We start from the raw sequence: 244910 nt of genomic DNA, 5'->3' as shown, positions 1-244910 counted from the left end.
TCACTTAGTCTAATTACCTGTCCTCATCCTCAGATTGTCAGAGTTCAGCAGAACTTCCCGTTCAAAAAATCATTGCTTTAATTTTGCTTAGTACGATAAGAGTTTCTTAGCATAGTACCACAGTAGGGGTTAGGTTTACTGTTATTTCTAATGAGAGACAAAGTGTTATTTTTCAAAGTAACTGTGGAGAAATAAGAGGTCATGTCTGTTACAATCAAAAGTGATTGGTTAAGGCCATTTTATTGAATTTCCTTGGTGGAATCTGCTTCTGACATGTTGGAACCAGGCGCAGGACAACTGCACAGGCCTTTACGGGAGCCGAGCCGGATTACAAGACACGATCCCAATATGAGTTTAGATCTTGCTCCGTTTATTAGCGGAAGTGCGCATATATTTATACATACAAGCATCTGAGGGATATCCAGGTTAGCTACGATTGGTTGTTAAGGGGGGTTGCCATGTCCCGGCCGCATAGGCTCTTTCCCAGCTCTGCAAAGTTGTTTACCCGAAACAGCTAACTACCCTTTCCCACATAGCTCCCCATTCCCGGCCGGCCAAGGACAACTAACACTCCCCAGTACATTATCAGCAAGGCGCAGGTGGTGCAGATTCTCAGCACAGTGCAGATTCTCAGCACAGCATTTCTCTACACTGACACACATTTTCAGATATGAAAAACACGAGAAACATTCAGAATTACTCCCTCCTTTGGCTTTCAAAAGCTGCCTTTTTGTACTACATGTAATTAGAGAGGTAAGGAACCTGGAATAACATCTGTGTGCATATGTATATAAAAACTTAGGAAGCAGTTTGCTGAGATGAAATTAGTTTGCTACTAAATAAGACCGTACAATGTGTGCATTTTATTTCTTATGTGGCGATATAGCAACTGGAACCTGAATGGTCATTAGGTTTCACCAAAATAGCTGCAAATAATGATGACATTCTTAAGCACCACTCAGCTATTAATTTATAATTATCTATCTATGAAGTTAGCCCAGGATACACTTCCATAGCCACCTGCATATCTAGCTTTGATACATCCCTGCAAGATACATCCCTTTGATACAGCCCTGGCAAGATCATGTATGATTAGCTCCCAGTATAAAAGATCTTCTTGGAAGCATTTGCAATAACTTCAGTTGCTACCTGGTCATGGTGTCTCAATTCTATACTACTACACCATGTAGATGTGGAAACCTTCTATGGTCCCATGTGCCAGAGTACTCACATTTTTGTATGATATTTATATCAAACTTATCCACTGGCTATGAGATTAATATAAACTGGTCTTGTGTGAGACATTTGATAGAACAAATTACATAGATGGATTGCTGTGGAGGTGTGTCACACTTCCTGACACGTGTGGGCTGAAGTGATGTTCGTGTCCTCAGCTCTACTTTATTAGCCACTAATACTTTTTATCAAGAGCCAACCACTGTAATCATGGAATTAACATGGAAAGAACAACCATATAAATGGACGATTGTAGTTAAAGACTGTTTGTCATAATCCTTAACTGTATTAGGAAACCAAATAAAGTATCATTCTCTGACACTGTCATAAAATGGACATATACCATTCCATGATGAGAATAGTGTTTATATTCAAAGACAAACACTGCTGAAAAGAATTAGACACAAGAAAAATGATGAGGGGAAATGCAAGGACAAAACCCGTGTCCTAGGAGTATCTGTCTTCCTTGTCAAGAACCATGCAGAACCTCAGCACAACAGTCACAGTATTTTTGTTTGGATGTACATCAGGGCGCCAGCAGCTTCCTGGCTGACACAGGATGTCATTCCACAAGGCTCTTACCAGTCCATCTCGTTAGTTCTCCTGGGTTGCTGGGGACAGCAATAATCACCTCACAATCCGCACTGCTCTTGTGCACAAATTCTGCTTCTTTCTGGTTGGCCTTGGTTAGAAGAGTTATTTTCCCAGTAAATACTTTGTAGGATCAAAAAGCTTCACTGGATCACACCAGCCTATTGCAGTGGGTAAACCTGTAATTTTGCAAAAGAGCAGTAGGTTGCATGTCATGCTCCCAAAGGAGGCCCAGATAAAGTAGCCCCTCACAAGGTGTCATACCTCTTGATGAGGACTGCAATTCCTCATGTTCATGCCTACTGACCTAGGCATCTCTGAAGTAACATGTTCCTGAGCGGGAAAAAGTAACTGCAAGGAAAAGCAAGAAAAAGACACATAGGAAGAGTTCATTGATGTCTATTGTAAGATGTGTAATTTGATATTGGAAGATCCCTGAGGTATCTTAAAGCCTTTCCCGAGTGAGGAGAGAAACAGAACTGTTGTATTGCTCAGGTACCCCACTTTGAAGCAAGCCATGCCTTTTGCACATACATTCTGTCTGCTGTGTCCTGGTGCATCCCCTTGGGAAGGGGAAGGACAGGAAAGGCCCGTGAAAGCATCTACAGGGAATGAGAGGAGGTGTGATGACTATCTCCTTGCCCGGGTGATGTCATGTAATTTGCACAAACTGCATTCCAGCTTGTGGTCACCGCTGTTTTCAAAGGATGTATGGGTGATATGTGGTTTGTAACCCAGGGAGCACCACGCTTGCTGCTCCGCGCAGAGAAGATTCCGAGGAGGCAGATGCACACAGGGGCACGTATGGATGCCTCTGCCAGGGCCACTCCTTGCCAGGAGATGCATGTGTTTAATGCACTCACACACTCTGCTTTTGGCTGGCATCAAGACTGTGATGTGGCTGAATAGGGTTTGGGAGGAGCAAAGTTAAGGGCGCTCGTTCCTTTCTGTGGTACCTGTTTCCTCTTTAATGGCTACCTACTGTTACCAAGCACAGACCCCTAAATATTGTCCCTGCTGTCACACTGTCTTACTGTTTAAATTAAGTTACATTAAGTCTGAATTTAGTATTTGAATTTGCTTCTTTCCATATTCCATAAAACTTTTTTAGTCACTAGCTATTCAGTGTCCTACTTTGATCAGTAACATATTCAGCCAGCAAAACAGTAAAGGGCAAGTAAAACATATTTTTGTGGTATAATCACTATAATACTCTTCAAAAAGAACACATAAAGCTATATCTTCATTTGCAGAATTACCTCTTGACGGTTTTCATTTTTTATTTCCTTTTACATATATAAATTTTTTTCTCTCATAAACTCAAGACATTCTAGCCATTTCCAGTACTCATTAGAAAACCTTGCTTACCTGCGCAGAAACTCAGAATAGCATCTCTTAAGTTTCAGTTTTAAGTGCTCTTATAGTCTGAAAAGGTGCCCATAAAGACCACCAAAGAAATATAAATTTGAACATGTAATGTTGCTGCCATTGGGATATTTCAATCATATGTAAATATATTCTTTGAACCCAGGGGTTAATTAATTAATTAATAGTTTCTGCATCTTCTCGCTTAGGAAAACTTTCAGATTCATAATTTCAAAAACCTCAGACCTAAGACTGAAAAAAAAATTGTTGTGCTTCTGTTTCTCCAATGTTTTGCAAGATGTTTTCTGCAAAATATTTTTATTTATAGAACATCCTACCCACACAGCAATAGTATTCAGAGAAGAATCACCACTGAATTATATTGCTCAAGAAGTGAAGAAAACTTTTTCAGTGAGAAGAGTAAATAATCTCCATGTGCTGGAGCAGGTATCTGGAGTTTGACACTTATTGCCCTAGGGAGTGTAGTAATTATTGAAAACTTCCTGAACGTATATGGCAGTGAAAAAGTACCTCACATAAAAAACACTTTTCAGGTGTTTTTCTCACCAGTTTCTACGCAAAGGAGCTGTAATTTATCCTCCGGCTATTCTTGCTGTGAAGCTGTTGAACACTTACGCCACCTTGTTTCTGCTACGGCAGAAGATCATGCATACTGCCAACCCTACACATAAAATCATGTCAAAAGGATAGTGGGGAAACAACCACTTAATAAGGTCCTAAAGCTCATTGCCAGTTTAATACATGCACATGCTACTGAGCTGTTCATTGGCACTACTGTCTCAAGAACCCATGTGCTCAGCACATCAGTTTTAATAAACATCAGTCGTTTTACTATACACCAAATTCCAAAGGTGACATGGGGTTGCTTGGTGTCATGTAACCCAGGAATACTTTTCCAACAAGGAGGCCACGATACAGTCTGTTGTTATGCTCAGCATAAGATGTAGTGTTTGTGCATGAAGGGCAGGTAATTACCATCTCCCTTTTTTCCCACCCTCATTACTGAGGAGGCAGAGCTGTGACACATCAGCTCTAATGGAAGTCTCACGCTGCTGGATAACGTCCTATGCACGGAACATCTCAGTAAGCAGCTCTAACAAAAATACAAGAGTAGTCACTATGATCCAATAACGGGGCCATGTGCCAGGATTATGAGCTGTGGGATCCGTCAGTACTCAATGGAATAGTGAATCAGAGGCATATGAGAAAATGAGAGGTGTTGAAAAATTGATGAGCCTGCATGAGGGACAGTGGGTGGATGGCACAGAGCAAGATGGTAGCTTTAGAACTGGGTCACAAAACAAAATAAAATAAAAACAAACAAAAAACCCAACCCTTGCTCAACTGCATTAAAATACTTTACATGGAGATACACCCAGGTCAGAATTTAGTAGCAATAGCTGATCCGTATAAGAATGCTCGGTTGCAGCTTTTATTGCAGAATGTAGCTTTTTGTATTAGCTATAATCACAGTAACAGTTAAGCAGAGAAAAAAAAAAGAAAAAAAGAAAAATCAATAAGGAAGAATATGGTAAAAAAAGCTTTGGAATCTGTCACACAGGCAAAAACAAACAAACAAACAAAACCCTGAGTCTTTTTTATCTCTAGACCTATTTTCAGATTCCAAGAAAACAAATGAGCAGCAGCACCAAACAGAAGTAGTATTGGCCTACTGCAAAAACAAATAGACATCCCCCCTGCCATCTATGATAACAAAAGAATTAAGAAAAACGTTAAACTCCACTGCCTGATGATATAACCAAGTGACTGCATTGTTGAGAACTTGCCATTGAAAAATAGCTGTTTTAGCTGCCAGTGAAATCAAAAGTGGGTAGGGATCCAAACCTGTCTTATTTCACATGGTTGGTACCATGTAGTACTCTATCTTGTATCGGTAAAAAAATATCGACTACAGATTGATTATAAGCCTTGAAAAAATGAAGACAATATTCAGTAAAAAAAAGATTTGATTTGCTATAATAAATAGTTAATAATTTTAGAAAAGTTCGTTTCGTATCAATCCTTCAGTTTCTTTGACATGAGTTCTTTGGAATCCTCTTGGTTTCCGGATTCTCATGTCTAGAGGCAAGGACCTGGTTAATTCAGTATTTGCAGACTGGCTGTAAAGAACATAGGTAGTGTGAAGGGTGCTGTACCTGAACAGGGCTTCCATTGCAGCTCCTCAGGAGACTGCTCCGATGCCAGGCCCAAGAACTGCCAGGATGGAGGTCTTGTTCCCCATGTTCCCTCTATATGACGGGAGAGAGAAACATTATCATGCAATTAATGACTACTGTAATATGTATATATGCAGATATGCACATAACATGCATGTTACAGCTTCACAATACCTCTTGCCAATTCTTGAATTCTTGGATCTTGTGCTAATCTACTAAAATAACTATTCTCCCTTCTGAAAATTCTATAAAACAGGCATACATTTTTAAAACATAGATCTCCATACACGGCAAAATTGAGCATTTTTTAGGATGCCTAAAATTCATCCAAATGTCTAACTAAATGCTGTAAAGACACTATAGATATGGCAATATTTTTTCTTAGTGCATTAGATCCTTCTATAATTTCAACTCACCCATTTGAGGCAATTAATTTTCTACAGACTGGAAACCTTAGAAAATTGAGGTCAAATTTGCAGAAGAGAATTTTGACTTTAAAACCAGTCACATCTAAACACAGAGAAAAACCTTTGCTCTGTTTATTTTCTATCCACCTGTCTGCGGTCAAAACACTCAGGGCTTGTCCAGGGCCTTGTATTCTGCTTCAGCAGAAATTACAGGCAGTCCCTGGTGACTGTGTAAGTCTTAGGCAAAACAGTGGCCACCTTTACAATTTACAATAACACATAACTAGTCAATTTGAAAAAGTGTTTTTAAAAGGCTGCTATTACCCATAGGCGGCCGTGGGCAAAGGGTGTCAGCAAGTTGTTGCCCGTATGGCAGGCACTGTGATAGGCCAATTATTCTGGCTAGAAACGCTATTTTATACATCTAATATTCTACTAATACTGCTGTATTTCACTGTGACTATGTCCCTCGCTTCACTGAATCTTATAAGAATCCTGGAACTTTCTGTATTCTTTCTTACTGGCAAAATTAAGATATGTAAGTAGACAGTATACAGGCTCTTTCCTGGTGTTCCAGCCTCAGCTCCTATTCTGATGTAAAACATATTGAGAATGACAGCGACTTAAAATGGAAGAAAAAAATCAATAGCTAAAAATATTCATACCTTAATAAAAACAGCCAAACATTCAAATGTACTAAGAATACACAATTGCTATCAATTCAAAGAATATTAATTAGTATGCTAGTACCCTAGGATTCACTGTTCCAATATTCTATTTGCAATCAGCTCAAGGGGCAACCCTTAAATATTAGGTCTATTGCTATCATCCCTCTTAAATATGACAAAGAAGAAGAAAGCCACATTTTTTTCTGTAATAAATCAGGTTTTAAAAAAATGTGTTTCCTTCACAATTAATTGAAATTATCTTAGAATATTTTTATTATGTTCAGCAACTATTAATCAGCTCATTTAGACATCATGAAAATTAATCAGTGGCCAACTAGCTTTCATGAAATAATTTTAAGTGTCTTTGTTTTTTTAGGACAAAAAAAAGGTGAAAGATAAAATATTTTAAACAACAAACGGAGTATGTATATGTATGTTAAACTTAGAAACTAGTATTACTTGTAATGAGATCCTCACAGGTACTTTTTGCATTGGGAATTTGCAACAACTACCTCCAGGCAATTCCATGGGAAACCTACTCATTAAGTTAGTGCACCAGATTATTATGTATGTAAAATGTTTAGTGATACTCTAGCATACAGATATCACGTGCACCTATTACATTTGTCACATGCAGTATAATAGTCAGTCATAGATCTTCCAGCTATAGGTTGCAGAAATTTACATCTTTCACAAACAGTTACTTGTTGAAGGGAAAAAACAAAACAAAACAAGACAAAAAAGCCTCCACTATTCTGGCTTTTATTTAGATACGTAAATGTTACTAAGATGTCTATTAGATTTACCATCAGATTTAAAAATTTTGGCCTGGAGACTAGATTATAAATGGAGAATTGTTGGCTCCACTGCCTTCATAGATGGTCATATTTTCTCTTTTCATATCTTACAAATGCTACATATCTTCTTCCTTATCTTTTTTCCTGCTTCCTTGTTTCCTGGTGCTCGCACTTGCCATGGCTATTTCATGTCTGGCTTGCTCATTGCCGTTCAGCTCGCTGCTTGGTTCATTTTTTTTCCTCCATATGATCACACTGGTGCCCCTTCCAATCACAACCATGATACTATTCAGGGAGAAGTTCAAAAAACACTCCTGTCAAGAACAATGTGTGATGAGATGACAAATTTTAGCAAAAAATATATATATATATGTAAGTAGTAAAAACAAGTTTTAAATAAATCACGTCAGAAATTAGTTCCAAAATTAACTGAAAGTTGAGATAGAAGCAGGCCTGCCTTCATGATTCCTGTGGTTACTTCCCTAGCAACCTAAAAGTTCGGCATGCACTCAAAACACTACTAGTAAGGCTTTTTCCTTCAAAAGGGGATGTTTTGATGACATACCAATGCGGATGTTACAAGGTAGAAATGCAATCACTTTCATTCACTTCACATTTTGTAGACCTTTAACAAAGTAGGCACACCTTCCCCCTTGAAGGAGGAACAGCTAAGTTTTAATCTAAACTATTACAGCAACGTTTTGCAGCAAATTATTGAATTATTCTTTTTTGGATTTGCATATCAAATCACGATGGCATATAAATTCTGTTCATCCGTGAGTAACAACTTTGGTTTAATCATTTCTGTTGGCATGTGAATTTATTGTATGAATAATCTCTGTACAATAGTCCTGATCCACAGTGAAGTATTCAGCTATTGATATATAACAATATATTTTTGAAAATCTTAGTTTTCATTGGCAGTAAAGCAGGTAGCCCGATTTTTCAGATCCACCAGCCATTCCGCAGTTTAAATTGCTTGAAATTTCTAAAAATTCAATTGGTTTGAGGAAATAGATCAAGATTCACTTTCCTGATGTGACATCTGCATGAACTAAAAGGAGGTCAGTGGCTAAATAAGAAATAGAATGAATTTAAGTAAGTAATAGAGTACATGTAAACATATTTTAGTACAGCAATACTCTCAGCAATATAGTAAAAGTTGGTATGTAAGGCTTACCCAATAGTATAACTATTTCTTTGTAGCAAAATATATACACTTGTGCAATAATATGTCACTTTTTAATTATTAATGTTAATATCTTAAGCAGAATTATTCAATTGTATAAGAACTATAGCTAAATATATCTAATAATCTGAATTTCTCAACATTTATATGGTTTATACCTCATTTGTTTTATTTCTATGTAATACAATGACATTCTTTGGTTTTGGTCTACTCTGTTATTTTGACTCATTAAAAGGCAAGATACTATTATTTGTACGAAAAGAAATTCTACAAAATTCTACAGAATGAGATCAACACATAAAATTGCATCTGTTGTAGCTTGGTGTCTCTTGGATCAAGGATCTGTATTATACATACAAGCAGCCAGCAAGCCAATTAAGCACTTGACTAGTTTAAAGCACACATGAGTAAGTCACACTGGATGGATGACCCATTTAAAAACTTATGATTTCAACACGTAAAATTATTACTGTGTTTAATTTTAAATCTTTTCATACACCAATTGAAGCATTAATGTCAAAATAGTTTTGCAATGAAGACTTTATTAACTGCTATAATGTAAAATGCTTCATATACTGCTGATAATAATACAGACAAGAAGTGTACATAACATTAGTAAGTTATCTTATCGGTATACTTGAACTCAAAGGTAAATAAAATTAAAAAAAAAAAAGAGAGATTAGCCAAAGTAAACTGTATTTATGTGGTGCAAAATAATTTGAATAATGTAGCTTTTAGGAATAAAAATAAACTGAGATACCTGGAATGCTAAATATGTTTGAATATCTTATCACCTGAAATGGGCTGCATTTTTTATTCTATTACTGTTCTTCCAAACTCTTCCAGTTTTCTGAAGAACTATATTGCAGCTCTCTTTGCAGTGGTAAATATGACATGTAGCTTCTTAATGATGATGACCAGCAGTACCTTTTTGGAAAATTAAAAAATTGTTGTAAAACAAATATGGGTGAATGAAACTCTTTCTGGTAAAAACACTGCAGAATTTATTTAACTCCGGAATTGGTACAGGTACCAAGGTTTGCTAACCATACACCCTATCCAAGTTTGAAAACACGGCTGCTCCAGAATTGCTGAAGTCTGTAGAATGAAAGAGGCAGAGAATAAAAAAACAGTTTGAAACATATAAAATATTATCCTAAGATGCCTCTGTCTCTTAGGCTAATCTCTCTGGTAATTTAAACAAAGAATTTGCCCTATTAAGTATGTTAGAGGACAGCTGAAAATGCCCATAAAATACACGCAGGGTAAAATGTTTTCAGACATAACGTACGATGCATATACGGAGATGCCCCGTTTACTGCTACCTATCTCCTATTCCTTCTGTTTTCCTCACCGTTTATGATGCCTAACATCTCAGCACCTGCCACCAGATGCTGGCTGAGTCTTTGTCGATTTGCCTTTAATAGCATGGGCTCCATGTCTGACTGCAAGCTTGGCACATAGAACGGTTTTCGGTGCGTATTGCCACTTGGGAATCAAGACTGACCACATTATCGCATGACTTCTGCCTGCAGCAGAGCTGGTGGGACATGGGAATGCCTGTGAATGTCACCCACGTAAGCAGGAGATGGCATGGAGACAGCCAGGCTAGAGGGCTCAGTACAGGTAGCAGGAAAGCTTTAGGTGCTTGTGCAACTTAATTATCGAAGCAACAGACACTTTTGACCTTTTAGTCACCTAATTCTAGATCATTCACTTGACTGTTAATGACTGAATTTGGAATAAAGTTTATAAACAGGGTGATTGTCTGTGTGCACAAAAGTGACCCAACACACTTGCTGTTTAAACACTTTATACACAGAAAACCAAATACCAAGTATTACGACTTTTAATCTCACAAAATCTGAATCAAGCGTGGGTCTGGATTATGCCTCAGAAAGACATGTAGCAACAGAGATCCAGTCTCCGCAGGGAAAGAAAGATGATTAATTTGGAATTGTTTGAAGTTTGTTTACTTAATGCATACATAACAAGAGGTTTACCCAGGCAAATAAGATGCCTCAGGAATCAGATATCAAAATAGAGGAGGAAGAGGAGACAAGGAAATAAACTAACATATGCAAAGCCAGGCATCCATTCACCACTTTCTTCACTGAGCAGGTAGAAGATTTTTTTTCAGCAAAAATAGAAATAGGTTTATTTTTTTCCTCATTTTATACACTTTTAAAAACATGCATATGTATAAAAATATGCATTTCTGCCCGCTCCCAGCATAACAGTTATAGTAAGAAGGGTTTCTTGGAAATTAAAGAGAAGCAGTTTCTAAAGTTACTCTTATTTTGAAATGGGTAATTAGCAAACAACTGTATCTGCACACATTTGTTGACAGAAGGGTTAAACTTTAAGGGCAAAGCAAACCAAAACTCACCATAAAAAAGTCCAGTAAAACAAAATAAAACAAAAAGCCTAATTTTTACAAATATGTATTCACGCTCCTATTTTACGTCAATAGGACAAGTCATTCAGCCTTTCCTTATGGAAGAAAAAATATAATAATGTATTTATAAAGTAAATGTACATAAACTTATAAAAAAATCTTAAAAATCTAAAAGTTGTATGGAAGAACTGCTTAAGTTTGAATGAGTAAACTGCTGGTCATCTGAAGCGGTGGTTGGGTGTTCTCAGAAATGAGAACGCAGGCTGGTGCTGAGGGCTAGGGGCTAAGCTGCAGAGCGGAGGCGCGCAGGTAAGATTTGCGGTGGGTGAAAGCCTCGCTGTGAAGTTTGCATGCTTTTTGCTTAGGCTGCTATTATGGAGGGTTTCTTGCTCTTCAACAAAACCGTTTAGATCTTTGTGGATTTACTCCTGACTGTTTTGCCCCTGACTTTACCAGGTTTCTTCTGAATACTCAGATGTGAGGTCTGAGTAAAGATTTTTCTCTGGTCTGACAGTGGTGATGATCAGTTGTTGCTCAAAAGATGCAGAAGTGCAATACAATATATTTAGTATAAATATGTGTGTATACATACATATACATACATACTTATATATATGTATATATATATGTGGAACATCAGGTGATCTTTCCTGCTCTTCCTTATGACATGGGATATCATGTCGAGGATGTAAAGATTATGAGAATTAGAGACAGGAAAAACATCCCAAGTGTGGCTGACTGAATTGGAAAACAGGGAGTTTGCTGTCCTTATCCGAGTCAAAGGAATGCCATTAGTGATATTCCCTTTGCAGATCTGTACTTGAAAATTCAAATTCTTAGAATTCTTTGAATATTCTTTGAGAAAAATTGTAGAAACAAACAAAAACCCTAAAACTTGCTGTCTCGGTATTAACCAGGACCCTTGCAAACACATTCCTTTGATATATGTTCATTTAGACAGGTCTCTTATTTTTTATGATTATCTTCAATCAACATCATTAGAGAGGAGCTAGTAAGAGGAAATGTATATATGATTTAATTTTCTAGAGTGCCTATGGTCTAGGCAATCTTTTCCAGCTTTCTGGGTCTCAGGAAACCCACAGGACAAGTAAGAGAAAAAACAAGTAACTACACTATGGTAGCAAAGTTGACTTCAAAATAGCATTCAATTTAAATGGAAGAAGGTTTCCACTGAAAATTTTAATTATACTACACAACATTCCACTGCAAACTGAATTTCTTTCCTGACGATGACTAGAATGATCCTTTGTTGACTCTTCTGATTTTGTTTAGATGTATATTTTGAAAGTCATCACTTGGACATCAGTTGTACTCTTCAGATGAAACAGTATCTTGGCGATGACATTGAAATAATAACCGAGCATGAACAACCTGACGTCCAGGGAGGAGGAACCTAGCAGAGCAAGAATCATGTAAGGGAGATAAGCTGCAAAAAAAGCAGCCCTGTCTTTGAAAAGCTACTCAGAGCTGGAGCTATGCCAATATCCGCACTAAAGGCGGAAGAGGAATGGGAATAAAAATAACCACCCGCTAACCACTTTTATCCTCACTAGTTCACCCTTCAGGCAAAAAACTAGGAAGAGAAAAAAGAAACAAAACCAAAACACACACAGTGCTATTAACATTAGATTAAAGGGGGCAGAAGTGTGTGCTGTAATACAGAAAATTCAGCCCTGAAAGACCAGGCTTTAGGGAGCAGAATTACAGTTGCACAACAGAATTGCATTTACTTCATCGTTTTTAAACACAACCCAGGGAGCTTTCTCCTCCATAAATGTGGCAAGGAAGCTGGGATTATTATTATTATTTTCCTACTGAAACAAATCCTGCTCCTGAACCTCTCCAAGCTGTTGTTTCCACAGCTCCCCCCTCCTCCTGAGCAGCCCGTGCCCAGCGAGCCCCCCCACCCCTCACAACACGGGGCCCAAGGCAGACTCTCGGGCTGCCCGGCACACACAGCGAGGGACACCGGCCCAAGGGCAGCCGCGGGGAACGTGTCACAGCCCGCGGTGGCAGGAGGACCCGCGGCGGCAGGAGGACCCGCGGCGGCAGCAGGACCCGCGGCGGCAGCGGGACCCCCTCCGCCCGCGGCCTCCCCTCCATGCCGCCCCCACAGGGGCGGGGCGCCCAACGGCCGCCGCGCGCCCCCTGCTCGCGCGTGACCGGGAGGGGTCCCGCTCCCGTGATTGACGTTCCCGCGGCCCACTCAGAGCTCGCGCTGGCGGCGGCGCGCGGGGCTATTGGCCGGGGCGGCAGAGGGGGCGGGGGGCGCAGTGCTGAAGTAGGAGGCGCGGCGTAACGGCTCCCGCTAGCTGCGGGCGCGGCGGAGCGACCCTCCCGGACCGCGCGGCCGCCGCTTCCCCGGTGCCCGCAGCCGCCCCGCGCCGCTCTCCCGAGTGTCCCACCTGCCCGGGGGTCTCCCAGGCCCGCAAGATGGCTGACGGCCGAGATAGCGCCTCGGACCAGCTGAAGCAGTGGCAGAGCCAGCGCGGCTCCCAGGTACTTGCTCCGGGGCCGTCGCCAGGTCCGTAACGGCCGCAGGCGGCGGGGGGAGGCCGCCCTGGGCCCGGCCCTCTCCCATCCGACCCCGACCGGGGCGGCAGCTCGTGTCGCCCGCGCGGGGCCTGCGGGCCTGCCCCGGGCGCCGCCGCTGCGCGGGGCCCGCTGTCCCGGCCGCGGGCCGCGCTCATGGGGCCGCTCTCGTGGCCGTAGCGCTCGGGAAGCCGGGGGAACGCTGTTTTTACACGGCGGATCGAGCTGGCGCGGGGAAGGTGCTGGCGGCGTTTCCCTCCCTGTGGTTGCTCATCTGCTGCTGCAAGAGGTTAATGAGTGTCATGCTGTGGCTTGTGTGTGATTGTGATTTCGATCTTTTAAATATGTGGAGTTAAATATATCTGGGTAAACAAATAAATGTGTCATTAGTCGATTTCCCTTCCCCTTTCTCAGGTTGCTGTATAGTTACTCCTGTCAGTTACCACTATATAGTGTCCCGTGGGACCATGTGTCAGGAATGAAGCACTATTGCTTCTGGTTATGCTGAGCACCTGTCTTAGGAAATAGAAGTGATGAATGACTTGGCTCCTGCTGTATGTATTTAGTTAGTTAGTTTACTGTGTTCTGGAAGGCCTTGTATGAAAACTACATTTCCAGTGTTTTGAAGTTTACCTATGGAGATACAAATCGGGGCTACATCATATCATTCCAGTGAGTTTCATAAAATGCTGCTGGTGTCTCTGTACTTTGAATAACACTTTGTTACAGAAAAGTTGACATTTGGACTAGAGTAGTGTTTATGCATAGGCCAAGTTAGACTGGGAGGCAATCCAGACTGTGTTGCACAAGGAGTCATGAGACCTTTGGACAGGAATTAGGGAAGGCTGATCAGAATTTTAAAGTGATTGTATTAGGTACAAGGTACCAGCCATGTCTGGGAGTAGGTACTTTGATGTATGGTGTTTACTACGGCAGCGGCCCAGCTTCTCTTGGCTGTGCTTCCCTTTCCTCTCTGTCACAGGACCTTGGTGCTCTAATAAAATAAACATGCAGATTTGAGAGTTGTTATCTTCTAAGCTTCTGACTGTCTGCAGTTTCCAACCATATGAAAATGTAGCCATCATACAAATTTAAAGCTGAAGGCGTATGAGCATTCTTTCTAAAATTAGTATTCTCCCTTTCCCTATGTGCTGATAAAACTAATTTTGTATGCCCTGTGTAATTATTATCCTGAAACTGAAGCATGTGAAGCTAGCAATTTGGTGGGGGGGGGAAGTTTGTGCTTCTAATGGTAACATGCACAAAGATCCTTTCAGCAGGTCTGACTGTGCTCGTAGGAGATAGTGTACATCCATAGAACTCTTAGTTTTAATGGCTCTAGCTTCAGAAATTGTGATTGGTAGCTACTTTGTTCTAGTTGTAGGTGATAACATTGCAGGAAAAGGTAGCTTTCAGACAACAGTAGAGCATATTGATTTGAAAAGGATTCTCTTACCTTTACAAACCTTCATTCTTCTCTGTATACCTATTTTAAAACCATTATGCCTTTTTTCCTCTTTTTTCTTCCCTCTCCCTTGAGATAACTACACCGAAGCTTTTTATAAGGGGAGGTGAACTAAAAGCAGCTTTTTAAAACAAGGGCTAAATGTTTTTCCTTTCTGGTCTGTCTCTTACCATGCCCTTGCAAGGGGTTTGTAAAGCAGAAGGTACAGGTGTATGTATATGCATGAGAGTTCTACTGGTGTTTGATTAAACATGCTGGGTTACTTAGAGCCCTGTTGACCCTGGAGTTCTTGTTTAATACAGCTTCTGGGTGTAGCTTGGTCTTTGCCTTAAGATGACATAAATATAAGTCGCTTTAAAATTACTATGGATTTGAGGAGTTTGAACGTTTTATGTCCCATTTCTGAAAGAGCAATTCCCAAGTTTGCTTCTTTAAGGACTTTAGTGTTCAGAATTTGTAGATGATTCTCTACTGTATAGACAATTCTTATGCTGCACTGTCACAGGCTACATTACAATGAGAAAGAAAATGAAGCTTTTATGTTTGTGTAGAACAGGTGGGAAAGATGGAAATGTCTGTAGTGAATGACGTAGCAAGGAGGCTGGGAAAATGCAAAATCCTAGGTTGCCTTTCATGTGATGCATTGTTTTTCATCACATTGCAAAGTTTAACTTTGTCATACAAGTCATTAGTATTAAAAAGAATATTATTTTACCTAGGAAAACTAATGCATTTCTCTAACTATGAGAAATTTTGAGCTTTTAATCACCAAAACTAGTGAAAGTCAAGGAAGAAGTCAGTGATTCTGAGAACTGAATACAAGGAAAAACATGGTCCTCTAAAAAAAAAAACTCCAAAAAATTTAATGGCCAAAAAGTTCCATTACACAGAATCACAGAATCACAGAATGGTTAAGGTTGGAAGGGACCTTAAAAATATTGTGTGTGCATTTATAGCCTTGTCACTTGTAAACTGTTCCTTCTAAGAAAGGGCTCTTTAAAACAGAGTTAAGGATGATTTTCAAGAGTGATCGCTTGAACTTTTCCTACCTCAGTACAGAAAACAACTGTATAAATATGTTGAGATTATGAGCTGATACTCCAGTTGCTTTAATTTGTGCTAGGTGAATTTTTGAGGTAAAATACTTTTATATTGACTGATCCATGGGATAGATGAATGAGTTATTCCTAAACTTCAAGTTCTTTGAAAATGGTGGTGTTCTTTTACTTGAGTAAATATATGAAATTGTTTTTATTAGTATTTAAAGTCAGTTATTTTGACCTCTTAAGCAATATCTAATTCAAAGTTATAGCTAAAGCATACAGAACAAAACAGAAATATTTAATGGTGCTCAGTTGTAGGGGACTTTGATATTAGCATATTGTTTTAAGGGGTTGAAATCTTAGGCTAACTCAGAATGGGAGAACTTCTGATGCGGTCTGACTAGGTGATCTCTTAAACAGAACACTGAAATAGCTTTCTTTGGCTCATTGAAACCCAAGCAAAATGAGACAGGAGACTTTCCAGCAAGTGATATGGAAGTGGTAGAAAGAATAGGGAGAACAACTGCTGCTTTCACACCCTTCTCACAGTTGGATAATATTTTCAAATTAATGATTCAAATGGATGATTTAAGAATGCTCCAACTGTGGCTGAAACTGTAACTCCCCTGTAAGTGTCTGAATTTCTGTAGTGTTTTTGTTCATAACTGAGTGTATATAGTCTTTTGCAAATGCTTGCGAAGTTCAATATAGGTTTGGCTTTTGAACATCCTGAAGTAATATAGGAGCTAAGTTTATGCTTATTTCAAATGAAATGTTGCATGAAGGATAAAGCACCTCATTATTTTTGAAATTCAAGCCAGCTATAATAGTATGTATTTTATAAGAACATTTTGAAAATTCAGTTATGTCAGGTACTGTCTATTACTTGTTTTTTTAATGTACCAGAGCTAAGTAAAGGTGTATCTGTCTTTTCCTATAAGGTGTTACTCATTCAAAACACTGGTTGGGTATAGGTATAAACTGTTGTTGTTTCCCTTGTCTTGTAACTTACCATTTTAAAAACAAACGAAAAAAACCAAGCAAATCCCTTCTGCCATATATGCTACCTGGAGGCTTGTTGTATCCAGTATATCCTTCAGTTAAATAGTATGGAAACTTCCCAGTCTACAATGGGAGGATTAAAACCCTTAAATAAAGGATTCAGGCTGTCAGTATTAAACTTGAGACCCCAAATTCTCCTAGCCAGTAATGAAAGTCTCCTCAGCAACAGTTAATTTTCTGTGTCCTTCCCCCTTTTATTTGTATTACTTCATAAGAAGGAGCAGGAGTTGGTAGGGGATGAATTAGTGATAGTATGGGTGGAGAGTGTGTCAGTTTAATGATACATATAACTGTGGATTTAATGTTAATTTGACAATTGAGTATTTGTGTTCATCTTGTTGCAAGCTCTTGCTTGCTCTTTCTAACTTCTGCTCAATTCTTTGGTATCACTTTACCCTAAGCAGTTAAAAAGTGTACTCCAGAAACAATTAAAGTCTGCAGCAATAGTTCTGATCGGTCAACTTATACTGTGTTCTTTTTGTTTACTTTGGACATCATTTCTAGAGTTTATATACCTTCTATTCCAAGTTTTACACAATACCCAGCAAAATAGGACTGTTGTCTTAAAGGGGTGACTGAGCTGGTACATAATGCAGATAAAATAATTTTCAGAAAGTGGGTATAGACTCAGTATTATGGCATGTTGTGGCCACAGTGCTATGGAATCCCAACAGAAGTTTCTGGGATTTTTTTTTGGGGAGTGGTTATTTTTCTAGGTATGGGATTAATCCTGCCTTCTGTGCTGCAGTTCTAATTAGCATTCAAAGATGATTAAATTAGACTGAATATTCGAGGAAGGAGAAAGGAATGAGTACTACTATTTTGGTCAATTTCTATTATGCTGGTCGAAAAAACCCTCCAGTGTTCTGTTTTACTGTCCTTTGGACAGGACTTTTTGATATTAGGATTTCTTAGGGCTTCTTTTAATCCTAGTCCTTTAGAGGTTTGCAGATGACTATTTAGGTTCTTTGACCTGCATAGTTTTTCTAGATCCATGGTAGTTATGGGTACCTCTCTTTATGATGTGTGTCTATAGCTCTTTCGCTGACTTCATCCCTGAGTCCAAATTACTGTCTTATTCCTCCTCTCCTTTCTTCTCCTTCATTAATTTCCAGCAACTACTTGGAAATATTTTCTTTGATTCTTTCTCTTCTTCCACTTGCCCCTCTGATGGCCAGTATTGATTGGCAGACTGACTTAGACTTTAAATAGGCTAAAAGGGGGCTGTACTGAAGCTTGAATCTTGGTTTACACTAGTCACTTTATAACAGTGAGATACAATGTCTGAACAAGTAGTATTCTATTATACATGACTTTCACTCTTGTTTAGTAGCCCTGGGCAGTTAAACCATTCTGTGGCTGGTTACAGAAACCTGTGCTATTTTTGTATATATGGTTTTGTATATCATGTGACACATACCTGTTGATCAGGTATGTACCTGATGTGGCTTAAAGGTATACAGTTTTTAATCTTCATAATACTGACTGTGTTTTGCTTTCAGAAGCCAGATGTCCTGACTACTGGTTCTGGGAACCCAGTTGGGGATAAGCTTAATATCCTGACAGCGGGGCCACGTGGGCCTCTTCTTGTTCAGGATGTTGTTTTCACTGATGAGATGGCCCATTTTGATAGAGAGAGGATTCCTGAAAGGGTTGTGCATGCAAAAGGAGCAGGTATGTTTTAAAAACACCTTTTTCTCTGTGGCGAATTAGGCTGATAGTTGGTAGTTATATATGAACAATAGTGAGGAGAACAAGAAGTAAGGACTGCTTCAGAAGAACTAGCTTTGGGATCTTTGATCCAAAGCTTGATGGATCAAGTATGTGAAGTAATGAAAACCTTTGTTATAACTGAAGTCTTAGTAAATGGTTAATATACTAGCAACTTGCTTTTCATGATAAGATTTAAACTAGTCTTCATCTTTATACCAGTGGTCAATGACAAAACTTGCACTGAAAAGTTTTTCTGTATCAGTTATATGCATTGTCTATATAATCTCTTGTATCTGTCAAAACAAGGTGATACCTAGTAATAAAAAATGAAGAAACAAACACTTTACCCCAGCCCTAGAGAACCCAATTTAAATTTTTGGTTGATCCTTGCAGAATAGAACTGGCTTCTCTGATTTTGCCATAATTGCACTACAAGAAAATGAGACTAAGTCTTGTTGCAATGCGAGTGTTGAGGAAAGGTTCCATTGTAGGGATGGGAAGAACTTTGCTTCATCTGCCATAAAGATGGACCAAGAATACTGCAACATAGATTAACATTAAAAAAGTATTTGCCTTGATCTGAGATAAGTATGGAAACTCTTGAAAGAGGAGCCTCCAAAAAGCCACTGTTTATCTCAGAAGTGAGATCTGTTGCTTTCAGGAACTGACAATCCGTTAAGGATGGGGAGGGGAAGGACTGAAAAAACAGTGCTTTTTGTGTTAAGTAAATGTCCTTAAGTGAAAAGCAAATATAAAATGTTTTAATGAATAGACTATGTTTAAATTAATGGATTTCCATCTGTCCTTTTGACTAAAACTTATGTTTGACTGCAGTGGAATAACAGATACCCTCTAGTGAAAGGTCAATATATAGATCTTTTTTAATTACTTTTGACAGGAGCCTTTGGCTATTTTGAAGTGACTCATGATATTACTAAATACTGTAAGGCGAAAGTTTTTGAACACATTGGAAAGAGAACTCCAATTGCAATACGATTCTCCACTGTTGGTAAGGCCCTAAACTGATATTGTATCTTTTCACGTGTATCATAATTATCAATATTTACTTTGTGGAACATTTATCTTGAACTTAATGTACAGTTTAATATTTTTGCCAAGTAAATCCTCTTTCAGATTTTGTCATAAAGCCCTTAAGTAGTTCAGAGCTAGTTCTGCTTCTTTATTCAAGAGCCTTCTTAGATGTTTACCCTTTCTCTCTCACTCTGGAAAGGAAGTCTGAGCTGGTTTTGGTTGTGAGGGGAGCCCAGTCTATTTCTGGATGAAACTTGATCGGTGTTTGCATGCTTCAGCTGTGCCCTTGAAAATTCAAGACCTATTATCTCTTGTAGGAATGCCTTAGTGATACTTTCTGTTAAGAAAGTACAATGCAAAGAATAGTGTTCCAAAAGGCTACTTTTTCTGGAGAGCTGAATACATTAAATGGTAAAATCTTAAATGATGCTGGGTAAAACATACATTTTCACCAATACTTGGTACCTAGGAGAAATGTTTTAAAATGTCTTACCACTCTATTTGTATGTGGAAGCAAAAAAATCTTAATGAGGCTTACTTCTGGCATAGTATTGGTAAAGTTCCAGATGGTTCAAAGAGCTACAGTTTTTGGTCCAACTGGTAACTAAAACCTATTGTTTTGTGGTACATATATCTATGCAGGAAAGACGTGCAGCTGAGTTTAATACATGGATTATATGCTAACGCAGGTTGTTGAATCCCTTTACCTTTGCTTGCTCTGTTTGAACATGTTTCTTCGTAGCTATTTTACAGTAGACAGAAGTTTTATGAGAAAATGAGTGTCCTAGATTATTTCACGATGACTGTTAGCACGAGCTGTTCCTGAATACGTCTAGAAAACTTGCTTGTGTATTGTGGTATGCATTTTTCCTCTGGTATAAAATTATTCACAGGAAGAATTGCTTTGGGTAAAAAAGAAATGAATTTAAAGGGTTACAACTCTAGTAAGAGTTAGTTGTCCTTTTTGAGGCATAGCATTTATGTAGCTCTTCTAAATAAGAGCTTTCACATTAGGAATTACACGCTAATTAGCAGGCTTTGCCTTTTAGCTGATAAAGCCTTTTAATTCAGTGTTCTCTCTGCTAGTGGTAATGCAAGTTCTCCTCTTACTAGTTTAATATGGATATATTGTATAGGATTTTCTTCCTAATGCTTGTGTATGTTCATGTGTTTCTTCAAGCTGGAGAGTCTGGATCAGCCGATACAGTTCGTGACCCTCGAGGCTTTGCGATGAAATTCTATACAGAGGAGGGCAATTGGGATCTTGTGGGAAATAATACTCCTATTTTCTTTATTCGGGATACGATGTTGGTAAGTAAGCGGCTAAGGTGAAGATAACCTATGTAAGAGTCCAAAAGCTCATTCAAGTCTCTGTTGCTTCACTGAAGCAAAAATAAAGTTACTTTTTTGACATACTTTAAGTCTGTTGTTCAGCTGATATTCAAAATGTTTGTTATATTTTGTAAGAGCTAATGCTTGATTAGTTATTTGCAGTACGAAAAACAGGTAATCTGCTGTGATGTGTGCCAGTATGCAAGCAATTTCATTCTCATTATTTTTGTTTTGAGTCTAAGTTTCAATAGTGTTGGAATTAGCTTTTCTTACTCTAGACTTTGTTTAATTCTTAGGCTTTTTTGACTATTTGATCAAAGTTCCTATGAAATCTTTTTTTTGCCTATTAATAGAAGTTTGACTGCCCTTTGTTCAGTCAAAATGTTGAGAGGCTCTGCTTTAGAGATGAATAGCGATATAGGATATCTATATAGTACAACTGAGTTGCTTATTCAGTTAAGTTTATATATCCAAATTCAGAAGGATTTACCCCTCATTTCATCTATCTTTTGACAAACTAGTATCCTAATTGTGAATAGGTCCCTTTCACAGTCAAACTAGTAAAATTACAGCACTGAATTTGATGATGGATGATGGAAAATTTCTGGTCTTACTGCTTTGTCTTATTTCTCAGTTTGTTTCAGTAGATTAGAGAATGTTTAAACTGTCTTGTATTATTGCATCAGAACTTATTCAGTATACTTCAGGAGGTGTTGTTGAAGCTGACGTTTTCCTTTTTTTCTTTTAAACTTCTGGACAAATTAGTTTCCGTCCTTCATCCATAGCCAAAAGAGGAATCCTCAGACTCATTTGAAGGATCCGGATATGGTGTGGGACTTCTGGAGCCTTCGCCCTGAGTCTCTGCATCAAGTAAAGTTCTTTTTGGAATTTATCTTCTATAGTTAAGAAGATTATAAGTTAAGAGAATGCATACGTGTGTGTGCTCTTTCTGTTTCATGTTTCATCTAGAATATTGTTACCTTTTAAGAACAGTGCAGGTCAAAGGTCTACAATAAATTCTAACCCTGTTAGTTATATTTCTAGTCTTTTTGAATTGCTTATCTGAAATGTGTAGGATTCTTGTTTTCACAATCTATTTTATATAGGAATCAAGGGAGTATTCTTAGTTTTCCAGAAGTAGAAGAAATACTGATCAGCATGTTAGGCTCTTGCATCTCAGCTTATGAAAGCTGTGTATGGTTTAATACATTAGTTCAACTCAGAGGATCAGAAGGCACAATGCCTTTTAATTCTTCTGTTTGCTTATTCCTCAAGCTAGTGTAAAATTAGAAATATTTTTTCTTTTATTTTGCTTTTTTTAAAGTGCTCACACAGAGCTTTTGTCAATAGTTACTAATTGGAAAAGAAAAAGAGTTTGGTTAAGAACTTGTAGTTTGGGATTTAAATTTTCAGGTTCTGTCTTTAACCTGAAAATATGACATTTTTATCTGTAATTTAGGTTATCTGTGCCGAGCTTCTTGGTGCTTCTAGGAGAAAATCATAACGTTATTTCTGGATTAATGTTCTATACTTCACTGGGACATAATGTGTAACAAAGTTTAATTCATGTCTTTTTTATATGTGCAATGTCTGAGCTATCTAGTTCATTAAATTGTTAGAAAATCTTCAAGCTAGAAATTACTACAGGAAGTTATAACACTAATATCACCTCCAGTGATACAGATTAGTTTAAATGTTATTTTGTCTTAAAAGGTCGGGGTCACTTTTATCCATGAACTGATGATTCCATTAACATTGTTGAATCCTTTTCCTTAGGTGTCTTTCCTGTTCAGCGATCGTGGTATTCCTGATGGATATCGCCATATGAATGGATATGGATCACATACGTTTAAAATGATCAATGCAAGTGGAAATGCAGTTTACTGCAAATTCCATGCAAAGGTATTGATTTTTATATTTGCCTATTGGAAATATATATCTCACCAGGTTAAAGTCTAATGATTATCTGAGAAAGCTTTGTAACTTGTTAAGTCTGATTCTGAGAAGGCTGGTTAGTGGATAGTCTTAATTTAGAAACTGTATTTTGTGTATATTGCATGCCTTTGAGAAATACACAGGGTCATGTTCTTGCTCTGACATTTTAGTTAATTACTGAGCTGTGAGAAACACTTTGGAGAGCTCAGTGGGTTTATGGGGGTTTAAATGTTTTATTTCTTGTCTGATACATTCCTGCTTATGTTCATGATTACAGAAGTTCAGATTAAACAAGTACCTCCTCAGCTAAAAGTTCTTTCAGTCTGACTCTGTTTTTAATTCCCATTTAAAACATGCCCTGGTTCTGGGATCTCTGACACTGAAGCACACAGAACTCCTATGCTTTTGAAAGCGGTCTCAGTCCAGCACTTCTCATTTGGTGACAAATTCCCCTCAGAAATGTAGAGACAATGCACCTTCTTACTATTCCCACCTTCAGCTTGTGGAGCTACCTTTGCCCCTGAAACAAAGGCTTCAGAAACAGCCTTATTATATTAACAGGGATTGTATAACAGTTTTAAGCCTTTGAGTTGCCTCAAAGCTTATGAAAAGGAGTTTTTTCAATACCATTGAAGGCTAAACTGGAGAGAAAAAAGACTTGTGTAAGATTGGAACTTTCAATGGTGAGGGCTGCCACTTTGTGCATTCTTAGTGCTGGCATGTGCTTTGAAGAAGTGGGAGGCTGGGATGTGTAAAGTATATTCCCCCCGTTAATGGGAGAGGGGAGACTGCTTCATCTGATGTGTGTCATAGCTCATAATTTCCTTTCTGATATTTGATGTTGCAGTGTAACATGACATTAATTCTCCTTCTGAGAGCTGCTTTTAGCCTAGAAGGCAGCTCAATGGACTATTATTCTGAACTTAAATTAGTGGAGAATGGAAGGGAGATGATTTTTCTTGTAGATCTGAAGTCTTGCTAGTATGCATCTTTTATCAATGATTTCTGTAGTATTCATCTTGTAACTGGTGTTACTGTTCTTGTTGTACCTAGACTGATCAGGGCATCAAAAATCTTCCTGTTGAAGAAGCAGGAAAATTGGCTTCTACTGATCCTGACTATGGAATACGTGATCTTTACAATGCTATTGCCAAAGGAAACTATCCTTCGTGGTCTTTCTACATTCAAGTTATGACATTTGAAGAAGCAGAGAAGTTTCCATTTAATCCTTTTGATTTAACTAAGGTATTTCTGGTGCTATTATCAACACTTAATTTCAGCTGCTTTATGAAAGGTCATGAGTTCAGTTGTGGCATTTACTACATTTTATATTAATCCATATGTAAGAATAGTAATGTATAGCCCTGAAAGTGACTAAATGTTCTGAATTTGAAAGTTCAGACTTAGGTAGCAAGGAAAAGGCTATTTAAGATGGCTGTGTTCTGAAGTGCTGAGAACAAGCAGTTCATGCTGACTGTTCCACCTACAATATTGCATTCTTAGGCGGTTTTTCAAGTGCCTGTGGCTATTTCATTTAAAGTTTCAAGTGCTGAGATTATGCTGTGATGACAAGTTATGTAAATATTCTGTATGAATTGCGAAAGGCTACTTAGTGTGACTCTTCCCAAAATACTCATTACCAAAATAAAAATTATTTCGGTAAGCTATCTTCTCAATAAAGATTTTCTAGGCAGCTTTAGCTTTAAGTTATATAATATAAAATAAGGTGCATGCATTTTTTTTAAATGCACATTGTTTTGTCTTACAGATTTGGCCTCACAGTGACTACCCTCTCATCCCTGTGGGAAGACTTGTCTTAAACAGGAATCCTGTCAATTACTTTGCAGAGGTAGAACAAATGGCATTTGATCCTAGCAACATGCCACCTGGTATTGAACCTAGCCCTGACAAAATGCTGCAGGTAAGCTAAAATGCATATGATGCTACTTAGTAGCTGGCATTTCTTCTGCTGTTTGTGAAAGCATCCTTGCCCCTTTCTTAGAATAGTAGTAAAATAGACTGACATAAAGCAACTGTTTTTTAAGGCCATTTTTTGATGTGCCCATACACCTTTTAAGTATGAGAAGAATGGGAAAGATCTGAGGGAATAGAAAATCTAACAAAAAATACAGATGGGGTCTGTTACTATTGTTAAAACTGATGTGAAATCTACTAGCACTTGGTGAAGCTGTAGCAAAGGTATAGCATTTTTTTCAGTTTTACTGTATATCTTGGTGGTTATAATCTCCTCTATGGCCATAAAAGGAATACTTCAAATGTTATAAAATAGATGTAACTAATCTCTAGTTATAAAATGGGAGCCTGTGCAGAAGTAATACTGCACACTTATTACAGGTAGAATTAGATGAGGGAGGCTATTTGCAGTGCACTCTGCTAGCTGCACAGCTGTGGATATTTCATTTTGTTTGTTTTCAGGGTATAAACAGATTGTAACTGTGTGTATCCTTTGAAGCACTGAAGTATTTTATACTTTAAGTGGGTAAAGACTTTAACCATTATGCAGTTTTTCTGTATTGCCTCTCCACTCCCACAAGCTGGAGAATGTCTTGGTATCCAGGTGTTTATAGAACTGCAGCTTCAGGGTCAATTTAGCAAACAGTTAATGCACACATTTCAGATTTAATCTATTAGATGTAGGACTGAAAATGAATGGAAAAACATTGATCTTGGTAATACTCAGTTACTACAGCTGTGTATGTACCATTTCCTTGCTTCGGAAGTAGTCTTAGAATTCTGGAGCAGGTGTAATTGGTAATTGGTAGGAAAGATCAGACTGCGTAAATGGAACACAATATGCTACTTTTCACCAATATTTTCAACAAAGTTGGCTTGAGCTTTAGTGTTTCTTGACTTCTATTGGACATTATCTGAAACTTGTCCAAAACACATGCAAAGAAACCACTGTCTCCAACTTCTTTGAACTCTGATATGCCACTTAAGAAATTTCTTTCAGCAAATAGCAATTAATGTAATTATAATATATTTAGTATAATATATGATAATAGCAATTAATACTTGACAAATGTTTTAGGGTCGCCTTTTTGCATATCCTGATACTCATAGACACCGTCTGGGCCCTAATTATCTACAACTTCCTGTGAATTGTCCCTTCAGAGCTCGTGTGGCCAATTATCAGAGAGATGGACCAATGTGTGTGTCTGACAACCAAGGTATTAATGAAAGAGATTTTCAATATGATGTTGATGTTTAGGCATGTATTATAGACTTTTTGTTTGCAGGGAAATTAAAGCTACTTTTCCAACAATTATTTTATTGGATTTTACAAATTCTTACTGTGAAAATGTTACCTTTTCTCTTCAATCTTTCATTATTCTCTATTTCTGAACTTAAGACTTGCTATTTTCTGTTTCTTTCCTTTTGAGAACTGTTCTGATACTTCTGATATTTTTTGTCAACCCTATAGTGCTGTTTCTTAAATTGCTAGAATCTTTGAGATCACTTGACCAGAACTGTACTTTTGCAAACCTGCATGTACTCCTTTCTGTAGAGTGCCTTTGCATCGTCTATCTGACATTCCTAATACTCTTTACTTTCTCATTGCTGGTGAATACCGATGTAATTTCAAACTATCCATGTGAACTCAAGATCTTGTTTGTGATTCGTAGTAATATATTCTAGAGCCCTTGTTTTTTTCTATATAAAGTATTCATATTTTCATGTAGTTTACAGTGCAAATAAAATTTTGTTCAGCAATGTAATTTTCATTCAACTTTTTTAATAGCATGAGGTCCCTGTAAATTGCTAACTTTGACTAGGTTTAATTTATGGAAGATATACCGTCAGCTCTACTATTTGCTGCCTTTTCTGCTAACACAACTGAATGTGTTGAATAGTACAGCTGTACAGATCCTGTGGAGTGCTTGCCTGTTTAATTCTTTGTATGAAAAGTGACCATGCATTCCTACATTTTTTTCCCGTGTTCTTAACACTTAGGGGAAAATGCAGTTAGGGTTAGTATCTTCCCTCCTATTTGAAAGCTGGAATCAAACAAAACAAGCATTTGGAAACAGCTTGAGCTAAATCTTGAATGACTTCCATGACTTTCTCTGATATTGGCTGACCACCAATATTGTGAAAGTGATCTTAACTCTTTACTTATGAAAGAAAATCAAATGAAACAAAGTAACTTTTTCCCTCAAAAGTTCCTGAAACTTTCTTTGAACAGGGCTGTTCAGCACTGGCTTGAGGCTATAACAAACTCCTGAGCAGTATGTTGATAGAAAAACGCTGAGAACTTACTTTTATTAAAGTGAATCATAATTGGTTAATTGATTTAGACTCTTCATAGAAGATAGAAAACATACATTTCCATCTTCCAAAGTAGTGTGAGAGCCCGCATCTGAGTTTTCTTATTTCCTGTTTCAGGCGGTGCCCCGAACTATTATCCAAATAGTTTTACTGGTCCAGAAGATCAGCCGATTGTGAAGGAGAGCCGTATGTTCTTTTCGGGTGACGTGCAGCGCTTCAACAGTGCAGACGAAGATAATGTGTCCCAGGTATGATGATGTATAAAAGGCTTTACGTTGCTCATGTCTCTAGATAAGTTTGTAAACTGTCTAGACAGTCTTAAGCTCAGCTGTCATGAAATGGTGCAAGATCTCTGTGCAGCTTCATTTCATGGATAATTGAATGTTTGTTTGACCAGACAGTGAATCCGCACAAACCTTTCCTATTTGTATTCTGAGCACTGATATTTAGAAGTAGTGATTTTTTTCAGTCTTCCTGTAATTGTTTTCTGCAAATTTCCAAACCAGAATACATCCATAATGTTATTGCCATCAATTACTAAATTGTTCAACTGGAGCTCTTCAACACATCTATTTTCTTTAATTAAATAAGCAATACTGACTTCCAAACTAGGAATGAAAAGGGTTGTTAGCAGGCTTGCCAGATGACTCAAAAAGCTATTTCTGTTTGTTATCTGACCAATAAATGAAAGCTAGTAGTAATGTTGAGTCCTGAAAGTTTGTAACTGTTCTGAGCAGCTGGTGGAATCACTTGTGTTTTAGAATTGCAAAATAAACCCTTGTTCCTATCATAAGGTGCGAGTATTCTATACCAAAGTGCTGAAGGAGGATGAACGCCAAAGGCTGTGTAAAAACATTGCTGATCATCTTAAAGACGCTCAACTCTTCATTCAGAAAAGAGCTGTAAGTGTCCTGTTCACTTTTTTAGCCTTTAATACAGGTTTTCTTGCAATCTCTTAATATTTTGTGAAGATGGCAATATGCTGATGGAATGAAACAATAATTTCTCTTTATGCAAGAGTTACCAGTCCAGAACAAATCATGTAAATATGCACAGTGTGTATGTAATATAAATGTAAAATAAAAATTCTTCTTCTCCCTAATGGAAAGAATCCTTCATCAAGGATGTTAGGATATTTTGAAGTTCCTGTTTAAAGAGATGACTACTAGGATGGTTTTGACCTAAACAAAGGAAAGGGTGTGAAAGTCAGATTGGATCTTCCTCTTTATTAGTGGTATTTTGTTTAATCAGGAAAGAGGGACAATGTGATTTGTATGTGACATAATAAAAACTTGTGTGGAATATGATCAAAGCTCCTTTCTGGTTGGTTAAGATTAAACTTATTTTGGGGAAGGCATTATTCTGCTTATGATATGGATTGCAGATCATGAAGTAGTAAAATAATGAACAATACATCCGAAACAGAAATAAAATGTGGCCTCTCTTGTTTTGCTTGTCTTTCTGTTCAGGTGAAAAACTTTACTGATGTTCATCCTGACTATGGGGCTCGTATTCAGGCACTACTGGACAAATACAATGCTGAAGCTGGGAAAAAGGTATGCTAATTCTGTGGTTGAGTTTTGAATTTTTTAGTTTGTTTTGTATATTCACTGAAGTGAGGACTCAGTCTCCCAGGTTAACCTGGGAAAAGTCAGTGTGTGTAGAATTGACACACGGGGAACATCACTCTGTTTAAGTGTTGATTAATGATTTACAATAGTTTCAGTTCATTTGGCTTTTGCAATGGTTGTAGAAGGTAATTATAAATGCTATACAATGTGTTCAGGCTAATTATTCAGAGCATATGGTTACCCACTTCCATTAATGGTAATGAAACGTTTTAGGAAATCTACAGATTTTAGTGTTTACTGTGTACAATAACAATATATTAAGTACACAATTGTTTTTGAAGCTCGCTAATGGAACTTATCCTGTTTTTTCTCTTGCTTCGTTTTTAGGATGTAATTAGGACATACACACAATCCACATCCAGTGTGGCGGCTAAAGAAAGATCCAACCTGTAAACTGTGCTAGAGGTTTGCTCTGCTCTTGCCTTTTGCATCCACATAACTGCAGGACAAGCTACTGAAGACATTAATGAATGTAGCAGACTTCCGCACAAGTAACACAGCGTTTTACAGGCTTGACCTATTAATTTTTCAAGTGCCTATACCTGCATGGAAATGGAAAGCAAGTCAAGTTAGGAACCCTAGTGCCTTTCAACACTAGTGCTCTAATGTTCATTAACAATGTATTGTGATTTTTAAGGAAATCTGTAACTAAATATCTTCACTTCTAGGAGCAGGCATTAAGTTTAATCAAAATATTGCTATTTTTTTGTTTTTTCATTGCAAGACTTTTCCAGCTAAATTACAGAGTAGAACTTCTATATTGATACTCTGATTATCGTTAGGGCTCATGTCCATGTTGATAAATTGATGTTGCTTGTTATTTCTAACAATAGAGATGATAATTTTGTATTTCTTGACATTACTTCTGGAAGGAAAAAAATTCAAAGGAAAACAATACATGTGCAATAGTTTGCTTATAAGAAACTAGAAAGACTTATTTTAAGTGGAGCAAGCTAACATGTTTAGTTTCAAAATATAGATTTTGCTTGATACCTGTTTCTGTGTGTATATGCCTATATAAAACCCCTCCGATTTTATTAAAATTAGACTGTTGTCTAGCAGTTTAGCTGTCATCAACGCAAAAAAACTTGGAACCCATTGGACTAAATGGTTTCCTGTTGCTACTTAGATCAAAGGAATTTCTTTAGTGTAGTATTATCTTCAGTCCTTGAGTATAATTGCCAATTAGCTCTTAAACTAAGACAAAAAGGATGTGTTTATAGTTGAGAACCTAGAGGAAGTGATGAATGACCATTATGGAATTTCTGGTGTTATCTTGGTTGAATATAGATATATATGCTGTTGGACTAAAAGCACATCAGCATTAATGCTTTTCCAGCAAAATCAAGATTTAAATTATGGATAAATGCTAAAATCCTACTTTTGTTTTTTTAGGTAGTTATATGGCAGGATGATTATTCATTTATGGGGTAATCATGTTCAAGCTGATTGCTTGAGTTGTGGTTAAAAGCCTGCTATACCCATGGAATGCTGCAGTTAGACTTTATGTCAATTATGACCTTGGACTGTACTTGGCAAGACCAGACAATTGCTGCATCTCAAATCCTAGCTGATTTTAATAACTGTCCTGTCTGCTTTCTTCTTTTCTTGCCAAAGCAAAGATGACTGTAGCTGTAACTAACCCAGGTATCAGTTCCACAGTATCATCTCTACTTTGAAATACTTGCTTTCCTTATCGGCCTGCTGATATTGCCTCATTACCATTTGGATTGCAAGGAGCATAAGTGATATAAAGAATTTTGGAGTACAGCTACTAACTGTAACTCAACCAAATGCTATGCAAACTTCTCAAATCCAGCTTTTAAATATTGGGGATCCTTGTGTGTCCTTGAACTGAATTTCAAATAGGAATTCTTCCTCTGGTAGTGTATTTTTTTCCTTAAATGTGAATTGGCCTCCCATGAAGTGATGGCAGATAGATAAAGAAGAGTTGGTATTAATTGTTGTTATATAAAGGGAATCATTGTAGAAAACTGCTTGTACTCGAACTCATTTATCTGTTAACCTGTTGTGAAAAATGATGTGCCATGCGATAGATGTGGTAAAACAATGTAAAATGATAGTCTGCTTTACTACGTAATTTCATGTATTTTTACTTGATCAGGATAGTAGAAGCAGTAGAAAGAGCCACGTAAATGGATAGAAATACTTCTTGCTACAACATAAAATCCTAATAACACTTGGAAAAGAATAAGCCAGACTTGATCTTTCATTTTAGTGGTTTCTGCTAAATAATGTCTTGCTTATATTTCTGAAATAAAGAACTGAATTTAAGCTTTTTGGCTATATGCTGTCTTTTCTAGCTTTGCGAGTGCATCTTTTCAAAGAGATTATTCAATCTAGGTGTTTCAAGTAGGTTATTCAATCTAGATGATTCATCTTCAGCTGTGTTTTAAAAATTGTGTAAAAGCTGGTTAAGTGTGGAGGAAATGGTGTCTATTTCAGAAACGAGTTTTGGGCTGCATAGGCCTTGGCTGCCAAGGAAGACTTTTGATTTCAAAGTTTACACTTGGAATTTGTGCCTGCAGGCCAAAGACTAAATTCTGCTCACTGATTTGTCAAATTACTTGTTCCTCTGTCAGTAATTTGTTAGGCCTTCAGAAAAGGGAAGGCTGCTCAGATCTCTAATAAAACAGTGTCAATCACTGTGCTGTGTGAATGGGAAAAAGCTGCTGTCCCATTCTGCTGCGGTTTTTGTTGATTATGCCTTATATTTAAGCTTCTAATTGAAAAACTTTTTGTTGCTTTTCATCTAAACTGTTCAGTTATGATTTGCAGAATTGAGGCCTTTGAGGCTATCCAGTCTTTCATCAGAGTTCACTTAAATTCTATGGAAAAACTATTTTTAATAATCTCATTTTCCCCTTTGCATGTTTTGCTAAACACTTGAAATATGTCCCCAGGGTACCACATAGCCTTTTAAAAGGAACTTTTTACTTTCCTACTAGGTTCAAGTTATGGGCAACAGTTCCTGATGTTAAAGCTTGAATCAGCATCCCAGACAGCGAATCCTGAATATTCCTAAGAGGCATCTGTCCTTTTGGAAGAGTGAAAGCAATGTTCCAATGTTTTCTGTTATTTAACATACAAAGCTATTCAGTGTAAGAGAATTTGACCTTAGAGCTATATGTCCCATTTCAGTTTATTCAGAGTCCTTCCCTGAACTTCGTTTCTGTCTTGCAGCCTTCCTGTTCTTCCCTCTGCCTGGGGGGAAAGGAATAGATGTCACTTGTGACTATATCTACCAGTACTAAAAGAGCAGGCACTGAGGAGGCTCCTTTGGATAGACATGTGCACGTGGCATTGTCCAGGGCTTTGTTTTGTTTGTTTTGTACTTTGTACAGTACAAAGGTCAAAACAACTCATTAAGTAGACCTATGTGCCAGAACTCTGCACTTTTTAAAAGGCACTGATACTGGGGGCCTCAGAAGTGAAACCTTTTCTGTGTTTTGAGTTCTTGTTACAGGGTCTGGTGGTTCAAACCAGTATTGCAAAAGTAGTTCAATGCAATGGTTTTCTCTTGTTGACACTGTCTGTAGAAGATGGAGTTAATGGTAAAGCATAACCTTTCTTCCCAGGCAATATTCCAGAAGTCAGAGTCTATGTTTGAGCTCTTGCTTGTATGCAGTTAGTACATAGGTCATGACATGCCAAGTTGCATTTGAGCGTGGCCTGGACTTGAATCAAAGGCTGTTTTATGCAGAACTAGAAAGAAAATCAAGGCTCTATTTTGATTTAGAGTAAACGAAATTAAGGCAAACTTCCCAAATCTGTGGTTTGTTGGATTTTCACCAGGATCTTGACCCAGAATTGGAGCAAAAAAAATTTGATCTGTGTACCACCCTCTCAAAGTTATTTAAGGTATCTGCAAAGAATACATCACTTTCATTGTCTATATTCTCGTAAAGAAAATATTGGTATATTTTTGACTGCTGTTTTAGCTGATGTCCACATCAGCTGTCTGATCAAATAATGTGCTTTTAAAACCAACTGAATGAATCTTTTGCTTCAATTAGTTTGAGAAGTACACAGCTAGTAGACCCAGCACCTCATGTTTATGTCTGTGATTGCTGAGCTTTGGAATCTATTTAATATATTTGTGCATGCTGGTGTTCTCAAATTCATAATTCAAGAAGTTGAGACATTGCTGTCAGTATGTATCTTTTGAATATCAGTTGAGTTAGTTTATGGTAAGTCATATAGCAGTGACATTAATACTTCTGCTGAAAATCTTTCCTTTCACTTCCTCCTCCCTCTTCTTTAGATGCAAAGTTTGACCTCTGGAGATGAGATCCTAGTGGGAGAAAAACCCTGGTGACACATGGGAAGCTTTGAGGCCCTGCAGCCCCTGCTTGGGTAGGATGTTGCTGTTAACACAATCTGTATGGGAGGTTATCCACAGCTGTGGGGGCTGGCTCACTTAGCCACCTGTACAAGGTTGCATGTGCATTAGCCTGCAAGTTCCCAGCTGGGGGAAGCTAATCAGGGCTCAATGCTGACAGTGGCATAAGCGTGGTGGCATGTGATGAAGTGGCTTGATAGCCAGTACAGCCGGAAATTTCACTGGGTTACATTCTTAAAGTAAACAGGCTGAAATTTAATTTCAGGTCACATACTAAAGCTTAATAAAGCAGCAGTTAAGCATTTTTCTTAGGAAAAAAAAAATTCCATCTTTAGGACTAGTGAGAAATGGCTCTGTTGCGGAGCTCTAATACCATGAGAAATGGCTCTAATACCATGATTAATGGTAATGTTTTTCAGTCTACAAGTTACAGCCTGCCATGTTGCATTAAATGATGTCGTTTCACTCTCTGCATTGAAAGCAAACATCAGGCATGGGTTACTTCATATATTTTTTTTTCAGAGGAGCTTACGCATAGTGCTTTGGGAGTTTCTCACGTTGTACCTAAGAAATGCCTCCGTTTGGTGTTAATCCATCTCACTTAAATCATTGAGAGATTAGAAGAGGTGTGTTGTTTGGTTGCTATAATTAAGCTTATTCAATGTTTTAACTCAAATACAGTAAAACTATAATGGAAGGAGTCAGAAGAAAAACTGCTTGCTGTTTGATAGCATACGATAAACTACCAAAATATTTGGTGCAATCTGCTGTGTCTCTTACCTCCAGTGCCTGTTCTCTACTGATTCCTCTCAAATTTTACCATTTTGAAATTTTGACCAGCATAGGCACTTTCTTCCCAGCTTGGGAACATGATTCTTTGGATTTTTTTTTTTGTGCAGTAAATTCTTCTCTCACAAGAAGATTGTTGATTCAGGGTTGACATTAACAACATTGACACAAGTGGGTATGCTTTTCTGCAAACAAATGACCAGAGAAGAATCCTTTTGTGTTTTCTAAATGTGAGCCTAAGAAATACTTGTTTGATCTTGTGCATATATGTTTTAAGAAGTATTGAGGATTAAGGATTGAGGAAGATACAGTTTACAGAATAAGTTGCAGCTGTGGCGCTCCCAAACCCAAGTGGAAATGTGAAAGTCCTCAAGGCAGCCTTCCCTGTCGCTGCTCAGTGAGTTTGATAGCTGTGCAAATTTCCTTTAAGTCTCTTTATTTCACTCATAGATTCCAATAGGATAGTGGGAGTCCAGAAATGCTGTTGTGATTGTGTTCATTGCAGTTAACTTTCATGAAACAACTCAGTTAAGTACTTTTTTCACCATTGTCATTATAGATCCAAAGGAAAAAAAAAATACACAGAGCAATTGCCTCTGATCAAAGCTCTTTTGTTTGCTACCTGGCATGTCAGCCCAGGCAGAGCGTGACTAAGCTGTACAAGATTGCATGGAGAGGAGGCCGGGGTGACCTGCTCCCCGGGCCGTGCTGCGCCCGCGGGTGCCAGGCCCTGCTCGGCCTTGTGCCAGAGCTGCTCCGTTTAGAGGGGTCGTCTTTAACAGAAGCCTGGTACGTTTTGCTGCACTTGCATTTTTCCCATTCTCCAAGCCCAGTGAAATAAGGTTGTAAGTGTTACATAGGTCGAGATGAAGGGAAAATCAAAACTGGCATGTATTAAGGAGGTTTAACCAGCGAGGGGTTCTTTTCTGCATCCTGTACTTTAGATTTGAAACAAGTCACATGTTTTTCAGTGAGGTTATGCATCTGATAGACAATTTTATGAAGAGTGCGAAATAAGGAATAGTATCTGCACTTTTATGAAATAACTGATTATGTTTTTAAAAGTTTGGCTAAGATCTGCCAACATTTTAATGTATCTTTTTGTTTAAAGATGTCAGCCTTGTTATTAATGCTGAATAGTGAATAATAAAGATGACTAATCTGAATGTGCTTATTAAATGTACTTAATATTTATCTCTTAATCTGTGCCATACATAAAATGAAATTTGCCATACAGTGATAATTCTTAAATCATACCTATTTTCAGAGGAAAATTCTAGAAATGAAAAACTTCATTTTAAATTCAGATATATGTTCAATATTATCAGTGGAAATCCTGTCTTGGGTTGCCTGTGTTCAAGATATGACCGCTGGAAAATAGTAAAATTTACCTTTTGCAGTTGAAGGTGGTATTTTAGATTAGGCCACTAGAATGTTCTGTTACTTCCATCATGCTACAGAAACCGTGTCTAGAGAAGATAGTTCAGTGGTGATGATTTCATTTCCACTCTGTTTTCATATACTATAGCTCCATTACATAGATGAGCCTTTTTAGATTCTTCCGTTGGGTTGCATAACTGTTATTTGTACTTGTTTACTTCTTTGGTCCTCACTGTGATCATCATCGTTGTGAAGTGTCACCAGGCTGTTATTTTGCTGAGGTGTTACAGGCAGCCTTTCATCCAGATCTCTCCTACCTACATTGAAAACACTGATAAGAGAGGGGTAGGCTCTAGCAGTGGGAAGATGGGCAGCAACTCGTGTTTGCTCTGGCACCCATCCATATCACTCGGGCTTTGCTCATTTATTTGCAGCACTTGATATCCCTCTTGCTCAACCTCCCCGCGCACCATTGCTCTTGTACAGCATGTGGTTCTGTATGGTCAGATGGGTCCTCAGCTCCTGGAAGCATTTGCAGCTCTGTTCTGAGATCCTGAGAACAGCTCTGTTACTGAGATCCTGATGGCAAGTTATACTAGAAGCCCATGATCTCAAAGGTCCAATATCAACTGCTGTTCTTCTCACCTAGAAGACTGATTTAAAAGACCTACTTAGAGTGATGTGTATCACAGTAGTAATATTATATTGTACCTTTTCAGCTCTAGGTGTGCAGCTAATGTGTTTGTGAATAACTGAAAAGAATGACAGCATTCTGAGTCTTAGTTACACCTTACATTTCTCCCAGACTGTTTTCATGAATCTATTTTTGCTCCTTGATTCTGGAACTGTACTTTGTGCTGTTAATCTTTAAATGTTATTGCATGTTGTCCAGAGCAGAAAATAGTTGGGCCAATAGCAAATCTTTCAGATGTTTTGGCCGATGGTACCAGGTTAAAGGGTTGCAGGTAGAAGGCAGTGCTGAGTGTGGCTCAGTGTAAGTAACCTGGGTAATCATTGCACAAACAATGCAAAAGTCCATACATTATCTAATCAGATTTTTTTTTGCCAGATGAGATCTCCATTTATTAACCACTTCATTATAAGAGTGGTCATAATTTCTGCTACTTTATTTTTTTTGTGTTCCCAAAGTCCCCTTTGCAAATATTAGTCTCTTATTTCAGGGTCTGAGGATATATTCATAGTGGTTAACTTTAGACAAAGAAAACTCTCCCTTATAAATTAAAAATACTGTCTCTTATAGATGACGAATCAGAGTTCCTCAGTTAACTTTTTTCTATTGTTCACTTTGTGTCCAAATAATTCAGTTCACCCTTGAAGTCTCAAAAACGCCTTAGTAATTTTGATGTTGACATGCACCAAGGTCTGTAGGTTGCTTCAAACCCTGAGTTTGGATCCTGTGCTGCGCTTTTTTGTTTTAGTTTTTTTTTCCCCTTAGAATAAATGGCTGGTGCTAAAGATCAAATGAATGGTGCTCAGCCTGGTGTCCTACACACTTTAAAAGTAGCCAGGATGTATTTTTGAGCAAGAGAATCATGACAAGTTCCCATGGCTGTGCACACCAAACTTGCACAGACAACTATCCAACTATCTAACTGCTCCCTGCTTTCTTGTCCCACCTTTCTTGTGTTATTTTATGATTCAAATTCTCAGTTTCATTTCTGTAACTTCACTGACCTTCTGCTTTACATCTGTAACAACTATTTTCTCCTAATCTGTCTATTCAAAACAGCATTAAAAAGAAAAAAAGAAGTATTTGTTCTCCAGTCCTCCTTTCCACAGTGAGCTGGTCTGGGTTCTGAAGGGCAGTAGCTGCTTATTGTGAGTATCTTGCTCATGGCAGTGGCACGTAACCCTCAGGAGGAGGAAGCTTGCAAGCCTCCAAAACTTTCTAGGGTGCTTGGAAACATGATGCGACTTCCTATACATATGCAGCATGTGCAAGCTCTAGAAATGCAATATAGAAGTCCTATGCAGCATGAAACAGATGGTAGTAAAATACATTTTACTGTAGTTTATCAAGAAATCCCTTCACTTGTTTTTTTTGAGTTGGCTAGGAAATCTTGGTGGTGTATGGTTAGAAGTTTTTCTTTTCCGTAGAGACAATACAGATTGGCCAGCTTAGTGCTGTCATGTCTATGTTGCTGTTAGTGCTGTTACCTCCATCAGAATGCCAAATTATTGCAACTACTTGGAAGCAGCTGTGCTGTTCACAAACAGAACATGTTCTTCCACACTGCAAGGAGGGAGCCCAGAGAGATGGCCCCTACTGCATAACAGGAGGTAGCAGAGTCTCTTAATCATTAATTAAGCACTGAAGCAAAATGTGTTTTTTTTAAAAAAACAAGCAGATTTTTTGCAAGTCATTGCGAACTGGCTGATTGACTGCTCTAAAGATAAGCCAAGCAGGCGAATATTAACATTTCCTCTGTGAAATTTATCCTCATTTCTATATGGAAATAACCAAAGGAAGAAATAGTGTGTGGCTACTGAAAAGGCCCAGAAACACCACATTATTTGAGAAATATAATTCTGCATTTGATTTGTGCTTATTAAAGATTTAAACATTATGAAATGTCAACAGTGGAACACTTCTCACAGAACTGTTTATTGAAGTGACTTCAAGTAAAAACTAAGCAACAAAATATGTTCTGTTGGCAGTCAAAAGATCAAGCATGCAAAATGCCAAGGTAGCTTGGAGTTGCCCTTTTCCATCAGTGATGTTATTACATCCATAGAGATAGTGTGACATAAGTCACTATGCACTAGGACACATTTGTGACGGGCATTGAAATCTCCTCATGTGCCAGTTCTGATGATTGTCTAAGCATCAGCTGCTTCTAAATTATCTTTTGAGAATTGATGTCATGTACTGCCAGAGTAATGAGCCCATGTGTGCACCCGAGATCTAAATGATTAAATGCTTAAAATATACAGCTTAGGGTTGTGCATGGAATGTAAATATGAGCACTTTTTCTCTATGTTCTGCTAGCTCCAGAACAGCAGCAGGCTGGAATTAGCAGATGTTCCACGCTATTTTGTGCTGTCTCACAGACAGTGACATTTGGTTGTATAATATAAAAATTCAAATCGGTGTCAAAAAGAAGCTTTAGTAATTTTTACTAAAACTTTCTAGTTGTGTAGCTAGTAGGAGGCCAACATTTACAGTATTTTGTTATTGTCACAAAGAAAATCTAAGTTAAGCGCGTGGATCAGAAAGTCCTGTTATAAAAATTGGTCTGGAGACAGCTACCTTCTAGGTTCCCTCTGCGTATCTGGAGGGTCTATATTTCACATGTATGAAAAATATGCAGACCCAAGAAACAAGTGCACTGAAAATTAGCAAAGGTTTGCATTCAAGCTGTTAGTTCTTGAAATTTGATAAAATTATTCGTCTTGTAAAGTTTAAAATTTCTGAATTTGGTGTATTCAGGGATGATAAAAAAAATTCAGCTACATTTTGATTGACTATAGACTCTGTTGGGTTATTTTTGTCAACACTGTCTCATTTTGTCAGCTTATCTACACCCTTTCCATTTATAAAAGTGTTCTAGTTGTGTGCTGCGGGTGAAACAGTTTTAACTGCTGGAAAACATCCAACTGGTGTTACCAGCTTTCTCCCGGTTGTTTAAAGATTGAGCTCTTAGGATTTACAGCTGTTCAGAGGAACTTTGCTGAAATAAAACCAAAAGTTGCTGAGTAACTTGTGAGAAAAAGCTGTTTTCAGAAATGACGTGTGAAAAGATTTCCCTACCTGCAAAATATAACATAATTATTTTAATCTCTTCTTTTATTAATTGTAGTCACAGCATATAAAGATTTTGCAAACTGAAAGAATTAATTCCAAACTGCCTAGTAGGAGCATGTGTGAAAATTTTATGATGCTTTAAGGTTCTGGGTTTTTGGTAGAAACCCAAGCTTGCGCATAGGCCATGTCTACCTTAGCTCAAGTGCAGCCTCTGCTGGTATATTCCAGTTTTGCAGATCATCAGTTAATTTTTGAATAGCTGCTTAGGGTATGAAAAGAGGAACCGGGCTCTAAAAAAAAAAAAAAACCCTCACTAGAAAAGCAGTATAAATTGAGAATAAAATGGGTACCTACATCCCTTCAATACAAGGAATGATCAACACAATGCAAAATAACCCAAAATACCATTATTCTACCTAGTTTCAACTTTATGGAAAGGAGGATTCTTCATTTCTAATGTCATGCTGGTTCTCACACCACACCTTGCTCACAGGTGAGGCCTAGGAGCTGTTCTTTATGGGATGCAGAATGCAGTAGAGGTAAAGCACTGTGTGATTTTTTACAGCTGTGGATGAAAATAGCCTCTTTACCCATCTAGAAATACCCTGAAGTGTGTTGAGGCCTCTGAGGAAATGTGGAGCAGCTGTGTGTTTGAAGGCATGGTGCGGGTGCTCTTCTGCCCTGGTAAGCCTCTCACCCCTCCTCCCCTATGGCAGAATAAATAGGAAGGTTGGGCATCATGCCTGTAAGCACCTTCTGCCCAAAGAGACCACCTGGGTGAAGAGCGTGGAAGCTGTGAGTGCTACTGAGCTTTCAAGGGCAGTCATGGGTTATGTGTGCAGTGTAGGTGGCAAGGGGGTGACTGAGTCTAGTCCTGGAAATGTTCAATAGCAGCAATATGGAGCTCAGTGCAAGCAAACGTATCCTGTGGAAAAATAGTATGGGCAGGTTTTAATTTTCTCCTTCCCTCATTGCAAATGCTTGTGCAAAAGTCCATTCAGCTTGCTGAAAACCAAGGTACAGGTCTCAGATTTAAAATGAGGAGTAGAATCTCCTTGTGGTTTTGCTATCTGGTCGGAAGGCCTGGCATGGGGCTGGCACCCCTCTCTCTTCCTGGATCTGCTGTAGCATGGAGGGCTTGTGGGGAAAGAATAGCCAAGAGTGTATCTGGAGTGGAGAAATGAAATTCCTGCCTGTTCTGGTGCTTTACTAGTGCAGATGAAAACTTCTGTCCTGTTTGCCAGACCTGTATTCAGTCTCTTTGGGATAAAAAGTGCTGCTGAGGCTAAGAATTGCCCCTAAAGTGAACACTTCATCTATCATAGGACTTCACTGGCTGAAAACCCTGTTTTGTTTTGACACCTTTTGAACCTTTAGTAGGCATAATGCTTTGCTTAGATAAGAAATTATTCTTTGGAGAACTGACACTGTGAAACTGTCACTCTAACTTCAGTATTCATTCCAAATTAAATCTTCTTTAGAAAGTCTTGGTTTTAACAGTTTAATATTGTAGGAGGTGGCCATGCATATTCACAAAGTCTATAGTTATTATTGCCTTGCTTACTAAAATTAAATCAAAAGAAAAGGAATAATGTTTTACTGAGAGGGTTTTATTTTGTATTTAATGAGCATTGTGGAATGTGGAGTAAGTATTAAGGAATGCGTTTTAAAATAATCCTTCCAAATTCTACTGTAACTTAGCTTAGAGATGAATTCATGTTATTTTATCAGGTAACTAGAACATGTGCACATTTTGCACCTCGTATCTGCAAGACGTCAGTCCAGCCTTTCTAAGGGTGCTGTTCAAGATCAGAGTGCTCAAGGTGCTGTCTTTAAGTAAATCTTCAATGACCCTACTGAATAGAGTGAAAGTCTAAACTATTTTTTTTTAACTTGCAGCAGTAATATACAATGCCTGTACTTAAATTTGCAACAGAAAGTAGCAGACTAGGAACCCTGGGCAGGGCTCTATTTTGCTAAGATTTGCCAGAGCAGGATGGCAAACCTGCTGTGAGGGCTGAGGATCTTCCCCATCAGCACTGGTCAGTGCCCTGGCTTGTTGCACAGACATCCCATTTGGATTTGTGTCGATTCCTGAGATTTTAGCAAAGGTTTATGTTTAATATTTAAACATCATTTAGGAACCTTGCTAAGCTGTTCGCATACCATAGTCCTTGGCCTCCTAATAGGATGCTATGGCCTCCCAAATTTCCACGAGAAGCATGTGGATCAGTCATTCCTCAATGACAAAATCACACTCCTCCAGGCATTCCATAAAAGGTAAAAATAATTAGCTTGAAGTCCTTGCTCCAGTTAGTGACGTGTATGCCTGTTTTTTTCCGAAGTGCTGGAACAGATTAAGGCACTCTTCTGGCATCTGGGTTCAACTCTTGCATCAAACCTTGCAAGGTGAGGTTTGAATGCAGACCTTATTGAAGAGTGTCAAATTCTGTTGTTACGCAGTATAGCCAGGTTTTTTATTGAAAAGAAATGCTTCTTTGTGAGAGAATTCCAGACAATGAGAATACTTTGGTGCACAATTACATACTTTATGAAAGAATCATAATCCTTTCCAGTCCTTGTCCCTCACCTATAGATCTGGGTGCTTTCTAGCAGCTGAGAATGGTAGTGCATACGTGTTGGGATGAGAGACATGGTGTTTTTTCTTTGAGCGCATTAGGATAATGTAATGAGACTAAACTTAATTCTTTCAGCAAAAAACATTTTATTCAATCTGCTTTAAGATGGGAAAAGTGGTCACTTGACCTGGCACTTTCAATGTTAACAATCAAACAGCTTCCATAGTGCAGACATTTAGAATCTTTATTCTATGTATTCAGTGCATAGGAATGTAACATATAAGCAATGAAGCCGTAAAATTTCCTGCAGTGCTTTAGTCTTAGAAATAAGAGTGTCTGCTCTGGGAGGATTGTATTAAATTGCTTTGCTCTTTGTAAACTGCATTTATGAGCATGGGGGAATTGTCGAACAACCTCCGTGCCTGGCTAAAATCATGTGCAGATCTGGTTGGAATAAATTATCCTAGCTCCATTAGAGTCACAACACTATAACAATTTATACTAGTTGACCCTTTTTAAAACTCTTTCAGATTTTTATCAGATACTTCTCAACTACTCAAACAAACCGCTCCCAAACTGTTTTATGGTGCGTGCTCCGTTAGCAATATCTGAAATAACTTTGTGCTGGCTCAATCATGTTTGTTCACAGACTGCAGGAAGCAGCACACACCCAGGGCTTCTTGGAACGCCACCCTTGTGCCACCTGCTTTCTGGGGCCCAGCTGCTGTGACCCCGGACGGACCCTGCCCTGAGCCATCCCGAGCACCCTGTCCGTCTAGGTGGCCACTCAAGGAGAAGATAGAGATGAAGGATCTTTTTTTTTCCCCCTCTGGGGAAAATTATTCTGAATAGACTTATCTTTTGCAGGAATGTCTTCTGTACTTCCATTTCTACAGTAAAAAACAAAAACAAAACAAAACAAAAAAAACAAAAGCCAGCTATATTAAGATTTGAATCAGCATCTTCTAAGATCTTCTAAGATCTAAGGTTTTGGAACACTTACCCTCCTTCTGTGCTTTACAGAACTGGTAGTGCAGAGATGTGTATTAACTGTCAGAGTCAGCCCCTAGTGTACTGCATAAGGAGACTACTAAAAAGAGTGCTCCCTAATCTATATAAATTAGGGTGATCTATTCATTAGTGCAGCTAACTCTCTTAGAATCAAGTATTTGCAGAAGAAAAAAAACACCAAAAAGAGCTCTACAGAAGCACTTCTGCCTTTGGCTTATAGACATTTGTTTATAAAAGTGCATGGTTCCTGTGGGTTCCTCCAATGTAAGTTAGGAAAATATGGATTAACAGAAGTCACATCTTGCATATTAAATATTCACATTGTTTACAGATTGCAGCTGTCTGGAAACTATACAAATCCAAATAAAGATATCTTAGTCATTCACATTCTGAAAACACATTTACAGTAAATCTACATATCTGTGCTTTAGAGATCTTGGTTTGCAGAGTTTTTTGGCTTGGCATAGGTTCAGTTGAAATGTGGGTTATCTGGGTGGGTTGTGTCTCTGATGATGCCTGAACATTATCAGACTAGGAAATACAAGGTGGTTGCTGCTAGTTTCAAGATTTTGTAAGTTTGAGTATTTTTAGGTCAAAACTGAGTATTTGTACTGTATCTAAAATTTGTGCACTTTGGGTAGCAAATTATTATTTGAAAGTGTTAACTGCAGCTATCTAGGTTGTTTTATTGGATTTGGCGTCCTTGTTCTGGCTGTGATTTTTTTTGTTTCTTTTCTTTCAGCAAAGTCAGTATTGATTAGTAGGAAAAAGGCAGCTGCATTAACTTTAGAACATTATTTGTAGTCTGTCCTTTATATCATGTTCCTATCCCTGCTGGGATTATCTCCCAGCTGGAATGTCTGTAGCTGTTAGGTGGATAAAGGCAAACAAATGTTTGAAAAAAGGAGCAGGAGGAGTTGTTCCAAAAGGATGTGTCTAACCTTTGGAAAAAAGATAATCTCTACTCTCATTTCTGGGTTCTAAAGTCAATAGCAAACATCCTTTGTCCTGGTCATTGCCCACTGATCCTGTGTAGTATGGTACTAACCCAAAGGCACTTGGTAGAAAATACAGCTGCTATGAAAAACATTGCTGTGATGTAGTAATTGCAAGATGTAGACTTCTAGTGTTAGTGGAAAAAAGGAGCTTGATGCTTAAGTGACATTATATGGAAGAATGTGCTGCAGAGCTGTCCATTGGAAAGCAAGACCAGAGCCCCACACAGACTGCACATCACTGGAGCTGGTGGATTTGCAGCTGTCATTTAAGTTCTTTATATGGGAGAAGAATTTTTTAAAAAACTATAGAACAGCTATGGTGATTTCAAAAACCACACTTGCATACTCATACAGCACCTTTCATTCTAACCAACTTCTTGTAAGACTGATGCATTTAGCAGTGGAGGCACTTACCACACACATTAATTTTAATAGTGTATATGCCACTATACGCCCTAGGCTGCTTTGAAGGATTCAACCAAAGTTTGTATATAAAAATCCTTCCAGCTTTTGCTCTATAAAAACTTCTTCGCAAATATTCATTTGCATTTTAAAATTAATCTGCCTCAGCAAATGCTTGTACCCTTTCCAGAACTGCTTCTTCTGAATGCGAGTGACTTCAATTTACCTTCATGAAGGTTAGTAGAAGGCAAATGCGGGCTTCCATGCATAAGAATTTGTAGAAAACAAACCTTGGATTTTACAAAAGTGAGTATTTGCCCTCAAAATTCTATATGATAAAATTTATATTCATTCTGCCAAATAAGAAATTGATATCATGCAGTCTGTCACAACCCACCAGCCTATCACAAAGAACACTGATTAACTGCAGCTAACTCTTTTTAGATGCCAGAATATAGCTAGTACATTTGTATTAATATTGCTGCATAGGTGGAGTTAGTAGTTAAATGAGGTAACTGCCTGATAGAATTCAGAAAATAATTTTATTTCTGTATAACTAGGTTGACTACGGGGCACATTAAATCCAGGCCAGTACAGGGGTCCAGACTGCTCATTTTGGTCAGCATGGTGGTTTCTACTGTTTCTGAGAAATGTAATGGTCAGGAGTAGAGTGGATCAGAAATGTGGTTTTTCTAATCAAAGGAAAAGTCTCCACAGAATCTTTTGTAAATGCCAGCTCAATGAGAAGATCTTGCATACTGGTCAGTGCTCGTACCGCTAGAGAGAGAGATTTAAGATGCGCCTGTTGGTTGTAATCTCTTGAACAGCAGCAAAGATATCCCTACGGGCTTATTTAGAGGCAGGGCTTGGCAGAAGGAGAGGAGGAGTTGCTGACCCCCGGATTCGAGTGCTGTTTTTGTCGCTGGGGCCGGTCTGTCGGCGCAGACTGCGGTGCGGCCCTGCAGCCGGCGTGAGGCGAGGACGCGCTCCCGTAGGCGCCCGCTGCGGCCGCGCTGCTCCGGCTGCGGCAGCTCCTGTGCTGAGGCCGAAACGCCGGCCGCGGGCTCACAGCTTGTTCTCCTGCCACCCGTGGGCGTTCTTTCCAAACTTGTACACCAGCCTTCGGTCCACTCTTTCCAAAATTCCGGTTTTATAATAGTATCTGCATTTGAAAATGAAAGAGGAGAGAAAAATGTAGCAGTAGAAGTCATGTTACAGGAATTCTTTGTGTGGACTTCATGATAGGAAAACACACGAGACAGTGTTACTTCTAGGAAGAGAGTTCCTTTTCATTAAATTTCTATTGTGGCAGTAGAAAGCTTTAAATTTTCCCCAGGGCCTTTGGAGAATGTCTTTCACTATTTCAAAAAGATACATTCTCTTGTCTTTGGCTAGTTGTGTGGGGTTTTTTTTGTCTTTTTTTGTCTTTTTTTTTCTTTCAAAGATTACCACAAATCAGAAGGAAGTGCTAGTGTCACTACTAGAGCATGAAAATAAATGGAGTCATTTTGCAAGAGTGGTAGTACGAGTTGTCTGCTGAGTTACAGCTCCGTGTCGCTTGGCATCGAGCTCCAAGATGCTATTTGAGAGCAAAGCAGACCAGGCCCTGTCAGGTCCTATAGAAATAAACTGGAAGAAAATACCAAAAAACTTCCAATCTAAGTTTTCAAGATATCCTTAACAAATGGATGCTATAGCACAAATCACTCCAAATGAGGGGCATTTCTACCTGTTAACTCACCGGAGAGCTCTGCTCAATTTTTCATATGTCATTCTGTCGTTTTTTTTCCTTTGTCCCCACATCTTTGCCAGAGCTTCTGATTTAACAACCCGAAAAATGCCTTGTCCCCTGTCCTCCCATTCGAGGATGCCGCTGTTTTCATCAGGAGAAAGGAGAAGGTCTCTTACGAATTCCCACAAATGAGAACTCTGCAGATCTTGAACAGGAAGAAGACAGGTATTAAACAGAAACAGCTATCATAACAAAATACTATGGCAGAATTATACTTTACGGTATGTTTTCTCACCAGGTAGTCAGTCTCATTAACTGATTCCATTATATTAATTTTAAAATTTTAGCGCATTACTCCTATATAGATGAACTCAAATTACTTGCTTCAGGAAAAAAATAAATCAGAACTTTGCAAACACAGCTGATGCTGGAATCTGCTTTTTGCTCCAGAAACTACCAAGTTTTACAGTCTTGCTGAGTTCATTGTCTCCTTCACAGGCTCAATTCCACCAGTCACCAAAAACTTCCCAGGCTATCTAACTAGAAATTTTTGTAGTAATTTTCAAATTCCTTTAAAATGTTGTGAATTAAAGATTGTAACAAACATTAACTGAAAATGAGACAATAGGATGAGAATTTGCACTGCCTGTTTCCCAGCATTGCTAGATGCTTCTCTATTGCTTTGGCTTAGTTCAGAGTCCTGCCAGAGCCCTAGGTGTGCCATGGATGAGGTGCAGGGGATTTGGGGAATGTTGAATCACACCATTGACCTCAAGTGTTTGAAAATCATGACCATGGATGTCCTGAGATAAACTTAAGAATAATCAAAATGTAACAATATCTGTGATTTCTTATTTGTCTGTTTTTAAATTATTTTTAATTTATGCTTTCAAAAGTACTTTAAAAATGCAGGCAGGTCAAGACTCAAGATAAAATCCTAAGGGCTAGCCGCATTTAAAAGCCAAACCTCAGCTAAATATCCTTTATTTGTGGTGTCATTAAACTTCGTTTTGATAATCCCATGGATCTTGGAAATCTGGAGCAACATGGCTCATGTAATCTTCCTAACCCCAGTTCTGAGTTTGATATGTACTTACTTGTTCTACCATGACTGTGGCATTCCTGCCCGTTGATGCCACCTGCCTTGGTGCATGCCTTATCTGCGGCTGGCCCTGAACTGCAGAACAACGTGAGGAGAGAAGGAGGTGCTCCGGAGGCTGCTGGCAGCTTGCTCAAGAGGTCACCTATTCAAAGACCATGCAACATTAAGTCAAAGAGGGTATGTGAGCCACGGACTTTATCTCTTTAATAAAGCTCTAGCACAAAGGTAAACGCAAGTAAATAATTAACACATGATTGTGTGGCTTGCAGCACAGTAAAATACATGTCATTTTTTGTTAATGTTCTGTTAAAAATGTTTGGATTCTTTAGGCTTATGGAGTTTGGACTGCGGTGTGCATCCATATGGTATGCCCCTGTGATGTGCAGTCTGGAGATTCCTACCTCCTATAAAAAATATTATCTGCTGAGTACATGATTAGTGAGAAAGGTGCAATCCTGTGAGAAGATTAGGCAGTGAAGACCCATGGATTTACTTCACTGGATAAATAGGCTAAAAATGGCAAAGTGGCAGGACTTTTGTGAAGATGGGCCAGTTTTACATTGTTATATGCCGTTGTTGTTATATGCCTTTGTGTTTGTGACCTCCAGGAATTTATTTTGGTGCACATGAAACCATAATAAGCACTATAAAGTGAAAGCAACTCAGTAAGTACAGGCAAGGAACTCTGACACTAATGGGGTCATGCTTTTAGGTATGAGTGTCTCACAGTGTGTACAGAGCCTGCTGCTGGCCCGAAAGAACATCAGCCAGAGTTTGAGAGGGGCAGTGCCACATCTCCAACCAGCAGAAAGCCACTACCTTGGAATAGGCTGTTTTTAACTGCTGTTCTGGGCAGTCTGTCATGTCAATGGATTTGTTCAGCCTTCTTTTACAAACAGAAGGATTTGACCAAGGGCATAGCCCATGTTGCTTAAATCTTCCCGTGGGCCACTAGTAAATCTAGCCACAAACCCTAGCTTCACAAACCGATGGGGAGTTATTAGATTAGTAGAGGTGGTGATAGCCAGAACTGACAGATTACAGAATATTCTGAATTTACTTAGAGGTAGTCAGGCACCCGCTTTCTTTCTTGTTACCCGCATCCTTAGCAAATAAGCAGCCAACTTGGCTGACTTTTTGTTTAGGATATAGGGTTTGCTGCTATGCGGTATCCTACTGCTGTGCCACCTTCCTCCAAATTTCAAAGTATTCCCATGGGAATGAAGTCATGCTTCTACCTTCTGGGAATGCCTGCACTAAAGGACAAGCTCTGCTTAGTGCTTTGCTCCTCAGTGAAAATGCAAAGCTCTGGGATCCTGCTTTCCTTCAAAATACCCATTCAGAAATGTTGGGATCTCTGCTAATCTTTGCTTTTTTATGTATCTTTTTGCTAATCTGTGCATACTGCAGGGATTTCAGTAAAAGCATTAGAGTTGGAAGCAAAGGGCTTAGATTTTTTTTTTCATTTGTAGAAATCTGCTGAACTGCTGAATGTTTCTGATCTTTAAATGAACTGTGTGTCTCCTGTTGAATGGAGCTTATTGAGCACAAGTGTGTTTACTTACCGCTCTTGATAGATGGCTTTGTTTCTCCTGCATCAGTAAAGAAGGAGATGCCTGTGGGGGAAAAGACATACCAGTGTTCAGTTCTTTTCTTCACAAGCTGTAAAATGACTTCTCAACTGAAATTTAAAGCACAATTCTGCCCTATTCCATGAGTGCTTGTGAATATAGTTAAAAAAAAAGTTAGAGAAAATGCAGAATATAGAACCGTGAAAATGGTTTTCAGTTCATTTGCTACAAAAGTGATTTGTCATTACATCTGTTTTTTTTTTTTTTAATTTTTTTTCTCCTACTCCAAGCTTCCTTTCCCTCTGGTCCCTTTTCATTTTGATTTTGCTGTCAACTTCATTGAATTTTTTCCACTTCCTAAGAAGTCCTTCCTCATTCGACTCTTCTCTCCTTTAAAACTACTCCTTCAGTCTTCCCTGCCTCCTTTCCCCAACTAGAGATCATCTCTGCTGAAAATCAGATGTTCACTTGTCTTCCCCAGATTCACCTTTGTAAAGGGGTCATTGCATTCACAGCACACAAACGCATTGCACAAACAAGGGACTTAAGGGACTACGTTCAAGGAACTTAATTCATGTTGCAGAGTCTAGCACACAAGACTGGAAAAATGCTGGAATTAAACCTGCCTGTGTGGCCATTTGCTTCAGTACGATAAGGTAAAGCCTTGCATTAATGAGCACATATTGCTCCTGTATGTGGTGACCCAGTGGCTGCTGGTGATGAGGAGCCATCACTGGTGTCAGCTCCCTGTGGTTCTCCAGGGTCTGTATAAGCAGTGAGGGAGCACTGACCTGCTTATACCATTCCTCCTTTTCCAGAAGCCCTGTGGCAACTCCAGTGTGTTAAATACTCCACGAAGCAAGAGCATGTTTGAGTTGAGGGGTTCAAGCAGCTACAATGCTCCTTAGTTTCTCTTTTAGGGAATGAGGAAATGCCCTGAACTTCCTTGTTTAGTGGAAATGCTTTTGCTCATATCATCACAACAGACCCTCAGGAAATTGTCCTTGATTGACACTATTAAGCTGTGTGGCAAGCAGCGAATATAGTAAAAGCCTATCTTTTAACAATAATTTTAATTTTGTTTCATTTAGACAAAGCCAGCAACAGCTTAAAAGTCTTTTAAAGCTGAATTCATTTTAAATAAAGATAGATCTTCAAAGTCAATGTTGAAAATAATGGAGTTTGCATTCAAGAATTTCATTGAACTGCACTGATGATAACCCATTGAACAAAACTCCTTGTTCACTTTCTGAGAAGCAGAGAAAACTCTTTGAGAAGCAGAGAAAACTCTTTTTTTTTTTTTTTTTGTTGAATTAAATTAGCTATGAATTGTATCTTTCTACATGCAGTCAGGATATAAATCTGCTCTGGATTTTGCAAGCCGACAGGTTCGATAGGCAGGAGGAGCGGTCCTGGAGTGGCTCCCAGAGCTGCGCCTGGCCTGCCTGCTTGTGGCCCGTGAGGCCCAAAGCCTCAATGACCTTGGCTTTGCCTGCCCTGTTCCTCAGTGCAGCATCTAGGTGCTCTCTGTGTCTCAACTTCCATCAGTGTGCCCACGGTTGTAAATCCCACTTTTTTTTTTTTTTTTTTTTTTGCTAACATGAATTTCACACAGAATTGCAAGACTTCTTGTTTTGCATTTGATCTCTGGAACACTAACCGTGCATCCTGATATTCTGTAAGATGAAATACAAGTATTCACCACAAGTGCCTGCAGCATCTAGGAACTCCTCTTGTGTCATGTTGCACAGCTGTAGGCCGTTGATATTAAAGCGGGAAAAGGAAATGCAGTTGGCATCCAGTTTGTATTGGTCACAGCAAAACTGTAACCATTCACAGACATTGTGCTTATTCCAGTACTCTGGGTGAACGGATGTCCAGAAAGGATCGGAATCTGCAATATATTTGACAAGAAAGAGGAACATTGCCATGCAAAACTCATTGTATGCATCATTCGAATAAGCATTTTTCAAGCAAAGCTAACCCCTCTTCCTTATCCCGATTGCCAGCTTCCTTCCTGATTCCTTTAAGAGACATGTCCTGCTTCTTGCATTTTGCTGCAAACTTTTGTCGCAACTAAGGTTGAAAAGAGTTGCCCTTTCTGTATCCATTTAGATCAATCTTAGAGAAAACGGAATGTAGGTTTGCTTCTTGTATTCATTAGTTTTATAATTCATTACACAATTTGCTGCTTTTACTTTAGGCTGCTAAGAAAGACTAGTAATTTCTCTCAGATGGGTTTCTTAAGCAGCTCCAGAAATTCTAGGCTTGAACAACTATTGCTTTAATAGCTTTAGAAATGCTGGATTGTTTTTTGAGTATTTTGTCTCTATTACTTATTATATCCCTAGAGTGGCCCCAGTAACACTAAATAGCAATGGAAAAGCAACCAAGTATCATGTGAATGAGGCCAAGGAAAGTAAGGAAATACAGAAATCACAAATAGTTTAGTTTATTTTTACATCTCATATTTGAATTACATTTCACAATTTCTTAGTCCTTATTTATTATTTCACCTTCAAATGAATCTGCTGATTTGAGGCACTGCTGATACAAAATTGTAATTCAAAATAGGCTATGATAGAACTGCAAGCAAAGTGAACTGTACCTGTCATTTGTCTAGACAGTCAGTTCAGAGTGCAAATGATGCAAATATTCTGGATGAGTTTCCACAGTAAAATTAATTCAAAGGGTTTCAAATTGTGGTAGAATAGCTGAAATATGGATCTTGCATCTTACATGGGCTTCTCAAAATAATTAATACTTCTAATTAGAAGTGCCAAAAGTTTACAGGGGAATTTGTGGTTGCTTTCATGAATCATTCCCATGCTATAAATATCTTAATCCGTATGCACATACAGAATTAATGTAATACTTAATACTTTGTTTTAAACCCTGAAATGCTACTGTGACATCCTAGAAAAGCGAAGGGGTGGGCAGAAGATCTGGGTCTGGCTTTTGGGCCCCATTGCTTGAGGATATTTGAATCTGAGATTTTATTCAGGTCCTCATTTAAAAGGCAAATCGTCTGAACTTGACTTTGGATCGGCTTCCGTGAGTGCTGCGAGCCGCGCGCACCTGGCTGGGTCGGAGGCTGCAGGCTTCCTTGCGGGAGAATGGGAGCGCTGGAAGCACCAGGATCACAGGGCTTCTGCCAGGAAAAAAAAATCTCTAAAATCAGGCACAGTCTATGGGAATCCCAGCATTAGAGGTGACTCAAGAAAAGCAGAAGCCTGAATCAATCTCTCTCTGGACCAAGCATGCTTTTCAGCTTGTACCAGCAGCCAACCGCCCCCTTTGGAAAACTGGAACATCATCTATATCCTCAGCTGGGCAGATTTACAGGCAGAGGGGCCTCCCTCTGGGGCAGGCATGAATCCAGCCCTGTGTCCCCCGTGCTGCTCCACTGACTGAGCCCAGACCCTTCTGCATTTTTTGTGTGCTTCGCTGCTGAGTGACAAGGTCACAGCTTTATTTTTCCTCTCTAGAAGAGTGCTTTATTGCTGTTTTTTCTGTCTTAAGGCAACATAGGAGGCAAGCAAAGCTGTTTATTCTGCCATCCCACAGCTACAGTGAATACCTTTGAAAGGCTTTGGCCGTTGGTCCTGAAACTTGGGCTTGACTGTGATGAATATCAGCTGGCTGGCAATGATAAGTGCCACAGCAAGTTTCTTTCATGGAACTGCTCTCTTCTGGACTAGTTTCTCTGTTTGCCTTGGCTTTGGAACATATTTTTGGATTTTTTTTTTTTTGGATATTCCAGGGTCCCATAAAGTGCCAATGTATATATAATGAGTGTTCAAAAGGTCTGGCATATGCATGGGCTCTTGTCTTTCATTTTTTATACTAGACCTTAGCTTTCAGGAGAGCTTTCCCTTCTCCTAGGTGGTGAATGGGATCAAAGTATTATGCCATGTATCCAGCTCTCAGGAAATGCCACTGGTTGACTTCATTTTCCAGGATTGTTTTATCCATAGGCCTGATTTACACCGATCTAGCTGAGGCTGCACTGCTGAGGAGAGGGCAGCCTTGCAGGGGATGCTGCGGTGGTGACGAGCAGGGCTGTGGAAGGCAGTAGGTGTCAAGCAGGTTTGGGAGCACAGGCCAAACGGCAGCTGACTGGATTTTCCTCGGATGCACTGATTTCTGCACGACACATGCAGGCAAGCTCATGTAGCCTCTGGGCTGACCAGCACTGCTGTCAACCAGAACAAAACCTGGGGGACACATCAGAGGCTGCTTATATGTAGCCCAGTTTTAATTTAGGCCAGACAGATCACTCCTACGTATTTTGGTCTGTTTCTGTTAGGTGGAAAGGATATATTTCATTTAAGCCTAATGTTTTAATTTGTGGAGCCAGGATTTCCATACATTTTCTGTATTACTTTCTTAGTGTTTTTCTCTTTTTCGTCTAGTGCTGGAAAATCAGGGTGAAAAATGAAAACGACACAATATTTCTAGTGTAACCTTTTTTTTTTTAAACTTTCAATTTGTATATAAAAAAAAAGATGCTCCAAAAATTTAAATCTTGCTATATTCTGATGTCCAGAAAATAAAAACAGTAAAATGACCATAAGTCATTTTCCATTTTGGAAATGCAAAATTCTGAAAATGGTTCCCATTTTACAAATAAAACCATAAGGCAGATTAAGTCTATTGTTCTTATAGGAACTTGAGAATTACTGTACTGTCCCAGAGGACCTTCTATGACAGCGTCCTGCCTCTGATTGGCTTTAAGGGAACCATTCCATATTTTAAGAGAAAACGCTTTAGGAACTTCTCAGGCTTTTGCATAAAAATGAGGGGACTTCCTAGCAAAGTTCTGGCAGGCAGGAGTGGAGTCCTGCAGTAGCCTGTGTATCGGTGGCCGTTCTCTGTCTCTTTCTAGGCAAGCTTTTCATCCCTTTTTCACGTATGTTTGAACTTGAGCTTAAGCTTAATTTCTAGCAAGTCCAAAACAGGCTTTTGAAATACATAATCGCAAGCTGATTACAGTGAGAAGAAGAAAGTATAGATTAAATGTTATTTTACTGATATACATTCATTTCTAGCTTCAAAATAAATTGCCTATATTTTTTTCTAGGACTTCTTAGGCAGTATAGGCAATACTGCAGCACTGAAGTAATAATTTTATTTAGGTCCTAGACATGGTAAGTGCATTCCTGGGCTGCTAAGGGAGGCAGGGAGGGAAGGAAGGAAGAAAGGAGGGCGGGAGGGTACAAAGAGAGGAAGGGAGGAAATGATAAGAATATTCATAGATTTTTATGAGGTTGATTTAAATTTGATTCAGGAGAGAAATTATTGGAACCTTTAAGGATTCCTGGAAGACCTAAGAAATTCAAAACTGAGCACTCATAGAAGACATGCGGAGGAGGAAACGTAGCTACTACCATGGTTGGAAAGGACTAAATACTTCCTCGGCTCAGCTTTGCTAAGCAGCAGTGAACTCTGACATGGTTGCTGCACAAAACTGTGAGTCTGGGAGCTCATGAAGCTTTGTACTTAGTTACAAGTGCAGTCTGAGTGAATTGCCAGAGCACACGTGCTGCTGGATGTCTGCAGAGATGCACAACCATGGAGTCACAGACCCACAACAAACAGACTGCAGGAATGTTGAAAATGGTCAACATGTCTGTAATGGATGGCTTTGCCTTTGGCAAATGCTGATCTCCTGATAGCAGAACTTCCCCTGAGATTATTTCAATTTCACTGAAATTTTATTTGGAAAGGTAAAAGAAGATTGAGTAACAAGGAAATCTATTATAAAAATCAAGGCCTAATTGGAAGAATTATTCTGACTGATCCAAAATTAACTTTAAATTGAATCATATTTGGTATTTGAAAATGCATTCTTAAAATTTGAAACCGAATACTTTCTATGATTTCTGTAACTTTAAATGAAATTTGGAATTCCAATCTAAAATGGAATGAAAACTGATGCTAAAACAGTAGGGTTTTTTTTTAAATAAAAATACAGTTCCTGCAGGGCTTTAAATACGGCCACTAAGCTGAAGCAAACAGCTTTTTTCTCTGCCTCCTATGTCACAGAAAGCATTGAATGAGCAGACCTATCAAGGCAGAAACAAAACACTAAGTCCTGGATGGTTGTGGATTAGCACCAGTAGAAGTCGTGTGGAAAGTTCTGTTCCTTATTACTCAAACTGTGCATTGGCAGGAGAGGACAATGAGACCAACAGTGTCCTCATTTGAAGGAACAAAAATAGCTTTGTAGGAGAAAAATGTTGCATGAAAACATAAATTCTGCCCAGTTGTCACCACAAGTCTGGCTCAGTGGTAGCAGTGGATTGTGCTACGTTTCTTTTTAGAGCCTGCTGAATGATTCAGTCTGAGTGCAGAGAGAAAGAATATCTGGACTGTTTAGGAATTCAAGACAATTGTTTTGAAGAGAAAGAATTTCTAATGAGAAATGCTTACTGATATTCCTGAACGGGGACCCGGCCTGGCAACAGGCGCTCTGAAGTGCAGGGTTTCCACGTGTGCTGTTGGAGAATTGTCAGCACATTCTCCACTGGGGAACAGCTTATTGCTCGTTACTGATGCACTTCTACAGCCACCGAGCTCTCCGATGGCTTTCAGAATCCTCATTCTCTGCCCATAAAGGTATATTTACCTGGTCATTGATATATATAGTTCAAAAGAGGTATTTAAGGTTATGTAAACCTACTGAATTAAATTACTTTTCCATTGAATAGCTACTGTTTCATAAGGTGGGAGTGATTTAAGTGATAGATCATGAGGTAAACAAAAGGAGTTGAGAGCCTACAATCCTAGGTGTCCTGCCCCTCTTGCTGAATCATTCTGTCATCTGGGAGTTCCTCCTTGGATTAGCCTTGCCAAATGAGGGGAAAACATCACCTAAATACAAACTAAAGTTGGTACTATTCTACGTGTGCCCCTTTATCTTGTATGTCTGGTTATATACTTTAAAATGTTAGTAAGACTAGAATGAAAGATGACTCTTGTCAGTGAGCTCAGCTGAGCTCCAAATCTACAGGCTCTTTGCTACATGGTTAGTCTATAACTCAATTAAATTAAAATCAGCCTTGAGTTTTTGACATTGCACATTCTTTTCAGTTTCTCTACATACCTGTCTGATGATCAAAGTTGGAATAATCATCTTCAGTTGTTCCAAATAACTCTGTCCAAGACGTCAGGGGGTCACAGACCATCGTGTTTGATAGAAATGTGCTGTGTGTGGCTGAATCCAGCATCACCTTAAAATATTAACATGTTACTTGGAGATGAGAGGATAATACTGAGAAGCTAAATTCTAGATCTGTGATGTACTGTAGCAAATAGTCATTTAAACTTCAACTAAAGTTAAGGATGGTCCTGAAAACTGCAGCGAAGGGACTAATAAATTCATCAAGAATGCATCCTATCAAGATCCGTATGTAACTTTGAAGTAAAAACGGTTGGAATGACATGTCCCTAGGATTTAATAATGCAATTTATGCATTTAAAAAATAAGTGAGGATTTTGAATTGCATTCTGCAGCAACTCAGAACTGCCAGAATTACTGCTGTTTTGACTTTCTAAATTGTTTATGAATAGACATGTCATTGAGCATAAGCTCATTCATGAGCTGCTTAGAAACATATGGTTGAGGTTAACATTATGGTTTAGTGAGATCACTGGTAAAATTTTATGATCAAGTCTCTGGACATATGAGAAAACATCGTCCTCACCATAAGGGTGCTCAACTTATCCATTAGACAGTGGTCACAGATTGCAACCACTCCAGAATGCAGAGAGTTTAACAAAGTCTGACTGAAAAATGCCTTTTCAAAAGAGATTAGAAATTGAGAGTTCAGGAGAAAAATTGGGAAACCATTTCAAAGCCTCGGGGAAGAAGGTTGTTGTACCGAAAGTGAAATGTCTAAAGAAGAAAGTAGATGAGAAGAGGTGATACTACAGGGAGGAAGCCACGTAGAGGAAAACAAGGTATTTAAGATAAACTAAAGTAGGTACAGAAATAAAGAATTTCTATCCATAGCTCTTTCTACACATATGCCACCTGCTTGCACACGCGTCTGCACACACATGCGCTTCTCAGGTATTTTTAGCTAAGATTCACAATGCCTTACCCTCCCATATGCAGTTTAGTAGAAATTATAGAGGTTTAGCAGACTTAAGGGAAAGAATTAAGTGAAATTTAAACCCAGAGTTCTCCGGGTTCTAGTTCACATCTACTTTCCTCTTTGGGAGAGACAGAAATCATTTTTTTGGACTAACTGTTGCCTGAATACAAACTCAATGGACTCCACTTGGGCATTCGCATTTCAGACTGCTCAAGCTAGTTTTGGCTCATGCAGACCTAAGCTACTCCTGCCTTTCATAACTAATTGCAGCCTGGGCAATTTCTAGCAGAAAGAAACTAGAGATAGTTAATAGGATAATAGGTCCTAATATCTGTAAGATATATATTTAGTCCAGTACGAAATATTTCAACGTCAAAAATTGTCCAGATACCTGCGTATAACAATAATAATAAAAAAAGAGGTGAAGGATTCAAAAGTTTTGTATGGCTAAATTACAGATTTGAAAGAAGCTCAGATCTTAATCTAGCTGATTATGCTGATGCAGAAACATTTGGGATATTTCTGAAATCCTATGACATACTGAAAATCACATGTAGGGCAAGGTAGTCTTTCAAAAGTATTGTATTTCCATCTAATCATATCCTTATGAAGGCAACATATGGGAATATAAACCATAAATCATTTAGCCTGATATTCAAATATCGGCATTGCTCCCAAAGGATTTAGTGTAAAATACTTTATATGTGTATATTGGTATAACTGTGCTTTTGGATGAGCACCATACTTTCTGTGAGCGATTCAGAATTTCACTGCATTCAAATGAAGTAATCCATATTAATCTGCCTAATCCTGTCTCAGCCTGTAAGACGATTACCAGAATTTAATATTAGAATTTGTGTTGCTCTCAATAGGATTTTTTTAATTCCTTCAGCTTAGTGGGCCACACAGAAAAAAAGGACCTAGTGTCTTATCTATTCACAATCAATTTAGAAAGTCAAAAACAGTGGCATTTTTATCAATTGCTGCAGAATGTAATGCAAATGTAAGTAAGCACAAAATGCTTATTTATTTATTTTTTCTAGTTGATTTGATACATAATTCTAACACTTGAATGAGATGTTGCTGGCTTGCTGTATACAGACATGCTGAAATGTACAGTATGAAGTAGAAATAAGTCAAGCATTCTCTCCCATAACTCAAATACTTCGAACTTGTTGTTCCAAGTTTCTCAGAGAAATACAGAAATTGAGATGTTATTGTGCTTATCACCTATACAAAGGAAAGTAACTGTTTCCCACAGAGCAAAAACATCTAGATGCAGTTTTGGCCCTCTTGAAATCTATGGAAATGTTTTCATAGATTTCAAGAGCAGAATTTCACTGCTCATTAATCACCAAGGGGTGGCAGGACAGAGACATGCAGAAGAGCGGCAGAAAAACTCGCTAAAGAGCAGTGAAGAAATGAGGACGAAACAGGAGCCTCTGCTGCCCAATTCCTTAAGGATGGGCCCTGCCCCTGGGGAGCAGAGGGTCCCTGTTCAGCACCTCTGAACAAGGCAGAGCTTTGCAGCATGTGTGCAGGGGCAGTGAGGGGAGCAGCCCGTCCGGAGTGCGCGCTGGCACCAGCTCGGGAGGCACAAATAACCTCCATGAGCCAATGGCCACTTGAAGAAACGGCCAGAATCACTCCCATGATAAGGGAAGTGCAATGTTTTCAGACTGAATGCCACCCGCCCCCCCCCACAAAATCCTACTTAGGTCAGTGAGAATATTTCCATCAGGAGAGAAAGAATTTCACTCTTTATTTCTGTTCTCTGGCAGCAGAAAACAGTTCTTGTCCCACAGTTTTACAAGTTTTAAGAGTTATTTTTTGCTAGAAATACAAATGCAAAACACAGAGGAAGATGAGTACAAGGAAAGTCTCTTTACAGTACAAATCATTTCTCATTTGACTTTTTTTAGTGTAGTGAAAAATATCATTTGGGAATAGTTACTGCTTAGATAAAAGAATATGCTACCTTGAAAGATCATAATTATGTCTCCATCTGGGTACGATTTAGCTGGAAAATTACAAAGCTGGTAGTATTTGCATCATTGCTAGTGGAGTGGTAATGACAGATTGCTAGATTTAGTGCCTTGTTTTTGAATTTTCATGATGAATTTTCCAAGGCTGAAAATAGACTTGCTCAAGGTGCCATGACACCTGGGAAGTTTTATGAAAGATGTTTGAACTCTGTTAGAAGCAATGCGGGGTCAGAAATGAGCCAAAACCATCAGATTTGGGGAGGGTTCAGAACTAGGCACATATTTGAGTTTGTAATTTACTGTGAGCAGAACTTATTTTTCTAAGCTGGGAAATTAATTTTGTGTGGTGGAAAGGCAGGCTGAGCCCCTGCTGTAGCCCCTCTCAGGCATGGGGCAAGGCATGGGACTGGGCTGCTGGGCTTGCTTCCCACGAAAGGCCTCAGTGGCAGACAAGAAAAGCCATTTGGGAAGGGAAAATCCTGCTTTATCTGTATATATATATGTATACATCTGTAAATATGTTGCTCCCACATAGAGCTATGTATGTTCCAGAAAATCATGTTAATTCTTAATAGGATTAGCAGAAGTAGTCTCTTTACAAATATTCTATGCAAACAGGATGTTGGTTTGGGTGACCTCAAATAATTTTTCACCATTAGCTAGTGCTGCTTATGTACACATATACATATCTGCTTAAATACACTTTGCGGGGAAAGAAAGGGGATGAGGCAGGCAGTTGTTTAAACAACAGGAGAGCTTTACGGTATTGCTTTTACTTGAACTGCTGCCGTGCTGGAAGGAGCAATTAATTAGCTGTCACCTTACAAACATTCTCTTTTAATTTAATGAGACAGGCTCATCTATTAAAACACATTTGCTGGAGTCCACGCATGCCTCCCCTACTAATTCATTAAACCAAAGTCAATTGATTATCACTGAGAAACCTGGTGGTGTACAAAAGAGAACGGCAGGCAGTGCATCAGCTGAGTGCCTGATAAATCGTCACAGCAAAACTGCTCTTGCAGCCTACAGCTCTTTTAAAAAAAGTGACTTTGATAAAGAAATGGAGCTTACGTGCGGGTGGGCGCTTACTCCTGGTGCAGCGGTTAAGTCCAGAAGAAGGTCGCGGCAGCACGGGGAAGCAGGAGGCTTTAGCGGCAGCACAGCCCGGTGCTTTGGAAATAAAGCCACCTGCAGGACTGTGATATAGGGAACACCTTACAGACAGGTTCGTTTGGTTTTTCAAGTTCTTATACACACCCCTTTTGATGACAGTGATAATATATAGTAAAACATAGCCCAGGGAATGGGGGAGAAACATTCTCAAGTGCAGAAAGTTTACCTTTATTCCTTACTATATTTTTCTCTTCCTCTAAAAAGCGTTGATTTACGTAAGCATGACTCTTGGGCCACCTTAAACAAGCGCAGTATCTTGAAGCACTTGAACTTTGGAGACTCTTTTTCCTTCACGGCCTTGGCATGTGAGAAGGGCTATCACATTTCTCCCAGGGCCCTCAACCCCGGGAAAGTGGCATTCTCACCATTCACATCTGGCAGAGACCGGGATGCAGAAAGGTGACCTGAAGCAAAATGCTTACGGTGATCGAGAAAGGACAGAGCTCCCCTGGTGTCGAGCTGTATCTCGGTCCAGTGCAACGCAGCGCCTCCGAGATCCACCAAAACACCGGCTGGGGTCCAGCCCTGATGCTGCTGCCTTTAGGACCTGAATGACTGTAGAGTGATGTGATTTTTTGCGAGGAGGGTGCTTGGTATTATTAAAAGCAACAGATCAAGGGAGAGAATTACCTGGAGAAAGCAAGAGCAGTGGTTCTTAATATAAATCAAGAAGGACTTTGACCAACCTGGACTAAAATATTTTTGTGTCCCAGAGCTCCACTTTAATTAGCATCCCCTCAATGATGTCTGCACCAATAGCAAGAGTTAAAGATTTAAGCTAAGGTGCTTCAATTCTCCCAGGAGATGCTATTTCTAACACTGAAAGTACCATAGCTTTATGAGTTTTAGATGTGCTTTGTATTAAGATTTTCCTTTCCTGAAACAAGCACAGAGGCACAAGTTTTGCAGAGTCCCTCTGGTTTAGTCCTCTGCTTTCCTTTTAATGCTTTTCTTCTCTCTCCTCCTGGTCATGGCATTTCTTTGGCCCATTGCGGTGGTGTCAGAATGTCTCACCAGCTTCAGAGCGCTCCTTTGCAGCGTGTGTCTTGCTGTGAGGTCAAGGAATGCTCTTGCATGGTGCGAGTGTGTGGAGAGGTGACTCAGGAGGAGCATCACCTTCCAGCTCCCAGCCCAGGGCAGGCCATGCCAAGACACACTGCTGAGCAGGCGGTGGGGCACCCAGGTGCACTGTCCTCACGAGGCATTTCGGAGCAGCACCTTGCCCCAGGACACCTGGAACTCTTTGGTTACACAAGAGGCCTGGCAGACAGGGCTGAGGCTTGGTCTGAGGGCTGCCATGCCCTGCAGAGCCTTTGCCCTGCATCGCCCCTCTGTCCTCCTGCGCAGCTTCTCTTTCCCACTTTTCCCTTCTCTATTCTTTCCCTGTTTTTTTTTTTCTTCCCACCATTTTTTCTACTTAATATATTCTCTCTCTCTCACCCTTATTTATTTCCCATTTCCTTCTCTGCTTATCTTCCTTCTGTCTTTTTCTTTCACCTTTCTCTCCTGAACTCAAAACGGCAGCGTGCTAGAGCAAGTTTCCTCCCAACAGGGAGAACACGTGCAAGCTGTGACAGCGAGGGCACCTTCATGGAAAGCCACATGGGTCACACCAAACCCTTCGAGCACAGAGCTAAGCAAGCAGCCTACAAATACACTTGTGCAACAGCTAGTCACTTTGTCCAGAGCAACGGGCTGGTTTCCTGTAATTTTGTATTGATAAGGCAGAACAGAGGGCTAGACCTCATCCTGACAGGAAGTTCTCAGTACCCTCGTAAACCTCAATAACTCTGTAAATAAGGAACAGAAGGTACTGTAGCAAATAATACAATGGATGTCAAAGACTTTGTACACATGGTGTGATTGGTACAGCTCAAAGAAATGAGTCACAGTAAAGACAATTTTATTTTCCTCCCCTTTCTCTCGTACTGAACTAAATATTTTTAAATTTCTCAATTTAAAATTCTCGGTTCTCAGCAAAAAAAGTCATCTCTTTTGACAGAGTGTTGTAGACATTCTTGCAGCTCAGAATTCACAAGGCAGCAATAGTGCACGCCACGTACCTTGTCTTGCTGAGCCCTGGTGCTCTGGGCATGAACCAAGACTTTGCAGGTTTATATAAGACTCACTGCACTCTTGAGAGAAGCAAGAAGAAGTTGTTATTGGATAAGCCCGTGACACCGTCTTCCTTTCACAGGTTTTAATATGTGCCACTCACAGTGCTCTGCAGACTGATCAGAGAAGTGTTGCTGATGAGCGGCAAGGGACGCTGTAGATGTCCACGTCAAGATGTTTCTGATTCAAATGCAGCTCGTATTTTGCCTGGGTAAAAAGAACTTTGTTCACAGTGTATTAAACTGTGTTCATCTGATATTCCCTCAGTTCATGGAACATTATTATTTTTTATCTCTGGCAATCATCTGAGTGACTCCGAAGAGACTTTGACTTACATTATATGGGCTGGAAAGTGTGATGGTGAATTAAGGGTGATAATACATCCTGTAAATATGTCCAGGTTTTTGCTTTCAGCCACAGCAGCAGAAAACATGATTAACTCAATTTCCTCCACTCTGACCTGACCGAAATCGAGCAACTCAGGGTCAGCTGTCCTGTCATAAGGCGGCATGTAATGCATGCACCGTATCACATCTTCATCTCTGCACACGTAGATCCTCCAAACAAGAATCATGACACTTTTCCCAGAATATGTGGACGTTTCTGGGAAGTCTATTTAGAATGTATTTAATGGAAAAGGAAATCATAACAAAATGCCAGACTGTATTACTTAAACCTTTTTCTCTTTTACAGAAATTCCCATTCCTGACATGCTTATGAAGAATTGTATGAAAAAGAGAAACCTGAAAGTTTAATGACTTGCATGAAATACATTAAATAAGTGTTCCATCTGCTTTTTTGAGTGTGCATCTTCCCTCACGGGCACTCATCAAGAGTTTCACCCTGCACTTCATGATAAGGCTAATGGCAATTCTCCAAAAATTGAATTGCTTAAATAGATTGAGATATTACTGTGATGTGATTCTGTTTCATAGTTCTTGGGCATATGGGCTGACACATTTCTAGTACTCAGACACCTGAAAATTTAAAAGCTGTTTCTCGCGTTCCTGCATTTGTAAACCCACTCTAAGCCTCAGTATCTTCCTGCATGATCTGGTTAGTGATCCTGACAGTGTTTCTGCTTTCTGCAGCACAGCAGCCAAGTCGTGATCAGAGCGTATGCAGACGTGCCCAAGAAACTCTCTCTTCGGATAGCAAGCATGCTGCTTATCATTGACCAACAACATTAATGGTTAACCAGGCTTCTTGGTGGACTTTCTGGCATCTTCTGAGTTCCCATAAGTTTTCAGGTTTCCTGAAGAGCTACAGATTTGCATATTCTTTTCTGTTTAATTCCAAAGAGAAACAGTACTACTGATTAAACACAGAGGAGCCCTTTAGTGATAATACAATTAATAACATGTTTAAACAAGGCTGAAGCATACCACAGGTTCCCAGCATCCCTTTTGACATGTCATTCCCTTGTATCCTAGAGATCCTCTCTACCAAACAAGGTGGGGTCAGAGAATGACGGAAGCACAGATGATCTCTTTGGCATTATCTGGGATGATCATCGTATGATCATCAAGATTCCCATGCTGCAAGTTTTTGCTCTGGAAGATTTTCTTGAGAAACCATTGCAAAATGTTTTCAATATCAGAATCAAAATAAATGGCAGAAACAAATATTGAGAAAAACAAAGCCTATCTAACACCTTAGTGGAGATGATGCAGTGCTTGGATCTGGCAATAGCTGCTTCCATTTAGGAGGAGCCAAATCAGAACTGAAAAATCAGTTCTCAAGCCAGTCCAGCTACCTGGCTCAGACTTACCTACAGTAAGGTAGGTAAGCTGCTGTGTTGGATTCACTTTGGTGCAAAAAGCTTTGTGCTCTTTTTAACTCAAATGATGGGGTTTGTCATACTGACTTTCTCTCTTGCCTGTTGGCCTCTCTTGCTTGAGGGAATGCAGGCAAACCATGGCCATCCCACAGCTCGTTCAGGCTGCAAGCCAGGATGGTCAGACTGTTCTGCTTCTAGCTCCTATTCTTATCCTAACTACATTAACCACCTCTCAGTTTTAGCCGCTTTGAGTGAGCGACTGCTCCAAAGAATATGTCCCCAGAAATGAGGGACAGAATGCTTACACAGCCTTTTTCTTTTTTGAAGAGAAGAGAAATCAAAGGTGTGTCTTTGACCTTCAAAATATGGCAGGAATTCCCCTACACACTTCATCTCAGAGAGGTTAGGGAACAACTGTCTAGCTCGATTTGAGACCATTTAGGGGATTAGAAAAAGTAGCAGAGATCAATTAAGTGCTATAAAAATGATTGCCCTTTAAAAATACTGTTTATCTGATAATTAGTAAAGCCTGTAAAACCTCTTCAAGCCAAAATGAAAATGTCTGTTTCTCTCAAAAGTCCACATGGTCGACTTAGACGTAGAAATGCACACACTAGAATAAACTGGAATCTAAAACTATCTGAAAGAAATACCATCTGAGAACCTCAAATTCATTCTGATCTGGGAGCCGTCACGTGTAGGCATGTGGTACTCATTCTCAGTTGGTCCCCTTTGACAATTTTTTCATCTCCCTATTTATAAACTGAGGGATCGCAAACAAGGCTGTCTTGAGGAGATGCATAGTCCTCAGCTGCTAGTTTTCTCCATTTAACAATTCGTCTGTGTCCTTGGACAACACATTTAAGCGCGTTTAAGGTGGAGTCAATTTTATCTTCCTAACCCTAGGAGCCAGAAGGGTTTCATTCATGAAAATGATGCCTTAGATAAGTCTGAATAAGGTTATAACTCTCCTAATGCTTTGCAGTATATGTAACTTGTAAGCTTTAGATCTCCCCTCTGCTAAAGGTTAGCGCCCTAACGGTAGGGCTATAAAACAATCTTGTCTCACCCTGTGGCTCAGAGAATTGTTACAGTTTAATGAATTAGTCTACACAGAGTGAAATCTCCTCAATTAGCCTGATTAAAAGAACAGGGCTGTAGGGCGCTACAGCACGGCTGTCTCTTAGGCAATAGCAGATATGGAGTACTCAGGCAGAGTTGGAATGCCCAATGCTGCCTCCTGCATGAGTGCTCTAGCCCCAGCACTACGGATTGGAAGGGAGCATGTCCTCTGGCAGGCCTGGCAGCATGAATACTGTGTGTTTCTATGGTGGTCACTCTGTGAAATTTCAGCGTGCAAAGTGCTATATGATGACAATTTTTTTTTTTTTGGCTTTGCTGGCAAGTAGAGGCTGTGAGCCATCTGCCCAGATACAAAGCACAGGTCAGTGCTTTGTGCATCTCTTATACCAAACCTAGCAAGCCAGAACAGAGCAAAAGGAAGGTCAGTAACTATATCCTGGGAGAGGGAAACTCTGCAGAAAGCACTCAGCCAATTCTGAGACCTGGAAAAAAAAAACCTCTCTTGACTCTCCCACATCATAGCCATAGCTTTGGAGTCAGTCACAGCTGTGCTGGTGCCATTAGGTTCACATGCCCTCACCGCTGTCATTCTTCACAGTGTGGTGGTTACTCATGCAGCAGTGGTTGTTGAGGTCCACTGCTCAATATGCCTTAGTGATAACTAATCCCACAGTCAGCCTTTTTGTAAAGAAATATTTTCTTTTAGGGATGACTGCTGGTCAACCTTATTCTGAATATACCTCTTTAAACATTCAGCATCCTACAAGTATAGCAACAAGGAAGCTGAACCTTTCTTTACACTTGTGTTTTCAGTCTCGTTTTTCACGACTCTTCAAAGAAGAAACAGGACTTGCTTGCAGGGCTCACTCCCGAAGGTGCTATTATTGTCCCCAAGCACAGTGATCCAAACCAGAGCCGCCCAACTTGCTCTCCTTGCTGTTGGAGGAAATCCCCCCATCCTGAGGACAAATAACACAGGGAGGGAAGAACCATGAAGAAGGAAATGCAAGACAAAAAGAAGTTAGAGCTCCCGACTGCAACATTAGGAGCCAGGTAAAGGGAAGGAAATAGTTCTTGGCACATTGAGCTCCATCTTCTCCTCACAGCACGGTGCTATTTGAAGAAGTCACCTTTCTGTCTCATGCCTTTAGTGAAACAAAAAGCCAAGCTTTTGCTGAAACAGGTGAAACATGAGATCTGGCCCTTAGTTAGCACTGTAAAGATGTTTGCTTATATTAACAGTCCTAACTAGCATCTATTCAAAATGCAAGGATCATCTAATCCAAAGGAATCAATGACATTTGCTTAGGCGTTTGCATCAGAGTCAGATCCCTCACCGTCTGTGACTGCTTCGTGTGTTAGCTCAGACCCATGTCGCAACCTGCAGGAGCTAAATCAGCCAGCATGGATGTGACCGACCGCACACAGTGCTCATAAACATCCTCCCTGCTCCCCCTCAGACCGTGAGAAGCAGCTGGAAAAGCTGTAACAAAATTCCCAGCTGCACCATCACTCACTCAGCCTTGGGTTTAAACAGGAGGTCAGTACTGTTCTCAAGTGAGAAACTTTAGATTAATATACAAACAAATGGGTGAGAAATGGTGCCAAACTTGGAGGGATTAAGGGATTCAGTGAAAGATGAAACTTCAAAAAGTGTTTGAGCCTGTTTCTTAATCCTTGAAACTCAGAGGCACAGAAAAGTAACCTCTTTATTGCAACACACCTGTGCATGCCTTTGCCACTGCCTGCAAAGGCAGCACACATATATTTTAGTTACTGGAAAGGTGGGCATCTCTCGACCACAAAGCTGTACACAGTTCCAGCTAGCTAAATACCTTTCTTTCTTCTGTGTTGATCTGCAAGAAGCACAAATTGTCCTGTCTCTGCTATGCTTTTCTCTGAATAATAATCTAACTCTTGAGATATTTGTGACCTGAGGCACAAGAACTGGAGAAAGAAAATACATGTGATGTCCTTAGCTGGAAAACCTGATTAAGAGAGCAGTTAGATCACCCAAGACCCATGCTATCTTGGAGACAGAGATATGAATGGAACTAATCAAGTAACCAGAGAAATATCTACAAAATTATTGCCACCTTCAGTAATGCAGAACAGAAGAGCAGATTGCTCAGAAAACTTGACTGAAGCCTTTCCAGGGCATACGGGCAGGAAAAGAGTAAAGGTACCCTGAGTTCCTATGCACCACAAAAAGAGCAGCAAAGTAGCAAAGAAGATGCCTAGGTACAAGGTCATCTCTCCTTGGTTTTTAGCCTTGCTATGTGTTTTGTTAGAAAAAATAAGCCATTTAACCTTTTTGCTTCTGTTTAGTCACCCGAAAATAGAAGTGCACTACTGTGCAGAAGTGCAGAGTATGGAAGTGCAGTGTGTGTCCATCAGTATTTGGAAGGATCACTTACATCTGTTTTAGTGTTTTAATATGTTGAGTTCCTCCTTTAAATGACCTTGCAAACTGTCAGCCTGCGGCCAAATGAAACCAATCCTTAACTAGGTGCCTTCCAGAAAAAAAAGAAAACTTCCGTGCCTGCTATTTCTCAGGCACTTTGAGCAGAAAAGAAAGCTTAACACTGCCAGGCTGCTGGCTCAAACCATACTTTTGGCAGCTCAGGAATTAAGTATGAAGGATTAGCAGATAAATGGCACATTGTTGTGCATGAGAAACAATATTTAACCCTTTACACATCCTGAAAAAATAAATGCGTAGGGGCATGACCTGGACCATGAGGTGACACTGGTTGAGTGGGAGAGGCCACTTGCGTTTTCCTTTCTTCATTACAAGTCCACATTTACCTTTCAATTTAGGATCCCAGGGATCTTGGTGAAAGAACTGTAAATACTAGGGCAGACGAGTGATGAAGGCCTGCAAGAGTGGGCATGTTGCAAAGTTTTGTGTGTATTACAGGAAATGGATCAGAGGAAGCGATAACATGGGCTGCGTTTACATGTCCAATTTACAATGGGGAGATGGGAAAGCAGCTTCATGTCCATCCCACTCCGAACAGGAGAACCTCTTTGAAGGATTATCTATGTGGTGCTGCTCAGGACTTTGCAAAAGCAGCAATGGATCCAGTTCTTGCTCAAGAGTTAGGCAGTGCATTTTGATGTTAAACACATATGTGCTTTAAAAATGACCTTTCTATTTCATTAAGATTTTTATGTTGAGAAAAATATTATTTTTTTTAAGGTGCCCCATGCTCACTGGAGGCTCAGCCATGCTCCTTCATTTGGTCTTTATCCTATAGGAGCACAATAGGAACATGTTCTACCAATTTTTCCTCATAAAACCATTTTAAAGAAGTTTTTATTGTTTAATAAATGATCAACATATTTTTATTCTCTCTGTAGGTTCTTCCCTGTCAAAATATCTTGCAGCTTTAAATTTATATATTTCAGGCATTGCTTTCTTTACATGTATCTAAGTGCTCTGTGAAATATGGCAAGTGTTTTCTAACACATGTAGGATGGACACACAGAATTAGGATGAAAAGTAAAGACTGATGATCACAGTGTTTTAGTGGAGAGAAAGGTCTCACCATTTAGCCCAGTATTTTCCAGTCAGCAAAACTCCTCACTAAAAGGACAGATGAGCATTAAGTTGGAGCCTGAGGGTGGTGTTTCTGGTCCAGGGGGAGAGGAGAGGCAAGGGAGCAGGATTTGTGGAGAAGGGCAAGTGTAGAAGCATAAGAACTTAGAAATGAAGAGACAGAGGAAAAGGTGATAGGAGGCATAGTAGGACTCACTAAAAACACTGGAAATCACTGATTCAATCCACCCCGCTCTGAGGCAGAATCAACATCTATGTAATGCCGGATAATTTTTTGTGCAAGCTTTTTTTAAAAACTACCAGAGGAGAAGGTCCCTCGATTTCCTTATAGAGTTAGTCTATAACCATACTATTTCAGACAGCATGGATTTAGACTGGAAAGTGGCCAGAATACCAAGAACACCATAACTCTTGTAAAAAGTGTCACTCGAGCTTTAACTATTACAAATGACACCAATTTTTCATTCACTTAAAAAATGAGAACAGCACAATGTCATCTGCTGTCATGTCCTGGCACTGGGACAGGTCTGTTCCACTGACTGGGTCAATGCCTGCCAACAGCAATCAGACTTTTGGCGGACTCATATCCAATTAGTCATCAAATTTGACCTGGCCTTCTTTAAGAGATCTGGATGGATCACAGCGCAAGACTGTGTGACTACAGTTCTGCAAAAACTTAATGGAAGACAGATTAAAAGCCAGGATAGGATAGATTGTCCTTGCTAAGAGGAAAGGTAAATACCATCATCTTAATCACTCTTGAGGATTAAGCTACAGCAATTTAAGGCTACATTTCTCATAATTTAAGCCTACATTTCTGATGCATGAGAACACTGAGCTGGAGGTTTTACATACTTCAGTGTGTGCACATTAACTTCTTGCACTGAACTGATTCACCTCAACTTTCCTGGATAGGTAAATGGCAGTAAAAGGTCAGCCAGGAAGCCAGGGAGCTGAACTGGGAGCTAACAAATCTTATGTGAATGTCTGTATCCATTGCTTTGTTATTCTTCTTAGGTAGACCTCAGTTGGGAATATGGCATGGTACATACTTTATGTTACTATTCTTATGGGTTTTTCATTTTGCCTGTTCAAAGAGCTCTCCCAGGCCAATTTTTAGTGCAGAAACTTAGAAGGCACGTCCTAACTTCCCATCCAAGTCCCATTAACAACACTGAAATACTGTTGGGTCTTAACATGCTCAAGTTGTATCAAGGCCAAGTCAGATAGTGATCAGTTGTCACGCGTTGAGAACACTTGCTTGTAATCTGTCTCTGTACATTGCTGTGAGGGAGGAGCTGCAGGTGAGGTTCTCTGTGAGGACAGGCGCAGGGAGGAACGGAGAATTGTTCTTCTTCAAATGTGCTAAATATCTAGTCTGTGTTCACCTTTCCTGATGGGTTTATGCTGTCCTTTGCAAAGTTTCACGTTTTCTTTTGGGACATCTCAGAGTCTGCATTATAACAACATTAGGCTTTTTAGAGGTTAGATAGCTTGAGAGATGAGGATACAGCAGTTATCAGGTAGTGCTTTTGCAACGACTGAGAATGTAAGATTTACAGCCACAATGACTACTCATCCATAATAGGTCCATCCATAATGGCTCATATTATTCTTTGTGCTATTTCTTTTTTTCATGTAAACCTGTGAATCTTATTTTTGGGGGCAATCTCCATCATATTATGGATTTTTAGTGAGCCATTTTATTTTCAGACCAAATTTCAGACAATTTAGTTTTATATATGTTTCTTATCTGGAAGAACTCTTCTATGCTTAATCTGACTTCAGTCCTTGTTTACCTAGGCATCCAATGAGGTAAATTTTAGAGTTTGATGTCCTTTAAGATAAATCAGATCTCTTAAGATATGTGCATGACTAAATATAGAGGGCAGGTAGCATATAAATGAATAATCAATCATTGCAATATTGTTTCTGAAGTGGGTATAAGAGCCTTTGGTGTGCTACAACTTTTAGAGGAGAATATGTTGCAAATCAGCAGGAATCAAGTTCGGAGACTGCAATTCACTCATGTAGGTTGAATAAATTCAGTATAGGTAACCTACAGGAGGAGAATGAAATATGGACAAGACTAACCAATGACAAAACTTTCTGCTCCTTCTAGCTGTTGCTATGATTTTCAGAGTTCTGGAAGCTGCCGGCTGTTTCTCAAAGTTCGAATATGCTTCATTAAATCTCTATCTACAAAGTACATATTGGCTTGTAAGTGCACATCATATCAATCACTTGCATTTGGCATCAGTCAGCTGCATGCAATAGGCTTGCATGAGGTATATAGGTTGGTTTTGCAACCATCCTGCTTATTAGCTCACAAGGGAAAAAAGCAAAACAAAATAGAAGAATAACAACCCAGTCAAGGAAGGAATTATATGTTTCAAACTCACTTCAGGGAGAGCATAAAACATACAACTAGAAAGTAGTCAGCACTCCTCTACACCATAAGATGTTTACACACAAATCTCATAATTTTTGTAGTTTTAGGTTGAAACCTAGTTGATGTCTAACTTCTGAAGTCTGTTCATCTGACTATGGGTTGGAAAAAGGTGGTTACTTGTTTAAATTCGATTTCCATGGAAGCAACTAATCAAATTACATGGGAAAAAAAAGGAGAGAAGGACAGAGAGACTCTGGAAAAACAGAGCACACGCATATCTGGAATCCAGAGTGATGTGTCAAAGAGCAAGATGAGTATGTGAATATACTTCTTGACAATTTTATCCTTGTTTTAACAACATTTTAATATTGCTACTTCTCCTGTGGAATAGATGCTCAGAGCAGCTGAGCTCCCCTCCTGCCTGCGGGAAGCAGCAATCTTGCAAAGACAGTCACTGTCCTGTCCCTGGCAAATGGCATGGGCTGCTTCGTGTCCATAATGTCACCGAGGTATGGATTTTACAGCAAAATATCTTCTCTCTTACACTCTTTTTTTCTTTTTTTTTTTTTGGCCAGGAGATCTAATTGGTCCACTTCCAGTTTAAGCACTGGTCTGTCCAGTGCTTAGATAGAAGATTCTCCCAGGGTGATTCAAATTCTCATTGCTGTTAGCAATGAGTCCAGGCCTGAGATCAATAGTCCTCCTCAAAATGCACGTGGAATATGTAGTTACTGCTTGGTGCACGTAACGGAGGCTACGCAGGCAGTTTTAGGGGCCCTGTGTGCTGCTTTCCCAAGCAGGCAGGAGCTGTTAGTGTGGAATGTAGCTCATGAGCTAAATCACTTTGTAGCTCCTTGCTGACCGGCAAGATCCAAGTCCCTAGTCAGAGGTCAGGAGATTTTTTTTAGATACCAGTCACTGCTTTTTCTGATATTTCTGATAATTCACATGCAATAGACCGGTGAGGAATCTGCCAGTACGGCATTTTTTCCACCAGAAAATTCCCTCTTGTTAAAAACTGAATTATTTTGTGGGAATATATTGACTTCTTGGTCAAATCAGACAGTGAGGAACTCAGGTAGAGTTGTGTGGGACAAGCTCGAAGCTATTTGACCATAGTGGGATGGATACAGAGTTCTCACAGCAAAGGAAGTCCTGGCCTGGGCTGACACCTGATTTAAGAGTGATTTGAGAGTCCAGCCCTTGAACTGTGATTTGCATCCAACCAGAAGAAAACAGGCAGGGGTCTCGAATTTATAATGAAATTATATACAAGTATAAAAGAAGCATTTCTGAAATGAATCAAAGACCAGATTTTAAAATGCAGGTGCCTGTTTTTCAGAACTGTAGACACACACATGCACACAAGCAAAACTGATGCTTGCTTCCTTGTGCAATTGCTAGGATTGTGTAAGTGGTTCTCAGCATGATAAACAGTGAAGGCGAGACAGTGAGATAGATAGCTTGGCCAAACAGGTATTTATTTGACTCATGGTTGTTGATAAACTTTTGGTGACTGTGCTTCCAAATAGATGTGATCTCTTGTATCCAGTTTTGGTTATTCTTAATATTTAACAGCAAATACAATAGCGAATAGCAGCAGTCATCATTCTCTTTTAGACAAGCATCATAAACTCTATATTTAACTATATATTTTCTGTGTGACATTCCATTATTCCTGAAGGAGCATTAACACTCTCCCTGCAACCGCTATGCAAGGGCTATATCATCCCTTACTGTTATCTGTTCTCTCCCTGATATCTTGCACTTACTTCTTTAGTAAGGTAAAAAAATAAAATAAAATAGCTTGAAAGAGCCTGCTTTACACATATCTGACTGTCATCTCCTGCTAAAGTATCTAACATAGTCCTTAACTTTGTAGATGCTCCATTAGTGCAATACAGTGCTATAAAAAAATCAATGTGAGGAAAACAACCTATGTGTCCCTCTTTAAGGAAATAACTGAAACATTCTAATATATTTCTCAAAGCTGCTGATTTTGAAGTCCCTTTGTGTTCATATGTCTCCTGGACCTTCCCTGCTGTGGAAGCATGAAATGATATTTGCAGACCCAATACCAAACAAGTATATTACTAGAGGTTTTCTCATTTCTGAGTGGTAGAATCACTGGGATTGACCTTATACTTGAATTGCAGCTCATCATCTGGTGTACTTAATTCCACTGAATATTGTGTTTAATTCCTCCTCATTTCTGAAGAATTAATTGTATATCATATACGCTTGGATGCCTGTGAAGAGCATGCAGATATCACGAGTCTGCGAAACATGCAATGCGAGTGAGAGACTTCAGTAACTCTGTTCATTCTCTGTAATACAGTGACTGGAAAAAAATAATTGCTTCAACTTTTGGCTTGTGTTCCACCAGATGGTGCTCTTTCCCTTGTCCTGAAGTTTAATTCCTGTCCATTAATACCTAGACAGATCTATTGTCCCCTTGTGCCTCTTCATTTATTTCTTCCTGCAGTGGGATGCCCTGCAGCTGGTGACTGCTCTTGGCTGCCTTGGTTTGCCGGATCTCACCTGCAACTGTGCATGACTGGCCTACAGGATGTTCGGAAGTTCTTCACAGCCTTATGCTTCATTGGGAAACTGTGATGTTGCAAATGAAGCTGATTGTGTTGCACCACTACATCCCAGTGCTTTGTTGCCACCATACATATTCACCATTACGGCACTGTCTGAGACAAGTGAACCAAGAAACAAGGCATCCTCGGTGCATTTCCACACACCAAACTGAACACGACTGTTAGAGATCGTAATGTATTAATCACAGGATTATGACCTGTGAAGGAATGCATTACCTCTGTGGAAATCACATATTGATTTCTCCAGACTGGGCCTGTATCACTGTAAACAAGTGGATGACGTGCCGAGTTAAAAGCAACGTCTGAGTCAAGCGGGAAACACGTCTGATTTTATACCACCAGCTACCTGTGAATTCTGGAGGGCCTCCTGTGCTCTCCTTGCCACTAGACTACTGCCCTGTCCTCTCCTGCCGAGGGCAGGATTGGAGCTCACCTTGGCCAGAGTCAGGCCACTTGGGCTCATCCAGAGCAGCTTGTCACTGCTGCTATAGTGACTCCCACTGCTATCTAGTGCCAAAAAGACAGGCGGGGAAGGAGGTGAGAAAGGCATTGTTATTACTACACCATAAAATTTAAGATGTTGTCCAATGACTTCTGTGACATGATCGTTGTCAGACATTTTAGGTGTGTGGAGTGACACTGCTGATGATCCACAAAGGCTGCCCCAGGAAGCTGACAAGCTCCTGGTGCACCAGAGATCCTGCTGGCTTAGTACAACCAAGGAGCCAGCAGCCACCTGCTTCAGCAGTTCATGGTCTGTTCCAACTCACTAGAGCCCTCACTCAGTCCTCTTCCAGTGATCTGGCTCTTAAGAAAATTCATGAAATAACTAAGCAAATATTTTGCTACAAGGTTCTTCCCCTCTCTTCCTTTCCCATGCGTAGCCTGGCCCTACCTTCCACCCCCTGTACCGGTATGTTGCTGGTGGTGCTAAGGAGATGCACCTGCAAAAGGCTCCATGATTATCCCAGTGGGTGGGTTCAAACATCTGACAAAAAGAGATGGTGGGGGAGGAGGGACTATGCTCTGCTGGTGTGATAAGGTTGGCAAGGAGGTGAGTGGTTGTAGCTACAGAGCTATGTTTTCTTTATGGTGTTTTATGAGGCCAAGAATTATCACTCCCCTTTTCACCCCTTCATGAAATATGGTAGGCACTTGCCCAAGGTGTATGGTGATGAGATAGTGGCAATGTTGAAGGGGAATGTCTGGGCTTTACCCAGTGCTGTGTTTTTTGCGGCTGTATAGCAAAATAAAGTTTTAAAAGGGGCAAAAAAGACTTAATGAAAATCTCTGTAAGACCAAAAGTTGTAATGATTTTTAAGACTATTGAGTCCTATTCCCACCTTTTGAGACTGCCATTTCATGCAATTCCTTTTATCCATGTTTCAAACACCATCTGAAAACAGTTAGGATTTTGTTGTAAGGCTTGAACTTTATTTTACTTCCTCCTTTTCTTTCAATCTTCCAACCCCTTTTGAATATTCAGATTTTTAAATTTAAGTAGTTTTAATTGAAACTTCAATTTTTGATTTTTTTTTTAGATTTCTATCTTTCATTGCCAGTTTATATTCACTTATGTGCAATATGAATAATTTATTTGGTTATAGCTTTTTTTGCTGTTTACTTTTCCTCACTGATGAGCAACTGAGTCCTATAAATAGCTCTTTCATAGGGTGCCTGTGTGCAGCAAAAGTGGCCAATTGCATTGATCTCAAGAGCTGTCTGGAGCTTAATATTCTCTGAGGTTTTGCTTAGTGATTCATCAGATCATATTATCAGCTTGGAAGTCTGGACTTCTTCAGGATTCTTCAAATGCCTAAGTGCCGTAGTACTTACAGAGGTATGACTCAAGTAAAAAAGGAGCAAAAACTATACTCCTACTGCCTTGTTTGTAGTGTTCATTGGATGCTTTTATGTCAAATACTTCCAAGCCATTGGATGTTTTTATGTCAAATACTTCAAGACTTAATGACAGGCAGGTCAAGATCTGTTTGTTGATATCGATTAGAAGGATAACTTGAGCTATCAAAAGCTAAAAATAGTTGTAGTGCATGATTATTACATAACCATACGTGCATAGATACTTATATGTACATATAGCCAAGTTTTCCACTTGTCTGGGGAGTGGGCACAGAGCAAAGAAAGGTCAAGTACAATTTCATCTTTTTTATACCTTTTGCCATATTTTGGAACCAAGCTGTAAGAGTGGAATCTCCACCTCCTATAAATTTAGGATGCATGTCTGGAAGAGGGAAAACTTTTGGAAATATTTAAGCTCACATGTGGTCCACTAGCTAGTAGAAAAGCCTTCAGTATACTTGTGGCTAAATAAATTCCCTCTTTCCCATTCAAAGATACATGGATGACTCTTTGCCAGAAATGCTTTGTGGGAAGTGGCCCAACACTACCCTAGAATGTGAAAAATGACTTGGAAATAATCATAGTTCTGATGTGTATGAGAAGGCAGGGGTGCAGGAATTGCTTGCTTATGATGCAAAAAAATGTAAACTGCTTATACAGTATGAGTTCAGGAAAATTAATTCTGCAAAGAGTGCTTTTATCTCATCAAGTGAGGCAAACAGTTTGGTACTGCTATGTCCTTCCTTGGATGTTTCAATTACAGGTAGGTACAGGTAAGCTTGCATTCCACATGATAACAAGCTGTTATAGTTCTTTCCACTGAGACCAAGTCCTTTCTACTGAGGCTCTTATTACTGAGGTCAACCATTGGCAGGCAGAAGCAGTCTCATTTGTGGGGTCTTGCTAGAGATTCTGCTTCTTTCTACATTGGCAGCTGGGAGGAGAGAAAGGGCAGCTCTGTTGTGCCTGGTGCAGTATGTTTGGATCTTTGAGTTTTAGCAACAGCATTAGTGATGTCAATGGGCCAAGCTACCAAGAGAAGCTACTTTTGCTGATACTTAGACTTGCATAATATGCTGAAGATAGTCTTGGACTGACAGGTAGGTTGGCTTAATGCCTTATTTTTATTTTGCTGCTGTAAGCAACAGACTACAAAAGCTACTGCTTGGGTGAGGCGAAGCAGGACCCTCCGAGGAAGGAGAGGGCCCTGCCTGCCGAGAGAGTTTGGGCTTTGCAAGAGTCTCTAGGGGGCTGCTGTGACTCATATCAAGATTGAGATGACAAAACAAGAATGTAGTTTGCAGATAGCTTCCAGCTGTGGCAGCTCAGATGGGCACTGCCCCAGCATGAAGCTATTCAGGATGGTATTGATTGCTGGGTTAATGATATCTCACATCCTTGGAGATCACGGCACATGTCTTCTGACTTTGCCCTCTGCACTTAGGTCACAGGGGCAAGGTGTTTGCAGGCTTTCTTCTTACCGCAGACATTATGGTAAATGCTCTGTTTAATTACAAAAAAAAGGACATTATATCTAGGCCAAGCTCTCAGCCTTCACTGAAGTCCTCAGGAGAGACTTTCAAGGGTGGAGCAGGGAGTCAGAAGCATTTTGCAGCACCAGGGCTGGCCATGACACTGCCCCTTGGCATCCAGTTAGCCGTCGTAGCAGTTGTGGCAGAGGCTCCTTTCTAGAAGCCTGTGGGCATTTCCCCAGGAAATGTATCAGTTGAAGTTCTCTCCCTCATTCCTTTCTTCTCTCTAGGGCATAAGAAGAGCCAATAAAACTGTACGGTATAGGTACTGAATATTAGCAAAGCAATGATGAGTTTCTCTGTGTGTCTTTCTCAAGGGAACCTGGAAGAGTGATTCAAAGAGCTTTGGGAATGTGTGTTTTAATAACACCCCTGGACTGTACTTGCTGGTCTTTGCATTTGGCTTGACACTTTGTTTGCTATAGTGTTTGTGAAACAGCGACAAGCCATAAACATCCATCCAGCTGCACCTCTGCAGTGACATGCTCTGACACGCAGGAGTACTTTCAGTGGAAGTGCTCTCGCTGCCCTCCTGGGAGATCTTTGTGGGTTCTCAAGTCATCCAGTTAAGGAGAAAAACAACAATAGCATGTTACTGAGGTCACAGGATGAATAAGACATGAATAGCTGTGCTGGAAACAAAAGCTTTGAATTCTTGGTGAGAAATGTGGGGGTTGATAAGTTTGCAGAGTAGTTCAAAATAATGAAACACCTGGAAAAATGTTAGTTTGTGGATAATTTCCAAGCAAAAAGAGGCAAGCCTCCCTGAATAGGGGAAAGAGTCAATGTAGGGAGTTGCACATATTTTCATGTAAGCTGTGAATCATAGGGTCATTCTCTTGAAGGTAAATCTTTAAGCAAGAAATTTAGAGGGGAGAGAAAATCAATATGTCAGGTGTATCCTATGTCCCAGAGTGGTGAATAATTCCTTTGTGTTGCTGTAGCAACTGACAGCTCAATCCCCTAAACTTAAACTTCTCACTAGCAATGTTAGATCTTCAGAGCAGGTCATAAATAAATTTGATTTTTATCTCCTTCCATCAGAAATCTTGCCGAAAGATAAAATACCTTTATTTTTTATGCCATTTAAAAGAGGGCATATACTAACATGCCCACAAAATAACATGCCCATTTGTGACAGAGCTTTCTTCCATATCATGTCTTACTGTTGATTCATAACCTCCTTCGTGAATTGCCTGGATTTTATCTGAAAGTTTCAGTCAGATGTATATTTATTAGCTTGTCTCAAATACAGATTACAAATGTTTATAGACTTATGCTCCCAGTATTTGTATGAATTGATACTATGCTCTTTTGCAAGTCTGTACCAGAAACACAGATATCATAACTAGCCTATTATCTTGCCAAAAAAAAAAAAAAAAAAAATCTGTGGCAGAAGCAGAAATACAGTCCAGACTTACCAAGACCTGTCCCAGAACCTTAAAAATACGATCATCCAAGCAAAACATTAACTCTGTAATCCTGATTTCAGGTGTACTGGTACATCATGATAGCATAAAGTTAAGTATAAGAATATTCAGTTTGCCAGGCTTGTGAAACACAAGCATGTTGATCTGTTTTTCTTTGATCTGAAGTAGTTTTTCAGATTTTCCTTAGCTAATGCATCTCACTTGCATTTCACACTGGTCTTTGGTTGCTCCTTTCCCCTTTCTTCCACAAAGTGTAAGAAGGTTTGTCACCTGTCAGGAAATCTCCTGGGGAAGAGTAGTGTTAGCAGCAGCAATCAGCTGAAGGGATGAACGCTCTCATTACACAAAAGTGCATGCTTAGCAATTAAAATATTCTGAAATAACATTGTAGTTGTTTTTATGCTTTATATACAGTATTAAAAATAAAATCATCTACCACAGGTAATTTATGAAAGCAGCTAATAATGAGTTCATTATTGCATAGCAAGCCAATGTTGCAGTTGTGGTTATAGGCCTAGCCAAAGTCTTTGATCTTCTGCTTCATTAATGTATAAATGAAAAGACTATGGCTTTCATCTCACATCCATTGGCTAATTATCTCAGTAACTGGTCTCACTCAGATCTCAGTTCTTGTTCAAGGACTAACCCTTTCATTTTCCATCCTCTATGCAGTGAGTGAGTCATCACAGTCATGATTTACTGCCCTTTCTTACAAGAGATTTGTTATTTGCACAGTTCTGTCCAAGGGGCTCATCTGTCTATAACATTTTCATTTGAAGCAATTTGAAAAATACTAGGTGATGTAGCTATTTGCAATGACACCTTTTCATATTAATTAGCAAGAGCTGTTTCTAAATAACAAAATGCAGTATTTAATGTTCAGACAACCACAGGGCTGAACTGAATATCATCGTGGTATTACCGTACTCGCCGGACTTCTTTCTCAGGTCTTAAACTCTGTCAAGAGTTCATGTCATATGTCAGATTCATGACTGAATCTGAGTTTTGACGGGGGGGGGAAAAAAAAAGGAATGAAGCTGAATTTTCATATCTACTAGTCTCAGTATTAGGATGTCCATTCTCAGAAATGCAGGACAAATATCTTCCTCCTGAAAAAACTGTATCAGGTCAAAACTTCCTATCACCTCTGAGGTCTTCTCACAAGAGCTTTAATTTACCTCCAAATGTTTCAAATTGCTATTACTTTTCAGATAAATTTCAATCAACATGATATATACAACATACATATATTATATGAATATATGTATGCAAATGCTTATAGAATCTTGCAGTTGTAACTTTTTTCTAAATCTATACATAGGTCAAGGTTTTCACGTTGCATCTCGAAAGATTTGTAATTATCAAATGGTGCATAATGTGTGATTGCCATTATCTATGTCTACATTATTTTCATTATTTTCATAATAAAAACAATTCAATGTGAATTAGGTAATTGCAAATAAGAAAACTAAGCTCCTGACTAAAAACTTGCAAACCAAATATCCTGGACTACTTATTTCTGTTCTTATTTCTGTAAATAAAACATTTCTTGAGAATTTCTTTTAAAAATAGTCTGAAAAATCCACAATTATTAAAAACACTTCTTAAGATCATATATTATGTGTTAAGATGATGAATGTTTGGAAAGGTAAGATTGCAAGACAGATTTGGATACATAGTTGAATAGACTTTCAAAAGAAGCTATGCAAGTGGGAACACTTAATTCAGATGAGTTTCAAGAGATAAGGTAGTTGCAATAGATGCACCTGACTGGTCAAGCAACTGATTTAGGTGGACACACGAAGGAGGAGGCTGCAGTGAGGCGGGGGTAGATCTCTTCTCCAAAATACCTACTGAAAATAGGACAAGAGGAAATGGCCTCAAGTTGCACCAGGGGAGGTTCAGGTTAGGTGTTAGGAAAAACTTCTCCATGGAAAGAGCGGTGAAGCCTTGGAACAGGCTGTCCAAGGAAGTGGTGGAATCGCCATATCTAGCAGTGTTCAAGAAATGTTTAGACAAGGCATTTAGGGACATGGTTTAACAGACATGATGTTGAAGGCCTTATGGTTGGACTCAATGATCTTAGAATCATTATTGTTGGAAAAGACCTTTCCAACTTTCCTTTCCAAGGAAAGACTTCTATACAGCCCATAAGTAGAAACTCAGTGTTTTGCTTTATTATTTTTAATATAGAGAAAAACAGTTTTGTTAGTCCTGGACATATTAACACAATTTCTTGTGCTAGCTGTTTTGTGTACCAAGAATGTGTTTGTTGTGCACTTTCTGTCCATGTTCAGTGTGTCAGAGTCCTTGGAGGTCAGCATGTGTGCAAGCCACCATTTTGATTAGATCATCATGACCAATAATGAAATGATGTAATTAGCAGTAATAGAATAGATATGTCTTAATGCAATGTCTTAATACAGAAATTGTTGTAAAGACTGGATCTATCCTTTACTCTGAATGCGATTGCTCCTTAGATGCTTCTTTCAGGTGTGCTCTGGAGAGGCATTTCTGCAATGTGTGTGGGTGCATGGCGAGGCCACCAGCCTGCTTAATCAGCAATTCCTCTTACTCTTTTAGTGGGATCAACTCCTGCTAACAGGGTGGTTCCAGCAGGCATGCTACCTATTAATATGGCTGGCACTAGAATAGCATTATTTCCAGACAGTATAAGCTTGTAGGACTCTCCTGTGGAAACTGCATGCAAGTAGGTTTGGCCACAGGGCATGAGACCAGCGATGGCATTTCATGAAGATTGTAACTGCAGCTATGAGGCTTTTGGTGGCTCACAAGAAGAAGAGGGAGCAGCTGGAGGAGAGACTCACTCCTTTGAAATTCAAGGCTGTCTTGCTGTGGGTCACTGAGTCTAGTTTGCAAGCCACAGAATGAGAATGAGTCCTACTAAAGTCACTCTGATTTTTCTCATTCTTTCCTCCCACAGATTCACCATGTCAGCTGCTAAGAGCCTTTTCAGAAAAGGCATGGGAGAAACCTGGGAGAAGGTTTTTCTTTTTAAATAAATCAAGTAATTAATTCTGAGTAATGTGATGTTACATAGTAACCCTGTACAGAGATGATGAAGTGCCAGCTTCATGCCAGTGCCTCACCACAGTAGCTGGGATTCTGTTCACATGGTTGCTTTCCAGGATTTAACAACCTGGCTGGTAAAAGGCAAATGCAGCTCTTCAGTGCTTGCTGATCAAAAGTCTACACTGCTGAATAGAACTGGCCCCTTTTGCTGACAAAAAGTATGTGCCTGTACTTTCAGCTGGGATCATTCCTTATGTTGTAATAACCTGTGAAATGTACGGACTGGTAAAATGCAATCCCTGCAGAGAAAAATGCTTTTGACTACTCTTATAGCTATAAGACATGGGCAGCTCAGCTCAAGGATGGATGCAATAGAACCCTAAGGATAAAGTCGAAACCATTTGGCCCCTCAAGTTTAATCAGCACAATGAGCACTAGTATATTAGCCTGGTATATGCAAGACCTTAATCTATTTGGGCAATACCTATTTAGACTCTTCATTGCAAGGCACATCCCTTGAAAACTGATGTCTTGCAAGGCAAAATGCATTTATTTTTCTAGCAGTCCATTTCAAGAAGATTGATCTCATTAGTAACACAGTCTAGAGGCTATGACCAGGTGAAAACAGAGGCTGAGAGATGAACTCCCAAAAGACTGGCTGGGCCCCAAAGAAATATCTCATGCCTCTTTATCATGTGTGTCTTGCTCAGAAACTCATAGCTTGGAAGAGGCAAGTTTTGTAATGGTAACCAGCGAGTTCCTCTGAGGTCAGTGCAAAACATTTACTAGTCTATCCTCCGTGTCCAATAGAAAAATACTTGCCCTGGTCATGCATGCATTGCACAGGCACAGTCCCTGGCAGATAATGTATGTCCAGCTAATGGGGGTGAAGGAAATTCTTGGAGCATACAAGGATAGGGCATGTATTTCTACTGAAAGTTGAGCATTTCCTTTTGACTTTGAGTAAGGAAAGGGTGCATTGTTTCAATTTTGTTATACAAGCAAATAAAAGTGCTTGCAGTTCCATGGAATTTTAACACAGTTAATCATAAACTTGATATTTGCATCTCACGGGTACTGAGCATTGTGTAGATATTAAAGTTGGGATTAAACTGGTTTGGAAAGGTTTGCCTGCTATAGCTGTGTTCAAGGGTTAACCCTCACTCCCCCACTCAGATGCTCGCGAAGGAAATTATCCCATACTTACAAAGATGGAGGATAAATCTACGAACTATTCATTCTTCATGCTGTCTTTCTGCTGGCTGCTTACTTTGGAATGTGCCCAAAAGATCTGTGCTGGCAGGATTCCTAAAACTAACTTGAACATGAAGGGTTGGGTTTTTAATGTCCTTTGTACCTATGCACTTCTTAGACCCCTTCATTCACTTTTGTGAAACTATTCCAGCTCTGCCTTGCAGCAGATGCATCCACTCCCTGGCTCTTAATGCGAAAATCTTGGAGGCCTCTTTAATGGCCCTTCCCAACTAAACGAAGGTACCTATTTGAAAGCATTCGGCTCGCATTTATGCATGAAGACAGATGAATGCATAATGAGTTTCTTTATCCCTTCTACATTCATTCAGTCAGGAAATGCTCACCCTCTTGCCTGTAGATGTGTGTGAAAGTGCCCTTGTACAGAATCTTATTACTTCCAATGTCAGCAAGAGTGAAAAACTCTCACTTCTTCAGTGAAGAACTTGGCCACTTATATATTCAGGCTTCCACAGGTGTCTCTTGACTGTATTACTAGTCAGACAATTCAGGAGAGGAGTGCTGGTGACATAAACTCCTTACAACTAATCAAGCTTGTGGTCTGACCCTGCATCTCCATCTGAGCACTGCATAGACTCAGTGAGAACCTGTGCTGGGCTATCCTACCCTTGAGCTGATTTTGCTCTAAAGCTGGACATGAGGGATGTCTTTGACTCAGCATCTTTATTTTGCCAGATCATAATGATTACAAGAGCGACTGCATTAGAAAGTAGCTGATTACAGTGAATATCTCACATAACTGCCCCTTTATTCTCTTTCTTTCCCATTTTATAAGTTCCTTCTGCCCTTTTTTTTTTTTTTTTTTTTTTAAACATATAACTGATCTTTGGGTAGACTGTTGTCTTTAGCTTTTAATCCGCTGCTTTTCCAGAGTATAAAAGGAAGTGCATATGCTTCTTTCAGGCCTTTGTCAGAGATTATCTCAGATCATATAATCACCTCTGAATAGCCTGTAACTTTGAGAATGTTCAGACATTTTAGATTCCTTAAGATTTACCAAGAGCCCAGCAAGCTTCTAGGGAATCTAACACACTTTAGTTAGGAAAAGTTTAGTTTGCTAAGAACCAAACTTATAATCTGAATTCTGTAGCTGGGATGTACTTACCCGTTAGTAGGTTTCCTGAAATAAATTGTTTGCCATATATAAGATCCCATTCTGAAATACAGTGATCCAGAGTCATTGGTGGGACTGAGGTGCAGAAATTAACGATTTGTCCATCTGCCTGGACAAGGCAACCAACAGTGCACATCCCTATCTTTGTAGCTCAATAACAACATGTTGCAACACCTGGAGTTGTGCTCTGGATGCTATCTCTATGAAATTAGTGCCACCTGAGGACTAAACAGGGATTTGTACCTGCTAATGATGCTAGCATAGAAATCCTTCTGTACTCGCTAGATCTGGGGAGAGGTGCAACACTCGGCAATGGATATGCCTCTTCTGGTCCTGTGGTTTTACCATATCCTGGGTTATGAATGGAGAAAGAAATGCATTTGAGCCCCGATAAAACTTTATCTTCCCTGATTTTTGCACTTCTATTTATCTTTGTGTATTACTTTGTGCTTACGTTCAGTGGTAGTTTTTTCTTAAAATCAAACATTTTGATTTGCAATAAAAATTTCCTGACGGAATTATGGTATTTTCTAAGAAATTCGAACCACAACAGATAGAAAAGACCTAGTAGGTCATTTTGTCCTGCTTGATTGTTTCTTTATCATCTAGTTCTGTGTAGTTAGGAAACTTTTTCTCTGAGAGATCATTCTACAATCATTATAGCCCACATTAAACACTGTAACACTATATGGGTTTTAATGGTGCAACAGTCATTCAACATTTCCCCATCCCTTTTGAAGAATACAGCTTTCCAAACCTGTTTAGAATATTTCTTAGAAAAATAAACACTGAAAACAAGGAAACTATTTATATGAATAAGTAGAGAAAGACTTGGTTCTTTTTTGACTTCGTAACAGGCAATATATACAACTAAATGCACAAATGCTGTTGGATTCTCAAAACGCATCGATTCATACGCATGGGGAACTTGGCCCTTAGATCTTCCAAATAGTTTTCTTACAAAGTGGGGTTTTTTTTTTCCTCCTTTCAAAGGATAAGCAAAGCAAAACTGATGCAGCACTGTACTTGATGGTCTGCTCGGTGCTGCACGCCTTCCTCTTTGCCACAGACATCGCTTAGTAATTTCAATGCCTCTCTGCCCGTTTCTCATACCAGTTCACTCCCACCAGAGTGAGCAACAACGGGAGCTCTTGCACAAAGGAGTGGCTGGATGCCACCGCGCTGTTGCATTGACTTGGCTTGACCCGCACACAGAGAAGATTGAAACAAACACAGAATTAATAATAAGCCCATATTCTCTCTAGGATTTGCATTTTTCCTTCAATGCTTGTGTAAGCTATTCATATTTGCTCTGCTTGTTCATTTTAGTTCTTTGTTACCCTTATCTTTTCCATGGAAAACTTAGCTTGTTATTTACAATACTGCTTGGTTTCTACTCTATCTCCACTCTGTTTCCAGTTACAAATTTTTATGGTTTTAATTTTGTGACCTGTTGGTAGGGGATGGATGGTTCTGCAGTGAGCTTTTTGCATTTTTCTTCCACAAGTACTTAAAACAGCACATTCTCACTGGGTTCTACTGTTTCTTTACCTTTGGACTGCAAATGATAAGAGAAACAGCTGTGTGGTTTCCAAGCAAATGCCCATCTCTTGAGCTGCAATGTGTGGAAAGGACACAAGAGGGTTGAGACTGAGCATCCTCTGCACTCATGGAGAGGAAAAGTGATGCCTTGGTGTTACTTCTGGGCAGCCCTTGTCTTTGCTGCTGCAAGGATTTGAGGGAGCTCATTTTTATCCCTTTGTTCATCAGTACTCCTGTACAGGCATACCTAGATTTGGTAGGAGGAAATAGTTTGCAAGATTTCTGCTCCTTTTCATAAAAGTATATGAAATGAGACCAGTGATGGGACTCTCAGAAGCTGAAAATCAGGAGCTGAACTCGCCTAGTTCCAGTTCACCAGTTCCAGCTTACAGCAGGATAGGGTCTGGGTCTAGTGGCTGTGTGAGGAACATGAAGCATTAGCATGCCTAGTTATGTAGACTTCGAAATCAAGTTTATTTAAACATGTAGAATCAGATGCAAAGTTGATGCTCTGTTGTAAGCTTTGACCAGCTGCTTGTCTTTGCTAATTTTACTTATAGTTTTGCCACATGGTAACCATCAGAGCTGTGCTGGGTTTCTGCTTTAGTTTACATATGTTTGGAAAAACACAGAAAAAAAAGCTTGACCTGTCTTCTAGTCTGAGGTCACTGTTTGTACAAACTAAAAAAAAAAAAAAAATCTATTTTTCCCTCCTTTTCTGGGAGAAAGGGAGTCTGCTTTACAGAATTGCCAAGCACTAAGACCTGACATGGAAGAGGTGGTAGCTGTGCTTTGAGTACTTTACATAACTATTGAATACTAAGTGCTGTAAATACATGGTTCTTAGGCATCTGGGGATGGATACCTAGGATTATTAAACACCTTTACCTTGATCATTTTAGGATTTCCCATGTAAAATAGGGATAATAAATTGTTACCTTCTCATTTCACTAGGGCAGCATAAAGATAAATAAGTTTTTTTGTGCTAATACTGTAATATTCGTGCTAATGCATTAATATAATGTAACACACTAATATACATATATTAAATGTTTATTTACATTATAAATAAATGTGTTACTATAATACCTCAAATACCATATGGATGAACACTTTAAGAAAGCTCATGAGGAAATGGACACGAGTTTTCAGTGCAGCAAATAATGCTCAGGGCCACTCCCTGCATGCATAATATTAGCTGGCTTTTCTTTGAATAGGTGCCATTTTTTTCTCTGTCTTAAACATGGCACTTCCTATCTTGGCACAATGTTAATACTGTTCTTCTAATTTTGTTTCTTGTGTATGGTTTCAAGATTTATGACAAGCAAAAACATATGTTTCAGCCTGGGTGTCCTATGGGCGAAGCCCTATGCCATCGAATTGAGAGTAAAACTGGACCTAGTGGGGGTATCACTGGAGATTTAGCTCTGTCAGGGGGCTGGACATAGGCAGGATTAGCCTTCCGTAGCTGCCAAGAAAGCCCTGTGAAGCTGGGAAGTGGAGAATGCCTAGTGCACAAGGGAATGCCAGGAAACACAGCTCTTCATCATGGAGACCATAATGTACGTAGGCCCTGATTTGTCAGCTAGTCTTAAACTGGCTAAATTTGAATGGATTTTACAGAAATGGCAAACAGCACATTCTTAATTCAGTGGCCAGTTGTTGTAAATTCTAGCTTCAAACATAAGCGTTCCTAAGCTTTTCAAAGAAAAGGTAGGAAATCTTTTTACTATGCATGCAAAGAACAGTATCATTTTCTTTGTCTTCTTAAATTTTGTCAATAATGCAAACCATTATGGCTGAAAATTCTCTGAAGTTCTGTTGCAAAGCAAATGCCCGTCATGGAAAAATTCCAAATAGCCAAACAGCTATGGGCTAAAACTTGGCTAATAGTAAAGAAATAACAAGTTCTTGCAAGCATAAGTAATGGGCTACTTAGTAATAGACAATGCTTGCCTATAACATCGAACATGGCTTGGGAATAAAATCTGAGCTGCTCCTTGTGGCTTCTCTAGTGTTATTCTTATAGAAAGTATATTCTTTTACAGCAAATTTCATGAATCGCTTTTGAATTTGCTGCAGCTGAATGATGACAGGAACATCATACATTGAGTTCTCTGTTTGGTATGTCTAACCTACACATCAGCTTCTTATATTTGTCTTTTGATATTCCACTGGAATTTAACAAATGAAATGGAGATTAATATTAATGGAAAAGTAGAAATTACCATACATTTGTTCTCTGTTTTCATCAGGTGTCAGACATTACAGTAACAGACGCCAATTTAAGAATCTAGACAGATTCAGATAATTTCCTCAATGCTTGATGCTTATAATTAAATTAATTCTGGGAATCTGAACTGACACTTCTACCATACTGTGAACGAGGGCTCCTAGCTCCTAATTACAGAGGGTTTCATGCTTCCTCTGTCACCTAGACTATGTGGGGACCAAAATCATGTTAATTCTGTGGCTGCAGTGCTGGAGAAGGATACAGAGAGGGAAAGGTCTGCCTGTCTCCTAAAGCCAACTGTAAATCCTCTCTGTGCTGAACCACATGTAAGTGTCAATAAGCATAACAGGGAACATGGGGGCAGCATAGCTGGCCAGGCAGGGCAGCAAATTTAAGGAGCCACCACCCTTTGTGGCACTTTGCCTTTGAAAATAGCACACTACTAAATAATGCATGCTGGTGTGCCGGCCAAGTTAGCCTCACCTTGCCCAGACCTGTTGGTACAATGTGCTTTTTTTGTCTGTCTGGAAATATTCTGGGCCTTAGCAACCATAGATGTCTCTGCCCCTGGGAGCTGAAACAGAAAAGGCTTACAGGCACACAAACAGAACATGACACACCAGCCTTAAGTACCATATTTGAACCAAATTTGTGCTGCTTTTACTCATAACCTTCCTAGAAGTAAAGTCTGACTTCCCTGGCTATGTGGAGATCCAGTGGTAGCAACCTCCTCTAGTGCTTCTGCAGTATGTGGATGAGGCATATTTCAGTGTGATTCTTTAATCTGCCTTGCTGAGTTCAGTGGAATGACCTAAGAGATGGGTTCACTGTTAAATATTCCTTTTGGGGAAGGGAAGTGCTCTCTATGGCTTTCTCATTCTTTGTTGCTTCTTACCTGTTTCCTGTTCTCCAGCTCTGGGTTGATCATTCCTGCTGATATAATGATATGACATTATTTTGATGATGAAAGCTCTAGCATAAATACTCACCCAAGAGATGAACTGGTATGCAAATACTTAGACTCGGTGACATGAGTGCTTAGAGAAATCTTGCAGATACTTGACCTACTTGTGAAAACTCCAAGCAGTTGCCTTGCTGTTTTCATTGACATCCTTAACCCTTGGTGTTGTAACTCCAAGATGATACTGCTCTCCAAGATGGATATTTAAGGTTTTGCTTCTTCCTCAAGGACAACTCTCTTTGACAAGAAGAAAATAAGGGTTATCTGGTATGGAGCTTAATTATAACTGGGATGAAAAACTGGGATCTTCCCAAACAACACTTTGGATAAGAAACGCCCTATCTGTGGGAACAAAAGCAACTTAGATTTTAATATAAACAGTATCAGTGTAGACGGTAGGTACAAAGGTGACATTCCTTGAGTCTGAGATCCACTATTTGTCTAGAAGTCAGGTTCAGTATAAATAACAATGTATGAAATGTTTCCCCTACACTGACAGTGGGCCTTGATTAATGATTAATGGTACCTCTGGATGCCGAAGGACAGCACATTCCCTATGATTGGCAAGTCTAGCATCAAGAGTGCTTCTCAGCATCTCTTGGGAGGAAAACTTATCGTGAGCCCTAGAGCTAAAAGGTAACAGAGACGGCTGATTCAATTGACACAAACCACTGAGTAGTCACTGTATAAGAATATTCAGCACATCTTGTGTTTTATGTATACAAATTAAGTAAGCTTCACAGTCTTCCTACGTGCTATATTTTCAGATGTTTTCACGCATTTTTCTGAGTAGTGGAAAAGTGATAGACAGATGAAGGTTCGCATTTTTATTTTGGTACTTCATTTGCTGCTCAGGAAATGGTCCCAAACTTGTAGCCATTCAGATTCTGTCAAGAACAACCTAGGACTCCTGATTCTCAGAGCTGTCCTTTAAGCGCACGTGTCTCATATGGAAACAGTCTTTCTCCACTCTTTCTGTAGGCTGGGAGTTGAGCAGATGACTGAATTAGTGAAAGGTTTGTAATCCAGAGGAACAAATAAAAATAGTTTTTCTGACTTCCCTAAGCTTCAGAAAATTTTAACTCTTCTGGTTTAACAGTACCATCAGAATTTAATAGGTTAAAAGCACAGAAAAGTAAAACTGAACACTCATCTGCTCAGTTTTTATACCGCAAATGTGTATGTATCCATTTTTGTATTCATTCCTTGGTACTCATACCCTTAAGATTTTTTCCTCATTTTCCTTGCCTTCTTTCAGATACCTACAGGAGCTGGAAGATGAAGATCCCCTTCTGCAGACTCATTCATTTCACAGGACATTCAAGGTATGGCAATAAAGAATTCAGTCCATAATATTGGATCATCCAGCCAATTTCCATGCCAGCACTGGGTTATTACCTACAATGCATCTTCCAGTGTTACTTCCAGAGTAATCTTAATTTGGGACATACCTCCTTTTCACTTCTCATTCTAATTATAATGTACCTGAGATAACCTCAAATAAAAAAAGAAAAAAAAAAAGGAAGGAATGGTCTTAAAAAAAAAAAAAAAAAAAAAAAACCTACAAAGAAATCAATCCCTCATCCATTACCAGGTTTCTCTATTGTTCTGGAGCCACACGTGTAACCCGGTTAGACCTGTTCTCTTTGAATACTGAGGACTGAGCTGGCCTTATGCAAATGTTCCCAGCCTCGTCTTGGTTGTTGTTGTTGCCGACCCAATCAAATGAGCAGGAAGTGACCTAAGGAATTCCCCTATTGGCTACCTGAGTGTTCAGCAAAATGTTTTAAAATTAATATCACATCCATTTATCTTCACTTCTGTGAGTCTTTAGGAGCGATAACCTAGTACCCGTGTTTACCTAACCTACTGTTCTTTAGACAGTCTTCCCATTGCCACAGTTAAGGATTTCCATTCCAGAATCTGCAGCTAAATGAGGTAAGGTGTTTTGGGTTTTTTTTTTTTAATATATTTCCTTCTAAATTAACACCCCTGGAAATAAGAAAGAGAAGTGCCTACTGGACTCATGCCCACCCTAGTGAGCCCCTCCCTTCCCACTTTGGAACAGAAGCTAAGCTCGTTTGATCAAAAGGCTTTTTAATGTTACAATAAATACTACTGTTTTTCTGTTCGGAACTTGCATCTTCTGTTTAAATATTCCTGTTGTATTTATGCTTGATTAGAGCTGGATTTGCTGTTTTTACTCACCCAGAATGTCACTGACTTTGAACTAAGCCAGTGAGTGCTTAGTTCAGTGCGGGTTTACTCAAAACCTTCTGAGGATCTTTTTTACTATGCTGTATCTAATAATATTTGGGTCCTAAATGAGCTACCTTCACCATGGAATGGTATTTGTTTAGGAAAGCAAGGGATGAGAAAGTGGATTTGTTAAATAACTTTGAGAGCATTAATGCCACAGAACAGGGGGACACTTTATAATGACAGTGTTTCTGCAGGTTTTAGTGATGCGAATACTGACAGTGATCGCGCTGTTAACAGAAAATCCTAAGGCACATTTATAATTTTGCCTGTTTTTCTCTGCAAACCAATCTCCCAGTAACTCTTGTGGCGAGGCTCTGGGTGAGGGGGTTCTGCTGTTCTCAGCTGCTCTAAATAGAAGCTCTCCTCTGAAGCCAACTCAAGCACTGTGTAGGTAAATACAGTGTGAGTAGAGACTTGCTGTGTCTTTGCTTGTTTAATTTGTTTCACTTCCAATGGTAATTTTGTTTGAACAAAACCAGAATTGGCCCCTTAAGGTATAGACACGGCAAGAAACAGATTTTTTACAGTCTGTTTGAATACTAGTAGGAATGAATGTCGCTCACCATTTACACTGACAGGGTAAAAAATGTGCTTGCATTTCACCCAGGAGGAATTTTAGGTAGATACTCTGAATTTTATTGATAATATTCTTTTGAATTATTTCCTCTAAAAATATTATATGGCACCTTTGCATCTATAGTGCATCTATCTGCTCTTTTTTATGTTATTTTGAAAATCAAAGCAATTTGTAATGATAAAAAGTAAAAGTTTCACTTAATGATTGTATTTTTACCTGTGCTACATGTGACCGTCAAATACATCTATTTTTTACAAATATTTCCTGTAATTTTTGAAAATTTTAATGGGATAAGAAGAAATGCAGATCCTAGAACTCTTTTAAATTTTGTATTGATAGCAAATTTGTGAGCAGCAATTTAAGCCTCTTTTCTGCCATCTGTTTTGCACTCTGTAAAATAGTAGAATTGGAGAGCAGCGGGTTTATATTTAATGCAAATGTGGAAATGAAAGAAAACAGTTGTGATTAAAACTAGTAAAACAACAAGATTAAGATATTTCACCAACAAATAACATCATTATGTCAGTTTAATTCCTCTCCCTTAAAAGTTTTAAAACCTGAAAGGATTGCTGTGATAACAAAGGCCATAGAGCTTCCTAGAATTTTTCAGAATTCAATTAGGTGGCTTGACCTAGAACTTATCTTCTAGAAGCTTTCCAGCCTTGTGAAGAAAGGTCCAGGGGTACAAAGACGGGAAATCCACCAGCACTTTTGTTAAGTGCCCTAGCAATTGATTTCTGCTCCTCTAAAAATATGTAGTCTCATTTTCAGTCAGACTGGTCTCACATTCAGCTATTGGATTGTGTTGTCTTTGACTGCTAGCATGAAGTTTCCCTGGGTAAAAAATTTCTCTTCCTTGTGTAAGCAGCTGTGAATATCTGTGAAGAATTCATGTCCTTAACCTTCCTCTTGCTAAATATGCTAGGCTGAGTTTCCTAGGCTTTTCCCTCTTATGGAAAATCTTGCATACAGTGAAAATTTTGGGGACTTCAACCTGTTCCACCCTAAGCTTTTCCATTCTTTAATCACTCTAATGGCACCCTCTAATTTTTCAACACACTCTGTGAAATTTGAATGCCAGAACTGGACACAGGCTGTGCCTGCAGCAATGCCAAGCAGAAAGGTACTGAGAATCAATTTATTCATGTTTCTGTCCCCAAAGTTCATACCTGCATAATTCAATATACTGAAATACATGGTCAGTTTTTTTATTATTATTCTACAAATCTGAGGCTTTTCCAGAGTTGTTGTTCTCTAGATCCCCTTCTTTCCTCTGTGCATTCGTCCTCCACGCGGAGGTGAGGCTTACACTGGTAGCGTTGATGTTGAATGCTTGCACACAGCTTGCCAGAAAAGCGACATCACACTAGATATAAACTTTCCACTATTTTTTAAAATTATTTTATTTTATTGAGTGTTAGTGTCCCCTATAAAGTCTGAAAAGCCAGGAAAGAAGTATATTTTTCCGAAATCATATTAATACAGACTCCCATTTCAAAACAAAGTAGTACTTTGTTTGCTGTAGGATGACAATAGTTCTTATTATCCTAGTCATGGTGAGATCAGGTAATAGAACGTGGTCTGTTTAACATGGAAGATTATTATTCTCCTGTTACCCGAAAGAATACACAGCAGTGTTACCACAGTAATTTCATATTACTTCAGATATTCTCAGGGTATTATGAGTTTTTAGTAATGATGGAAACAGACAACAGGAGTGTTGGACAAAGCCAAAATGAAAACATTTGGCTCCCACCGAACTTCCTTCAGGTTTTTTTCATTCTCAGTGAATTTGGTTGTTAACGTCAGTATTTGTTCTGTCTGGGAGGCATAAGGTAACAAATTGCAATGGAGAGAGATCAAACTAAAAAATGAAAAATCATCCAGAGACACAGCTGACGAGAGATCAGAAAGGGAATAGGAGGATTTCTGTAGGTGCATCGTGTGCCTTTGTCTAGACACAAGTGACAGTGTTAGCATGTGGCTCGTCCCACTGCAAATTGCACAGAAAAAAAAAAGGTAAGGATTAAATTCTACACCTGCTGAAAAAAGTATGAATAATCCTCACAGAAGAGAATTAATGATTGTATTGCCTGAACAAGCTCAGAGGGCTGTCCAGGAGCCAGGCCACCTTTCCAGACCAGCTCTCCCCTTCCCTCCTTTGTTCTCCCGTAACACTCTCCGTATAAATCTGCCGAGCTTGGTCTCAGAACCACCTTATTTGGTCTTCTCCCAGGCAAACTTTCCCTGAACTGCAATATAACCTGGATCAGTTCTGTGCAGTCTGTAGCTGCATTCTTCCTATTGCTGCCTATTCATTTAGGTCCAATTCCTGCACAAGAGTCTATGCTCTTTCTGCAGTGTCATGGATATCGCCTCTGCGAACTGAAGTGGTGACTAGAGTCTTGTACCGTGACTGAAAAGGGGCTGCTATGGATCAGAGCCAGCTGGCTTGAGCCCTGGTCAGGATGCCTATAGCCTATTATATAGATAAATGAATGATCCCTTCTTATTCTTATGCCCTTTTGTAGGATTTTCTGAGAGTTCTTGCAGTGCTCCCTTTCTCATCAGCCTTCCTACTGCCGTGAAGTAGGTTTTCCTGCTGAAGATTAGGTGATCCTGTGGTGAGCAGCACATAAAAAGAAAAAGGTCACTAACCTAATTGTCAGTTGTCTTCACTAATGACACACAATGTTAGGATGTGGCATAATCAAACACAAAGGCTTCTCAGTACATGGGGAAAAGAACAGAAATGCTAACTATTTTTGTAGGTTGCAAGGCTTTTGCTGTTTTGTGAAGTAAAATCTTCGTCTGTTCTCAGAGCTCAGCTACTGCTGAACTTTCAAACACATGGAGTTTTCTTCCTAAGGGTAAGTGCGTTGTTAGCACTGTGGAAGTCTGGCAGTGTCTTCAGTAAAGCCCACCAGCTTCAGCTGCTCAACTAGCCTAGTGCTCAAGGACTCTTCTTGGCCACTAATACCTGCTATGCTTTCTCCCTGTCCCTGTCCTCCACATTCTGCACCTTGCATCCATCTTGGTCCCTGGTGAACGAGGATCTATTTCACTAAATGATCAAGAAGGGGTACGTGGCAAACTTGGCGAGGAAAAAATATTGTTCAGTAATATTGCTGATAGAAAGGGTGAGCACAGAAGGGTTTACTTACACAGCTGGCGTGGGGAAGGTTACGGACTAATTCGGTTTCTGCTGCAGTCAGCAGGTGTCTTTCTTAGTATGCAAGCTGCTTTGAATTGAGGATGGGGCTTGAGCTAAATCCCTCACAGAATGCCTAAAATGTTTGGGACATTCTTGGTCACAGGTCCTCAGATGGGCAAGAATGAGTAAACATAGCGTCATGTAGCCAGTGGAGCAATCTACTGACATTTGGTCTTTGGTGCGTCCCTCTGTGAGGAGGATCCCACAAAGACTCCCTTTGCCAAAGCTGACATTGCACATGGTTATCATTACTTATTGCTCTGCTGATACTGTGAAATGTGTTTAGCAGGAAGGAGTGTAAGGGCTAGCAGAAAAAAAAGTCTGTCCAAAACTAGGTAATTACTGGCTATAGACCAGTAAGTCTGGGCAATAAAAGATTACTTTGCAGTGGTGAAAAGAAAGTCATTCTACTTTTGCAAATACGTAAAATAAAATAAAAAAGCCTTTATTATGGAGGAAGGATGTAGGCATAACCACGATTGAGAAATTTGTTCACTACAGAATCCAATGTAGTAAGAAAAGCTTCTCGAGTCCCTAAGAGTCTGTAAAGATTCAGCAGCTATGTATAAAAATATTTTCTATTGCCGAAATTACTGGTGTCATCAGAAAAAATAGTTTCTGTTTTTTAAAACCACTCTTTCATCCAGCAGGCAGCTAATTTATATCGCCGTATAATTAACAAACTCACATAAAGCTGCCCAAGATGTTACAGTCGGGAACCAGACTAAGTGCACAATATAATGATTACCCCCAAACTTTCTTAATGATTTTTACTGAAGCATATAATTATTATTACCCAATAGCTTAGAAGCTTGCATCTTGATGATGCGCTTTCAAAGCATGTTTGGTTAAGCGTTGTCTCAGAGGTTGGCATGGCTCAGAAGGGGCTTTACCAGGGAGCCAAATTCTGACACACACAAAGGCGCTGTCTTCGTCTCTTCTGCACTGGGGCCATCCTACCACACTGCTCACATAAAACAGGCCTCACTTGTAGTACTCCTAGGCACCTGCCTCAACAGAGGAAGACCAAAAAAGATGTAAAAGAATAGATTAGTAGGCGACAAGATATCATTACAGAATTATCAAGGGCAGGATGGATAAAATGAGATGGATTTACCTTTTCTTTCGAATAGCAATGCATTGATATCCCTACTCTTCCCAAGACTTTTTTGATAGAACTGCAATACTTTGTAGGAACAGGTAGAAATTTTTCTTCCTCCTTTAAAATCTCAAATGATTAAATGTTTTTGGATGATAGTCAAATTGTAGTCAATTCAGTAAATCTCTCTTAGTCTGACTGCAGCCACTCCCGATACGCACACATTCACATACACACAGTACACAAATGTACAAGCACATGCACATCCCTCATCTCCTGCATGGGCTTTTGTGTTTTGCTTTTTAAACAGGAATTCCAATAGTTGCCCTGTATTCCTCCAAATTCATCTCATTATCTGAATAACTCTTCCATGTAATCATTTAAAATGCGGAGCTCGTCATGTCGCAGCGTGTCTTGTTGGTAGGTAGAAACGGGTGGTGGTGTCGGATGCTCCCGGCCGGACTAGTGCCCAGAGCCCTGTCCCTGGCTGGCTGTGACTTCCATGACGGCAGGTTTTGCCCCAAGCCGTGCCTGGCTTTCTCGCAGGGCTCTGTGCACGGCCTCAGAGCTGGCATGCCCGGCGTTTCCGTCCCTCGGCGCCTCCGTGCGCGGCAGCCCCGCGGCTCTGCCGTGGTGGTGTCCGTGCAACGACGGGATGCCGGGAGCCAAAGGGGTTAATGTGATCATGGTCGCAACGGTGGTAAAAGCTAAGAGGCTTTGGGGCATTCAGAACCAGGGTATCAGCTTGCCTTGTGCTATGGCACGTCTTCAGTCATAGGAGATTTAATCACTAACGATAAAAAGAAAGGAAGAAAAAAACATCCCAGCAGTTGAAAATGGCTTTTTTTTAATGACTCTCTCCTATCTCGCTCTTACTCAGAACAATATTAAAGTTAGTAATTCTCAGAAGGTAATAAATCTCCTTTTGAAGAAAAAAAGTTGTTTGAAATATCCCGGAAATATTTTTGTTGGTTTTGTTGGCAGAATCTGTTCCAGTTCCCTTGAGGACTAAATGAGATATATACCCGCATAGTGGAGCAAAAAACCTCAGAGATAGGAACAGGGCTTTGTTTTTCCCTCTTTCTGATTTCTCCAACCTCCGTCCTAGACACCAGCACATAAACTTCATGCTTGCTATAAGACTAGGTGCTTTTGTATTGTAAAGAGATCACTGAAGATGTTGGTTTTATCTGTCTTATGATGAGGTTGAGAAGAAGCTTGCTTAGCCAGGTCAGCTAGTTTGATTAAACAGAAGAGAGAGTGGGTTAGAAATAACGGGAGAGAGTGGGTTAGGGGGGAAAAAAAAAAAGAGAAAGAGAGAAGAAAGAGAAAGAGAATGAACATTGGAGACTACAAGAAGAGAAGAGATAGGATCACAAACTTCATGTCTTGAGTACTGTGCGACATAATGAAATGCGGACTGCATAGGCTGTTTTTAGGATTTTGGTGGTGAAGGTTTCCAGAGGGTTTCCCAGAGATCATGTGGGCAGCAGTCCTGATTGTGAAGGTTATAGTTTCCTGTGCAACCGCTCCGTGGGGACACTGCTGTCCATTTGCAGGAATGTTGTAGCTTGGTGTTTGATATCTAATGTCTTCTGTAAACAATTTTGCATAATTGAGTCGTACTTTTGTTACTCGGACAACTCGAATATAGGTTTTTAGATGTCAGTTCATGGGGATGGGGATCCTTCCTCCCTTGTTGCCAGGGAACTTGCTTTTTGAAATTCCTTTTTTGCATTGTGATTTCAAACAAATAAACAGACAAACAAAAAAAAACCACTATTGAAATTGCAACACTTCCACAAAACAGAAATTTTGAATTTCAGACAACATTACCCAGGAATTTCTAGTTTATTTTCAGGATCACGTGTAGGTCAAGGGCAGCTCTCTCTTGATTTAATGGTTCAAGCGTAGATTTAATTGTTTGGCTAAGTGAACATTCAGATTTCTGCTAGGCATATAATAGCCTTGATGAATCTTGTTTTGAGCAAATCTCTCTTTTTTGTTTTTTTCATAGAAAATTCTTTCTCTTATGCAATACCTTTTATTTGCTCTCAAAAACCCCATGATCATCTTAATTCATCTGCATGTGGTAATCTTTGCTAGAGAAATGTGATGCAATGGAGCTTGAACTGGAAGATATGAGTTGGACTAACTTGTCCATTGACTTGTTATATGACATAAGACTTAAGCAAATAATTTCAGCTTGATGTCTCAATTTTCCTATTTGTAATAAGGATGCCATGCTAGGGCCTTTCTTTGTTTCTATGTTTTACGCTACTTACTGCCTTTACTGTCTGTGTGGGCTCTCTTCCTGCTCTGCTCTAAGGTGGTCACTTTGCGAGATCTCCCGTCACCATAGATGTTTTTACAGTAGATGAGCCCTGGAGGCTTCATTTTCAGAACAGCTTGAAAGTAGCCCACTTCTCAGCTCAGTACCTTTTTCTTGTGGACCATATTTATTTCTTGATAAATAGCAACTTATGAGGTGAAGTGTGTGTGTGTGTGTGTAAGGGGAAAGCAAATACTCCCTTTTTTTTTCCTTATGTATTTCATGCTATGCCTCTGCTGTCTTCAGACTTGGAAATTCTTGCATGTTAGTTTGCCCTGTTGACGCTTCAGTTGATGGAAAAGTACAGTGTGGAGGAGCTCTCCTCCTAAAACCTGTAGCAAAGGACTACTTGTGAAGCGGGAGAGAGTTCACGTAAGAATCGAAAGAGTACGTTTGTACAAAACCCAATGGGAAAAGCTCTATCGTCAAACCGGCCCAGGCTGTTGAGGCAGATGCCTGGCTTTGCTCTTTTGTTTATATTCCAACAAATCAAAGCTGACCCGTGTTGTTATCGGAGTAGAGCAGCAGGTGCAAAAAAATAACTCTGCTGCCAACTCAAACGAAAGGGTAAGGCTAATACCCTCTGGGAGGTATTGAGAAGATAAGAGAGTCATGCCAGCAACTGAATTAACGGCTTTATTTACGGTGGGTTTTACTTAACAACCTGCTACCAACACTGACACATAAATGCTCCATTGTATTGTTTAATGCAACCACTGGAGAAATCAATGGAAACGGGATGGGCAGCGCATGCTGTGCCAGCCACGGAGGAAAGGCGCCACAGAAATGTTGCTCCTCTGACCCAGCAGGACAGAGCGGGAAGCGCTGTCTGGGGTTCACAGCAGCGGGGAGACACTGCTTCTCACCACTTTGTCCTGCCAGCCTGCTGGAAAGCAGCTGGCCATCAGGAAGCTTCATTCTCCTGCTTTAGGACTGCTTTTACAGAAGGCAGGGGGCATAAATAAGCTTGAGTGCTCCAGGTCCTGACCCATGGCCTGATGGCTCCAAGAGCTGTGGGGCTCCTGTGAGAGTAACAACAGGGTGAGTGCCTCCACTCTTACCTCGGGAGGTGAGGTACCAGCACGAGGGACACCAGGCGGTGGTCTTGCCAACTCCTCCCCTTTGCACAACAAATTCGGTGTGGAGAAACCGCCCGAGTACAGCTGGGCTCTGAATGATTGTGTTTACTAAGGACACACAAACACACAATCTGAATGGCGGGCAAGGTAACGATGTGACTGACAACAGGTTTCTGAAACAGGGTCAGTGAGGACCTCTCAACCATTTCAGTGATAATCCCTGCTTTGGGGAGACTTTTACATGTAAAGGGCTGCCCTTGGACATGGGGTCCTTGGTACCCCAGAGAGGACCGCAAGGGAGTCTATATGGACTGAAGCACACCACCAGGAATGTCAACACTCGCCTAGTAAGGAGATATGTCAAGTAAGGAGAAATTCATGGCTGTAGCCTCGTAGCAGCTTGAGAGAAACTGAATTGGAAGGGCCGCGATGCAGAACACTCCTTTGGCTGTGCTCATCAAACGTCCCAAGCACGGCCTGGGCAGGACAGGGAAGTGAAAGCTCTGCCACGCTCAGCTCACCTGCGCCCACGGCCCTGTGAACTCGGCTGCTGGGGCTGCTCTCCGCACCAGGCAAATCTCTGCATTCTTCCTCCTTCCCACATGCGGGAGACAGCTCACTGTAATCCCCAAGACACTTTCATTTTAGGTGTTCTCCATCTCCATTTTTACATCTAGCTCTCATTTGGAAACCAGCCCAAAATAAGAAATCTACAGTTTTCAAGCAGATGTTCTTTATAAAAATGGCACTTTTAAAGCAAAGTTTTTTTCTGAAGGAAAATAATTAAAAATCTTTTTAGTTTGGAAATAGATAGTTATTATTATTTCATAGGCTAATCTTTACCTTAGGCTAATCCTATGGTAAGAGAGAAGTATTGCTGGTGGTAGTGGTTCAGATGAATTTCCTCATGGAAGAAAGCAGCATATGTAAGACTCCATATCTCTGGATTTCAGAAACACTTCAGCACCAAGTGAGAGCCAAACAGCAAAGCTAATGCTAACACTACTCTTACTGTTATTATCATCGTCATTAATCTCTAATAACCAAACTGTCACCCAAGCTCTGTTAACAGGAAAGAAAGAAATTTCCTCAACAGAGACTCGCTCTTTAGTGCAATGCATAGGCAGGCTGTCGCGGAAGGTGGAGGGAAGTGGTTGGGGAACGGGAGCCAAGGGAAGAAGGAGAAGGTGTTAGAACATGATGGTAGTACTTTGTTAGCTGATGAGGTTCTGCCTAATTATAGACACAGAGCTCGGCAGGGGCATCTAGAGTGCTTTTTGGCCATTTGTATGTTTAGTGTATTGTAAGCAAAAGGAAGGTGTTTAGTAAAAGGGGATTAGGGAGATGAGCTGGCTCCTGGATAGAGGAAGGATGTACCAGAGAGATAGGAAGGACTTGAAAGAAGGTGTGGAGTTGTTCTATGAGGTGTGGTATTAAGTGCTGAAAGAAGAATAAAGAGCAAAGGCAGTTTTTCCCATTATTGTGTTTTCCAAGACTCTGTATCCCTGAGGCTAGACTGATGAATCTGCGGCAAATGACTTCTAAATATTCAGGAAAAATGGCTGACCCAAATTATCATGAACTCGCTGAGGTGATGCAGACTATAACGAAGGGAGTGCCATGCACCGGTCAAAGTCATGTTTTGCAGCAGCCAGCTCCGAAGAATTAAAAAAAAGTAAAAGACATTTTTTTTTTTTGCTAGATTTTGACAAAGATCTTTGCTTATTCAAAACATTCTAAGAATAGAATTAATGCCAAAATGGCACAGACATTCATCAAAAGAAATAAAACCATTTTTTGACTCATTTTTTTTTCTTAGCTGCTGCATTGCTTAGCAATTCCATGTACAGAGACATCTGTGCAGAGATCTCCTGCAAGAGGAGAATGACCTTTCTGAAAACAAAATGAATGATGATATTCTTTTTTTTTTTTTTTCCCTTATTCAAAAACTAGTGGCATGGCAAGAAGAGGCACATCTAGCCTGTGATGTGACAAGGAAGCATGGATCCCAAACTCCCAAACACAGGATCCTTGTTAAGTGGCAGGCTTTGGTTCACTGTTTCCCTTGCTAAGGTAACATAACTGTGCGAGTAAAACTTGCAGAGTGCCAACTTCTGGCAGTTAGCAGTGTCAGGCACATACATCTATGCCTTGAGGAATCTCTGCTAGCCTTGGCTTTCTGTTTGCTTCTGATTTAGAAAAACAAACAAACAAACAAACAATCTGTTGAAATTCTTTTACTTTTGTTATACTAACTAATGCCTTGAATACTGAAGCCAGTTCATATGAAGATTGTGGATTATGAAAAAAAGGGGAGAGAAAAAATAACCTGTGAGACTTTGCATATGATCACATATATTTTTTTCTCGCATTCATGAAGTGAACTTTGTTCTCTCTCAAAAAGGAAACCGAACTATGGTTTTGTCTTTAAATTACATCGGTAAAGCAGAGATAAGAACCAAACCCAAACCCTGGAGCGGAGAGTAGCTGAGATACAGATCTAGATCCTAACTTTTCTACTCAAGCTTCTCTTTAGTTAAAATATATATGCAAGATTTTGAAGCATCCATATGAACATGTTAAAACAACCACCGCATATCTCTTACAAAAGTTGCCTTGTAGTGCATCATGAAAATCAGATCTTTAGTAATAAAGGATTCCAATCAAGCTTTATTTGATTTTGTTTAGCATGATCCTATCTGCAACATAGGTAAATATGCTAACTTCTCCTTTTCTATTCATCTTCCTTTTCTGGTCTTTCAGTTTACCTTCATATGTACATGTAATATACAAGGTTCAAAGAAAACAAAAGAACAATACCAACTTTTCCTTTCCAAGAGCCCACAACAGTAAATGATGAAGGTCTCAAAGCTTGAAAGGTGAAGCTCTCACCAAGAGCCAGCTTTGCACATGCAAAAGTGGTTTTATGCGTATGAACTGCAGCTGTATTCAACAAAAACACAGAAGTATAGGAATGGGCCTTTCAGAGAGGTGCAGAAAGGAAAAGACTGTCCCAAAAGCCCAAAACCAGAATCCTGCATACAAAGAAATTTGGAAAAAATAATAATTATTAAATGATTCCTTGAACTTTACACTCAGAATGGGTTTTAGCGAATACATTTATTATTCTAGACTAAGGGTAAATGTGATGGGCTAAAAATGCAACGACTCAAACAGTGAGTAACTGAAACAACAAAAAATGCTTTTTCATATTGCCTTTCAGTAAAACTTTTGAAGTGTTTAAAAACAAGGTTTTAGAAGGTATATCCATAGTGCTATTAATGGTGAGCTTTGAGTTTATCACCAGCCAGGCCAAGCTTCATAGGTTGTCATCCAAATGGCATACTACTACTCATGCCAAAGAGATTCACAGCTGAGTGTTTTGTTTGAAGCAGAGTCCGACTGGAGGTCAGCCTATAGATGAGTTGTTTCTTTTGGGAATTGTCTCTACTTCTCGCAAATAAAACAAAGGTATGGAAACAGAGAAGGTCTGAATGGCTGCATGTGGATCTGCATGGCGCAAAATGATCCTAACACTCTGCAGAAATGGTGACGTACCCAGGCGAGCTGTGCCAGGGTCAACATCTTAGCTGGGAGATGGGCACAGGCATCAGAGGTCGCACTGAGACCTTTGAAAAATAGGCAGTCAACTGACAGAGACCATAGAGCAATCTGAGGGTCAACTGTAACTGTATGTGGAGGCAGAGCCACTCAGAATAAAGCCCCGGAGCACTGGATATAATGCACATTAAACAAGACAAAAAAGGAGAAGACCAAAAGCTTATGGTAACATGCAGAGAGGCTCTAAGCATTCATATATTCACTTTGTACCTGCTTTTACTACCACTGGAGATGTAAAATAGGCGGTTTAAATGCAAAGCAGCTAATTGATGATATACATTACAAGTACAATGGATTTCTGTTTCTAAAGCTACTGCATGTGTAAAGCAGGTCCACCTGCTTTGTTGTGCACGTCCTTTGTTCCTGACATCCCAAAAACCTGTGTCATTTGGTTGTCTTCTGAACTTTTTAGCAAAAGATTGAAATCCAGATTCTGTTTTTCTGCATCTGCAGTTATTAGCCAATATCATTTACTTTAGATTGCTGTTTAAGTGCTTGACTGTACTCCAAAGTGCAGTTATGATCTAAAATATTTAACATACTCTGCAGATACTTGTTCCATTAACTCCAAGCCCTGAAAAGCAGGGTTTGTGTCTTCACTGTGTACATAACATACTTCAAAGAAAATAGGCCCAGGTGAAATCTACATTTGAAGTTCAGCCATGATGGTAAAAGGGGAAAAATGGGGAAGGATCCCATAAGTAAATGCGCCAAAAGAGATCCACCCTTTTGGACTCAACAGGAGTTGCTGCACAGAGCTTGTCTCAGCTAGAAGTCACTCTTACACTTTGCATAGCTTACGGGTGGAGTCATAGTTTAATAGTTTCAGTCAGTTTTGCCTTAGACATCTCTTTTTTGTCTTTTGCATAGGATACGGAGCTCTATGAACTAGAAGGCTTTATGCCTGCTTGCCCATGGGCTCCACACCCCCTCCTCTTTGTAATTAACAGGACCCTTAATTCAGTTCAGTCTTGCAACATGAGCAAGCAAACCAACCAATGGAGGAACAACCGCTCTGCTTGCTGGCTGCAAAAATTTACTTGTGTTCTCAGTGCTGCTCTCTCAACTTTCACGCAGTGTTCAGCATTTTTTTGTCATTGAATATGAGCTGTTCATGAAAGATTCTGTTTCAAAGAAAAGGAGAAATTTATCTGGATGTTTCCTTGGGTTGAATGTGGAAATGGAGATCAGGGCAATTTATTTCCAGAGCAGTAGTGCAATAAAGTAATTTGCATAGCATGCACTAGACACTGTTCAAGGTTCAAGGATTTGTAAATATGTTTTTCTGCAATGCTGGATTTGCTCCACGGTCAGGCCATACCTCCTTGCTCTTTCTGTTACTGGTGTTTGCTTGGAGCAGTCAGGTGGTCAGGAAAGAAAGGAACAACTGAGCAAGAGAGTTCCTGCTACCTCCCAAGCTGTAGGGCTGTGACTTGGTTAAAATTCCTGTCTGCAGTGCGAGCTTTTGCTAAGAGTCTTTCAGGGTCTGGTCTTTGAGTTCCATCTGATATACTGCATGTAGGCAAAAGACCTTTTTTTCTTAAATGCACTCATCCCTTCCAGTAGGACTTTCTATGAAAAGAGTGTTGTTGAACATCACACAACGTCATTTGTCTTCACTGATTAAGTAAAGTTATATTTCCCTCTTTTTATGAACTATGTAATGGTCCTACGTGCTGTTACAAGATTATACTATGGAAGTGACTAGTCTTTAGAGGAGAAGACTTGAAAGGTGTGTACAGAGAAAGATAACTGCAATGTGCACACAAAAGTAAATGTGTGTACTTCTGTGCGCATATAAATTCATACGTGAATATGTATTTCTGATATTTCATAATACTTCCATTTATAATATTCAGCAAAGAGACAGATCTCAGGATCTTTGTTTTGTTTTCCAAAATCTCAGCTCCGCTAGAATCCCCTTTTAACATAGTTTCCTGCGGAAATGAGGCTTCTGTGGTTATTCTGTCTCTGTGCTTGCTTTTGCATTTGGACTGTAATAATCTTGGAGTCTTATCACCCATTTTAATTAAATTTGATATGGGATAGAAGTCTCAAAGATATGAAGTTCTTACAGGATTAATGAAAATAGGCTGCCAGGTAATGGAGGAAAATCTATTAATACGCTGTCTGAAAGAAAGAGCGAAGCTTGAGCTCACTCCTTTGAGACAACGAGACATTATGAATGCCCCAACCGTGGGAAAAACTTCAATCAGCGCTCACATCTTACTAGACATTAGAGAACCCAACCACAAGATACAGATTCATAGGAAACCAGGCTTCATTAGTTCCACCGTTTGCTTTGATACATGGCATATGATTAAAAGAAAACTGAACGTATTATGTGTCCTTCCCCTTGAGGCTTCACACCCTTTAACTAGATTTGTCTGTGCACAAGTGAGATTTGAGGATTTGGCCCTAAACTAATGAAGAGCACGCCCCTACCAATATCCTGACTCAAAATCTTTCCAAGTATGGGATGAGACTACTATAAGCATAAATCTGTCATGAACTTGTATCAAAGAAAGGCTTTTATAGGGTGAAATAAAGAAAATCGTGGTTTAGTTTTCATAGAGGAAACATTCTTGAGCATGATGATGCAGACTTCCAAGCAAAGTCATCAAAGCTAGGCTAGTGGGTCTTGAAGTTTGTTGAGGTTGGGGATGAAGTGATTTCCAACTAAGGAATACCCTTACATTAAGATGACGGAAGTGACCTGACAGTTTCCAGGCTTTTCCATTTGTATGGCTGTTATAATAATGCTTTATTAACTATAAGTGAGTCAAAATCAGTACCTTGAATAATACCTAGAAATTTGCAAAAGTTTGGGTTAAAGCTGACTCCAATCATGTTAGTGTATTTTTTGTTATATTTCAAGTTGTTTCTCCCATGCACATTGTTCCCAGAGGTGATATGGGGAGCTAATTAGCTTATTTTATTTGAGGTAATTTAAATAGCTTACAAGAGAAAAGGTAACACGTAACTTTCAAATACAGGATGTATTGGTCAATTAATTTGTAAAGCAAGCTTCATATACAGCATCTGAAAATACAGTTAGTGTGTAGGAATACTGTGAGAGTAATTGTCTGCTAGACCATGAAAGAGGAAGAAGATTTTAAGGGAACAACTGCAATCTAGTAAATGCTTCTGCTCAGGCCTCTAACAAGCACTGCTTCTAGTTACTGCTGGATTGGAGAAAATATAGAAGATCCATCATTTGGTGTCCCTAACTATCTATGACTCCAGTTGCAGGACCAAAGTGTCATACAACTTTGGTTTTGAAATTCAGCTGGCTCACTAGGAAAAAAAGAATAAAGAGTTTAGCTAAATTGAATGCTCAAGGCAAAGATACACAGGAGGGGCTTAAACAAAAAATTAAAAGTTCAATTCATAAGCATGTATTTTCCCAGCTACATTTTTATTTGTGCAAAGTGACCTACCACAGTATCTGTAACTCTCAAATCCCTTTTTTTTTGCCAATGTGACTTCAAGTAAACAACTTGAAATTCAATATTAATTACATACTGAAAAAAACAATCAAAGTGAATTTAACAAACTGCTCTTAAGAATGATTTGCTAATCATTAAGTTTTATAATTTTGCAGATGTACCATTCTACTTCACCTCTATTTGATACTGTAATAAGGTTTTTATCATTAGCACTTGACTCATTCAAATTTTATGATCATAAATGATGTCTTAATTAAGAATGAGATAGTAATATAAGTAATGTGATATGTGTGTCAGCCTGTGCCTTCTCAATGGTGTCTGTATCTACTATCAGATGTGCACCACATCTTACATAGCCAGTTACTGGTTAAAAGTTCTCCTGCATCAAGTATATAAAATGAATAATACTCATGTTATATGATGAATGTCTTTAAAATCAGTGTAGTAAAGTGAAAGGCTTCCTGACACTTTCTCCTTCACAAAATCAAGTCATTTGGCTTTAACATGGGGCCAAAATTTGCCTTCTTGTGCAGTCTGCATAAATTTACTAACTAAAACGACAGTCATTTTTGTTTGGCCAGAGTGGTATGCTATGTATTTTCTCCTTGTTGTTAACATTTTATACCCCCGCACACGTACTCTGGGAAATTTTCCACACTGATGGCCCCGCAGATTGTTGGAATTAAGAGTGGAAAGCAAATACCAAAACATACACGCTTTGATTTTGCTATTCTGTATAGCTACAGAAAAAAAAAAAAAAAAGGTCCTAAGTTGGGTCATATTGTAATGGGCTATTCCCCATAACATACTTCCTAATTATCAGAAATATATATATACACACACATATATATATGCATACATTTTCCTTCAAATTGTGCCAGCTTGTAAGTTTTAAAAAAGACTTATTGGACTGAAAAATGATGGAGGAAAATGCCAGCTCAGGTCTTTCAAACCAAGGCTGGGGGTGTTTCTAAGCAGGAAGCTCTTGGCAGCTGCTTTCTGATTGGCTTCAATGGACAGGAGGCCAATACCAGCAATTTACTTTTCATCGGTCCATTTTATATTCTAGACTCTTTTTAATTGCAAAGTGAAGTCCAGTTGGATTCATGTGCCCTCCTACTGTCTGAAGGTTCATTTTTATACGCGTTGTGGCTTTCAGATCAGATTTTTCTTTTTAAACAAGTTTATAGTTCTCTATATATTTATGTAAGAACAACATCCTGAAGCCTTTATAGGATTTATAAAAATAGTTTTCCAAACTGTTCAAGAACATCTATGCCATATGTTTACAATACTCGTTTTTAAACTTTTCTGCTTTAAACCACTGGAAGATAATATTTGTATATGGGATAAATGTAATGGGACAAATACATGTGTTATGTGCAATACCAAAAACAAAAAAAAAAGAGTTTTATTCATAGTGCTAATGCAAATTGAAGGGAAACTTTGTGTCACTTAAAATCAGAGAATGCTATTTTGGCAGAGGTGTTATTTAGAAATAGTGGTTCTTATGGCAATGGCTATCTTGCTTACAAGATATTTTAACTTGACCTTCTGAATTTTCCGTGGTCTGAAACACATAATCTGTGACACTAACCAGTAAGAACATGCTAGGGACACTACTGACATGGCTCGGATAAGGATCTAGTGAGCTGGCAAGATATCCCTGTAACACGACCTCGCGGTAACATTATGAAGTGTGTCCTTCCGTGTGAAGAGGTTTCAGAACAGGACTTCTTGTCAGCTGTGTAGTTTAGTAACTTGGCAGTTATTCAAAAGTGCTATCTCTCTCTTCAAGAAAAAAAAAAAATTCAAACCAATTTTTTAAAAAAACTTTTGAAATTTCACTTTAAATGAAAAAAAAAAATTGTCGATCTACTTTGTATTTCGCTTCACAAACCTTGGCAGGCTTCCTGTATTGCTCAGTCAGGAGCCTTGTCTTTTCATTAGGCTTCGTTTCTGATTACGGATTATTCATTTATGGATGGGCAGCTGTAGAAACTTGCTTCTTGCATATGCAAATCAAACATGGTAATGTTTATCATAAGGAGATTTTGTGGCAGCTGAAAAGGGGTTGTGGCAACATGTTCATGATTTCAATTGTATCTTCTACAAATGGAATTGGCTTGCTCACTTCACCTTCGTGTTTCTTTTTTTTTTTTTTTTTTTTACCATTTACCTTTTGGACGAGGCACGGCTCACTAAGCACGCTGTCCGATTCGCTTGCAGATCATGATTTTGGAAGGAGCCGGCAGAATGAGTATCAATTCCAGCAGCAACCTACTCCACCAGCAGCCTTCCTGGACAGAAGGATACTCCACATGCAATGGTAGGAGGAATGCAGCAGCCTCCGAGCTCTGCTCTTCTTGGCGGGCTGAGGCGGGGACGGACACTACGTCTTTGAATATGCCCCAGTAATACTTCTCAGTGTTACTCCTTCTAGCCTGATTCACTGGGGTTTCACTTCTAGAAGGAAAATTTCTGCTTCTCTTTTATTTGTAAAAGCTAACCCTCTGACAGCAAGTTTCTGAAAAAGGCCATTTTATGGCTTGTTTCGTTACTTAAAGTGGATTCAGTAGCGACGACAGTGCCAGAAGTGCCCTCTCCTCAGCTCAGAATTCTCCCTCTTACATTTACCCCTTGTGCCCTCTCGGATTTGACAACTTATTTCAATGTTAATCTCCCTTCCGGCTTTGTAGGGAGGGAGTCTTTCTACTCCTTTGCTGTGTTTGCTTTTTCAGCTCAAATCACTAGATAGCTATGTAATTAGGCATTAGGGCATTAGGGTACTAAATGCCGTGAGACTGGTGAGCTTTTTTTCTTACATTCAGAACCGTTTCTCCAGTGCTGCTTTTGCCTTCCAAGGGCTACCAGATAATGATGACTTTTGCACTTAAAATAATTTAAAATAATTTACAAGGTGTGGCACAGTGTGAAATCTGTCTTGCTGTCTTGTTATATTGAGATATGTATCGTAATTATGTTTTTACACACACACACACACAAGTATATAATAACATGCTTGTAATACATAGGTTATTTCTACATATAAAACTATAGATACAGATGTAAAAATATGGAATATTTTAAAATCTTTTAATCACTCAAAATAATATTTTTGAATTATTAGATCTTAAAATCTGAGCACCAAAACACACATTGTAGCTGCCCTTTAATCCACACTGTTCTATAGCTAAACTTACAGGGACAGTTTCCATTCTTTTTTATTTGTAATTTCTGAATACAAAGCAATACATAATCATCACTTAATAAATTTGCTGTCTTGTCGCTTATTAATTCATGAAGAAAATTGTGTTTGAGTTTCAATTCATACAGAATTTCACCAAGGGAAATCAGAGTTTATCTGCAGGAATCCCAGTATGCAATTCCTCGGATTCACTTGCATTTTAGAGCTATAGGGCCCTGAAAACTTGGGCTGGCATCTGCTGTTATTGACTCCTTTGCTTCGTTTTATCTGTCTGTTCTTTCTTCTCACTAAAGGCCCTGCGTTTACATCAGAAGTCTTCTGCTGGCATCCGAAAAGCCTCTGCCTTCCTAAAAGGATGGGAATGCTTCTCAAGCTCTTTTCCAGGGAATGCTTCATGTCTCTCTCCATCATGCCTTTATTCTCCGACATACTGTGGTTTTACTTATCTGCCCTCGTTCCCCAAACCCTTCAGCAGCAGTGTGAGGAACAACCATGCCACTGGCCTAAGTGGCTGACATGTACCTCAGTGGCCAGAGAAAGTGGGGCTAGGTGAAAGTGGGGCTTTTTAGTGTTTGCCCTCAAAACGGCAATGTGCACAGTATCTCAGCCACAGACCTGAGGTCTAGCAGAGCGGAGTACGTTCTTAAAACATGTTGAACCTGGTGCTCATGGTCTTCTAGCAACATCCGCTCCGCAGTGAGCGAGCCCAGCAGTGGGGGGGCTCCTTTTTGGGAAGGGGCTGCAAGGGAGCGGATCAGTGCCCTGGAGAGAACATGTGCAGAGAGGACACGTGTGGCTACCACAGAATGAGACCATGGCAGCTTCTCGTCTCCCTGTAAATGCCCACCTGTGCGGTCTGTCTGTCCGTCCCTCATGATGAGATCGTTCTAGTCCTTCCTGCCCTTCCAAGCACTATCCGCCTGGTGCTCTCTGCTGTCCTTCTGCTCAAGGCATGAGCCCCGCTGGCCTCCTTTTGCCGGCCCTCCCGCGAGGCCAGCCAAGACACCCTGCCGCTGCTCTTATCCCTAATGCTGTTCTAGTGCCGGGTACAGTTTCTTTCCATATACTCAAGTTCTTTCATTCGTACATTTGAATTATTGTCATGCAGTGATATATCACTGAGGGCTGTTTGGAAGACTGGCCAAGAAAAGATTCAGGCAACCTGAGAAGAAAATCAGGCAAAAATCAAAACAAATTTTACAATTGCATTCAGAAGTTACCTTAACTAACTAGGGAGATAATGTGCATTTGTTAGAATGCATGAAACTGAGGACAACGCTAGTAGATTTTTACTTTGGAACAATACGAGAATGTCTTTGTTTTTAATATACTTTAGCCGAATCCTATAGTTCAGTCTTTCTTTATTTGTACTTATTCAAACAAAATTTCTGCTGTATATTAGGGGGTTTGCAAGATTTTTCAGCATTATCTGAAGCACTGGAGCTCTTTTCCTATTAAAGCATCAGCATACCTTTACAAGAGTACTTCTGCAAGGTATCTTCCAGCAAAGAATTTTGGTGTATTTTGCCAGCATTAGTAAATTCATTCCTACTCATTTAGCACACTGATAAGAAAGGGAAAAGGTCAGAATTGCTGCTTTTTAGTCTGAAAACTGAGGGAAAAAAATCTGCTGCAGCAGTAGCTAGTGAACTTGTGTTAAGGACTGAGACAAGAATAGAGATCTATCGTTGTTCAGGGGATGCATTTCAACTACACACAAATCTGATGGTGCTGTCAGAGGCTGTAAACACTCAACATTTTCCCTTCCAGTGTCCAGCAGTTTCTATGGAACACAGTGGCACGAAATCCATCCACAGTACTGGACCAAGTTTCAGGTCTGGGAGTGGCTGCAGCATCTCCTCGACACCAACCAGCTGGATGCCAACTGCATACCTTTCCAGGAGTTTGACATCAACGGGGAGCACCTGTGCAGCATGAGTCTGCAGGAGTTCACGCAGGCAGCGGGCACGGCAGGGCAGCTGCTCTACAGCAACCTTCAGCACCTAAAATGGAACGGTAAATAGAGTCCAGCCGATGCAGGGACAGAGGCGCACGTACAGCAGCCCGAATTTTGCGTTCTTCAGAAGTCATTTGTGTTCTCCAGAAGCCTTCCTGGCACGTCTCATCCACTATTTTTGCTATATGCTCACACTCTATTAGCTATGTTGTTCTATTGCTTGTATCTGGTATAAGGCAGGAGTCTGAAGGACCAAGGGAAAGGGTGTGTGTGTCATCTTCCAGAACCAGCCAACTGTAGCACTCCCTGTTTGGCGTTAATGTCTTTGTTTTTTCTTCTGTGCCGTTGGATACACATCCTATCTGCCATATGCTTTCTTGCAGGTCAGTGCGGAAGTGACATGTACCAATCTCATAATGTCATTGTGAAGACAGAACAAACAGGTGAGCAATGGTTGAGTGACTTGACTTCTGACGGTGACCATAAGTGGAAATTGCCCTTTGCCAGAGAGAGATCAAAGTAGCATTAATTACCATGGGAAGTATATTGTACTGAATAAAACAAATGACACAAATATTAGTCAACATCTACTGAATTTTAGATGTTTCAGGTAGTATTTTATTTTGCATGTGATCGCTTGAGCTGGGAGACAACTGGGATATCGTAGGTGACTTCTGCAGATGTTTACCTGCAGAGTTAGTATAGCTTGCAGCGGTCAGTGAGTGCAGCTGTGCAGATGACTTGATTCTGTGCTTCATTCATCTGACTCCAACTCAAAACAATCTTTTTGCACATCATTCTCTGCAAAATAACAGGAAGAAAAATATTTTTCTTTCATAGTTGCTAGTGCTTTGAAATATGAGGAAATTTCCACGCAAAGACAATTTTGAATGGAAACAACAAAATGTTATGTTTCTCTCTATACTTCACCTGAAACTGAAATTCAGATTGCATTTTGTTTTGATGAAATCTGCATTTTTCCTGTGACAGTCCTTTTCCCGTTGTGCCCTTAGCTAAATCCTTTTCCTCTCGGGATTCCAGTCAAGTCCTCTGCTTTAAGCATGGCTGTTTTCTAGGTCGCTCTCCAGGAGCACCTCTGCCTGCATCTTCACACTCTCTATCCCTGTCGCCTCAGCTTCTATGTGTGTAGGTGTGCTCATGAGCCACGTTTTGATATCTCTTGGCAGAACGAGTACCTCTCTGTAGCATGTGGTGTCCAGGCACAGGTGTCTGGCCAGTCCATGCAGCTTCTCCAGCCAGGGCAGCTCTTTGCCTGTTCCTAGCGGCAGCCAAGCGCTGCTCTCCGCAGCCCCGTCCCAGCCACCCGCTTGACAGTTGGCCATAGTCAACATCTGTTTTGGGACAGGGAACGACAGGCTGGCAGGGCTGTGCTGCTGCCCAGAGAGATGCCCTGCGAGGGCTTAGAGATGGGCCGAGGGGCTCGGAGAGGGAACCTGCCTCGTCCTGGTAGGCTGCCGAGGTTGCTTGACATTGGCCCTGGAAAACAGTCTCCTTACGTTCCTGCTGGGCAAGGCCTGTTTTCAAAGACAACACTTGGCAAATCAGGTGTCCAAACAAGCAGGAGGGTGTGTGCTGCTGTAGGAGCACAAGTTCTGGGTGCCCAAACATGCAGCTATTGCTTAGCAGGCCTGCTAAATACCTGTGTCATGTGCGGTAACTCAGCCAAACATGATGATTTAGCTATAACTCATATTTGGTGTTTTTTGAATATATTTATACAAAAATGAGAGGTTTTTGCAGCTCCTCATCAAGGTACTGCTGGTACTGACCAAAAAGTCACTAAAAAGTCTGTCTCTTTAATCATAAAGATGGCCTGTATGTGAAGGATGAGGACTTGACATGCCTGAAATAAAATGGCCTGACATCTCCGGTTAGGCTTTGATGTCTCGCTCTCTGTTTACGCATGAGGCCCTGTTTCAGAGGGGACTTTCGAGTTCTACCATTATAAAAGTAAATGCTCTTTATAGGCATTCTCTTGTTCTGCTAGATATTTGAGAACACTTTAATTTCCATGGCACCAAAGCACTGTCGTAATCACCAGGGACCGCGATTTCAGGACTGGATTGGGTAGGAGAAGAGTTGATCTGGCATAGCAAAACTCCTACAAGCACCGGCATAAATGATATACTTGCCAGGAGAGGGAAGAGCCTACTACATTATTTTAAAAAGTCAAGGCTTTGTCTAAGTACGTTTACCTGAGTATGCAAAACCCCATCCATAAAAACCCCATCCATAATTGGAATGAAAGGAAACAGTCTCCCATGTTGTTCTCCTTCTCAGCTCTGTTTTGCACCTTTCTTATTTCCGTTGCATTTTGGCGCTCACTGTTCACATCTGTGGAAAAAATATGCTGGTTATGAACTGATGTTCCCTTTGGTCCTTTGCCTTCAGATCCGTCGTTAATGGTGTCCTGGAAAGACGAGAATTATCTGTATGACAGTGGCTATGGTAGCACAGTAGGTAACTAACCTCACAGTACTTTATGCATTTCTGAACTGTTTTTATTGTTGTCAAAGGATATTATTTAAAGTGTCTTCCTTTTAATTCCCAGAGTTATTGGACAGTAAAACATTCTGTCGCGCTCAGATCTCCATGACCGCACCTAGCCACCAGCCGCCTGGTAAGGAGCTTGTAATTATTTTGCTAATTGTTTGTCACTTGTCCCAGAGCTACCGACATGTAATAGTCTCCATGGTCTTCTGTTGCAGGACTGAATCTGAGCCTCCAGTCATTCTAAACCATGCAGTACTGATTTTGACAACTCTTTTAGCTATCGTTATTACTGTAGCTTGCTTTAAAGACGCGCTTCTCCCTTCTCTCTGTCAAGACACAGAAGATCAAACGCTCTGCATCCTTCACATATCTTTAAAGTGCCTGAGTCAAAGGGAAGATGTTAGTGACAGGGACAAGATGTTCCAAGCCTGCCATAGGCTTTTCAGTGGCGTGGCTGAACACAGGCAAACGAGCTCTTCAGACAGGGCTGCATTTTATAGGAGCGACGGTTGTTCCTGCGCGGGCGGCCAGGCCCAGGGCTTCCCAGGATGGGTGCGGAGGAGCCTCAGGGGGAAACCGGGGTACCCCTCCATCCCTTACCTCCCACAGGAGCCTCTCTCCCTGGCGGGGCTCCGTGACCGTCCCAGGGAGGCCAATGCCTGGCGTGTCACCTGTGCAGAGCTGCCGAAGAGAGCAGCCTGTCTGATGTAGGGCCAGGTGAAAGTGTGGTTAGGGTGACATGCACCGGGGCGCTCCGCGGGCGATGCCCGGCTTCAACCGATGAACCCAGCAATAAATAATAGCAATAAAAATAAAATAAAATAAAACAATAGCAAACCTAACCAGAGAAAGAAAACCACCAAAACATTAAGGAAAAAAGCACCCTGTTTGCTTTCCCTGCTGCCTCCACCCACCCTCATAAAATGGCTGCGAGGGTTTCAGCGCTCGCTGACGGGACCAGGGACCTGTCAAGCTCCTGGCTGCGTGTGTTTACCCACTGACTTGTTAAGCCTAGAGCGAGGGTGGCACGCCAAGGGCACAGCCTCCTGTGAAAACTAAATTTGTATATCCCGTAAAGAAATGGCTCATTCCTGAATCATATGCAAATACTCTGCAACCTTTTGTCACCAGTTTTGCAAGACAGCTTTGTTGAAACGGCATCGTAACTCTTTTCATTTGTCAGGCCCCGGCCTCCTAATGTGGCATGTTTGAAGCTGGTCTCCATGTAAGAACTGAGACAGAATGGGAGGCTATTTACACAGCTGAAGTCAAGAATAAATCACTGGCTAGTTAGAAGGCAACCTAGAATTTCCAAGAATAAATCTCCAAATAAACGGCGCATAGCAAGTGTATGCAAGCAGACTGTGGGTTTTTAAAATGAGGGGGATTTAAATAAGAGGGCAAATAAAGGACCCACTCCTGCTGTCCTCGCTAGGAGAAGTTCCCAGAGACTTTTAATAACATCACGGGAATCATAATCTGAGGAAAGACAATGAAATACGCCTCATTTTACTTTTTTCCCCCAAGCTGAGTGAGGTTCAGGATGGTTCCTGCTCTTCGAGAGTGGGAAGGCAAAATGACTCAGAGCACATTTGCAGCTTAGGGGTCAAGGACAGTAATTATGTCAGGCTCAGGATAGTGGGGTTAGATTCATTCTCTCTGACCTGCTCAGTTTATGTATCCAGTTATGTATGAATAAAGCGAGTGTGTGAATAGCTTTGCATCTACCTTTTCACATGCAGTCATTGCAGTTTCTTGTGCAAATCCAACAAGTTTTTATGCAAATGAACATTTCCTGTGAGTCATTTGCACATGCAAATGCCCTGTTTCCATAAAAAGTATGATAATTGTGCATTCATAGAAGCTGGGAAAACGTGCGTGGGACCTTAAGCTGAGCTTTATGCAATTCAGGCACTAAACACACTGAAAAGCAAACGCAGGAGGGGCTACTTCTCAGAACCAGCCCAATAGAGTGATGGAATGAACATAATTAATTAATGGCAATAGCAGAGCCAGATTATGCTTGTTCTCAGATGAGAACACGAAATGTGCAGACTGCAAGGTGGGTGACAGGGACGAACAGGCGGAACTTGGTTTTTGCACAAGTGCTCGTGCCAGCAGCCGAGCCCTCTCGAGGCTGGTACAGGTGAAGAAGGTGCATTGATGAGAAATGGCATGTTTCTGTGGCTCGGAGCCAGCAACAAGCTCTGCACACCCCACTGCCAAAAACCTCCTACTAGCGCAGTCCTATCTCCGTACCCTACCCCCAAAGCAGAGCGCTTTGCCAGATCATTCTGTTTTAGTCAGGTAGGTGTTCTGTGCATTGGCACATGCATTTCACATTAGATCATCTCTGCAGAAACAAATAAGCCCCCAAACATACATGCTTCTGCAAAGACTTAAGACATAATGGAACAGGTCAGGATGCCTTTTAAAGACGCGGTCCTCTTATTTTTCTCTCTCACACACGCACTATGGGGGTGAGGTATTTGTTAATTTAATTTTGATTTCAAAAGCTAAATGTTTACCTCTACATTCATTCTTTATTCATCAATGGTGTCTTTGTGAAGTGTGCTGATTAACATATAGTGCAGAAAACAAAACTCTCCCCCTTCCTCCTGTCTTAGATTATCTTCTGAAAAATGATTATGCTTAAAAGAGAAATTCCTTCTTTCTTGTGGTTTTATTTCTTTCAACCTGCTAGTCAATGGAAAACCTTTAATCAAATTTACAAATAGGCCTCATTTTCTTTCTCTTCAGATTCCTCAGAAGTGAAAAAAACACAAGAGCATACCCCAAAGGCCCACACCAAGAAGCACAGTAAGTCTGCATCCATGGTTATAATGGTTATTTGATTGGAAACGCATTAAGTGTAAATCCCCTTTGGGAGGGTAAAGGAGGCATTCTGAGTTCATTTGAGAAACACAACTGTTTAGACGGAGTTATGGTGATTGAATGCTCCAAGGACCTGACTGTTTCTGGAACTATTGCTTTCACAATTTTTGACCCAGTACAGTTATGTATGTTTTCACCATGGAGAAGTTACAGGCAAAGAGAACCAGAGCCCTGCCAGGCGCTGAGACAGACTGGTTACTTGCAGTACGGGAATAGCAGGGGAGCCCCCGGGATTAAGCAGGGAAGTTTCGTGCCCAGGCAATGCGTGCAGAGCCGTCGGCGGGCACAGGGCTGGCACCCGCAGCGGCTGCCTGCAGTCCCTGCTCACCGGCTCCTGCAGACCTCCCCAGGCCACCAGCATCGCCACCTGCTCCCTGCTTCTGCTCTTTCTCTGATGTTCCTCACCATCCTTTTCTGCTGTCTCTCACGGTTCTGATTCAGCCTGAATCTGGCAAAAGGCTTCCATAATTGTGATTTCCAGGTACACTTCCATTAATGCACCTCACTGTAACTTTTATACTGAAAATCTCCTGCTTGTGTCTTTTGTCACCTGTATCATTCTCAATTTAAAATAGAAATCCTTTAAATTGTTTGTTTGCTATACTTGATAGTATTCAATTTTGTCCTGTCCTTAAGATTACCTGTGTCTTCCAGACTTCTCTGCCTATCCTCTCACATTGCCAGTGCTGGCTTGGCTTGTTCAGACTTGTCATCTGCACACTTATTTTTTTGCTTCCTTCCTTCTTCCCTTCCTTCCTTGCTACCTACCGACCTACCTACCGCTCTGCCTACCTAGCTACCAACCTACCTACTGATCTAGCTGCCGTTCTACCTACCTAGCTACCTACATGATTGTTAAGGTAACAACAAGGTTGTTAATGTAAGGATTAGATAGGACTGGACAAAAGATAGATCTGAGAAAAACTCCATCACAGGCTTGGCATATAGAAAAGATCACTCTACAGTGCCTGGTTAATCCTCTACATTTCCAGTTTCATCACTACTGCTCTGCGTAGTGATCCATCAAGTATTTTATTAAGGTATGGAGAGCACACTATTTTTGGTTCTAGAAAGTAATTATTATATCAAAGAAAAATATTGGATCAGTTAACTGCAATCTGCCTTTAATATGTTCATGTAGTATTGTAGACCAGTTACTGTTTACCTTTATATCTTTGCCTATTTTTTTTCCTTCAAAATTTATTCTAAACCCTGTTGTGAAATCAGACCAAAGGACTTCTATTTTGCTGTCCCACTTCATCACTGTGTTTGCTATTCTTCATTCATAAACTATCACCTCTTGGTAGATTTTTTTTCAGCTTACGCTCTTGCACCTGGGTGTTCTGGTGCTCTCTCCACAGTAACTGTGGGATGGAGTTGTGCTTAAATGGGAGGCCTGTGTCCTGAACTTTGAGATCTGGTTTTGTCTTTTTATATTCATTTATGTTCTTGAACAATAACCTGCTTTTGTCCTCGTCTTCAACATGTTTCATATCAAAAACAGAGGCAAATTAATCATTTTGATGTTTTGCCACATCTAAGTTACTTTATCTCAGCCTACTTCCTTTTTATTTTACCAGTTCTTCTTTCATTTGTATGCCTGATTTTTTCTTATTTGCTTTTAATTTCTTTTGAGAACTGTAACACAGTCTGACTTCTGATGATTCTCACATTATCCTTGTATTTCAAGTTCTTGCAGACTGGAACAAGGATATCATTCCTTCTCTCTCTTTTTTTTTTAACTTTTCATTAACTCATTGCATCCTTTTTTTGGAATAAGTTTTGGAGTTAGTCTCAGTCAATCTTTTATATATATATCTCTTTTACCTTTAAGAATTTGACTATCCAGTAAGGGTGGTCAGCGTTATTGCCTATCTATCTCAGAAGCATGGGTCCTGTGGTGCCAGAGCTGAGAGCTACCTGTACAAAACAGTCTGTGTTTTGGTGGGTGATGCTCCAAAACAAAATGACAGAAAAAGATTGAGCCTATCCCAGAAATCTCCTTAAACTCTTTCCTCCTGTTCTCTTCCTCTTTCAGACCCTCGAGGAACCCATCTCTGGGAATTTATTCGAGATATTCTTCTCAATCCCGAGAAAAACCCAGGGTTAATCAAGTGGGAAGACCGGTCAGAAGGTGTCTTCAGATTTTTAAAATCTGAAGCTGTGGCTCAGCTCTGGGGAAAGAAGAAAAACAACAGCAGCATGACCTATGAGAAACTCAGCCGGGCCATGAGGTGAGCCAAGAAGATGCCATAGAAACCTGGGGCAAATAAAGAGTCACTGCCCCACAGAGAGCTGAGAACCAAGTTAATTTTCCAAAATGAATTGTAAGCAGCTCCAATTACTTTATTTGATAACTAAGTCTATCGCACTGATTTTGAGAGTACTGCATTACATTTTGGGTTCCTTTTCCTCCTCCATTTCTGCTTAGTAGGCCCGCAAAACCCACCAAAGAAGATGCTTGACTGTAGAGAGGCAAAATGGGCAAGTGAGCTGAGGTGATGTTCACAACGTATTTTTTAGTTTCTTGACTCTCTTTCAATTAGAATTATCTTAGGTATTATTTATAACAATAGAAAATAAAGGTTTTTAAAATGGGTGTGGGATTCCTGAGTTGATATTGTCTTTTTAGGATTCTACAGGAATTTAACCTTAAATCTCTATATGCTTCTTCTAACAGATATTATTATAAAAGAGAAATCCTGGAGCGTGTGGATGGTCGGAGATTAGTATATAAATTTGGAAAGAATGCCCGTGGCTGGAGAGAAAATGAGAATTAAATATGTCTAAAAACAACGTTTGAAACAACTGGATGTAAATATTCAAAGACTATTTTCTTATATTTATGTACCAAACTGGGGTGAAAAAAACATTTTACTTCTGTCGGGAAGAAGGAACATTAGCATTATTGGTGTTAAAATTATTTTATTTGAAGTATGTCCTGTATGGGGAAAAAATGTACACAGTTTTCTGTGATATATGATAACATTATAGAATTATGATTGTTTTCCCTTCTTGTGAAGTTTTTCTCTTTTTTAAAAAAATCATACAGGCATAATGTGATTTATGACAATGCTGTGAGTCATGCAAAGAAAGGGAAGGAGGGAAATACTAGGGCATTTAGTGAGTACAATAATCCACTTCAGAAGGTGAGAATAAGTGGAGAAAACAGTAAGCATCTCTGAGCCAAGTTGTCTTGTTCCGTAATCATCTGGTTTATAGCTTTTGTTGGCCAATATCACTTGTTCATTCCCTCCTCCAGTTTCTGAGCGTAATACTTGCTGGCTTCCAGTTGCTATCAGTAAGTTGGATAGTGGGTTCAGCATCACAGCTCATCACAGCCACAGGGAGCAGCGGCTCTACAAGGTCGCTGCTTGCAGAGCCTCATGCTACCTCCACCACTGGTATCTTCTTTTGTAGGCAGAAGTTTGGGATCTGACCTTGCCTGGTACTGAATATCCTCCATAATCTCCACAGGACATTCAGCTTGTCCCAGGAAAAGGACTATTTGTTTTTAACTAACAAACATGTTTGAGGTGAACTGCAAGAAGAAAGTTAGTCTCAGGGACCAAAAGCTATTGAAAGGAAAATTGTTTCCTGACTAGGAAAACTTACTAAAATGCACCATTTTTCTAGTAGAAATAATTTAAAACCTTCTTATATTCCTCATTAGAGCATTCAACCTCATGCCACATAAATTGGTGGGGTAGCAGGCAAGCAAAACAGATATAAACATCCCATGGCCTGCAGGAGAAGTCTCTGCTGTTCCTTCAAGCCTTATGGTTTTTCCTTACTTGGACAGACAATTTTAAAAAGCCTTCCAGAAAAGCAAACTCAATTTGCTGAGTTCAACTTGCTTTTCTTAAATATAAAACTACACTCTTTGTATGGGTCAGCTTTGCTCGGGATTCTTAGTAGGGAGAAAAACTGTCAACATAAAAACACTCAGACTTCGGGGACATTCAGATCAGGGTCAGTATTTTGGATCCATCTCTAGCAGTGCTTTGCAGAGACTGAACATCCATTGGCAGCTTTTTCTTTCTGCAAGTCACAAATGCTTCCTCCTGGGATCAAGCACATACAGAACATGGGAAATAAAAAGGTAGAGGAGGCGGCACTTTACCAGGTCACTGAGTACGTGAGATGTGGGAGTGGAGAAACAGGATTTTCTTGGTGATTTTAACAGAGGTGAAACCAAGATCAATTCCAATTCATTTTCTTTCAGGGATAGGGAATTCAGAAAACAATATCAATAATGGGAGGAGGACTGAGAAGTCCAGGGAGAAAAAAAAAAAGGAGTAGAAAAAAAAAGATAAATAAATATATTAAATCCATCCTGGCAATATTCATTTCCTCAGGCAGTATCTGGATTTGATTCCAGATTTGCCTGAATTGCAGTGGGGTGCAGCTGGAGGTTGTAGGCTATTCCATTTTTTGTTTGTCTTAAAGGGAAATAGAGATGAAACCAAGAGACAACAGGAGTATCAATATAAAGGGTATCAAATGTGCTTAGCAACAATTTGTAGGCAAACATGAGAGCCTAACTTGTTATCTACACATGTAGGGCATGTCAAACAATAACACTGCCTCCTGCACCAGAGCTGTCACCATCAGTTACCCATACATGACAATTCTTATTTTTCATAACCTGGGCGGAGAGTGGTTCATCTTATTTACAAATCAAGTAATAAGCCTCTGTACTTCAAAGCAATTTTTTTAAGTATCTCTCTCTCTCTCTCTTTTTTTTTTTTTTTTTCTTTTCTGGACTGACTGAGCTAGCATTACTTGCTTTTGCGCAACTCACTAATTTCCTCTTTATTTTAGCTTGATTAGCCAATCATTAGGCCACCCATTTTGCCATCATCTGTAGTTCATATAAGAAGTGCCAGGCCATCATATCAGCACAGGGCCTTCACTTGGCTCCAAAGACCGTTTCTCCCACACTCCATCTTATCTGCAGCCTTTCACCCCTCATGGTGGAAACCTGAAGTCAATGGTACCATCACAAACTCACTGGCACCAGCTTTTCACCTTCTCTTGCTCTGGGAGCAGAGAAGCAGTGGAGAAATGGTAGCCATGTATCATCTCAGGTTAACGTACATCTTCCAGCAACTGATTGTAATTTCTCTCATAAAGCTGCTTTTCTTATAACCAGATCTCCCACCAGATTTCCTAGGAAATAAAGTGAACTTGTGTATATACCCATGCTACCCTTTTGCGACTGAGCAGCCGCTAAACCTTCTCTTTAAAGTTTGCAATACTAAAGCTTCAGTGCCATACGGATGCGGAGCGGGCCCGGTGTGGGGACGCAGGCCTGCACGTGGGAGCTGGTGCTCCCCTTCTGCACAACTTCCAGACCTGCTGCTTGTCACTCAGCAGCGCGATAGCACAGAGCTGGGCTACAAGCTGGCCAACGTTTACTCTCCTTCACAAATATATTAACCGTTGCCTAAGACAAACACAAAAGACTATTTAAAACTACAATTCCTGCCAAGGACAGATGCAACCAACCAACCGACCAAAGGGAAGCCTTTTACCAGGCCTAAGCAAATGGAGAAAATGAAGAGATGAATGTTTATGTAAATTACTATTTAAACAAAAAAGCATTTCTGATTGCTCTTTTATTTTATATTTCAGAAGCTGAGCAATCATATTTTTAGATGTATCCTTTAAGTTAGCAGCTGCTGAACTGGTAGCACCACGTGTATAGATTTTTATTGTACCATAATTTTTCATGTGTATAAAGCTCTAGATAGCAAAATATATTATATTTATATAGTTACATGCAAATCACAGTGTCAAAGGTGTTGGCGTGAGCACTCTCAAACTATATTTTCTGTACAAAACTAGAGCAAACGTCCTGAGAAACTGTTTGTAGACTGATGAACTACACAGACATAAAAATGCTTAGTTATATTTTCATCTTTCTTTCTACAGCAAATTGCATAACTCCTGCTTGCTTCTCACAGCATCTTCAATGTATAAATGTGGAAAAAAAAATCCACATTAGATATTTGACTATTTCCATTGTACATCTCAGCCTGGAAATTATGTATCACAAAATGGTTCTAAAGACTATTTCTATTTTTATGGATATGCTATAAATTCAAATAAAACAACTCATGAAAGAAATTTGCCAATGAATGAGTATCTTCACTCTTTTATGTCTTGAGCCTGAAAGTGAATAGTGTGAATTCTTTCAATGTGGAAAGAGAAATGGCGTTACTACCACAAAATCCAGTAGTTACAATGTATTAATATGCTGAACAGCCCACTTACTGCAAAGCAATGTCTCCAAAGGCTCTCTGGAACATTTGCTGGTGCAGACAGAGCTAGGCCGCCTGTCTCGTTCAGCCGCAAAACTCCACCGAGGCCTCGCTTCAGCATGGATTGAAATTCCAGGTATGTTAAAGAGTGCTCAAGGACCATGCTGAATAAGGATGGGACTACTCACTCTGAACACTAATGTATGAAATACTTGCATTTGTGCTATTTTTACATCTAGCTGCAAATGCTGCAAAAATACCCAATGAACTCACAGAACGTCTCTCTTCTGATCTGGTCTGCAGCTTGGGGCGGGGGGAAAAAAAGAAAAACCTGGTAACGAAGAGAAGAACCAAGGGGGCCGATATAGAACTAGCACTGCTGACCATGGCTGCCATGCAGGCTGGCTCAGCAGCTCTGGCCCCATCGCACCATGTTTTTGGGGCTGTTTCGCGGTGAGGGGGCTTCAAAATTAAGCCCTTCTCAGTAGAAGAATACATTTGGACTTTGAACATAAGCACGACTCACATGTTCAGCATGTAAAATCAGGCCGGTTGCTCAAAGGGGTTGTCACAGTTTGAGAACACAGGAGTCTTGAGCCAGGTTTCAAAAGGAATTGGAACAAGATTTGAAGCAAGTTCAGACTGAATTTCAAGTAAGCACCCAGGTGGGTTTCCAGTAAATGGCTGGGTATTTTGTTTCAAGCAAGCTGAGGCCAATATTTGAACAAAAGACAAACTAGAATATTGTTTGGACATATGCAAATAAACTCATATTTTAAAAGAATTTCTTCTTTGGTTGTGACTTAACATCAAGCAAAACATCAGCTCTCAGCCACGTTCTGTGGCTTATGAAAGACTCAAGGCAAAATTCAGGATTTGCAAATGCTATGTAAATTGTCGATAAGTAAGAGGAGTGCTGTAAACTGCATCTACCAAGCTGTGGCTAAGCCAAATTCAAAGACATGTGTGTATCTGCATCAAGGACAAGGGAGAATCGGTCTGGGTAAGTGAAATGTGGTATTGCAGAAATAAAAGCAATTAAGAGCTACCAATACTAACAGCTTCCAAGAATTTCAGGGGGATAATTATAATTGAAAAATGGATTATCTGTCTGGATTTTCAGTGTTTGTTCCCCTGCTAATGGCACTTTGCACAACATGCTCCAAGTCCTGCGCTGCACTGAATCGACTCCGTGCTGCTGAGCCCTGGGCCAGCCAGGAATTCCCTCCAATGATCACTCCGGCTCTCACTGCCCAGGTATTTAGCTCCTTCAGTCAGCTGTGCCTATTTCTACATGTGAAAATGGTGGAGAAAGTGATGCTAAAGGAAGAGCAGGAGGAAGAGGCTGAGCAGACTGCCAGATCTTCCTGCCCTGAACAGCTCAGTTTGGAAGATCAAAGGTGGTAAGCACACACACACAAAAATGTTGTTGACATCTAAGTTCATTTATTTTCATCACAGGTTGGCTGCAAAAATTAAACCCAAATTAGTGTTTACAAGTCTAATTATAACTCTAAGGTGAACAAGAAATGAGTAAAATATACCTATATGTGTTGCATAATTCTTAAAAATATAGAATTATGAAAATAAAATGACCAAAATTCTTATTTCTGCTGCTGTTTTCCCCCCCTTTCTTCAAGATACTGTGATATTCTCCTCTGATTTCATCTCTTTTTGAATTTTCAGCAGAAAGATTCAATTTCAATAAACTGAATAAGGAGAGAGAGAAATGATCTGTAAGTTTGTACCACATTTTGCAGACCAAATAGTCAAACTATGGCTGCATCTTCCTGATTCAAAAACAGTCATTGGCAAATTTTATTAGCAAAAACTAAACATTCTGGCAACATATCAGAAACAAACAAGCAAAGAAAATAAATGTTTGCTTATGTTTTATTTTTATTTTTTATTTTTAAAAAGAATATTTAATAGCATTCCCCTGTAGTATTTGCTGTGTGTCATTTGCATTATAGTCAGAACCAGAAATGATTCCCATTTAATGAATGGAGTCATTTTTTAAAATGTATTTTATTTCTTATAATCTATCAAGCAGATGAAGAAGATACAGAGAAATTTTAGCTACGAACAGCACCTTTCAGGTCTCTCTCTCTCTGCAAAGTCATGACACATACATTTGGGTTTTATTTATGCTGACATACTCTAGGTGGGATGCTTAGACAAGAACTGGATTGACTGAGCCTCTTAAAGAGACATATTAACAGAGCTGGACTAATGATATATTAAGCAAAGCAATCAGCAAAGACAATTCAGTATAAGCTCCAGCCCAGTGAGAAGCACCCAGAGTAGATAGATACTCCAAACAAGCTACAAGAGTCCTGGAGAAACTCTTGTACTTCTCCAGTGATTCACCTGTTTTTAGGAGATCCAAAGATAAAAATATCAGAATTGCAAGAAAATTTCATCACGAAGCTTGAGACTGTCTGCAGGTTTCGTGCTCACTCTGTTTGCATCACCAGCTCAGGACTCAGCTGACGCTCACTGAAAAGTTTGTTCAGATTTGCGAATTTTCTAGTAGAATCTGATTAATAAAATTTTTCAAGTAGAAATCAATTGGAGTTAACACTTGCAATTACATTTTCTTTGAAGTACTATGACTCATAGATTCATAGAGCGTAAAAATACATATTTTCATTATAGTCTAAATTATTAAAGGCTGTCCTGTGGATTTTACTTCCTGAAGGATCACCGTCACTGTCTGGCTTACCTTTCTTTTTATCATGGGACATGACATTTCACTGGCATCTCTGCCAGACATCCAGAATATTTATCTGGTGCAAAGTATTTGATCTAAAGCATTCACCTGAACTATAGATTAAAAGGGAAAAAAGAAAACATAAAAAATCTAACCATTGTGATTTTTTTCCCCCTCAAGTCTTGCCAAGGAACAGGAAGTGTAGATGTGCCAGCCACTATCAGAAATGCATTTTTTCTTCCCAGTGCTAGCCTGCAAAGCCCACTGAAGAACAGCAACCCCTTTTTTTCCCCTATGTCTTTCCACCCAAGACCGATTCATATGCAGCATTTCTTGGCCCCAGGAATATATGAATACTTCACAAATATTTGTCATGTGGTGTTATATGTTTTACATATGTCTTGTGCGTTTTTTTTTCATTTCTTTCTGAGTCTGCTACTTCAGATGCTGAGATAGTTATGTTACTCAGGGAATGAGTTCAGGTGATTTAAAAGTCTGGTCATAAGTATATTGATCACAAAACGACTCCAGCAGGTGGGCTTTTTATTACAAGTATTATTCATTGTGAAAATCTCCTCATCCCCATTAACAGTCACTTCTCATCCTATTCGGATTTTTGCTATGTATATGATATTTGAAAGGATTTCCTCATTTCAGGCCATAGGTGCTTCAGTGGCATTTCTTAATGTGAACAGTTATTTCTATATCATTCACCAGTCTTGTGATTTCTTCAGGAGTTGCCTCTTTTCTGTCTCCTTTCGGGTGGAGGGAAGGATGGTTATAGACCAAGGTGGCTCTAAAAGCCTCAGCTCCAGAGCTGAGGGGACTCCTCCAGCATCTCCGCAGGTGACTCTGCCAGAGGAAGCTTTGCCACGTCAGGAAAGTTTAGATGTGCAAAGCAAGTCTGCCAGCAGGAGCTCCCTGCCCTGAGCCAGGGTATCTCCCTAGCCTGGGGAAGACGCGAGGGTCATGCAGGAGGTCTGATGTTGACCCATCTCCTGTGGACAGAAGAGCCCCACTATAGCAGAGCTCCTCAACAGGGCGAGCCGCCACCCTAGTGCCCAAGTACCGACCGAGGAGAAACCTTAAGTCTTGCAGACTGCAGTCCTGTGCTCTCTAAGATCCCTGCATCTTCACAGAAGGCCTAAAGAGACAATTAATTAAAAATTCAACTGCCTGGAGTTTCATCCCTCTTATGGCAGATACAATCATATTATTCCAGGTAATTAGCTTTGCCTGAACTGATGATCACTCATTTTAGAAGTGTATAAATCCTATGACTAGCAATGTGAGGCAATCGGCAGGTCTCCGTGCGTCTTTCTAGCGTTCCCTCTGCGCTCTCCTATCTATCTCCAAATCCTATCTCCTCTCCTGGGGGAAGGCTCACCACAGCCTATCAGATTCAATTACAGCTCTGTAATATCAATGTTCTCATGTGAAACCAGCATTTAAATAAGCCCTGTCTACTTCCATATCCCCAAACAATTATAAGATCCGATGATTCACAAGGCATCAGGCCAACGTTCCCGGCCAGCCCCCAGCGTGGCCACCAGTGTGATGGACTTAATTCTGGTCTAAAAATGAATGTCAGCACTGAACTGTAATACATTTTGATGCCAGCGCTCACCCTTTGGCTCCCTAACATCACCAGTTGAAGGAAGGAGAGAAGTTCCCATGCTGAGCTGTGTGCTTGTGCCTGAGAGGAGGCAATACAACAAGATCAAATTTAAGGGGCCCGAGTCCAAAGATGCACTGCCAGTGTGCTGGCATTTGAGCAAGTACCATCTCATCCGAGATATGTTCTATTGTCATGAAGCTTAGGCTCTGCACAGTTAAAAACAAGCCCTGCCCTTTGTCTTTGTTCCCATCAGGCGGAATTTTTCAGCATATTTACAATGAAAAGATACATGCAGAAGCTTAAACTCCTTCCTTCTAGAGTGCAGCAAGGACTTAACTCCCAGCATATGGATAACCAGTCTGTTTATAGTCATGTTAAGAACAAAGCCAGCCATTAAGCTTTGCTGTCACCTTTAATAAATGATTTCACAAGATAATAACTCTGTGCAGCTACGCCCAAGGGCCATCAGCATTTTTAAAGCCTCTTTGTGTGTCAGGAAAATGCCACACTGTGAAAGCCAGCAGCACTGTGGCAGAGTTATTCCAAACTGATATTTCAGTTGGGCATCAATGTATGAGTTGCAGGAAACCAGTATGCACAGTTCAGCTTTGGGCCCAGATCCTTGCTCCAAAAAAAAAAAAAAAAAAGGGGTTGTATGCAGGCAAACTCATCTTCAGCTTGGAGGAGGGCAAGAATGGAAGTGGGGACTTATCACAGCAACCATGTGAAACTCCTTGAGCTTGATTGTGGATTAATTTAGTCATAGTCAGCTTAAGAAGAGCTGAGAGGGTTGCTGAAAGGGCAGCTCTTCTTTCTTTCCTTGCTTGTGGCTGCCCTGGTGTTGGTGCCACTTCATGGGTTGGCCTTGCTTACTGATTGATTAAGAAAATTATCTTAGGAGGTGATGGAGAAGGTAAGGTGTTTTTTTTTTTTGGATCTGCACAGTCTGAGGTCATAGGATTGTAAGATGCAGCTCAAGGAGGAGGTAGAAATATATGGTCAGAGAAGCAGAAGGAGGTGATCTCCTGTCCCTTTAGCAGCTGCTTATACTTAGGTGGCCTAAGCTAGTTGTGCAGCTTCAAGTGATTGCTTCCTCCATGGAGGAGACAGAGGATATGTCTGAGTTGTGCAGTGGTAGCTGGAAAGTGCTTTATCCTCTGCTTTTCTGTTTAACTTACGTGTAGATATTGACAGCTTTCTTTAAATCTTATATGACAGTAAAATAACTCTATATTTTCCTTGTGCTGTGTCATTATTTTGGCCTTAAGTTTGTGTCTGAGTGCTTGGCAAAGCACAGGTGTCCAGGGACTGATGAGACTGGAGTATGAAATTTGGCAGATGGCCCACTTCAGTGCCTAGGAGAAAACAGCAGGGTCTGAGAAGATTGCAAACCTCCTCTGCTAAGCTGCAAGGGTGAGCTTGTTTGGGACTTAGTAATGCAGGGTGTTAGTTTGGGAAAGGTGCCTCCTACTAACAAGTGTTTATCGCAGGACACTGAGGAGATCAGTGAGTCACAGGACTCTCTGACATGTAACATCTATGTTGTTTGGAAGGGCAGGTGTGGTCTGCAGGGATCGGGGCAGAAGGGGGACTATAGTTTTCTTTAGTTTTGGGAGGTGTCTTATATTGTCAAATGAAGAGATGTGCTATGAGGAAGGTACTATAGTTAAGAAAAGAGAAACAAATTCAAGGAATAACTGGTTGCTGTGCAGTGAGCTCTCCAACCCTGGTTGTGTAGATGGAGGTGCTCGGGCTCCTGGGGCTGTGTTGTAGACGTAGCGTTATAGAGTGTGATCAGAGTTAGAAACCATCATAACTGTAATGACTGAAACTGTGCAGTGAGGTGCCTGCTCTTCTTGAACTCTGGGTGCTGCATTTGCATAGTAATACTCAGGCACTGTTACCTCCTGTCTCCTAAGGGAAGCTGCTGAGGCCCCATCGCTAAACACCAGTAGGGCCTGATTTTTCCAGAGGCAGTGAGCAATCATCTATCCTGTATAAAATCACATTGGAAAATAAACTTTAGATGACTATCTTTACTTGTAGAGGGATAGGTGTGACCTATTAGATGTTTTTTCCATGTTAAAATTTTATGATTTGGCCATATGTGTTCACCTGTATGCTGCTTTAAAAAAAAAAAAAATCTGTATGATCAACCCACACAGCTCCATTTCTCAGTCAGTTCCCACACCTTCATTCCCCAGCCCAGTCAAAGAACTTGAAGGGCTTGGTTAAAAAAACAAAGAAACCACAAGCAGAGATCACCACAGCACTGCAACAAGTTGGTTGCAGATAATTAATTTCCCTGGGCCAGATTAGTCCCTGGGTTTACACGTCCATCCAAAGGAGTCAGGCAGAATAAATCATCTCCTACCTAAACCTTAAGAGCTATCTGGCATTCAAGTTCAGGTTTGATGACCAGGTCAGACTTATCTTGTAGATGCTCCTTCCTGAAGGTTGAGTGATCCTTTTCTGGCCAAGGCGATTGAAAAGGGAAAATGCGAACTGGGGAATAAAAGATGTTACTTGCTTCCAGGGAAAATCTGAAAAGAAAGTATAACTGTCACATGAGAGCTTTCCTGAGGCAGGACAGCTCCATCCACGCTTTCCTTGTAGCCTTTCAGTCTAGCTCTACATGAGGAGCTCAGAATAGTGACAAGTCTATGGTGACATCCTTTGGATAGCAGAAAGTGGATCTAAGCTTGCTCTTTATAACTTGGGAGGCTGAGATGATGCAGTAACAGTACTCATCCTCCTCTGCCTGTCATAGTGCCCCAGCTGTGTTCTTGCAAGCATGAGAGTGCATTGCAGTGGAAGGGGATAACATCAAAAGAACCTAAGCTTGTTTTAAGATGTTCTTGAATATGTTGCTTTTCTGTCTACCAAATGCAAAAAGGAATAAGTAATAAGCATGACCTAGATTATTACTTGCACATGACCATCTACTTCTGTGATTGTACACATGAATGCTTTCCCAGAAAAAGCCAATTACTTTAACTATGAGATCCAGACTCATTAATCATGCCAATGTGTGTCCTCTTATTTTTCCATCAGTAATGTCTGACTTCTTCCTTTGCCATTTTAAGGTAATAGAGCTGGAGTCATTTTTTTTTTTTCCAGTAATGTATTTGTAAATGTGTTTTTTCCTAAATACATTAGGCTTCTGATAAACAGAGCAGAACATTCATACCTCTGTGGAGTGCTCTACAATATCTTATTATGGGATATGTTATTATGGGACATGTAGAGGAAAATTACTTGGCTTCTAAGACTTTAACCTTTTTGTTTCTTTTGGAAGTTTTAGGGGAAAATGCATTAGAATATTTTTTAAAAAAATTGAAATAGTTTCGTTTTCACTATCCTTTTTGTGCTGTCACCATCCATCTATTGAGTGTGCTTTGAACTTTTGAAATGTTCCCATTGAGAACTTGGTTGAACTTCTGATCAAAATGCCCACACAAATTAACATCAATAAAAAGGAAGTGAGAAGTTAGACTGGAAAGGTAAAAATACAAGTTAGATGGTTGTGAATTGTGTGAGCATCTTTCTGAATTCCACCTGAGACTTCTCAGGAAGCAGGCTGAGGCAAACTTAGAGAATTGAACAATGAAATTCAGAAAAGCAGAACCCATATTAAAATAGAGAACCCATATTAAAAAAATGAGGGGAAAGGAAAATATAGGCAAGGAAGCATAGCATCAGCCTCTAGAAAACTACTGAAAGAGACAATCAATCCATTTTCAAAACACGTACAAAAGCTACAATAAATCTTCTACCCGTTTTCTACTGTGATAGTGTGACAAGTTAACAATTCTGCAATAGGAGAGAGAATATGTTAGGTTTAATAAGGCTTTTGACTTTTCTACTGCTTCATAAGACATTTTCATAAACAAGTTATGGAAACCTGGTCTTGATGAAATTACTAAAAGTGTGTTCTAAACTGGTTGCAAAATTGTACTCCAAGGGTGGTTATTAGTGATTCACTGCCAAACTAAGTTATACTTATTGTGGCTCCACTGTGATCTGTCATTGGCCAAGTGCCAGTCAATATTTTCATTAATGACTTTGTTCATGAAATAGGCTATTTACTGAGTTTGTAGGTCATGCCAGCTGGGAGATGCAGCAAGGCCTTTGAAAGAGAAGGTTAAAATTCAAAATAGTGATGACGTATGAAAGAAGTGATCTGAAATAAGTAAAAGGCCATTCCATAATGACAGAAACATCTGCAGGGGCTCAACTGCAGCACTCAGCTGCACAAATAGGAAATAAGTGACTTCCTGGGTGTCATTTCTGTAAGAAAAAGAAAAGCTTGTTGGAGTGGATTGCAAGTTAAGTATGAATTAGCAATGCCATGTTTCTGTGAAAAAATTCACGGGAATGTGTGAATAGGGATGACTTCTGTGAGATATTGTCCTTCCAGGTTCCAGAGCACCAGTGCATCTAGCATTGGCTAGAATAGAGTGCTCGGCTCCAGACACTGTTCTCTGAAAAAGGTCTAGCAAACATTAGCAAAGGTTAGTAAATCAGGGCTGTTTTACAGAGAGAGGGCAAGAGGAGAAATGTGCTAACAGTCTTCAAATGTGTAAAATTTGACAGAAAGAAGATAAACCCTTCTGCATTTTCAGTGAGACAAAACAAGAAATGACAAGCCTGAACTACAGCAAGGGAAATTCAGGGTAGATGTAAGCTGGAGATGTGTGCTGGCGCGGGCTGGAATCCCCATCAGTAGACATTTATGAGAACAGGTTAGACCAACATCTTAGGGGAATTACATAAATGCAGTTGATCTTTGCTTTGGGTGAGGGATGGACTGACATGATCTTAGATCTCCTTCAGCTCTACCTTTTATGACTCTGCAAGATGTCTGGGTTGTGCAGGCTTTGAAATGAGAATGTCGTGATGAAAATTTTTTATTCAAAATGATTTGGCCTAATTTGTATGCCTCTGTAATTCATAAAACTGCCTTACGCTAGGTTTTGTTTTTATATTCTGCCTCTAAATTCTACTCCTTGCCAAAAATTTTAGGAACATATAGAGTAGAACGGTATCATAAGATATTTTATATATCCTATTAGCATTTCATGTTAGTGTACAGAGCATTTCAAGGAGAATATGTTCAGAATTGAAACTGACTGTAGAGGACTAGGGAAAACAGATCATACTGACCTACTTCCAGTTACATTTGAGCCTCACCCACCTAACCTGTTAGATAATTGTTTGATGTTTACTGTTTCCTGGTAGGTAAGTGATAAAGCAAGTTAAAGTTTTAAAAGGAATTAAGAGACGTTGTTAATATCAATAGGCAGTGGGGAGAGTTGCACTAGATTGGTCTATACTTCCACACTGGTAGGGTCATGTGCTGCGAATAACTGCCCTTCTGTCTACAAAAGATAAGACAATGCTTTTCTTGTGTGCATATGACACGTGGCCCATACTGGTGTAGTATCCAAAACCACCTTATTTTCCTTGCCGTCCTGTCCAAAGAGTATGGCTTTGAGATATGGAAGAAAAATTGTCCTCTTTATATATATGCAGAAAATGAAGTTCAAATCTGCTCAGTATTTTTGAGATTCCTATCTATTTGCATGCAGACTGGAGCCTACGCAACTTCATCAAAGTCATATATAGAGAGAGAACCTCAATGTAGACATCTGCCGTGTAGACAGAGGCTACTACCCTGGCTGGGAATGTCTTTTCTTTCATTTGCCTAGTGCAAAACACAGCTTGGTGCAGGCATTTGCATTCCAGCCATTGGGAAATGCTTTTGTTTCTGCTAAAAGTATTAACAAAGATGTTCTTTGTTTTGTGTGTGCGCGCTAAAAAAATCTTGCTAAAATTTTTCATCAAAACCCTGCAAATATGATTAGAACCTGAACTGGGACCGCAAAAGCCTGGATTGTAAGATTGTAACCTGGGAAATGCTATGTAATAGAGACACTTGTTTTGATGGGGAGAGGGGAAACATTCAACCAGTTAATTAACCTGCCAGGTTGGCTTATTTTTCTTTTCTCTCTCTCATCAATACTAATGTTTTAAAGCAATTCTCTTCTTGCCCAGTCAGAGACAAACTGTAGAGAAGAAATAAAATCAAAACAAACAGAACAAATCAGATTGTGCTATTTTCTTCTTTCCATATGTGTAGATCAAAACTCTCCCACCTGCTGCCTATTTTTCAACAAGAATCTTAAACAGTTTAAGGGCTAGGGAAGGATGAGGACAGCAAGCAGCTTTTCATTAAATAAAGCAACAAAATAAGCACTGATATTTAGTTCCACTAATCAGAAACAAAAGAGCTTTAAAGCCATGTCTCAATGTTTCTTCTACCAAGGCCAATGAGTTTACAAAGTTCATGAAATAGTTTGTTATTGGACAAATTCAGTGCTACTGCTGATGGACTGGCAGGTGTAAGAAAAGAAATTTCATCCATGACTGGACTTTCCTGGACCATCAACAAAGCAATTCTGCTATGCAGAATATAACTAATGTAATGAAAATGCAATAGCACCAATCTTCTAAGATGAGCAACGCTTTGGTGTTTAGGAAGGTCATCACAACAGGCTGCAGCCTACTAAGACTGGTCATCCTCAGATCTTCTGTAGTCAATAGCTTTGGGTTTGGGACACAGGATTTGTGATTCCTCTGCTGAGAATCAACAGCCAGGCTCATTGTGAGTACCTGACACACTAAGCACAGTGCTCCAGAAGGTGCAAGATCCTATGCAAAATATATGTTGGCTATGGTGTGAGACCAGATCAATTTGCAGCACCTACAGATAAGTGGTAAGGACTAATTTACTCAGTCCTATTAAATTAGTCCTACCACTTAGAACACACCTCTGCTTTGGTGCTTGGAGACTTTCAGTACAAAATTGAAATATCTGGAGAGGATGACCCAAGAATTAGCAAGATGCAAATGCCTCACTGAACTTGCCAGACCACAGCAGAAAGTATCCTGGATATCTAGAATGACTTGGCATCAGGTGCTGTCATCCTCAGGCACAAGAAATGATGTGGGAGTTGGGTGTGCCAGGAAGCATGGACTGAGCCTTACACGGGTATCTTCTAAGGATAACTTGCTCTCTTCCTGATGCCTAGTAGGAACTGGGATATGTCTAATCAGACCAGACAAAAGATGTAGAGATTAAACTGCACCATTAGTATGTAGTAATGAGATGACTCGAGAAGATCTCTCACATACAACACCTTCATTTCCATGCTTATATGATTTGCTTCTTTATTAAGTCCACTTGAATCAGCGTTTTATCAAGAGAAATTAAATGCATGTGGAAGAACAGTTGGCACCTTGACCACAAGCTATACCAAGGCTATGAATTTAAATACACAAGCGTTCAGAGTTAGAAATTACTAATGAGTGCAACAGGGCAGAATGAAATAGAGCAGAAAAAACATTTGTGTATGCTTATTCTTTCCAAGATCTTACAGAAATATAGTAAGATAAGTGAAGAGCATTAAAAGGAGTACAGAAAGAAAGCAGAGTATCCACCATCTACCCTAACTTGTCAGAGGGTTGCCATTTCATAAGTAGTCTATTGATTTTTGGCAGTGTAAGAAAAGGGTCAGAACTATCTCCTCAAAATTAGGATCAGTGCAGCTGCAAGAAGCTGCTGCTTGCTCACCCATCTTTCAGGAGAAGAGAGTATGGTTTGCAAATGTCCTGTGTTCTGCCCTGCTCTGGACCAGACGCATGGCGTTTTAGTGTGAAACATTCATTTTCTACTGGAAAATACTGAGGTGAAATTTTGCTTGTTTTCTCTCTCTATATTTTTTTTAATGTTTTAATACTATTCAAAAAGCAGCTGCTGACTCAGCTCTCCTCGACTGTAGCAGCGAGGAGGCATCCTGGAGCGACAGTACTGGAGCCCGCGGTGCTGCCAGGCGCTGCCTCTACACCCGAGGTGACAACCCAGCACTGGCACCATCCGCAAGGTGCTTTAGTCACTCTTAGCACGGGATGTGAATCGGGGTTGACTGCTGTAGATGAAAGGCCCTGTATCCCAATTACTCACTGCTCAGCTATCCAACACACCCAAGGTTTTCAATTTGTAATAAAAACATATTTTGATCTTGATTTTCTGCCTCTCTGGAAGAGGGCTTGGGTAATTTGTTAACCATGAATTAATAGGATTGCTTCTTGCTATACCAAATAGTTCAGGTGTATTTAGAGATAGTTCAGGTGTATTTAGAGAGGTGTATAAATGCATGGCAGCACAGAAACTGGAAACTTCTCACTGAAATCTTTCCCTTCCATTACAGAGAAGTCATTCGAAATCTTAAATGTGACGTAATTTATCTTTTCAACACAGATTTTGGTTAATTGTTGGTGAAATTAAGGTATTAGAAAAAATAACAATTAAGCAGTTCAAGTCAATTGTGGAAGAAATATTCACAAAAAATTATTTGCATTCATATGAAGTGCTTCAGATTAATATTTATTGAATTATGGACTGATAAAAGATTCACTTTGCTATTGTAAAAAGGAAATTGTGCCGACGTGAAGAGTCAGTCATCATAACAGACTGAGAAATGCTAGACCATCCCCAGGAGCTGACCAGAGGTGTCATAGGGAAATATTAGGTGACATGCTTTGAACTTGAAGCAAGACATCCTTAGATGAGCCTTGTATTTGGAGTCAGTACAGCCATGACGGCATTGATCACCCATTAACTCTGTATGACAGCAAAGGATGGTTGCTCATGTTCGGTAGACAGCAAAGCCCAGAAACTCGTTTGCCCTAGGCCACACAGGGAACCTAGGACGAAGTGGGCAGCAGCCCCAAGATGATGGTGACATGGAAACATTCCCCTGTACAGGGAACGGTTCAGATTTCCCATTTGCTTTGTGAGGGGAACTTTTCTAAATTTCCCTATGTAGGTCAAATTACTGCATTTTTTCCGCCATCCCCTGAGCTTCAGGCTGCACATTACAGTGCGGGGCAGGCAGAGGAGGCCAGTGCCTGCTCAGGGTGACGAGAAGGGGCTTAGCAGCAGGAGAACATTCCTGTGGCTTATTGACGTTCATTTGATCTGCTTATTGTTCGTCACATAGAAAGGCACAGCCTAAGTGGAAAACCTGGCAGGTGGGGTGAATTTTGTAAGGCAGTTTGGACTGGGAATGGAGAACTTTACAAATGCAGGTCACAAAGCACTTGAGAGGTTTAAGTATAGCCAAATAGAAAAGCCATTAGGAAAGACGTGTCAAAGAGGGTTTAAGTCACTGTGGAGCTGCCCAGGGCAACGTGCGTCTCTGCGGCCCTTTGGCAAATGCAACGCCGTGGCAGAGGCTGGGCCTCTCGGTGTCCTAGCATTGGTTGCAGGACTATTGCAGGTCATTTTGGAATTAGGCGGCTGAAAACAGCCAGTGTTTGGATGTTTTTTCCCACAGTGACCAAATACCTGGGAGATAAAACTGTGCCTCCCCCTTCGTAATCATGTCCTCAGCCAGCCAACTCCTGTGCATAAAGGGATCGTTTTCTTCATATTTGTCATCATCCTGTGTCTTGACGGTGCACACGGTGATGCGAGAATAACCTTAATGAGAAGACGATAAAGTTGCAAAAGGAGACGGTTTATCTGATTGTATTTGTTTTCCCTCACTGTCCTTTAGAAATAATTATATGTGATTTGTAGTATTTGCTGTAGCCTGGCAATATATATAGCGGCAACAGATCAGATTCAATCTCGGATGAAGCCAGAAGCTAATCAGGGTGTGGGAGAGGCATGCAGACAACATGTTCAGCCCATTTATTCAGTTATGTAATGGCCTTTAAAACATTTTCCATTTATGGTCTCTATTTAATTTACTGAAAGTCACAATGGTTTAATGTAAATTCAAGCCATAACATATTCCAGTCAGCTCAACCATAAATCAGACCAACCTTTGGTTTTCCTGCATTTCTTCTTTTATGAAATAAAAGAAAATCCATTGCCTGCCTTTTAAAATGAGGCTGGAGAAGGTAAATCGCTTTGGTTACTGCACAGAACAAATCAGCTCAACGAGACTTGGTCCTCGCCCATACCACACACCACAATGGTTTAGGTATTGTTCCTTTTAGAGATATTTTCACTCGCCTTTGCATTACCTGGCTTCAGTCATGACTGAAAGAGAAAACATAGTGGAGAAAATCACTTCAGCAGCAGAGCTTTCAAGCTTCCCGTAGTTGGGAACACAGGAAGGCTCTTTTTGCAAGGTTTCCAAGTGTTTCATTAGAGGAGGTTTGGATTGGTGTCTAAATTCGTATGCTCACTGAACTAACCACAACCTTAGCTCTACTGCAAGCAAGTCATAGCAGGAGCCTCAGTAGTGTGAGCTTCCTTGTCTACCCTTGCTGTAGGGACGATTCACTCTGTTCAGACTTTCTGATCATAGGGGTCTAATGTATTGACTGAAAACACCTTTCCATGTGTGTGAAATGTGCCTTACTTGAGCCCCAGGCTCTGCACAGAGGCTCTTTGGTCCCTCCTGCCTCTAGGCCCTGCGCTGGAGCAGGAACCACAGCACTAGCTGCAGAGACTGGGCTTTGGGAAACATAATGACCTCGTTCTTGCTTAACATATCTCTGCCTCATTAGAAGGGCTTAGGAAACCACATATAAAAGATGCTAAACCCTGGGGGTGCCTCCTTTAGTTGCCACCAGAGGCCAGGACAGAGGCCGGGACCCTGCTGAGGTCTCTGGGAACTTTTCTGGGACAAGGGTGGAGGGGATATGGGGCAGCTCCCTTGCTCCCTTCCCTGGCACCTCTGAGGGCTGCCGTGGAAAAAGCTCCACTCTCTGTGGTTTGAACACTGAGCTCCTACTGTTTGGGTCTGAGAGACTCATCCCAAAGTCTGTTGGTTTAAGAGCACAGTGCAGGGAAAGCGCAATGCCGCTGGACCTATTTCTATTTTAATGAAGACAGACTGTACCCTATATTTCTTCTCTGTATTGACTTTATCAGATTGAAATCTGATGGGTCTGGTGTATTTGCAAGAGCCTTGTGTGCATTGTTCTGCTGTTTGGTTTTGATAAAATGTGGTATTGTACTTGATGTTCCTTAGCTACGTCAAACCTTGCCTCATGGCTAATGCATGGCAATAGTCCATACCACAAGTTGTGCAACACTTCGCAGCAAAAATATTGATGCTTCTTGGGGATTAAGTGTGTTATTTCAGTGTGAGTTTAATGAAAGAGAGGAAGGCAGTGTTGGAGGAAGAAAAATTTCACTGTGAAATACATTTTGGCAAGTTGATTATGAAGGGGAAAAAAGCACTCTTTCTTTATCCATTCAAGCATTATGCCCTCGCCAGTTTCTCATATTAAACTCTTTATTTTTTCACTTTTCACTTTTAGTTTCCAGCTGAAGCAAAACAGAAACAAGCACAACAAGAAAGAGCAAAATCTTTTGGCTGGAAGCCCTTCAAATAAGGCACCTAAGCAGGCCTAGAAGAGGAGTTGGCAAAAACCTGTACAATAGCTCGTCTCTTAGCAGATATTTTCAGTTAAGCCTCAAGAGTCTGGGGCTCTGCAAACCAGCCGGAGCTTTGAACACTTCTCTCAGCTGACCAAATTCCTGTAACTCTGCTGCAGTTAGCAGAATGGTAATGGAAGGGAATTGGCCGATTCCGCCCTGGAAGTGCAGGGCAGGGGCCAAGGGAGACGCAGCAATCCTGCTTACAGGAATACCGCCTTGGTCGCTGTGGATCGGGGCGAGATAAGAGCCCTCTCGCAGCCACCCTTTGGACTCTGATTCATGAGCCCTGCCGGTCGTGCCAGGCTGATGGCAGAGGTGGCAAGGGCTGCTCCAGCCGCACCTCTCTGCACCGCGGAGTTATTCCCTGCCAATGGGAGCAGCTCGAGAGCCGAGTACCAGTAGCAGCCATGGGCGGACAAGTCAATGTACATTGCTGTTGTTTCTGTATTAACAGGCTAGGAAACACGTCTTTTTCCCAGAGTGTGTCCAAGTGCCCACAGAACAGCTGTAGGCCAGAGCGATGGGGACACATCACCTTGGCCTGGGTGAGCCCAGCAGGTCAAAAATGGATGTTCCTGTGTTGAGCAACCACCTCGTCGGCAGCGATCACTCCATCTCGGGCTAAAACCAACACTCATACATATTAGAGGAATCTCTACCCACCAGGGTTTGCATGTGGTGTTTTTGCTTATTAAATTCTCGAGTCCTCGGGTCATCATTTGCATTGTGTATCTTCCTCTCTTGGGCTGACAGGTTATGGTAGGAAAACAGTGTGGCTAATTGCTCCGCTATTACCAAGGGCTCCTGAAACAAAATAGTTTGGAAAATAATCTGGAGCAGGTGCTCAGCACATGGCAAGATCAGTTGTCCAAGTAACAGGTACCGCAGCAGTACTGCTGCCTTCTGGTATTGGCCCTGCTAGCTTCTAGCCACTTCAAGGCTGCATTAGGAGCGAGGTACCTCAGATAACCTCCAGAAGTACTTCTTGTAGCTGACGTTGGTTTTATTTGCTGATGTTTTGCAGCGGTTAATCTGCTCAGTGACACAGATTGAAAATCTTAAGCACTGCAGAAAGGTCCTGCTGATACAGTGAAGTCTGGGTATCCTGCAAAGCGCAGCAAAACCTTTTCAAGCCCTACCTGAACACATCTTCTGTTGTGGGATACTGTAATCTCTTCTACTTATTTTAAAAGAACGATATGACTATATCAGATTTTACAAGTTTTTATAGAAAGGCTAGCCATTAAATTCTGTAGGAATTTTCAAAGAAAAATGAGATCATAACGCTTCTGTTATTACTTCAGTACCTTTTTAGCCCTACAGATAATAAGAGAAAGAGAAACCTTAGCTGGTAAGAGCAAGCTGCACAACCCACTGCAGGTTCTGTGCTAAATCTGCCTGTTCCCTTCAGCCCTGGCTGCAGTCCCCATCCACGAAGACCAAACAAGACCGCAGGGGAGGCAAACATAGCAGCAATCAGATAGAGGGCCCCTATGGTTTTAAAAGTAATTACTCATGTTACCTGCAGGGTTTTAAACTCTAAGTTTTGATCTGTTCTAGGGAACTTTGTGGTTGCAAGCAAAACTAGGATAAGTCTAGGAATATCAGAAATGTGACCGAAATTACTCATGAAAAGCTGAAGTGAATTAAAATAAAAATTAATTTTAGAAATCATTCTGAAGGCATTTTAGTGGGTGTTTTATGTTTATATATATGTGAAACATATAAACTGAATGTGAGTGCCCAAATTTAAGGAAAAAACAACTCCAAGGTGTTGCTACCTGAGCCAATCCTGAAAAAGAATTGTCATGATTTTATCCTAAAAGCAAAACTGCAATATTCATGTCAAAGCTGGTCTGTGAAATTTAGTGTGTGATTCAGACAGATGTTCCAAGAAAATGACTTCCACATAATACAGAAATAGTCCAATTACAAATGTGCTGGAAATGGGAGTACTATCCAATTACAGGACCCTATAGTGCAGCAATATTACTTTATGCTAATTGCCTTTGCTGTTAATTCCTTAGAGTTCATTTTGTGTTTACTTTAAAGCAGGCTCATAATAAAGCATGCTCATAATGACCTGACTTTTTATAATTATATGTGTTTACATATTCTATTTCATCGATGCAAAAAAGCAAGAGAAAGAATCATACTTACCAGCAGGCTAAGCAGGGGAAATTAAAAAAAAAAAAAAAAAAAAGGAAAAGATTTCACCAAAAAAAAATCTTATGACAATGGACATTTATCTTTCTATCTGTTGTGATGATCTACATAAATAAATAAGGGTAACTTTCTGCTACTTTGCCTAACACTGTTTTGCAAATGTGTATGTGTTTGTTTGGATTGTGGGTTGTAATTAGGGATTTTCTAGGTGGGGAAGCTGCTGTGCTGTGACCTAGTAATTCATTGGGCAGCCGTTGCTGTCACCTTCACCCCCCATGTGTACACGCTTGGACTGCGGGGTTAATCTAGGCAGTAAAGAGGCTGCAATTACTGCACGTTAAGAGTTAAGGAAAAATTGGTAGTATGCTCTACATTCACCATTATTTTATTGCTCAATTAGTTATCTATGAAGAGAAGCTTTTAACCTGATCAAAGGATGATATTCTCTATTTGAGGGTCCATTTCTCTATTTTCTCTATAGTATTTTTTTCTTTTAAAGGTCCATGCTGTACTGACTTTATTTTAATGTTCCTTAATTGATAATATTTATATCCATAAAAATGCATGGCAAGAATCAGGTAAGAATGATAGGTAAGTGCCTAATGGTTTTGGAGAACGCATTTATATTGCACATATCATGTTCCATCCTTTTCTAGTTGCTATCTTTTAATTGCTTGAGGGAAATATATGTATGTATACACATATACGTATATATATGCATTATATGAAAGAATTAATTAATTTATGCTTCTGAAGACAGTTTTTGGAAAGGAACTCAATATTTTCACTATTTTTAGGAGTATCGTGGATTCAGTTTTCTTAATAAATAGTTTGTTTTCTTTCTAGAGGTTATGAATCACATTTTATGCTTCTTAACTAGTAGTTCATGAATAATCAGTCATGCAAAGCTGTCACACTTGGTTAAATAGCAGTCCTGTTTTTACTACTTCAGTCCTTTATATCTTTAATTATCTTTATTTAGCTGATATAAATCATTCTCGAATGCCTGCTCTCCTGGGCAGCCCTGCTTTTGCACGTATTCTGCAAAGTACTGATAATACTTCTGGAGGAAGTGCAAACCGTAATGACTGCATCTCTTTTTTTTGGCCTGGTTATGGAAATCTTTTCTGTGCTTCTTGATTCTTTTATCCAGAATAAACTTTTCTGACTGAATGTCTTTTTTTTTTTCTGCTCTTTCTTAGACGTATTTCATTGCATTGATGCAAAAATGCATTGCTTGCATTCTCCTCTAAGTATATGCGTTTTAGTTTCTTTTATGCAACATCCCTTGTAAGAATATGTTTCTCCAGCACTTTTCTTTCTGGAACAAATCTTTGTGGGTACAATGCCTGAAATGGGATAGTGGGAGTCTTCTCCCCTTCTGTTTGTCGCTGCCTTTGTGCTCTGCAGTGTCTCAAGAGCTTTGGATCCAAAACTCCTCCACACAGTCAGTCTCTACTCAACATCAAGATACTCTTTTAGTTAAGAAAGCCATTCATGCAGAAAGGCTTTGATAACTTCATGGGATAAACATTACTGTCATAACAAATGCCTGGAAAAGCCATTTGGCTAACAAACCGTCTCAATCAGACAGTTGTAATGAAGAAGTGATGATGGGTTAAAGTTGTAGTAAATAGAAAAGCCAGTTGAAGACTGCCAAAATGCATTCTGGCTAACACGAATGTTGCTTTCCATTTATTTTCTCATAATCTATCTGTCACAGTGGACAGACAGATTTGCTAATGGCAAATGTCTGCAAATTAAATGCTACTAATTCCCCCAAATGAAAGGAGCATGTCTTGATGCAAAAAGATAATTAGACTCTAAAAATTGTTTTGCAAATGTCTGATGGAAAGACAGACAAAACTGAAAGAAGTTAAACTAGCTGGATTGTTTCAGAATGATAATTTATTTAGATCTATTACCTCTAATTGTCTCCTCTTTTTTGCATATGTATTATTATATAGACGTGTATATATGAATACATACAAATGATTATAGCTAGGAAGATGGAGTCAGGTGTGCTTTATTTATAATCCTGTCACAAGCTTGTGGCCTAGGAAAGGTATTTCACGTCCCAGTGCTTTGGACTAAGCAATATGTGAAGATGAGAAGAGCTTTCCCTCTCCCTTCCTCCTTGTCCCCTCCAGCTTTCACCATATCTGTTTTCCAAATTTTCCCTTGAAACTTTTGGCTCATGACTAACATGGCAACATCCCTAAAAACAGTAGCTCCCATGAAAATACCTGCTACGGACAGGCTGCATAATGTCAGGCATATCAACATCTCATTAGCACCCTAAGCCTGCGGTGCGTCGCCTGACATCAGCGCCGCATGCAACCCGACTGGCAGAGGCTGCTGTTCTTGCTGGTCTTGCTTTCGCAAATTCCTCTTTACGTGGTCATTGCCAACTGCACAAAACTGATACGCCTTTTTCTTTTATGAAACAAAGGGGATATTATTGGACCGACTGCTGATAACAATATGTTGTTATTTGCATATCTAAATGCTGGCTTGTGAGTAAGAGCTGTCAGCTTGGGAATGGGTGGGTTTCTGTTAAAATGACTCAGAGTGTCGCTCTGCTTCGTATGGGAGCTTGGGTGAATAAGAGTCACGGAGGAGCCTCTTGTAGGTGTTCAGAAAGGCAGGAGACAGTGTTCTCAGGGTGAGAAAACCTCCATTGCTCAGTATGCAGGAATAAAGCCTTTGTTTGCTCTAATGTGAGTTTTTTTGTGGTGCTCCACAAGAACCTCGATATTTTTTTCATGAAAGAATGTTTCAAAAAGTTTCATAGAAGCTTTCCTCATTTTTTAATTAGTTTTGGCACTTCAGAGCCTCAACAATGTCAAAACTTACGACTCCGGCCAAGTCTGCTCCTTTGGCTTTTCTAATGCAAATGTGCCATCTTCTCCAGGCCTGAGACAGTGCAGCTGGCAGGATTAGTTATGCCCTGATCTGCATATGCTACTCCTTTGGTTCCAGTCCACTTCCAGTGAAGGGCAAACCCTTCATTCTCTTCTCTACCTCTTGGTCCTCCACTTTTTTAGCAATAAACATCAATGCTCCCTGCTGCTGCTCCTGTGAGGTTTCCAGCACATAACATTTCTTCCCAACTTGCTTGTAAAGTTGCTGCTTTGCACGTTATACTGGGTCCAACAGTGCTAGTCATACAGGGCAGGGATGATATACTGCTTATTTATTTCATTGCTTACAGATCAGCCTCCAAATTAAAGCCTGGTGCCTACGCAGGCCCTCAGGAACCTTTAAAGGGAAAATCCTGAGTAAAAATCAAAACACCCCAAACTCTTTATGACCTGTAGTCCTGTTCCTTGTTAAACAGGTGTTTCTGACACTGGAACTTCAGGTACTTTTTACACCTGCTCCAGGCTTTGGAGATGGCCCAAATCTGCTTTGAGAAGACCCTTCTAAGGCATACATATGTTTTGCTGAGCCATCATGTTGTATGTCCATGGGCTCAATGCTCTCCATCACTTCCTGGCAAAAGGGTCCATCCTTCCTGTTCCTCTGAGGAACAGGGACCTTTTGCCAAACCTGAGAACTCTCCACCCAGGGGAAAAAAAATAATCTGGGGAATTTCTATCAATGTGGCAGAAGAGGATGCTCTGCTTTTAGCTTAAGAGAAGATGCCACCATGGTTTGCCTCGGCTCAGATGAAGGACATGGTTTCTGTGCCCATCATACCCATATTATTCCCAAGTTTCATTTTTGTGGGAGAGAGTCCTTGAGGTGACATGCAGAGACAGCAGTTTCACCCTGCTCTGAATTTGCATGTATATAACAGTGTCTGCAATCTGTTTAAGGGCTCAAAAACTCCCTTGTCAATGGTGTGTATATACGTGCCTATCCCCAGCATAGCAGTCCATAACAGCAGGATTAAGAATCCTGGTATAGTGGTGCTTTTGGTCACAGCCCTGGCAATCAAGCAATGGAGGTGACCTATCTGACACTTCAGGAACTGCAGAAAGAAAAAGATTAGGGGTAAAATAAAAAAGTGAGGAATAAACAGCTGTACGCAAACCCCCATCATTCACCGGATCTTCTCCCCTGTGCTCTTAGTGCCTGCAACATCCATGCCTTTCCCCTGGCACTCTCACTCTAAAGGGACGAATGAAAACATGGGACCTAGTTTGTTACTTTGCTTAGTGGACACATTCCTGATCAATCTCTGGGAGATGTTTCCTGCCCTAATATCTAACAAAGCTAATCACGTTTTCATGGTCTACTCCGCATTTCATCGTTCCTCAGGCTGTCAGAGTAAATTGGAAAAGTCACCATGTGAGCACTTCTACAGATAACTCCTCTTCTTTTCTGTGTACCAGACAGGTGATGGACATCTCTGTTTTAGTAGCGCCTTTTAAAGAGGTAGTCCAGTTGGAGCTGGCGGGGTTTGTGGCATGGTTGAAGAGTCAATCTGTGGCTGGTGGCTGCTCTCAGGTCTGCCTCTTCCTTAGCCACCCGGCCAGAAGGCATCTTTAGTTTCTGCAAAGTAACCATGAGCAACTCTGCAGACCACTAAAAGCTCTTAGCGTGATGCATGAGCCAGGGTGGGCTACAGGAAGGCATCATTGCTGCCCCATAGGAGGACAGAGAGGTGTGAGAGGACAGGGGACATCTCACAGCTGTGCTGCGACTGGCCCAAGAGTGCAGCAGTGAGTGCCAAGCGATTTAGGGCAGCTGAGCACTCCAGGTGCTGTGCTGAGTTAGAGAGGGGGAAGCAGGTAAGTAGGCTCTGCTGAGCCACGTGGAGAGCTTTGATCCTGCAGCTCCCCTCGGATGGGCTTAGGTGGTGATTGTGGCTGCGTGTACAGCCTGGATCAGTGCCCAGGTACTTCCTGTGGTTCCCTCTGTGCTGGGAGAAAGGCATCCTCCAGGAGGACATCCCTGTGCTTCAGGGGCAACTTGAGCAACCTGGTAAGAGTGGGTGTCCTAATTGTGCTGCAGAGCTTGTGGCAGGCAAGCCCTCTGTAAGAGCATTTGAGTGCTAGGAGAAGATGTAAATGTATAGTGATGTAAAGCAGTGAGTGCTGCCTTACTGCATGTGCAGGGGAGGATTTGGCTAGCTCTAAGTGGGGAGCAGTGCTCCAGGCTCCTCTGGTTTGCATGCTGGCTGCTGTTGTGTGCGGAGAGCCAAGTGCTCTTGACTTCTCCTCTCTGCTGTGCTCCAGAGCAGGCCTGTCTCACAACGCCCCGCAGGTGCCCCGGCACACAGGCTGTGTGAGCAGCTGCAAAGATGAGTTCTCAGAGCTCAGCGAGGGCAGCCCGTAGGTGCAGCCCTTAAACCTCCCTGGTGTGCGGGGTGAGAGGGCTCTGGCCTGGGCTGCAGGCAAGATCGAGCAGCTGATGATGCCCTCTAGTGACTGCCCAAAGAGGATAGGAACGAGGAGCCACTGCCACGGCTTATTATTATTATTATTCCTTTTTTTTTTTTTTCTTAGTTTAAGACCTGTGATGGCAAAGAACTAAACTTCTATTTTTTTTTCCTTTGCTGCCAGACTGAATGCAATTATAGTGTTTATTGCAGCAGCACGTGAAGTTGCTTTCTCAAACCTTTTGTTAAAGAACGGTTTGTATACAAGAAAGCATATAGCTCTATTAGTTTGCTCATAAATGAATTTGCTCATTAGCTTGCTTATTTAAACAAAAGTACTAACTTTTCATACAAACATGTGTGATCATGTTATCACTGTTTCCTTGCCATGAGACGGCCTGAAAACAATGTTAAAGAATACAGTAACTGGATCTCTTCCCTGCAGTTAGTCGATTTTGTCTAACTTCTCAGAAAGTCTATATGGTTTCTTGGATTTTTCTTGCCGAGTTGGATGGAATTTGGATCAGGCATTTTATAAGACTTTTGTTAGCTATATCGGCAGCATCCTCTGAACCAAAGAGATGAGTTCTTTGCAGGGAGTGCAGGAATGATTTGTGTATGTATAAAAGGTTGAGAATCGCCAGCTTTTCATTCAAAAGAGCTCTAATTTGCTCAAGCCCTCCCTTAGCTATGCCCCTGGATTTTCATTGAGCCCTTCCTTCTAGAGAAGTGGTACAGTTTTATTGCATTATTATTATTTTTTTCTCTCTCACTCCCGCCATCTATGACACTTTTTTGCTGTCCCTCTAAATAGAAAGGAGATCACTGTGACTTTTTTTTTTTTTAACACTACTTCTATTCACTTTCTACCTCCTGAAAAGAAAGCCTCTTTTCTGAGATCTATTACACATGTGCATATTAGTTAACCCTTGCTCCTGGATTACAACTGTGTCTCGCTTGTTGGTATCTAATCCCTTGGGAAAGGCACTCATTGGTATGAGCATTGTGTGTGTTTTTTCTGCCCCCCCAAAAACATGACAATCTAACAAAACTTGCAGATCATCTCCTAGGTAAAATTATAATAGCTTTGTGGTTGTTTCCTTTCTGGCTTGGCCCCAGACAGAGATGAAGAAAGGGGGAGAAGAGGATAACCCTTCTGTGTTCCACAAATGAGCTGCCATCCTGTGGCACAACTGCTGTGCTTCTTACTAGTTCACTGAAGATGTGCAAATGACTAGGTGTGATAGTGTGATGGTAAACATAAATATTTTACCTTTTTCCATGTCCTCATCTTCCTGGTTTGCTCCATTCCTTTTGTCTCCAGATACCTAGTCTGCAAGATGCCTAGGTGAGGACTGTCCTCTTGCAACATGGTTTTCTCCTGGCTCAGCCTCAACCTTAGCCCTAGCTGCAGCCCCAGGATTAACACTGTGTCAATGAGAGGTGAATGACTTGGAGGTGGCTAGCAAAAGGAACAGAAGTTGTAGGGAAAAGAAAAGCGAGAGGTATCCATGTTCCTTACTGAGCCACATTCCCGGTGGCTCAGTCCTGCGCCCTCCTCCCAAGGGCTGGGAGAGAGAGACAGTGAGTTTGCGGGAGGTGAATGATAAGGAGAGGGAGAAAAAGGGTGTTGGAAATGAGACCGCTGGAAAACAAGCACATAAAGATATCTGAGTGTTTCATCTTGGCTGTCACTTGCAAGTGACCATCTGAAATACTCTGAGGGTATTAATTAGATTAGCAACGAGAATGCAGGGGGTGGAAAAGTGGGACAATCTGTTTGTGTTATGCCTGTCAGCACATATGATCTCTGTGTTAATTCGGGGAGGCGTCTGTTTTGCCACTTACTGAGTCCTGGGTGTTCCTTAGAGGTGCTCTGAGGGGAAGCAGATGCACTTCAGTAGGAATAACACTAATCTATATTTTACTGCTTGCAGATTTAAATTGGGAGAGGGTTCAAACTGTGCTAGATGCTGTACTAAAAGCTCCTGTACTGATACTGCATCTTGCTCCTAGGACTTCCCCTGTGGGATGCTAGAGTGAGTTATTAAATACATGGAGGTGTCTCCATCTGCTTGGTGTTCAGAATCCTCGAGTAAGATGGTCAATTGTCAAAGTTAATCCTATGAGCAAAATCATACTTTGGGGGATACAGACTGTCTATTTGCTTTGTGTTTAGAGATCCCTAAAAGCTAGACCTGATTTGTTGGTGCCACTATTTTGATATTTTGAACCTTTTTCGGTTTGGTTTGATATTCGGTTTGATATTTCGAACCTTTATAGTCACACAAAGTTTCTGAATGACGGACTGAGTTCATGCAAGTCCTGAAGGAGGAGAAAGCAAGCCTCTGCTGATCAGCTGAAATAAGCAGGTCTGTTTAGGACAACCTTTGCGCAAGTCTAAGGCACTGATATATATTTTCATTGGCCTTCCTGTCTGTGCTTTGGGACCTCCCTTCAGTAATTACTCTGGCCACTGGGAATTGTATTTCTTAAGGATATGCCTACAGCTCCCCTAGAGGACTTTCTCAGTGTGTTGTTTCCTCACATTACAGCTGTTTGAGATACAGGGGCAGCACCCTACACCCGCATATCTGCTCAGGGAGGGGGTCAGAAACAGTGATGTAGAAGCAATTGGCCCTCCCCAGGTATGGGCCAAATACTGGAGCAATGATTGATAATAGCCAGAGGAAACGTCTTGCTGCCCTGTCCTTTCTCCCCAGGAAAGAAGAAAGACCTCCTTTAACGAAGTGGCAATGATTTCCACTAAGAGGTGCTAGGGTAGGCAAATTACTAGGATAGATGTTGAACTTACCCCACTCCAAAGGCTTATCAAAGGTTTAATGTCTTGTATCTTCCGAGTTGAAAACTGTCTTTCTGAATGCTTGCAGTCTTACATTTTGTTAAGTATAAAGTAGTAATCTTTGCAGATTGGGTCTCTTTAAAGTATCTTGGCTTGGCTGTTCAAAGTCCATCACTTTGTAATTTCTTGATTTTTTTTTTTTTCCTTCATTCTTCTCCCAGATGTAGTTTCATGGGTCAAAATCAACTTTAATATTTTCTTAAGGCCATCCTACACCGTCTCAGCTACATTTTTAACTAGAAATGGCATTTGCTGCTGTTATAGTGATCATCTTAAGTCCACTTACAGGGTCTTCTTGGACCTCAGGCTGAGAAACTGCTTTAAAGGAATCAACAAAACTTGCTAGATATTGCAGACCAGGTCTTTAACCTCTGCTGTTCCTGTCGTTGCACCATTGCACTTATCAGAATTTCAGCCTCTCAGTTGTTAGCACAGGCTAACTTCTTTCAATACAGAGCTTTTTTTTTTTTTTTTTTTTCTTCCCCCTCTCCCACTCTATTTGGCCCATGAATGCCAGGAAAGAAACTAGCTTTTGCCTGGTAGTGATTATTTAACCCCTGATTGTTCACAACTGCTGCTTTTTCCCTTTTCTATCTTGTGAGCATTTTGACTTGCTTCCTCTTGAGGACTTTGCAACTTCCTAGACAAGGCAGCCTCATCAATTTTAACCTTTATCAGGTTATACTTTTAGATCACTTCCCTACAGTTACTTTTATTGCTTAGAGCTCCTTCGGTTATTTTAGCTAAGTGTTGCAGCTAAGGCAAAATAGCATAGAAAATAAACTCAAAAGTTTGAGCTAGGAAAAATAAAATTGTCCACAGTATTTAAGTAATATTTGATGTTTTTATGATGTATTTCATGTGCCAGTAAGTCTTCAAAACTCCTGGTTTTGTGCAAAAAAAGCAGTCGTCTTTTCTTACCATTCTTAACCTGACTATAACCATGGAAGGATGTAGGGCTGCATGATGATGCTTGTACTGGAGAGCTTGTATTTTGAATGTAATATAAGAAATGTCACCCAGTCACAGAAAAGGAAAACAAAATTAATGGGTCAGTTTTTCCAACTTCATACTAAGCAAAATTTAGACCATGTCAGCAATTTAGCCTTTTTTTTATAGATATCACAACTAAAGAAGATGATAAAATGTGTGAATGAGTGAAAATTTTAATTTATTGCTTTTTGTGCTACGTCTGAAAACTGGATTAGCCAGCAGGAGGTTAGTGACTAAAGCCTTTCCAAGGGAATTGGCAGTAGACGAATCCTACATTTAAACCAGTTGTTCTTTGTCTGTTGATATATCACAAAAAGGCTGAAAGGAATAGGTCTGTGCAGGTAGTGAATTTGGCTGCAAAGCCTTGATGACTGGTGAGGGTATGCAGAAGGGCAAGAGCCTATATTGGATTTGCATAACTGACAGTTGAAAAAACAGCACTTTCAATTATAAGCCGAAAAGATAGTGTACAAGAAACACTGAGATAGAGATTCCTTTAATCCTACACTCAGTCACATGATGGAACAGGACCACACTTTGAGCCAATCTGATCTTCTTCCCATAGATATGGAATTCTGCTGCGATTCCCTAATTGCTGTGGAATGCTGGTAATAACAAGTGGGGTTTATCACTTCATCTGCATTTTACAGTATTAGAATATTTTACATTTCTTTAGTCTCATTTACCATGGGGAATTTAAGTTACCTGACTAATGAAGCCACATGACCAATATTCATGACTAATATTCCCTTTTCAGGAGCATATTGTAAAGGTTAGGAATGCCTGAAAATGTATTGCAGCCTTCAGTTAGTTAGAGCTATTTACTTTAACTCTAAAACTATCTTTATGGCTTGTGCAAAATTCTTCATCCCTGCTTCCAGAAGTTTGGACCTGCTCTGAAGAAATTCACATCAGAAGTTTCTTTAATGGTCTAAACACAAAACAAGCTTTTTTAGGCTTTCAAAATTGTAGTATATGCGCTCAAAAATCTTAAACTTTAAAGAAATACTCAAGAACTTATGTGTATGCTGAGAACATAGTGAATCTCTTTCCCTTATGCTTATTTTGTGGGTATAATTCTGGCTCTCTGAATGCTAATGTGGTTGTTAAACTATGGACTACACATTCAACGATTCCTTCCAGAAGCTGCTTCTGCAACGTAAGGCATTCACCTGCTCCTTAGCTGATGGCACTGAGATTTGAGCTAAGACTTACATTTACTCAAATTTGTAACGGTATAAAATCAAATTATTTATGAATACTTTTTTAGTGAAATGTACTTTTTTTTAAAAGCTTGATTTCAGTTTCTCAGAGTTAAGACTTAAGGTGGTAGCTCTTCTATTGCTTTCCCCTGGTGAGATTTTTCTATAATATTGAGTGAAAGTGTGTCATGTTGACTAATTCTAAATGCTGTATTATTTACCTATTCTTTCATTCACAAAGCATAAAATACATGCTCGGTCTGGATGCTGATTACTGGACAGTAGCAAGGAATACACAGTAGCAAGTACAAGACAGTGGCAACTGAATACACAAAAAAGATAGAGATTTTTCTGTTTGCCTTGAATTCTCTCTGAGGAGGTGTTTCACATAAAAGAGTACACAGTATGGGCAGCACAATTGGTCTGTCCATTACACTTAAGTGTGCAGACCATGTAGTGCCTGTTGAGGAAGAGGAAACAATTTCTAATTCCATGAACATTCACTTTCCTAGTAGCACAGTTACTCTTATTTCTATAAATGCATTATACATTATGACCCTAAAAGTATAAATTGGACTCAAAAAAGAGGAAGTTTTGGATGGAATTGCAGCAAGGGGTTGGTGGGAGCTTGGGATGCTGGAGCTGCCTGACTTCTTGTTTCTCCCCATCACCTCCCAGTTATTCTGGAGGATCTACACTGAAATTACCAACTCCTTTCCCACAATTTATGGGCCATGCAAAGAACACTACTGATCCGAGCTGGACTGGAACAGTTATTTATCCGCTTAGCTGTGGGAGATGACATTATTCCAATTCCTCCTTGTGGTCCTGGCTGTACTTCACCAGTTTCTGCGCCGGTGCCTGTACGCGCGATGAACCTATCGCAGCAGTGGTTTAATGGGTATAAACAATCAGGCAATTATAAATCAATGAGCTCTGTAACTCTGGCATTATAATAATTACATTTTAAAAGACATTACTTAGTTACAACTCAGAGATTATTTACAGACAATAATTAAGGTCAAATGGACTTCCTCCTGTTACACAGAGTATTTGTATGAGCAGCATGTCAAGCAATAATTAATTTAAGGCAAACCTAATTGCATATTGTACTGAAGCGTGTCATTAGCCTAGAGAATAGGATCTCGTATCCATGTGTCTATCGTTGGTTATATTTTAAGCAAAAAGTTTTTTTTGTTGTTTGTTTTTTAAAAAGTGTATTGGCCAAATATGTCTCACCTCTGTGTGCTTCAGGGTTTTTTATTTAGCCCACAGGAAAGGGAATAAAGTAACAGGAAAAGGTGTGTGGCATATTCTGTAGATTAAGCAATCTTATGAGGAAAGAATAAATGGGGAAAAAAATAGCGCAATCTTTTTACAGGATGCTTCCATACAGTATATTTCCCAGTGCTTTGTCTGGTCTAGTTTGCAAAGATGCAAATTATGTCAGTTTTATTGCTTCCCTTAGGGGAGATTATTCCAGTCTAATAGCATTCAGAGTTAGGAAATTTTACTGATGTTCAAGTTGTTTTTCTTTACCTGACTTTACCCCATTGCTCCTAGTCATAAACTCCCAGAGGCAATTCTAGGCAGTTCCTCTGCTTCCTGGGTGTTCTGAGCCAAGCAATACATAGGATTTCTTTTAATCTTTTATCAGTTGGGCTAAGCGATGGACACTCAGACTTCTAGTCTTGAACACAGTCTAATTTCTGCTCTTGTTCATGCGTATGCCCATGTCCACGTGGAGGTAGGCCCACTTGCTAGTGGGTCACACAAGATGATGTCCCACCCTTTGTACTTGTTGGGTGATGGAGCACGCTTTAGAAAATGGAATTCTCTTCCACTTAATGGCATGGAACAAGCAGCACTTGTTAACAAACATCCTGGTTACTGTGCCCCATGTTTGCTCATCTGGATGATGTTTGACCTGTCCTCTCCCTGAAGGGCCCTGCCAAATTCTCCTGATGTTGTATTACCAGCACAGGCCTCCTGTGTCTCATAGCTGTTCACCTGGGTAACTCTGTCACCTCTTAGTGCCCTTTCCTGAAACAGGATCAGTGCATTTCAGCTTTGGCAGACTTGGTTATTCCCTTGGCTTTGCAGCCATCCTGACTGGAGGTGACACCGATGAAGAGATAATACCCTTCCTTTTTGGCAGCAGCAAGCGTAGTGCACAAGCTTCTTTCCAGGCTGACAAGCTCTACTTCCTTAAATCATTCAAAGTCATCTGCCTGTTGTTCTTGCTCTCCCAGAACCAACTTCCTGGGCCTGGCGTATTTGTTGAAGTGGGATTCTCAGCTTTAGGCTCAGTTTTCTAGCTAAAGTGCTAGAACACTAAAGATGAGTGTTGAAGGTCTCTTGCAGACCGTTCTGCTTTCCATGTTCAAGGCTGGTGTTCCCTCCCTTGCTGCTGGTGGTAGCTGTGGCAGTGCAGTGTTCAGTGATGAGCAGCTTGTGATCTGGTGCATCCTCTGCCTCCGTGTATTCAGAGAGGTTCTCCAGGTAGTCATCCCTGGTTCTCTTCTTGTAGAGCTGAACCCTTCTGCGTAAGAGCAGTGTGTTGCGCTCGAACCAGTTATGAAACTGCAGTCAATTTTTCCTTCAGATCATCTCTAATGTCCTTATTGATAACTAATCAGTTAGGATCTCTTCCTGAGGCTGTGCTCCAGTATCTTATTCAGAGATGAGGATTTGTAAAATCTAGTTGTAGTATTCCAAATTTCAAAAGAAGAGTGTGAAAATACTATGAAATAAAATCAAATCTGGTATTAAAGTTGCAATACTTTTTAATAGGGAAATTTAGCATTAGTTTATAAAGCAATATATATGAAAAAGTAAACATAATGCCTGCCTTATGAACAGATGCTATGGAAAAATGACTTGACATGTTCTTGCAATATAAAACTTCCAAATAAGTGGGATGAAATATTTCACACAAAGGCCACCTATGAAGCCATTTCACTTAATAACAAAATGAAGTGGCTATGTTCCAAAGCTCCTACATTTGTTTTTCACTTCACAAAAAATGTGTTTTACAATAAGATTATTTTTGTAGGGGCGTATGGGTATATCTGGAACTCAAACTAAGTGGGGGATACTGTAATAATCTTTAGCATAAATATTTCAAAGGGGGCAAGACTTTTCAAAAAGCTTGGCTTTCATTTAAGAACAAAAATAACTAGCAACATGCTTAGCATTTTAGCGCGTGTGGCTTTGGGCACTTCTAAAAATTTGCCTATAGAGGCAGATGCTGAATATTTGAAGAAAAGACTATCCTTGAGCTCTTTAGAAAATCTGGCTACATTTTAGACAAATGCCTGTTCTATGATCTGTTGCACTTTGATACACCAAAGCTTCACGTGCTATTTGATGAACTGCTTGTTGTCAGATGTTTATCAGTTGTTAGCTGGCTTTAAAAATAAAAGCAGAGGGGGGTATCTCTATATTTTGTAGAGATGTAGATAGACTTTGTATTTAGAGGAGGATAGATTTAATGCTCAGACATAACAGTTTTGAGCAGCCAGCCAATGAATTAATCAAACTTGTTGGTCCTGAGAGGACCTGGAGCACAGAGTCCAAGCACAGGCCTGGAGAGCCCTGTGCACATTCCAACCCTTACTTGCACCGAGGCCGTATAGCTCTGCTAGTGTTACCAAGAAATATTTGCATATGTTTTTTCTACTACCGACTGGGGAGAAAATGCTATTGCCTTTTATGGTGACGCAGGGAATGAACAGTCAGTTTGTAATGTACATTGAAGATAGGGACTGTAATTCATAGCACTGCAGAATAAATTACTGCCAATAAAAGAATATGTACAGCTGGATGAACCTAATATCTTAAAGTGCTGATTTGTAAATATTATAAACAATTGCCATATTTAAAATCAAATTCAGGTTTAGCACACAGCTCACGAAGACTTCTGGATGGCATTCATGTTTTCCAGGTTATGCTGCTATGAGGCATCATCTATTTTTTCAGTCCTGCAACTGCCAGTAGTGGGAACCTGGAAACTCTTTACTGGCCTCCCACTTTCTCCAATATATCTGAAGTGATTAATACCCATTGCGTGTTTAACAATGACAAATTTGTAGCCATGTAGAATTTACGAACATATATATATATATATATGTATAAAAACTTATTCATGTCCACATTGGACGGACAGCTGTACCCGCAGGTGTCCTAGGACTGCTAATTGAAGTACACCCTGCTCCAAACTCTCATGTGGTCAGCTGGCAATGCCTGAAAGGGTGCTATTGTGTCCCTTTTCATCCTCTTTCTGTATGCAAAAATGGCTCAGTGTTATGAACATCTGCATATCTAACTGCACTTGAGAAGGATATTAAGTACACAACAGTAGTAATAATTTACAGCACTAGACGGTTAGCTTGCTTTCATATAATCTACTAGTCTTATCCTGATTAATCAGTATTTAATTCTGCATTCCACATCTCTATTGACCTTAAAAAATATTTTTGCTACCAATCAGAAAATTGCATACAGGAGGAATTATTTGAGATCTTATTTGGATGATTAATTGCTTTGCTTTGCAGCTCAGTGGGAGGGATAAACAGTTTTCAATGCATCTCTCGAAGTTATATGAAAGGGTTTTCTGAGCCACAGAAGTGGCAGAACTGACTGGATGCAGTGCTCTAGGCTTCACGATAGAAGAAGACATCAATACTTCTAAAAAGTTGTTTGTTTATTGCTCAGCTTCTTTCCAAAGACTGTACAAGAGATGCCTAGATATAGCAGCAAGGAAAAGATATGATTGTGTAATAGATATGGTTTAGGTTGAGTTTTAATCTTTACTGAATCTTCTCACTAAATAGTGAATGATATGTGGCTGATGGAAGAGATATAGGAAAGAAAGAGCAGCTGGTGTTTTGACTGATCCTATAATATTATAATTATGTTTGTAAACTTGTGCCAAGTGCTCTAACAACTCCAGCTAGGTTTTATTTTATGTGCATGTAAATAAATAGAAGTTGTGGTTAATTTCCCTGTTTCCTGAAATAAGAGTTTATATGTGTTAGTGAAAACAATGTTAATTGAGACCTAGAAAAAGACACCTAACACTGGAACTGAGCAGCTAAAGTAATGGGGTGCTTGAGAGGGTGACTGAGCATCTAGAAATAAGGTGAATTCTTATCTGAATTCACTTCAGATATATTGCAGGTTATTTATTGACTGTCAGAAGTCTGGGTGTGTGTTTTTAATAAAAACATGAAAGCCAGGAAATGACTAAATACAGTTTTCAAATCCATATGGCACGAACACATAGTGCAGGCAAGGTCTGGAGCTAGCATGGCTGTATATCGCATGGGTGAGCTGCTAATCATTTGAAAAATGCATTATAAATTCATGGCAGAAGTTAAGCAGTAGCAAATGCATAGCTAAATGTATAAGGAAGAGACTGAACGTAAATGAAGTGGTGGTGGGGAGCGGATGCATATGAATTTTGTGATTCAGCTGCTCGAAAGCTTGGCTGCAGCAGACTTCATCCCTTGCCACACCGCATCAGTAAGGGCAATCTGGGCAACTGATCTGGCCCAGGTTCAAACCTGTGGTTAAGGGCGACTGGTGGGGGGGAAGTCCCTGACTGATGGGAAAGGGAGGCTCCTGGCCAGGACACAGGACTTATGGATGGAGAGTCAAAGCTGGAACTGCATCCAGGAAGTATCTGGAGAAGTGGGGTTAGGGCATGGAGGGGAGGAGAGAGGTCATGGCAAGCACACCCACAGAGCTCTAGGAGCTCTTTAGTTATTTCATTCTTATGAGATTATTAAACATCTCAATTTAGATCTAATTTCACTCAAACATAAGTAAAATCAGATATAACCAACATGGTATTATCAGCTCGCAAGTAACTGTTTCTTCCTTCCTTGCTTTTATGCTTTCTGTGGAGAGAAGTGTAGGCTGCCTTAGATTCAGTCTTATGGAAAAGAAAGTCACGCTCTCTTTTGCACTCACACAAAATAGAAAAGTTTATATTTACCTGTTCTAAACATCTGGTAAGCCCCTAAAACCTTATAACAGATCTCTCAATTTTACCATCTCTGTGAAGATGGTTCTTGTGTAATTTGCGTTTCAACATCCAGCTTTGCTTTCTGGAGTGCAGCCCTACTGGAGCACAATCAATTTTGGGATAAACATCGAAGAGGATATAATTATATGTACTTGCAAGAGATGAAGATTAAAACTGTTTTCCAGTTTATAGTTGTAAATGGGCTAGAGTCAATTAGCAAAATTATCTTCTACCATACGCTATAACAATTAATTTATTAGCAAGGAGTGGTCACCTCATGCAACTTTTAGCCAGTTCTGCTTCTTCCAGTGCTAGACAGAAGTCTTAAATCTTTTCTCTCCCCTAGCAGCAGAAACCAGTTATTGCCAAAATCCATAAATCTGATGCCTCATCCTTCTCTAAATCCCTCCTCAAAACCTTTTGCTGCTGTGATGCTCAGGAACCACTCCCATTAGGTAGGCAAGTAGTGAGCTGCAGTAAATTCTGTTTGCTTTACAGTTATTCAGTCTTTCCAATCCACTCCCACCTTGTAGTTTATCTGTTCCATCAGTCTCTTTTATCCTGGGTGATAAGAACCGCTGGATCTCTGATGCGAGAGTTCTTTCTTATTATTGTTTGCAAAACACCCAGGTAAATTAGGCCCTTTCATTGGGGTTTCAAGGGTGCAGTGATAATATAAATAGTAAACAATAACTCTGTAAGATTAGCACTATCTCTAACCCCAAACTCTGAAAGTGAAGCTTCAGGAGTAGATGATTTGTAGTGCCCTTAGAGGAACTGAGTGGTACAGATGGCACTGAGCGACTACAACTGAATTTTGCTGGCAAATCCCCAAATCTAGTAGCACTGGACAGGGCCTCTGCATGTTCAAGTCTATACAGCTCGCTCTCAAATGCCAGAGTAGGGAGTTGGTTCAACAAGTACCTCTACCATAAGATGATTTTTATCACATCAGTGAATTAACTTCCTCGCATTTGGGTCTGGTTCATTTGCTCTTACACTAGTAGGAGCGCTCTAGTCAGACATGGTGTACAGCAAAAGTGCTGCTTCTGCACTGATGTGGCTTAGGACTCAAATGCAGCCTGGAATCCCTTACGTTGGAGCCACATGTTCTCAGCACAGCAGCCTATTTTATCCTGCAGTGAAAGGATCTCATAAGAGAAGCAGAGTAAGACTCTTAATTAAACCTGGTAAGAGAGGTTATAGGTCCTTAGAGGTGAAAGTCTTGGGTCATAACCCCAGTGTGGCATGGCTTTTAGCATGTCACCTTGGCGGTGATATCAATAACTGGGTCAAAACCAGCAATAAAAATGAATATCTTGTGCATCACTGAGCCGGGAGGAGAACATTATGTCTTTGGAGACTTCTCTGTAACTGGTCATACCTGTTCTAAAATGAGCGCATTCCCTGGGAAGCATTAAACGAAACAGACCTTACCTTAGTGTCTAATCGTAAAAAATGACAGGCTGGGTTAATTATTACTTGGTAATTCTTTATTTAAACTTTGTACTAAGATTCATTTGCAGTAGGTTCTTTCATGCAGAACATAAGATATAATTGTGTACAGAGTGGGTGTGGTGTTTCCCTAGGTCAAGTAAGGAATATTTTGTTTATATGCTTGCCCTGTATGAAAAATGTGTGCTGTGCTTGTACAACACAGTTTAGAAGGTAGTTTAAATTAGTGAGGAAAATAAATGCCTTGGTATTTGGGGGCCGCTCTACTCGGCCCTGTATATAAGGGAGCAAGAAACAATTGTTTGCTCAGTAGTGCAGTGAGTTAAAACCTTCCAGATGCAGTCTAGGGCCTAAGCCTTCTCCCCTCCATATACCAGTACTTCTGACTTAGTTGGCCATCTTGTACAGCTTGTTAAAAACATGTCAGGGGCCAGAATTAGCTTCCAGGGTGTTCATTAGTTGTCCCTAACTAGGATGGAAGAAACAGAGTTCTGTATAAACCATTTTTAGTTGGATAACCTCACCTTTCTTTCTGCCTTCAAGAATACTGTCATAGACAATACCTCACAGGGTCACCTTTTTGAACCAAACTGTGTGTGCATTTTTAATACTTCACATATTTTGTTCTTGTGCAAGGGAATATGAAACCGACTGGGCATGTGGAATGATATATATGCACAGAAAATTGGAAGTCACTTTGGCAAGTTCTGGTTATCTTTGTTAGAAAATTATGCAGTGTTCAGAGAAAGTGGAATGCTAATAAGTTCCCAAAGGTCTGGCTTATTCTTCTGCTTGGATTTTAATCGGGTTTCCGATGGAAACAAGAGGATCTATCTGAGACTGATATAACTAGATGTCAACATCATATTTAATTTCCCAGGCATTAAGGGCTTTCCTGCTTCACCTCCGCCCCCCCTTTCCCCCCCCCCCCAAAAAAAAAGTCTGCTCTTCACAGCTGCTGTCTTATCAAAATATTTTTTTTTCTTCTCTCTCTCCCTATGGAACTCTTACAAATTTGGATTTTTAACTTGGTGGTATCTCCCTTGGTATTTGCTCTTGATTTTTAGAACAGCAAAAAGCTCACTCCATCTGTGGATGGGTGGATGAATCTCAGTCTTCAGGTTGACTCAAGTCAAGTCATGGCTGGATGATGTCTGTTAGTAATGTATGGGCCAATATAGGTGAGGCATAAATGCCACAGCACTGACAACTTTACTGGTTTCCAGCGGGAGCATAAGGGAAGAAGAGGAACTACTTTCATCCCAATGGATCAAGAATAACATGCTTAGTCTGCTGCTTCCTTTGCTGTCTGCCTGTAGCAGCCATCCCTGGATGACTGTCCTGGGGATGGAGACACATTTTTCAAAGCTGCTAATCGGCAACTTTAATTAGAGTTAGACTTACTAGTCCCCAAGGCAGCTTTCTTTATTAATAGCACTTCTGTGAAAGTGTTTTGGATTCACAGGCACCTAGCCTGTTCTGGAGCTCATTCTGTGCTGCTCGTCTCTGGAGGGCCTGGGACACTTGACAATACCGCAAGAGAAACACAAGCAATTACAGGGAAAGGAGCTTGTTCTTCTAGCTAGGGAAAGTGGATGGTAGGATGCTGGCCTGCCATAGGGCACTCATTGTTTTACTGTTTTGCTGTTTTTTTGCCCTTCAGATACTCTTGTTCCAAATCCCTTGTCCAAACTCTATTCTATTGTTTGTACTTTTTCTGTGTGTGCCTTAAGTTCCTTAATATCCATCTTCTCCTTAAGTCTATATCACACTTGATTTTTTTTCAATAGGTTTGCATTTTCCCACTTTGATTATCTTTGATTATCTCATTCTTCCCCTTTTCTCCAGTATTATACCTGTTTATTAACTTACTCAACTGAGCATGAGGTCCTATTATGTTAGTCAAATCTACAAAGCATGGCAGAAAGGAATTTTATCCCCTTTTCACAGATAAGGAAACTATAGCTTTGACCATTCAGTGTCTTGACCTAACCCAAGGAAACTGGTATTTTTGAGACTTGAGTCTATTTCTTGTAAATGCCAGGAATACAAGGCTATCTTCCCCCCAGTTTTCTGCCTTTGCACACCTACATTTTCTTCTGTACTTATCCAGAGAAGAACAATTTATTCTCTATGGTTACTACCCTTTGGCCGCTTTGCTGACTGGATGTCTCTCTACCCAAATCAGTGGCAACGATCTCAGGCTACAGGATGTTTCATCAACTTCAGAATGCCTGTGTTGCATAACGCAAGCAAGAAAGCTGAACAGTGCACCCATCTTGAAATAACATCAGGCCCACGGGTTAATTGCATAGTTACTGTGGGGGGGAAAAATAGAAATTATTTGGTGGTAACTAACCAGTGACTATCAGCAGTGGCTCTAACTTGCTTGTTTAACTTAAGATAATGCATTCAGTGCTTGTCGTGTATCAATAATCACATAATTGATTGCTGTGCAAACAAAACTGGTCGTTTTTGAAGAATACTTGCACATAAGCTAGTGCAGCAAGAAACTTTAGTGACAGTTATAATTTCTTCAAAATTAAGAAGGAAGGAAAGAAAAGTAGAATAAATGCCTTCACTGAATTCCACCCACAGTCTCTGCTGCAAGGCAATGAGGAAAGACATACAACTTCAGGAGGTGGAGGAAGAAAAGAGATGCTTGACATGCATATACGATCAAATCTTTTCATTTTTGTTCTCTTCCTCTGTGGTGAATGATTTGGGTGAGGGGAGGTTCTTTGAATTTAATGGTGGCACGTATAACTATGCGTAGCTTACACTACCTCACTTGCAGAGTGAAAGGAACACTGCTCTGTCACTGAGTTACTGCCATCTCTGTCCCTCCTAACCTCAACTTCCATTTCTGAGAGCAAGGTGGAACTGGCCTCTGTAGGAGAAGGAGTCTACAGGAGTGGAAAGTAAATGATCAATGCATCTAATGATCTGAATTTAAGATTTTAACCTAGGAATCGATATTTGATCAATAAAAGAAAGCAATTTTAGGCTTTCTAAAATTAAATCACAATACAATTTTTGGTTAACTTTTTAAAAGCAGTTCTAACTCAATTCTGGCAAGGGCAAGTTCCCTCAACAGATGAACAGGACAACAGATGTCTAGGACACTCATAGGGGTGGAAAAAAAAAAAAAAGCTTTTTCCTTTATTTTCAGTTCAACACTTCACTAAACACTTTCAGTCAAAATAAGGTAATGCTCAATGCAATAACATAATGTTTGGAAAAGCACAGTATACCCATGTTACTATATGGTCTTAAAATCACTCAGTCACTTGTATGTACATCTGCATTTGAATCAGGCCTGTAATCCTTTCTCCCAGATGACTATGAAGATGCTACATCTGCAGCACATGTTGCAGTGCCTCCAGTGCTAATGTAGCACAGCAGCACTTGCAGAAATATTATCTGCTAGTTCACAGCAGCTGTTGTCTGGCTGTAGTTAGTTGAGGTGCTTCATTACTAATGGCAATTGGAAGGGAGTTATGCCATATGAAAGCATGAGATTTCCATCTGTTATTGAGTCATACTAGCTGCTGGCAGGGTGCTTTTTTTTCGATGCTAAGTGGTTGGAGAGCAACCTTTGGACATGTTCCTGCAGCAACACCTACTCTTCTAGGGAAAAGGATTATCGATGCAAATTACATGGGAGTGTTTATTAAAGGTTACTAATTTGAAAAATGAAGAATTTGCCAAAGTGAATGACTGGTAAAAGCATGTCAGGGTGAAAAGCATATTTCAGGGTGAAGAGAATACAAGTACCACTAAAAGCAAAAGTACCAATTAAAAGGAAGGCTTGCAAGCTGTAATGGCTTGTTTCCTTAAATTTGCTTTAAATTGCCTATTCCTACCTCTAAGAACTATTTTCAAGCAGCTTAACTAATTCTGTTACAGGTACCTAATGGATAGGGGCCTTGTTTTTTCCCTTGCTTCCTTCCAGGATGGTGGAAGGAACCATCCTGGTGGAAGCAACCTCAGCTGGCCGAGCACTTAGGTTTGACCTAAGTCCTTTCAGGAACCAGAGTCTTGATGCATCTTTGGAAAGGCTGAGAGCATCTGAATCAGGCCCTCAAAATATACCCTTTCTCACAACCTTCAGCTCTTCCTTCTTCCTGAGGGTCTTCAGATCTATTTCCTGTGATTAAAAGCTATGCTGATTGGTATTTCATTTTTTCCTGTTGAATCATTTTTCTTTAAAAGAGTTTAAACAGTTTCAAAAATCTACTTATCAATGAAATGGGGATTAGAATTCAAGTCTCCTGTCTCTCAAATAAATCGTCTGTGGGTTGCCTAGGAATTAAGCAGTGCCCATTGCTATCTCTTTCTGATTCAGGGAATATTTTCAGAGCATCCTCAAGGAGAAGGGAGTGCTCCCTACAAATAAATAGAAACTTTTTTCTACTTTTTTCAGGGAAATGGGAGAAACTTCACTGAATCTCCACATTCCAAAGATGTACCAAGTTTTCATCATCCTAGATGAAACCACTAACTGCGCAGGTACCATATGAAGCATTGGGGATTACTCCCCAAGAAGCATGAAGAGTAAGCTTACATATTTTTAAAGATGGTGCTTAGACATTTATCTATTTTTAGGAAAGAATCCTGGACTGAGATTTCACAAGCAGGAGGAGGCTCCTTTCTGTTCAGTCATCTAATGCTCAGATACTATTTAAGATTAAAGACCTACCCTTGTTCATGATGTTTGCTAGTGGCTGTTTATTTTACTTCACACTGAGTTTGTATTTTAAAAACTTAAATCTTCTGCCTTTGAATATAAAAGCTGTTACAAGGAAGTTGATTGCAAGCATCATGAACCCACCTCCTTTTTTGGATGGGGTATAAGTACTTAAAAAATGTATAAGGAAGTATAAAAGCTTAGCCCAAGACCTTCACAGAACTTAAGAGGATCATTATGAGTCAAAGACCTGATATTACTTCTCTGAACAGGAGTTAATTTTATCCAGCAGGGAAATTCCACCTTTATCCTCCAATAACTCTAGCATGGAAGCCATAATCTGGGGATGAGAGAGAAGCTGACACTCTTATACTGCTCTGCTCACTTTGGGCTGAAAGGGCTCCACAGGGTACTATGGGTGGTCCCAAAGGCCTGTTGAGGCTATGGATGCCAAGACCCAAGGGCACCTACACACCCCTGAGGAAGTCTGGTACCTTCTGCCCTGCAGCCACTTGGCCTCCTCTCATACCCTGACATGAAGTTTGCAGATTGCATTGCTCTCTGGCCCTGGGGAATTATCTCTGGGCTAACCTTTGCCTTTACAACATTTTAGCCCTGTTTGGAGAATGAACAGGGGAACAGGAACAGGAGATTTCCTTCAGAGTCATTAGCAACGTTACAAGGCAGAATTTCAGATTGCACAGATGAGCAGGCAGGGAAATACAATGCAATTATTCTGATATTGCCCTATCCTGGCAATGCTATTTTGGTGAACCCTGCTATTCTCCATCTATCTTTATTTCTTTGGGAACAAGTTCTTTATCATACCTGCTGAATCTGATTCCTGTCACTTCCACTGGACTGATACTTTTGTTAGAATTTTTTCTTTCCGTATTCTAAAGATATTGAAAAATTTCATATGGTGCTTTTAAGGAAGAAAAATGTCCTGGTCAACTGCAGTAGTAGTTCATAATAGTATTTTGAGGATTTTAACAAAACATCCAGCAGGGAAGATTGAATATAATATTCTCTCTTTTATAAAAATAATTTGAACTGTAACCATGCTGCTGTTCTTCAGACAGGCCATAAAGTTCTTGATCTCTCCATTAGCTTCTAAGAGTATTAAATTTGCATCTATGTTTTACAGCTTATTGTGTGATAAACTCAATCCTATAGTGGGCAATCTTCTTTAGACCTAGATGCCGTCTGCTGCACCAGGCTTAAGCTCGGGCAGCCGCCACCGCTTTTGCTGTGGAGCAGGGAGTGCTGCTCCACAGCTGTCCATCTCCATCACCTTCTCAAAACTTCTCCCGAGCTCTATACAACCACCTTTCTGACATGCACTTGCTCCTTTATTCACATGCAATATTATTTTTATGTTCCCTGGCATGCTACTTTGAATATCTAGATCTCATGTCTATTTCATCCCACTCCCAATAAACGAGTGCTCGTTCCTTGTGTTCATGCTGGAATCCTTTTGCCCCATGTAATATTTTGCATGCCTTCTTTCATCATAAAGCAGCTACTGTGTGTGGACACCTCTTTCTTGGAGAAATCTTTTTAAACTATCCCCTATGTTGTTAGTTTTGAAGAGCTTCTGCCTGCCAACCCCCCCCCCCCCCCAAAAAAAAAAGACAAGTGCATTATATATGCTCTAGAGATGTAGAGAACTTTGCAGGATTTCTTGAAACGGAGCTGGGAAGGGCCAGTCAGTAATAGGCATCAAGCACAATAGTGCTTGGTCAAGCAGGGTGGTGGAGAAAGAAACAAAAATCAAACAACAAAAAAGTAGATAAAATTTGGCAAATGTTAAAAAGAAAATTATCAAATAATGAAGGACACGAACTAAATCAATTCAGACCAGACGCCAGACAGGTATTGACAACTTGGTGAAACCTGAACCTCACATTGCGCAGAATCAATTGCCCAATAAAAAGAAGTGACAAGGCTTTCCAACCCGCTCCCGAAAGGACGCCAAGGCTGGGAGGCTCTCGCCCCTGCTGTACTTGCATTTAATGTCTCTCCACCATACACGCTCTGCACTCTATTCTGACTTGATAAAGGTCCCAGGCTGCAACGCTGACACCAGAATTGTGGCATTGTCATACAAAGCATTACACAAGTCCAGAGTATCCATAATCACGTTTCCACATATGTGGATACAAAAGAAAAAACTATATATTTAAAAAACTATATATTTATCTTTATCATAAAGTTTTTCAGAAAAATTAATCTGAAGACTGTGTTGTATTAACTGCTTAATCTATAGACTTTTTCTCTTTCCAAATGTAGCAATCTTATTGAGTGTCAGACAATTCATACAGGACAACACATCCTAATGCAGGTTAGTGCATGACTTCTACCTAGACCATTAGACTAGCTATCCAGTTCTACTGGGATTGTATTGTTTTAACTGCAATTAATGTCCAGTAGCACAGTGCTACTTTTTAGTACATACAGTGAAGGTACTTTGTAAATGGTTCTGCAGGAGTAGACAGTGGTGGCCGTTCTGTTCATCTAACTATTCATCTACTAATATTGCTACTGTTGCTACTAAATGCTTTCCCTTTCAGGTGTGTGAGGTGTTAATTACATTCTCTAGTCTTGCTTTTACTATAATTAAGCAAATCACTTGCTATCATAGCGTTTGTTCTTCCTTCACCTTGTGGTAGAAACATTATTCCCCTCTTATTCTATGGCTTGAGGCTTGACACCCTGAGCTGTCGCTGCAACATTATTGAACCTCGCACTGAAATATTATTGAGCGGTTCCTTCTCTCTTTTTCCATCTGTGCTGAAGCAGCAGCTGCTGTTCTTTTTCTGCTCCTCTGTGTCTCTCTGCATCCCCTTTGGTTTTAACCACGGCAAGCATGACAGGAGCCATTTGCTCCAGTGCTGTGTGTATTTGGGTGTGTTTTTTTTTTTTTGTGAACTAATTTCCTGGCACCTGGGCATTCGGGTTCAGAAAATGTCCTTATCCAGGTTGTGTGCTCAATAAACCATTCGTGGATCTCTAAAGTTCCCAGGCACGGACACGAGCCTGTTAACAGGGAGGGGGTATCAGGTGACAGGAGTGTGATGAGCTTTACGTGGGCAATGGGATTCTCCGATTTAAAATTTAGTCTGTTGGATTTAAAATAGACTCGGACACCAAACAATGACAATTATTAATCAGTTCGGAACACTTAAGTGTCTTGATTTTTTTCATTTTTAATATACTTTGTAAGAGTTAAACTCCTACGTGGACACTCCTTTATTTACATAGAAGTTGAATAAAATACCCGCATTATGAAATCTCATTGTTTTTGGCTATGTTTTTCATAGGTGTAGTCCAGAACCCTTATTTTTGTGGTGCTTTAGATATTTCAGAGTTATCATAACCTGAAGGCGAGGGCATTAAATAAAATGATGACCCAAGAAATTGTGGTAGCCTGGTTTTGAACATGTGACAAATCATAAAAAGAATAATTCCTTTTTCTTTTATTGTATGAATTAAGTTACAGGGACTGTTAAGTTAAACTTAAAATAACCCTTTTAAAAGTTGTTGAGGATAATGAATTAGCCAGGAGGAGTTAGAGCCTGCTGCTGCCAACTAAAGTGCTCGGGGACTTGAGATAGAAGTGAACGATAAGCAGCAGCTTTCATGCATTCAAATAAATTACATGCTGGGCTTGGCTTAATCCTGGCATCAGAATGATCTCTGGGGGTTTTCCCTACACTATCTTAGTCTATGATTATGCAAATTTCCTTTTAATGTAGCGACTCTTTAACAGGAAATTAGTCTCATACTTGTTCATATGTTCTTGCAACCAACAGACATTTGCTTGCAAAATTCTAAACAGTGTGTCTAAGGTACAGAGGGTAAATTAACCCGCTAAGTACCAAAGTGCAGCAAACGCAAATAACAGGACATGCTTGGATATGTCAGCGATGTAGCAGATGAATCAAGAAAGGGATAAATTATTTGTTGCCTAATGCAAAAATATTCCTGGGTTTGAAAGTTCAAGTAGAATGCAAATGGTAGTATGTTTACATTTAGTTTCAAAGATAGTATGGAAAACAAACAGGTGAGGGAGAAAAACATCTTACAGCAAAGCAGGATTAAAACAGAATAAGACATGGAAATGAGACAAAGCATAAGGACAAAAGGAATGCAAGCATCAGGTAAATGCACAGCACCCTGATGAGCCCGGGTATCTGGCCATGCTCATTCATGCACACAGATATACTGAAATTCACTGCAGTGATATTGTTTTCTGCAACCATGCTGAAACAGGGACTGTGAGGATAACCTGCTTGGTTGGAGCTGCTCTGTAGTAACCTGCTTTGTTGCTCCTGGAGACCTAAAGCCTGGGGTTGGGCATCAGGCGTCCTGTCTGGGAGGACAGTCTGTGGAAGAATGGTATCCTTTGGGAAGGGCAGAACTGAAGTGGCAAAGGCTGTGACACTGTAGTTACACTAGTGTTAATGTGCAAATCTGAGTCAGCAGGAAAGCTCGCTTCTTGATTTCTTGCTTTTGTAATGCAGCACCAGGTGATGTTATTGTGTGGCAATCTTATTCTTAAAAGCTATGGTTTTATTGTGTAAGAGCTCTTTTTTTTCAGGGATGGAGAGTGGGAAAGGCAGGCATTTGATGTCTGTCTGGAACATGCTAGCAATGGCCTGGAGACCACCACACTAGCCCCCTTTCCAGCTTCTCCCCTTCCGGATGGAGACGCATGGAGGTAATGCCAAATGCTGGGAGTACCAGGGGAGCTTAATGAAACCCCAGAATCCGACGCTCCAGTGGGATATAGGTAGTACCTGATTCATTCAGGCTCTTTTGAAACTCCCATCAAAGTGAACTGTTCAAGGCATGACCTTAAGGTAACACTTGAATCAGCCACAGAATCTAGACTTCCAGCTCTTTGCTTTAAATATAAGACCTATTCTTTCTTCTATATCCAGTGTATTCTGCTTGTAATTACCAGAAATTACCATTAGAGAAATCGGAGCTAATCTGAGGCTCATCTATGAGAGAGAATTTATGCCCAACTATTTAAATAAATTCTTGTTGAGCTAGTTTCTGGAGATTAAACTCTGTAATTTTATCTGTCACAGATGAGAGAAACTTGCTAGTACAATAGCACAATATCTTTAAAAAAAAAAAAAAAAAAAAAAAAAAAAAAAGTACCTACCTAGAGAGAGAGTGGGTGTTTGCAAATGCTATTCAGGCAATATGAATTTCTATGATTGCGAATTAAATCACATCTAGTTGAACATGTTTAGTCCATTTTTGGTATCACACATCAGCCAGCTGCTACTTTTTAAGTGCTTTTGCACAATCTAGCACATGTCGGAAAAGTCTGAAGACAAAAAATTTAAAAGTTTGCTATCTGGATTTTGTTGTTGTTGTTGCTTAAAATAAGTTAAAAATCCTTTTAACTTATTTGCTGGGAATTATTTTTATTGAGAAACATCGGAACTTATTTAGTGTTTTGGACGAGCCACTTGAAATGGGAATTATGTGCCTTTTGCATAATACTATCTGCTGATACTAAACTTATCTGTGATGCAGATAAAAAATATCTTGCTGTGGCTACAATTCACATCAGAAGGTGGTCTAAATTTCCGTATGATAGAAGCTTGGAAGCTTTAGTTCATTTAGGGAACTTTAACATTTTTGTTCTATGTAATTAATTGGGCTGGACTGTAAAACTTCCTGAACACTTTGGGAAGCAGCAACCATGTCACAAGCTTATAACAAGGTTGTGATTTCATGGATTCCTTTTTTTGAGGGTCCCTGTAAGCAGATATGAGGACAGTGTATTTAGTTTATTTCCATACCACTAAATGGGCATTAATAGCATCTGAAAGTCCCATGTAAAGCAATCTAATAATTACCACACAAAATTTGAATTTTGTACTGATTTTGGAAAGAAGAGAGTTACAGATTGTATCTGGGTAAGGAAGTGAATATAAATAACATATGACCCTAGAGGAATATATTTGGCAAAAAATACTTCTCCCTGAGTCTTCTTTTGTAGTTTTTCAATATGCACATAGACCAAAACATCAAGAAGCAGAAAAACCTTTTTTTTTCCTACTTACAAAACATATTATCACAGGAAGATATAATTATATCCTATTCTGACAGCATCATCAGAATACCACAGAAATTCACTTTTAACAGAGATCTGGCAGTTTAAAGAAAGTATCAAAGGTCCCAATCAATAGATGGCAACTAGATTGCACCAATAAGTGGATTGTCATAATGGATAGTATTGGTGTGTTTTAACTTGTTTGTGTTAAGCAGGACTCCTAGGAAAAATATTAAGGAAAGTGCAATGCTTAAATGATTAAGAGCTCACTTGGGTGTGATTTGTGCCTGACTTGAGCAGCACAGTATGCAGCATACCTCAATGCACAACCTGTTCTAAAAACCACCATTTTTTTAAGCAAGTCTCTCCTGCAATCCATATACCATCACAGAATACAGAGATACTGCAAAACATTTATCACTGACAAATAAATGCATAATTATGCAAAATGTTAATTAAAAATACAGTCAACAACCTGAAGTAAGCCAACAATAACTATTGTTCATAAGAATTAAGCCCCCCTGCACATGCTTTAAAGGTTGCATGTTGCAGGCACATCCCCAGTTTCACCAGGGAAAGTAAACATGCTTAAGGGTTACAAGACACAGCTCTTAATGACACCTCCTGGTGTGTCAGCACAGCACTGAATATTACTTTTCTCTATGAATTTTAAGAAAGAGATTGAGCATTTGAGAAAAGACAATTGCTTTTAAGCTCAGAATCCACCTGCATGTCAGATAAATAATGAAGCAGTAATGAGCTTGGTGGGACACACTCTTCCTTCAGTTTTTGATTGGCTATATTCCAGCAAAGGTCAGAAGATAAAATGAATAGCAAAAAAAAAAAAAAAAAAAAAAAAAAAGCTATGTTTGCCTACCTAAATTGTGTAAGGAAATACAAAAAAAGGCACTTAGTTTACATCATGATGCTTCACAGCAGATGACTTTTTCCAAAGCCAGACTGTTACATGGGCACACAAATCATCACCAAGTCAAAATAATGTGTGTGTTGTGCGATTTCAGCATGGAACACAACTACCAGTATGCCAAAAGTATATGTTGTGTTATATCCAGTAGTCTGGCACCCATAACTAAAGCAAGTTAATGCTATTAATGGAAGAGAAATAAGATTTTTTTTCTGGCTTGTTTTAGCAAACTATGTAGAGGATGCATTCCCACAAACAGCTGGGTAAGTTAAATAGTTATTGCTATCAAAAGGGGAATGGTCTCCCTGTTCTTCTATCCCATTTTAGCCATCTCCACTTTTATCTTATCTCTGGTACTCTTTGGAGCAACCTCTGAGCTGATCCAACTTATCAGTGCCTGACCAGGAAACAATATAATTTTGTTTGTTCCCCCTTGAAGTAGTTTTCTCTTAGGCTAATGAATTAATTCACCTCATGGAAGCTCAAACAAGTGCCAGGGAGGATGCAAAGGAAGTGGTGAGAATGCATGGCCCCCAGCAGAAAACAAGATGGAAAACAAGAGCTCTCCCTCTGGCAGTGCACGTTGGCCGACAGGCTCTCATGTCATCCTCAACATTCAGTCATAAAGCTGGCCAACTGAGGCTCTGATGGCTTCTGCTGGGGGCCATTCCATAAGGTTTTGAAAGAAGATACATAAGTAAAACACATAAATATGTGAGACTAATGAGCTTCCTATTGGAATCATAATGCTAGATTAAATCTACTTTAGGCTGGGTAATTGTAGGACATTTTAAAGTGTTTTAGAATCGTAACAGTCTTATAATCTTATTGAAAGGACAAGGATTTACAAAGGTTTAAAAAAAGACAAGACCCAGAGCATTCTTCTCAGTTATAATTCGCAAACGCAAGCTATAAAATTACATCGACTACTACCTGTAATGACAGTTAAATGAGGATTAAAAATACATATATTGAATTTCACAAATCTTAAGATCGTATAACTGAATCAGAGTTCAACCTATGCTTTATATCTAACTTAAGGTGAGAGTGATCTAAAAGTTTAAAGCCTATTTCTTTCTTTTAGAGATCCAGAGTAAATTAAGCCATCTAGCAGAGGATCACAATCAAGAAATATGAATTTTTAAAATATGCAAACAAAATGTCACATTAATTCTGCATAGCTTTCTTCAAAGACAGTCTTTGCATCCGAATTTTCATTTCTCCCACTGCAGTCTTTGACAGTATTCATAAAGAGAAACGACTGCTCAGGACTTTCTTCATTTCAGCTCTCCTCTTTCTCTTTGATCGTCGGGAGCGATGGGGAGCGTTGGCCAAGGCGGCGAGTCTAACAGCGCCCCCTCCTGTTTCAGTGGTGTGACATGGAACCTGGAGCTGCCGAAACGATGCAAGGAGAAAATCCTGGGGGAGAAAAAAAATAGGAAAAGGAATTCTGAAACAAGCTATACTTGTATAAGGAAAAAGTAAAGGGATATTAATGCTATCATGCCAGTCCAACCTTTTCAACTGCAGGGGCTGAAGATCAGTTTTGGTCCCTGTCTCCAGGGCTGCATGGTAGCTCTGTGCAGGTGTGGTAGGCAGTGTCTTCATCCCTGAATGCAGTGGCAGCCCTCCAAATATCTGATCATGCAGAAACTCATCTGACAGCAAGTCTCCTGTCCCACTGCTTCCTCCTCCTGTGCTAGGGCTCCGAGCACTGCTGTTCTCTGCTTGTGCTGCCTAAGCAACCAGTTTTCATCTCTTCTGATGCAAGTGTGGTGGGTGGACAGAATTATCTGATGGGCCAACTTCGTGCAATGAGTTAGCCCATCCTGTTTAATTAGACCATGAGTTTAGTCTAGCAGCTCCTTTATGCCGGCACTGCTATCTTCAAGCTCTCTCAGGTTTTCAGGAAGAGGTGCCCCAAACCGAAGCATCACGCTACTACTGTGTTTTGCCATACTGGGCTGAACAAAGCTTATGTGAGAACTTTCAGAGATCCTCCTCCATCAGTTATCTAATGTGCTGCCTGATCATATTATATATTTGCTTTTAAAAATATTGGTTCTGGGAAGTTTATGAAATGATCGCTGCTACATAAGAAAACAAATTCTTGGTAGCATTGCTGTACAAAGCAAATACATGACACTAATCAATGAAACTTATTTAAGCCCCAACTAGTCATTTCTGATGAAGGAAAAAAGTCATCAAATAAGGAGAAAACGTCAGCACTGAGAGAAACTGCAGCTGATGCCTGATCTAGCTAAAGAATGAAAATACCTAAAGAATGAAAGTTCAGGTATCTTTGTATACATTAACTTCCTAGGCTGGAGTCTCTTTACTTCACTGACTTTTTCTTGTAACACTTGGGATTCTTTAGTTTTAAAAGATGCAAATGAAGTGCATTCTGTGCAGTACATGATTGTTAAAATATATGCAGGATATACTTACCTTGCAGTGCCACAAAAGGATATGTATTTATAGTTAAGGGAGCATTACTTTAGGCACAGGTACAGCTGCAATGATAATAGAGCTAGGGCTGGGGGTTGAGGGGAGAGGTGCAGAATTCAAGTGTCTCATCTGCCTGGGAATTCAGAGCCTGTAGTTTCTCCCTCCATATTGACCCCTTTTAATTTCTACAAATAAATTCACACCTGAATATAAATGTTGTCATTTACAGGATCCCATTTTCTCCTGATGGATCTTTTGAAGGATCTAGCCCATGCTGTTTCATCTGCACTGCGATGTCAAACAGGTAATCATAACACTCGCACCTTAAAATTAATAGGAGAAAAAAGAGAAATGTAAAGTTAGGTATAAGCAGTACCATGTTCTGTGAAAATGGCTTTTTTTTTCTCTTGAGCTCTGTATCACCAATGTTACGGTCTGACAGGACAGGACTCTATTTTTGTTCATTTCTACAACTCTGATATGGGAAAGTCAGCAAAGACACTCTGGCACTCAGCATTTTTGTTGCAAGCTCCTGACTTTCTCCATTTCCATCAGCAATTGAATTTCCCAAAGCAAAAGGGACTAGTGAAGACTACAAACAGTTGAAAGGTATTATATAAAAGCAGAGAATGCCTGCAGGTTTCATGTGGGAAGGGGCACACAGGTTTCAACTCATTAATATTTTGAAGATGTAGTGACAAATGATATAATCTTCCTAAATTATACTCACATTGTTTTGGCTTTTTCCCATGTTTCTCCCCATACATAAACTCCATGACGTCTGACCAAAACAGCGCAAGAATCTGGGTATTGTTCCATTGCACGTGCCATTCTTTCCTTGAGATCTTTTTCTTCTGGTGTATTCTCAATAATGGGAACCACCAGTGTATCATCATATCTAAACAGAAAGAGGAGTTTGTGCACTTAAGAAGTGATGTGTTTGAAAGCATTTCCCCTGTGAAGGGGGATTCTTCTTTGATTGCTTACAGAGTTGTTACATTGTTAACAGAGTCTCAGCACTAGTGACTTGAAGCTCTTCTGTTGTGAGTCACACTGTGACATACAAGCTCTCAGCAATATCTTCAGCTCCCAAACTTACAGTATGCCTGCAACACCTGAACCATACTCAAGGCATCAAAAGAAAATAAAACTTTAATGTAATACGTTTAGCTGTTTTGTTCACATATCACCACTTTGTACTCCCTTGGCAATTTTTTTTTTCTGAATTTCTTCATCCTGTATTGGCATAATCTACAAGCTTGATCTCAGATTAAATTATTTAAAAGAATCACATCATGAAGAAGGAAATGGGACTCTGCTGGAGAGCAGAAAAAAAAATAGGTAGTCCAAAAAGCCCCTGGAAATAAGATTGTCCTGCTAAGGCATATAGAGTGAAGAGTCAACACTTGAAAAATAAACTGTCTTCTGTGATAGAGTGATTGGTGGGCTATATGTGATGTTAAGAGAGCTTGAGAACCCCAGTTCCAAAGACAAGATGATGCACGTTATTCAGTGGAACTTGCCTAATAGTTTCTTGTGAAGGAGGATTGGGATATTTGGCATTGTTTGAACCTTAATTAACACTGGCAGAAACTTGTTTAAATAGTTTTAATAAATCCCCAGTTCAAGTTAAGGTTTATCATCAAGATCACATAGATATTTCATAGGTAGATGCTAATAGAACTTTAAAAAAAAAAAAAAAACAGATAGGAAACAATGCTAAAAATAATACAGCTTATACTTTGTGTTAGATATTTACAAAAAATAAAATCTGATCCCTTACATTTTTAAATAATGATACTTTCCCAAGGATATCTATAAAAAGAATGAATGAAGTAAATGAAATGTTTGTAGACTTCCTTGGAATCTCATATGATGTGGTCTTTCAAGTTAGATTTGTAGTGTTTGTTACTTATGAGGCCAGAATAGGTAAGGGATTGGTTTCCTAAATTTTGTTTTGTGTTTGGGCATGAGTTTGGAAGAACCTCACATTACCCTACATCTTGCTTTAGATGGATAGCATGTATTAACACCATTAACTGATTCCTAATCATACCATAGATTTTTAAAAACTAATACCCATAGAGGCCACAGAAGACTCAATAGGTTAGACTAAACAGGAATGGAGTATTTTACTGAAACAAGAGCTTGTTCTCTCAAGCTTCCCTATTAAATATCTTGGGAGGGTTTGAGGGCAAGACTTTCACAACTTTTTTTTTTTTTTTTCCTATGGGTCTATTTCTTCTAAAGTTGAAGGTAACGCTATTATGGCTTCACTGGAATCATATTTGGTCCATGGAATAAATCTGATTATCCTATCTGTAACATTTTCCTAGATAGCTTCCAGAAAAGGTTTATCTAATTAGAAGCAATGTACTCTTAATACCTTTTCGAAAGCTTCTATTTCTTTGAATTCCTGTTTTATACGAGACAAGACAGTAGAGTGTGAATCAGACAAAAATGACGTAGTGGCAACCACCTTTATGAGAAACTTTGATTCTTTTAGTTTTTCTTTTGAATTAAAAGGGTGACAAAGCAGAATGTGAAGATATGGAAAATGTCCTGACTAACTTTTAGGAATGTTTGAGAATTCAGAATGCAAATCCAAAATAGGAAATTGGTCCTGATTTTTAACACCAGTTGCTTAGACAATTCAGCATATGGTTGGACATTTTGCCATATTAAAAACATAAATGTTAATGCTGAGAAGAAGGTAAAGCTGGCAAGTCAACCAAAACTCTGAAAATGGCCTAGCATAATATCTCAAACCAAACATTTGGCTCCTTTGTCAAATGGCAATTGTTAGTTACAAATAGTAACATCAAAAAGTGGAAAGAATTTAGCATTTCAATTTTTCATCTACTTGTCATATATTATATAAATGTTGTTTGCTGGTCTCAATTCAACACTCCACGGGTGGAGTCCTCAAAACAAGCCATCACAGATAATTTGGAATAACTCAGCACTTACCTCAAAGTGCATCTTTGAAAGGTACTAACATAGTCTTTAATGAGCTGTTTACTCTGAATTTTCTTTCAAAGTCTGTCAAGTAAAAATCTGAAATCCTCTACTCTCTTAACTTGCCCTAAAATAGCACAGGCAACAATTTGTGAAGTCCACCCAAATGCAGTTTGCTCTTTATCAATCCAACCTAACATTGCTTGGCTAAAGTATCAGCTTAACCTTGTATAGATGTGCTAATGACTCTGTTTTTGAGATTTTTGTCAGGACATGGCTATTTATTCTGGCTCTTTCTGTAGTTCCACAGACCGCAGTAACTTTGACATTACAAGATTTTATCTCTGTTCTCTTCTATAGGATGAGACCTTCTCAGGGGAAGCCAGTGACTGATTTATTACTGACGTCATGTTATTTCTTATTTCTAATACTTTATATATTACATACTTTAATGCACACGACTTAAATTACTTGTCATCTGTTAGTTTGATTTATACAAGTGATCAAATAGCATGCTTTCTGCTCTTAAATATAAATCTCTATTTATATGTATGTATGGAAATACCGGTAATGTCCTCCCGAAGTACACTTCTGAATTCCTTTTATCATCTCCTGATGGGTAATACTGAATTCACTCCCTGGGTAAAGAAGTGTAGCCATAACAGCAGCCTTGGAATGAGTATGGATCACTGCACCTGCTCCTAAGATAAGAAAAAGGCAAAAATGAATTATTTTGTAATTAATTTTTTTAAAAAAATCTATTAAGAATAATTTATTCATATATCTTTTTCCTATGACCAGGCACCTTTGCAAATGTTGCTTATTCTTTTTGAGGGAGAAAATATATAGCAACTTAAAGAAAGTTAGGAAATAACCACTCATCTATGAAGGATAATTATGAATCATTTTAGGACACCAATATCAACTTCTAGTACCAATTTGAGGACAAACACTATTTTTATGTTTCATTATATATTGTAGTGACTGAAACACTCTAACTTTATCAGTGTCCTAAGATTCTAAAGAATTACCAAGTTTACTTGTGAGGAGAAAATTTAGAGGCTTTTAACATCTTGTTATGCAGATATACTTCCCAAATTATCGATTAATTATCTGAAAAATTATTGTTATTTTCACCATGTGCCATGAAGGAAAGAGGCATAATTATAATTTATTGATAAAACTGCAATCTTGCTAAAAATATAAAGTGAGTTTTCTTTGGCTACATATATCAATTTATTGAACAGGAAGATCAGAAGAGATTCCCTAAATCCCTACAAAAACTTTCTACAGCTGTCCATCCATAGGGACTCTAATCCAGTCCAGGCTTGGAAGAGAAAAGTGAAGAACATTGAGGCAATACTGCTACCTAAATGTAACAAAGAATTGCAACAAACGAGCTTTCTGCAACACCTCAGATGCCTCCAAACTGGAAACTGACAACTTAATTCTGAGCAAAAGGCAAGTTTCATACTTTTCATACTTTTAGAACCTTTGACCAGAGAAGCAGCATTTAAAATGATCTAATAATAAGCAAAACTGCTGGTATAAAGCTGTAGTAACCTTCTTTCCAGGCCCCCAAACTATGAATACACTGCACTAAAAATTGGTGCTGTAACTATGACCAGAAATACTATCGAATCTGAAGGTTAAAGTCTGAACGTACCTCACAGGATGTAACCATGGACTATCTCCCATTCTACACATTCTTGTACAAATTAGTTCAGTTTCATGATTCAATGATAATTTCCATAAAGAATCCTGATACTGAACTTTGATTCTGTGAACATAATACTAATTACATACCTCTCATAGTGTAAGCATTCATAAAAAGTGGTGTACACTGGCTTTTCTTTAGTTTCTTGTGTGCTGGAGGCCCGCTGATGTCCTGTTCTTTTATGTCACAAACAAACATATCTTCTGGCTGTGCGAAAAAGGAAATTATTTTAAACTGTGATGATCCAGACTGTTTTGTTTTTCCTTCTTGAGACTATACACAGACGTATGTATATATACATAAACACCTCCCATACAGTCAATACAGAATGCAATTTAAAATTTGATATAATGTACCACATTCATACTCACTTCTAGTGCTAATTACTATCACTGTGTCAAGTAAATGTTCACAAATGTAAAACATAATAGGAAGGGGGAGTTTATAGCTAAGTAACATGCAATCCACCTAACAAAAAGAATTAACTTACTAAGAGAAAGAAACGTAGATATATTCTTTCTTTCCTTCTTAAAGAATCAATGAAGACTATATATTAAACCTACATAAAATATATTTAAATTGTAGAACTTCTTTTTCCTTAATTTTGCCTTTAGGAGCTTTTTGCAAATGTTCTCTTTCCATCACTCAAGTATTTGTAATAGTGCAGAATACACAGAACTGTTCAGCGTGGGGAAAAAAAAGCTTTCTTCTTTGAAATTACTTACAAAATCAGCAGGAAATAGAGTTGCAAGAGATCTCCTTGCTCACTGCACTCAATCCACTGCTGCTGCCAGCAAAGAAAAGAATATCACATCTTGCCATATTACGCCTTTGCCTGTCTAGCTTGCTAACGCTCCTAGCAAGTGTTATGCAAAACCTCAAGTTTCTATTAGCAAAGAGATCCATTTCATTTTTCATTGCATTAACTCTGAGATGTGAAACAACAAATCCTTTCCACAAATAATTCTAGTCTGGGGGAGTTCCTGGTATCATAAAAGCTATAATTTCCCGATCTTCTCTCTACTTATATCTTGATTCTTTGCTCTTATATGAAAAAGAACTGATACAGACAAGGTCACTTTCTCTTTACTGAGAAGATCGAGACAAAGAAATATTTGTGCAATTGCTTGAATGAAAATAAACAGGAGAGAGGTGTTGATGCATAATTTGATATGTGTCACAGCAAGCTGAAACTGAATCCAGACAGCAAAAAAAAAAAAAAAAAACTGTCTAATGGCTTTCAAATCTGTCTTCTGTATTAATTTTAAGCAAAAAAATCATCAAGACAAATCTATACACATCGCTGAAACAGTGCCTTGCTATGCTAGAAGAGTACTTAAACAGTGGGTAAATGCGTAATTGTTTCAAGAAAGCAGTCAGTATAACAAATTTCAAACTTCACATAAGGAAAAACAAAACTCTAAATAAAGGTAACTTCATCAACTTCAGGATAAACTTTGACATGAAAATAGAGCTCAACATACCTGTATTCTTTCCTTCTGCACTCCTGAGGGAGCGATATAGATTTCATTCCTAAGAAAAATTACAGAAAGGAAAAAAATATAAAACCAGCATTTAACTGCATAGATATTAGAATGCTAGATTCTCTGAAAAAGAAATAGCAAATACAATCCATGATAACTTAATTTTCTTGTTCCTACTACATATCCTCATGTAAATGGTTTCCAAAATATGACCAGATCATAAGAGTATGTTAAATCTCTGTAACTTATACGGGTTCAAAATAGTGTTTTTGACTTGCCAAGAGATCTAAAACATGCGTAGGAAGCACAGCCTTATCTTTTCTATAAAGAAAAACACACACAAAAACACCCTTTTCTGTGCAGTAATTCCAGACTCATACTTACAGAATTCAGAATAAAAATGGTGGGGGGAAAAAAAGAAAAGGCAAGCAGATAAGTGATCTGTCCCCACCAAAAAGTCACAAAATTCTTATTTAAAAAAATCTGCACAAACTATCCATAAGTAGTATTAACAGTCTATGGCATTCTAAAATGACAATATTTGTGTTTTTATTGGAACAATCTAGCTTATATATTGTTTTTAAATGCATATATATATTTGAAAGGATAAAAAATTTACACTAATTCAATGCAATTAAGTGACTGAAATTTAAATAGAAGTGTATCGCTTCTTCCAAGGTTCACAAAAAAAAAGAATATAAAAGGATTTAGATAAAAATAATTTTAAGATGGCATGTAAAATATTCTGGATAACAGCAAAAAAAAATCAGATCGCTTTCCCTTGTATCTGTAATAACTATTCAATTGCAAAAACACTGAATTAATTTCAGAAGCAGAGAGACATCTAGTGAATAGTTACTCAAGTTACAGATTCATTTTTTAAGGAGAACGAGATGCTTATACTTCTGGACGAGAGGGCACCTTTCAAAAATTCTAACTGTTAAGGTGATCTACTTTTTATATAGGTAAAAAGGTTATAAAGGACATAAAGATGTGGCTTTAATGTTCGTAACTTTTTAGTTCATGAGTATTATGTTATTGCCATTTCATTAATTTAGTTTTCCTATCTTTGCACGAGCAAGATGATTTAGAGGGCAGTATATTGAGAAATCAAGTAGCAATTTGGTTACTGATAAAAGATGTATTTTTCTATGAACGTTTTTTTAGGAATTAAATGTGCAAATCTGAAAATCTGATTATGAACCAGAGCTTGAAATATAGACCACCTGAGAAAGAATAATGGTTTGTTTTTTAATATCCTATCCTGTATCCAAATTGGTGTATTTATTTTAAGTAGTTCATATGAACAGTCTACTGAAAAATGCTAGAATTTCAAGCAATTTTCAATTGTGCTTTAGTTACATCCTATACAAAAACTCTGAAGTTTCCACTTGTCCAGTTATGGTTATTTGTTTTGAAACACACATAAGACACGCATCTGCTACTGTGGACGTAAAAATGAGTACAGCCACACAAATTCCTATACTACACCATGTAACATACATCAGTACCAACTCAGGTATGTATTTCAGTATACTCTGAGCAACCAAGTGACAGAGCTGTGGAGGAAAACTGTACTAACGTTGACATTTGTTTTGCCCTAAATTAAATTTAGCTATTGATCAAAAAATATCATTAGATAGGTATTCCACAGGCAAAGAACTTTAAAAACAAGAACTTTCTAATTATTACTGCTCTTGCTTTGTTTGCAAAAAAAATAGGCAGATAAGGGAAATGACCTGCTAAAGCTCTCAGCAAAGCACAAAGATTAGTGTTTCAAGCCTGTATTTCATAAGGGACACTTGAATGGCAATACTTGTTTGTGTCTGCATGCAAGTTTGTCAGAAATATGTGATATTAAGCAGTGTCAAGCTAGTGTTTCAACATTATTTGACTGCAGACAGAATTCCATATGCTGTACAAAATACCTGTGGTACTTGGTGGCCACTAAGAGGAGCTCTTCATTCATTTAAAAACTCCAAAACTGTGAATGGGGGCATCAATGATTGAAGAGTAATGCTGTGCTTTTAGTAGTAGGCGCACACCAAATATTGTTTTGCTGTTGCCTATCCTACTTCAACTATATGCCATGAACACCTCTGTAGACATCCCCACAGCAGAACACTAATTCCCTTGTTAAAGGAATCAGCATTTCCCCAATATGTCTAGGGTGAGTTATCCAGCTCACCTAACCACAGGCACTTGAAAGCTGGGTGCCTGGTATAAACTCATCATCTAAACTCTGTAGTCAATGGAATGAACAGGCAAAAATGAATGACTCTCTTGAAGGCCATTTATCTATCTCAAAAGATATTAAAAAAAAAAAAAAAAGGAAAATCATTTTCTGAAGCTGCCCTTTCTCACTGAAGAAACCCCAAAGGTTAACTCAGATTAGCCACCTCCTTTTCCCTATTGTTAAGGTACTGTTCATCTCTCCCTCTCCCTCAAAAGTAAGTAATCAAACTTACTTCTGATTTTCAAATATTCCTCATGGAACTGAAATGCCTTTACCAACTAGTAAGCACAGCTATGTTTTCTATATAACCACCATATTCAATTTCTTATATCTTTACTTACCCATGTTTCAAGCTGATTCCTCCACCTGTTCCTGTTACCCAGCCTAAACCATAAAACAGTCTACAAAGTTCTGGAATAAGGTTTCTTGGATGCAACTTTTCCTAAAGAAAATATAAAAATAAAAATCACCACAACCATCACAAAGCTTAGGATTTCAATTCTGGAATTCAACTTGAGGGGTTAATACCTTTATACTGCAAGATGATAATCTAATTTATAACTTCTGAACTTGCAAAATGACTGTGTGTGCAGAATGCCCTTTAGGGTTTGTAAGTGGCACTTGCACCTTGAAACTAACAATCCCCCCAGTGTGTGTCTACTGTGAACAGAGAGAAGAAAAAATACATATATATATATATATAAATGCATCTAAATTCATCTACCTTGAAAAGCTCAACCAATACTGTTCATATTAGTTTTCTGATTTTTGCTATAAAATTTGAAATTGTATAGTGAAAATCCAAGCTGCAATAAGAATGCATAATTACTACAAATCTCAACAGAACATATTTTCTCTCTTACATTTTTATTTAGCAGTCAAAAATATCATGGAAATTACTAGCAAATTTCTTGATGAATTTCACATTTTCACATTTTATTTTTCACAAGGAAAAGCCAACTGATGCAGAGTTTAGCCAGAAGGCAAACTGCACTATTCCAAAAGATAAAAATATTTTATTCTTTGCATTGTTGCTTATGTTTATGTATATATACATATATGCATAGAGTGCATATGCATGAGATTGTGTGTATATTTTTATTTACTGAAAGTTATTTGTGGTGTCAGATATTCTTTAAAATTCATATTTTAAAGCACTGCTCTGCGCATATAAAAGTGAAAGTAGTACATAACAGAGGGCAGCCTTTGATAAGGTATTACAATAGAAATTCAAAAATCTTGAATGTTGGAACCATTTACATGAGACACATAACTGACACATGCAGACTACTGCAAGGTAATGGTTTAATTCAAAATATATTCCTAGAATTTACATATTTGCATGTTGTCATATTTCTTTTAGCTTACTTTAGACAATAAAAAAGAAGCCAAGGTCCTTGCTCTTTACCAATTTGAAAATAAAGGTGAAGAAATAAATAAAAATAGTATATTTATATGCATTTATGGAATATTATTTTTATTTATATGCATTATTTGCCTGGCATGAGGATTTCTACCTACAATTATTTTTGTTTCATGTATGTGAGAGAGAACAGCAATTATGCAGAATGTAGTGCTACCCTAATACTGTTTTCATGAAAAAAAATGTTTTTTAATTTCTGTTTAGAAAAGCTAGTCTGGAAAAAAAATCCTTATGACTTCAGTCTCCTGCTACTATAGGCAACTCTCAAATAATTCTTTTTTTTATATATGTGCTAAGCTTGATCTATACTTCCACCTTCAGCTTACAGTGACACTGCTTCTGAAGCTATGATCTCTGAAGAACTGGCATTCGCTTCAGATGTTGTTTTTAACTACTAGTTTAAATACACTACTAGTGTATTTCTTTCTATGCTTTCAGGTCTCTTTTAGTAGTACAAAATAATCACCTGTTGATTCATTTCAAAAGTTAGAAACAAGAGTCTAGCCAGCACTCTTAGAGATAGATGCAAGAAGATGGATTTTTAAAGCACCATAAACATGTATCAATTCACTTTATTTCAAACAAACAGTACATGAAAAACAAACAAAAGCAAATAGGTCAAATAGAGTTCTACGTTTAGAGTGAAAAAATTATGAAGGCAGGACCCTCCTCCACACACACACACACACACACCAAGTTCTCTTCTGCTGGCAACAGCAGTATTCGTGAAATACACCAGTGCTTGTATCTTCTCTTTACAAATACAAAACAAGTGCATATGTAAATTAGAGGTCCCCCTTTTATTGTTCAAACACATTTTGTATGTTTGTATGATTTTTATCATTTAGCCTGCTATAAAAATTACGGGTCCCACAGTATCTTCTTTTGTCTTTCAATCAAAATAACATCACTGCTTATTTTTAAATTGTGTTATATTGACATTTTACATGTCAGAGAAAATGATCCCCATTCTACTTTTGATAGAAAAAAATCTCATGTCAAACAGGCTTATACTGCTATTATATCTTGAAGATGTATAGACAGAGAAAACTAGATTACAACATTTTTCCTGTTGTTTCAGATTTTCCCACTGCTGGTGAATATGGACCACAATTTGTCGGAAAATATACTTAATTTTCATCAATTTAAAATCATTAAAAAGTTTTTTGCAGTTCAAATTCAGAAGCTTTCGTCAAAAGCATACATACAAAGGAATTCTAACTATTTTTCTGAACAATTTTAGGATTATAAATCAATCCTGAGTTTAATAGGACTCTTCCATGATCAGCAGATAGTACTCATAACCACAAACTATTTAGCGTGTTTTAAAATAACTGATAATATAGATGACAGAATCTGTCATAACTAAAAAGGCTGTATTTGCTGAACATATATAAAAGCCGTGGGCGAGTCAACAGGATTATTATTCTTTTGCCAAATCTCAATCAGCACCTTTTTTTTTCCCTAGTTGGTTTTCAGGTTAAAATACAGATGCCGTTGGTTTTCTCTTTCTTCACATCTCCAACTCAGACTTTGGCCCACTAGTTTTCTGTTACAGACAGTATGAACAATCTAGCTTTGTTTTCTGTTCTTAATCTAATTTCCCACATTAGGTGTGAATGAAAACTTCTTTTGAAAGTTGATAAATTTCACAAATGTAACTGACAGAAAGCATTTACTTAAAATCTATATTTTTAGTAGTCAACTTTTCTTTTAAAGGTGGTTGTTGTTTAAATAAAAACTTTTTTCTCCCTTTTTATTCATGCGAATACACATAATACTATAAAACATATAATAATAGTACCAATGCGATATAGAACTAATATAATAGAAATCAAGGTTGCCCCCGGCTACTTATAAAATTAGCCAAATTGCAAGACTTTGCGAGGCAGTTTTCACCGGGATATGAAAATGAACTACAACGTGCTTGTGCAATTTTCAGGTGTAATGGCAGACGAACATTTCCCATAGCAAACATAAATTGGGACCTCCCCCCCAAAAAAATCCTTAGGAATGCGGAGCCACGGGAAAGGCCGGGCAGGTCCGGGAGCGTTTGGAAACGCTCCTTCTGTCTGTGCTTATCCCCGGGCCAGGCACTCGCTGCCCTCACCGGGCCTATGTTCCCACCGCGCAGCCTACGTCTTGTTTGCCGCAACGCAGGCTCCTTATGTCTTATCCCACCGCAACCAAGAGCCGCCCAGGGGACCAGCAGCTCCCTAGGAGCCTGGGGACGGCTCCTTTTTCCTAGGAAGCCTCGGGATGGCTGATTCCCTGGGAAGTCCAGGGCAGCGGCCCGCGCGCGTTACCTGCGCGTCGCCGCAGCCGTCGCCGCGCTCCGGGCGGCCGTTGGTGGCGGCCATGGCGGCGGCAGCCGGGTCCTGCGGCGGGGGCTGGCTCCGGACGGCGCGGGCGGGGGGCTGCGGAGCGGCCGGGAGCGGGGCGGCTGGGTCGGGCTAGGGACTCGGCAGCCGCCCGGCTCCGGCGGGGACGTTGGCGGAGCCGCCGGCGGGCGCGCTGCGCTGCGCTCAGGCAGCGCCGGGGGCAGCCCCGGCAGCGCGGGGCGGAGCGGAGCGCAGCGGGCAGCGCGGCGCAGCAAGATGGCGGCCTCCCTGCGGCTGAGCGGCGGCCGCGGGGCGGTTGCGCGGCTGCTGCTGCGGGGCGGCCGCGCGGCCATGGGCGCCCCGCGGCCCGCGCGGGCAGCCTGGAGGCTCCTGCACGGCAGCGCGGAGCGGCGCGGTGAGTGCGGGGCTCGCCGGGGCAGGGCGGGGAGGTGCCGCTCGTGGTGACCGAGTCCGGGCGATTCACGGCCCGCGGCTGCCCTCAGCCCTGTCGGTTGCTGCAGAGTGCGCGAGCCCGGCTGCTGCCTTGGGTAACGTGTTTCCTAGCGCTCTCAGGAGCCCGGGTGGCTCCTTCCTTACGGCCTCCAGAGCAATAGGACTAAAAACTAGCATTTAGGCTTTTTTAAAAAAATCGACTGTAGTCTAGATAAGAACCCAAATACTATGTGCGTTGCTCTAAGTGATGTGGTACTACATGTTGTGGAAAAACAAAAACAAAAAAAACCCCAGAGGTCTTCATGTAATAGGTGAAGAAAGTAAAATACAGGCAAAGGTCAATATGAGAGGAATGATAACCCGTCAGGAATTCTGAAATGATGCAAGCAAAATAAAAATAAACAGAAACCACATCAAATCACTGGGAGAAATAACGTTGAAAAGGTGGCAATGTAAAATATGGAATTCTTGTCTAGCCCAGGTAGCAAGGAAATTTTATGTGAACAAATGATTACAAGAAGGAAGAGTTAGCTTGTTATACAGCAGAATATGTGCAAGACTGAAGTCTGCGTTGCTGCTGCCTTTTCAATTAAACAGCCTCAAAAAGGATATACCAGTACCCAAAGCTATGGGGAAGTGCTAAGCTAATGTGGAAAAAAAGTATTTGTTTATTTTTGCTTCTCTGTTTGTTTATGTGCCCCTCTTTGGGAGGGGTGGGATAATTTTCTTTTCTCATAGTCAAAACTCTTCTTAAGTTGTGCATGTTGGAAGAGTGTATCAGAATCGAACTCCTGGTTGTGCAACAGGAGTATCGGGCAGGAAGGTGCCTGTGTGCACGTGGTTCGAGTGGAAGTGCAAGCTGGCACGCTGCAGAGGCATGGGCGTAGGGTGAACAAGTTTCCAAATAAAGTGCTGCTGATGGCGTAATCCATGGCTAATCTCAGTGATGACCTTTTTGCCCACCTAAGCGCAACAGGCAAAATGCAAGGAAATGACAATGTCATATTAGAGAAAGAAAATATTCTCTCTGGCTCCGCCACCTGAGACATTACTTGCTTTGCTGACTGATGATGATGTTAGCAAAGAGTTAATGAATCTAAAGACAGAGATGATAAAACATCTTTGGAAAATTATGAATCCATTAATGAATAAAAACGGCAAATTAGGCGGATTAGGCCATAAAGGTTTTGTTCATTTATGCACAGATTAAAAGGAATGTACTCATGTGGAACAGAGAAGGTGTGATATTTCTTTAAGCAAAGCCACTATTTAAGAAACAAACAGAAATGTTGGAAGTGTGATTTGGCCCACAGCCTCTGCTGAAAACAGAGACATAGCAAATCGGCCTATTTTCATGATTTATTTTAAATGCTGCTTTATTTTTCTGAGAAAGCGTAGACTATCAGCAGCTGGTGAGCAGCTTTGGTGAACAGTAGATGCAAATTCAAGAGAATGTAATTACCCTGAAGTGTTTTGATAGCCCCAGAAGGGAAAGCTAGCTAGTTATGGTGCTACATGTATTGCCTGGAGCTTGGGGCTGGAGATGAGAAGGTGGGTGATCTTTCCCTTCACTTGGATTGGTGATGCAGGGCAAGTCACTGAGTCCTGCTATGACCTCCACACTACTGGGGTAAAACTGAGTGATACTGTTAATCTATCTGTCTTATATTGTGTTTATAAAACAGTTTATGTCCTGTTGTCCACAGAAAGATCTGAGCAGCCTTCAGCTCGTCTGAAGACTGCGCCAAAGAGTGTAGTGGGGCACTCTTTAGGAAGTGAAATGTGTTAGCCACTGTGATTAAATATTCTTTCTTCATTAGAAAAGTGTGATACTTTGTGACACTTCCATTTTTTTTCGGTGAGGGGTGCTCACTGTTTTTAGTTAGTCCTAGATGTTTGCGAGAACATGCCTTCAAAAATCACATTTGCCTTGTCAAAGTGTACTCGTCAAGTTAAACAAGTGAAGCAAAGCATTTCTTTATATCACACAAGTTTTCAGCTGGCGTGTAATGCATTCTTTTCTAGTTATTAGTCTAGTAATAATACGCATACTTTAGTTTGCAGTATTTCAAAATGATCATAGATAAATGTGATTTGATAAATGCAGATATACATTCACAGATTAGTACTCATTCATAGTGTAGTTCATTTATTTATGTTTCAGTTCAAGCTGGGAGGTTACAGAAAGAAACTTTTTTAAATTCTTGGAGGCAATTGTGGTGAAAGTTACCAGTGTTACTAGGAAAGTTGGACACATTTCTGAGCATGGAAACTGGCAAGTGTTCATGTGTCACAGAAAGATCATTTCTATGAATGATCTGGTATTAACTTGGGAATAGAAGACAGAAACAAATGCATGTCTCTTTCTTCATGAAAAGTCCTGCAGGAACATGAGCGCTATGTACACTGGATTCCTTTCCACACTTTTTGTGTTTTGGGAGTATGACCCTGCTTGTGTTGATCCTCTGGAGACTTTAAGAGATAAATAACTTGCTTTCTGATCTCAGACTGTTTTGAAATAGCAAGATTGTTAGTGGCTGCTGAGGTTATTGGATCTTTACTGTAATGTTCCCAGTTTGCAATAAAATAAATCTGGAATACATCCAGAAAGAATGGGAAAATTATACAGTTTCTTTAACATTATCCCATCCCTTAAATATTTATTGCTAAATGCTTCTTTATTCTTTCATGTGTACTATAATTTATTCTTTCATAAAATAGAGTCAATTAAGATCTATGGGATATATTAGCATTAATGAATTAGAGACCAAAGGTGCACTTTAAAAAATTCCTTTAAATCACCATGTATTAATTGAAATTCCATTTCTTTTCTATTTTTGTTTTTTTTTCCAAGATCTTAACTGTGGCAGTTCTTAGGTCTTAGGTTAGTGTAATATGGAAGTAAGGATCAGAAATGTTCTCACTCTGGGTACCATATAGTTTTCAGCTCCAGCACTTTCTGGTTTACTTCTTCTGGATAATGAGAATTCATGGGGGGATAACACTAAGAGTTTTAAGGCCATTATTGCTTGCTTTAAGCAATAACTGCTGACTGGATGTAGAGAGAAGGTAATGTGTAGCAGAATTGATCCTTGTCATGGACTTCTTTTCTTCTTCTTTTTCTTTTGTATCGAGTTCTATGCTTTAATTCTGTACAAATTTGGATCTTGCTAGAAATTTAGCCTTACAACATGGTGCCTAAGGGGTTGAGTTGGTGGCCTCGTTAGTGCCTAGCGGTTCAGAAGGGCGATCCCCCTCACGTTACAGGCTGTGTGTCAGAAGGCTCTGCGGAGCGGCTCCAGTGACAGCGGAGGCAGCGAGGCGGAGCGCAGCGCCGGGCTCCCGGGAATCCCGGCTACTCCCGGGAATCCCGTCCACGCAGCGTCCAGCCGGCTCGCGTGCGGTGCTGCAGCCTCCCCTCCACGCACGGGCCTGCTGAGCAGAGGCACGTGCTCTGTGGGTGCCGCGATGGGCTGACTGGATGCCTCTAGCAGAGAGTTTTGCATAGCAGGAGAGCCTATGGTTTTGTATTGCTTAAATACAAAGCTTCACATACAAACTTCATACAGAACTTCTGTCAAGAACAGATTGAAGATGAGTCCGTCCCTGTCTATGGTTACATCTCCATGAAAAAGACATCTGTGATGAGAAATCTTTCAATCTTTTTAACAGAAATTTAACATCTAGTCCCTGAAATACATTTTATCATCTGGGGAAAATTCCACAGCCTAGGGAAAAGATGAGGAAGAAGATGCAGTGGCTTCTGAGGAGTACTGCTGGCTGTGGAATTCGGGCCTCTGAATTGCTATTTCTTTCTTTGGTTTTTGAACTTTGGGCAAAGGGGATTGCACACTTTGCCTTGTCATGTTCTTAACACTGCAGTGATCACAGTCAAGATATCAGTATCTAACTTTTGGTTAAAAGTCAGAAAGGATTCTAGCAACTGCCTGAATATGCTCTCTATTTTTCCCTCTCTCTGTTGCCACGTGGGTGTGCCCATGAAGCCTGGGGGTGGATAACTACTTTGAGACAGAACAGAGGATGGTCGTTCGCTCATATGTGCACATCCGTACTGCTGGTGTACTGCGTATCTGGGAAGAAAAGTTCGAGGGAAGGGTCAGGAGCCTTGTGCGTGGCCTTTGCCGTGCTCCTGGCGTGTGGCCGTGCAGCGGTGGGGAGCTGACCAGGGCCCTTCGCCCAGTGCCCTGCGGCTGCAGCCGCACGGGCCCCTCCTGAGGACTGAGCTGCCTCCGTGCGCTCGTTCTCCCCTTTGGGCTTATTTGGATGTGACGAGTCTAGTGCGTGCGCTGCGAGCGCCCTTGGCTGCTGACTGGCCTCGAGCCTTGTCTCTTTCATGTACGTGTCTTGGAGTGCTTGAGAGGCTCTGGCACAGCATTTTGCCCAAGGTTTTGCTTAAAGGTAGTATGAGGGAGGCAGAACTAAGCATATGTAGGGCTACTTGTGGAAGCCTAAGAAAATGGAAATGTGGTTTGTCTTAGCACTTACGTCTCTGTTGCACAGGATGTTTAGTTGGCTCAGTATTTGAAATTTATGGCATTTCTGTGGAGGGGGACAGCACCACAGCATTAGTAGCTGCTCATCTCTTCTAATGCATATTTGTGGGTTTTTTGGCTGCGTTTTCATACTCCATACCAGCTGCAGCGTGCTTGAAGCTTGAACTCCCAACAGCTTTTAGTTTATGTGTTTACATATCCTTCTGTTTATGTATTTGTTGGAGAAAGGTTCTCTAGCCTTACTTTGCTTCGGTCCACCACCGCCTTGGTCAGTACATCAGATTGAGCTGAAAGTAACTTGAACTGTTAGGTTGTATTATTTTTAATAATATATTAAGTCTGGGTCCTAGGGAAAGCTTTTAATTAAAAAGTAATTGAATCAAAGTTGAGGCAACGTGAGGATCTGAAGCCCCAAAGTATTTACATTGTATTTTAAGGCAGAGTTCAATTTGCCTAGTAGTTATACATTATTTATGAGTTCATATTATATTTAACGTCTTTTGCATGCATAACAGATAAGATTTACACTTTGTGCGCTGTGCTCTTCTGACTTTCATTTGCAGTGCTTGTTTATAACCTTTAGAAAAGGAGCATCTTTTTGGTGAGTGTTCAATTCTTTCAGATTCGTGCACTGCTTCAGTCTCATTTGAGTTAAGCATTTAACAGAGGAAAAACATACACTTTCAAAGTATCTAATTTAGATATCATGTGCTTGTTTTGCAGGTACACCACCTATTAAAGTTCTCATGCCTGCTCTTTCTCCGACAATGGAAGAGGGAAACATTGTGAAATGGTTAAAAAAGGAAGGTGAGAGAGAATTTTCTACTGCCACAGTTGCTGTATTTTGTTAGGTTTTCCAGTCTAGTCTGTGAGAGTAAGGTTGCACCTTAGTATTTTGAAGCAAAAATTTGATACACGACTGTTCTCTTTTTCTAGTGGAATGTTCTCCATTAGACTGTTCCGCAGGGTTGACACTGTGAAGACATCTGCTTGCTCTGTTTAGTTCATCTGTCTCTCTCCCTGTCACATCTAGTGTGTTACTGGAGCTCAGTAATTTTGTTTGAGAGCCTTTGATTTTGGGGAGGCTCTCTGTTTTGTTATTCCAATGTATTAGAAAGACATAGTATTTTTATAGTTATTTAACAACTGCAAAGTGAGAAAGTTATTGCTTTCTTCTAAATATGTAAATTATAGTCTACTCTTAAAACTGACAGGAAACCACAGATTTGTTTCATAGCCCAATTTCCACATAGGAGAGCCTGCTTCCAGAAAAAACACGCTTGTGAGCCAGTTAATTTTCATGATAGGATATTTTGGAACCTCAGTTATCTTGAGCTGTCTGCACTGACAACTGAAAAGAAACTGACCTCTACTTTGCTCATATTTTACGGGTGATGGAAAGGCAGTGACTTTATACTTTAGAGGTCCTCCCCTAGTGGTCATGAGATTTTGCTTGTAAACTTTTGTTAAGAATTTCTGAAGAACTTACTTGGAAAAATACAACGTGTCAATCTGTAAAACATAATTGCTCTGATTTTACCAAATCTTGAAGCTTCAGTTAGTAAAGTAGCAAGTCCAAGATTATTCAGAGAGGAAGGGACAACTCAAAGTCCTTTTTCTGTCCGTTAGTCGTTATTTATTTATCCATTAAACATATGAAAATTTTGGGTTTTTTATTTTGTGATTTAAAAGGTTTTAGTTTAAATATAAAAGGCAGCATCAGAGGAGTTGAAATTAATTCCACTTTGCTCTATAACACACTTAACATCAAATCTTATTCGTGAATGGTCTTACTTAGGATTTTCAGTGCTCTATTTCCTATTATAAACAAGACTAAAACTGAATGTTGGATGCTGTCTTAATTAACATATCTGTGGCCATAATTACTTCCTATGAGCCTTATTTTCTCAATCAAACTGAAATTAATATAATGATGATATAAGAAAATGGAGATATAAGTTTTGGAGAAGAAAGCATCTAATGCTTCTAATCTAATGCTTCTGCTCTCACTGCAGAGCAGAACCACAACCTCCTTCAGTGTGTTGATCTTCTATGCTTAGTGTCATTAGTGAATCTAAATGTTTGATAATTTCATATATGATAAAATAAATAAGCATCTGAGAGTACTTGAGAGAAGAAAGCTGATGGCTGTGCATGACCAGCAGGGGCCAGTAGAATCCTGCTTTAATCACTTTTTCTGCTTTTTGTGGAGATATCAAATATTTTCATTTTATACTTTCAGAGGAGACACAGCTGATTTCGCTCTAGCAAAAGGAAAAATGCTGCATTTAATTGACAGCTTTACTATTTTCCTCTCATCATTAATGCTGCTTCATATCAATTCCTCTGGGTAATAAAGATGGATGCTTAAAAATAAAACCGTGTTTCTAAAAACTGTATTTATTATGTATGAATTTAGTGTTGATGAAAGATGATAGACTGACAGCCCGGGAGACTAAAGCCCTCTTGTTCTCGTGGGCAGAAAAGAGCAGTAGTAGTAGTTAGCTGTTTCCTTATGCAGTAAAACTTGACCTTCTTCTGAGACGTTACCTCTGGGGATTCAGTCTCTATGCTCAGTCAGCTTTAATTTGGTTTGTGAAGAATACATCAAGAAATACAGTTTGTCTTATGATTTGGGTACTTGTGTGCTAGTAACTGGATGGATACTATAGCCAGTAGCCTATTGGATCTGACCCCTAGAGGGGAACTGTGCTTTGACGGAGATCCTAATCACTCAGCCTGGCTGTAGGGAATTAATCACTGTGTGCACATGCACACCCATGTGTGCACAGGACTCCTAGTGTTTTATACGTAACAGTTCTGAGAGATGCCATCTAGGCAAATCCTTTTGCCCAATATTGTTTTTGTTTTGTTAGCACGAGAACAAAAGCTGTTCTCAACAAACCTCTTCTTTTTTTTCCCCTAATTTACTCTGTTTGGAAATCTGATTTGTAATTAACATGAAAATGGGCATCTGGAGGTATAAGCTGTTGTTTCTATTGCAGTGAGTGTGTGGTTTTATTTGAAGGTACTGTGAAATAGGGAAAAAGCGGCTTGTACAGTTATCTGAAGACTTACTCTTTTCTTCCATGCTCAAGAGAATCCTTAGAAGTCTGTAAAAAGCCTGATGCTGTTAGTATTAATTAGTGGATACTTCGTTCATGCATCCATTTTCCACAGTGTATTTCCTTTGGTTAGCTTGCACTTGTGTGTTATGTTTAGCACAGAGTGGTGCAAAGCATTTACACAGTGGCTGCAGGCTGAGGACAGGAGTTGAGATACGGAGTGAAGGTGCTTTGAGCTTGCCTGTCTTTGCTCGGGAGGTTATGGAATTTACACAACAATTTGACTTCTTAGCATGTACAAAAGACTTGTTTAGCAGTCTGATGTACCAGGCCGCTTGAATTAATCATCTAGTGGAATTAAATCACTGATATAAACCCTAGAATATGGTGCTTCTTTTATAAATTGTTTATGCTCTAATTAATGCAAACTGCAGTGTGACAATTCGATTGTTACATTAAATAAAAGTGTTTGTAGCCTCCCTTGCCAAGTTCCAGAATAGGAACACTTTTGACTTCAAAAATCAGGCATTGCGTAATTGACTGAGGTTCAAATGTTTTTAGTGCTTGCCAATGGAGAGGTCACAGGAATTGTAATTTACATGTTTTTTTTTCTTCTTTCCATTCAGATAGTCCTAAACGAGGAAATAATGAAGGGAAATGATTTATATCACTTGGCTAAATATAGGTTGCAACATGTAAACCTGTAAATACAGAGATTTTCTTCATATGCTTGAACACTGCAGACAGTGGCAGGAAGAATTAAATCGAACGCTTAAACAGATAATACTGTGGCAACATTTATAGTGCTGTTGGATTATTAAAATCTTCCTTTATATTAAAAATACATTCATGAGTTAGGTTTGTATTTATTTTACTTCTTTCTGAGTACTCTGTAAGGAACAATGGATCCTATTTTGCTAGAGGCCAAAACATTCAACAGGATCAAGGTTTTCTAATGCAGTTGCAGTTTAATGCTGACTGTCCAGTCATATTCATCTGTTGAGAGAATCCAGACTCATAACATTTTTCTCATGTACTAACAGGTAGACCTAGTCCTTGAGAGCAGAAGAATACTTATGACAATTCTGCTTACACTTGTGTAATATAGAAAAAGCAACTTCTAACACTTATGAATATTTTTATTTCACAAAAAAAAAAATATTTTTTTTAAGGTGTTTCTCTGGCTATGTAAGAGACTTGGGAAACAAACTTGTAGTGTGTGGGGTTGTTTCTTGAGGTGATTCAAATTTTATTTGTATATATTCAATAGTGTACATACAAATTTGGGAACTTTTAACTGTGTCAGTCTTTGGAGTGCCACAGAAATACTTAATAACAGAAATTGTTGTCTGTGATGGGTATCTTAGAAATCACAATGTTAGCTTGCCCTGGTTTATGGCTAGCAATGAAAATGGAAGGTTGAGGGTTATATTCCTGCTTATGCTACTGATCTGTCATCTTGTGTAACTCAGTTTCATTGTGTGTGCACTTCCTCTTAGAAAAATCTACTTTAAAGGTGGCCATTTGAAATGTAGTGAATTATCGGTCAGTGTTCTGCTGCTGCAGTCTCTATGTCTGAATCATCGTAGTTCTAGCTGAAAATTGAAAGATGATGTAAATTAATGATTTATTTTGGATATCTCCTACTCAGGGAATGTATTAAGAATGTAAAATGTTGGTATTATGGAGTTAAATGTCACTGCTCTATAATCGAGTAGATCCAAAAGTAAGTTTAGACTAAGCATTGTTAAGTTCTGCTGTGTTTTGCAGGTGAAACAGTGAACGCTGGAGATGCGTTGTGTGAAATTGAAACGGACAAAGCAGTGGTTACCATGGAATCAAGCGATGACGGCATACTGGCTAAAATACTGGTAGGAATTTTGTCATTTTGTAATTTGTCTTATATCATTTAACTTCTTTTTGGCCTTAAATCCTGTTCTGCACCAAGATAGAAGCAGTAACAACTGGACTGCATGGATTAGGATGAAGGATTTAGTTCTGGCTCTGCACTGCTTAAGACTTGCCTTTTAGTCTTCTGTAATAAGGCATTATCTTAGCAGTACTGTATTGCAAAATTCTCTATTTGTTTTGTTTTTGGCAAGTGCTCTGCCTGCAGAGCAGTCACAATTCTTCTTTATCCCATATGGACATCTTGCTGTGAGGTGGTTTTAAATCAGTGATAGAGCCAACCTCGCAGCCGGTGAAGCAGCCTGGAGAGTGCTCGCACCAGAAGACTGATGGCGACAGAGGGCAGCATCCAACAGCGGCCGCGTAGAACTGCTGCCTCTGACAGCTGCCCGGGTGTTGTCTGAAACAATAGACAATTCCTATAATTCAGCTTTTCAGGAAATCTCTCTGGTGGCTGACAGATCCTCCAACTACAAGAGTGAGAGTGTTTCCTATTCTTAAATCTGTTCTCAGCTCCCCAATTCTTATATAGAATTTCCAAACAGATTCTCTTAGTCTTGGCACTGATTGTTCTAGTAAAATAAAAAAGGCATAGGTAAGCAGATCTGGAAAGCGTTTCAACCTTCCCGTGGATTGTAATTTGACAATAAAGGAGCTGAATTAGCATTATTCATGAGCAAGGCAGAGACTGGTCTTGCAGCCTCTCTTTAGACAGGTTAGCAAAGTCTTTGCCAGTTTGTTTCTCTCAAAATAGGGATTACTCAATTTTGTCTATGGTTGTTCCCCTTCTTTTTTGTTTTGTTTTATTTTCAAAGTCTTGACGCTTCATTACTAAAATAAATTCACTTGGTAATGCCACTTAAGAATGGTTAACCTGTCTTGTGAATGGTGGAGGCAAGAGGGAGAGATGCATGTGGCAATATTGATAACTTTCTTACTTGTTTCATTTTTATGTAATTAAACAGTTTTATTTCTCTTTCACATAGAGTTAATTATCATGCTTAAATAAGAAACAGTGACAGGTAATCTGTGTGGTCTCCACCTCGTTTCAGTAGGCAGATCTGGCTACTCTTGGGCTGGATCTGCACTGTGGAGCAGTGAATGTCTGCTAGAATCCTTACTGTTTTTCAGTTAGGGGCTGGTAGGGTATCATATACTCTGCATTGTTAACACCATCAGGAATTGCTAACCAACATTTCCTAGTGCCTCGGGAAGGACAAAACAATTCATAGAGCCATTTCAGCAGCATTGACAGCCTGTGGTTGGGCTTTTTTTGTGGTGTGAAAATTGCTTTCATTGCAGAACAGTAGCATGCAATTAAGAATAATGTTAGCAAGGAGGTGGCGAGATGCATGCAGGCTTCTGAATGTTTTCTGTTGTTTTATAATTGGTTTGGGGGTTATATTTTGCCTCGCTGGAGTTTTGAGCTTGAGAATTATTTCAGTATCTAAATTGAATGTTCCTCCAGTTTAGGCATTCTGTTCATGAGAGTGTTTTTGTAATTGCCACTGCCAGTTTCCTAAGGTAAATGTCCTGCTCGGAGGAATTTACTGTATAGATTTTCATTAACTAAATGTTCATTAACATGACCTGGGGAGATGTATGTATTTATTGAGTTTTCTCTTCTTTCCTGAGATCCTTTGTGTTTGATGGTAGAAACATTTTTGCCATTTAAAATTGTCATTTAAAGAAACATTTCACCATTAGCATTCTATCATAGGGTAGAAACATTTTACCATTTTAATTTTACCTTTATTTAAGATGATATGAAAGGTTATACTCTTTAAAATGGTTATTTTTTGTTTTGCATAATCTGTTTAAAGGGATATTAACTCATAGTCTGCATACCGATGTTGTTAGGTTTTTTCTTTTTTTCTTAAAATACTTGAGGATAATTATTTCACAGCCTGAGGATAACTTAAAAATCTGATTTCAAAATGAAACCTTTTAAGCTAGAAAATCCTAGTCTTCCTAATTAATGAAGGCCTAATATCAGATTATAAACGTTTTGTAGAATGCGATGCATCTGAAGTGCATAAAAACACGTAAGGATTCCACCGTGCTTAAGGGAAATGAAGTTAAAATATTTTTACTTTTCATATTTAAGGTTGTGTAAAAACCAAGCAATGATTTATTGTCAAACTTAGATTTAAGATTTTAATTAATGCATCTCTTTTGGAAACGGTTGTTCTTCATGCATTTTAATCCCATTTTTTGATCCGAAAGCAACTGCAAGAAGTTTGAGATCTTTTTAACCTTCAGCAATATTCTAAATCATGTGGAGATGTTATTCAGTATTTCAGTCATATTCCTGAGCATGAATGCTCAGAACAACTCTGTGTAGTTGCTAGACTTTTATCGAAAAATCAAATACGATTTTTCTGTAGTTTCACATTAAAACATGTATCAGACATTCCCCTGTAAACATTGCTTTATATAAATGTAACTTTTAGTAATGAGACTATTAAAAAGCGTAATAGCAGAAGAGTAGCTAATTACTAGAACATTTGTCAGAGTCATGTAATCATTGAAAGACCCCTAGCATACCTTTTTTTTCAACCTCAAAGAATTATTTTTAAAATATCTTACCCCTTTTGGTCTGTTATGATTCTTCAGACTTTCTCTAACAATTTGTGTTGGAAGTTGGCTCTCTAAACTGGTTTATGCAGTCCATCTATTTCTTCAGCACTTCAGAGAGGGAAACACTTCTGGGATAAATATAACATATGCCACACTTGTCTTTTTTTTTTTTTTTTTGCAAGTGTCTACATTGACTTGTGTTTAGTTTGTAATCCTCTGCAGTCTTGAAGCCTTTTCTGAAGAGATCTGTGTAGTTATTTTACATTTTGTGTCCAAGATTTTGATATTTTCTTCTTGACTGAAAAAGTGCTGCACTTTTCTTTCAGGAACTGTATCCTGAGTTGTAGGGACTAATAATGAAAATGCCTATTATAATCTGTTAGAAAATATCGGGTAGAAATAATAATAATGTCTCTCATCATGTTGCCAGTGTGATACAGATATGACAAAAGTACATATAATTATAGGTTTACTTTTGTTAAGATGTTGCTGGAGAAGATAGGAAGCTGTTAATGCTGGTGTGCAAGGCCTTGGTTAGATCTCAGTTGCGTTTCCATGAAGCAGTGCCTCTCACCTGCCCTCACAGAGGATAAGTTTGCATAGGAAAGGTTAATTTCCTGAGCAGAGTTGATTCAGATATGGCCAGGGCTTGGGGACCTTGGGCTTATCAGGGTAAATAAAGGGTCTGATTGCACCCGGACCACCTGATTTAAGATGCACACTGCCAGGCAGTGACTGCTAAGCCTGTGGAAGGTGCCGTGCCAGGAGGTGCCTATAGACAGAGCAGTGCAGGTTCCCTCTTCTGAAATAATTTCTAACTCTAAAGCAGGACAGTTGCTGGATTTTAACTTTTTCTTTTCTTTTTTTTTTTTTTTTTTTTTTTTTTTGCTGCAGTAAAAGTAAGTCCCTTGCAGTAAAATAGCATTTTACAAATGGGCACCTAAGGAATAAAGAACTTGGATTCTTTCAGTGCAGTCTCAGAGGAGACTGTTGCACAAGCAGGGATTTTAATTTGCTTGTTAATTTAAAATCACTGTCTTAATCACAGTAGCATCCATCCTTTGCTGTCCATTTCTTAACATTTTTACACCAGGTGGAAAATTTTTACACCAGATGTAAAAATAGTTTATTTACTCAGATACCATCCTGAATGTGAAAAATGATTATCTCATTTTTTTGTATCTGCTCCTTTTTTTTTTTAGTCTCAATCTGTGAAAGTTGGGTCCTACTTTGAAATAATAGTTAGCTAAAATTATAGGAGATACCAATCATAGGGAAAGGTTATCAGCTAAACAGTGTTATCCTAGTAACTGTCTTACCACTACAAAGACCTAAGATGGTGCTTTGAGAGAAAATGCTATTGAAAGCCAACTGTTTTGTAGGACATACCATGTCACTTATTCAGGCTGGCCTTTTTTAGGGAGTACCTGTGCCACAGGTGTGGACTGCAGAAGTATATGCAGACACACTGATATTACTTGTTAACCGTGTCGGAGGACATGGAGTGGACACAAGTACAAGTGCCCGGAGCAGCCGGTTACAGGACACAATCCTCGCCTGCCCCTGGTGCAACTGGAGCTTCTGCTGCTGTCACACGAGCTTGTTGGGCCCATGAGATGGCTTGGCCCTGCTGTGGTTGTGCTTTCTTACCACAGCGTGTATTTACATACTTATCATTTATGGAAAGGAGAGTACTTTCCTGTGGGAGGGGAGATTTTTAAGAAGAGGTGATAAGTTTAGCATCTTTTTTGTGTGTGTGTGTGCACAAAGGGGACATCATTTGCAAAACAGGTGCTTTTGTGGAGGGGGTGGAGGGAGGGCATAGAGGATGCAGCAGCTGTAAGTGAAGTGTGCTGGCCTACCAGGGCTTGCATCTTATAAGAAATGATCATTTGAGTGCAATTTCTGCAAGATATTTTGCATTTTAAACAGTAATTGTATAAGTGAGTAAAAACTTCTTAGGTAATGCAAATTAGAAGAATGAAAAGCTTTAATAGTAATTTTCCCCAGTTGAACTTTTTGTGTTTTGGGGGTTATTGGTTGTGTGTGGGGGGTTTTTTGTTGTTGTTTTTTGGGTTGTTTTTCACCTTGATGAAATAGGCATTGAAACTCCCTAGTTTTTAGGCGGTTTTCAGATAGCTTACCTAGTGAAATATGGTGTAAATGTAGACATAGCTTTTATTCCAGTCTCCTGAACTGCAGAATTACATAAACCAAGATATTTTTTTCTTAGATTTTTTTTCTTCTTGACTGTACAATGCAGCATGTATGGTTTAAGAAAGCAAAATAAAATAGATACACATGCACATATTCTATACCATTTCTTTCTGGATGTCTCTGTAATGATAAAATCTGTTTCCCTATAAGAAGCAGTAAAAACTTAAATGAGTGAAATGAAAGCTTTAAGACAATTTCAGGATGGCGATTATTCTTTCAATAGAGTTGCTTCTTAAATCAACTCTGCCTGTTTTTTCTGTAAAATGCTTCTTTGTTACATTTGGCCTGAGAACAGAGGATGAACGATTGTCCTGAAGATTTAACATCCGTTGCTGTTTTCTCAGTTGTGCCCTAAGTGTTTCATGACAGTGGGCATGATCCGAAACGCCTTCGTGTGAAACTTCTTCCGTGAAGTGGACCAGTGTAAATTCCTGCTGCCTTTCTTGTCAGTAAAGGGGAAAAACATCTACCTTGACCTGTGTGTCTGTTTCTAAAGCACCTCAGTGCTGTGACCACAGCTCCAGAGGAGTCTCCTGCAACCTTTCCACTGTCTTGGCTCATAGAGACCTTAATACTATCTCAGCAAAGCCAAAATCGTTTTGACCCCTCTTGGCTATGTGGCCGTACAGAGCGGGTGGCTTCACAGTACTTCTGTTTCAGCTCTTTCTGTATCTGAGGATCAAGAGTTTTTGGAGATTTTATGCAGAGGGGTCTCCTTCTGGCATTATGAATTCTGAAAATGTAGAAGTCATGACTCAAATCTAGGAAATGAAAAATTAAGTAAAATAATACAATTTGTTTTGTTGCTTTCCTAGTTCTTGGGCTGCAAAGGCAGTTTAAAATAAAATTATACGTGTGCATGCAAATGCACTTTTTAATATAAACTGTTATTATCATCGGGGCTAGAAACTTTTCCTGAAAAATAAACACTGCACTTTTCACATAATTGCTCATCTTCAGGAGTGGTGAATATCAGAAAAAGGATGATAAGCCCGCTACAAAGAGTGAGAGTTGGCAGCATCGATCGCTTTGGATGCTCATATACTGCCAGACCATAAAAAAGCCTCAGAAGTGAAAAGATTCCTGCATGTTTGTTCAAATCTGGATTTCTGCATGTGTTGTCATAACCAAGTAAACTGACATCAAAATTACAATAAGGGCAAGACACCACAAAGGTGTCGCGGTGCTTAATGGTCTATTCAGTTATCATATGTGGGCTGCTTATAGAAATAGAAGTTTTCTTCACTTTACATGCAAGCCTTTGTAAAGGAAAGAGAAAATGCCAAAAACTATTGGTTTATTCCCCGTTTAAGAAAAAATATAAATTTTTATATATGTATATGAACTGTTATATTAACATTTTACATAAAGTATTTTAAAGCTAGGGGTTGTACCTGTTTTGCATTGTCATTGGTATGACTCATACTCAGTATCAAAATCTGTGTTACACTATTTTGCTACATGTTTAGTTCTCCAAATGCCTTGTTCAGTGCAAAGTGTGATAAGATTATAAAAAATTCAGCACTGAAGTGATTTTTTAATTTTTAATAGTTGTTTTTGTTTTTTCCTAATTTTCATGCTTTGATGATTAAGTCAGGTTGTGTGTATGCTAGATTCAAGTTGCTGTTTTATTTGATTATGAGTGGCAGTAATTTGATATGAATAGCTTGCAGGAGCACTTCTTGATGGAGTGGCACAAATCTGCTTATCAGTGGGCCTTTCTGTGATATGAATTTTCAGCATTAGCCTAATCATTTCAGGATTTTTCATTGCCATTCTGTGTCCCCAGTTACTTTAAACTGATCTGAATGAAAACAAAATATGACCAAGTCTTGACCGACACTTCAGACTTTTTTCTCTCAAATGAAACTAAGATGGTCAGAATATTAATGAGAAGAATGCAACAAGAGATCAGTGCAAGAAATAGTCATCTAAGTCTTAGAGGTTTTTCATGTAATGGTTGCTATTAAAGAATAAGAGTTGCACTAAAATTAACCTGGTATTTGTGGGCGAGGAGGGAAAGGGGCTGACAGAATTGTAAATACGAAATGTTTTATCAGAACATACTTAGATTGCCTCTCCTGTACCAACTTTGGTCTGCTGTTGGCCCCCCTGAGGGGAGAAGGAAAATCCTATGAAATATGAAATGCTGTATTGCAAGAGTTAGTGTCAGACAGCAAACCTAGGTAAGAGTAGTACAATTTAGTGTTTGCATCTGCCTGTTAGAGCCTGTGCAGTTTACAGCATTCTGTCTAGCTTACTAGACTGCTAGCACCTAGGAAACCTGATGAAAGTAATTAGAAAACTGTGCTAACTGAAGCTCTATATTTTTACTTTGTGTCTTTTTTTTTTTTTTTTTTTTTTTTTAAGCGATCTGTTTGGGCCAGTACGTTCTAACTTGTCTAACTCTTGGCCACCTGGGGGTCCTGAAAGACTCTTTTGCGTCTGGGCAGATGCCCTGGGAACGTCACTGCCCTCGAGGAGCTCTAGTGTGCACTCATTCTCAGCAGCCTGCAACTTGCTTTGAATTCTGAGCCCTGACTTCACAAGTGTGGGGCTTGGGTGGTTCATACTGCTCCATACTTTGTATCAGCAGCTGCTGTTAGTTTTGGTCATGAGTTTTCATTATTAATAGTAGGGATAAAACTGGAGGTATTTTCCTGACAAAGTGTCATTAGTGTGACTGAAATTTGCACATCTACCCTTTTTTAGTCATACTAGTCTGTAGTGGGAAGTATGTAACTTATGTTAACTTAATGTTCTTGTTGCCTTAAATTCAGGTGGAAGAAGGAAGTAAAAACGTGCGGTTGGGCTCGCTGATCGGCCTGCTGGTAGAAGGAGGACAGGACTGGAAGGCGGTTGAAATACCAGCTGATGCTGGTGACCCATCTTCTCAGGCTCCACCAGCAGCTGCCCCTACCTCAGCTCCTGCAGGTCCTTCAGTTTCAGCACCTCCTAAGCTGGAACATCACGCTGGAAAACTGCAGTGAGTTTCTATGTTCACTGTGAAAGGGAACCCTGATTTAGTAAGATCAGTAGAGCTGCACTAGAAAAAAAAATCTTTGAAGTCAAATGATCTTTCTCCTATTTCATTTAGTGTTAAATTATTATTTAAGAGGCTATTTAAGTGCATATGGGGTATTAAACTTTGCACAGAAACAATCTTTTTTTTAAGCCAAATAAATCAGTTCAAACAGAGTCTTCTTAGAATGACTTCTGTGGGTATGCTTTTATTTTGATGTGTGATGGCATTATGAAGGATTCTAAGCTTGAGATGAGGTAAAAGGTTATTGTCTTGTATGATGGACACCGCTGCTTATGCACCAGAAGGCCAATTTACCTATCATTACCTATAACTATAAAAAAGAACAAACAGCAAATGGCCCATCCAAAACTCTTCCAAGAACTTAATGCTTTCTGATATTTAAAACATGTTTATCTCTTTCTCCCACCCCTAGTAGAGTAATGTGGAAAATGTCAGGCTCAGATGAAAGGACCAAGAGTGAACGTTTTAAAAAAGGAGTAAATTAAGCCCAACATCCTAGCCATGTATGAGGAATGTATAAATTGCTAGTCTCTGCTGCAGATTTTTCCTTAAACGTTTCTGTAGCTAATACTGACTGAGGAATTTTGTTCATAATCACAGTATGACTTATGGTTGATAGCCAGAATCTTCATCGTAGATTTTCATGTAATTGTGGTTGTTTTGTTATTGAATCAATACCAAGTCAAACTACTATGCAATTCCTCTCTGGAGTTGATTGCACTTGCATCTAAAAGCTGTGATATCACAGCATGCTAAGGGGAAGAATAGGAAGAACTGTGATTTTTGGTAACATGCTACTTTGTAAAATGTTCTGTTTGGTGCGTGGGGGTTGTTTTGTGTGTGTGTGTGTTAACCTCCTTGTCTTTATATGTCTGAATTGCAATGTTTACCTCTGCTATCAGCATTTATACCCTTTTAAGGTGTAAAGACTTACACCTTAGGTGAAAGACATGAAAACAGCTAACTGAGGTCATTGCCTAAATGTTACCTGTCGTAGGAGGAAGATAAAAGTACTTGAAAGGATTAAGTCTTTCAGGACTAAAGAATGGAATCATATGAACACTAATGATTCTTTATTTTTTATTTATTTATTTTTGGACAAGAGTTTATGGACAGTTTTTAGAATTAATTGTGGTGCAAATATGGCACTTTAGGAAGTAGTGAGTTGAAGCAACCAGAGTGAATCCAGCGAAGTACCAGTAAGATGATTAAGGGGCTGGAGCATCTCTCATATGGGAGAGCTGGGACCCCTTATGTAGAAGGGAAGACTGAAGGGGAATCTTATCAGTGTAAATATCTCAGGGGAGAATGTAAAGATTATGGGGCCAGACACTTTTCAGGGGTGCCCACTGATGGGACGAGAGGCAGGAGACAGAAACTGAAACACAGGAAGTTCCGTCTAAATCTAAGGAAAACTTTTTTACTATGAGGATGACTAACAGCTGGAACTGGTTACCCCGAGAGGTTGTGGAGTCTCCATCCTTGGAGATATTCAAAAGCTGTCTGGACACCAGAGCAGGCTGCTGTAAGTGATCCTGCTTGAGCAGGTGGCTTGGGCTAAATGCTCGGTAAAAATCCCTTCCAACCACAACCATTCTGTGATTCTATTCTGTTCTGAAATTTGGGCAAAACACTTGAAATTAAGTACTAACTGTTTAAGGAAAATGTTACTGATTTTGTATCTAAGAGTTCTGAAATTTGTTAAATGTGTTGTTGTCTATTTTTTATTTTATATATATATATATATTTAGCTGAGGACTATTTCTGCCTGGAATGTTACTACTAGGTGCATCCTGCCCAGGACAAAATGATAGGCACCTATTTACTAGTATGTATGATTTAAATATTTGACGGTAGAAAAGTTTCATATTTAATCTTTTAAAGCAAGTGCATTGCATGCAAGCACTTGCATGCAACTATGGCTCTGTGACTTTTACTCTCCAGAAGATATCACGAGTTTTGATCCATTTTGATCATAATTGATTTTGATCCATAAAATAAATTCAGAACCTGAAATTGAAGCTAGAATAAAGATAACGGCATAATTAAATCTAGTCTGCATTAATCATGCAACTGCGACTACCCAAGCAAATAAGAGATGAGCAACTTCGAGATCTTGAAACTCATTTTTATGTTACCTGACAAGTTGATTTTCAAGGTTGCACTTGTCTCTGCACTGTGATCCTTTTGCAGAAGAATCTACTGGTATGTTGCATTGGTGCTGTAAGGAGGGGTATTTTTTGTCTTTATTTTGACCTCTTGTGGGTGTTATTCCATGTTTTGATTTCAATCTTGAATCACAACTTGATGAAGGAGCTCAGTGTGACTTCAGTGTTAGAATCACAGCCTTTTTACAGATTGCTTCCCCAGGAGTTTTTTTTTTTTTTTTCCTCTGGTTCTGAAATACAACATATAGTTTATCATTTCTGTCTATACACAGTAGATGAAAGAAGTTAACATTATTGTTTATATAGCTTATTTTCCTCTTCATTTCTTTAGGATTCGCTTAAGTCCTGCAGCTCGCAACATTCTGGAGACGCATGGACTAGATCCAAGCAATATTACACCTACTGGGCCCCGAGGAATCTTCACTAAAGAGTAAGTAGATATTGCAACAAATCAATAGTCTTTTATTCCTTTACTTCTTTCTTTGAATCTAGAAGATTTTCATGAACTCGAAAGGCCTATAACTTAAAATTCACCCTTTTCCTGTGAAGTGATTGCTTAGTAAAAGTTGACTTAGGAAGATAAGGAGAATAGGCAGAAGGATACTGTGCGGTATTTTTTTAAAATCTTTTGAGCAATCAGAATTTCACCTACCCAGACCTTGTTAGCTGCTGTAGCTTTGGTTCAGCAGAAAGAGACAGAGTAGTCTAACTTGCAGTTGAACAGAGAAGTAAACAGTGGAAGTCTGTTGCTTTTTCCCTTTTTTTTTCTTTTTTTTTTTCCTATAGTCTTTGACCAAATTTGGATAAAATAGGGAGTTGAGTGGATAAAATATCATATGATAACAGCAGCACGTTATCAGAAAGGTTTCTTAATTATATAAGTGTAATGGTAATTTATAGTGTGTGACTAGTCTGTGGCAGGTGGAAGCCCTCTAGGATTTTGAGCCATCTAATTAACATTCCCTCATTCCCTACTTGTCATGGATATGCAGTAAACATTTTTCTGTGGCTGTAATAATTATCTAACTAGCAAAAAGATTTTGACTTTGAAATGTTATTTTTAAGATACAGACTGCAATTTAAACCATTCCTTTGAAATAATGTTAGAACCTGCAGACTATGCTGTTATGTACAGTTTGAAATTAAACATTGCTGGGGTGTTTTTTTGTTTGGTTGTTGAGAGGTACTACAGATATTTAGTGGAATACTTTTTTTTAACATGAGTCTCAAGTTAGCAAAGTATGTGCCATGTTATACAGCTGAGTGACTCACTGTTTCATTTCTAAGTATCCTGCCAATTGAGCCTTTGGGGCAGCGTTGCCAGTTGTCAGTTTAAATAATGAGTATTGAGCTGGGGGTCACTGGACTACAAGAATCAAAGGAAGATAATATAAGCTATACAAGCACGTAGGGTTCTTCCCTCCTCAGTTTTCTGTCTTTAAATTCACAAGTTCACATAAAAGTTGCTGTAACAGCAATAGCAGTCCTCACTTGAGAGCTTTCTCCATCCTAACAAACCCTTAACAAACCTTTAACAAACTGGTATTTCATCTTCTCTACATCCGTATTTCTGTGCAAGACTACATTACCGCCTTCATTCTCTTGCTTGTTTTTGTTGTTTGTAGTGGCAAGGAAGTATTTCTCCCCTCTTCCCTTTAGTGCCTTTGTGGCACAATGAATGAGTGCGTCGTATTTTATCAGTCACAATTAGATTCATTTGACTTACTAATTTTTTTTTTGAATCTGTGACTTCTCTCGTCATTCAGAACTATCACGAATATGCTTGCAGTGGGTGATGAGCCTTCTCCTCTCCCAGCTCTCTGAAGGTTGTCATTTCTCATCTTTTCCAAAGATGAGATAGTTGTTCACTGCCTTCTCAGTACAGATCCCCATTACTGACCTCCAGCCCAGCCTGCCATCCCTCTAGATGTTACCAAGAAAGCTTTTCTTGGCACTTTGCTTGAAACTGAATCTATTGAGTACTGCTCTTGTTTCTGTTATCGAGTTCTCTGTTCGCACAAGTTTGTTTGTGAATGGAATTCCATACCTACTGAATGGATTAATTACTGTTTGTAGTTTTGCACTGTAAAAAGGTGCTATTTTTAAACAGTAGAATAATATTTAGTTAAACTTGCATGGTGCTCAGAATGAGTAATAATCTGTTTCTCGTCCAAATTAGAAATTAAAATTCCTAATAAGATTAGGAATAGCATTTTTTTTTTCATTCAGCGTCAGTGACCCTTGGCTTGAGCTTGTACCCCTATTATTTTTTGTTTATGCCTTTAAAGTATTGCATAGGGCTATAAATGTGACTAAGTTTCCTGATAGGAACTCTCAGTGGTTTAGGTCCTGCTTATGATTGATAACAGATTTTCAATTACGTATTACACTTGTAATATTTTTTTTCATTCAGTTTGAGCTGTATTAACTTTGTAACTGATAACAGGCACAATCAGTTGTCTTTCCTAATGGCAGTGAAGATTCATAACAAGCTCTTGTCTGTCCCTGATGGTTTGGTCCTTATCTGCCTTTAAGCCTGGTTGCTTTTAGTGGTCCTAATTCTCAGGGAATTCCTGGAAATCTTTAAAATGGAAGTGCCTTGAATTCCTTTGGTAATTTCTTTGTTTACAAGAGTGACATTCGGCTTATTTATTAAGAAGGGCTGCTGCTGTGAGATATCTTATAAAACTCATCCAAAAGGTGATTTCAGCACTTTATTACAACTTACCATCTTCCTTTCTATGTGCCTTTTGTCATTGGAAAGGAGAGCTTGTACACAGTGCATTACTTTATAGTATTGACTGAACATAGTCTTTGGGTTGTATGTAGGTTCCCAAATGTCCCTCCTGGTAGTTTATATTCAAAATACAGCCTCAAAAATGTGGCTTCAAAATGTACGATGAACTCTGTTTTCCTGCATCGCGGCTTAGCAAGGCTCGTGCATTTATGTGTGCGTGCATCGTGGCTTGGCAAGGCTCCTCAGCGCCACCAAAGGCATCACTCATTCACCAAGGTACAAGTACTGTTCTCTGCTTTCTTCACTGATAGTAGAAAGTCAGTAAGTGGCTGCTGAGTTTCTGTTGCCTGACACTGTCTGCTCACCGTCTCCCTCTTCCAGGGAGCCTCCCCTGGACTGAGCAAGGGGGTAGTCAGGGAAGATGACTGAGACAATTTCATAAAAGTAGCTGCCACCAGGGGATGCTCTCTGCTCTCTTCTGTTTGCCATCTTTCTCCATTCCTATGCTGTGTCCACAGGGTTTTTCTACAGCAGTTACAAAGGAACTATGCAGCCAACCCTTCTGAATTCTAATGCAATATCTACCTGCTTGACTTGCACAGAAATCTGTTTAATTTGATGTACTTTGATGTATCCTCCAGCTTCTCTTAGTTGCAGGCTCCCAATCTGGCACCTGTGACTTATGGTTATGCATTTCTTAATCAGCTAAATCATGTGGAACCCACTGCAAGAAATTTAGTGTCTTGTACTCACTCATGAGTTTCAAAGACTGAGTGCGTCTTCTTATCTAGGAATAAGTTCTATGTTGCTGACAGGGATTTCAGTTTTCACTGTGAAAGCTTCCAAAATTATTAAAGCATCCTGGCTTGGCAGGAGTAGTTTGGAGCATCTGTTTGCTATGTCATTTGCATTATATGTGGAAGCCATTTAAAACCTTTCCTTTGTTTTGAAATATGTAAAAAGTTACAACTTTATTCTATGTATAAGTGATACAGCAAAGAGATAGTCCTACTACTATCAAGTTAAAATGCTTAACTAATCTTTGGTATGTTCTAATATGTCAAATAGGGATGCTGCAATATGTCATGTAATTCCTTTTTTTTTCCTGTAAATTTTAATGCTATAGGATGATTTTCATTTAGTGAAAATTAGAATTTTCCCCCCATTATAGTAATTATATTAAATACTTATTTTATCATAAACACTTTTTTTTTGTTTATTATAAGCACTTAAGCACTTATTTTACATGTATATTGAAACAAATTTTGGCTGGTATTTAATTTTGGCAAGGCAAGTAATAACTTTAGTAGCAGCAACTCTGTCTCCTGAGGTCATTCTGTTTTTAATATCATTTGCTGAAATATGTATTTGAGGATAAAAGAATAAATAGGAGCAAGTCAGCTACCTATGAGTAAAGGTATTGCATAGAAGAAGAAGTGCTCTTTGGTTTTATCAGACTATGCCCACAAGAGGATAGTTTTTGTGGTGGTGTCTTTCGCCTCAGGGTAAAGACCCTTGGAGAATGCCTACAGAGCAGACAAGGTTCGGGAGCATGTTGAACAGAATCAGGTGCTATTCACTTTTTGTGTTTGATTCCTTAGTGAGTTGCTGATACCTTTTAAATAGAATGTGATGTATTTGAGCATATTTATTTCAGAAATGTGCAAAGACATGTGAATGACAAATGTTTGACAATTTCCTTTTGAGCATTATTTATAAAATAGCATTGGAAACCTGTCACAACTAAATAATTGCATGAATGCAAGTGATCACAAATAATAAATGAAACAGCTTTTATTTGAGCCTCAGAGGTAGACTGAATAAGTTCACCATGATATTAATGAGAATTGTTAACATAATGCACAAGTTACTGTGGGCTGTGATAATTGATGATGATGAATATTATGCATCTCTAACACAAATGCTTTTTGTTAGCACGTATTCTAGCTCTTTTATTCACAGAAATTGAGATCTTTTTTTGATGTCTCGCCTTTACATCTTGATTTTTTTCATAAAATATTATCAATTAAAAACAATTACCTTTTTTAATGTTTGGTTTGACAATAGATGTTCAAAAATAACAAAGCTGATAATTAGTGATGAAATAATAATACTTCGGGCATTTTTGAAATAGCTTCATTTTTGGTCAGTATTTCACTCTATGTTTAATTACTAGGGATGCTCTCAAACTTCTGCAAGAGAAGCACAAGGGCAAACCCAGTGAAGTGAAACCCGTGGTTTCGCCAGCTCCGCCCCAGCCTACTGCAGTGCCTTCTGCTCCACCGGCAACAGCTGGGACTTCTGCTTATCCAAGGCCAGCAATTCCACCAGTTTCCACACCAGGAAAACCTCCTCCACCGGTAACATTCCTGTTAAGTTCTCAACTTTTTTACAGCTAAATATTGCCGCTGCTGCCTACGTATCTATATGAGATGTCTGGAACTGGAGAAAGGAAGGGAACTGAGGCTACACAAATGTCAAGACCAATGCTTGCAATTTTTAGCATGTTTAAAAGATTGTACAGCAGTGTAATTCAAGCTGCAGAACTCTCAGAATTAGAGTCTACTCAATACTTGGTGTCATTTGCAAATTAAAGCTGTAAAAAAGTTTACCTTACTTTTCTGCCTAGAAAGGGGCAAGTCAACAATTTATTTTAATCCCCAAAGAGGAAGATTCAGCTGGTTTGGAATTCAACAGTACAACTCTTCCCCCTAATTCCTGGAGGATCAGGATGTCTCTCCAGACTCTGGAAAGACATGAATCCTGCTTTGTTTTTGTTTTCATTTCATTCATTCATTTTCATTCGGTACAGGTAATGCCTGTGGATGAATGGACAAGAAGCGAGGCTGGGAAGGACTTAGTGGTGCAAAGAGTATTTTACACACTCTAGCGTGTAAATACAGCTTGTTTGTTTCTCTGAAGTATTAAATCTAGACTGGGTTAATTTTAGACTGTAAAACAAACTTACTGCATTGATCCGAATACAATATAGTGGAATTGCACATTTACTGATATAAATCGTATTAGTTTCAATAGTTGAAATACATTGCATTTTGATATCTAGGGTTTATTCTAAATCAGCAGGAGTCACTGCTAACGCATCCAGAAATGTGTTTTCTTTCTTGCTGTCTAATACAGTGTATGACTTTTTTTTTAAGGGTGCTTTCACAGAAATCCCAGCTAGCAACATCCGAAGAGTTATTGCTAAGAGATTAACAGAGTCCAAAACTACTATACCTCATGCATATGCTGCTGCTGACTGTGACATTGATGCTATTTTGAAATTGAGGAAAGAATTGGCTAAAGGTTGGTGATTAAAGTGCTTTACCTTACTGTAATACATGGGACTAGTATGTACTTTATTTGGTTTACATCATCACGTCTGGGATATATTTTGTGGGGGCAGAACATGACACATTTGAATGATCTTTTTTTGATGTTCCATATGTTAGAAGGTATAATTCCCTGAGACATCTTATTGAGGGATGGGAGGACAAAGGTGTTGCTTTGCCAGCTAATGCAGTGGTGTAGACCTCTGCAGTTTAACATAGGACTACTCGTTATCCCTGAGCTTTTTATTTCATTCTATACACACGCAATTTTCAGATTGCACAGAATTTCTGTTTCACAGTATTCAGCCTTTCAGTAGTTGAAAGATCAATTTCTCCGTATTAAGGATAATTTTCAGTTATTGGAATAAAGATTGAAAGCTTTAAATGAAAATATGGTCATGCTCAGTCCTTTTCAGTACAATATTGAAGTTGCTGCCCACCCTTTTCATTTAATGTAAAGCTGTCATAAACGGTGAAGGTACTGTATAATTCTAAATGCTAGATCTCTTCTAACTATTACTTATATCTCTTATACAGTCTCTGAGGAAACTAAAATGTTCAGTTAAAAGCTATGACTTGCAATGAATGAATGAACAGAAAAACACTATGTTTAATAAAGTGTGGTAACAACGTTGCAAAGTCAAGAAAGAGTAAGGAGAACCTGGGTAAGGAAGGCCTGACTTATTGGTGATAATATGGGTGCATTTAAGTGAAGCCTCTGAGAGGATGAAGAAGCAAATCCAAATTGACAAGGAAGAGAGCTTGAAAGAATGATTGGGGAGGAAACATGAATTGCAGCATATTTGATGTGTCTCAATGGTGCATTTCTTGAAAATGTTGAGAAGGAAGTTAGATTGAAAAAGAGGGAAAAGACTCAGAGGTCTTCCCATAGCTCTAGGGAGAGTGAAGTTGGCAGGTCCTGAATCAGTACTAGGGGATGTACCAGAGGATAATCCCTTGAGGTATGTCTCTGTTGAGTTGCTGTAGCTAAACGATGGCTTAAAACTTCATTGATGACCTGGAAAAAATATTAAATATAATTAAAATTTCATTTCTTTAAGTTTATGTTTTTATACATAACACAGAGTTTTAATCAATCTGATTTGGGAAACTAGTGTGTGGTGGGTGTGTGTGTGGTTCCCTCTTCGCTCTTCCCTTTGAGGCTTTGTTAGTACTTGAATTAAATTGAATGTGACAGACATGAAAAAAATGTTATTTTTACAACAATGATGAATGCAAATAGTACTTCAGATGATCTTTAGGGGCACCTACAACTTGGTGCATTTGAGGATCCCAGAGTTAGAAGATTCAATTTGAACTGAAGTGAAATAAGGGAGTAAAGGAAGAAGGTGCTTTATTTATTTATTTATTTTAGTCTTTTTTTTTCTTTCTAGCAAGAAATCAGATAAGACAGTGCATAATTTTATGAATAGATGCCTTAAAGTCACACTATAGTTTCAGTTGTTGAAAGAAATGCCTGGTTGAAGTTGCATAGGAAGCTTTGAAATCTGTTGTCTTTGAACTTGAGTAGTTTTTTTGCAGCTATAATATTCTCTGAATATAGCTGTTCTATATAACATGTAGTAACTTGGCAGTGTTGTATATCTGTTTAAAACACTGTGAAATACTAGTAATAATAGAAAATGATGTTTACATAACCTATGTTTGTTTAAACAATAATGTATTAATGATCAAAAGTGCCTTCATGACTTTGAAATCTATATTTCATCGATTTAAAGTTGAGAGTTGGCTCTTGAGTGATCAAGTACTATCATTTATTCTACCAAGTGCCACTTGGTAGAAGCAGATAGGTATTTTAGTGACACGGCCAGTTAAGCTATTTATCTATCTTTCTTTTCGGTGTTTTGTGTTTGTTTTTGTTTCTTTTAAACAGTTCAGAGGAAAATAGTATTGGAACAAGAGTAGAAGGACAGCTTAGCTTTATCATGCGGATGTGTCTGAATAAGGATTTTTGAGGTTACCTTAAGCGAGACCTGATACGTTCTATAGGAAGAGACATCAGCTAGACTTCAGGCACCAATAAGTGTTCATCTAGTTATACGCTTGTCTTGCAGAGAATCTGATACTCATTCTCTCTCCCTGACCCATCTCTTTGCTGATACAATAAAAGATTTGCTTGCATCCAGAGTTTCCTAAAAACAATAATTTATGCTGTATTGTTTCTCCTGTAGGTAGCGGAATACAGAACTGTTTTGCTGTGCCGTTATAGCGTAAGACGTAAGCCCTTCACGAGTGTGAAAGCACTTCATTGTGATTTGCTCTTAGACATGCTTTGTTCTCTGAGTGAGTGCATCCCTGTGTGTAAGAAGTCAGGCAGAGGGGGCAGGAAACCAGCGTGGATGAGCAAGGAGCTTGTGGCAATGCTCAAGCAGAAGGCAGCAGTATACAGAATGTGGAAAAAAGGACAGGGGCCATGGGAGAAATACAGGAACGTGGTCAGTGAATGCAGAGATGCCACAAGGAAAGCTAAGGCATATTTGGATCGCAATCTGGCAACGGATATTAAAAATAACAAGAAAAACTTCAAATATATTAACAGCAAAAGGAAGATTAAGGAAAACGTGGGTCCACTGGCGAATGGGATGGGCACCCTGGTTACAAATAACGCAGAAAAAGCAGAGTTGCTCAATGCCTTCTTTGCTTCGGTGTTTACCAAGGGCAGCCCTTTAGAGCCCCAGGCCCTAGGGACAAGAGAAGAAGCCTGGAGAGGGGAAGACTTGCCCTGGGTAGAGGAAGATTGGGTCAGAGAGCACCTAAGGAACCTCGATACCCACAAATCCGTGGGCCCTGATGGGATGCACCCCAGAGTGCTGCGGGAGCTGGCGGATGTCACAGCTAAGCCGCTCTCCATCATCTTTGAAAGATCCTGGAGAACAGGGGAGGTGCCGGAGGACTGGAAGAAGGCCAATGTCACGCCAGTCTTCAAAAAAGGCAAGAAGGAGGACCCAGGCACCTACAGGCCAGTGAACCTCACCTCTGTCCCCAGAAAAGTGATGGAACGGCTCATACTGACCGTTGTCTCCAGGCACATGGAGGACAAGAAGGTGCTCAAGAGTAGTCAGCATGGATTCACCAAGGGGAAATCTTGCTTGACTAACCTGATAGCCTTCTATGATGAAATGACCAGCTGGATAGATGAGGGGAGAGCGGTGGATGTCGTCTATCTCGACTTCACCAAGGCTTTTGACACCGTCCCTCACAACATCCTCCTGGACAAGCTCTGGAAGTGTGGGATAGATGAGTGCACAGTGAGGTGGGTTAGGAACTGGCTGGATGGCAGAGCTCAGAGGGTGGTGATCCGCGGTGCAGAGTCTAGTTGGAGGCCTGTAGCTAGCGGGGTCCCCCAAGGGTGAGTCCTTGGTCCAGTCCTGTTCAATTTATTCATGAATGACCTGGATGAAGGCACAGAGTGCTCCCTCAGCAAGTTTGCTGATGATACCAAACTGGGAGGAGTAGCCGATACCCCAGAGGGCTGCGCTGCCATCCAGAGGGACCTGGACAGACGGAACAACTGGGTGGTGAAAAACCTCATGCAATTCCACAAGGCCAAGTGCAAGGTCCTGCACCTGGGGAGGAATAACCCCAGACACCAGTACAGGCTGGGGATCGACCTTCTGGAGAGCAGCTCTGCAGAGAGGGAGCTGGGTGTCATGGTGGGTGACAAGTTGACCATGAGGCAGCAGTGTGCCCTCATGGCCAAGAAGGCCAACGGGATCCTGCGTTAAGAAGAGCGTCTCCAGCAGGTCGAGGGAGGTGATCCTGCCCCTCTACTCAGCCCTGGTGAGGCCACATCTGGGGTATTGTGTTCAGTTCTGGGCTCCAGAGGTCAAGAGGGATGTGGAGCTTCTGGAGAGAGTCCAGCACAGGGCCACAAGGATGATCAGGGCCTGGAACATCTGCCCTATGAGGAGAGGCTGAGGGAGCTGGGCCTGTTCAGCCTGGAGAAGAGAAGGCTGAAAGGGGACCTGAGCAGTGTCTGTAAGTACCTCAAGGGAGGGAGTGAGGAGGATGGTGCTGGCTTCTTTTCACTGGTGGCACCGACAGACCTAGAGGTAATGGCCACAAACTGAAGCATCAAAAGTTCCACAGGAACTTAAGGAAAAATTTCTTGACAGTGAGGGTGACAGAGCACTGGAACAGGCTGCCCAGAGAGGTTGTGGAGTCTCCTTCTCTGGAGATCTTCAAAATCCACTTGGACGCAGTCCTGTGCCACATGCTGTAGGTGACCCTGCGTGTGCAGGGGGGTTGGACTAGATGATCTCTAGAGGTCCCTTCCAACCTTAAGCATTCTGTGATTCTATGATTCTATCAAATATATTTGACAGACAGAGGTTTATTTGATGTGCATCTCTTAAGTAGATTGTTAATCATAATAAGCATCACATATCTGTTCTGTGGCAAATGGGTACATGGATCAGTTCTCTGAATTAGTGATCATGTAAGAAAATTTCACTTAAATTCAGATTAATTTTATCTTTATGAAAGCATTTTGAAAGGCATGTATATTATATGCCCTGAATCATTCTCCAAAAGGGAGTAGCTGTGCTTCTTGAGGTGTGAAGCTGACAGTCATGATGGCAGTAGGCTAATATAGTTGTGTTTTTTGAGGATAATGTATTTATTATTGTGCAAGTCTCATATTTTTTCAGAATATGCTGTAAAAAGTATAAAATAACTTTGCTATATCTGTAAGCTTTGCTTCTCCTGTCACATTTGATTAAACTTAGTCCTTCTAGTCTCCTAAAGCTTTTTTAAAACAGTGCAGAACAAATCCAGCCTCTTCTTTCTAGCTTGTGTTATAAATTGCTAGCTAGCTTTTCTTCTATACAACTTTTTCAAGGTATACAAAAAAAAATAGAATTTATGTAGTATGTTACGTGTCTCTATGGTGAAAATTATGTAAATTAAGTATGTAAATAAATGGATAGTAAATCATGTTAGTGAGACTTAATACATTTTCTGCAATCTGGAGTGATTGGCATTGTTTGTGTTTCATTTCAGGTCCACACTGCTTTTTGTGCATATTTGTCTGGTGTTCACTTTGGGGAGTCACTTATCACCCATCTGTAATAACGAGCCCATCAGCAGCACTGGGGTGTGCGTGGTGGTGGTCGTGGTGGTGTTTGTTGTGGTGTCCAAGAAGAAGAATGTAGATTTACTTAGGGAGCCAGCCAGAGGGAAAAAGGTTGTGTTTTCTTTTGATTGAGTGGTTTTCTTGTTGTTTCCATTCATGTCTGAAAGTAGAACATAAGTGCCTCCTCCTGCAGGCTCAATGTGTGCTTGGAAGGAAAGGTAGAATGGGAGAGTGAAGAGTGGAGTGTCTGTATATAATGAAGGAGATTCGGAAGGAATTGCTATTAATGTGTTACTTATCAAAACCCCGATATACTTATTAATCTTTCCATTCTTTCCATAGTACCCACCCTCTCCTGCATCCTGTTGTGTATCACTGTTTCTTGTCAAATACTCAACGGCAGTAACAGCTCTTGGATGCCAGTACTTCTGTCTCATAACTGTTAAAATTGTTGTGGTTGGAGTCCACAGGAAATCTATGTTAGGGTTTGAACTGAGAGACAAAGATTAGCTAAATTCCCCTAATTCTAGATTTTTTTTTTCTGAAAATCAGACCAACATCAGGCATGCAGCTTTTCCAGCCTGTGTCAAGAAAACAGGATGAATGTCTGTGGTCAGGAGATTTTAGTTGAATGATACTTTTATTGTCCTGGGCAGAAAAAGTGTCCTTTGAAGATGAGTAACTGCAGCTATTTAATTATTTTTTTCTGATAATGTTTCTTTGAAGCAGGTTTGTTGAAACACTGGAATCTTGTGTCATAGCACAATGGTGATAATCACTACTCATAAGACTTTTTTCCTCTTTTTTTTTTTTCTCTTTTCGCAGATGACATTAAAGTATCTGTAAATGACTTTATTATCAAAGCAACTGCCGTTACTTTGAAGGTGAGTAAATAATGACTGTCATGAATATGCTTTATAGTAAACTATTAGAGTGTTGAGAAGTATTTTGTTGAGCATAGGTGGAGATATGAATGAGATCACAGCAGAGCTGCTAATTCTTCACTGCAGGATGTCAGTTTTTTTGAGCATTTCTGGTAGCCTACAGCATGAGTACAAGTCTCCACACTGTCTGCAATGTAAAATATCTGCAGTTATGAAGCTTTCCCAGTCTCCGTAAGCTACTTACTCTGATAGAAGCAGATGAGTTGCCTTCCAGTTTGCATTGATTGTTCTGCTTGGAAAATGCTCCCCATGCCAGTTAGCTTTTTGAAATTGCAAAGTTTCAGAGATCAATCTTTAGGAGCACTCCTATTCTTTGAAACTTGCCCTTCCTTAGTCCAAAGTGTCTCAAATACGATCACATTAAAAAAATTATTATTTGAATACAGTTCACATTTAATTTAAGAACTTTTAAGTGGGAACTTTTTCCAGACTGACAACTTGTATTTGCAAACCTCATGAAAAATAACTGTTCTTTAATTAACTTTGATAACTCAAAAAGACCTCTGACATGTAGTGAGGTTTGTGAGTCTGGTGGGTAACAGCAAGAGCATGCTTAATCCCAAGATTCCCAACAGAGTTTGTGGCAGTTTTGGTGGTGTTGTGCATTTGTGTTATCTTACACCCTCTTGGTTCCTCAGTGATTGCATGTCCTAGCTATATAACAGCCTAGAAGAGCCAGACTTTCCTGATGGCTTGGCATCGTGCAACACCCTCTTGGAGACATTTTGTGTTTGTGTATGTGCTGCAGCACTTCTCAGCAGTTCGAGTCACTTGCAGACAGAAGAATTGCACTTCCTTCGTATATATTGAAGAATAGGAACCGAGAGTTCTGGTCTACCACTTTTCTCTAGGGAAGATTAGGTGGAGTTACTTTAGAGATTATCGTATGTGTCATACATATGTTCCTGAGGTTAGATTGAAATAGCTTTGGATCCCAAACCAATGAAATGAAAGAATAAAGCGAATATTTTTTGATGTAAAAAATAAAAATTATAAACCAAATCATTCTGTTTTTTTTATTTTAAATTTTGTAAAGGTTCATTAATTTGACTAAAATCAACAAGGCACCTATCCATTCATATAACTATCCTATTGCTTAGTATATTTCATATGAGATTTTCTATACAAGTAATTCAATGTAACTTTGTTAATAATAGTAGAAGGAAAGGCAAAGAAAAGGAATTTCCGGTCATTTAAAGTAGGCTTTTTCACCTTTATATGTTATTTAGCTCTACTATACTTCTGCATAATCCTAGTTCTGTTGCAATTTTCATGTCACCTTAAAATATTATTTATGACTTGCATAGGCATAGTGGTAGAACAGATACTAAATGAAGATAAGAACCTCAAGTAATTATTGAAAAGTAAAAACATTTTCTCATAGCTGCTCACATTACATCGTTGCATTATACTAAATATTAATACTTGATCTATATATATTTACTTAGTCACTGAGGACAAGCACAACAATAGAATTTACACTTCTGCAAAAGCTTTTACTCTGCATGTAAAAAATGCTGTAGAATTCTATCTCTTCTACTTTAAATAACATTTTCTGTCATAATGTTTTAGACCTAGTTGCTCTCATTCAGGCATAATGTTTCAGATACTCAGGTTTCAATACTGTGGTTTCAATTATTTGCCATTTTTTTCAGAGAGAAACCTTACCTGTAAAGGTATCTAAAATAACAAGGTAGCTTTGAATAAATGTGAACCAAAGAAATTCAGAATCAAGTTCAACTTGATTATAAACGTATTTTATCTGTATGTGAACAGTACTCTGTGTATGTTTTTAAAAGATCTGTCCGTGTATGAAAAAATCTCTGCCTCTATTGAGTAAAATGCTAAAGCCAGTTTATAAATGCATAGATTAGATTATTTAGCCTCCCCCCTAACAAAGGTGGAGGTGTAAGTCATTGTAGATGAAATAGATATATTTTTCTAGAAATACATTTCTCTACCGTGATTTTCAAAATTCTAAATGATGATGTCTATGCCACAACCTTTGGCAATAAGCTAGATTTTTCTCATTTGTTTTAAGGCATTTTAGTAATTTTCTCATTTCACTTTTCAGCTCTAGGATTGTTTATTGGGTTACGGACCATTCCAACACTGGATTCTATAGCTTGCAAATGGAATATTAGTGCACATCTTCAATTTTACTAAGATAAATATTATTGTAACAACCTGAACTTTCTTCTTCCACTCCTGTAGTTACAGTAGGATAATCTCTGCCATAGCTTTTCTTATATGAAAATCTTGATTATTCACTTTTTGTACATGCTCTTCTGCTTTTATACTATCACTATTTAAATCTTATCAATTTTAAATCCATCTTACCTGCTTTCATAAAGCAAGTTTAAGCTTATGATGCTGTTTATTACTCTCTTAAAAATCCCTCTGATTGGGAAGGGACCATTTCTTTCTTCAATATCAAACACGAAGTAAAGGATACTCTTTGCAGGAGTATCACACAAATGAAAAGTTTATTACTGCTTTGGCAATACTTACTGGAGACTCTCGAGCGTCTAAGTGTATAGTCCTGAGTATAATGTTCCGTGTGCATGTGGTGGTTTTACATTTTAACCAGATAAAGTAAGGAAAACTTGAAGTTGGAGCCTTTTAGTAGTTAACATTTTGCAAACTTCATGCTGAAGTGGTTATATAATAATATATAATGATATTCACTTGGATAGTAAGATATAGCCGCTATGAAAAAGCCCTTAATTTTTAAAAGCCAGTAGAGCTTTCCATAAGACTCTTGCAAGTATGAATAATATTGCAGTTTTAGCCTGCTCACCTTAAAAGGAGGAAAAAGAATACATTTGCTGCTCCCTTATTTCTTTTTCTCCCAATTTCTTTTCCTTGAATTCAAAACCAAAGGTTTACTTTTTCTCTCCTACTAGCATTTGAAGTTCAGCCTTAAATGTGTACCTTGTAATGGTTAGTGTTATGTGTGAATAAGTAGTGTTCACTTATTCGTTTAGTATTGTTCTGAATTGGGAGAGATTAGTACCCAGGGCAGCAATGAGGATATTATTCTTTGTTGGAGAAGAAAAATTGGTATAAAAGGTCTATGTGTCTATGTATCTATGCACTGAATGCTATTTTTGGATTTCTTAGTCCATAGAAATAGGATCTTTATTTCAGCCAACATGTTTGCATCCAAGTTGATGTCCTCCAGCAATCTTACATGTTGCTACTCCCTCTACTTCCCTTTCTGTAGGACAGGCCCGCAGCTTGCAGCGACTAGGTCAGTGCTGAGCAGAACTGAATTGTAACCATTAAGCTACCCTTGCATCTGTTACCTGAGACTTCACCTGCAGGCTTCCTTCCCTGAGCTGATGCAGCTTTATATGGTAAACTCAAAGGCCTCGTTGAAATTATCATCAGTGTTATCTGAATTTTAGTTCTGAGTTGTACAAAAACAAATAAAAAATTAATCCATATCCAGTGCTGCTTTTTTGGGAAAGGGAAAGGACACTGCTTTGTACTTCTTACATGCTGGGCAATTATAAAGTGGCATCTGAGAGCCCTGAAGGAATTTGGAGGCTTCTGTTAATTTGATTTTCCAACTGCACTAAAAAAAACCTTTCTGGCTGCTCCTGTGGCATACATCCCCACTTTTTTTTGACAAAATAGACTTAAGTAGATGCAAGCTGATCATGCAAATCTATTCTTAGAGCCTCATAGTGATTTTATTGTTTTTCTTGTTTTACTAAGTGCAGTCCCAGTGACAGATGTGACCTGTTCTTTAGCCTTCATTTGCAAACAGCGGTTTGTGATGCACTAATTACTTTGCAAATGCCTGTGTATAACTATGCATCTTAAAGGATTTTCCTATTCCTTGATAATTGGTTGCACCGTTATTTTTTTAACAGCTGTGTCTTTTTCTTCTCCTTCTTTTCCAGCAATTGCCAGATGTGAACGTAACCTGGGGCGGAGAGGGCCCCAGGCAGCTGCACTCCATTGACATCTCTATTGCTGTGGCAACAGACCGCGGTCTCATTACACCAGTCATAAAAGATGTTGCTGCCAAGGGAATACAGGAAATTGCTGCCTCTGCAAAGGTGGGTCTTAAATGCACAGTAAATTGAGGAATATAAAAGCTATGAAGCTTCTTGTTACAGGGAATGTAGCATGACCCAGATACATACAAATAGTAACAGAAGCAGTTTCAGAATGGATCGAAAGCTGTGTCTGTATTTCTTCAAGAAAATTTCTTCAAGGTTGTCATATGCTACATTTAGATCCACCAAAGTTGTTTTTATTTTCTTTTTTCTTTCTCTAGATGCAGCATATAAAATCTACTCTATGATTAGTAATAGAATTAAAAGAAAGGTATTATTAAAAGGATAAGGTAGTGAGGATGTACTACTGTGACATGGTATTACAAACCCGAGCTATCAGAAGATTATCTTATAATATTCTTTGTAGGCTGTCCTACATTTCCTGTGATGAGAATGTACACTTGCTTTGTATTTAATAGGGCCACTGTAAGATAAGCATTCCCTTTTCATTTCAACAGAATGTGTGTAACATAGGTTACACTAACCTAAATGAATTCAATCATAGAGATGAGTTGGACAAATTAGTTGTCCACACCAGCATAGTTTTTCTTTTCGACTTTTCTACTGAGTTAAATATACACACATGTAAATAGGCTGTGAAACTGCATCTGCTTTTTTGTCTCAGGCATTTGACAGATGTTTTCTGTCTGCTTTGCTTTATGTTCCCTTCTGCTCAATGTAAATTCTAACTTATTTCCAGGTCATATGTATCCAGTCACCATATTTTCATCATTTCAGCAATTTTACTGCACATACACATTACACTTATAGTGACCCTATCATGCTGATGAGCTCTGTTCCCTTGACTGTTGCATTCTGGTTCGCTACTTACTTACAGATGAATTAAAGTCTTTTAGTTCTTTATGAGCTATTTTAACATGTCACTGTCTCCATTCAGAAAGTATTCTAGAAGAAATTTTCAAGGAAACAAAAATACTTTATAACTCAAGGGGAATTGGCTGATGAAAACAATGGAGGACGTATGTGATGCTTTTATGCAGCCACTAGTTAAAATCAATTGACAAAGCAAAGCAATTTGACATGTGTGAAATGAATTGATTATTCTTAGTTTATATTCTCAGACTATTCAAGTAACCCCTGCACAAAAAAAGCACAATATTTTGACATCTAAAATTATTACAGTTATGTTATAGAGACCAAAAAGCTCGGTTTCATTGGACTAGTATTTTTAGCCATGAAAGAATTAGCTAGGTATTGTATTTCCCAAGATACTTGTAGCACAATTTTAATCTAGATTCACACATTTTCATTGTGGACTACCTTAGAGACTAATTTGTTCTGCTGAATATAAAACTTCTATCTCTAAGTGCTAATGGTTTTGACTCATCTACTACGTCTTTATTCTGCACCTGTTGTCCTTAATGCTCAGCTGTAGCTATATTTCCACTTTGCTGACTTTTCTTGACAAAAAATAGCAGCATTTTCCTAGATAGCCGTGTTTGATGTGTTTGGAAGTAGATGCAGGGGATTACCTGAATATCAGCCAGGGAATTCTTCAAAGTCCGATGGGATCTTGCAACACGGGGTGGTGATCATGAAATTTTGGGAGATATCATGGAAAACTCCTAGAAAGTATGTGGGGTAGGAGGGTCCTAGAAAGTCTGTAGAAAATACCTGGAAAGGGACAGGGAGTTTCTTTGAAAGCAGAAGGTGGAAATCCTTAACATCAATTGTGGAAGCCCTTTAAAGTAGAGGCAAAGGTTTCTAGAAAGCACATGTCTGTGTGGGGCCATGGATTGGGGTGAGACAGATTCCAATAACGCCTTTTCTAGGTAGATGAATGATTTGCTGGAAAAATTACATTCCCTCTCTATCCATCTGCTAGAGAGTGGCAGGTTCTTTAAACAAGTGTGTTAGGAGGAATACTACGAATTTGTCCCATTAGTGTATCATAGATATTCTTGTTGTCTAAACACCTGGGAAAAATGACAAACTTTTCTGTGGTGGAAAGATTGTGAGAGGATGTACGTGTTTTATTAAACAGCCGCCGTAGCTGGGACAATCTGCCCTAGCCTCTATCAGATCATTGCAACTACAGCAGCATTGTTGCTAGTACATTTGCCTAAGTTAAAAACCAGAAGTCTTCTTGCTATGGCTGTGTGGTACTTGTAATATTTTAGTGAAGTAAAAAGAATGAGAGTCTAGTACAATGTTTTCATTTCTTTTTTCTCTCCTTTTTCATCTTTTAATTTCCATAGGCTCTAGCAAAGAAAGCAAGAGATGGGAAACTATTACCGGAGGAATATCAGGGAGGATCATTTAGGTAAAACTTTCTACCAGTATTCAATACTTGCAGTATGAGTTTTTAGCTGTCTTATCCCCACGTATTCAACTCTGTGTTCTTGCACAGTCTTGTAAAATCTTGCTTCATTTAAAATCAAATTACAACTGATTAATTTGATTATATATTTATTAAATAACTTTTTTATAAACTAAGTAAAAAGAGCTAGTGAGCTAGTTTAATAAAAGCTAGTGGCTTTTGGTAAACAGTAGCGTGAATGTAGTTATATAGTTGCAGTTACTCAGCTCACCTTTTCGTTTTAAGCTTCTAACAATGTATTTGACAAACAATAGCATTAAGCAACATTTTACTTTTGCAAATTTTAGCTTTCGCTTAGTGCAAATTTTTTAATAATAACTATCTTCTGCACAAATACTTCAGTAACATACAGAAGTGTGCCCAAGCTTCAACTCTCTGGAGTATGTGATATAAAATGGTGTAATGAATCTAGTTTTCACAAGCCTTTCAGCAGAGAAAGCTCATGGAAATTCGCAGGAGTGGCTAGTTTGTTTGTTTTTCTTTTATTTTTGGTAAGAATTCCAGTGACAGAAGTTACATACGAGATCTTCTGTGTAGCTGGCCAGCTGACTGGTAGCCTGCAATCTATCTACTGCCTCTTTGGGAAGACAGTAGTTATCTGCCTATGGATGTTACTACTGTTTCCAAAATGGCAAAATTCCTGCAGCTGCCTGTGTCTCTTATGCTTGCAATGCAAGAATATAGTCCTATAAACAACTAAAATGTTTAAAAACAAAGAAACAAAAAAGGTGAGTTGCGATTTTAAACCCCACTCCCCCTGCAAATCCCAAACAGTTTAGAGTTTGAATGTGTCCAGTTCAGGTTTATTATAATGAACAGGACTAGAGGACTAGCCTTGGGACAGAAGTTAGCCCATAGTAGTCATGGCGTCATTATATAACATATATAATATGCTATATAGTATATTTATTAATATGTATTTTTGACATTACTGATGTAATTACTCTTTTCTATTTAGTATCTCCAATCTGGGCATGTTTGGCATCAGTGACTTCATTGCAGTCATAAACCCTCCACAGGCCTGCATCCTAGCTGTGGGCCGAGCCAGAACAGAGCTCAAGATTGTGGAAGATGAAGAAGGGAATGAGAAACTTAAGCAGCATCAACTCATGACGGTGACTCTGTCAAGTGATGGTCGGGTGGTAGATGATGAACTGGCTTCAAAGTTTCTGGAGACCTTAAAAGCCAACATAGAGAATCCGATGCGACTTGCCTTATGATGAACTCAGTGAAGATTGCTTCCTGCTTTGGCAACGTTTAGAATCCTGTTACAGAAAAACAGCCCCAAGTATGTGTAGAGGAAATAAGTAGTGTCAGATGGACAGTTAAAATAGTTAATTTATTTGAAGTAAACTGAAAAACTGTTAGTTTAAATCTTTTCTGGTCATTTTCAGTTCTTGTTTTTTTTATATGTGAAACTGAAATGTTTAAATATAAGATTAACATATTCTAGTTCTTTAGATGTATAGTACTCATGGCACATAATATATGAAAAGAATAATCAATCTTTTCTATAAGGAGAAGTAAAAATATTTTATTAAATGTAAAAGGGAATGAGATGCTTTGTCTAAGAACAGCTGTTACAGTGGGGAATGCAAATGCCATAACCAAGTAAAATCCTGCTATGAGTTGTGGTCAGTATCAAGATCATTGAGTGCCTAAACTACACTGCTAGCACAGAAAGTTCTTCGGTTTACAAAAGACTTGCTGTCATGTTGTACCATCTCAACGAGTTTGAAATAATACTGAGATTCTGATGGAGATTTCAAAGTTTTCAACTTAAGACCAAAGAAGTTAGAAACCAAAATTAGTTTTGGTCTGATTTTGGTTACATCACAGACTTGACTATTCTATATTTAGACTTTTCTGTGAGCTGCAGTGAGGAGAATAAGATTGATGTGGAGATAAATGGAGGAAAGAAATGGCAGGAAATTTTGACATAGATTAAATTAGATCCTAAAGAAAGACACAATGTCTCAGAGTATTGAGAAGTATCTGACTATCCATAAAATCAGATCTTATTAAAATAAGTTTAAACTGCAAATGGATCTCCTTTTTTTTTTTTCTCTAATATTTTAAGATCACCGCTTAATCTAATGCCCCAAAGAATATAGAAAGGAGTATAAACTTGTCTGAACAAATAAGTCCTCCATTTAGGATAAAATATCAGCGTTGCAATTGAAATAAAATTTAGTGAAAAACAAATTTATTGTGTAGGAAATAACAATAGAGGTATTCTAATTTTCTCTGAACTTAGGAGCTGCTCTTTCTCTCAATGCCACAGAATATTAATCTTTTTTTTTTTTCCTGGTCCTCTGAGGTAGGTTTTATATAACTTAAGGCGAAGTTAAATGTGCAGACAGATTTAGCTTTGATCTCATGGAGATCTCATAGTATGAAAGGTCAGGTGTTGCACACTGCGTATTTGTTGAATAATGTTGTGCTTTGAATGGATAATACTAAAAGGTAAGTACAAAGTGTTTCATCATCGGTTGTATATTGGATTGTAACTCTGTTGGAGGCTTATGTGCCTGAAATTGAGATGAACAGAAATGGCTGTGTTTTTTTCCTGTGTATAGATGTGCATTGTATGTTCTTGAAAGGAATTACCTGCGTTTACAGGACCTAGTGAGAATATAAATTGCCAGTAATATTCTGGGAGTTTGTGTTACTGTTTGTGTTGCTGTTATTATTTTAAGATTCAGAGGACTTTATTTGTTTATGGCAGCAGCCATAATTAAAATGCCAATAGCAAGGCTAAATCTGTTGCTAATATTGAGTGTTTTCACAAAATGATTTTTTCTTTGGCTTGCTCCATTGCCAGCAGTTCCAGAAAACATCTGTCATACAGTGGTGAGAGAAGAAACTTTTCATTATGGATTTTTTTTTTTACTGTGCAATTACTTTTATACTCTTCCTGTATATGCAGAAGTCTTTCACTGATAAATTGTATTCAAAGTTGGTTGCATAAGAATTTACAGTTTTGGATGGTTATCCATTATTTTTTTTCTCCAAAGTTGTCAAGCAATTCCAGATAACTCTGAAAGGAGAGGAAAAAAAAAAAAGAAAAAAAAATAGATATATTTTGTCCTTAATAGTATAATTCAACAAGTTCTTATTTGTTTCTATAGCTAAATCTACCACCAGAATTCCCAGTGTAATTTAAAATCTGATATACTGTTAATACTCTGTAGTATTGCTGTGTGCTCTGCATAATTCTACTGTTCAGTTGGCCACAGTAAAGGGCTGCTTGAATATTTTTATATGCTGCTATATATATATATATATATATATATATATGTATTGCAGGTAAGTATATCATACAGATTTCTTTTGGGAGCCACTGGAAGGTGCTATTGTATGTAAGTATGGAATATTTACCTAATGACTCATTCATGTGGAGATTAATCCATTCCACCATGCATGTTCTATGCAAACAGTTGAAGGTATTGCAACTTTTTCTCCAGGTTAAACAAACAAGCAAATTTTTAAATTCTATTTCTTTACATCAGTCTGCTTGCAAGCTGAATTGTACCAATCAGTAGCATCTCCTTTAGCAGAAATGAGATGATTTTTTACACAAATCAAAATAAAACATTAGATGTGTTCTTGGAGACTTTTGGCACTTTCAGATGACAGCGATGGGTAAAATGGCTCAGAAGACAAACTGTAGAAATGGTTACAGTTGTTACATGTGTAGCAAATTTGCCTGAAAGTAGGAATTTGGAAGTAAAAATATCTTTTCAAGTTTTGCTCCTTAAAATGTTTGCTGTCATCATCTCTTTGAAATGTCTTAGCAAGAGGTACATGACAGCATCTAACTTCCTGGAGAATAAAAAAAAAAAGAAAATAATTTGAAAAGTATGCTAATGTCTGCTGGCAATATCTACATTTAGGATTTTTTTGGGGAAGCCTGCTTTCTTCATTTATATTTTAAAAGAAAAAAGAATTTTAAAAAAGGGGTAGTGATTTATTTCAGATAGACTTGGTGATTGCAAGTTGTGAACTGCATATGTCACGCTTAAATCCTGAATTATACTGCCAGAATCTGGGATGTTGTTAGAGCTTTTTTGTTTTGTTTTGTTTTTTCTGCGCTATATTCCTATGAAATAAAATCTCTAGAGTTACTGTTCTTACCTGCACCTGAACCCCACTCCTGTGAGGTGAATGGACTGTTATTATTTTCACCTCATGCTTTGTGCACACGTTCATCTGTGCGCATGCAGAATAGAGGGACGTTCTCTTTTGTTTCAACTAATGATTAATCCAGAATACAACTGAACTTGAAAATTGAGCAGGAAGGCAGAAGTATGACAAATAATGATAATCCAAGAAACAAAATCTGAGCGCATGTTTTTATTTACCTACTATGGTATTGCATAGGAAGTCGCAATGTTTGATTGCATCTATTTGCAGAGTTAGGGGAAACAAATTCTGCGTCATTGGAAATAAATGTCTTTGACGTGTTTTCACATGCAATAATTTAAGCCAGAAATGAAAGAAAAATAAAGAAGTAGGCTAAGACTTGATCACCTAATTACTTTTTTCACTGAATTTTTGTCTGGACTACATTAGGCCATAACGAGGACCTTTTTCCTCCCTAAATCCCCTGAAAAAAATGTTCTGCTTTATTGTAATTTATTTGGAAACAGCAGAAAAAAAGCATAGTATGTAATACCTGCACAGTGAGCTATGCCGACTAGATTGATTGCTTGGTATTTTTGCAAGCTGCTTTCTGTGCCACTCAGATTATAATGCCATTTCAGGTATGGGTTAGAGTAAGAAAGATAAAGATTTCAGTTGCTAACCAAAAATAGGCAAGACCAGGAACAGCTATTTGTAAGCTGCTTTTCTGTCACACAGGCTAGAGACTTGTATGGAGGGGAATTTTGGCCTCAGATAATTCAGTATCGTTCACAACTACTGCAATCACCAAACTTCAAGGATATGCAAAGCTGTAGCATGGGGCTAATAGCTTTGCAAAAGAAAAGACGCAGTTAAAAGATTTGACAAACGGGGCAGCTCAGGTGGCTAAAAGCTATAGTGGCTGAAGAGCTGAAAAGTGAAGTCTTCCAGCAGGAGGAAACCGTGTTATGAGCAGTTCTCTTGCCAAATACTGGTCCATAAACTGTACAACTCTACAGGATGTATAGGTTATTGACCCAGTAGCTCATACTATGATTTTCTAACTGCACTCTTTTTTTCTCTTTGTTTTTATCTAAGTCTCTGGGGCCTGCATTGATGGTAATAAGATTTCCCCCTGCTTTTCCTAAAATGTAAAAAGTGTTTTCTTAAGAAACCAAAGAAATGCACGTCATTGACTTTGAGCAAGTAATGCAATATCTGTGTGTTCAAAACCCTTCTTGGTCTGTTTTCAGACCTTGTGCGGTCCTTACAGCTGCAGAAGCTGCAAAATACCGCAGGATTTTGGCTGACATGAGACAGGCTCACTCTGGTGTTTGGCCAGACCTTCCCTTTCTGCAAGCCACAAAGCTGCTGTGGTGGAGCTGGATGAAGAGCGAGCCATCTTGGAAACACCTAAGCAGTGTTGGTGTCCTCTGCACACTAACGCTTTAGCCCTCTGTCTTACACAGCTGAATATCTTGCACAATTTGAATGCAGGATTGTAACTTGACGTTGAATGTTACTGCAAGACAGTTTCTGTGTGTGTGTGTTTGCTTTTTAGGGAAATATTAGGACTTGAACCATGTGGAGGGCTTGAATAGACCAAATCATATGGGAGTGAATTTCAGAGGCCATAGCACAGCAAGAGATTGTTGTTCAGGCCACATAAATTTTCACTTTATTCACTTCTTTAAAGTGAATTTATGCTGGTGATTGCTTTTACTGTTATGAGGCTTCTTTATTGCAGCATTGTATCAAATATTTTAGTGGTCTGAGTAACTTCTATTGTCCTCTCTAGGGGTAATATTTAAACATATATTCAGTACCATTTCCATTTGGTGGAAATATTGTTTTTTTGTATCCTAATCATGCCTGAATTGCTTTAGCTGCTCTGATTCATGCTTTTATTGTTGTTATTGAAATTTGAGAAGGATTTTTCAAGGTTTTTAAGTAAAATTTCCCCTTCTCTGCTTGGCATACCATAAAACTAACAAAACTGTACTAGCTATCTAGCCACCTACCTGGTCTTAATATTTTCCCAAGTTTTCCAATTCAGGAGAGGTGCTTATCTGGTACCATTGTGTACCACATATCAGAAATAAGTGCCTATTGACTTCCTGCACACTCAATGTTTTTAATAAGCACTGAGGTATCAGTCAAGAGGTATCCTAGCAAATACAATTTCCTTTTCTCCAATATATGTAGGCTGATGCTTGTGTTTCCTTTTTTACTTAAAGTAGTATTGAATACCATGTGAATAGTCAGAGACTGTTATGTAAATATTGGTATAAAAATGAGAAAAAGGTTGTTCAGTGTATACCCTTACTTGTATGTTTGTTATCATGATGTTCCGTTATCCTTTAAGCATCAAAGTATTAACTAAATGGCAGTCCAATAAAAAGAGACAATTTTTAATAGCTCATTCTGAGCAATTGAAACATTGTCATTCTTCACCTTTAGTCTTTGAATTAGGTTTTTATATATTTCTTTTCTTTTTTAAATCAATTACTTGGCACAGTGGATTTCTCTACTGGCTTTAAGAGGCAGGGCCAAATCACTTGGAACTCTATCATTTGAAGTGTTAGCAAGCATTGCAAAAATATGTCACCTAGATACACTCCTTTCTGCAGGAACCCTATCTGAGAACCATGGAAATGATCTTAAGATTGCGGTGAAGATGAACATTATTCTTGCAGGAGCAGTGAAGAGTGTTAGGTACAGCAGAAAAATATAGTTCCTATCTCTCTTCTATCTCTGGCTATAGTAAGGTAGCATGAAATAATGGAATATTGGTGTGCAGAGCACTGTTTTACACAAAAGCATGAAGACTGACTTTTTTTTTTCATTCTGTAGCTTTTTGTAAATTATCGACTAGAAATATAACCATATTTATGCAAAATTGGTTTCCAAGGAAGTACATTCATCTCCTAATACCCTATTCATATCTGCACATAGAGCAGTTCAATTAATCCTTCTTCAAAAGCAGGAATCAAGGCACTGACTTCTTACTGATGGATTCTTCTGGTATAATCCTTGATGCTGGTACTTTTTTGCGATCATCTCAGTCAAGAAAAGAATTGCTTTAAAGGGAAAACTGAAATGGAGGAAGACCAGCAGAGGGCAGCCTGAGCAGTCCAATTTTCTGACGTTGTCATCTGAAGTTCTTCATAAATACAGGTAGGAGTTATTGTCGGGTATGTGAATTTAAACTGTAGCTTTATGAAGTGTTTTTTGAAGTGTGCAGGAAGCACTTGATGTAAATCAAGAAGGAATAGTAAATACTAATGTGGTTGATCTGTTGGAATTATGGTCAAACAGAAACCGTGGTTATCATAAGGTGTTTCCTTCAGAATTGGATAATGTGTTCTGTTTGCCCCTAAAATGTTGAAGGCATAGAGAGCAAATTCTTCTATGTCAGTATACTAATTAAATCTGTGAAAGATTAGACAGGAACAATCGACTGATCACTTTAGTTGAAAGTTTCTTTTAGAGTAAATCCTTAACTGATCATAAGCCATAAACATTAGCTCTTGAGATTTCTGTCCTTGTAGTCATGCTTGGGTAAAGCAGGCGGATGTCTAGAAGAGCCTGGTGGAGATTTATAGAAAGCCACTCACCAACAAGTACTCCAAGAAGCACAAAATTCTAAGGTTCAGTAGAATACCTGTATGTTAGTTAAAGTGAGGTAGGGGTTACTGCAGGCTTGGTCGGCTGCTCTTTCTGAGATAACTTTCAAAATCTGCCTGACCCGTGTCCATGAAAAGCCATCACAGTTTGCTGCAGTTTAGGTAGGACTTTTCCCCTTTGACGTCAATTTTGTTTTAATGTGACAATCTTGCGGTGCAGAATTATTCAGCTGCAATGGCCATATTGTTCTTCACCAATAACGGTCTCACCTGGCAAACTAAACGTTTATGTCATTAGCAGCAAAGACTATTTAGAAAATGACATTTCTGTTTCTTCATTACCTGGGCTAAGGAAGATGATTCATGCTATGTCAATAAATGCCATTGTTTACTTCCTTAAAAAATAGAGATCAACAAAAGAGTCTTTGTATTTTATACCTTAGCATTACTCTCATGTGGCCTAGAGCTAAATACCAAGAAAAGGCAGCTGTGAACGTTTTTATTTCTGTTCACTGTTGTATGCGAAATGCAATGAATCATTAGTGCAGCAAATATTCTGTGTTCTGTAGCTTCATGTTTTTGCATTACTGAAGTTAATGTGCATTAGAGCTTGCTGTTTGCCTCGCTTCGCAGGGATCCAAGCAATAGAAGCTCATGGAATATTCTCTGATGCCCTAGTCATCACCCAATTCCTGTGTCAGATGTCTCTCTCCAAGATATGCCTAATTATGTTTTATTCTGCAGCTTTGCATAAATAAACTGTACGCAGAAATACACACAGAGGCCATTTGTGTGGACACCTACAGCTGTGGTGTCATGTCCCTGTGCCCGGTAGCAACATGCTGCGAATTTCCATAGGTCTCAGCAGAAAGCAGCACGGTTCCCTCTGCCTTGTATGCAACAGGGGAACGATAGCGGATATCCAGCTTGATCAAGCTTACACTTTCTTCTGAAACTCCTCTCACACTCTTATGTCAAGACTTCCAGTTTATAGCTAAATTTCCAGTCACGTCATGTGTAGTACATCACTGACTCATTTGGTCGTTTTGACAAGGATTCTAGGGAACTTTCGCTTCACTTACTAGTCAAAGCAAGACAGAGATTCAGATGAAAATAATGTCTAAACATTTTTTTACTGACACTTCTATAGAGAAAACTTGTTTAGTGACTTCTTTTGGAGTCAATTTACAAATTAAGTGATCGTGCTTATTGGGCCTTAACAGATATGAAAGCATCTTGCATTTCCCCATAGACAAATAAAGAAGTCTTACAGTCTTTTCAGACCGACTAGGAGTGCTTTATTTATCCATGCCTGTTTTGAATGGCTAATCTAGGCTTCATAGTCTTCAAGTGCTCAAACCTAAGCAGGGCGATGCTTCTGCACGACTGCCAGGCTGGAGCTGAACAGAAGGCTCAATTTCACCCTAAAATGATGCTCTAAAACACCTCATTGCCTGCTTTCCTTGTGTATTTTTATGATATCTATTAGTTTCAATCATGCTGACAGCTGTGATTGAAAGCCATCAACAGGTCCTAAGTCCTCTTGTGGAAATGACTAGTACTAATAAAGGAGAAGAAATATGATTATTCATAAGATATTTGATAATAGTTCCCATTCCAATGGTTTTAGCTACAAAGTGGCTAGTTTCAGTGGCTGCAAGTTGCATGTAAAGAGTTGTAGTTTTACCAGGACAAGATTACTGTCATATTAATTCTTCATTTTTTGACGAAGACAGCTTTTTTCAAGTATACATTGGCATAATTGCACTGGTCATTAGTCTGTAACAAACTTGGTTGTATTAGTAGGAAAGAATACTGCTTTTGACAGTCAATATCCAACCTGTACCTGGAGATTAGCGGTTTTATTAACAATAGCATTGGTGCTGCTAAAAATTTATGAAACTGAGCTGATGTAGCAAGAGTTCCTTAGATAACATTCAGACAGCTTAGGTGTCGTTCTCCCCTGTGCCCAGAGAGAGATGTTTCTGTCAAAGGATGTATCTGGGTGATTGCAGGAAGACATCCTTGGTTTTGGAAGATAATTCATACTGCGCAGAGAAAAGCAAGTGAAAGTAAGTCGAAAGAAAGTTGTCTTTTTCTCTTCATTGCCTTTCTTTATATGGCACTGAATCTCTATTAATTATCAGGATATGCCTAGCTTTTTGAAGCAACTAAACATACATACACACACATAAACTTGTGTGAACACAACTAAGTATAAACATGGTCTGTTTATACATACTGATTTACAAATTAGTATTGTCCTTAGTAAATTCTGAAGGAAAAGTGACTTCAGAATTTTAATATTTTATAACACATTTAGACAAGGAAGCTTGCTCCCTAGACCTCTATTTAAAGCATATGCACATACATTGTGTGTGTGTGCATGTGTGCAACCTGTATATCTGCAGCAGCTCAGATGCACTGGTGAAGAGAGACGGATATTTCGCCATGTCCTGCCAAAATATGTTTGCCAAAACATCCCTAGCTGGTTGGCCCACAGGGTGGATTTGGAGAGATTTGTGAATCGCCCTGCCTAGGCTTCAGCGTTTCTGCCTCAGTGTATGGATGTGAATGTATGTTTACGGGTGTAGCATTGAGGGAGGCCAAAGCAAAACCCTGCCCTGATTACATTTGAAGAAAATATTTGCAACACGGTCTCAGTTGCTCAAACACAAGTGATGACAGGATTGAAATAATAGCTAGAAGCAGATGCCCTTGGCTAAGAGAGATACCCCAACGAACCTATGATGCAATCCTTGTGTGAGAAGGCAGGTTTCCTTCATACAGATTACAGTGTTTTGGTCTGACGTGCAAATCTTTTTGGGAGTGAGTCCGGTGTTGTGTGAGGTTTTCAATATTTCTTGTATTTAAAAAAAAAAAAAAAAAAAAAAAAAAAAAAAGACTAACCAGCCATAACCTGGAGCTATTTTATAGATGATACTATTAAGAGCACTGAAAAACTTATGAATCCAGAAAAGGATATCCTAGAAATCTTACTGAACTAGGACTGGTTTGGGCATAGGCTTATCCATCGTTTTCTAGACTTTTAAAAGTTCATCTATTTAATTTTTAAACTGTTTAATTGCCTGCTTGAATGTGTATATTGAAGCTGAATACAGTGGTGCCTTTACAAACTGTTTATATCCAAATCGCTACTTGCAGAAAATAACTATCAGCGTAAATTCAGAATTGAACTAGGCAGACATCGCATGAGCAAATACCAGCTTTTTAAAAACTACTGAATAGTTGGAGTGGTTTATTCTTACTCCACTGAGGTAGTTTAACTGAAAACTTTTTTTAATTCCTTTTTGTGATTTTTCAGATTAAATGAACATAGGAATTTTTATTTTTTCTTATTAACTGACAAGCAGAAGCATCTATGAGAGGAAATTCCTTTTTATATCAACTGCAAGTTCTAATTGCAGACTAGAATAGATTTTTTTTGAATTTTGGAGTTTTTAGGAGTTTCTTCTGAAGTGTTTTATGTTATTGAACAGAAATGTTTCTTTCTGCTTTACTATTATGGTTTCAGTTATCTAGAGTGCTTAATAGGAATTTAATATGTGAACAGCAGATTAAGCAATTATAGAATGCAATTCTAAAAGGTGTTTGCTTCGTGTACGCACTTCTTGAACTGTTTTATGGGGTAGATCCCATGTGTGATAAGAAATATGAAGATGTCCTTTTTCTAGATTTACAACAAGGTGTGAAAAACCACTTATTTTCCTTTTCTTTCATTTTTTTTTCTTAAGCATAGTTATTCATGTAATAAAAGAATGTGGCCTATTTTTTTCAAAAAAGGTTTATTTATAAATATATATTCATAACTCATAAGCAATATATAATAATTTATATAATTTATTTATATGTGGCATCTTTTGAAATCTTTTGACATATGCCTATAGTTGAAAAAAATTCTTTACAATTGCTATACGTGTTTCAAAACAGTGCATTTGAAGAAGTTTGATTTAGGTGTACGCTTATATAAAAATATAAATTACGCCTAGAGAAAGATTACTTTCATAAGCAGTGGTAGATATTAAAATAATATTTAAATCATTTGAGGAATTTCTTATCTTTCAATGCTTAGTTACACTTTCCAGGAAATAGAAAGCATTGGCTCACCTTATCATCGGTGCTAAGAATTCATTATGTCTGAAACCATTAAGCAAAAAAGAATTTTTAAGGCTCCTGTAAGTTTTAAAAGCCTAATTTATATATTTGTATACAAAGAAATCACACTTGCATTTACTTGATAGGAAATTTAAACTTTTGTTGAAATCTATTGGGACTAAAAGATTGCTTTAGAAAAACATACAGGAAAGAGTTAAAGCTTTTCAGAATTTTAAGAAAATAATCTTTCCTCAGTAAGTTTTCTTGCTTAGATGTAATGGGAAGGAAAGAGTCATGAAATGAAAATGCTATGGGAGTATTCCCAAAGGTGCTGAGTGACTAAAAAGATTAGGATTGTGACTCTGGCTAAAACTGCTTTCTGCTTCTAGAGACACTGAAATATCAGTGAGTGAAGCACTTGCTGTGCTGGGCTTATGCTCTCCATGCTCTCCATGAACTCCATCACATCTTTTTCAAGGTTTTTAAAGGTGAGAGGAATTTTAGTGGATAATTAAATTTATGTTTCACTTGATTCAAAAGTATCTCAATGCCTTTAAGATAACAGTTTCTCCAGTTCAGCCATCACTTGAGTCTTGCATATTGGAAGCAACTCGAAGCAACCAGCCTTATTTGTCAGCAACTGTCTGTCTTCAGACATAAGTGGAGGCTTTGGGCAAAAATCTCTGAATATCGGCTCATTTGCCTATTTCTGAAAACTCATCAAATGGCTTCTTTTGAAATAATTTCCCTTAAAAACTGTGAAGCTAGGAGAATCATTTAATTAAGATTATTTACTCAGTTGGCCACTTGGAAGCTGTTCATTAGCCTTTGTATTTCAGCAGGATTTGTCACTCCTTCCAAAGAGCTACTTTGTCCCTTTGCAAATTGTCTTTATTCTCCAAGATTCACTAAAGCAGGACTCATTAATTTAAAACACATATTGTAGTTTAGAGTTTAGAGCAATGTACCTGTAACTGTCATCAACATACTCAGTAATCAGCAGATTACTGTGCAAAATAAACCATTGCTGGAGCTAGCACGGTTTGTAATTTTGTTATGTCATTTTAATTATTTTTCTCCTCAAAATGCATTTTGTGATTGCTTGGTTTGTCTCTAGCTGTGTTGCCTCTTAAGACCTGGTTAAAAAATAAATAGAGGAAAACAAAACAAGCAAACAACACCCTCCCCCCCACCCCCGGCCAAAACAGCTGGGGACAGTAGCTGCCCTACTGGCAGCTGGAGGCCAGGTGGGAAACCTAAGGGTATCTAAAATAACCCTGAGGATACATGTACACGTCTGACTGTCATCTCTGAGTAAGCATGGAGAGAAACTGCCATGAATCTTTGGCTTGCTGTTTCATCCTTTCCTACAAAATGAACTTTAACAGTTTTTAATCAAATATTTGATTTTCAACAGTAGCTTTTGCACCCCTACTGTAATATATGATATAAAAAGAAAAATAAATATTCTTTTATATCATACTGCTGTTTCTAACAGCAGTAGCTGCGCTTGTCCCGAAGGTGAGGGTACATACAAAACCTCTAGAACTGGTGTGTTCCTGGCAGAGGTGCCTTGTGCAGGGCTCGTACGTCAGTTTGCAAGCCGCCCTCAGAGGGGGAAAGGAAGGACTTGGGGGAGAATGGTTCGGTTTGAATAGCTTTCTGATAGATTTCAGATCATGGACTGAAGTGAACCGAGGTTCAGCAAAGCAGAAACAGCATGAAGGAGACACTTTAATCTTCACTTCTGATTAAATCTGATCCAATCTTAAGCATACTGCCTCAATTCTTGTTATCAAAATTTGGAGATTTGGAACATGAATCAAGGGGGAAGGTCCTGTCTAGTAGTTTCTGGCACAAAGCTAAATGATTATAGATGACTGCTGGGTTGTAGGTTCCCAGGAAACTCCAAATTGCAGATATAATCTCATCCCAGAAATTCAAGGACTGAGTGCTGAGCAGGTGATTTCAAAGTGATTTACCCAGGCATATGGAAAAAAAGATAACTGCCACCAAAAATTAATAAGACGTTTGCAAATAATAAATTAGAAGTGTATTCTGGTTTTAGATCAAGAACACTCAATCATCACTAAGGCTAGGTACTCTCTTGTTCTTCTTTTAGTGGATATAAAAATTCAAGATAATTACAATACATAGTATTTTAATATGAAATATAGTTGCTTCCTCTAAATGGATCCTTTTTGCTCTTTTTAAATGATATGGACCTTCACCCATATACATGACTTTCCAAAACTACCCAATATTAATTTGGTAGGCATCTTCTAAATCTTTTGCCTATACAAAAGGAAACAAGAATGTTCAGAAGCACAACACTTGTTTAATAAACAGTAGGCTGACACTACAGTAGTAAAATAGTGGGAGAAAAGAGCAAGAAATGCTGGTACCTGTTGATGCTGACACATTACAACATTAAGTTTGTCATCCTAAACCTGACTTCATCAAACCAACGTCTTTGATCTTCTGCATCAAGGCAAATGAGTTGCTATAAAAGGCCCTACACTAGAGTTTTCCCAGTTCTGTTCCAACTGATTATTTGGAATAAGAATTAACAATTAATTAACATGATTGCAAGTCATTCAGACATGTAATTAAGTCCATAATTAGGCCTGAGTTTTAGAACAGATGAACACGCAGTTCCTACTGTGCTCCGGGGAAGATAAATTGGCTGGAGGGGAAGCGTGCAGCAGCAGGTGAGCCAGGAGGTTGCAGGAGGAGACGGTGACGAAGAGGAGCACGGGGCCTGCAAGAGGAGGTGAGCGTGTCGAACCCGAGAGCTTCGTGTCAGAGGTAGAGGTGCGTGTCAGGTGGGACCAGTCTGGTGAACGGAGGAGGGAGGTCTCTGCCAGCCTTGTCTCTGTTTCGGGAAATGTGTTTTGAGCCCCAGAACAGACTGCCTACCCTCTAGGCCTCTTCCGCGTTCTGCGTTGTTATCCCCAGCAACAGTTAAAATTTATACGGCGGCCTTCGCTCCAGCCCTTGTGAGTATATAAAGCAGCAATTCTTTGCGGTTTCTTATATGGCTTTTATTGAACGCGTCTGTGATCAGCAGGATAGGGATGGAATTATTCAGTGGCTTGTCTAGCCCAGTTCAAGTATCCAACAAGGACAATTTGTCTCTGGGATGCCAGCCAGGCACTTTTTCAGTTTGTGTTGTTGGAAAACAACGATTCCTTGAATACGATGTACTCAATAAAAATAAAACCATTTCAGTTCCAAAGGAAATGACTCTGATTCTGCACCCCCTTTTTCAGCTCCATAAAATGGTGTCACTGTGGGAGTATTGTAGCACTCTGTTTTCATGTTGTAGGATATTATGAGAGGTTAGTTTGATGTGGCTCAAAAGAGGAAAATTACAAGTGCAGATATCCAATCCTAAACCAAATGATTTGTTATTTTGCACATTATTATTATTATTATTATTATTACTCTTCCTGGCTGCTGATATATGTCAGCACTTTTGATGCCTTCTGTTTAATGCATTAGGCATATGCATTGGTTAATATGTAATCCCCTCTAGAAAACAGTATAGAGCTTTCTGAGTTACCTTGTTCTCTGAGGCTTGCCATGAACACATGGTGTTCATTCCAGATTTTATGGGCCTGTTTCTGTGGGGAAATGGAAAAGAAAATTTTTCAAAGCCTTTTGATTAAAATCCCAGAAGAAACAGGTCACATCCTTATGCCTCAGAGATACTGGAGAGATCAAGACAGGAGATCAATTTATCTTTGCTCATATATTTTGATAGAAACTTTTTAGAAACATGTGAATGCTAAGGGTTTTTTAAACCTTCACATGTGTATGTAACATGATGAGCAAAGAAACAAGTTTTTCTCTCTCACACTGTAAACAAGTACCATTTTTGCCATCTAATCCACTCTGAGTAGTCTGCAGTATGAGATGTCACCCTACCACAGGTGGAGGCCAAACCCATAAGTCAGTCATACCTCTTTCTCTGACGCACAGTTGGGCTAGGCTTAAGTGATGAAGATTCCCCCAAGTGAGCATCTCGAGCTCCTTCTTAATAACTTGCTGGCACCTGAACCATGGCTAGTTTGGTTGCTCCCTTGCCACTTTGAACAGCTACTAAAGCTGTGTGAGTTTCTGGTCACCAGATCATATGTTGATGCCAATGCTAGAATGCTAGCAATCCATCTAAGATTATTTCCTTTGACAGGAGCAGCAGTGGTCTTGATCAAAAGTGTTTTGCTACTGTGCACTAGTAAGTGTTTCGTGGTTCAATAATTCCATGCTGTAAGATTCTCTAGCATTTTTTTTCATTTTTGATGTTGCAGAGAGTCAAGCCAGTTATCTAGACACCCATCCCCTGTAAGATGAATTCTCTTATGAAATAGCCATGGCTCTTTAGTTGGAGAAAAAAATAATGAATTTTACACAGAAGACAATCTTACAAGGATTATTAGCCATAGGATGGGTACTTGAGAAAGAAAGATTTTCTACATCTTCATTAAATACATATTATTTTACATCATCCCTGAGATAGTATGATTAAACACTAGTGCGATATCAGTCATTCTGTCTGGAGCTTTAGAAACAATTGTAACTTTCCATTGTTTGTCATGAGTCAGCTGGAGTTTTAAGCAGCCATGTCCTAGCAATTCTGATTTTAGAATCTAGAATATTCCATAGCACCTACTTCACCAAGCAAGTTTGTTTAATTTACTCTAAAGCAATCTTTAGTTTCTATAATGCGTGAAGATGTGGAAAATTGTCTAAAATTCCCTACGCTAAGGAAAAAAGGGAGATAGACCTAGGAGGGGGAGAATTGTAGAAAACAAAGGGTATTTTTTAAAAAAGCACTTACCATGTTACCTTATAATTGCAGAAGTTGCAGATGCAAGAAAGAACAGTTGGAATTTTAGGGACATTTGCTAGCAAATATGGGTGTAAGTCTTAGACATGTTAGAGATGAGGATAATGTTAGAGAGAGGATAAATGTTGCTATTCTTTCTTGAGAAGAGTTCAATTTTATTTCATAATTCATACGCCTCATCTCAGTTTTGCTACAACATTACTCCATTTCACTGAACTGTTATTTACCTTTTGCTTAAAGGAAAGGAAGGTGCTGGTATTGCTGCTGTTCTGTAGCAGAATTGCCAAGACTGCTATGACATGGCAATGCGTTTGGCAGAATGGAAACCATTTCAAATTCTTAGGAAGGTGATTGCAATAAAAAAGATCAAGATCTTCTCTTTTGTGGTTCTCAAACACACATAGGCCACAGAAAGAAAAGGAGCTTGCTTTGCTGTGTCTGCCAGATAAACACATTGCAATCAACCATAGCATTGTGGCTGTCAGCTGCAATTAAAAAGAGACAAGAACCATCAACTCCAGAGTCATCAAGCGCAGGGGTAAGAAAGGGGAACAAGGCATTCAGTTCTGCAGAAGGCAACCAGAGACATGATTAGAGGCCTTTTTTGCAGCTTGCTTTGCAGAATCTACCTTTCACCCATTGCTGCAGTTTCTACAACAGCTCACCTTGTGAACCAACCTTGTGTGTTGCAGTTTCCTCCTCCTCCTGTGCTCTGGCATCTATGAGCATTTTGCTGGATGGATCTCATGCCTGCAAATAGTACAACACATCCTAAGGGGCTAAGGCAAGTGGTAAACACCATATTGCTGAAGGCCTTACTGGAGGCTACATGAAGACAGTGTCCTTATTTTTATAAATCAGGTCTGAAAAGAACATTTAAGGAAAACGCTTGCCTGAGATTTCTGAGGATATAAGCTCCTCAGGAACAGCCTCAGGTTTACAAAGAAGTGAGTATATAGAAAAGATGCAGAAAACAACCCTGCTGGGGAAGTTATTTGGAACAAAGTCTGTATATGGCGAAAAAAACTCAAAATTACATGTATTAAAGGATGTATTTCACATGAAGCATCTCAGACTGCAGAGGACTATTTGTTAAGAAAAGTCAGTTGCAATTGTGCTTCATGAACTCTAACTCTTAAGTTCAGTTCTGACCTAAAAGGCTTGTTTCAACTTCTTTGCTTCCTGAGTATCTGAGAGACTACAATCTCTTCACATCTCTAAACCGGCACCAGATGTGTGATTTATTGAACTATGAACAACCTTTTGATTTTATTAGATAGAACATAGAAGAAAACATTTATTATAAAGGTTCCCCTTGGTATTGTTTAGTGACTTCAGAAAATAAATGACTCTCAGAAAGCATCTTACCACTAATTTTGCAAAATTTAGTTTTGCTATTGCATCCTTTGATTTTTGGGATTGCTAGTTTGAGTTGGATTGACCAGATCCTGAATTTTGAGGTGCAAGAACTGAAGACTCTGCCTGAAATAATTTGATGTCATTCTTTAGAGCACAACCTGTGTAATAACTAGCCATTCTTTCTTTTTAGGCCAGTAGAAAAGAAATAGGATACCCAAAACATAGAACTTAGCTTTTCTGAATCTCAGGTTTTGAGTATCAGGTCTTAAAATTTTGTATGAGGATCAAATATCATCTTCAGGTTGCAATAAGACATTTCTGTTAACAGAAAGGAAAAAAATAAGCCAAAGTGGATCATAAGTCCTTTTTTTTTTTTTTTTTTTTTTTTTTTTTTTTTTTTTTAAGTTGTACAAGTCAGGTTTAGGCTGCCTCAAGCGTTAGTGTTAACTGAGCTGGAAAAGAGCAGGTGGCTGATGTTAATACAATACTGAAGTCATGAGTGCACAGCTGCAAAATGCATTGTTTTTTATTTGTTTTAACTCCCAAGTATTGGATTTCCCCCAAATGCCATTTGGTGCCAGCTGAGTCTCCAAAACAGGCTTGCTTTATTTGAGCAGAAATGCTTAATGTTCTCTACTGTCAATGGCTCAATCTAGAACACAGCCCCCCAAAATGAGGTGCCGTGTTTCCCATGCCTTTGGCATACGTGTAGCCTTGTCGCCGGCCTAGTCTCCTTTTGCTCCTGACTGGAGAGGCTCTAGACTGGGTTCCTCACTTGTCTTGTCTGGGGCTGTGGATGGACCTGCTAGCAGCACTGACTCTGCCTAGCACATTTATTCCATGTTCCCAGGTCTCAAAGCAGCTTTTTGAGTTTTAAAGAACTCAAAGTACTGGGTCTTCCAGGTGTGGCTGCCTGTGCTGCTGCTTTAGGAAGCGGAAAATATATTTGGAATTCCAGCTAACTTTTTTAGTAACAGTCTTTTGCCGGTCTCTGTTCTTATCTTTGCTTATTCAATCTTATCTCCATCTTTACCTAAGATTAATCACCGTCTTTTGAAAAAATACATTTTCTGAGCAGAGTGCCAGCCTTTCAGCTCATGTTTTGCAGATATTTTTTTCATCTCTGATAATCCACTTTTCTTAACTCCTGTTTCTTTTATGTCTCTTAGATATTCCTCATGCTGAAAAAAAATACCCAGTTCAAAGCTAAGATCTTTTATTTTGATTTTTTCTCTTTCCTTCTGAAATAAAATAATCTCTGACTTTCTGTGAAATTCAAGATTTTGGGGGGAGAGGCAAAAGCATTTTTATGTGCTACATAATGAATTTTATCTAATGTTTTGCATCTTTGAATAATGAATCTGGCTGTCTCTTCACTGCATGTCCTTATCAGTGTAGTAGAGATGCACAAACTTTATATGTATGGGCCAGTTTTGTGTTGTGAACTGTCACCTTTTAAAATCATGTGCCTCATCTCCAAATTCACACCATCCTTGCACCGTGGTATCTCTCCTCAGCACCACTTTTTCCCATGCTTATCTTGCATCCAACATGGCTTAAAAAACCATTGACCTGGGTCTTTCATTTGACTTGTGGTACCTTTAGCTCTGTGTGCAGAGTTAGTGGAGATGCAGCTTGCTTGTCGTTTCCTGCTACAGCTCTTAACTGAACCACTGCAGGGTGAAAGGGCTGGGATAAATCAGCATCCTGTTAATGGACGCCAAGTACCGAAAATGTAGGAGCTTGAGTCTTATTGTGAGTCTGTGGAACAGAAGTTCTTAAATATTTGGATCATTGCAAGTTATACTCAGTTTTTTGAATAGTTTTTGATTTTTTTTCATATGAGTTCAGATAAAACTAACAGTATTAAGTAACAGTAACTAATATTCACAGTTTTAAGGAATGAGCTAAACCCATTAATGCATATCTTTCTGTTGCTTGATGATCTCCATTGAAGTGATTAAATTTATACACAGCTGTCCTAGAATGAACCTTGCTTTGTATTGGAGCTGAATATGTTCTTTGAAGGCTGTTTAAAGAGTTTCTCTACTTTGTTAGTCAAAGTTCTGCTTTGGATCTGAAGTATGACTGGTTCAAGGTATTAATATAAACACAACTGGATCTACTTATAATATACCTATTTCTTCACTTAACAAATGAGTTTTCATCTTAACACAAGCCACATCCTATATCCTTAGTGTACTAGAATTAGGATTGTAGTATCTCACCATCCTGCCAGGGTTGTAAAAGCTACAGGTGTAGCAAATTCAGGATGGGATTACTTTTTTGCCTTATTGACTTTTAGGCAGATTTAAGATGCTTATTTGACAGACATTAAGCAACACAAAACTGGCCAGGGTAAGAAGAGATACACCAGACTGCCAAGTGTGCTGTGCCAAGGAAAAGTAAGGATAAATCCAAATTCAGTTTTAAGCTACTGCAGTAAGAGATCATTCTTTTCTTGGATATGATGCAATATGATCTACTTCAAGTTGTGCCTGTAAGTGCTGAATATCAGGCTTTAATGTTGGAGTTGTAATCTGTTTAAGAAGCTACATAGTGAATGAGAACACACAAATGCTCTCCAAAATGGGTAGCTCTTACTAATACTTTCTATAATCCCCTTTCCTCATTTCTTTTTTTCTTTTTCTTTTGATCACTTTCTCTTGATCACTTATTTCCCCCACCCCAAACTTTTCTTCTTACATGTCTCATTTCTCTTTTTCCTTTCTCTCTTCTCCAGCTTCGTCTCCCTCGCACTCTGCCTCGCTTCTTACTGGCTTTCTCTGGATCTCCCATCATTCTGTTTGCCTCTCAATTTTAAGTTCTCATTTTCTTCACATCTGTAAGTTTTCTTTTTCTTTTCCATCCTTTTCTTTTTAGGCCTCACCTTTATTATTAGCCAAATGTTGCGTACTCATATTTTCATTATATATAATGTATGAAATATGAGAGGATTTGAATAGAAACAAGTGAACTTTCACTCATGACATCAGTAGGTATAGTAATCTTTGGCTTCTCTGACATCTTAATAGTGCCGTTTTTTCCACTCCTTTTCATGGGTGATTAGATCTTTCATACTTGAATGTTAATTTTAAATCTATTCCAAGTCAAACATCTTACTAAAATTTCAGCTAACCTGTTTCATGTGAAAGGAGAGGCAAAGTTCCTTCTTTCTGCACAGTTCAAATGAGCAGTTTCCAAGGTAGTATAATACACTACAGCGTTTGGCTTTTAAAGACTGTGTTGGAAAGCTAGCCAAAATTGTCACAGTAGAACGGTGGAATAAGCAGAGGACTGGAAAGGGGGCTTTATAGCTCATTCTGCTTTGGGAAAAGTTCCAGGTTGACTAATTGCCTTCAGCCTCCTCGGAAAGTTCCTTGAACAGCTTCAAA

The 244910-nt window shown here is 39.3% G+C and overlaps 5 protein-coding genes across 9 annotated transcripts; 3 read left to right on the top strand and 2 right to left on the bottom strand.

Moving 5' to 3' along the window:
* Positions 1-13257: 13257 nt before the first annotated feature.
* Positions 13258-152778, top strand: CAT (catalase). Of its 2 annotated transcripts, XM_088525755.1 has the most exons (13): positions 13258-13369; positions 18475-18646; positions 19584-19694; positions 20898-21028; positions 21815-21919; positions 22826-22951; positions 24038-24229; positions 24753-24905; positions 26037-26175; positions 27392-27522; positions 28069-28176; positions 28744-28830; positions 29233-29554. In XM_088525755.1, exons 1-13 carry the CDS (start codon positions 13304-13306, stop codon positions 29296-29298), a joined length of 1587 nt encoding a protein of 528 aa, XP_088381881.1. In that variant the 5' UTR covers positions 13258-13303; the 3' UTR covers positions 29299-29554. The 2 variants fall into 2 exon arrangements, with proteins under 2 accessions (XP_088381881.1, XP_088381882.1); XM_088525756.1 differs by lacking the exons at positions 28744-28830; positions 29233-29554 and adding an exon at positions 152705-152778 and having other exon boundaries at positions 28069-28180.
* ELF5 (E74 like ETS transcription factor 5) lies at positions 45259-55830 on the bottom strand. 3 transcript variants are annotated; one of them, XM_088525934.1, is made up of 6 exons: positions 55707-55830; positions 50259-50492; positions 48593-48643; positions 47023-47169; positions 45935-46130; positions 45259-45355 (listed from the first exon to the last, which is right to left on the bottom strand). In XM_088525934.1, exons 1-6 carry the CDS (start codon positions 55828-55830, stop codon positions 45259-45261), a joined length of 849 nt encoding a protein of 282 aa, XP_088382060.1. The 3 variants fall into 3 exon arrangements, with proteins under 3 accessions (XP_088382060.1, XP_088382061.1, XP_088382062.1); XM_088525935.1 differs by having other exon boundaries at positions 47023-47091; XM_088525936.1 differs by lacking the exons at positions 48593-48643; positions 50259-50492 and having other exon boundaries at positions 47023-47091.
* Positions 108214-119478, top strand: EHF (ETS homologous factor). Its single transcript, XM_010225615.2, has 8 exons — positions 108214-108338; positions 110988-111233; positions 111558-111617; positions 113587-113655; positions 113747-113815; positions 116449-116508; positions 118622-118817; positions 119264-119478. The coding sequence occupies exons 1-8, from the start codon at positions 108242-108244 to the stop codon at positions 119361-119363; spliced, it is 897 nt and encodes a 298-aa protein (XP_010223917.1). The 5' UTR covers positions 108214-108241; the 3' UTR covers positions 119364-119478.
* Positions 152779-171518: 18740 nt separating the features above from the next.
* Positions 171519-185033, bottom strand: APIP (APAF1 interacting protein). Its single transcript, XM_088525724.1, has 8 exons — positions 184953-185033; positions 181565-181665; positions 178988-179036; positions 177593-177710; positions 176352-176487; positions 173559-173726; positions 173031-173151; positions 171519-171774 (listed from the first exon to the last, which is right to left on the bottom strand). The coding sequence occupies exons 1-7, from the start codon at positions 185004-185006 to the stop codon at positions 173052-173054; spliced, it is 726 nt and encodes a 241-aa protein (XP_088381850.1). The 5' UTR covers positions 185007-185033; the 3' UTR covers positions 171519-171774; positions 173031-173051.
* Positions 185034-185243: 210 nt separating this feature from the next.
* Positions 185244-224804, top strand: PDHX (pyruvate dehydrogenase complex component X). Of its 2 annotated transcripts, XM_088525758.1 has the most exons (12): positions 185311-185382; positions 190658-190741; positions 194770-194870; positions 202485-202690; positions 205250-205348; positions 209832-210015; positions 210468-210527; positions 210814-210961; positions 216908-216966; positions 220938-221096; positions 223316-223380; positions 224396-224804. In XM_088525758.1, exons 1-12 carry the CDS (start codon positions 185319-185321, stop codon positions 224655-224657), a joined length of 1491 nt encoding a protein of 496 aa, XP_088381884.1. In that variant the 5' UTR covers positions 185311-185318; the 3' UTR covers positions 224658-224804. The 2 variants fall into 2 exon arrangements, with proteins under 2 accessions (XP_088381883.1, XP_088381884.1); XM_088525757.1 differs by lacking the exon at positions 210468-210527 and having other exon boundaries at positions 185244-185382.
* Positions 224805-244910: the final 20106 nt, after the last annotated feature.

Source organism: Tinamus guttatus, unplaced genomic scaffold (assembly GCF_059628265.1).
Source record: "Tinamus guttatus ecotype Peru unplaced genomic scaffold, ASM5962826v1 Tinamus_guttatus_pri_ptg000240l, whole genome shotgun sequence".
Taxonomy (NCBI): Eukaryota; Metazoa; Chordata; class Aves; order Tinamiformes; family Tinamidae; genus Tinamus; species Tinamus guttatus.
Note: the sequence above shows the minus strand (reverse complement) of the source record. Positions and strands in the feature narration are given on the sequence as shown.

What these genes read in the sequence shown, in the direction of transcription:
- ELF5 (XM_088525934.1), bottom strand. Translation starts at nt 55,830, where the DNA reads ATGCTGGATTCAGCCACACACAGCACATTTCTATCAAACACGATGGTC. An exon ending in CAACTTTGATCATCAGACAG is followed by an intron (nt 50,493 to 55,706) that starts GTATGTAGAGAA and finishes AATATATTGCAG; the next exon opens with ATTCCGATCCTTTCTGGACA. An exon ending in AAAGCCATCTATCAAGAGCG is followed by an intron (nt 47,170 to 48,592) that starts GTAAGTAAACAC and finishes GTCTTTGAATAG; the next exon opens with GTGACCTCTTGAGCAAGCTG.
- CAT (XM_088525755.1), top strand. Translation starts at nt 13,304, where the DNA reads ATGGCTGACGGCCGAGATAGCGCCTCGGACCAGCTGAAGCAGTGGCAG. An exon ending in GTGTGTGTCTGACAACCAAG is followed by an intron (nt 26,176 to 27,391) that starts GTATTAATGAAA and finishes TTCCTGTTTCAG; the next exon opens with GCGGTGCCCCGAACTATTAT. An exon ending in ATGCTGAAGCTGGGAAAAAG is followed by an intron (nt 28,831 to 29,232) that starts GTATGCTAATTC and finishes CTTCGTTTTTAG; the next exon opens with GATGTAATTAGGACATACAC.
- APIP (XM_088525724.1), bottom strand. Translation starts at nt 185,006, where the DNA reads ATGGCCGCCACCAACGGCCGCCCGGAGCGCGGCGACGGCTGCGGCGAC. An exon ending in ACGGCTGCGGCGACGCGCAG is followed by an intron (nt 181,666 to 184,952) that starts GTAACGCGCGCG and finishes TATTTTCTTTAG; the next exon opens with GAAAAGTTGCATCCAAGAAA. An exon ending in TGGGAAAAAGCCAAAACAAT is followed by an intron (nt 173,152 to 173,558) that starts GTGAGTATAATT and finishes ATTAATTTTAAG; the next exon opens with GTGCGAGTGTTATGATTACC.
- EHF (XM_010225615.2), top strand. Translation starts at nt 108,242, where the DNA reads ATGATTTTGGAAGGAGCCGGCAGAATGAGTATCAATTCCAGCAGCAAC. An exon ending in AGGATACTCCACATGCAATG is followed by an intron (nt 108,339 to 110,987) that starts GTAGGAGGAATG and finishes TTTCCCTTCCAG; the next exon opens with TGTCCAGCAGTTTCTATGGA. An exon ending in TGGCTATGGTAGCACAGTAG is followed by an intron (nt 113,656 to 113,746) that starts GTAACTAACCTC and finishes TTTAATTCCCAG; the next exon opens with AGTTATTGGACAGTAAAACA.
- PDHX (XM_088525757.1), top strand. Translation starts at nt 185,244, where the DNA reads ATGGCGGCCTCCCTGCGGCTGAGCGGCGGCCGCGGGGCGGTTGCGCGG. An exon ending in GCATACTGGCTAAAATACTG is followed by an intron (nt 194,871 to 202,484) that starts GTAGGAATTTTG and finishes CCTTAAATTCAG; the next exon opens with GTGGAAGAAGGAAGTAAAAA. An exon ending in CAGGAAAACCTCCTCCACCG is followed by an intron (nt 210,016 to 210,813) that starts GTAACATTCCTG and finishes TTTTTTTTTAAG; the next exon opens with GGTGCTTTCACAGAAATCCC.